We start from the raw sequence: 268,878 nt of genomic DNA, 5'->3' as shown, positions 1-268,878 counted from the left end.
TAGGAGAGAGCCAATGTGGAGCCTGAGCCTCTGCCAGCCCTGGGAGGAAGGGAAGCAGCCCCATGGCAGGTTTTCCTGTCTGTCCTAACAGCTTTCTGCATTTACTGGGTGAGAGAGAGGGCAGTTGTGCAGCGTCCGGCCTCCAATTCCATTTTAATTTTTTTTCTTTTTTTGTCTTTCCTTAAATATACAGTTCGTCACCTTGGCTCAGTGCGTGTCACCACAAATTCTCCAGGGATTTCATAGTCTGGGGAGGAGAGTGGTAACAGTTAGCTTGGCAGTTAGGTGCCCCAGAGCCTCCAGCTCAGCCCACACTAATAAGCCAACTCCTCGGCCCTGTCCGGCGCTGTCCACCTCAGCCCCTGCCCCGTCGCCCTCCTGCAGTCTGTTTCTCTCTCCCAGAGGCACCGGCAAATGGCCTCAAAGCAGAGTCTGTAGCTGGATCCCTGCTGAGGGGACACAGGCAGAGGAGGGGGTGGGCAGCGGACCAACACAAAAAAGAACCATTAGTGGCTCTGCCCGCACTCCTCTGGGCTTGGTCCAAGCTGTCCCCTCTGGCAAATGCTGGGAACAGAGCCTGCTATCCACACACAGGGGTAAAGGGGGCGGGGAGCCTGCTACCAGCACCTTTTTTCCCTCACTCCTTCTGTGCTAAGGGCTCTCTGTTCTTTCGACCCTGAACTCATGACCTTCTGTTCCCTTCTTCAGACCACAGGTGAGACGCCTGGGGGGCCGGATGCCTGCAGCTTCCAGGTGCAGTGGTGTTGAGAGTGCCTCTGACCCCACCAGACAAGGACCAGTCTGGGGGCACACGCCCCTCCTGCTCCCAGCCTGTCGGCTCCCTCCCCTGGGCGCTGTCTGGCTTCCTAACCATCTTGTTCCATTTCCTCCTGCTTGGAAGGACAGGGGAAGAGGAAGGGCTCTCGGCCCACCCATTCCCACGTGGTTCATCCTGGAGTCAGCTGGGGAGTGTGGGGGCTTTCGGGGGCCCAGTAATACTCGGCAGCCTAAATCCCAGGGCACAGATAATAGCCTGCTGCACTTGGGAAAGGGCCATGGGGGGACTGGAGGGCTGAAGTACATCAAGGAGGCATGAGTGGCCCTCAGCAGCAGCCTTGGGCACCCCACAGCTCCAGAGCCAGCGAGCGGGGTAGGGTGCTGTGGAGGAGCACTAAAGGGCACTAAAGACTTCAGTTTCCCAGCACACCCCAGAGCTGTCCCAACTCTGCAGGATGGAGGCCAGGCTGGGGACAGGGAAACTGTGCCACGATCACAGGCTCCCTCCCTCCCTACCCCCACCCTCCTCTGCCTCATGACCAAGACCAGAGCTGCCAGGAGTTGCAGGGCAGAGGAGGCCCTGGCTCATACTTGGACCTCGGTGGCAGGCTGGCCCAGGACTATCCATGCAGGGAGGCCTGCACCTCTGACAGTCGGTTACAGCTCGGGGTGCTCATCTTCTGTGCTTTGTGGTACATATCTGCATCGCCAAAGTAGCGGGCCCGGTACAGCAAGCCTTCTTCTGCAAAGCAATGGGGCAGGGTTAGGGCAACCTCTAAGGCTGCTACGATGCCTGCTTGGCCTGTGCGGGAGGGGAAAGGTAGTTACAGGTGCTGGGGCAGAGCTGGCTTCCCTTAGGGTAGACCCTGGAGAAGGAAATATGGTCCCACCTTGGGAGCAGAATAGAGGCCCCTTTCTATAGAGTACAGGTGAGGCCAGCCAAAGAGATAACCTGTTATTCTGGTGAGACGGCCCCAGGGTCCCACGGATAGATCCAGATGCCCAATCAGTGGGTGGGGAGGAGAAATGTTCCAATTTCTCTCTACATACTTACCTGTGGCAGCCAAACAGGCTGATTGCAGTGATTTATGGGAAGCTGGAGGACATCTCGAGGTGGCTCCTGGCTCCCAGCCCCAGGGAAACACAGGGGTGGAGGCCGGTTCATGGCTAGGACATGGCTGGCACAGGGCAGTGCCAGGTGCTGGGCCCACAGATCACTGGGGGAACAGGGCTTTTTCCTTCCCTGCTCTCAAGCTTTGTGCCCCCCCCCCCCCCCCCCACACACACACACTCATACACACTCACTTTGCTGCTTCTCCTTCCAACAGTTGTTTCGGAGATTGGCAATATAATCGTCTTCCACATTCCGTTCAACCATTTTGAGGCTGGAGCCTGTGTACTCCTCAGAGAACGTGTCTGCCACGTAGTAAACGACGTTCAGGTGGTCAGTGACTCGCCTGTGGACGTGGCCCACCGACCTGGCCAGAAACAGACCAGGCACAAAGTGGGCTTGGGTCCCCAGGCCCAGGGCAGCTCTAGGGCTGACTGGGGCTCCCAACAGGAGGTGCCACACAGGCCACAGGAGCAGCTGCTTCCTTCCCAAACTAGAGCAGGAACGCCACGCTACCCAAATGAGGGTGTGGAGAAAAGGCAGGGGGTCCCTTCCGTATGAGTGGCACAGACTACGGCAAGGCCTTCCTCAGGCTCTCTGCTTACCACATTGCTGCTGGGGCTTCTGCGGAGAAGCCCCTCTCTGGGGGGGCCTGGTCAGGGAAAGAGGGAACCCGGAGCGAGCACAGGCTCCACCTCTAACGAGCTGTGTGACCTGAGCCCCCTGTGCCTCCATTCCCTCATTCATCCCCTAAGCCAATCGTTGCTAAGGGCCTGCCTGTGTATCCAGGAGCTCCCAATATAGAGTGAAGAGTCTTAGGAACAAAATGACAGGAAGGATTCCAAGGAGTTGTATCCCTCCAGCTCTTGGATTCTATCTTCCAGCTCCACTGCAGGCTCTGCAGGAGCCTCAACATGCAGACAGGAGTTAGTGCTCTGGTGAGGACAGCCCCTGCCTGCCCATTCTTGCCTCTCAGCTCTCGGGCTGCAGAGAAAAAGGCTGGCATCAGGCCACAGAGCGCCTGTGCTGGCTGGTGTGGGTCCAGTGGACCGACTCTGCTCCCTGCTGGCTGAGAGGGATCCTGCCAGGCTCCCAGGCAGGCTCCCAACTGTCCACAGGCAGAGCCGGGCCACTAGATGGGAGCAGAGGGCTTCCAGCAATAGAAGCTGAGCACCAGCTCTGTATCAGATTCTGGGCCAGGTGCTGGAAATAAATGAGGGGAGCTGACGCTTTAAAAGGGCAAATAACTTGCCCAAGTTCACTATCGGTGGTTGAGACCATATAGTCATTCAACAAATGTTGTCAAGCATTTCTAATGAGTCTGGCGTTTTATGTGTATTACTCATTTATTTTTCATAAGCAGGTAGATGTTATCATTATTCCCATCTTATAAATGAGGAAACCAGGGCTCAGAGAAGTTATGTAACTACTCCAGGGTCACACAGCTGCTTAGTTAGTAGAGGAGCTGGATTCAAAGCCACCCTTGCTCTGACTCTAGAGCTCCTGTTCTTCCCATGGCCCCAGGGCCCCCAACCAGAATGGAAGAGAAGCGGTTCTTGTTTCAAGGCCAGCAGATAAGATGGGGAGAGTGTCATGAAGCCTGTGAAATCATATGAAAACCAGGTGTATGTGCAGTGTTCTAGGGAAAAGATCTGCAGGTTTCAATGCATTTTCTTAGGGTACTATGATCCTTAAAAGATCAAGAACCTCAGCTTAACAGGGAAAGTCTGGATTCTAAGCAGCTTTCTGCATTTTGATCAAGAACCTGCAGGACGAGGATGGGAAGGAAGGTCCTTGATGGGTGCTGAGACTCAAAGGCCCCTGTCTACCCACCATCCCGGCCTCACCCCAGCTGCAGGTACTCACGGTCTCAGGCTGAGACTGTAGGGTGGACTGGAAACCATGAGCTGGCTGAGAGCCGACACGAGGATCAGGATGAGGATGGGCATCAGCTGGACGAACACCCCCAGCCCACCCTAGAGGGAAGAGCCAACGGTCACCCAAGCCGGACCTGGGTGGGGGGCAACGCTGGTGGCAAACGCCACCAGCTCCCCCAGCACAATGGAGTCTGGGTGGTGGCAGCCAGCTGCCATGCAGATAGGCCATGACGCCGCTCCCTCCCTTTCCCTCCCACAGGTCCCCCAAATACAGAAACTCCTCTACCTGCCAGTTTCCCCAGATAAAAACAAAGCAGCAACTGGGGTTAAATGTTGGGGTGGGAGGTGGGTATATGTATTTACTTGTGAGAAAATACCAAAAAAAATGTGAGCAAAAGTGTCTGCCTCCAGACACTTGGGAGGCAGGGCTGGAGGGAGACCTTCCCTATATACACCCTTCTGAATTCTGAACCATATGACTATATTACCAATTTAAAAACTGCCAGTTAAGAAATTATAAATAAAAAAATTTGTTCACTGTGTGATAATCTGTGATTTAAAAAACTCTTCTGTATGTTAAATACACACAAAATAAAAGTTTAAAACATGGATAAAAACAGAAGGCCACATTATCAGAGCAAAAGAGAACCCCTCTGCCTGGCATAATTTTAAATATTCTGCAACTGTCCGCAGTATTTTAATCTTAGCTAACTGCTTTAATTTTAGTCAGCCAGCTGGTCTTATAATCTGTGGCATTCAAAATATGTTTGATGCACTGTCTTGTTATAGCTTTTGTATACATTTTTTCTAATAAATTTTATTTATTTATTTATTGGCTGCGTTGGGTCTTCGTTGCTGGGCACGGGCTTTTCCTAGTTGTGGCAAGCAGGGGCTACTCTTTGCTGTTACTTACTTATTTATTTATTTATTTATTTATTTATTGGCTGCGTTGGGTCTTTGTTGCTGCACACGGGCTTTTTCTAGTTGTGGCGAGCAGGGGTTAATCTTTGTTGCGGTGCTTAGGCTTCTCATTGCGGTGGCTTCTCCTGTTGCGGAGCACGGGCTCTACGCACGTGGGCTTCAGTAGTTGTGGCACACGGGCCCAGTGGTTGTGGCTTGTGGGCTCTAGAGCACAGGCTCAGTAATTGTGGCAAACGGGCTTAGTTGCTCCGTGGCATGTGGGATCTTCCTGGACCAGAGATCGAACCCTTGTCCCCTGCACTGGCAGGCGGATTCTCAACCACTGTGCCACCAGGGAAGTCCCTGTATACATTTTTAAAGAGTGTTGAAAAGAAGCAAGAAGAGCCAGCCCTATGTTGTCATGCTTTACAATTCTATCATTAAGTTTAACTTTCCGTTGCTTGGAAAATGTCACTTAGGACTTACCAAATTGACCGGGACTTCCCTGGTGGTGCAGTGGTTAAGAATCCGCTGCCAATGCAGGGAACATGGGTTCACGCCCTGGTCCTGGAAGATCCCACATGCCGCAGAGCATCTAAGCCCGTGCGCCACAGCTACTGAGCCTGTGCTCTAGAGCCTGCGAGCCACAACTACTGAAGCCCGCGCACCTAGGGCCTATGCTCCACAACAAGAGAAGCCACCTCAATAAGCCCGCGCACCGCAAGGAAGAGTAGCCCCCACCCCACTTGCAGCAACTAGAGAAAGCCCGCGCACAGGAACAAAGACCCAATGCAGCCAAAAATGAATAAAATTAAATCTTAAAAAAAGGAAAAAAACCCAAAAGAACAAATGGACCTCACAAAGGCCATTCACACTGGAACCTGCCTGCAGGTAGAGAAATTTCTGCATTACGTCCCCCAGCAGAGGCCATGAAACCCCTACTCTGGTTGTGGGTGCTGGGCAGTAGGGCTCCCTCTGGTGTCCCTCAGCTGGATGGCACGGGGGGGGGCCAAGATGGCTTCCCGGCTGAAGTTCTGGGGGCACTGCTGCCGCAGAATGTCAGCGAGGGGTATCACTCCCCAGCCCAGGCCTCATCCCCTCGGGTGGCACCGGGCACCCTCCCAGTCCCCTCGCCAGCGCTCTCCTCACTCACATCACCCTGGTTCTCCCTGCGGTCCTGCCTTTGATGGTACGTGTAGCGCATGCGGCCGTTGCTATAGACATGGACGTTACCTGGGGGGTCAGAGGCACTGAGTCAGGAGTGGGGTTGCTGGGAACGGGAGAGGCTGGCATCCAGTCTCCCACCATCACCACCAGGGAAGCCTGGCTGTGGGGACAGCGGGGGGACTTACTCGACGGGAAGCCACCTCCAAAGAACATGTTGAAGAGGTCTTCAGGGGAGATGTCAGCTTCAAAGCCACGGTGGAAGTCCGCGTGCCCATGGCCGTGCCGGGCTGCCTGGCTCTTGTCATCGCCGAACTGGTCATACTGCTTCCTTTTCTCTGGGTTGCTAAGTACCGCGTATGCTGTGCCAATGGCTAGAAAGGAGGTAGAAAGGTCAGGCCCGAGGATGCTGGGGGTGCGGCCGGAGGCGCCCGTGGCGGCCAAGAGCTCACTTCCTTCAGGTACTCAAGTGCTGCTCTAGGAAGCAGGAGTCCTAGGGGCCAGCGGGAAGTCTGGCTGTTGAGCAAGAGGGGGCGGAGCGGGGGGACCTTCAGGAACACCTCTAAGTGAATGTGGGCAGCCTGGGCTGTGTGGAGGATTAATGCTCAGGCTCCTTACTCTCCACCTCGCGACGATGGTCTGATTTTTTTCTATGCGCCAGGTCCTTTATGGGCATTATCTTTCTTACTCCTAACAGCCCATCTCCATTTTACCAGTGAGAAAACTGAGGCTCAGAGAGGTGAAGTGTCAGCTCACACAGGTCTGATGCTGCAGAGCCAGGAATCAAACCCAGGTATGTCTTGCTTCAAGTCGGCTCTCTGACTTTATGAAAACCATCAAAACGGCCCCACCTCATCACTCTCTCTTGAGGTATCCAGTGGGATGGGGCACCCCTTTCTGGAGGGTATGTAATCTTGAAGTCATAGCACGACATGAGGGCTGAACAAACATGTGGTGTGCTGTTGTAAACTGGAGAGCAGCAGGAACTCCCAGTAGGGGCCACGTCCTGGCTCACCACTGGTGGCGGTGTGGCACGGCGAGCCCTGTCTGCCCTGGGTCCAGGTCCCAGCTGCTCTTCCTTGGCCCAGCCCTGCGGCCTCCCCATTAGAGCCACCCAGGTGGGAGGCCTGCGCCCCAAAGGCCTCAGCTCCGAGCCCTCCTTTGTCTCTTGCTCCTTCTCCAGCGGCCCACTCTCTCAAAGGAGTAGTCAAAGCTGCACCTCTTCACAATCTGCAGCTGCCCCCTGAGAATAAGGAGAATGCTCCTCCTCCTCCCATTGTGCCAGGGCCCCGAGGCCAGGTGTGGTCTCTCAGTGCCTGGTCGAGGCAGGGCTGCAGGCAGAGGTCAGGGCTGGAGAAACATTACCCACAGCTACCCTGCCTCCCCAGTTCCATTCTCCTTCTTCCCCTGGGGCTGGCGGACCAGCAGCGGGGGAAGATGCCCACAGACTGCCTCACTGGGGACCAACCCCAAGCAGCCTGGAATGGAGCACCCGGGCAGCACTGTGAGATGGCACACTGGGTCTTGGGGTCTGCTCTGCCGCAGACGCCCCACCTGGCTGCGGTCCCAGCCCCCGTACCGCACAGCACCCTGCTTGGGCCAGACACGGCTAGTCACCACGCCATCCCCCAGAGGGAGTGAGCCTAAGATCCTGAAGGTCCCACTGAGGACAAGGTGGGTGTGACAGAAGAGATGTCTGTGGAACTGCGGCGCCCAGCAACTCAGTGCTGGCACAGAGCCGGCACGTGTGCCTGATTTGTTCAGTGAAAATATAAATGATTAAAGGGCAGCTTATCATTTCAGCCAGAACTGAAGCACCCACCCCAGAACCAACAGGACCTGAGGCCAGAGAGACTTTCACATCCCCCCAGGGCAGGCCCTAGGCTGTGCGTGGTGTGAGAGGGAGGGTGTGTGTGTGTAAAAGAGGTCAGGGTGGGTTGGCCACAGCTGCTGGTGCTGAGGAGACCACCAAGCTCTGACTCAGGGCCACCCAGTTTCTCAGCACAGGGAAACTACTACCAAGATCCCAGGATGAGGAAGTGAACATGGGTGAGTCAGGAGGCCTGCTTCTGCCCCTCAATCACCATGTGACCTTGGAGAAGCCACCGGTCCTCTCTTGCCTCAGCTCCCCACCTGTAACACCCGGGGAGTGAGAGGCAAGGAGAGGGGGGAGTGGCGCCATCTGTGCTCTGACAGACCATGTGGCTGGAAGTGGCTACTAGGACCTTCTTCCCAGGAAGCAGCTCCTGAGCTGGGAGGACTTGAGCCACTTCCCAAGGCCATTTCCTGGAAAAGCCCCTTCTCCCTCCTTCCCTCCCTCCCTCCCTCCCTCCCTCCCAAGGACAGGGGATCAGAACACCCAAACACTAGGGAATCAGGGCCAGCTCACCTTTGAAAGCTTCAGTGGCGCCAGGCGTGCGGTTCTTGTCAGGGTGGAACTTCAGGGCCAGTCTGCGGTAGGCCTTCTTCAGGTCCTCATCTGAGGCCCCTCTGCTCACCCCCAGGATCTCGTAGTAATCTTTACATTGCTTGACCCTAGAGAAGGGAGTGGAGCTTGGTGGGGGAACTCTACGTGGGCCCAGGCAGGGAGGTGTGGCAGGGGAGGAAAGAGCAGTGTGGGTGCACAGCTCTGAGCAGGCTTGGGGACCAGCAGGACAGGCTCAGTAGAGACAGTAAGAATACACTCAGGATTTAAGAGGGGACAGTCGCTGTTTCTGCCAGGCCAGGAACCATTTCCCTGAGCTAACAGCACCCTCACTGCAGGCAACCACAGGACTGTCAGTGTCTGTCCATCAGGGGCCTCTGCCCAAGGGTAGGTGTGTTCCAGGCACTGCCAGCTCTTCTCTCCTGGCTATCCGAGTCTGAGGGGGTAACAGAGGCCAGACACGGCAGGTGTCTGTTCACCCCATCACAGGGCCCTGAAGAGACGCTGTTTCTCTTCCACTAATTCTTATTCCTGGGGTCCCTGGAGAACCCCTGACTCTTGGCCCAGAATCAATTTCTATTGCTTATAACCCATGGGCTTGTCTGGTCAAAATCCTGTCTGGTCAGAAAGATGTAAATTTGGCAAATGCTTTTATGGCAAACTATAGTCACGCTGGGTCACACAGAGGCTGAACCCCAGGCCTGAAGCTTGCCAATGTCTTCACTAGCAGCCAGGACCATGTGGGAATGACTGCAGAGGGATTTCCGAGGCTGGCTGGTAGGGAGGCCTCAGGAGAAATGTGAGGAGCAGCTACTCCTGAGAAGCCTTGGCTGGACCATCTCAGCCTGGTAGTGAGCTGCTCTGTGCAGGGTCGGCCCAAGCCTTGGAGGGATAACTGTCTCCTGTCTCCACTCTACCCCACACAGGCTCTGATCTGAAAAGGGCCTTTGTTGGGGGCAGGAGTGTGGGTTGTGGGAGTATCTGGAGCGGAGACCAGGCCTCATCTCTGACAAACAGGGCTGTGCAAAGAGGCCCAGGACCTGCTGGCCAGTGGCAGAGGAAGCCGGCAGCGTCAGCATTTCTAGCCTCTGCTGTGGGCTGTCTTGGTGGGAGGAACAGTGGAGCCCTGAGGCCGGCACTCCAGAGCCTCATGGGAAACAAGGAGAGGGCCTGGTGAGCTCGACTTCTTGAACCTCCTCCAGCCTTAAGACCCTCCCAGGCGAGGTGGATGACAGGCTGCAGGAAGCCTTCCCTAGAGTTGAAAACGTCCCAACACAACAGGCTCTGGCCCCTGCCTGCCGCCCAGCCCTCTACCTTTTCACGGCCGCTACTTGTTCAGCAGTGTAGCCTTTGGTGCTCTCTCCTCCTCCAGCTTCACCGTTGGCCGAGGGGGCGCTGGCCCCACCTGCTTTCCTATGGGTCGCCTGGGTTGCCTCTGTGGGTTGCGGTTGGTTGCCGGCCGACTGTGGTTTCTGGTTGAGGGACTCGATCAGGGCTGTGCAAAAGCAAGGAAGCTATTCAGGGCTCCTCCTCCAGCAAGGCCATGTGCAATGGCTGAGGGACTGACTGTCCCTGGGATATCCTGGGACCCCCGCATCCCACCCAGTCTTTTTCCCAACGAAGCTCGCTCCTTCCCTGACCTGGGCCTGTGGAGGGCTAACGGGATAGTTGCCTGCTCTCTTAGGATCCACAGTTCTTAGGGTATAGATCATTTTTAAACTCAGCATAAAAATAAACCATTAACGCTTTAGGTTTTTAAAATCCCAAAGTAGGGCTTCCCTGGTGGCGCAGTGGTTGAGAATCCGCCTGCCGATGCAGGGGATACGGGTTCGTGCCCTGGTCCGGGAAGATCCCACATGCCGCGGAGCAGCTGGGCCCGTGAGCCATGGCCGCTGAGCCTGTGCATCCGGAGCCTGCGCTCCGCAACGGGAGAGGCCACAACAGTGAGAGGCCCGCGTACCACAAAAAAAAAAAAAAAAAAAAAAAAAATCCCAAAGTAATGTGTTTAGTAGCCACCCTCCATTGAGTGAGAAGATGGGCAAAGTACTCTGTAATGGGGATTCCACTTAGCAGGACCATCTGAGTCAGCTGGGATTGGCTAGAAGGCTTCCCGGAGAAGGCTTCCTCTCCCTTAGCCATGGAGAGGAATGGGGGGGAAGTGATTCTGCCCCAGAGGGCCAGGGGTGGTGTGAGACTCAGGACTAACATCTGCTGTGCTCACTGCTTGCTACTGTTTACCTTTTTCAAATGGCTGGCCACATCAAATGTCCTACTTCAATGTTCATAGTCTATACAGGGCCTTAGCTGTCACCCTCAGAGAGGGTCACAGTTATTCAAACCCAAGCCTGGATGGTCATCAGCTTCCTTCAAATGTGCCAGGTGCTTGCGGGGCTCCAGACACCATGCTGGGTGTCAGACACTCTCTGCTGCGACGCATGTGGGTCTCACCCAAAGCCTGGAGCAGGGCTCGCTGAGAGCAGAGCACTGGGGCTCAAGTGGATCACTGTGTCCTGAGCCACCGCTGCCCGTGAAATGCAGTAAATTCACGTGTTCTCACTGAGTCAGCAGCTGGGAAATCCAAATACAGAGGCTGACAGGTGAGCCTGCCCTGCATGATGGGGTGGAGAGGCTCCTGTAGCAAAGCCCGAGAAGGCGCTCAGAGAGGAGAGAGTGATGAGTGCTCACTATGAGTCAGCAGGCCTGGACACGGTGCTCTGCATGTATTCGCCCATTTAATCTTGATAGTGACTTTAGAGCTGGGTCTTATTACTGCCATCCCTGTTGTAAGGAAGGAGCTGCGTTTGATCACCTTGTCTGTGGCTATACAAGATGAGTAGCAGCGCTTAAATTCCAGGATGTCCAGCTCCTGAAACCACGCTCTTGACTACGTTGCTATCCCAGACCACACGAGCCTGGCAGGGGGAGCCCCTTCCAGCACAGCTGTCCCAAGAGAGAAGTTCATTCACAAAGACCCAGGTTTCAAATCTCAGCTCAGCCACTTCCTAACACTCTGACCCTGGCTGATCTGTGAAATTGCTCTGAATCTCGCTTTCCTCACAGTAGATAAGGATGAAATGAGATGTGTATAAGCACCTGGCACAAAGACTGACATAGAGTAAACGTTCGAAATGAGGGGCTGCTAATACTGTAACCTGGGCTGATGAACTGGCTGGCCAGGGAGGCGAGGGGACCCAAGGTGTGGGTGCTGGGGAGCTGCAAGTCTTAGGAAGGCAAAGTCTCAGCACCCAGCAGGCTTTGGACCCAGTTGTAACTGTGAGACGTCAGGCTGTCCCAGGCTCCAGGTCTATGCCAGGCACCAAGGAAATGGCAAAGGAAGAAACCAACAGGTAAAGCGATGCTGATCAAGATGGCACTGAGGGAGGAGCTGGTTTGCTGGTTTCCTAGGGCTTTTAAAGAAGCTGTTTATTTCGATTTCTCTGGAAGCCCCAGTGGTCCAGGCTGATGCCCTAAGGACAACATGCCCGGCCATTCAGTTGCTGTAGATGCACAGGAGCATCAGCCAGGAGATGGGATGGACTCTCTCCAGTACCTTTCAGGGAAGATTCTGGAAGCTTTTTAGGCAGTCACACGGAATCAGCCCCTCTAATTTCCCTACACTGCAGAAAGAGAGCCCAAAGGGGAATGGATGTGCTCTGGGTCACATAGAACATTCCTATTTGAGGTGGCAATTCAAGATTTCTGGTTGTCGACAATTAAGTCTCTCTTGTGGCCTGGACATCCCCTCTGCTAGGCGCCGAATGTGACCGCCTCATCCTGTCTCACTGTTACATCCCTCATGGCACAGTGGCTGACAGGCAAAGTAACAAAAGAGTAGGAGATAGAATAGCTTGATGTGGCGATGGAGTCAGACCGACATGATTGGGTTCAAATCCTGACTCTGCCCCTTCCCAGTAAAGCTGGCAGACATTTAAAAAGAAGGGAAATCGGTGGAAGAGACCAGAGCTGGGGTGGGAACAGTAGCAGCTCAGGTAGATGTGAAAGCATTTCTACGGCCAAAGCTACTAGGGGAGGCCCCTCCTCAAACCCAGACTGGAGAGTCAGACTGCCTGGCTTCAAACCTGGCCTGCCACTTGCATCAGAGTCACCTTGGACAAGTTAACTTAGCTTCTTCATGTAAAACTATCTCCCTCAAGAAACTTGAAAGAGTAAATCAGTAAATGAGCAAATGCTTACAAAGGACTGAGCACAATGCACAGCAAACACTGTGTCATCTGTTACTGTAACTTCATCTCCAGGTGTCTCCATGTACCTGCAGTGCCCAAGCTAAGTGAGGAGAGGGAGGCTGGATTAGGGAAAGAGCCTGGGAGTGGGGCTGGACAGTCTGCGGCCTTTGCTAATTAGCCATGTGGCCTTTCAAGTTATCTAATTCCTCAGTGAAGACACAGTCCCTGCCCTCACAGAGTTGTTCAGGGGGGTAAGTAAGATTCCATGAAATAAGGTAAATGGAAGGACTGATCGCACAATGGGGGGGGGATGCGCTCAGTCCTTCAATAGACAGCCCCACCCTGGACCTTGCCAGCCCTGGAACATCCCTCATTCCTGGACGCTGAATGCCAATCTCTCAGCTACCGATTCCTCCCTTCTCCTGTGCGCTGGCCTTCCTGACTTAGCCTGGACCCCAGAGCCAGCCATTGCATAGAACCTGCATTCTATGCAGGGTATAGAACGTAATTCTATGTAATGTAATTCTGTGTAATTCTATGCAGGGCAGCCTTTGGCATGGACCTGGAGTCTGGGACGGCCTGACATCTCACGGTTACAACTAGGTCCAAAGCCTGCTGAGTGCTGAGACTTTACCTTCTGAAGCCCTGAGTTCCCCAGCGCCCCACCTTGGGTTCCCTCACCTCCCTGGCCAGCCTGCTCCCGTGGCTGGCCAGTTCATCAGCCCAGATCACAATATTACCAGCTACTCATTCTGAACTGTGTCAGTCTCTGTGCCAGGTGCTTCCACTGAATCTGAGGCAGCCGAGCTGTCCTCCATGGCTAACCCTCACTTTGTACGCTGGGGAAACTGAGGCCTGCAGATGTTCTCATTAGCTCCCTGGAAAACACAGTGCCTTCCATCATTGTCGCTAAGCCTGCAGTGAAGCCAAGGGCTACCAGGCTGCAGGAGATGGATAGAAATTCTCAGAAAGGGACAGACTGACCCCCTGCCCTGTGACTTCCCAGCTCAGAGCCCCGTTACATCTGTCCAGCCCTCGGTGCCTCCCCATCCCACCTCCTGCGGCAGAGTGTCAAGTCCCCTCACGTCCTTTCAATGTGAGGTCCCTTGACCCTTCGAGGTTTCTCTGAGCCTCCTCTCACTCCAGCCCTCCGTCTGTCCTTCCACTTCTCCAAGACCAACCTTCCACCCATGCTCTTGCCCCTCTCCCTTTCATTTCTCAACCTGCCCTTTTCCCACGTGGCCTCTGCAGCAACTGACAGTGCCGCTCACAGCCTCCCTGACACACTGCTCCATGGCTACCTGGCCACTGCCCTCTCCTGGGACTGCCTCTTCCTGCTGTTGCTCTAGCTCTCTCTCCTGCTTCCTCTGTCTCTGCCTATTGCCTAAGAGCAGATGTGGCTATGGTTGTGCCTGCAGCAGCCTCTGCTACACGCTTCACCTCAGCCAGGCACAACTCCAGTGAGCTCCATCCAGCTGATGACAGCAGACTTTCAGCTGGAATCGGGAGCTCTCTCCTGAGCTCCAAGCTGACAGCTTCTCTGGAACATCCCACAGGCACCTTGCACTCTGCCCAGCTCTTCCCACCCATGTTCTTCAGCCTTGGTTTCTTCCTGGTCACACAGGCTTGAATTCTGAGTCCCCATTTCTCCTCAGCATCCTTCTCTCACAGAAGGCTCGGTACCTTTCCTCCAGTGACTTTATCCTGATCCATGCTGCCTTATCTCAGGCCCTCGTAACTCCTAACCCACTCAAGGCAAGTGTCTCCCAACAGGTTTCTGCCTTGAGTCTCTCTTCCCACTCATTAACCCTTTATGCTGTTCTCTATTTTTTTTAAAAAAAAAAAATTTATTTTTTTGTTTGGTTTTTATTTTTGGCTGTGTTGGGTCTTTGTTGTGTGTGGGCTTTTCTAGTTGCGGCGAGCAGGGGCTACTCTTTGTTGCAGTACATGGGTGTCTCACTGGTGTGGCTTCTCTTGTGGTGGAGCACAGGCTCTAGGCACACGGGCTTCAGTAGTTGTGGCACGCAGGCTCAGGAGTTGTGGCTCGCAGGCTCTAGAGCACAGGCTCAGTAGTTGTGGTGCACGGCTCAGTTGCTCTGCGGCATGTGGGATCTTCCTGGAGCAGGGCTCGAACCCGTGTCCCCTGCATTGGCAGGCAGATTCCTAACCACTGTGCCACCAGGGAAGCCCCTATGCTGTTCTTTTTAAGAACAGTATCCTTATCTTCCTCCTGCTATCAAAAACTTCAGTAGTTTTTCCATTAACTACAGAATAAAGTGAAAATATCCTGGCATGGCAGGAAAGAATTCCCACCATCTGGCTCCATCCTATTTTCCAACCACAGTCCTCTCTACACTCAAATTACTACCTACACAGCCTCCACATCTTGTTAAACTCAATCCCTTCCCCCACACCTCTTACAACTTCCAGCCTCCATGTCTTTTTCCCCGTATGCCCTTCTCAAGTCTCCTACCTTCCTCCAAAGTGCAGTTCAAATGCGGCCTCCCATTCTACTCCCTGAAGCCTTCCCTTGCTGTGATCTACAATTATTTTTACGTCCCCGTCATGATACTGCTTATAGTTTATCCTCCACGCCGCCCCCGCCCCCCATACTCCCCTCCACCTCAGCAGACTGAACTCATGGAGGGAAGGGACTGGATTTTTCACATCCATCCTTAAGTTCTCAGAATCTAACACTGTGCTTAATTTTTGTTTAATCACAGCTCTTGTTTTATGGTTTGCAATATTACGTTTTCTGTAACTCTGTCTCCTTCACTAGATCGGAAGCTCCTTAAGGTGAACAATCATGTCTTACCAATCTTGTTATTACCACTTAACAACAAGCAGAGACTTTGCAGATGAAACAAAAGAAAGAAGTCTTTGCATTAAATGCATATCCGGAATGAATTCAAACGTTAAACATCCAGTGTAGACAACTACCTAATATTTTTTAACCAAGGTTTCCCCATCTCAAGCCCAAATTACCCCCACATCCTTGTCAGCTCAGTGCAAGGCTGCAGATGGCACAAGGTGAAGTTCACAGGGAATCACGAGCCATATACTCTTTTCAGAATAACATGAATATGACAAATATGCAGCAGGTCACTCTTCTGCCTGAGCAAATTCCAGTACTTGTGCCCCAGGAAGGACACCCATCCAACCACCTGAACTGGACCAGGGGGCTTGCTCACAGAAGAGCTCCACAGGCCATGTTCTTACCATCCTTTCTTGGCTGCCTGTTTCTGAACCCTTGAAGTATCAGAGTCAGAACGCTGAGAGCTGGAAGCCCCCCCACCCCCATATAGAGGGCTCCCCTTTTACAGAGTGTGATTTTACAGAAAAGTTCCTTGAGCAGGTTACCTCAGGAGTCCTGGAAAATACAGACTGAAACTCTCTCTAAGGCAAACAGGCCAAAGATCAACCCGCATAATCAGAAGGGAGAAAAATTCAGGCATTCCAGGCTGCCTCTTCCACCATTACCCTTTCTCAATTGCATAATGCAGGTAAGAAGGGTTAGAAGGCTGACTGCTGCTGTTCAGTTTCATTTCATTCCTTTACTAAACATGTAGAGAGTCACAGAACTTTCCAATTTCTAGCTATGTAATCCGGGTAAGTCCCTGGCCTCTGACGTATTTCCTCATCTATAGAACAAAGATAATGATCTTTGCTCTGCCTCCCTGATAGGGCAGGCTCAAGAGAGAAAATGCACTGAAAGAGCTCTCTAAACTGAAAAGCCCTATGGGTATGATTGTTATTCACATTATCTGTGCCAACCCTCTAATTTTCCAGTTGAGGAAACCCAAGCTCAGAAAGATCACATGGTAGCAGTTAGGATGAGAACCCAGGTCTTCTTAGTACCTGCTATAGGCCACTTTACTAAGTGGTAATTGCAGGCACAAACTCTGTTATCTTTAATGGACAACCTCTTTCTCCCCTCCAGCGTGTATGAAGAAAAACTCCAAAGAAGACTCAGGTTAAAGAAAAAAAGGGTTCCTGGGTAGAGAAAGGTGATCAGTAGTAGAGACAACCTCACTATTCCCTCTCTGGTTTGGAAAAAGTCCAGGGCCGCTTAGCAGCCTGTGGCTGTCCAGCCGTCCATATGGCCGGCCACTGATGGACTCTTGGGGGCGAGGGTGGGTGGGGGAGGATAAGGCAATCGCTCTTAATCTCGCAAGCGGGAGAAGAGTCTCCAGGAAGGAGTGAAGAGCCCGGTGTCAGGTCAGACGCTCCAAGGTGGTGTGTGAAATGTGAAAAAGGCAGGCTCTAGTTTGAGGAGAGTGGTCACTGACCCTCGCCCGGAGACGTGCGAGGGAGTGAAGACATGGAGATGCCTTTTCAGGCCGTCCGAAGGTCGGAAGTCCTCTTTCCCTCTATAAAACTCATTCTCTCCTTCAGAGGAGTTATCTTTATTTTCCTGAACTATATTATTTCTCAGGCCGGCAACTGGCCTTGGGCCACCGAAAGGCCCCTTGGGAAAAGTAGTTTCGATTTCTCTTCCACGTAAGTTCCTTTCGCCCCGTCTGCCAGCGCCTCTCATTCTTGGGAACTCCAAATCTCAGAGCGTTCTGCAAGCACCTGGAAACCTGAAGTCGCTGTCGCCCCTGTCATCAGGTGTCCAGCATCCCGGAGAGGCGTGGGAGCCAAAGACTACACCTTCCGGCGGCCACCGCGCGTCGCAGTGCGCAGGCGTAGCCGCGCCTCGCCACCCCTCCCCCTCCTCCAACTGCTCCCGTCGGTCCGTTCCCGTATTCCCCCCATCAGTTCTAATGTCCCCTCCGTGTCTCCGGCACCTCACACTCACCGCGAACTCGCGGCGTCGGGTACAGCCGCTGCGCCTTCTCCAGGAAGCGGAGCGCCCGGTCAGGCTGGTTGCTCTGGATGGCCTTGAGGGCGATGCTAATACAGCGCTCGGCTTCATCCTTGTTGGATTCCATGGCGGAACCAGAGCGCGGAACCTGGGAGGGGGAGGCCGGGAGAGCGAAGGGCTGCGCCAGCACCCGGCGCGTCGCGGGGCAGGCGGTCGCAGGGTGATGACATAAACCCTCCGCCCCTCCTTTTCCGAGATTTGAGCGGGGGCGGAGGCGCTACCGTATGTCTTCTAAGAGGGGGACGTCAAAGAGAGGCGCTAAGGGTGCAAGCCCACATTCCTGGAGTCCAAGGGGGCATATTCGGAGGTCTTAAAGTTTTGTATGCTTGCACGTTCTTGGTAGTAACTCTACGCGTTTGAGACGAACGTCTCTTTATTCATTCAACAGATATTTATTGAGTACCCACTATTTGCCCGGCTAGGTATGCAGTAGATGAACAAAACAAAGCCCCTGCCCTCACGGAGCTTACATTCTAGTGTGTGTAGTTGGGTGGGGAGACGTCCAATAAAGAGATATATGCAAATAGTGATAAATGCTATGAAGAGAAAAAGAAAAGATAAAGAAATAAAGGGACTGAGAGTGGATGGTGCTATTTTAAACAGCCTGATAGAGAAATCTTCTCTCAGAAGCTGTCATTTTAATAGAAATCTGAATTCAGGAGAGAGAGAGAGAGAAAGCAGGTATTCCAGATGTGACTACCTGGAAGAAAGGTGGTCCAGGCAGAAAGAAGAGCAAATACAAGGGCTCTGAAAGGGAAATTTTCTTGGTGAGTTATTACACATCAACAACGAGCATGTAGGATTCCACTGTAGAGTGGAATCCAGTTTTGTCAAGCTTTTATGCCTACTGATCAATCCAGTGAAATCAGTCTTATCAACGTTACCAGTGACCCACATTGGCAAATCCATCCGTCATTTCTCTTTAAAAAAAAAAAGAAAACTTATTTTTGGCTGCGCTGGGTCTTAGTTGCAGCATGCTGGATCTTTAGTTGCAGCATGTGGGATCTAGTACCCTGACCAGGGATCAAACCCTCTGCATTGGGAGTGAGGAGTCTTAACCACTGGACCACCAGGGAAGTCCCCATCAGTCATTTTTCAGTCCTTATGTGGCCTTCCCAGCGAGATTTGGTAAGAGTCTTACTACAGGTGAGAGTTTGGGGGCTACTACTATAATCCGGGTGAGAATTAATAGTAATTTGGATAAAGGTGATGGTGGAGGTGGTGAGAAGTAGTCAAATTCTGGATATATTTTGAAGACAATCAAAATGATTTTGCTGATGGATTGGATGTGGGATGTGAGAGAAAGAAAGGAGTCAAGGATGATTCCAAGATTTTGCCCTGAGTAAGTGGAAGAACAGTTTCCATTTACCGAAACTGGGGGAAGACTGTGAGAGGAGCAGTTTGGTAGGAGGAATATTAAATGTCTGATTTAGGGTATGTTAAGTTCGTGATGCCTTTTGGAGTCAAGTGGAGACGTAGAGTAGGAATTTGTATGTAAGTAGGGTGTAAGGAAGAGGATGGGCCTGGAAATATAATTTTGGAAATTATCACTATATATAAATGACATTTAAAGCTTCGAGGCTAGGTGGACAAAGAAATAGAAATAGTATTTAAAGCCGTGGGACTAAATGCCCCAAGGAAGCGAGTGTAGGTAGGGAAGAGGAGAGGTCTGGTTACCGAGCCCTTTGCCAGTTTCATATTTAGAGGTCTGGAACAGGAGCATCCAGGAAGGGGGAATGAAGCAGCAGCTCAGCAAGGTAAGAAGATTACTTTCACTTAACAAATGTTTCAAGTGGGAGGGAGGGGCCAGACTCTGGTAAACCCTGTGGGAGGACAAGCACTTGTGAGGACTGAGAAATGACCAATGGATTTTACAAGGTGGAGGTCGGTGGTGACCTTGACAGGACTGCTCTCAGCAGATGATAAGCAGTGAAAGCCTGACAGGAAGGAATTTCAGAGAGTGAGGGTAAGGAAGAAATGGATGAAGAATGTGGGGAACGTGAGGAAGACTGGGGAAGTTTGGTTTTTGTTTTTTAAGATGGGATATATTATAGCATTCTGTGATAGGAATTATTTAATTGGGTAAGAAATTTTGGTAAAAGGAAAGAGAGGAGACAATTATAGGAATAAACAGAGGAGGTGGCATACCGGGCATGGTGATGGCATGGCTTTAGATAGTGGCATGGACAACTCATTGATTTTCAGGAGTGTGGCTAGGTATACTGTGGGCCAGCTGGCAGATCTGGAAGTGGGAACACAAGGAAGTTCTTTTCAGATAGCCTTTATTTTCTCAGTGTAATAAGAAGCAAGGTCATGGCCTCCTTGGCTACAGGTTCACCCTTGGAAATTTCTTCCCATCCAACCTTTCTTTCCATTCCCACTGTTCTCTTCCCAATGAAAACTCCAAGCTGGGCTGTAAAGAGTATCCTGGTGTGAAGAAATCAGCGTCTTCTTAATAAGACAGCCCTACGGGCTTCCCTGGTGGCGCAGTGGTTGAGAATCCGCCTGCCGATGCAGGAGACACGGGTTCGTGCCCTGGTCCGGGAAGATCCCACATGCCGCGGAGCAACTAAGCCCGTGAGCCATGGCCGCTAGGCCTGCGCGTCCGGAGCCTGTGCTCCGCAACGGGAGAGGCCACAACAGTGAGAGGCCCGCATACCGCAAAAAAAAAAAAAGACAGCCCTACGCTTGGAGAAAGTTAAGGTCTCCACAAATTGATCGGTCCTTCATATGTGTTAAAGGATAAACACTGGGGCACCTTTCACATAGCCTCTCTGAGGTTTGTTGACCGGGACTGCTAGGTAGTCCCCTCTCTTGCTAAGTATCTCTTCCATCTCCTGAGTGTCACGAGGCGCCCCCTTGTCAGGCTGACGACAGGCACGTCACGTTGTGAGAAGGGTGCTCCTGTGTAAAAGGCCTGTAATTTGTTGTGTCAAAGAACTGGACTGTGGTTGCTCAGCTACTGGCTAGTAAGCCCTCCTCTCCTTTCCCACAAGGCATATCAATTTTGAGTCCATAGTCAATAATTTGGCTTGGTCGGCATGGTCTGGAGAGGAGGCAGAGTGTGTGCATGTGTGGTAGGACCTCTTCCTGCCTCGTTTCAAGGAAGTGTTTCAATTCAGAAAGGCTGTGTTGTTTCAGAGGGATTATAAATTCAGCCTGAATGCTGGTCTAACCAGCTTCCATGTTATCACTCCCTACCTTTCTTAAAGATCTCAAACCGGTTGTCTTGTTTTTTTGTCCGGAGGCAATTTGACTTTCTGTGGTTCCTTCTCAGTCCAAAGGCCAGGAAGAGAGTCACATTCCTGCTCAGTTCATGTTAAACATCATGGCCCTTGGTCTATAGATGTAGTTTAAAAAATGGAACTGGTATGCCAGGGATGACCTGAAATTACAGTTTCTCCTTGATAGTTCTTGAAATCAAGATGTCATGATGTTGATCTAAGAAAAAAATTAGAAACTTCTATCCTGACTAGCTGGAATCATGGCATGGGTGGGAGGATGAGGCCTAAAAAGAGACATAACATCCTTAATTGCCGTCATAGAAATCCAGGTGAAGTCACTGGGAAAATGATTCTCCCAATGAATCTCAGCTTCTCCTCATTTTGCTCCTAGAGCTGAAAAAACCCTTGTGCTGTATTAGGGGACCACCAGCCTCCGGATTCCTCTCCTTGGGGACACCAAGAATTCAGCCTGACCTTAACATGCTTTAATCTCCTATGGTCCCCTCCCCATCACTCTTAAGATACATTTCACCCCCTCCCCCCACCCATCTGCCTGTGTCCTCCTTAATTATCTTTTACACCTGTCCAAAACCTAACGAGTTCTTCAGGGCTCAGCTTAAACTCTATCTCCTCTGTGGAGAGATGGAATAAATTTAATAGATGTCTACACTGAAAGCCAGGCACTGTGCAGAGTTTTAGGGATTCAGAGATGCACCGAGAATAAAGGACAGGACCCGACATCAGGGAGCTTTCAGTCTAGTAAGGGAGATATTAAAAGAATTAGAGGACAGTGTGGTTAAGTACAACAGTGGGATTGAGTGTAAGCTTGAAGAGGCTCAGAAGAGGGAGCTGTTACTTGTGTGTGTAGAATTGGAAAGGTTTCCAGGGGGAGATGACATCTGAGCCTGGGTCTGAGGCTGAGAAAGGGCCAACTCCTCCAAGAGCTCTCCCTGCATGAACTCCCATTGCACTTAGCTTGGCTCCTCCATGGACACCCACCTTCGCTGCTCTGCACAGTTGGTGCCCTTTGCTTGTGAGTCTGTTTACTTCCTGTCTCCAGCTAAACCAGGATGGAGATCTTGCCCTTATGCTCCCCACAGTCTGAGCACAAGGCCCTATTTGTTAAATGAATAGAATAAATGAATCCCAGAGACAGGTTTTTCTCTCCCCAAACACTTTACCCAGAGTTTTCCTGAGCTAGCCAGGGGGATAAATTCCTTCCTAAGGCTCCAGGAAGAATTACCAAGTCAGTGGAATGTCCCCCACTTCCTGTCCTTTGCTCTTTTGCTCGCTGACTACCCAGTGTCCCCTGCTGTCTCCAAATGCCTACCCACCAAGTCCGCCCTTTCAGAGAGCTCCAGGGTCCAAAATCTCTCTTCAAAAAAACTACCCTTACTGATTAAACGATGGAACAGAATGGAATACAGCTGTGGGAATGGTTGGGAATGAGGCTTTCCAATGTATACTTTTTTTTTTTTTTTTTTTTTTTTTTTTTTTTGCGGTACGCGGGCCTCTCACTGTTCGTTGCGGAGCACAGGCTCCGGACGCGCAGGCCCAGCGGCCATGGCTCACGGGCTTAGTTGCTCCGCGGCATGCGGGATCTTCCCGGACTGGGGCACGAACCCGTGTCTCCTGCATCGGCAGGCGGACTCTCAACCACTGTGCCACCAGGGAAGCCCCCAATGTATACTTTTTAAGTGAAAGTTTGATTTTGGAAACATGTGAGTGTTCACCTATTTAAAAAAAAAAAAAAAAAAAGAAACCTAAACCTCACATTGAAGATGATGAAAATTCACCCAAGAGTGTGAATGACTGATAGGTAATCGAATTTTCAATTTTAGCTTCAATAAATTATTCGTTGAACACATGAAGATGTCTCCATAGCATCTCTGGATCTCCACTTCAGTCCCTTGCTCCCTATTTCTCCCTGAAGAAGGAGGAGACCTCACATCTAGGGAGGGCCAGAGGCTGGAGGATAAGGGCATAGGGCACTTGAAGTCCTTTCTCCCAAACATGTCTGTTTCAGGGACGTTGCAAGTATGGGTTCTTTGATTCAAATTCCTTTCACTTTGATGGTCTCTATTCCCGGCTTCTCTTGGGGAAGAGATGGAGCTGGTATTAGGACACTGATTCAGACCTCATGGGTTCATGATTAGTTGGCCTTGAAATTGGGAGAACCCAGGTTTTTAGAAGATCCCCTAGACCTCTTTCCTGGGTCCAGACTCATATCTACCTACCTACTAGGTATTTCTACTGGGATATCTCTCAGGCACCATATCAAAAAATTGCCTCATCATTCTCCACCCAAACCTGGTTCTCTCAGCCTCCCTAACCCCCGAAGAGCACTATCACACACCCAGTTACCCAAACAAATTTGGGTTTCATGCTGAATTATTTCCTCTCCCTTACCATCCTCCAATTTATATGCCCCACGCTTACCCCTCAGGCGTGATCTGAACATCTTCCAAATCTCCAAATCTGTTAGCAACTCTCCAACTCTGCAGCCATTCCCCTAATCCAGGCTTCCAGCATCTGTTAACTGGATTATTATAGCAGTCTCCAACCTGGATCCCACTCCAATCCATCTGTAGCCTTGCAGGCGAAGTCATCATTCCAAAATGCAAAGCTCATTATGTCATTTTCCTGCTTAAAACCCTTCAGTGGCTCCTAAGTGGCATTAAGATAGAAGTCCAAACTCCTTATTGGAGCTTACAGGGTCCTATAGAACCTGGTCCTGTTTTCTTTTTTTCTCCCTTATATAAAGCCATCTGGGTTTGGTACTTTTTGTTGTAAGCAGATTTTTAACTATTGATCCAATTTACTATAGCTATTGAATATTTTGTTTATAAATTTAAAAAAATATTTATTTATTTTTATTTTTTGGCTGCGTTGGGTCTTCGTTGCTGCGTGCGGGCTTTCTCTAGTTGCAGCGAGCCTGGGCTACTGTTCATTGCGTTGTGCGGGCTTCTCATTGTGGTGGCTTCTCTTTGTTGTGCAGCACAGGCTGTAGGCGCACGGGTTTCAGTACTTGTGGGACGCAGGCTCTGTAGTTGTGGCTTATGGGCTCTAGAGCACAGGCTCAGTAGTTGTGGCTCATGGGCTTAGCTGCTCCGTAGCATGTGGGATCCTCCTGGACCAGGGCTCGAACCCGTGTCCCCTGCATTGGCAGGCGGATTCTTAACAACTGCACCACCAGGGAAGTCCCTTTTTCCAACTTTTTGAGGCAGATGCTTAGCTTATTAACTGTCAGCCCATCTTCTGTAAATAAGTATGGAAGTTAAGATGTTTCTAAGTTTCCCTTTAGCTGTGTCCCACAAGTGTTCATATCTAGTATTTTCATTATCATATTCAGTTCCAAGCATTTACAAATTTCCATCATGATTTTTTCTATAACCTATTAGTTATCTATAAGTGTGTTTCAAAATACCCAACGGTATTTTTTGTCATCTTTTTTTGTGAATGACCGCCATATTAATTCATCCTTGGGTAACAAAATCATTCCCCAATCTGTACTTACTGAGTACACCCTAGAACTTCCATTCCCAGAAACATGCTTTTTGGCTTTTGGACCTTTGCACATTCCGTACCTGCTGCCCGGACGCTCCTCCTTCCCCCTTTGTTAACTCCTACTCAACCCTCAGGTCTCAGTATTTTTTTAATAAAAAAAAAAATTCTCTGCAAGCCTGCCTTGAACTTCCAAATCTGGATTAGATAGCCTTCTGCTTTTCTAAGTGCTCTCACACAGCTTGTACTTAACCTTTTTGCTTCTTTTCTGTTTTTCTCACTTTTAGATTCCTCCTGAAAACTCCTTGAAGACCTTGCTCAGTGCCTGGCCCACAGTAGGTGATCAGTGAAGAGCTGTAGAATGGTGACTCTTACCCTCTCACTTGCTGGTAAAAATTCCCATTCTGGAGCCACAGAGAACAATACACGGCTGCTTCCCTCCCCTCAGGTATCATCATATCCATCGTGCCTCTCTTCGTGGTTATGGTTCATCTCTGGTTGTTCATCCCCGTCCGCCCCATGCCACCCAGGTCCCTGGGAACTCTGGAGCAGGACTGGGGCTAGGCTGGACTCCAGCAGCTGCCCCTCCCCTGCCAGTGACTCCTGGCACTGAGCCTTCTTGCCAGCAGGTGGCACCTAAAGCCTGAAAGCTGAACTACTCTGGTCCACGTTCCTTTTCTGAGCTGCTTGTTGGGACACATAACCTGGCTGGGGCTGTGCTTGGGCTTGGAGAGGATGCTCTGGCCTGGGAACCTGACTCCTGGCTCCCCTGCTGCTGTCCTTTCCTCCTTGTCTAGCAGCAGTCACTGTCTGGCCTTTTCCTTTGTGTTAAGGGTCCTACTCGGTGCCTATGCTCCAACCAGACATAAAACTAGGTGGGGCACTAAAAACTATTAAAATGATGATTTTTGTATTTCATGTATGTTCTTATGCTCTTTCCTTAGTAACTCTCCACATTCTCCCTGCTTGTCCTCTTAGATCATCTAGGAAGCCCAGCTGAGCCCATCAAGGAAGCCTAGCAGCCTGGCTTCCCTCTTAGTTTCCTTTCCTCTCCAAAGCTTAGAGGCTAGAACTGGAGAGTTATTTATTTTTTTAAGAAGTAGAGAACAATAACAAAAGTAGACAACAGCTGTGGGTGTGTAGGAGTGTTACCGACTTGGGTCCTTGGACACTTTAACCAACAGAAATTGATAAGAGGCCAGATGATGAATTCAGGCAAGGCTTTACTGGGACTTGTGCCGCAGCACGAGGGAGTGAGAACAAGTAACAGGTGCCCTTGCTCACTCTCCGTGGAGGGCAGGCTGGTTCCTTCAGTGGGGTGAGGATGGAGGCAGATCTGCAGATGGGGCTGGAGGAGTGGCTTAGGTGTTCTGCCCACCCTCTTGGTGGTGCTGTGCGCAGGGATCATGCACAGTACCCTGCTTTTGCTCCCAGCACCTAAGTGGCCGTCGGTTTGTGGCCTTTTATCTTATTGCTCATAATTGCCTGGATTGCGGCATGCGTGCAATTATTTTTAATTCCATTAGTTTCTTTGTATTCTGTTGCTTGAGGAGATGTGTGTCCAGGTGCAAGCACTGCAGTAAAGGGCCCAGGTCCCAGCCTGTCTCAGGAGGAATTTATTGAGGCACTGCTAGTATCACTTTTACCTCGTTCGAGAAATATTTTAAAATTTGCTTTTGGTGGTGGACTCTTTCTTTGATTATGTCTCTGCTTTGGGTCTGAACTTTGTGGGTGACAGTCTCACAAAAATTACGTCAAATTACAGCAGTATTGTTATGGGTGAGCAAGAGATCCTTGGGAGGCAAAGGAGGGGCCACGAATCTTGTCTGGAAGAGGATTAAGGAAGGGACAGTTTGATCTGAATCTGAAGGCAGAGGGGAAGGTTATTCTGTCTAGGTAGAAGAAACAATGGGAATAAAAAGAGAAGCACATTATCAGCCTTCTGTATTCCCAAATGCTCCCAGCCTTACCCCCAAACTCTGCCTACTCAAGTCCCCTCAGCCTACTCACATGCTTCCTTGGTGAAAGCACCGAATCCTAGCCACTAGACCACCAGGGAGCTCACATGCTTCCTTGGTCAAGGACTTCCTTGGGGCATCCTGGCCTCTTCTGGGTGACTCAGCTTGTACCTTTTGCCTGCACATTTGCCCTGTTGTGCCAAAGTGTGGTCGTCCTGTCTTCTTGAGCACCTGGACCGCCTCTGCTTCCTCAGGCTCTCCTAGGAGCTAATGGAGTTCAGCTGGAATTCCACGTTCTTGTCATAGGTGCTCTTGACCCTGGGTTTCAAGATGTTGCAGGTGAGATCCTTATCCTTTCCTGCTATGCTTTGGCTTTCAGCTTCAGTGAACCCAGGCCAGTTGGCAGGTCTCTTCTGGTGAGGGAGTGAATGCCCCACAGAGGCTGTGAAAGGGACTTCTCTTTCAGGCTGGAGAAATGAGGATCGGGGAAAAGAGTGATTTGGGGATTATGGGACAAATTTAAGAAAAAGCTCACATTTTGCTGATGCCTCAGCCCTGGGGCAATGAGCAAGGCAAAAGCTACACTTGGGTGCCAGGAATACGTACCACAAGAAAGGAAACAGTGGAAGATAGATGAGGTGCATGAGTGGGAAACTCCTTTAGAGATAATCTAATCTGCTCCCAGAAAGGATATTAGAAGTGAGGTTATTAAATTGCTCTAGAGAAAATGCTGGGGTTGGTACTGTCCGTGTGGAGCCACAGGTGCAGACCTATGTCTCTGCTCTTCTCTGCCTGATAAACACTCCCTACCAACTTCTAGGCCTCGCAGGAAGCACTGTTTTTGGTGTGGTGGTGCTATTACATTGGATGCGAGACCCTATTGTGCCAAGGAGCACTACCTGGAGGTTCTGGAAGGAGAGCTTTCTGGACCTGGAAGAAACCTCTAAGCCCATTAAGCTCAATCCTATGTCATTTTATAGTTGAGAAAACAGATGGGAAATTGCTTGCTTGCTCAAGGTCACACAGTTAGTGGCAGAGTTAAATCCACATAAAACACTGGTTGCTATGGTTCTTTTCTTTTTTCTTTTTCTTGGCCATGCTGCGCAGCTTGTGGGATTTTAGTTCCCCGACCAGGGACTGCACCCGGGCCCTCAGCAGTGAGAAGGCAGAGTCTTAACCACTGGACCGCCAGGGAATTCCCGGTTGCTATGGTTCTTAACACTTAGGTCCACCGTACCAGATGATGTCGCGTATCCCCCACCACCCTGTCTTGGTTCCTTCTCGTGGGGCATGAGTAATCACGGACTACATTGGACCTGGTAGCCTTGGTCCAGGATGAAGTGCTATCCAAACCTTGCTGGAAAATGCCACCACTAACCTCCAAATGCCCTCACTTTTGGTTTATGCATGAAGTGCCTTCTCACTGCTAGGATCTCAAAGCCAGTGGAGAAGTGAAATGAAAAGGGCCCCAGAGGACCCTAAAGTAAAGGAGACAAGAGCCTTTGGTGGTGGTGGGGGGGGGGCTTTACTGCAAACTGTTATAATTAAAGTGCTATTTTACAAGTGTTTAAGACAGGGCAGACAGGCTCTGAGCCAGGACTCAGCTTCAGAGGCACATGCCTGGAGGGGAAATGGCACTCGCAGGGGCCATGAGCTTAATCACTGCTGCTCATTTAATAAGCATAGTTGTGCTGGAGTCTTCTTAGGGAGCCTGAGAGGAAAAGAAGGGAGTGGAGAGAGCCATGCAGCAGCTACTTTAAATTCCTAATCTTGCTCCATTCCCACTGTGCACATCGCCTCAGAGCCACCCTGGGGACTGACACAGATCCTTCCTCTAGCCCAGGCTTCCCACCAGCTCAGGGTGCCTGGGTCATCCTCATTATCATTCATCACTGATTTCCTTTTTCTGCCAGAGGTTTTCCCAATTTGTAGCTTAAAAAACACCAGCAGGAGGAGAAGCAAGGAATGTTCTTGTTAATATAAATCCACACCAAGATGACTTAAGAAATGGGTGTTTCCCAGGGTTGGCAGGTACATGGATGGTTCCCGCATTCTTTGTCTGTGGGGTGCTTAAATGGGTAGTACTGTCAAACGTGCCAAAGGTCTGCGCTTTTAGGACCTGCTCATGTTTTTGAGGACCTCTAGGGAGAATCACTGGTTTAGAACCAGGGCCTAGCAGAACACTGGGAGAGGGGAAACTTGATGAGTCCTGAGATCATTCCCAGGAGGAGGGGAGCACTACTTCCGGAAGCAGCAGCAGGGAGGACTGTGCCAAGGCTCTGCCCAAGGGGCCAGGGTGCTTGGCCTGGAGGCGCGGCTCCACATGCAGTTCTGGGTTACTGTTTGGGCAAAGTGAAGTCCCAGGCAGTTTCCTGTGCACATTTCCACATGGCCTGCATGAGGCGGGTGAAGCCCATGTCTTTGGGCTTCTCCAGGCCTCTCATCAGCCGTTGCTTCATGATAGAAACAAATTCCTTATTGCTCAGCTCTCCGTTGCCTAGAAGAAGAGGCAAACACAACAGGGATAAGTGATGGCCTTGGAACAAAGACAATGAGACAATTCCATTGCTCACATCATGTAGGTCCCAAAGCCTAGCGCTCTCTCACAGCCAAACTGAATTCTCTTGGTTAAAAATGAACTGGTTTGTACTGTCCTTGATGTTTCCAATTGCAACTCAGTGATAGTTCAGTGTAGTGTGACAGAACTTGAATGAGAATATATATGTCAGGTCCTGTGCTAGATGTTGAGAATAAAGAGATAAAAATGACTTTGTCCCTTGAAATACCATCAGGTTATGGGAGAGACAAGTACATTATTTCAATAGTATGGTAAATGCCATAGTGGGGTAAACAGAGGATGCTATGGGGGCACAGAGGAAGACTACCTAACCCAGACTGGGGAGGGTGCAAGTACTGATCAGTAAACACTTCCTGGAGGTGACTCCTAAGTTGAATCCCAAAGGATGAGCAGGAAGTGGCCAAGCAGAGGGGAGTGAGATGGGGGAGGCATTCCAGTAGTGGTAGTAGCATAAGCAAAGACACCTGTAGGAAGCAGCACAGCTGTTAGAGAACTACAAGGACTTAGGTATTGCTGGACACACAAAGATAGGGGTATGGCCAGTAAACCAAAGAGGAAGGCAGGAGACAGGTCCTCAAGACAGGTCCTCAAGGATCTTGTATCCTTATGAAAGGGTTTGCACTTTATCTTCAGGGCAGGAAAGCACTGGGAGAGGGGATGTAGTTAGAGTTCCATTTTGGGTAGATTTCTCTAGCTGGATGATGGTGACAGACTGGAGAGTGGCACAGATGGAGTGAGTATGGGAGCCAGTTAGGAGGCTGCTGCAATAGTCCAGGTGAGACATGATGAGGCTTTTCATGGTGCAAACTAAAATCAAAACCTGGCTTTGGGTTAAGCCCATTTCCTCATGGCTTCTCATTTGACCCTCTGCAGTGGCAGACTCTCAGGTCTGGAGGAGAACCTGGAGAGCATCTGGTCTGATCCAAGGTCACTTCTCAAGCCACATGGAATAGTAACCACTCCAAAAGTAGAGGACAGTTACCATTTGACTAGATGCCCAGGAGTAAATGTCTGCTGATTAAAAGAATGGCAGCCATTACTGGTGGTGACAGGAAACTAGCAAACAGACCTCTACTACTAATGATCAGTCTGGGAAGAAAGTAGTAAGAGGGAATAATTGGTTTACTTCTGTGTAGAGTACCTGAAAACCTAAACGGGCCCATGTCTGCTGTCTGAAAAGAGCATGGGCAGCCTCAGGGAAACCTCAGAGCAAGATTAAAACAAACAAAAAACAGGTAAAGCTAACCTATGGCACTAGAAGTTAGGGAAGTGGCCGCCCTCGGGGGTGTAAGTGACAGGAAGGCAGCAGCACCAGGCAGCTCTGCAGTCCTGGTGATGTGCTGCTTTGGGATGATGCATGGGTGTGTTCAGTTTTTAAAAATTTATCAAGCTCCACACTTAAGGTATTTGCATTTTTTTGTATGTATATTATACTTTAACTTAAAAAGTTAAAAAGTAGCCTGGCTGGGCTGAGAGTTAATCAGTAATATGGCTTATTAAGAATGCAATTAAAAGAACAAAAAGGTCTAAATAGGATTCTTAATATTTTGTATAAAAAGAAGCTTAAGATGAAAAAACCTGAAGTTATTTCTGTTTATTTATTTTTTGGCATTGTGGCTTGCAGGATCTTAGCTCCCCGACGGAGGATCAAACCTGTACCCTCGGGCAGTAAAAGCATGGAGTCCTAACCACTGGACCACCAGGGAATTCCCAAAACCTGAGGTTATTTCATTCAAACTACTCTGGGATTTGCTTCTTGCTTCCCTAAGGCCAGGGCTGACCAGTCTGAACGGCCTTTGTTACCTGTGAATTGGATATATGACTGAATGTCATTTGTGTGCATGGGTGATCTGTGACTGCAACTCTAAATTCTGTGACAAACAAGTCTGTTTGAAAATTGGAATTCTCTGTCCCCTGGCATTTTGACCTAAGATCTTGCACTGGTAGAAATGACAATGGCTTTCACATTTAATATCTACTTCCCTTTTCTGTAGATTAAGAAAATGAACCCCGGGCTTCCCTGGTGGGTTCGAGCCCTGGGCCGGGAAGATCCCACATGCCACGGAGCAACTAAGCCAGTGAGCAACAACTACTGAATCCCGTGTGCCACAACTACTGAAGCCCACGTACCTAGAGCCCATGCTCTGCGACAAGAGAAGCCACCACAACGAGAAGCCCACGCATGGCAACGAAGAGTAGCCCCCACTCACCGCAACTAGAGAAAGCCTGTGAGCAGCAATGAAAACCCAATGCAGCAAAAAAATAAAAATAAAAAAATTAAAAAAAACCAAACCAAACAAACAAACAAAAAGAAAATAAACCCCATTTACCACCAAAAGCAAAGGTAACAAAAGCAAAAATAAACAAGTGGGATTATGTCAAGCTAAAAAGCTTCTGCATAGCAAAGGAAACCATCAACAAAATGAAAAGGCAATCTACTAGACAGGAGAAGATATCCGCAAATCATATACTGATTAAGGGGTTAAAATGCAAAATATATAGAGAACTCATGCAACTCAACAGCAAAAAACCCAACAACCTGATTAAAAAATGTGCAGAGGACCTGGACAGATGCTTTCCAAAGAAGCATACAGATGGCCAATAGACACGTGAAAAGATGCTCAACATCACTAATCATCAGGGAAATGCAAATCAAAGCCACAATGAGATACCACCTCACACCTGTCAGAATGGCTGTTAACAACAACAACAACAACAACAACAACAAACAACAAGTGTTGGCCAGGATGTGCAGGAAAGGGAACCCTGTGCACTGTTGCAGAGAATGTAAATTGGTGCAGCCACTATGGGAAACAGTATGGAAGTTCCTCAAAAAATTAAAAATAAAACTACCATACGATCCAAATACCACTTCTGGGTATTTATCTGAAAGAAACAAAAACACTAACTTGAAAAGATATATGCACCTCTATGTTCACTGCAGCATTATTTATAAGAGCTAAGACACAGAAACAACCTAAGTGTCCATGGACAGATGAATGGATGAAGAAAATGTGATATGTGTGTGTGTGTATATATATTGTTTGTACAATGGAATTTTTTTTTTTTTTTTTTTTTTTTTTTTTTGCAGTATGCGGGCCTCTCATTGTTGTGGCCTCTCCCATTGCGGAGCACAGGCTCCGGACGCGCAGGCCTAGTGGCCATGGCTCACGGGCTTAGTTGCTCCACGGCATGTGGGATCTTCCCGGACCAGGGCACGAACCCGTGTCTCCTGCATCGGCAGGCGGATTCTCAACCACTGCGCCACCAGGGAAGCCCTGTACAATGGAATATTATTCAGCTATAAAAAAGGAAACTTTGCCATTTGTGACAATATGGATGGACCTTGAGGCCATTATGCTGACATAAATCAGAGAAAGACAAATACTGTATGATCTCACTTATATGTGGAATCTAAAACGAACAAACAAAAATAATTGAGTTCATAGATATATAGAACAGATTGGAGGTTGCTAGAGGTTGGGGGGGTGGAGGTGGATGAAATCTGGTGCAGGGATTCAAAAGGTACAAACTTCCAGTTATAAGTAAGTCATGGGGATATAATGTACAGCATGAAGACTATATTTAAAAACACTGTATTGCATATTTGCAAGTTGCTAAGAGAGTAGATCTTAAAAATTCTCATCATAAGAAAAAAATTTGTAACATGTATGGTGACTAGACTTATTATGGTGATCATTTCGCAATATACACAAATATTGAATCATTATGTTGTACACCTGAAACTAATACAATGTTATATGTCAATTATATCTCAATTAAAAAATTAGGTCCCAGAGATAAAATGATGTTTTAAAGGTAATAGAGCCTCCTTCTAAAAGGCTGGAAAATCAAACATTTCCCAGGACTTCCCAGGAGAAGAGGGGAACTGTGATGCTGGTTGCCATTACTCCCATATTCATTTCACAAACCAGCTCTTGGATACTGGCTTCAAAAATTATAAAAATGATCTTTGGAAAAAACTCAAACTACCTAAAAGTGAGTAGAGTAAAAACAAAACCTGGGGAGAGTTACTCTCTCTGCAGCAGTGCTGTCCATTAGAACTCTGCGATGAGGGAAACGTTTTTATCTGTGCCATTTTCAATACAGGAGCCACCAGCCATGTGTGATACTGGAAGAAGTGAGTTTTAAATTGTATTCAATTTTAATTAATTTAAATGTAAATAACCACATGTAACTGTGGTATCATATTGGACAGGGCAGCTCTAGAGAATGACCACCCTTCCCTGTGGATGAGGACTCTCCTTGTCCTCACTCTGGGGCTTCCTTTCACTCAGACCTCAGTTGTGGGTTCAGGGGGGAGATTTAAATAACTCAAGTTCAACTTAAAAAGTTAATGAGGACTTCCCTGGTGGTGCAGTGGTTGGGAATCCACCTCCCAATGCAGGGGACGTGGGTTCAATCTCTGGTCAGGGGACTAGATCCCACATGCATGCTGCAGCTAAGAGTTTGCATGCCACAATTAAGTAACCCACCTGCCGCAACGAAGACCTGGCACAACTAAAAATAAATTAAAAAACAAACAAACAAAAAGTTAATGAATACCTGTTATGTGCAAAGTACTGTCTGAGGTCCTATTTGCAGGGGAGAGGGGATCCAAAGGTGAATAGGACTTGTAACTACCCATAAAAAGCTCACAGTTTGGTAGAGACATTAAGTCTCATACACAGAGATGGAGTGTAACATGCAGCAATGTGGACAAATTGAACCAAGTTAAGGAATAAAAAAACCAGAGTGATTCATTATGCTGGGATCAAAAGGGAAGGTTTCACACATGCAGGAGCTTTTGATCTGTTCTTGAATTCTGTGAGCCTAGCTTCCTGGAGGAAGATGAACAGTGAATCCTGGCTGTGAGACAGGGAATGGAAGTCATATAGTACAGAGGGAGGCAGTGCACTTTTGGTTCAAATCCTGGATTTGCTATCTAATACTACCTTTGTGATCCTGGGAAAACTACTTAACCTCTCTGAGTTGCAGCTTCCTTATCTGTAAAATGTGGTTAAAACTACTCCTGTGGGCTTCCCTGGTGGCGCAGTGGTTGAGAGTCCGCCTGCTGATGCAGGGGACACGGGTTCGTGCCCTGGTCCGGGAAGATCCCACGTGCCGCGGAGCGGCTGGGCCCGTGAGCCATGGCCGCTGGGCCTGCGCGTCCGGAGCCTGTGCTCCGCAACGGGAGAGGCCACAACAGTGAGAGGCCCGCATACCGAAAAAAAAAAAAAAACTACTCCTGTGTCATAGGATTAAACGAGCAGTTTGCACAGTGTATGTGTCTCATAGTAAGCAATGAAAAAACTGTGAGATAACTAATAAGGACCTACTGTATAGCACAGGGGACTCTACTCAGTACTCTGTAATGATCTATATGAGAGAAGAATCTAAAAAAGGGTGGATAGATGTGTATGTATAACTGATTCACTTTGCTGCATGCCTGAAACTAATACAACATTGTAAATTAACTATACTCCAATAAAAATTTTTAAAAATAAAGTAAAAATAAAAAATAAAAAAATTTAAGGCAAAAAACAAAGAGATAAAACTGTGAGCCTCCATTGTTAATATTATCATCATTGAATCAGCCAGCATAGCTGAGAAATAAGGCCAGAGCAGAACCAGGATCCCTTAAATGGGCTAAATAAACTGCAGAGTGCTCACAGACACAACACACCTTGGTGTGCAGCTGGAATGCTATGTTGTAAATGACTGAAACGTGCCCTGGGTGGTGGAGTGATCAGTACCATCTTCTTCCTAGAGACATTCAAATACTCAAGTGCTCCTATCTACTAAGCAGTAAGCTGGGTCTAATTTTTTTTTTTTGGCCGTGCCGTATGGCATGCGGGATCTTAGTTCCCCAACCAGAAATCGAACCCGTGCCCCCTGCAGTGGCAGCGGGAAGTCCTAAACACCGGACCACCAGGGAATTCCCTTGTTTTATTTTTAAGATCCTCAGGGTCATAAATGAATTTAGGCCTACAGGCAAATTCGAATTATAAGAAGAAATGGAGAACACAAACCAGGACCAGGGGTGATATTTCTCAATGTCGTGAGTCTGAGGGCTGAGCTACTGATGTGGGAAATGGGGAAGTTGAAGCAGTCTAGGCTGGTGCCCTGGAGCTGGCTGCAAGGCTCCATCATAAAAGTGTCTACTTCAAGGGCAGTAAGGCTTGGTTTTTCCGCCGGACTCCAGAGGGCCCCACTCACCATCACAGTCAAAGAGCGCAAACACCACATCACACACGTGATCTGAGAGTTCCACTTTAGCCACTGTCCTGGCCACCTGCTGCATGGTTGCTGAAAGAAGAAAGATGTTGAGTTAGCCCAGCAAAGGGACTTTCATTTTGCTTTCTCTGAATGGAAGGATAAAACTATTCAGTCACAATAAAAAATTTTCAAGTGCATTTACGTCGCATTTAAGAAAATGATACTTCAGTTTTTAATCCATAACCCCCTTTCCTTTTTTAAATTTCTTTTTGCGGTACGCGGGCCTCTCACTGTTGTGGCCTCTCCCGTTGCAGAGCACAGGCTCCGGACGCGCAGGCTCAGCGGCCATGGCTCATGGGCCCAGCCGCTCCGCGGCATGCAGGATCTTCCCAAACCGAGGCACGAGCCCGTGTCCCCTGCATCGGCAGGACACGGGGACTCCCAACCACTGAGCCACCAGGGAAGCACAGCCCCCCCTTTCCTTTCCACTTCAGATTCCATTTTGTTTCTACTGCTGCCATAGTTTAGGAGGTATATATAATTAAGTAAGAATGCCTGATACTAAATTTATAGAGCAAGTAGATTAGAGGTTACCAGGGGCTGGGGAGTTAGTGGTTAATCCGTACAGATTTTCTGTTTGGGGTGATGGAAAAGTTTTGGAAATAGTGGTGATGGTTGTACAACACTGTGAATGTAATTAATGCCACTGACTTAGATACTTAAAAATGGTTTAAATGGCAACTTACATATATTTTACCACAATAAAAATTTTAAAAGAGAAAATCCACATAATATTTAAGGATGGAATTCTAAGTCTTCAGCATGCAGTGGTGGCTTTTCTAATAAATTATTACCAGAAGAGTGCCTTGAAAAAAAATAAAGAATGCCTGATAGTCTCCATCGTGGCATTTCCCTCCCACTGGCAAGAACACAATAACAAAAAGTCAAGGAAATAATAAGGCAGAGAAAGGATGGGGAAGTGGGGAACAAGGAGACTTGTCTGAGTACACTGAGGCTTCACCCACCAGTTACTGACTGACAGTGGAGAATCTGCATGGCTGAGCTCCTGCCCTTCCTCCCAACAGGTTTTCCATCAGCCACTTTGTCTTTTCCAACCGTGCCCCTTGCTCCCAAGCAGTGGCCCCATCTCACTAGATCAGTACAGTCTCTCTCTTTTTTTCTTTTTCCAGATCTCATCAGAAAATCTCTCCTCTCTTGCCATTTTCTCTTTCTCTGACATTTTCTGTTAAACACTAGCAATCACGTGAGAACTGGGTTCTCACAAAAAACAAGCCAGGAAGGACTAGGCAATTTCCCCTGCCTTCTCTGCCATTTATCCTCAAGCCTGATCTAGCTACATCTATAAATTATGTTATTGCTTATAGACACAATCTTAACTGAGGTAGAACTCAGAGGGAAGAAAAAGATGAATTTCTATTTGTGAACCAACTAGCAACAAAGTGTTCATATCTATAAACCTCAGATTAGATTCTTCTAGAAGCAATGTGAACTTACTAAAGGCAGTGTGCCTTCTCTGCTTATTTCATTCCTATAATTTCAGTTCTTTCTTGTCATTTTTTTTCTGCATTTGCTCTTTCACTTCACCTCTATAGCCTCCATTATATTCACCACAGGGCCCCTGAGGTCAGCTGATACAAATGCCAGAACAATGCAGAGAAGCAAGGCGACACAGTAGAAAAACTGTGCTTGCAAGTCACAAGACCTGAGCTCTAGTCCTGGCTCCGTCAACTTGCTGTGGTGGAGTCACCTGATCTCTTTAGGTATAATATTCTCATATTCAAATGAGGGGATGCCACAGGATAGCTGCTGAGGTGGCTTAGTAGTGCAAAGAATGGTTTATTGGCATTTTCTAGAATCTGAGGGTGAGGGATAGGGGTGGAGGTACACAGAAATAGCTGAAGATCTTGTGTGGCGAAGGGTAGAAGAAAGGTATAAAGGCCACAGGCTGGGCTGTACCTTAGTGTCCACAGCCTCTGGCTGGAGGGGGACTAGGCTGCTCACGAGGGCGGGAAGAGTCAGATTCCTCCTCCTGCAGCTTTAGGTTACTGCTCATATCGCCCCTCTTCTAATAAATAAACATCCCTTGGAACTAAAAGACTTAAGCAGAATATATTATTGTGTGGATGTTCACGAGATGTGGTTAAGTGCTGAAGGGGGAGATGGGGCCTCTACAAGACTATAGAAATTCTAGGGTTTAGAAACTTAGCCTCCTAGGTCTAGACACTTGATTCTCTCAGTCGGCTCAGGAAGAACTGATTCCTGCTAACTAAATGGCCCGGGGAAGGAAGAGAAACCAGAAGTTCAATTTACAATGAAAATAGTTAACTGTTAAAGAGAACTAAACTGATGACAGCTGGTCATTACACTTCTCAGTAGGAAAATCTACTAAGGAAACTCAGTTCACCTCAGAAGACTGCTCAGTGAAAACAGAATCAGATCACACTGGATGCTCTCAAACTGTGATCATTTACTGAATTACCCTTTGTAGCCACAGAATTGTGTCCTGAGAAGTGGCTCAAAACCTGTTCTATGTAGATAAACATGAACGCTTTATGCTAACCATTCCTTTCTCTGCCAATGTTTGTTAACCATGCCTTTTTCACACCAATACCACACGTGTTATAACTGAAAACTACTCTCTTTTTCTCTTTCCCAGTTCCATTTTCTCAGGGCAGAGTGCCTATTGCCAATTCTTTTTTAAAAATTGGAGTATAGTTGCTTTACAATGTTGTATTCGTTTCTCCTGTACAGCAAAGTGAATCATCTACACATATACACATATCCCCTCTTTTTTGGATTTCCTTCCCATTTAGGTCACCACAGAGCACTGAGTAGAGTTCCCTGTGCTATATTATAGTAGTGCTAATTCTTCTTGATACTCCAAGTGCCTATCCTTTTCCCCATGAAGATAGACTCTTTCCTCTAAATAAACCATTAACTAAATAATATCCAAGAATGTCAGTGAGAGCTCTTGGCTTTTTTTTTTTTTTTTTTTTTTTTTAGTGGAAAGCTCATTAAAGTGGTATCAAGTGGTTGTAGAATAGGGACTTCTGGAAGCCACTGTCAGGAATCCCTCATTACAAATACCATCTCTTGACAGAACAGTTACAGAATATGTTCCATCTCACATGGAGAGGGCTCTGACACCATCTGTACTACAGGAGCTAAGTTATTCAAACCACTGGGATGTTACCAGCCAGCAAAGAGCCTGGCTGGGGTGCACTTTCACAGTCCAAGATCCTCAGATAAGCCCCCAGGGTGTGAATCAGAGCAATGGAGGAAACAAACATTAAACTAGCTGGTGAGCTGTACAGCCAAGAGCACTTGGAACAAGTAGGATGACAGCAGATTACAAGCTAAGTGCTTGACAGCTGGTCCTGAGAGTTGGCTCATTCAGATTTGCTTCCACATCTCTGAACCACAAAGCCATAATAAAATCACAGCAAGGAGAACAATCCCTCACCCCCTCCACCCCAGATCTCAACTTCCCCATGCAGACCAGTTGTTGGTACTGGAATTTGGGCCTCCTTTATTTGATGATGCTAACTGATTGATGGTTGGGATTCTAATCTGAAAGATGTCTCTATGGAGCATGAAGTCACCCTGGAGAAGGCCTATGTTTCCAAGGCCTATCTATTTCTTTGGTACAAATCTGGTTCAGCTGCCTGAACAATAGATGGACATGAGATTGGGTGATTTCTACTAGATTGGGGAGGAATTTGCAGAAGCGTGCTGAATTGGCACTCAAAAACGTGTTAACCATCTGGCTTTTTGAAAAGTGCAGGAAGAATCTGAATTGTGCCAGGACCCCCAATTTACTCTCTGGCACAGTCCATGACTGGACAATTCAACATCAGACAGAAACACATACTGAGTTTGGGTGACTATAATGTCAGAAGCTATATTACATAAAACTATTCGCAACAGTAGTTGAACAGAGGAAAGGAGAGCTCTGGAGGGATAAGAGCCCAAACATCCACTTGGAATCAGAATCTTAGAACTGGAAGAGACCTCAGACGAACAGTAAAATGCAGAGAATTTGAATAACTTGCTCAAGGTCACAAAGCTAGCTAGTAGCACAGCTGGGTCTAGAATCTGGGTCTTCTGACTTCCAGCCAATGCTCTTTTCTCTATACACACTGGATCCACTCGATCCCTTATATGGACAACGGATCCCCCCATGAATCTGTCACTCTGTTTTGTTTTTGTTTTTTTGGCCGAACCTCATGGCTTGCATGATCTTAGTTCCCCGACACCCTCGGCAGTGAAAGTGCAGAGTCTTAATCACTGGACTGCCAGGGAATTCCCATGAATCTGTCACTCTAAACAAGAGAAAGAGCTCAGATGAAAGAAAAGCCAAGTTGGGGATTACTCCTGGCTAGTGGGCAGGGACGAATAACTGAGTAACAACTAAGTGTTGTGAAGAGCCAGCATTATAGTTTGACCACAGATCTGATTGCCCTATACATTAGCATTCCCTTGGAATGCATACTGACAATTTTAAGAACTTAAAGAAGTTTATTAAAATGCAACCCAATGAAAAGCATATGAAACAAAGATGGCCCTGGGAGCTTCTATACCTCTGATGCATAGATAGACCTACGGACAGTGTGACCCAGTTAGGAAATGCCTGTCTCTTCCTAATGCAAAGATGTTTGGAAAGGTGATACGCCACGTTGGGTTGACAGTCTCTAGCTGTGCAGCCATGTGATTATTCCTGTCTTCCTGGACTGCAGTGGAGAAAATCAAAAGCTGGCTGGTGACTGCCAAGGTTAAGTGAGGGAAGACATTTCTGCTTCAGCTTTGGAAGGGCTTATGATGCAGAGGTCCTAGTTTCTTAAATCTATACCTAGATGGCTTGGGGAAGGCAGGGACGGGGGAAGGATTTTCCTTTAAAAAGCACCTGTCCTTTCTTTTGCATCTTCTTCCAAAATACTTTGGCTAACACAACATACACAGTTCAGCCTGATTGAGGGGGTGTGGGTGGGGAGGAAAGGACAATATTTAGGATGACAAGCAATTTAAGGAGCCAAGAGCAATGCAGTATACTAATAATGAAAAATATAACAATTCTGTGTTCCACACGGTGCTTCTGAGCTGCAGGCAGGTTGACCCCCTCTGTGTGCTCCGGCAGTCCACCGTCAGAGGTGATGCTGGTGATCCTGGCTCTTAAATACTGGTATATGCCACAGAGAAAACCTATGGTCAGGTTTTCTGAATCTCAGAGCATCATCCCAGATGACTGCTTCAATGGGCTTACATGATTAATCTAGTAAAACTGATTTACAGTAAAGTTTATTGCCATTGTCCAGTATTGTATCTGGCATCATTAAAAACGCTCAACACATTTTGTCCACAAAGGACAAGCATTTCTATCAGCACCATTAGGCAGTGATTTCAGGTGCCACGCCCAGAGGGCAATCACAGTTCAGTGGGGGAAACCATACAAACCATTAAGATGGAGAAATACATAGGAGAACTATCAGACATTAACAGACACATATGGGTCACAGTGGAATAGTCTGTACTTCGTTGGAGGTACATTTTGGATCCAATTCTAAAGGATTAAAGAGACATACTGCTCCAGATTTGGCAGGTACAATAGTAGGTGATGGGGTGTGGGGGTCTGAGTAAAGTACTGAAAGCAGGAAAGGATGCTAATGCCTGACTAGAGAGCTAGAACAGAGGTGCAGGTGGGGACGAGATTTTGCAGGGGGCCAGTCAAGTCTCCTTGCAGGGAAACCTTTATAACACAGCCAGGTCTTATCTGGAGACCAATTTACCATATTAACTTGCTTTTCCCTCCTTGACTCTTTAAATTTTCATTATTTTTTATTTTAAAAAGTTTTTCATTAGATAATACATTCAGCTGTTTCAAATTCAAATGGTACAAAACGGCTGAAATCTCCCTCCCAAACTTATACCCCCACCCCCTAGTTGTCCAGAGGCAACCAATATCTCCAGTTTCCCCAGAAATATTTTCTAGATATAAAATCAAATATTTATTCTTCACTTCTTCCCACAAAATGGTGGTATAGTAAATGGTTTTGCTTGACTCATTTAACAATATATCTAAGAAATAATTCCATTCCAATACATAAATAGTTCTTTCTTAACAGCTGCATAGTATTCCATGAAGAGGATGTATCATTATTTAAATAACCACTTCCTCATATTATTCTAACCTCAATCTTGAGGAGGAAGTGCCTTTTATCCCCCCTTTACAAAATTACTTCTTTGGTGGGCTATGGTTGTTAGCTTCAACAGAGGCTGAATTTCTGATGGCTAAAGTTGAAAGCAACTGAGACATTTAAGTTCAGTTTACTGAAATTATGCCCAAAGGCTAAATACTCTTCACCTTAACAAGTGTCTTATAAAAACTTCAGAGGCTTCTAAGGGTAGTAACCCCTTAAGTCCCCCCAAAGCAGCACATGTGTTACATAGTAATCTCTATACTTCCCCAGTTGGTATAATTCCTTTCTGATCCTTTTCATAGCAGGATGTAATGTTGGCTGATGTTGTTCTCACTTATCTTTATTTAAGTGGATGTTTTGGCAGTTTATCCTACCCTCACTCTCCTCTCTCCCACAATGGTAATCATGAATCCCTAAAGCAGCTCTCTTCCTCCTTGGGGCACTTAAATATAATTTTACTAAATCACAACATATTCAAAGCAACATAGTTAAGACAGAATCAATCTTTAGAATTGCTAAGTAACTTTAAATTAGGGGAAAAAATCAGGTCTCTGCAGAGAAAGTGCCTCATGAAGCAAACGTTTCTTTCAGAATTTGAGCTTCCCTGCCTACATCATGAATAACTGTGTTTAAAAAATTGATGACTTTGTCTTAAATGAATGAAATCCTGGCCAACACTCCTCTTCACACATAAATGTTTTTACAAAATGCAATAACGAACTGAAGCATAGGGGCTTGTCTCTACAAACTTTAAAATAATTTATAAAATAGGAGCTTTTTTCCCATAACCTCTTCCCCACACGTCTTTATGACATTCCCATTTCCTGCCTTCATTCTATGGCTGTCTGGGGATACTCTCCCATACATTTTTGCTGTGAACTTTTCCCTATTTCTGCCTTCCCATAAAAGCACTGAGTCCCCAATAGAATTCTCTAGGTCCTTCTCGTGGCAGTGGATGCCGCGTACTAAAGAGAACAGTGGTATGGAAGTGTGTGAACATGAATCTCTGGTCTCAGTTTTGCATCACACTAGCTGTGATTTGAGCAAGTCATTTTCCTTCAAGTGTAAACAAAGAGGTTAAAACAATAAAGCAAGGGTTTAAGTAAAACGATTTCTAAGCTTTTTTCTAGCCCTAAAATTTTATGGCTGCCATTCTTTTTTTTTTTAAAGTTCAAGTTTTTATGAGCAGTTTCTTAGTCTGTAAATACTAGCTTATTTTTTAAAAATACATGGATTAAATAAAACACGTGCTAGACTCAGGGCAACAACCGTCCACACAGAAAGATGATTTCGAGTGGTTTTTTCTTGCTCTTAGAACTCTGGGATTTTGATGCTTCTGTGCAATTCCGTGAGGCCTGGTCTACACAAAATGCAGCATGGAGCACATCACCCTACCGCGCTGTGCCCCCCGTACCACCCCAGGCCCCGCTTCTGACGTGCGCTGAGCAGCTGCTATGTACTGGTCAGAGTCCAGTCATTTCACAAGTGTGAGCTCACTGAATTTTCACAAGAACCATCCAAAATGTCTCCATTTTACAAAAGAGGAAACTGAGGTACAGAGCTGTTAGATTGCCTGCCCAGAGTTATACATCACCAGTGTTGGGTCCCTCAAGCGACTTGGCACCCTTTAGGCAGGCAGAGTAGGTTGCCACAAAGATGGAGTGCAGGAAATTTGTCAGGAGGTGCTGATTGCCATTCTTAACATCTTTTTAGATAACATGGCTAGTTAAAATGTCCATATCTTCAGAAGTCCTCAACGAATAGAATGGTGGTAATTTCTGGTATGGTGGGTAGAATTCTGAGATGGTTCTCAACATCCCCACACCCTGTAAAATCTCCTCTCTTTGAATGTGGGCAGGACCTGTGAATAGGATGTGATACCACTCTTGTGATTAGGTTACTTTACATGGAAAAGGTAATGGGATAGTCACTCCCATGACTACAGTTATATAAGAACCCAACTCAGCACACTGGGGAAAGAGATTCTCCTTCTGGCTTTGAAGAAGTGAGCTGCCATATTGTAAGAGGGCCTGTGAGAGGGCCACATGGCAAGGAACTGCAGCAGCCTGCTGCGAGTGACAGCCAGCAAGAAAAAGGGACATCAGTCCTACAGCCAAAAGGAAATGAATTCTGCCAAGAACCCAGGTGAGCTTGGAAGAGGACTATGAACTCCAGATGAGAAAGCAGTCCTACTAATGTCTTGATTTCCACCTTGTTAAGACCCTGAGCAGAGAACCCAGTTATGCTATGCTCAGACCCTGACTTATAGAAACTAGGGGATAAATAGGTGGTATTTTAAGCTGCAAATTTTTGTAGTAATTTGTTATAAGCAAGAAAGTTAAGTAGGGAAGGTATTTATGGTTGGGAATGTCCTTTTGAGGTTCCTCAAATCATACTTTATATACAGCTACACTCATTCTAGGTACATTTTATGGAACTGTCACTTTTCTGCAACTACTATACCAAGCTCCATAAACTAGCTCTTATAGAGGCACTAGCCAAGATCTAATTAAGTTTTAAATTTCTTAACAGGAAAATAAATTAAAACTGCCATGCTTCTTTTGGGAATTCAACAACCTTGCTCTGATTTCAAATGTATCTGATAATTATAAATTAGTTCATTTTCACACAGATTTGGATATTTAGGCTATAACATGTCCCTTAAAACATTACAACATTCAGTAAAAAGCTGATTACTTATAGAATTTCAAATCTGGAAGAACGCTTGGAGATAATTAGTATAACTCTAACTTGAGGTCAGAGAAATTGTGACTTGCCCATGTGTCAAGGAAATTAATGACATGGGAAGGTGTCATACTCCTATCATTTTCCCCCTCACCCTAGGTTTTTTTTTTTTTTTTTTTTTGCGGTATGCGGGCCTCTCACTGTTGTGGCCTCTCCCGTTGCAGAGCACAGGCTCCGGACGCGCATGCTCAGCTGCCATGGCTCACGGGCCCAGCCGCTCCGCGGCATGTGGGATCTTCCCGGACCGGGGCACGAACCCATATCCCCTGCATCGGCAGGCGGACTCTCAACCACTGCGCCACCAGGGAAGCCCTCACCCTAGGTTTTTATTAGAGCTTTAGCATCCTTTTCAGGATCTGACCATGTTTAGAATTAATTCACTCATTTATTCAACATTAATTAAATATCTACTGTATAAATATACATAATTCTTCTAGGCTCAAAGTAGGACACAACGATGTGGAAAACATGGTTCTTGTCCTCAAGAGTTTACAGTCCAGGAGAAAATTCCCCCTTGAATGCTGTGGATACTAGAGATATTAATACTGCTTAGATATTCCTAGGAACAGAGAAGTAAAATAATGATAATGCCTTCTGAAAGCAATGATCCCAAGGATTTTTGGATGAATGATGAAACTTAGGAGAAACTAAAAGCTCCAATCTTCCTATTTAAAAAATTCAAAAAAACCCTACTTATAACTTCTAAACTAATATGAATCTCAAAAAGTATCTACTGAAAAAAGCAGTAGATACTACTTTCTAAGAGAACAAAATTAAGCCTCATCAGTTCTAGGATTTTTTTTTTTTTTAAGTAACTTTTTGGGACTTCTCTGGTGGCGCAGTAGTTAAGACTCTGCCTGCCAATGCAGGGGACATGGGTTCGATCCCTGGTCTCGGAGGATCCCACATGCCACGGAACAACTAAGCCCGTGTGCCACAACTACTGAGCCTGTGCACTAGAGCCCGCAAGCCACAACTACTGAGCCCGTGTGCCACAACTACAAGCCCGTGTGCCTAGAGCCTGTGCTCTGCCACTGCAAGAGAAGCCACTGCAATGAGAAGCCCATGCACCACAAAGAAGAGTAGCCCCCGCTTGCCGCAACTAAAGCCCGCGTGCAGCAATGAAGAACCAACACAGCCAAAATGATAATAATAATAATAAATAAATAAATTAATTAATTAACTAAAAAAATAAGATAAACAGGCAGAGGAAAGTCAGTACCTTGGGGCTGAAAACAGAGCAGGCAGCTGTGTATAGTCATAATTTCAATCTAGTATAGTAATTTAGGGTTATCTCATTTAATTTTCACAATAGCCCTGAGGCAAGTAGCCCTTGTCACCGTTCTACAGATCAGGAAACTGAGGTTTTGAGAGTTTCAGTGATTTGTTCAAAGTCACAAAGCTAGTGAGTAATAGGGACTCAAAATCAGGTTTGAGTTTAAACCCAAAATTTATGCTTACAAATGTCTTGCATATATTTAGCTCTCAGTAAATGCTAGATGTTGGAACCGTCTCTAAAAGTATAACAAAGTATTGCTACACCAACGAGTAGAGGTGATGAGGAACAGCTGGATCGTTAAAAGCTGAGAAGTCCATCCACATCTGTATATCCTATAATTTGATGTTCAGAAACTGACAGCTTAGTATATACATATGTCTTTTCTGTTCTGTGGTATCCTTTAAAGGGATACTAACTTTCCTTGCTACATGACCTTGTTTAAGTAACTTTAGGCTTTTGTGTATTGGTTTCTTCACCAAAAAGTAATATGGTCAGAAAAGTGAAGAACACAGATGTGTCTACTAAGATGTTCCTGTGTGGGATAAGAAGCTAGATTAGACAACTCCAAGAGTCTGTGTCACTGTAGGGTATGCATTACAGATGTCAGAGTGTGTCTGAGTGGGAGAACCTGATCCTGAATGGAAGAGACAATTGTAGGGGGAAAATGTCATATTTCATCTTCAAGAGAAGGATACTAACTCCAAAACATCATAGTTTACCAAAAGGACTTTATTCTCACCCAAGAATGGTCAACTCTTAGCCAAAGGGAACTGGGAGGAAATAGCCTAGAGCCTATCTTACCTAAGCTATTGAGAACCATAGTTCAAAATGGTGAACCTGCATTGTCTCCTCCTGGATTGCGTTTCAGCAAAGATTTTCAAATTCCAGCAGCATTTTGGGATATACTGAGGGACAACATGACGGTGTGGAAAGAACACAGACTGGGATCAGAGAGACCTGAGCTTGAATTCTAGCTCTACTTAGCAGGGTAACCAAGAGTAAGCTGCTTCATTTTATATTTCCTTATTCATAACATGGGGGATAATACTACCTAACTTTCAGTAAAAATACTTGGGATTGCAGAGAGTATCCTGTAGGGGATATGCCACAGGTTTTACTATTTATTTTCTTGGCTTGTCAGGTAATAAGGTAAACTGTACGTATAGTATGACTATAAAGAATTAAGGACAACCATGTCATAAACTGTGACTTTCAGTTTAAGTGGGCTTGTGCTGGGGCATGAGTACTAAAGGCTATGGCCTATATTTGTGCGATTATTTCCTGTTCAAAGTACACGGGGGACACAACTGGACCTACAAGTTTCCCAAATCTCTAATATCCTAAGGTGCTTATAATGGGGCTTTACCATACCTAGAAACCTTTTATTCTCTTAGCAGAAATAAGAATACTCTAAGTCATACAGGCCATAGCTCATTCTAGAGCTCCAACTCAAATAATTTCTAACTTTTCAATCATAGGATGCCATGGGGAAGGAGTCATGTTCAATTTTCCATTACCTTCTTCAGCAGACTAGGTAAATCATTCAGACAGACCTTGAGAGGTTATATATCTAATTTTATGCCCAGTATGTATACGAATAAGCAATAGAACCAATTCCTCTTAAGTGCTCAACAAAAGAGATGACCTATAGTAGAAAGGTACTATAGTTCCTGCAGAAAGGTTCTTTCTCCAAATGGTCAAAATTCAACAAAGACATGTCATTCTTGCCTGAGAGTTGTCATTCTCACATGAACCATGTAGAACTAAAGAAATACCACAATGAAATTTGGCATTTTCACTCTGAGGGATTACATCACGCTGGAATGTAAATCTGCAGTTGCCACCTGCCTGGGTTCTCCAACTGTTCTGAGAAACATTAGCTCTATAAGTTGTTAAAAGACATTCTGAGGCAAGTCAAGTTTGGGAACTATATCACTCTCTTGGAGATTAATAATGCACATTAGCATATTAAAAAGCTGGCAGGAGTAGTGCTGCAGGAAGAAATTCTGTATAACATAGCATTTTCCAAACTTATTTGAACCATGGAACACTTTTTTTGGGTTTTGTTTTAAACCCACAAAACCATTAACATACTGCAGTATATAATGTTATTCACGATGCTGTTTCAGAAATTCTGTACTAAATTATGTCTAAAGACAGGTTTGCAAGCTCTAAAATAGCCAACGAAGAGAAAGTGCCAGGGCCTCTAAAAGGTGCCAATTTCTGAAGGTCCTAACCTTTTGGGAAAAAATGAAGACAGCTGAGATCGAGAGCAGCAGGCAGACAAAAGTACTCCTGTGTCCACCCCTGCCTCACTCTTTCCCCACCCCCATAGGGGTCAGAGGCCCTAATTAGCACCTACCACAACAACTTGAACAGCTTGTATCCTTTTCTTTCTCCCCTAATAGACTGTGAGCTTCTTGAGAGGAGAACCTTGTGCCCAGCACAGTGCCTATGCTGCTAGCTGAATGAATGCACGAACCACACTAAATCTGGTTACATCATCAACCTCATAATGGAAGCAGCAGGCATTTATTAAACATTCACTGCATGATAGGCACAAGGTTAAGTGCTTTATGTAGATTTATCCTCAGAACAATCCTATGAGGTGGATATTATTATCCTGATTCTAAAAACATAGAAACTAAATTCAGAAATTGCCCAGAACTACTCAGCTAGTCAATGATGGAGCCAAGATTCAAATCCAGACTTGTATTCTTAACTACTACACTTTTCTTCCTCTCTTCTAAGATTCATCTCAGCAGTGAAATTCCATGATTCAGTGGAAGGAGAACTGGTATAGAACTCAAACGAATGGAAAAATCACTAGTATGACTATTAGGATCAGGAATGTTTAAAAGCAAAGGGGAGGGCTTCCCTGGTGGCGCAGTGGTTGAGAGTCCGCCTGTCAGTGCAGGGGACACGGGTTCGAGCCCTGGTCTGGGAAGATCCCACCTGCCGCGGAGCAACTAAGCCCATGAGCCACAACTACTGAGCCTGCGCGTCTGGAGCCTGTGCTCTGCAACGGGAGAGGCCGCGACAGTGAGAGGCCCGCGCACCGCGATGAATAGTGGCCTCCGCTAGACGAAACTGGAGAAAGCCCTCGCACAGAAACGAAGACCCAACACAGCCAAAAATAAATTAAAAAAAAAGCAAAGGGGAGAGTGCAAGGAGAGCCTGCAAAAGATAGGCACATCTGGCAGAGCAAAGGAAGTGAAGACAGGCACATCTGGCAGAGGGAAGGAACTTGGAACGGTAGCCAAGCACAGGCTAGTCTTTCCATGCACACTGCAGTACATCACTTAACACTGCTGATATCATGACCCCCTTAAGCTTGGATGAAGTTGAAATGTATGTTAAGTCTAAAAGATAGGGGTTATAGTACACAATGAATTCATGACATGAACTTGTTCTCTGGGTCTACTGTCAAAGGTGAGGGGTTATTGGCTTGAGCTCCTCTGTCTTTTTCACATCTATCAAGATGTTCATTCACTCATTCATTTATTGAGCAAATATTTACAGGGTGTCTACTATATCCCAGATATTGTCCTCGGCACAGGGAATATATCCAGGAACAAGACAGATAAGCATTCTAGTAAACAGAGACAGATAATAAATACACACATAAATACACAAGAAAATATCAGGTAGTGATAAAGGCTATGATACAGGCTGATGGAGTTACCAGGAAAGTGATTTATATGAGACCTGAGTTACAAGGAGCCAAATACACAGAGATCGTGGGAAAGAGCATTTGAGGTGAAGGAACAGCCAGAACAAAGGCTTTTGGGTGGGAATGAACTTGATATATCTAGAATATAAAAGAACATGTGGAATGGAGTGAACTGGTAAGAAAGTGATATTTGATGTACTCAAAGAGTATACAAGAGCCATGCCATATGGAGCCCTATAAGCCTAGGTAAAGAGATCAGGACTAGAGTAGGCTAGGTGGAGAAACAGAGTCACATTCAGGATGTTTTGGAAGCAGGGACATGGATTTATTGAAGAAATAAATACGGGGATGAACAAGTACAGAATCAAGGATAATGCTTACTTCTGTTTGTTCGAGCTCCTGGACAGATGAGGCATAATTCAGTTAATAAGTATTTATTGAGGGCCTACTATCTATGTACAAAATATCACAGTAGTGTCTGCTCTACCTGATAAGCCATATTTGTGAAAATTCAAGCCTATGTCTATAATTTATGGAAAGGAATTGATGACAATAGTGAAGGCAGAAGATTTTAGGTTAATGCCTCTTTTTAAAAAAACTATAAAAGCTATAGACAATATAGTTAGTTTTTTATAATTTATATTGAGTAGTCACAGAAGGCCTCTTTGAAGAAATAGAAGTTAGCCATGTAAAGAGTATAATTAGGTTTAAAAAAATGAGTTTTTAAACAGACAATACAAATATTCTCATGGTAAATTAAACTCATATTTTTTTTGTTTCTATTTTTGCCTTACTTTGTGGACTATGTATGAGTGATATTTAGGTCTTGGTTGCTACAGTGCATTGAATGGTGGCCGCCCCAAGAGATCTGTCTACATCTTAGCCTCTAGAACTTGTGAATGTGACTTTGTTTGCAAGAAGGAGATTTGCAGATGTAATTAAGGATCTTGAGATGATACCAGGTGGGCCCTAAATCCAATGACAAGTGTCCTTACAAGAGATATACAGAGGATAGACACACAGATATACAGAAGAGAGAAGGAGGGGGAAGATCACATGAAGACAGAAGCAGTGATTGGTATTATGCAGCCACAAGCCAAGGAGTGACGAAGCCACCAGAGGCTGGAAGAGGCAAGGGAAGATTCTTTCCTAGAGCCTTCAGAGGGAGTGTGGCCCTGCAAACATCTTGATTTCAGATTTGTGGCCTTCAGAACTGTGAAATAACTTTCTGTTGTTTTAGATCACCATGTTTGTGGTAATGTTACGGCAGCCCTGGGAAATGAATACACTTGGCTTCTCTCTCTTACTTAGTATGAATCTAGGCCAGTTTCCCCTAGTTATCTATATTTTACACTCAGGGACTCCAAAGTTACACAGATAAAACAATCTAAGAAGTCAAAATAAATGCCAAATATCATCTATCTCAAAACCAAACATATTTTTGGATATCAGATATGATTGTATATAATTTGTACCATTGCTTCTATTAACAAGGATAATGAGGCATGAACTCTATGGAGAGACTAAACATCCCAGGAAATGGTTTGAAGTCATTTGAAAGAAACACTTTTTCTTTTTTTTTTTTTAACCACTAGGTTGCACTTTCCTTTGCTACCATTACCCTGAATCATTCTATTTTGTACATCCTGTAATTTTAACACAGACAGTGATTCATTTTATATAATTGTTCTTTAAAGTGAATCTATTGTCTTTAGTTGGACTTTTCAAAAAAAGGTATGCAAATATAAATAGGAGCTTATTAATTTTATTTTAATAATAAGTGATGACTTCAAATCTTACATCTTTGGATTTGCAGATGCTGTCAAATCTGTTTTGTGAAACAAAGCAATACAACCAAAGCTATTCTGGAGAAATGACCCTGTGGTATTACACATACACATACATAACCTCCATGATTTCATTAATTTTTTTCCAAAGACTTCTACAAAGGTCAGAAGAGGTATTATTTTAAACAAAAATAAATATGTAAACAAGCAAGGAGACAAATGCTGTTTTAAAAAGATATGTGCATCAAGAAAATGAAATAAAAGGCATCCAAGTTGGAAAGGAAGAAGTAAAATGATCTCTGTTTGCAGATAGCATGATCTTATACTAGAAAATCTTAAGAAATCCACCAAAAAGTGTTGAATAAGCAAGACTGTGCTTATAAAACCTGATTCAGTGCTTTGGAGAGATTTAAAAATCTCTCCAAACAACTAAATTAAGTGGAGATAGGCAATCTTCCAGAAAAAGAATTCAGAAAAATGATAGTGAAGATGTTCCAGGACCTCAGAAAAAGAATGGAGGCATAGATCAAGATTTAAAAATCACAAATCACAGTACCCAATGGTGAAATAAAAACATTGTCAGATAAACCAAAAACTAAGAGAATTCACTGCCAGCAGATTTGTACCATAAATGATAAAGGAACTTCTTCAAACTGATGGGAAGTGATACCAGATAAAATTTTAGATATTCAGAAATAAATGAAAAACACTCAAAATGGTAAGTATGAATAAATGGTAAATGTGGCTAAGTATAAAAATTATTTTTTCTGTTAATTTACTGAAAAATATAATTGTTGAAAACAAACATCCTAACATTATATGATAGGAATTATAACATATACAGAGGAAATACAAAATGACAACTATACCATAAAGGATGGGATGATGGTAAATAGAACTGTATGAATGCAAGGTTCTTACATTTCACCTGAAGTGGTACAATATTAACTTTAAGTAAACCATGAAAAGTTATAATTTCTAGAGAAACCACTAAAATATAAAATGCAAAAAAGTATAGCTAAAAGGCCACTAGACCCAACTCTATGTCTAGAAGAGATATACCTTAAAGACAGAGATAGGTTTAACATAAAAGAATAGAGGAAGACATACCATGCAAACAATAACTACCCAAAGAGCTGGAGTAATTAAATCAGTACCAGACAAAATAGACTTCAAGAAAAGGTATATTACTAAACATAAAGGGGGAATATTTCATAATGATAAAATGGCCAGTTCATCAGGAAAAGACAATAATCATAATCATTAAGTATGTATGCACTTAATACCAGAGCTCAAAATTAATGAAGCAAAGACTGACATCATTTAAAGGGAAAAACAGATGAGACTGGTTCAAGATGGCAGAGTAGGAGGACATGTTCTCAGTCCCGCTTGTGAGAGCACCGGAATCACAATTAACTGCTGAACAATCATCAACAGGAAGACACTGGAACTCATCAAAAATGATACCCCACATCCAAAGACAAAGGAGAAGCCTCAATGAGACAGTAGGAGGGGTGCAATTACAAGATAATAAAATCCCATAACTGCTGGGTGGGTGACTCACAAACTGGAGAACACTTATACCACAGAAGTCCACCCACTGGAGTGAAGGTTCTAAGCCCCACGTCAGGCTTCCCAACCAGGGGGTTCAGCAACTGGAGGAGGAATTCCTAGAGAATCAGACTTTGAAGGCTTGTGGGATTTGATTTGCAGGACTTTTGTATGCTGAATGCATACAAAAACAAGACTCAGGGCTTCCCTGGTGTCGCAGTGGTTGAGAACCTGCCTGCCAATGCAGGGGACACGGGTTCGAGCCCTGGTCTGGGAAGATCCCACGTGCCGTGGAGCAACTAGGCCCGTGAGCCACAACTACTAAGCCTGTGCATATGGAGCCTGTGCTCCGCAACAAGAGAGGTCACGATAGTGAGAGGCCCACGCACCGCGATGAAGAGTGGCCCCCGCTTGCCACAACTAGAGAAAGCCCTCGCACAGAAACAAAGACCCAACACACCAAAAATAAATAATAAATTAATAAATTTTTAAAAAATAACAGCAAGACCCATATATATGCTGTCTACAAGAGACCCACTTCAGACCTAGGGACACATACCAACTGAAAGTGAGGGGATGGAAAAAGATATTCCATGCAAATGGAAATCAAAAGAAACCTGGAGTAGCAATACTCATATCAGATAAAATAGACTTTAAAATAAAGAATGTTACAAGAGGGCTTCCCTGGTGGCGCAGTGGTTGAGAGTCCGCCTGCTGATGCAGGGGACACGGGTTCATGCCCCGGTCCAGGAGGATCCCACATGCCACGGAGCAGCTGGGCCTGTGAGTCGTGGCCACTGAGCCTGCGCGTCCAGAGCCTGTGCTCCGCAACGGGAGAGGCCACAACAGTGAGAGGCCCGCGTACAGTCAAAAAAAGAAAAAAAAAAAAAAAAGAATGTTACAAGAGACAAGGAAGGACACTCCATAATGATCAAGGGATCAATCCAAGAAGAAGATATAACAATTATAAATATATATGCAACCAACATAGGAACACCTCAATACAAAGGCAAATGCTAACAGCTATAAAAGAGGAAATCGACAGTAACACAATAATAGTGGGGAACTTTAACACCTCACTTACACCAATGGATGGATCATCCAGAAAGAAAATTAATAAGGAAACACAAGCTTTAAATGACACAATAGATCAGATAGATTTAATTGATATTTATAGGACATTCCATCCAAAAACAGCAGATTACACTTTCTCCTCAAGTGCACATGGAACATTCTCCAGGATAGATCACATCTTGGGTCACAAATCAAGCCTTGGTAAATGTAAGAAAACTGAAATCATATCAAGCACCTTTTACAACCACAACGCTATGAGATTAGAAATCAGTTTTGGGGAAAAAATGTAAAAAACACAAACACATGGAGGCTAAACAATACGTTACTAAATAACCAAGAGATCACTGAAGAAATCAAAGAGGAAATCAAAAAATACCTAGAGACAAATGACAATGAAAACATGGCAATCAAAAACCTATGGGATGCAGCAAAAGCAGTTCTAAGAGGGAAGTTCATATCAGTACAATCCTACCTCAAGAAATAAGAAAAATCTCAAACAATCTAACCTTACACCTAAAGGAACTAGAGAAAGAAGAATAAACAAAACTCAAAGTCAGGAGAAGAAAAGAAATCATAAACATTAGAGCAGAAATAAGTGAAACAGAAACAAAGAAAACAATAGCAAAGATCAATAAAACTAAATGCTAGTTCTTTGAGAAGATAAACAAAATTGATAAACCTTTAGCAAGACTCATAAAGAAAAAGGAGAGGACTCAATAAAATTAGAAATGAAAAAGGAGACGTTACAATGAACACCGCAGAAATATAAAGCATCCTAAGAGACTACTACAAGCAACTCTATCCCAGTAAAATGGACAAAATGAAAGAAATGGACAAATTCTTAGAAAGATATAACCTTCCAAGACTGAATCAGGAAGAAATAGAAAATATGAACAGACCAATCTCAAGCAATGAAATTGAAACTGTGATTAAAAATCTTCCAACAAACAGAAGTCCAGGACCAGATGGCTTCACAGGTGAATTCTATCAAACATTTAGAGAAGAGCTAACACCCATCCTTCTCAAACTGTTCCAAAATATAGCAGAGGGAGGAACACTCCCAAACGCATTCTTCAAGGCCACCATCACTCTGATACCCAAACCAGACAGAAATAGTACAAAAAAGAAAATTACAGACCAATATCACTGATGAATATAGATGAAAAAATCCTCAACAAAATACAAGCAAATGGAATCCAACAACACATTAAAAGGATCATACACCATGATCAAGTGGGATTTATCCCAGGGATGCAAGGACTCTTCAATATACACAAATCAATCAATGTGATATACCATATTAGCAAATTGAAGAATAAAAACCATATGATCATCTCAATAGATGCAGAAATAGCTTTTGACAAAATTCAATACCCATTTATAATAAAAAACTCTCCAGAAAGCGGGCACAGAGGGAATCTACCTCAACATAATAAAGGCCATATATGACAAAATCACAGCAAACATCATTCTCAATGGTAAAAAACTGAAAACATTTCCCCTAAGATCAGGAACAAGACAAGGATGTCCACTCTCGCCACTATTATTCAACATAGTTTTGGAAGTCCTAGCCACAGCAATCAGAGAAGAAAAAGAAATAAAAGGAATACAAGTTGGAAAAGAAGAAGTAAAGCTGTCACTGTTTGCAGATGACATGATACTATACATAGAGAATTCTAAAGATGCCACCAGAAAACTACTAGAGCTAATCAATGAATTTGTAAAGTTGCAGGATACAAAATTAGTGCACAGAAATCTATTGCATTCCTATACACTAACAATGAAAGATCAGAAAGAGAAATTAAGGACACAGTCCCATTTACCATTGCAACAAAAAGAATAAAATACCTACGAATAAACCTACCTAAGGAGGTAAAAGACCTGTACTCAGAAAACTATAAGACACCGATGAAAGAAATCAAAGATGACACAAACAGATGGAGAGATATACCATGTTCTTGGATTGGAAGAATCAATATTGTGAAAATTACTATACTATCCAAAGCAATCTACAGAGTCAATGCAATCCCTATCAAATTACCAATGGCATTTTTTACAGAACTAGAACAAAAAATCTTAAAAGTTGTATGGAGATACAAAAGACCCCGAATAGCCAAAGCAATCTTGAGGGGAAAGAAACAGAGCTGAAGGAATCAGACTCCCTCACTTCAGACTACAAGGCTATAGTAATCAAGACAATATGGTACTGGCAGAAAATAAGAAATATAGATCAACGGAGCAGGATAAAAAGCCCAGAGATAAACCCAGCACCTATGGTCAACTAATCTATGACAAAGGAGGCAAGGATATACAATGGAGAAAAGACAGTCTCTTCAATAAGTGGTGCTGGGAAAACTGGACAGCTACATGTAAAAGAATGAAATTAGAACACTCTCTAACACCATACACAAAAATAAACTCAAAATGGATTAGAGACCTAAATGTAAGCCCAGACACTATAAAACTCTTAGAGGAAAACATAGGAAGAACACTCTTTGACATAAATCACAGCAAGATCTTTTTTGATCCACCTCCTAAAGTAATGGAAATAAAAACAAAAATAAACAAATGGGACCTAAAGAAACTTAAAAGCTTTTGCACAGCAAAGGCAACTATAAATAAGATAAAAAGACAACCTTCAGAATGGGGAAAATATTTGCAAACGAATCAATGGACAAAGAATTAATCTCCAGCATATATAAATAGCACATGCAGCTGAATATTAAAAAAACAAACAACCCAATCAAAAAATGGGCAGAAGACCTAAGTAGACATCTCTCCAAAGAAGACATACAGATGGCCAAGAAGCACATGAAAAGCTGCTCAACATCACTAATTATTAGAGAAATGCAAATCAAAACTACAATGAAGTATCACCTCACACCAGTTAGAATGGGCATCATCAGAAAATCTACAAACAACAAATGCTGGAGAGGGTGTGGAGAAAAGGGAACCCTCTTGCACTGTTGGTGGGAATGTAAATTGATACAGCCGCTATGGAGAACAGTATGGAGGTTCCTTAAAATACTAAAAATAGAATTACCATATGACCCAGCAATCCCACTACTGGGCATATACCCAGAGAAAACCATAATTCAAAAAGACACATGCACCTCAATGTTCATTGCAGCACTATTTACTATAGCCAGGTCATGAAAGCAACATCGACAGACGAATAGATAAAGAAGATTTGGTATATATATACAATGGAATATTACTCAGCCATGAAAAGGAACCAAAGTGGGTCATTTGTAGAGATGTGGATGGACCTATGGACTGTCATACAGAGTGAAGGAAGTCAGAAAGAGAAAAACAAATATCATATATTAACATATATATGTGGACTCTAGAAAAGTGGTACAGATGAACTGGTTTGCAAGGCAGAAATAGAGACACAGATGTAGAGAACAAACGTATGGACACCAAGGGGGGAAAGTGGCTGGGGTGGTGGTGGTGGTGGAATGAATTGGGAGATTGGGATTGACATATATACACTAATATGTATAAAATAGATAACTAACAAGAAACTGCTGTATAAAAAATAAATAAAATAAAATAAAGTATGAGATCCTTGATTAAATCCTGGAGATATGAAAAAAAATAAAGGGAAAAACAGACAAATTCACACATCATACTTGGAGATTTTAACATTCCATTCTCATTAACTGATAGAACAACTAGCCAAAAATTCAGTAAGGACATATAAGATCTGAACACTATCAACCACCCTGACCTAATTGACATTTTTATAACACGATATTCAAAAGCGTAGAATGCACATTCTTTTCAAATGTATATGAAATATTTATCAAAAAACTGACCATATGCTGGGCTGTAAAACAAGTCTCAATCCATTTTAATGAATTGAAATTTTATGGAGTGTGTTGTCTGACCACAATGGAATTAAATTAGAAATTAAAAACAAGAATGTCTCTAGAAAAAACAAAATACTTGGAAATTAAAAAACATCTTTAAATAACATGAGTCACCAAAGATCATGGGGAAAATCAGAAAATATTTCAAACAGAATGATGATGAAAATACAACATATCAAAATATAGATAAAGTGATGTTTAGAACAAAATATATAGCCTCAAAAGCTTATCTTAGGGCTTCCCTGGTGGTGCAGTGGTTAAGGATCCGCCTGCCAATGCAGGCGACACAGGTTCGAGCCCTGGTCGGGGAGGATCCCATATGCTGTGGAGCAACTGAGCCCGTGTGCCACAACTATTGAGCCTGTGCTCTAGAGCCCGAGAGCCACAACTACTGAAGCCTGTGCACCTAGAGCCCATGCTCTGCAAGAAGAGAAGCCAATGCAATGGGAAGCCCACGCACTGCAACGAAGAGTGGCCCCTGCTCACCGCAACTAGAGAAAGCTCACTTGCAGAAACAAAGATCCAACACAGACCAAAAAAAAAAAAAAAAAAAAAAGCTTATCTTAGAAAAGGTAGGTAAAGTTCCATGTTAACAAGCTAAAAAAAGAAAAGGAAAGTAATGCATACTGCAAATACGTAGAAGGAAGGAAATAATAAAGATATGAGCAGAAATCAATGCAATAGAAAAAAACAGAGAGAAAATTAACAAAGTCAAGAATTGTTCCTTTGAAAAACTTAACAAAATTGCTAACCCCCTAGGTAGATTAAATAAGAAAAGAAAAAAAGAGGGAGAGAGAGAAGACATAATTCATCAATGTTAGGAGTAAAAGGTAAGATTTCAGATTTTATAGAATCCATAGATATTAAAAGGATAATGATGGAATATTATGAACAGCTTTATGTCAATAAATTAAATAACAGACAAAATGGTCAAATTCCTAAAAAAAACCAATGTATTAAAATTCACTCAAGATAAAACACAAACTCTGAATACCTATGTATTTGAATACTGTATGCTAACACATATATATGGAATCTAAAAAAAAAAAAAGATTCTGAAGAACCTAGGGGCAGGACAGGAATAAAGACACAGACATAGAGAATGGACTTGAGGACACAGGGAGGGGGAAGGGTAAGCTGGGACAAAGTGAGAGAGTGGCATGGACATATATACACTACCAAATGTAAAATAGATTGCTAGTGGAAAGCAGTCGCATAGCACTGGGAGATCAGCTTGGTGCTTTGTGACCACCTAGAGGGGTGGGATAGGGAGGGTGGGAGGGAGACGCAAGAGGGAGGAGATATGGGGATATATGTATATGTATAGCTAATTCACTTTGTTATAAAGCAGAAACTAACACACCATTGTAAAGCAATTATACTCCAATAAAGATGTTAAAAAAAAAAGACCCCATTAAGAAAATGAATAGGCAAGCCACAGACTAGGAAGCTTTCACAAAATATAAATCTGATACAGGACTTATATTAGAATATATCAAGAACGTCCACAATTCAATAAGACAAGCAAACTTATAAAAATGGGTAAAAAATTTGAACAGACACTTCACCAAAGAAGATATCTCAATGATGAGAACACAAAAAGTTGCTCAATAGCAGAGGTCATCAGAGAAGTACAAATTAATAACACAATGAGGGGACTTCCCTGGTGGTCCAGTTGTTAAGAATCTGCCTTCCAATGCAGGGGACGTGGGTTCGATCCCTGGTTGGGGAACTAAGATCCCATATACCACAGTGCAGCTAAGCCAACACGCTACAACTACTGAGCATGCAAGCCACAGCTAGAGAGCCTGAGTGCCGCAACTCCAGAGCTCATGTGCTTTGGAGCCCATGTGCCACAACTACAGAGCCCACGCACTCTGGAGCCTGTGTGCCACAACCAGAGAGTCTTCGCACTGCAAATACTGAGCCTGTGTGCTGCAACTACTGAGCCTGGGTGCCACAACTAGTGAGAGAAGCCCGCACACCTCAATGAAGAGCCTGTGTGCCTCAATGAAAGATCCTGCATGCCACAACGAAGATCCCACGTGCTGCAACAAAGACCTGATGCAGCCAAAAATAAAAAAATATATTAAAGAAACCAAACACGAGATACCTTTATATACATTCCAGAATCACAAAAGTTAAAAAAGACTGATACCACCAACTGCTGACAAGAATGTGGAACCACTTGAACTGCTGTACATTGTTAGTGGGAGTATAAAAAAAATTCACTGTGAAAAAGGGTCTGAAAATTTTTTTTATAAATGAAATACCTTTCTCTGGACACAGTAATTTATCCAAGAAAAATGAACATACATGTCCTCAAAAAGACTAACACATGAATGTTCATAGTGGCTTGATTCAAGATAGCCAATAACTAGAAACAGCTAAGGTGTCCAACAGAAGAGTGGATAAACAAATTGTGCTGTATTCATACAACGGATTACTATTCATAAAAAAGGAACAAACTACTGTACGTGCAACAACATGGGTGGATCTCAAGCACACGCTGAGAGAAACTTTAGAAAGAGTGTACATTGTAAATTCCATTTGTGTGAAGTTCTAAAACAAACAAAATTAATCTATGGTGGAAAAATACACAGAATTAAGATTGCCTTGTGATAACCGGGGCAGAAATTGACTGTGAAAGGGCACAAGGGAATTGTAAAAAACTACTGAACTTCAGTTAATATTCATCCTGAAGTATTCGAGAGTGAAGTACTTATGTCTCTAACTTAACTTTGAATGCGTCAAAAAGTAAGAGAGGGCTTCCCTGGTGGCACAGTGGTTGAGAGTCCCCCGCCGATGCAGGGGACACGGGTTCATGCCCCGGTCCAGGAAGATCCCACATGCCGTGGAGCGGCTAGGCCCGTGAGCCATGTCCGCTGAGCCTGTGCGTCCGGAGCCTGTGCTCCGCAACGGGAGAGGCCACAACAGTGAGAGGCCTACGTACCACAAAAAAAAAAAAAAAAGAGAGAGATTGATAATCATAAGGATGAATATATGCATAGATATTCTATCCGGGAAATATAGCAAACTATTCATTGAGGTGGATATATGGATGTTATCTGAATAATTATTTCAACTGTTATGTATGTTTGAAATTTTTCATAATAAAATATTGGGGAAAAAACTGTTTTCAATTCCTCTGCTCTCTCACATTGACTGTACAAACTGGAACTGAATTTGTATGAAGTAAGCCAATAGGGGGTGCTATTTTCAGAATCATGATTTTATCTTTTAAAGAAAAACACAAAAACTTTAACATGAAAAGCAAACCAAACCATTCCTTCTCAACAAAGAATGAATTAAAATGAACAGCAACTTTAGCTTCACATTATATATGTCATAACTCTGGCTCTAAAGAGAGAATTTCTGAATTTCATTCACTGTGCCTCAGCTTAGATGCCTGTTTCCAAGACTAATCATTTAAAGATGGGAATCTGCCTTGACTATATAGCCTTTAGCACAAGACAATATATGTGCTGAATTTGGCCTCTCAGGGTGAAATGCAAGGCTCGTACAAGTGTCAACAAAACAAATCAAAAAACAATGTCAAGAAAAATTCACATATTACTGTTAAGGATGAGTAGTCACCTAATAGATTACAGATTCAGTGTTTATAGTGTCAAGAAAAAAATTGGGGGTTTCATTACCTTTATCAAGAGATGCTCCAGCCATATGGTAAAAGCTCAATGCAGTGTCTACATCATTAATGTTCTTTAAGAAAGTAAAGAAGTTCTCCACTTCCTGAAATGTCAGACCCTGAAAGAAGAAAGACAGTTAAGGCAGGAACCTGCACAAAAAGCAGCATAAAAATGCAGAAAACTAGGCAGTTAGTCATGCCTATAAATCAGAAATTTATGCTATGTCTAGAACAGAGACTCAACAAATTAGTCAAGGAATGTCAAATTTGCACACAACAGGGGAACAAAACTCTGGTATTTTACCCTGAGAAATGCACGTTGGCTAATTGCTTTCTCCTCATATGTAAAATTTGACATGAAGCTGTTTAAAGTTATGGCTGGATATCTTTATCTTTAAAGAAAATATTTCTAACTATACCCTCCAATTAGTCACAATATCTGTTGTGACACTTCCTAGATGAGCTGTAGCCACTTGATCTGTTATACATCTTAACAAGTAAGACCCATCAGGACTTTCATTTTAATAATCTACTCATAGGCCAGTCAAGCTTTTTGAGGCTTAAGCTAATTGAAGAACCACCAAAGTCAGTAACATACAAAGTCGGGAACGGTTTCAGCATTTAGCAGAACCCAAGCAACTGGGAACGTTGTTCACTATCTCAATTTAAAAGCTACTAATGAAGCAATTTGCCATGTAACTTTAATCTGATGAAAGTCTGTGAATGAGGAAATTCTTTTCAAAAGCTGGTCAAAGATTTGCTGATCTTTGATGCTACTTGCTATGATGGCTCAAGAGAGTAGCTGGATAAATGGGGATTAGAGGGAGGAAGATTTGTCCTATATGCCTGTTTCCCATTTCTCACACATCATGCTGTGATGGAAATGAATACAATCTCTAAGAAGTGAGTACCACTGGGGAGACACTGAGGTTAACGCCTTCTAATGAAGCATCAGGTCCTTTAATGGACTGCAGATGTTGACGGGCTTCTACTCAGTACTGATCCTCTTCTGATCTCCATTTCCTCAAACTACAGAGCCCAGGAATCCACATCAGTAACTCAGTAAAAAGGAAACCTTAATATAGACAATCTATAGCACTTTCCTGGTACTCTCCAAACTGGCCAATGGTATCTTTCTCATTTTATCAAATCAAACTAAAAGCTAAAATACTGTGTGTATGATTGTGTCACATGATCTTTTTAGTTTTTCTCCTTAGAATCATAGAACTTAAAATTTTTTAAACTGTGGAATATGATGACCATATAGAAAGGCACATAAAACAAACTGTTGTAAAATGAACACCCATAAAATCTCAACTCAGGTCAAGAAACAGACAATTATCAGCATCCCAGAAATCTCCCTCTCTTCCCCAACATGACCCTTCCCAGTTATGAGCCTCTTCTCCCAGTGATAACTACTGCGACTTTTAGGATATTCATTTCCTTGCTTTTCATAAAAAATAGCTTTACTATGTATTTATGCATCCTTAGACATATGTTTAAGGAGTTTAAGTATGTCTGTTTAATTTTATAAATGGAACCATGCAATATGTATTCTATTATATATGGATTCTCTCTTTAAGATTTTTCGATGTTTTTGTGTATATCTGTAGTTCATTCATTTTTATTGCTGTAAGTATTCCATCGTGTGACTATCTGTTCTATTTGGGCTATTTCCAGTTTTTGGCAATTATGAACGGTTGTCCATCTGTATTTAAGCATTCATTCAAACATTTATGGAGCAACTACTATATACCAAGCTCCATAACTTCTGGCAGTGAAAAAGGCCTATATTAAATAATTCTGCCCCAACTTGAGGTCATTCTCTTAAGGTCATTCTCAGAGGTAGGGTTCATTCCTTGTACAAATGCCATAGTATGGCAGTGAAAAAGGCCTATATTAAATAATTCTGCCCCAACTTGAGGTCATTCTCTTAAGGTCATTCTCAGAGGTAGGGTTCATTCCTTGTACAAATGCCATAGTATGCTATCTAATGTAAGCACTAGGCTAGAAACAACATTGTAAGAGGGAAGAATTACACTGGATCAGAAGCACAGGTTTTACAATATCACCTGCTTGCGGGTGGATACACTAATACCATCTTCTCTTCCTCTCCATTAAAGGTGTGCAGAGGTGGGAACAACCCAAGTGTCCATTGATATATGAATGGATAAACAGAATGTGGTGTATACATATAATGGAATAGTATTCAGCCTTTAAAAGGAAAGACATTCTGATACATGCTACAAGGATGAACCTTGAAGACATTATGCCAAGGGAAATAATCCAGTCACAGAAGGACAAATGCTGTATGATTCCACTTATACGAGGTACCTAGAGCAGTTAAATTCATAGAGACAGAGAGTAGAATGGTGGTTTCTAGGGGTGGGCGGCAGGGGATAATGGGGAATTATTGTTTAATGGGTATGGAGTTTCAGTTTGGGAAGATGAAAAAAGTTCTGGGGATGAATGGTGGTGGTGTTCTTTGCACAGCACTGTGAATGTACTTACTGCTACTAAACCATTTAAAAATGGTTTAAATGGTAAATTTTGTTATGTATATTTTACCACAATTTTTAAAAACTACAGCTAAATCTTTTCTACTTTTTAAAATTAGGGTGTGAATTTCCACAGGCGAGGTAAGGATAGGGGTTTGAGTTATGAAAGGGTTTTTAAGGCTAAAAGGTTGACATAAAATTCCTAAAACAGAAAGGGCTTGGTAAAGGAATTTCATCCCACTCTGATAAACAACCTCTGATGTATGTTAGTTAATGTATTGTGAAACATCAAATGCTCAAGACCACAGTGCTTATGTTGAGAATTATTTGAGAACAGATAGAAGAATCTGAACTGAATGGTTATTCATTTGATGATTTAGAAAAACAGTGGAATACAACTCACACTATGCCATTATTAAATAAAAATGTGTAACATTTTGCCTTTTATTACATAGATATAATAAAAAATATTTATTGAGCACTATGCCAGGAACAGTGAGGAAAATAAAATTGCATTGGACACGGGCCTCCTTAAAGAAAAGATGATGCCATTCACGAAATTCTGATTTCTTGGTAATTACCTTAGTAAAAAATCCAGAGGTCTATTAGAATAAAGCTAGAATAAGACTATAGCATGAGGTTCGCGGATAGAAAGTGCAAAGATCGGCTTTTTGCAAGTTGAGTTGCTCAGACTTAGAAGGCTACAGTTTAAGCACAATCTATTGTCAGGTGACTTGAACTGCAGACATAGTAGTGAAAAGGAAATATCCTTCTCTGAGGCTTGGCATTAAAGGGATTTTTTTTTTTTTTTGACATACTATGGGGAAGTGGAAGAAGCAGGAGTTATTTTATTGTGACTAACTGTTCAACAAACCAGTTATCTATCTATCTTTGGAAAGAAGAAAATATATAAGACTGGGTTCTAAATGACTAAAAAAAGAAGATAAAATTAACAGTACTTTGACAATAGAAGTACTTCTTTATGTTGTTTAAAAATGAATTTAACATTAGAGAAGTTGTTAAACGAGCAAATAGAATTGCCTTTCAAAACTAAAATCAGGGCTTCCCTGGTGGCGCAGTGGTCGAGAATCCACCTGCCGATGCAGGGAACACGGGTTCGTGCCCCGGTTCGGGAAGATCCCACATGCCGCAGAGCGGCTGGGCCCGTGAGCCATGGCCGCTGGGCCTGTGCGTCCAGAGCCTGTACTCCGCAACGGGAGAGGCCACAACAGTGAGAGGCCCGCGTACCACACACACACAAAAAACTAAAATCAACTGATAAAATGTTTAAGAGAAAACAGAAAATCTTCATGACCTTGGGTAAGGAAAAGAGTTTTTAGATATGACACCAAATGCACAATCCATAAAAGAAAAAGAACTGATAAAGTAGATTTCATCAAGATTAAAAACTTTTGTGCTTCAAAATACTGAGAAAATAGACAAATCACAAACTGTGAGAAAATATTTAAAAATCATATATCTGGTAAAGGATTTGTATCCAGAATTATATAAAGAACTCTTACAACTCAAGAGATCATAATAATAACCCAATTTTAAAAAAAGATTTGAATAGACATCTTCCAAACAAGATATATGAATGGTTAGTAAGTACATGAAACAATGCTCCGGATCATCATTCATTAGGGAAATGCAAATTAAAATCACAATGAGATACCACTACATACTTATTTTTGGGTTGGCCAAAAGTGCCTTCGGTTTTCAAGTAAAAATAAAAGACACATTTTTCATTTTCACCACAAATTTTATTGACCAATATATTCACCATTTTGTTCCATTACCTTCTGCCATTTTTCAGGCAACTTCATAATTCCATCTGCCCAAAACTTTTTTTTTGTCTGCATTCAGTTTTCATTGCTGTGCATGGGCTTTCTGTAGTTGCGGTGAGTGGGGGCTACTCTTCGTTGCAGTGCGGTGGCTTCTCTTGTTGTGCAGCACGGGCTCTAGGTGCGTGGGCTTCAGTAATTGCAGCACACTGGCTCAAGAGTGCATGGGCTTCAGTAGTTGTAGAGCATGGGCTTAGTTGCTCTGTGTCATGTGGGATCTTCCCAGACCAGGGATCGAACCCGTGTCCCCTGCATTGGCAGGCGGATTCTTAACCACTGCACCACCAGGGAAGTCCCTTCCCAAAACTTTTTATCTTTTTGAGCAAAGAACTGTTCCAGGTGCCTTTTATAGTCTTCCAGGGAACTGAAATTTTTTCCATTTAGATCTGAATAAATGGAAATCCGAAGGTGTAATGTCTGGTGAATATGCCAGATGAATTGGAACTTCCCAGCCAAACCGTAACAGTTTTTGCCTGGTCATCAAAGGAACATGCGGTCTTGCGTTATCCTGATGGAAGATTATGTGTTTTCTGTTGACTAATTCTGGATGCTTTTCGTCGAGTGCTGCTTTCAGTTGTTCTAGTTGGGAGCAGCACTTGTTGTAATTAATCGTTTGCTTTTCCGGAAGGAGCTCATAATAGAGGACCCCCTTCCAATCCCACCATATATACACATCACCTTCTTTGGATGAAGATGGGCCTTTGGTGCGGTTGGTGGTGGTTCATTTAGCTTACCCCATGATCTCTTCCGTTCCACATTATTGTACAGTATCCATTTTTCATCACCCATCACAATTTGTTTTAAAACAGAATATGCTTTTGTTATGTTTAAGTAGAGAATCACATGTGGAAATACAGTCAAGAAGGTTTTTTTGCTGAACTTTATGGAACCCAAACATCAAAGTGATTAACATAACAAGCTAGTGCAAATGACTACATTATTATATGAATGCATTTATATGAAATTTCCAGAAAAGGCAAATCTTTAGAGACAGAGGAAGATTTATGGCCGTGTAAGGCTACGGCAGAAATGGGGATTGACTGCAAACTAGCATGAGGGATCTTTCTGGGGTGATGGAAATCTTCTAAAACTAGATTGCAGTGATGATTGCCTAACTCTGTAAATTTACTAAAAATCATTGATGGGTAAATTGGTGAATTGTACACTTAAAATAATTTATATATACTTTATGATATACAGATTATACCTCAATAAAACCTTTAAAAAATAAAAAGCAGTTATAGTAGAATGAGAAGAGAGGGAAGGAAAATTTGGCTTCCTCTGGAGTCAGCTCTAAAGCCAGATATCTAATGCTGACAGGCCATAGGTAGTACAAACATATTGTAACGATGATTCCTTGCCTTGTCTTTTAATTGGTCATAGCAAATCCATCTGCCAAGAATCAATCTAATTGCCTGAGCTCCCTCTGTAGCCCATTAAAAAAATAAGTCTCCTTCCTTCTTCCTTATATGCTATGTTTCTCACCAATCTAATCTCTCATCTGCTCCATTTTCTGCTTAGTTTTTAAAAACATTTAAATTATTTTTACACCAGGTAATATATGGATATGGTACAAAATGTTACATAGTACCAAGTAATTCTTCCCTTCCCCCTGTCATCCAGTCTCCCTCCCTACATGTGGTCACTGTCACCAATTTCTTGGGTACCTTTTCAGAGATGTTTCTGTACTTGTCTTGCTCCAGTAAAGCATTTCCCCATTGCAAAGCCCAGACTTTTCTTCAACTGGTTGGTGTCTGGCAGCAGGGGGAAATTACACCATTTCCATTACTTACATTTCTATAAGAATCTAATAGTCCTGAAACATCACTTTCTTCATACGTTCATTCCTCCTGCTGACAAAACATCAATGACACCCACTGTCAACTGGAAAGACCGCAAACTTCTTAGCCTAGTGTACAAGGTCCTCTACAACCTGATTCCATAATTTACCTTTCTAGCTATCTCACTAAGAACCTATAGGCTAGAGTATAGCAACATTGTTTTTCTTGTTTCCTCTAAACCTTTCTGCTTATTCAAATAATGGAGAATAAACAGTGATAATAAACAGGTTCATTAGTAGGAAGATTATGGACTCTGGAATGAGACAGTCCTGGCTGTGAATCCTAGTGCCATCTCTTAAGACACTGTGTGATCTGAGACAAATAACTAAGGCTCAGAAAAAGTATTTTTCCTCTCAAAAATGGGGATTCTATCCACCAAGCAGGATGTGATAATTAGGGGGAAGATAAGTAAAATGCCTCGTACATAAAAAGTACTCAGTAAATAGTAGGGCAAAGTCCTTAGTAAGCTGGCAGGCTCATTACTACAGAGCCAGCGGCAGTGAATTTACTCAGTTATGCTCTGAAGTACATTCTCTTCTCTGGTATGTGTAGGGCCTTGAGGGATAGGAAATAGGGAAAAGGTTGAGGTATATGAAACTAATTGTGTGTGTGGAAAACCAAAAATAAAATAGGGGAAAAAATCCATAAAATTAAATCTCTTAATAGTAATTCACAGTTTAGTATTCCTTTGGGGGAAGTAAAGGTTTCAAAGCTAATCAGTAAAACAAAGCAAATTGGTAGAGTTCTAATCTTTTTTTAGTTTAAAGGTCACACCTCGGGTGCTATACATAGTGGCTTTGGTCGGCACCCAATAATTGCAGTTAGAGTTTTTCAAGGGCTCTACTAGCAATGTTTCTAGAATCTGATATCCTCTGAAGACCACAATGTGGTTCACCTCTCAAATATCTGTGAGAATATGTGAACAGGGGAGCCCACATGAATATTATCTACAGAAAACATGAAAAGTTAATAACCTAATAGTTTTATTAAAATTGTTTGATAAGTACTAACCCTACTTAATGGCTAGTAGCAAGATTAATAAGCAATGCTATATACAAAGACTGTTGAGGATAGGGCTGTAAGAGGAAACACATAGCAAAAGCAAATACCTTTATAACCTCTGTTTGTCAAAATCCTACTCTGCCTTTCAGGCAAAGTTCAAATTGTACCTCCTCCAAGGTACAAGAATTCTTACTCAGTCTCTTCAGCTGGTTCTAATCTTTCTCATTGGTGCTCCCAAAAGATCTCATTATCTTTATTAGGGTACTTAATATACATTCATCAATGCATTTGACAAACATTTGCCTATGAAACATCGTATAGAGGATGGCAAAGATGAGTAAGACAGTGCTCTCAAGAGGCTCAGAGTTGAGTGAGTTGTCTTGTACCATAATTATTTATTATCTGTCTCCCTCCACTTGAGGGCAGAGACTTGATTTTGCTCATTCCTGTATTCCCAATATGTAGAAGAGTGCCTGGCACATGGTGGGTGCTCAATAAATACTGAATATGAAATTATATAGTTCTTTGCATACATCTATTTTATTTTTTACTAAACTATTACAGATAGGTTATGGTTTTATCTTTTATCTTTCTCACAGCACCTGGCTCTGTGTCTTGAACATAGCAATGTCTGCCACTGAACTATAATTTTCAATTCATCCTTGAGTGGATTTGCTAAATTATTAAAGTTTGCAGTTTCTGCACTCTTAACCATAGAGAACCAGCACTGTGAATTACACTTACGAAGTCTCAGAAAACTGTCTTTCTTTTAATGAGGAGAAGAAGGTAATGTGGAGGATGGAAAGTTAAAAAAAAAGTTAAAGTTGAGTCAGATTTGACCTAGAAGAAAAAGTCACAGAAAAAAAAAGATATCGAGGGGAATGGGGACAACCTGATAGAGGATAGGGACTAAACTTTAAAACAAAGCAAAAACAAAACATGTTTCCCATAAAGCAAAAAAAGAAAGAGAGAAAAAAATCTGTCTTTGTTAAATAAGAAACATGGCAGTTACTCAGAGCATGAATAGAGTAATTTTTCCAGGCATGGCAGGTTCCCCAATTCTTCTAGCTATTACTCAGGAACAAAACTAGAGACGCTGATGGAGCAGGCCTTTCCAGAGCAGTGGCTCGCAAGCCTAACTGCACATTAGAATCACCTGGGGAGACTTTTAAGAATTATTGATGCCTGGACTCACCCACTGAGCTTCTGATGTAGTTACTTTGAAGAGGGTCCCAACACCACATTTGTGAAAAATTCCCCGAGCCAGCCTACTGGGAGACCAGGTCTAAAGCACTGCTTTAGAGGAAGAGTATGGTTAGGAGAAATAGAATTTTGCTAGAGAAGGGACAAGATATGTAATAGGAAGCCTTGGATTTTATTAGTCCAGACTCTGGGTGGATCAGATCATGAATTTCTCTTTCTCTCTGTCTCTATATTTTCAAAGGCGAAATGAGATCTAACAAAGCTGTTAGAAACCACAAAAAAGAAAAATGGCTGTGAAGCACTGCATGGCCATAAAGTAATACACAAATATTTATTTAATACCACCACTAGGACCTTCAATCTTTTAGGTCTGGTTTCATATTTTGTACAGAACCCCACACAGAAAATGATTAACATGTGCCAAATGAAAACACATTTTCATGTTAACAAATCCAAAGTGGAACAAAAGAAGCAATTAGGAAGCAGACAGTGATCCCCCGATAATGGGAAGTGGTCCCAGAGAGATGGACTGGTAACCTTAGGAGCAAAGGCCCTTCATTAACTCTCATTTTAGTTAATTGCTATGTTCACAAACTATTTAATCAACATGAGAGTACAATCAATCTCAATCACCCTGCTAAGTCAGGCTAGAAATTCTGGGCCAGAAATAATTTAGCACCCCAGATTTTCATCATCTGACAAAATCTGTCCTTTCATTTCAGGGCTCTTTTGCAAGGTCTTCAGGTCCTAAATTAACTCCTGCCAAAGCTAAAATACTTTATTCATTTAAGGGAGATATCTCCAACACCCAATTTATTGCTTTTAAATATAAATTCACAACAAAACATGAATTAGCCTATCATTGATAGATAATTATTTTAAGGTCAAATCAATGCGTGGACTAAACTTTAAAAATAAGTCTGGTCAAAAGAAAGGAGTGTTCCCTATAAAATCCACCCGTATTTGCAATTAATTTACTGAATTACAATTTCCAACAGATATGAGCTGAGTACTAGGTAGTGTAGGAGTTCTGTCTGGGAGAAAAGCATTGTCCTCTGTCACTTTCTGTTAATGTCTCTTCCTCCATAGCCAAGGGAACACCTTGGGCTGGACTGAACTCAGAGAAGCTGACACTTTTCTCAGAATCCAGCCTGGTCTCAGTTGCAGTCCACAGCCTGTTCAGAGGTCCGTTCAGCTTTTCAACATCCAAAACAAGGAGGAAAAAGTGTAGCTGATAAGAATTGTTTTCCACCAACTTGGGGCGATGCTATTCATGCAAGATTTCATGCACGAAGACTAATAACTAAGAAAACGGAGACAAGCACTAGCAATCCTATTTCTTATTTTCAGTTACTGAGTCCTTAAAGCTTAGAGTCTGCATCTAGGATAAGGCTCTTCAATTCATGAGGCCAGGAATGTTAAGTGATTTGTCTAACGTCCACAGAAATCTCTGAGGCAGGACTTGAACTCATCTTCTAGCTCCATGTCTACCACACCACACTACCTTGGCAATCCCTCATGGAACATGTTTAGTGCCAGGTCAGTTTCCCAGTCACAGCCAAATGGTAACTGTTGTCAGGTGGAAAGGGTATTGAATTGAAAATGAGATCTGGGTTCTAGCTCTTGCATTGCTCTCTCCGTGTGTGTGTGTGTGTGTGTGTGTGTGTGTGTGTGTGTGAGAGAGAGAGAGAGAGAGAGAGAGAGAGAGAGATCTTTAAGAGATCTGGCCTCTTTACTAGTTTCTGGTTCAGTTTGTTTATCCCACCCTCTGGAAAACCCCAAATGCTGGCTCAATTCTACCACCTGCCTCTTCCTGTACAAGGTACAGCTCTGAAGGGTGTCACAGAGCAGTGTTGACAAGTGTCATCACAAATCCATGGTCTCTAATCTCAATGCTGCTCAAAAAAGGCCCAATCATCTCCTGAAATCTCTAATAATCTTATTCTCAATCTTTTTGCTTCTACGCTTGCTCCTTTACAAACTACTCTTCATAAAGTAACCAGAGTCATCTCTTTAAACATACACACAACCATGCCATTTCACTGATCACAACCCTTTAATAGCTTCTCTTTGCACTATGAATAGAATCCCACCTTGTTCCACACCTAGAAGGTCCTGAATGTTCTTGCCCCCCATCTCCCTCTCAGACCTCACCCCAGACCATTATTCTCTTTGTTAGTATGCTCCAACCACAATAGTCCCCTTTTAGTTCCTCACACATGCCAGATTCATCTTTCCTCCTAGTTATGGACTGAATGTTTGTGTTCCCCCCACCCCACAAACTCACACACTGAAGTCTTAACCCCCATTGTGGCTATATTAGGAGATGGGGTCTCTAAGAAAATAATTAAGGTTAAATGAGGTCACAAGGCTGGGGCCCTGATCCTATAGGATTAGTGTCCTTATAAGAAGACACATTAGAGAGCATGCTCTCTCTCTCTGCACAAACACTAAGATCATGTGAGGACATAGCAAGAAGGTGGCTGTCTATAGGACAGGAAGAGAGCCCTCATTAGAAACCCAGTTTGCTGGCACATTGATCATGGTCTTCTAGCCTCCAGAACTGTGAGAAAAGAAATTCCTTTTGTTTAAGCCACCCAGTCTGTAGTATTTTGTTATAGCAGCCTAAGCAGAGTAATACACTGCCTCAGAGTTTTAAACATATGCTATTTCTTCTTTCTGGAGCTTCCTTTCCATTCTTCCTTCCTCTTTCTTTCTTTTCTACTTCCTTACTTGTTGTTCTAATATGCCTTCCAATTGGACCAGTGTAATAAAACAGCTCTCCCGGGCTTCCCTGGTGGCGCAGTGGTTGAGAATCCGCCTGCCGATGCAGGGGACACGGGTTCGTGCCCCGGTCTGGGAAGATCCCACATGCCGCGGAGCGGCTGGGCCCGTGAGCCATGGCCGCTGAGCCTGAGCGTCCGGAGCCTGTGCTCCACAACGGGAGAGGCCACAACAGTGAGGCCCGCATACCACAAAAAAAAAAAAAAAAAAAAAAAAAAAAACAAACAAACAAAAAAATAAAACAGCTCTCCCAAAGGTCACCATTTTGCCAAAACCAATGGGTATTTATCATTCCATTTTACTGGACCCTTTCGGTCCCATATGACACTGTAGACCCCTAGTTCATGAACACTCTTCTTCCTTGGCTTTGATTTCACTACTACCTCTAGGTATTTCTCTAACCATTTCCTCAAGATTTCATTCTGGAGCTCCTTAAATGTTTGTGTTCTACTTGATCTTGCCCTTGGCTCATAGTTCTTTTCTGTTTAATATCCTCCTTGGGCAACTTCATCTATTCTTGTGGTCTTAATTCCAATAGTGTGTTGATGATTCCCAAATCTCAGTCCTCTAAAGTAGATATGAATATCCAATTGGCTGCTAACCATCTCTGCTTGGATAGTCCACAGGCATCTTAAACTCAAGATATCTACAAGTGAACACTTTATCTCCCCCTGTAAACCAGCCTGTCTCTTTAAATTTGCAATCTCAGTTCATGGTGCCACCCGTGGTCTGAACAAAAAACATGGGGTCATTTGGGGCTCTCCCCTCTTCCTCACTCACTGCTCTTTTTTTTTTCAGGTACCAGAGATAAATCAGTCATAATTAGTCATTATTTCACTCTCGTTATGTTAGTGCCTTTGCAATAACAATATGCTCCCATGGTTCCTTTTCTTCCTCTAGGCAAAGATACCTACCTTTCCCTCTTTGAAGTGCTTCTTGAGCTGCTTCTGCATGGCAGTCAACTTCTTGGACTGCACCCCACTGTAGGCCAGCAGCATGCCACCAAACTGCCTCTCGGTGATTCTCCCATCCACAGGGTCATGGCGTTCAAACTGGGAAGGGAAAAGAAAGTGTTCATGGGGTCAAATGGAAAGTACTTTGACATGGAATGCGGAATAATCAACTGTGTTGGATGGCAGAGAATAGCTGATGGCTGGGACTATATTTTGAACTATAATTCTCACCAAGATTTTAAAAAATCAGTCAGAAACAAAAGATTTGTGTTCTTTTTTAAAAAAAATATATCTATTTTATTTATTTATTTTTGGCTGTGTTGGGTCTTCACTGATGTGCATGGGCTTTCCCTAGTTGCAGCGAGCGGGGACTACTCTTCCGTTGAAGGACACAGGCTTCTCACTGCGGTGGCTTCTCTTGTTGCGGAGCACGGGCTCTAGGTGCACGGGCTTCAGTAGTTGTGGCACGTGGGCTCAGTAGTTGTGGTTTGCAGGCTCTAGAGCACAGGCTCAGTAGCTGTGGCTCATGGGCTTAGTTGCTCTGCAGCATGAGGGATCTTCCCAGACCAAGGCTTGAACCCTTGTCCCCTGCTTGGCAGGCAGATTCGTAACCACTGCACCACCAGGGAAGCCCAAAAGATTTATGTTCTTATTCCAGTTCTGCCACTAAGTTACCCAACTACTCTAAGCCTCAATTTCCTCACGGATAAAAAGAGCTGCTATAACATCTTATATACCTTCTAGATCAGGAGCTTCCTTGTGGAAATAAAAACAATGTTAAAACTCCATTCAAATTCATGAGTAATATTAGTAATAAGTGCTCTCTGGATCATCCATGTCCCTGCTGCTCAGAGAAAACTTAAAAGCTAATTATTACAAATTTGATCAATTATACATATGTAAAAGTCATATCAGTTCCTTGATCTGTACTTAATATTGTTATACATTCAGACCTCTAAGCATTTCAAAGAAGAGTAGTGTTTTCAGGTTTCCCCCAAAATGGTAATCAAATGCTAGAACAACAACAGAGCTTGAAAAAAATGTATAGAGCGTAGGATGCCTCAATTAGACATGCATACTTATCATAAAGCTACTAAAAAAATCATGAAGTGTATTTAAACATGCAGATGGAAAGGTTAAGTATAAAGGACCTCTAGCTAATCTAAGTAATATCAGAAAACTAAGATTTTCATTTAAAAATGGAGAGAAGGGGCTTCCCTGGTGGCACAGTGGTTAAGAATCCGCCTGCCAATGCAGGGGACACAGGTTCAAGCCCTAGTCGGGGAAGATTCCCACATGCCGCGGAACAACTAAGTCTGTGCGCCACAACTCCTGAGCCTGCACTCTAGAGCCCGCGAGCCACAACTCCTGAAGCCTGGATGCCTAGAGCCTATGCTCTGCAACAAGAGAAGCCATCACAATGAGAAGCCCACGCACCGCAACAAACATAGCCCCAGCTCACCGCAACTAGAGAAAGCCCGTGCGCAGCAACAAAGACCCAACAGAGCCAAAAACAAATAAATAAAATAAATTTAAAAAATAAAATAAATAAAATAAAAATGGAGAGAAGAAAGTTATCTCAATGCCAGCTGCAGTGTTAATGATACTTATAAATGCATAAACAATAAAATGGCTAAAGACAGGCCCAGAAACCAATTGGAAAGCAAAATGATTTCAAGATGGTAAAATTTCCCCATGGTTTTATTGGAAAATATCAGTTACCAGGAAACTTTCAGATTCCTATGTGGCAGGGCATAACCTTCTTCTCCTAAGAGGGTTATATATAGACATAAGACATGGCCAAGTAAGGTCATTCATTTCCTGAATGTCTACTAGTTGTTCAGCAGTGTGTTAGTCACTGTGGAGTACCGGAAAGGAGAAGATTCAGTTTCTGTCCTTAGGAACTTCACCATCTAGTAACAAGATAAGATTTACACATAAGACACAAAATAAGGAAATATGTAGTTAAGAATGAAATTCTCTCTCAATTTTTTTTTTTTTTTTTTTTGGCTGCACCACACGGTATGCAGAATCTTAATTCCGCAACCAGGGATCAAACCCATGCCCCCTTTAGTGGAAGCGCAGAGTCCTAACCACTGGACAGACAGGGAATTCCCCCCCTCTCTGTTTTTATCTCCTCGGTTAGCATGGTAAATTGATATACACCTTAATTTGTCTCCTCACCGGTCAGACTATGTCAGTGAGCAAGACACAGAATTACATTTTTTTTTTTTTCCGGTACGCGGGCCTCTCACCGCTGTGGCCTCTCCCGTTGCGGAACACAGGCTCTGGACGCACAGGCTCAGCGGCCATGGCTCACGGGCCCAGCTGCTCCGCGGCATGTGGGATCTTCCCGGACCGGGGCACGAACCCGTGTCCCCTGCATCGGCAGGCGGACTCCAGAATTACATTTTAACAACAGCAATCACTTACTGAAAATGTACTACGAGCCAGGTACTTCACCCATATATTCTTTCATTTAATCACTGTAACAACCCCGTGGAGTAGATATTATGAGCTCCATTTTGCATATGAGAAAACTGAGCGAACATGAAGTTACAGCTCAGAGTCAAACGCGGCTCTATCTGGATCCAAAGACTGTATCTCAATATCATACTGTTTCCTCCTTTTAAGCAGTAGTACATATTCATCCTATAGGATAGCATTATGTTGTTTTGGATAAACTTATAAAGCAATGGGATTTAATCATATTTGAGTGAGAAGCAAAACTATTTCCAAAGAAATCAACATCATCAATGTTAAGTGAAAGCCTCATTTGTAACTCAACCACTCAGTATTTCATGTTTGTCATACCATCACTTCTACAGAGCTGATTAATTTTTGACAGTAGCAAAAGTTTTCAGGATTTAAGTTTGATTTATGATTCAATTTACCATCCTGAAACAAAACGGAGGACTGATAAAATTTTTGCAAATGGGAGTACTATCTGCAGTGTTTAAATCAGATTTTCAGTGAAATGTGATACCCTGGCCAAAGTTGGGCTTCTTCAAAGCAAGCGAAGCAAAGCTATGGTCCTAGGCTTCAACAATTTAGGGTGCTCATTTTACCTTTATCTGGAAGATTTCACAACTGTGGAGAAACCCCATACATTTGAACTAGATGAGTTAAGCTGTATCCTACAAGATAGATTCAAGGTTGCAATGTCTCTTTTCATAGCGTTGGCAGCAGCAGCAGTGTGCTCAAGGCTTATGAAAGACTGCATTCATCTGCTCTCCACAGGTGCATAAAACCTCACCTCTGCTATGTTTCAAAGGCAGTAAAGACAATTTCCAGTGGACATCCCCAAGTAACAATTCCAGTGCTCAAATCAGCATTTTTACTAATGTTCTTTGAAAACACAGACTTGTCTTTTTCTATCATTATTATTATTGTTAATATTTTGATGTGGTTGGAACCTGAAACGGCTTAAAAACTATAAAACTCAGCTCCATGCAGTATAGCCCACTTCAAAGTTTACTACCTCCTCTGTAATTTGATTTGGGGCAACACTAAAGACCTACTAGGTTAGGGAGCTTTAATAGTCATTTCTCAAGGACCTGCATTAGGGCTAAATTTTCTTTCTTTTTCTTTTTTTTTTTTTTTTTTGTGTTACGCGGGCCTCTCACCGCCGTGGCCTCTCCTGTTGCGGAGCACAGGCTCCAGATGCACAGGCCCAGTGTCCATGGCTCATGGGCCCAGCTGCTCCGTGGCATGTGGGATCCTCCTGGACCAGGGCACAAACCCGTGTCCCCTGCATCGGCCGGTGGACTCTCAACCACTGCGCCACCAGGGAAGACCTAGAGCTAAATTTTCAAGGGCAATAGCTCGACATCATGTGGCACCATATGAATGTAATTCCCAATGTCATGAGAGGGCCTTTGGGGAAAGATGTAGGCTACTGCAAAATTATCACAGTGTAGAAAGATCCTAATTGTATATCTGGAGGCAATTCATATGATTGGCTTGTATTTATTTACCAAATATTGATTGAGCCTCTTAAGTTCCACTTCAATAACAATTAAGAAATTCCACTCTATTTGATCCTGTGGCACAGAATGTGTGTGTTCCAGGACACCACCCACATTTTTCATTTCTCCTTCAGACTATACTACAAAGCTACAGTAATCCAAACAGCATACTGGCATGAAAACAGACTTAAAGATGAATGGAACAAAATAGAGAGCCCAGAAATAAACCCACACACCTGTGGTTAACTAATCTATGACAAAGGGGGCGAGAATATGCAATAGAGAAAAGACCATCACTTCAATAAGTGGTGCTGGGAAAACTAGACACATGGAGAACAAAGAGATTAGAACATTCCCTCATACCATACATGAAAATAAACTCAAGATGGTTTAAAGACCTAAACGTAAGACCTGAAACCATAAACTCCCAGAAAAAAACACAGTTTGACATAAATTGTAACAATATTTTCTTGGATCAGTCTCCTAAGGCCAAAGGGGGGAAAAAAAACAAAAAACAACGGACCTAATTAAACTTAAAATATTTGTAAATGATGAGACCAACAAGGGGTTAATATCCAAAATATACAAACAGTCCATACAAGTCAATATCAAAAAAACCCAAACAACCCAATCAGAAAAATGGGTGGAAGACCTGAATAGACATTTTTCCAAAGAAGATATACAGATAGCTAACAGGCACATGAAAAGATGCTCAACACCGCTAATTATTAGAGAAATGCACGAAACCACAATGAGGTATCACTTCCCACTTGTCGGATTGGCTATCATTAAAACATTTACAAATAAATGGTGGAGAAGGTGTGGAGAAAAGGGAACCCTCCTCCTATACTGTTGGTGCAAATGTAAACTGGTGCAGCCACTATGGAAACAGTATGGATGTTCCTTAAAAAACTAAAAATAGAAGTACCATATGACCATCAACTCCACTCCTGGATATATATCTGGAATAAATGAAAATACTAATTCAAAAGATACATGCAACCGAATGTTCATATCAGCACTATTTACAATAACCAAGACATGGAAGCAACTCATGTGCCCATCAATAGATGACTGGATTAAGAAGATGTAGTACATATATGCAATGGAATACTACTCAGCCATAAAAATAAGAATGAAATATAGTCATTTGCAGCAATGTGGGTAGACCTAGAGAACATTATATTTAGTGAAATAAGTCAGAGAAAGACAAATACTGTATGATATCACTTATATGTGGAATTTAAAAATGATACAAATGAATATATATACAGAACAGATGCAGACTCAAAGATATAGAAAACAAACTTATGGTTACCAAAGGGGAGAGGAAAGGAGGGAGGGACAAATTAGGGGTATGGGCTTAACAGATACTAACTACTATGTATAAAATAGATAAACAATAAGGATATACTGTATAGGACAGGGAATTATACCCATTATCTTGTAGTAACCTATAATGGAGTATAACCTGAAAAAATACTGAATCACTGTGCTGTACACCTGAAAAGAACACAATATTGTAAACTGACTATACTTCAATAAAATTAAAAAAAAAAAAGAATTTCCATTCTGTTGGATTCTGTGGCACAGAACTTGTGCATTCCAGCACACCACTCACTATTTGCATTGTTTCTCTGAATCTAGGAAGAGAAATGAACAACTTAGCATTTTCTCTTCTGTGCCACTGCCACTTTCTCAAATGGATATAAGCTATTGGCTCCCTGTTGTTTCCCCAGGGGACTGCAGAGCAGGCAAAGAGAGCCCAGAGAAGATGAGCCAGAAGACTGTCTGCAAGATTTTTCCTGGCTTCTTGTTCCCACCCTTGCCCCTTGTTGAGAGAAAGAACAGCTTTTCGGAAGGACAGATGTTCTATATATCCATTAGCATCTAGAGATGAAATGATTTAAGGAAGGGAAGTCAGGAAGAGAAGAAAACATGTATTATAAACAAAGGCCAAAATAAGATTAGAAAAATAGTAAAAGGAAAAAGAAATCAGTATCTGCAACTGGGTCTTGATTTATTAAAGTCTTTTGAAGTTAATATATTTCAACAAATGTAAATGTCAACCTTCTTCTCTTTCACAAAATTATGTTTCAGGAGACTCTGTCTATCCCTCAGAGTAAACCCTGCCCTTTTACAAGTATTTCAGAATGATAATTTTCTTCATAGGCTTTTTCTAGCTTCTGAACTGTACGATTCAAGTAATGCATAGTAATCTCAAGCCACTGAGCTGAATATATCTATGTTTTTCAATCTGATAGTATTTGGCTTTTGAGATCTGAACCATATCACTGCTGCTACTACCAGGAGTCTCAGAAAAACTGTCTGTTATGCCATCAGGAGGAAAAATGATTACAGGCAAAGTTCTCTACTGCAAACCACCCAGTGAGCATAACATACATTCCACAGTTTGAATATGAAATCTATGTTTCTACAATTGGCAACGGACATCAGAGAGCCCCAGGTCAAACTGCCTGGAGCCTGAATTTTCTTTTTTTTTTTTTTAAACATCTTTATTGGAGTATAACTGTTTTACAATAGTGTGTTAGTTTTGCCTTTACAACAAAGTGAATCAGTTATACATATACATATGTTCCCATATCTCTTCCCTCTTGCGTCACCCTCCCTCCCACCCTCCCTATCCCACCCCTCTAGGTGGTCACAAAGCACACAGGTGATCTCCCTGTGCTATGCGGCAGCTTCCCACTAGCTATCTAATTTACATTTGGTAGTGTATATATGTCCCTGCCACTCTCTCACTTCGTCACAGCTTACCCTTCCCCCTCCCCATATCCTCAAGTCCATGCTCTAGTAGGTCTGTGTTTTGTTCCCATCCTACCACTAATCTCTTCATGACATTTTTTTTCCCTTGATTTTTAAACATAAGATGCATCTTCACTGTCAACCCTAATGTGATTGTCTTTAGGCTAAGGAAGAAGGCCTACAATTTGGAATGAAGGCAACATGGTTCAGTGCCCTGAGCAAGGACCAAAACACTCCATTAGCATTTGGGACCATGAGGTTATAGATTACCAAACTAAGCTGCTTGGCTCTTCTGCTTTAAATCCAAGGATTCTTTCCATTTAAAATGGTTTTTAAGGGACTTACCTGGTGGTGCAGTGGTTAAGAATCTGCCTGCCAATGCAGGGGTCACGGGTTCAATCCCTGGTCTGGGAAGATCCCACATGCTGTGGAGCAACTAAGCCCATGTGCCAGAACTACTGAGCCTGCACTCTACAGCCGTGAGCTACAACTACTGAGCCCTCATGCCCCAACTACTAAGACCACACGCCACAACTACTGAAGACCGCGTGGCTAGAGCCCATGCTCCACAAACGAGAAGCCACTGCAATGAGAAGCCCGTGCACCACAACAAAGAGTAGCCCTTGCTTGCTGCAACTAGAGAAAGCCTGCGTGCAGCAATGAATACCCAGTGTAGCCAAAATAATATAATAAATTAATTAATTAATTAAAAAATTAAGATAAACAGGCAGAGGAGAGTCAGTGCCTTGGGGTTGAAAACAGAGCAGGCAGCTGTGTATAGTCATAATTTCAATCTAGTACAGTAATATAGGATTATCTCATTTAATTAAGCAAATTCATGCTGGAGAGCAAATCAAGTGACTAAAAGACATGAGTACCAATCACACAGACCAGAAAAGGATTAACTTTCCAGTCTGATAATAAACATTAGGAAGATAACAAGACTGATGTATGAACTTAATACAGGCTAATAAAAATCAGGGTATATTTGACTAAGGGTGTTGGAGAAAAATATTTTAAATCTGGAACAAAGGGATTCAAGGTTTGATAAGTTTGGGTTTCATTCTATACAAGGTAATATATTTAAATGACTAAGAATATAGGCTTTAGAATCAGCAAGGCCTGGGTCTGAATTTCAGCTTGAACCCATACTTGCTGCTGTGACTTACTCCCTCTAAGGCTTCAAAATCTTCCCACTAAAAATGGAGATAATATTCACAACCTCAAAGTGCTGTAAGGATTAAATGGGATAATGTATGTAAAGAAATTAGTACAGAGTTTGGCGCATAGTTAGAATTCCAATAAATGTAGCAATTAATATTCTTATCACCATGATATAACTTCTCAGGAAAGTGCCTCAATTGATTATTCTGTTCTTAGTAGGTATTAATTAAATTCAATGTACTAGGTCTCACTTTTCTTTTCATAATTGCTTTTGGCCAGTCTCTGTTTACAGACTACTACTTTCATATCTGAAGAGCAGAAAAAGTGAGTGCAACAAATTTTATTTATTATTCACAACAGAATAATTTCAGGATTAAACTACTTAGAAGTGGCTGAAGCAGAACAACTTAATAAGTCCTGTAATCTGGCCATATATTACTAGACAGAAAACTTCCATAAAGGAGGTGCTCAATAAATATATAGCAAGTGAACAGAGATAGAATACCAGAAAATTAATTCACAGCACTTTTTCATACTGTTGAGAGGATTTCCTATCTGAGGCAAGGATTACCTCTCCATTTCTCCCTTAACACCTACTTCCATGATATTGATTTCTGTAAAAATACACTCGAGAATGTCATTTTTTTCTTTTTTTTTGGCCTCACCTGAGGCTTGTGGGATCTCAGTTCCCCAACCAGGGATTGAACCCGGGCCACAGCAGTGAAAACCCATAATCCTAACCACTAGGCCACCAGGGAACTCCCGAGAATGTCATTAAATATGGCTAATCAGTAACATATTTGAGTGCTTACTAACTTGCCAGGTGCTGTCCTAGGAATTTACCTTATGTAATCCTCCAGTGTTATATAACAGGTATTATTATTATTATTGTTGTTGTTTTATTTTATAGACATGGACACAAAAGCAGAGAGAAGTTAAATAATTTGCGCACACAGTTAATCTGGGGAGAAACTTCTCTCTGGTCTCAATCAAAACAGTTGATTTGTTTTCTTATCTTAAAGGCACCAACAATCATGTTTCCTTTTTTATCCTGCTTACTAAAAGCTTAGAGTCAAGTTTGTGGCCCCCCTCTAATAAAAACAGGAATTTATGACATATTTTTCATAATAACCTTACTTCTGGCTTTCTCTCAACCTTCTTCCATCTTTTTTTTTTTAAGATTTATTTATTATTTATTTTATTTATCTTTGGCTGCATTGGGTCTTAGTTCTGGCACTTGGGATCTTCGTTGAGGCATGTGGGAGCTTTTGTTGTGGTGCCCGGGCTCTTTGTTCCTGTGCACCAGATTCTCTCTAGTTGTGACACACAGGCTCCAGGGTGCGTGGGCTCTGTAGTTTGTGGCACACAGGCTCTCTAGTTGAGTCGCGCTAGCTCAGTAGTTGTGGCACATGGGCTTAGTTGCCCTGTGGCATGTGGGATCTTAGTTACCTGAACAGGGATTGAACCCACGTCCCCTGCATTGTAAGGTGGATTCTTTATCACTGGACCACCAGGGAAGTCCCAACCTTCTTCCATCTTTTAACTTTCATTTCTCAGCAAGTTTTATTTTACTTTTGTCTCACTGAATATATTCTTTAAGCCTTTCTTAAATCATTTTTGAACAAAGCAGGATATAAAAAATAGTGTTGGACATCTAGGTTTTTTCAATTTTTGGTTATAATAAATATCACCACTGGGATAAACTTTTTCTGTATTGATTTTTTCATCATTATTTTGGGGTTGATCTCTAGAAATGAATTATGAAATAAAAATCTATAGGCTCTTACAATATTTTATTATGAAGTATTTGATATATACAAAATAATATATATAATAGACAAGTCATGGAGTATAATAAAAAAAAACACCCATGGGGCTTCCCTGGTGGCGCAGTGGTTGAGAGTCCGCCTGCCGATGCAGGGGACACGGGTTCGTGCCCCGGTCCGGGAAGATCCCACATGCCGCGGAGCGGCTGGGCCCGTGAGCCATGGCCGCTGAGCCTGCGCGTCCGGAGCCTGTGCTCCGCAACGGGAAAGGCCACAACAGTGAGAGGCCCACGTAACGCAGAAAAAAACAAATAAACCACCCATGAACCTACCACTAATCTGAGAGAGGAAGCATTAGAATGAACAGTTGAAGCTCATCCCTCTGCCTCTCCTAAGAGGTAACCACCACTGGACTTCTTTCTCTATTGTCGTTATTTTTGTTTAGTTTAAAACATGTTTGTAACCCTAAACAATATTATTTATTTCTTCTTGCTTTTGAACTTTATAAAATGGTATCATGCTGGATGTACTCTTCTGCGATTTGCTTTTTTCAATCAACATTGTATTTCTAGAATTCATCCATGTTGCTACATTTAAGCATGCTTCTTCCATTTTTACGCTACTATAGATTTCTATTATTTGAAAATACCACTATTTATCAGTTTTATCAGCACTGCAATGAACAGTAGCCCCGCTTGCCACAACTAGAGAAAGCCCACGCAGCAACAAAGACCCAACTCAGCCAAAAATAAATAAATAAATAAATGTATTTCTTTAAAGAATAACTTGGAGATATCTTCAAGCTATGTTTCAAAAATAAAATGGTAGGTATAAACTCTTTAATGCTTTTGATATATATTGCCTAATTAATCTCCAGAAAGATGTTATCAATTTATAAACTTAATAGTTTATTAGAACACCCCTGACAACATCAAGTATAATTTTTAAAAATCTTTGCTAGAGTAAAAATGGTAACCCATTTTAATTAGTATTTCTTCGATTACTAGTGAGGCTGACCGTTTTTCAAACGTGTACTGCTCATTTCTTCCACTGAATTTTTTATGTTCCTTGCCTATTTACTTACAGAAGTGCTGATATTTGTCTCATTAATTTATAAGATTAAAAATATTTGCCCTTAATTAATACAGTATAAGTTATTTTACCCAGTTTGCCCATCTTTTAATTTTGTTTAAGTCCATTTTATGTACACAAGTTTTAAATCTTTATTGTGGTGAAACGCATGGATCTTTCTCTCTGCAACTTGTTTCACTGGTTTATATCTAGCAGCTCTTTCCTTGTTAGATTAGAGGCTAATTAAGTATTGACTTATCATTTCTTCATTTAAAAAAAGGAAACATAACCTAAAATATTAAAACATATTCCTCAATGTCAATCAATGAAAGTGATTAAATCCTCAGAACAAAAGCTAAGTTTGTTTTAAAAAGTCCTCCAGAGACTGAGTGAAGTAAGTCAGACAGAGAAAGACAAATATCATATGATATTGCTTATATGTGGAATCTAAAGAAATGGTACAAATGAACTTATTTACAAAACAGAAATAGAGTCACAGATGTAGAAAACAAACCAATGGTTAAAGAGGGGGAAGGGGGGGAAAAGATAAATTGGGAGGTTTGGATTGACATATACATACTACTATATATAAAATAGATAACTAATAAGAACCTACTGTACAGCACAGGGAACTCTACTCAATACTCTCTGATGACCTATATGGGAAAAGAATCTAAAAAGGATTGGACATAGGATTGGATATATGTATATGTATAACTGATTCACTTTGCTGTACAGCAGAAACTAACACAACATTGTAAATCAACTATACTCCAATAAAAATTAATTAAAAAAATAAAATCAACTGGGAATCTTTAAATCCTCCAGTCAGCTGACTTTTTTTTAAACTAGTCTTAATGTTTGGGAATTTAGACTGAAATGGGGTCATTTAAGCCTAACTTAACCAGATTCTCCTTATTGAGGGAATAAGCTCAAGGAAATTCACTCCAGTTAACTTCCTTTTTTTGTTTAAAGGTATATAATCAGCTACGGAGTGATGGAGAAAGCAAGAAAAAAATACTTCAGTTCCAAAGAAAAGAAGGCCTAAAAGGACTTAGTTAGAAAAATTCCTCAGGTTGTTAAAGAATAATCCATTCTCTATCATTCATAATAGCAAATACTTATATAGCACTTATTATGTGCCAGATCCTGTTCTAAGTGCTTTCCATACATTAATTCACACAGCATTTTGAATTATACAAAATTTGTGTGGTTATTTTTTCCTAAGATATGACCTTGATCAATATGAACAAGCCCCAAATTCTGGCAAAGTTAACAGCTATTTAATATTCCAATCAATCTATGAAGTTAGTGTTTCCACATGGAATCGCCATATCACGTTAGTCTCAAACTATTTTTTTCTCTAAGATAACTCTTTCAGCAAGCAGTAGATCTTACCATATCCAATTTCTGCTTTCAACACCATTTTATTCTAAATCACAGCAACATGAAAAAAACCTTAGTCTCGGCACTATACATTCCTTTGAGATTTCAGGCCCAACATTATTCAGAGTTCAAGGCCGTTCTTCTTTTCATGAGATCACAAGAGTTTTGGAAAACAGAAAGACTATCTATTGGAAAAAAATATAAAAGCTCCAATTTTAGGAGCTAAGAACCAAGGACTAATCATGGTAGCAAAGCAAAGTGCTATTTTTTCTCATTTGAGTGTCACTTTGTTTTCCTCTGACTTCCATTATTTCTGCAGATAGCTCTCTGGGATCTACTGTCTAGCTGAAAATACAATGTGTTTCCATACTGCTTTTGTCCGAGCATTGCTGACAGTATGTCAGCACTCAGAAAAAAGTTGGAGGCTTAGCGTGTTTATTACTTGACACCTAATGACCACTATAGAAGGCCTGATGTGCTGGTTTTACCAATAGGTGTAGTGAACCGGAAGGCAGGAGCCAGTGTGAAAAGCTGTTAAAAAATAATGATGACAATTAAGACATACAGTTTACTCTGGGCTTGTTGTATTCATAGTTGATCACTTCCTCATCACAGTGAATGACTGAATAAAGAAAAATAAAAGCCTCAACAAAATATTAGCAAACCCAATCCAGCAATATATGAGGGATTAAATACTGTGACCAAGTGAAATATATCCCATAAATGAAAGGATAGTTTAACTGAAAGTCAATTAAGGTAAGACATATCAATAAAATAAAGGTCAAAAACTACATGATCAAAAAAAAAAATGAGGAGAGAAGCAAACATTTCTTCTTGCTACCATTTTCATATGAGAATACGGGTAATTTCTCCCACTTCCATAATGGGAGAAAAACTCTCTAAGTCAGCAGACAGCAATTACTGGCAAATGATCAGAATATCAAAACTTGCCTAATAGAGGCAAGGAGGATATACATTTTTAGTGGGCCCCAGTGAATCAGCAGGGAAGGGGGCAGAGCACAACTTTTAAAAGAATGACAGAGCCATTAAGGATATGACAAAGACTGGTTAGAACCGGTTAGGTCTAAGATGGCAGAAGATTTGATTTCCAGCGGACCTTAAGCCTCATTATACGCTCATTGTAATATGTTAGCATGTTAAGTGACACACCCACCAGCACCATGACAGTTCCAAGGCTGACCATAAAAAGCCAAAAAGTGGGCAGTGGCCCAATTCCTGGAAATCTCTGCCCCTTCCCCAAAATCGTTGGAATAATCCTCCTACTTGTTAGCCTATGAAACTACCCAGCCCATAAATACCAACCACTCCATGTTTCGGGGCCTCTCATCTTCTGAGATGGACCACACTCTATCTGTGAAGTGTATTTCTCCCAAGGCCGTTCTAGCCTTTTGAGATGGACTGCATTCTGTCTATGGAATGTGTATCTCTCTAAATAAATCCCACTTCTTACCTATCACTTTGTCTCTCACTGAATTCTTTCTGTGATAAGACATAAAGAACCTGAGCTTCATTAAGTCCTGAGACCAGGTATGTGATCTCAATTAAAAGACAGTGGGTTCAAATCCCAATCTGAGGGCTTCCCTGGTGGCACAGTGGTTAAGAATCCACCTGCCAATGCAGGGGACATGGGTTTGAGCTCTGATCCGGGAAGATCCCACATGCTGCAGAGCAACTACGCCCGTGCACCACAACTACTGAGCCTGTGCTCTAGAGTCTGAGAGCCACAACTACTGAGCCTGCGTGCCTAGAGCCCCCACTTGACGCAACTAAAGAAAGCCCATGTGCAGCAATGAAGACCCAACGCAGACAAAAAAAAAGTTCCAATCTGAGTTGTGTGGTTTTCACCATCATGATGCAAATTAGCCATCAACTCACTAAAATATGCAATATAAACTCCCCCAAGCTGTGTTGATTATGTACTTGTTTTTTGATAATAAAATATAAACATAAAGCCTTTCTATGGCAAGAAGAATTCAATCAATTTTAGACATTCTGTATTCTAAAGGAGTCTTTCATCAGCTGTGAAAGGATTTGGCTCTAGGGAAAGGACTTTGTATTACGCTAAGCATTTGGGTTTTTCCTTATCTTCCCGGTCTGGGATATTGTTCCCCCTTCTTATCTATATGTACAAACCCTGTTCTTTCTTGAACTTAACCTCTCTTTATGGCCCTGATTATTCCAAAACACACTTGATTTTCCTGAGTTTTCTGAAATCTTACAATAGGTAAGGTTTAGGCTTCATAGAAGAAAATAATCTGCATTATATTTTCCTTTCTTTTTTGAAAGTACATATATCTCTCATAACATTATACGCTTCTTTTTATTTTACTTATTTATTTATTTAGGCTACGTTGGGTTTTCATTGCTGCGCGTGGGCTTTCTCTCTAGTTGCAGCAAGCGGGGGCTACTCTTTGTTGCTGTGCATGGGCTTCTCATTGCGGTGGCTTCTCTTGTTGCAGAACACAGGCTCTAGATGAGTGGGCTTCAGTAGTTGCAGCACGCGGGCTCAGTAGTTGTGGCTTGCGGGCTCTAGAGTGCAGGCTCAGTAGTTGTTGCTAACGGGCTTAGGTGCTCCGAAGCATGTAGGATCTTCCCGGACCAGGGATCGAACCTGTGTTCCCTGCATTGGCAGGTGGATTCTTAACCACTGCGCCAACAGGGAAGTCCCTAACATTATATACTTCTTGAAGGAAGAATCCATGCCTTGTATTTTTTACTGTGTCATACCCAGAGCTGGGCCACACAGCATGTGCTCAATAAATAATTTTGGTTGGCTGATTAAATCTCTGCCTCATTAATAATAAGACTCACCTACAATTCTTTACTTATCACCTAGTAGGAGCGTAAGACACCCTTTTCAGCCTACACTCTTGAGTACCAAAGGAAAGACTGTGCCACTTCTCTAGAATTGTAATTATTCCCAGGGGGAGAAAAAAAATCCTAACATTGCCCCTGGAGTTTCAAGGATATGATTAGCTGTGGACTCTGCTACGAAGTTCCATTTGCTCCTTTACCTGAGTCCAGTTATACATAAAATTTCTCAATAATATTCAGTTTGCATCTAACAAACTAAAAGAAACAATAAAAATAGGTAGGTAAATCAATAAGCACACAGGAGGATGCAGACAAGATAGGCAATGCCAGACTCTGTAGGCCAGAATAATTTGTACTCAGAGTCTGAGAACTATGCTGGAATGATAAATTAGTTGAGAACAGCAGGTACATTTATTCATTCAAGTAAAAACTATAAAAACCCATCAGGAAAGTTTCCCTTCTTCTATCACTTGGTATTAGAAAACTACTATATCATGAATATTCATAAAATTCCAGCCAGGGTAGATGTCATAAAACCATTATAGTCACACTTTAGTCCACTAGGAAAATGAGAATATTTTGATCAAAACATGGAGACCCACTCATCTAAATTAAAAGTCTGAAATGTAGGATCTATACTCAGCTCAAGGTATCTGCAGGAGTCTTTTCATTTAGTCTTTACTCACTGAAATTCTAGCTTGGTAGCCTCTGGGAAATAACTTTATGCAGTTCTATTTATTCTCCATTCTGGCTCTCTGGAAGAATTAGGGTATTCTTCTTGTGTCCATATCAGAGATCTTGATTATATGGGGTGTATAAATGAATCTAATATATTACAGTGGCAAGAATATAGTATCTGCAGTCAGACTGACTTGAGTTTGTTTTTTTTACAGTTGGTCACTTACCAACTGTAAACTCCTGAGCAATCTGTTTCACCTTTCTAACCCTTGGTTCCCTCATTTGTAAAATGGGTATAATAACAGTACGTTCCTCGTGGGATTATTCTGAGGGTTAAGTTAGATAATACATGTGAAATAATAACCTTATTTAATATTTTATGATATATTTACTTATTTATATTTTTTACATTTTAATACCTCTGAAAGCAATGTGCTTCTTACAATTGCTGTTGGCCAGGCAGCAGTTGTGACATTGTTGTCACTGCCTATACAAGATGTCAAAGCTCGCAGAATGAGTGTCAGTGGCTTGAAAGAAAATCCCAGGTAACAGTGGAGTATTCCTTTAAGAAATGCTCCAATACCAATGCTCTTGATGGTTCAAAGGACAGTCTGGTGTGGAAAAACACAGACATTCATGATTCTGAGTCAAAAAGAAATTCAGAAGAATTGGGCCCTGAATGTGAGGAAGTTTTAGACCAATTTATTTTGCTTATAATGTCCTTTGATGAATGCACAAGGATGACATATAATAAAAATCTAAGCCTAAAGGAGTACTTTAATAGGCATTAACTAAATATTTTTAGTGCAAACCATTTTTGTTATGATTTACTTGACAGCATTTTTTTCTTTTTTAGTGGTACATAAAATAATGGTACATCTCACCAATGTTTGTGTTTTAGATTCAATGAAATATGGTAGTACATTGCCTAGCACACACTAAGAGCTCAGGAAATGTTAGCTGCTATTAATAATAAATGTTATTTAGCTACACATAATAATAATACAACACAACAATAATAATTTTGCTTCTGTTAACTTCAGCTCTGTTTAAAGAGAAACAAATTTTCTGTCCTCTACAAAGACAACACAGAAAAAAAATTGAGAAAGGAAAGGAAAACTACAACTAAGTAATTCTCTTAACTCTCTCCTTTCTACTCTTTACATTAATGTTTTTCATGTTTATGAGAAGAAAAGGAAAAGAAGTGGGCAAGAGTGGAACTATGCTCAGGGCATGGAAAGTTGAATTATAAACTCTCTTTCCCTATAAAAACTGGACTTCTGCAAAAAATTTATGGAAATAGGAGATGTAAGAATAAACTATAAACCCTGCAGTTACATGTATACATATGGGACACAAATAAACAAGTGGGCTGAGAAATAATAATGTAAAAAATGCTTCCTATTCTCTTGACTCTCATAATTACCTTTAAAATAGGTATAATAGGGCTTCCCTGGTGGCACAGTGGTTAAGAATCCACCTGCCAATGCAGGGGACACGGGTTCGAGCACTGGCCCGGGAAGATCCCACATGCCTCAGAGCAACTAAGCCCATATGCCACAACTACTGAGCCTGCATTCTAGAGCCTGCGAGCCACAGCTACTGAGCCCTCATGCCACAACTACTGAAGCCCACGCACCTAGAGCCCGTGCTCTGCAACAAGAGAAGCCACGACAATGAGAAGTCTGCGCACTGCCACGAAGAGTAGCCCCCTCTCGCCAACTAGAGAAAGCCCATGCACAGCAACAAAGACCCAACACAGCCCAAAATAAAAACAAACAAATAAATAAATTTATTTTAAAAAATTTAAAAAATAGGTATAATAGTGACTATCTCCATTTACATAGAGGAACCTGAGATATGAAGAGTAAATGGGATAAAGCCAAGACCAAAACACAGTCTGGTGGGTTTTAAAATTACCCTACATAAATGTGTATTACTGACATGATTATAGGCATGATAAAATTATGTAACATTACCTTTTATAAGTGAATGATTTAAAAAGCCCATAACTAGAGGCTGATTTAAGATCATGTAACTACACATATGCCTAAAAAATATGAAAAAAAGAAAACCTACTCAGGCAATTATAAGTTAAACTGCTAGTTTATACCCAGGAGGAGACAGCATCATTAAAAATAGTTATTGCTTGATGTTTTATATAGGAACAATGTCACAGGTGCAAGATATAAAAACATCAATGTGGCTCAATTTGAAAAACAGCTGTGTTCAAAGAATTCATCATGACAACTATGCTTCACAAAAGCTAGACAGTTTAACTGAAAGAACATAGGTTTATTACACTAAAACAATGAAACGGTTCTATCTGTTTTGTTTTTTTTTTTTTTGCGGTACGCGGGCCTCTCACTGCTGTGGCCTCTCCCGTTGCAGAACACAGGCTCTGGACGCGCAGGCTCAGCGGCCATGGCTCACGGGCCCAGCCGCTCCGCGGCACGTGGGATCTTCCCGGACCGGGGCACGAACCCGTGTCCCCTGCATCGGCAGGCAGGCTCTCAACCACTGCGCCACCAGGGAAGCCCGGTTCTATCTGTTTTTACCCACATGAACTAAGCTGAATATTAAGTTGCATACTCCCAAATTTCTACCTTCTTGGAAAATACTAAAAAACTACAGTTTGACGACACTATCTGTAAAATTAGGAATACATTCATTCCATTCTTTGGTCTCCAGAGCTTAAATCTCAATTTATCTCACTTCTTGAAATGACTGATTCCGGTATTTTTCTTTTATTTTTTGTTTTTGCGGTACGTGGGCCTCTCACTGTTGTGGCCTCTCCCGTTGCGGAGCACAGGCTCCGGACGCACAGGCTCAGCGGCCATGGCTCACGGGCCCAGCCGCTCCGCGGCATGTGGGATCTTCCCGGACCGGGGCACGAACCCGTGTCCCCTGCATCGGCAGGTGGACTCTCAACCACTGCACCACCAGGGAAGCCCCTGATTCCGTTTTGATTGGCTTAATCTTATCACTCATATCTGACTATTCAGAAAGCCACTACATAGGCAATGAGCTCATGCTTATTAGGTACTATGGAACTGGTTATTATTTTTTAATATACTAACAATTACCTTGGAAGCTGCCAAGTTTTTCTGAACATAAAATGGAGAGCTAGAGAGTGAAATAATATACAGAAATTAGAATTCAGGCTACATTGACTGACAAGCATAAAGACAAATGCAAGAAAGACTAAGAGACTGAAGCTCAGAAATACGCAGCTCACTGAAGCTTTAATGTAGAAGGTGGGAAGAAATGATGAGTCTGAACACATGCAGGTGAAAGGCAAAGTATCTAATGGACAAGATCACTTCAGTGATCATTTTCTTTCATTAAAAAAAAAGACAATATATGTTTTTCCCCTGACATAGGAGAATGGAGGAAAGTCATTAAATTCCTTTAGATGACAATGGTTAAAAATAGAAAGAGAAGTTGCTTTCTATTTCTATTGTATTCTAGGTTAACAATAAGTTTAGCTGTCTCTGCCAGGCCAATTACATGTTTTAGAGACCAATGAGTAACCACTGAGTGAGGTTATATGTTAAATCTCTCAGCACTAAAGGTTTTCTGTTTGTTTGTTTCTTTTTTAAAGTCACCGAGCTAATTAAGAAGGTTTTTCTTAAATGTTAGTTTTTCTTTTTCTTTTTTTTTTTTTTTTTTTTTGCGGTACGTGGGCCTCTCACCGTTGTGGCCTCTCCCGTTGCGGAGCACAGGCTCTGGACGCGCAGGCTCAGCGGCCATGGCCCACGGGCCCAGCCGCTCTGCAGCACGTGGGATCTTCCCGGACCGGGGCACGAACCCGCGTCCCCTGCATCGGCAGGCGGACTCCCAACCACTGCGCCACCAGGGAAGCCCTTTCATTTTTTAAAAAAGCAAATTAAGAGACATAGGAGATACTTTTCAATTATGTGGTAGCCTCTCAGTTTTTAAAAAGAGCTAATTAGGAATTCTTCATGCTTAAGCATACGGGTCTTCAAACACAGCAGTTAGTTAAAATAATCTAAACTCAGTATGATATCCTATAAGGCACCTGAAAGTCATTTGAAGTTTGTTCATTTACTTTATGGGTTCAGAGACTACTGAGTCTTATTCTGGGCATGTTTTGAGGTCATTATTTTTAGTTTTTCTAGTTGTAGTAAGGCTTCTTTTTGGTTGCACATAATGGAAACCAACTCAAGTTAGCTTCAGCAAAAAAGAAATTTAGGAGCCCCAAGAAACAAAGGCAAGCTCATGAAAGGGAAAATACTGAAAGCCAGGACTAGAACATTGTCAGGGCTCTCATTTCTATGTAGCTGCCTCACTCCTTGTTTTCTGTTAGCCTTTCTTCCTCTGCCCTTCATGGGTCTACACAGTGGGCAGCAGATGGTTACCCTGGAGTTCTGGAGTTTGTATGTTATAGTGCAACTATCAGAAAAGACCAACTATCCCCAGTACCAATTTCAAATTTCCTATGGAGAAACTGATTGGTACAACCTGGGTTGGGTATCCACTGCCGATCCAATTAGCTGAGGTGGGGGAAGGGGAGGGTGATGGGAGGAGAAGTAGTGGGAGGTGCAAGGTACAAATATGGCTTCCAGGAGCCCACACCTGTGTTTGGGAGGTAGGGTGGGACAAATCCTGGAGAAGAGGGAATTGTTGGAAGTTGAGTAGATAACCCAAAAGGTGCCTAATCTACTAAAACATAGTGATGCCATTATGAGAGAGATTGAGAGGGTGTGTGCATGTGTGTGCACCTTCATCAAGCTTTTGTCTGTATCTGAGGGACTATCACTATCACATCACTATTTCCTCAGCATCTAATTTGTGTCAGATACTGTGCCAGTCACTAAGGAAATAATAATGAGCCCAATACTCTATCAAAAGTTCTCGAGGAGTGTACTGCAATGAGGTATCACCTCATACTAGTTAGAATGGGCAACAACAGAAAATCTACAAACAACAAATGCTGGAGAGGGTGTGGAGAAAAGGGAACCCTCTTGCACTGTTGGTGGGAATGTAAATTGATACAGCCACTATGAACAGTATGGAGGTTCCTTAAAAAACTAAAAATAGAATTACTATATGACACAGCAATCCCACTACTGGGGATATACCCAGAGAAAACCATAATTCAAAAAGACACATGCACCCCAATGTTCATTGCAGCACTATTTACAATAGCCAGGACATGCAAGCAACTTAAATGCCTGTTGACAGATGAATGGATAAAGATGTGGTACGTATCTACAATGGAAATTACTCAGCCATAAAAAGGAATGAAATTGAGTCATTTGTAGAGACGTGGATGGATCTAGAGATTGTCTTACAGAGTGAAGTAAGTCAGAAAGAGAAAAACAAATATTATATATTAATGCATATATGTGGAAACTAGAAAAATGGTACAGGTGAACTGTTTTGCAGGGCAGAAATTGAGACACAGATGTACAGAACAAACGTATGGACACCAAGGGGGCAAAGTGGCAGGGGGTGGTGGTGGTGGGATGAATTGGGAGGTTGGGATTGACATATATACACTAATATGTATAAAATGGATAACTAATAAGAACATGCTGTTTAAAAATATAAATAAAATGAAACAAACAAAAAAAAGAAAGTAGGACAGATACTTACTGAATGTATGCAAATTACTATGTTGGCAAGAAAAATAAAGAGACTCAGCAGGAAAAAGGTCTTGAGGAGTGTTCGGAGACAGGTATTTAAGAAATAATCAGATGACTATATAATTAAGTTATCTGAAGAAAAAGTACAGGGTGCTTTGGAAATATGTAACATAAAATGAAGTCTAGGGGCTTCCCTGGTGGCACAGTGGTTAAGAATCCACCTGCCAATGTAGGGGACATGGGTTTGAGTCCCAGTCCGGGAAGATCCCACATGCCGCGGAGCAACTAAGCCCGTGCGCCACACTACTGAGCCTGTGCTCTAGAGCCCACGAGCCACAACAACTGAGCCTGCATGCCGCAACTACTGAAGCCCACATGCCTAAAGCCTGTGCTCCGCAACAAGAGAAGCTACCGCAATGAGAAGCCCACGCACCGCAACAAAGAGTAGGCCCTGCTCACCACAGCTAGAGAAAGCCCGTGTGCAGCAATGAAGACCCAACACAGCCAAAAATAAAAATAAATAAACTAAATAAATTTAAAAAAGAAATGAGGTCTAACTGAGCTCCGAGGGATAAGAAGGAGGTAACTAGGGGAAGGGAAAGGAGGAAGTGAGTATTCCAGGCAAATCAACATTAGTGCAATGGCCCTTGGGTGGAAGAGTGATTGGTATGAGATGAACTTGGAGGAAGAGGTGGCAGGTCAAATTATACAGAGCCCAGGGGTGCTGGTTTAAGTCTTTATTCTAAGAAGAATGAGGAAAGCAAGAATGGCTATAGTAAGACTAGTTGGGAAGCAACTAAAGTAGCTCAGCCAAAAGACAACTGTAGTTTAGACTTGAATGGTGTTGGATACGGACAGAAGTGGTAACATGAGATGGTGTTATTGACAGTGATTGTGGGAATGGGTGTGATGAAGCTATCTATGCCTAATAGGTTCTTTTCTGCTTCACACATATGTCTTTGAATGTGTCTCTAGTTACTTGCAAAGCCTATGGTTGCTTGGCTTTCTCACTGCTAACCCGAAGCCTTTACTAAAAGGTCAGATAACTCCTCATTTCTGCCTGGCAGGTCTTTCCTTGCTGGTGCCAGCAGAATGTTCTCATATGTAAAATTATCTTCCTCAAATCTTTAAACTGCTTTTAATGTCTTCGCTTCTTGGGGTCCTACTACACTTGCAACACCTGATACATTCATGTGAATGGACAATACAAGGTAATAGGGGCAGTGGCAACTATTAAGGAAGCTGCTCTCCTAATCTCCTGCAGCTCTCCAAAGTAGAAGAGGTCCCCTACTTTCAAGGTATTTGACCTTAAGAGCTAGATGTAACATCGATGACTAAGATACTAATATTGGTTGGTCATTCGCAGTTCTATCTCTTTAGTATAATAGTATAATTCAAATATAATTTAAATACCCACTTCTTCCCTTCTGGCTGTCATGCAGCTGGGAGGCAAAAATAAGCCTCAAATTATCTATGGAGGAACAAGCTGTCCATGGCTTTGTAATACAGAGAAGACTGCCACATAAACATGAGGTCAAAATTACTGCACCGTTTTCAGTATAGAGGCAAAGAGGAAGTTAATCAGTATTTCAGATCAGAACCAACCAATTAAATACACTAAATTATATGTATTATGCCACCATGATAATATAATGAGGAAAATTGTACATTCTTCTGTCACATATTTACCAGCACATGTTGGCAGAGAGAGGCAGGTATTTCAAATATTTGAAGCTAATAACTATGGTTTGACATATACTAATGATAGCCTAGCAGTATTCATTTACTAAAACTGTGTAACTTTTACTCTGCTCTGAGGATCTGCCCCGTTGAGCCCTCTGGCAAATGGACATTATGATTACTGAAAAGCCCGAGTGGGAAGGTGAATCTTTTTGGATGACCTCTATAAAGCTGGTTTAGAAGGGCATCTAAGGCTACATCCCATTACGCCAGTTTGAAATTATGTTTCACTAGGCAGAGCAGGCTCCTGGGCACAGTTGACAAAGTATGTACAAAACCTCATTAGCTTTGGTGAGCTAATGACTGCATGTTCAAATAAATGGACTTCTTTTTTTTTTTTTTTTTTTTTAAATGGACTTCTTAGTACACTCACCAGATCAACCAACTCTACAATTTATTATTCTTCCTTGGCATAAATTGAATGCAAAGCCACATTAACATCACATTTGAGGTCATACATACTCACAAGTGAGGAAAACCAAAGAGATTGTTCCCCTAGCCATCATAACCCTGTAGGAGCATAAAGATATATATATATATATATATTAAAAGTGAACTAAAAAACTTAATTCAAATCTACAGTCAGGAAAAGAATACACCACAATATTCTTTAAGACAAGCTGTGGAAATATACTAAGAGAGTTTTGATTAACCTTTCCTGATGGAGAAAAGACAAAGCCTTTATGGGCTCTTTAAAGTCAAAATAAGATGGGACTTCCCTGGTGGTCCAGTGGTAAAGAATTCGCCTTCCAATGCAGAGGACATGGGTTCAATCCCTGGTCAGGGAACTAAGATCCTACATGCTGCAGGGCAACTAAGCCCATGCTCCACAACTTCTGGGCCCGAGCGCCTCAACTAGAGAGAAGCCCATGTGCCACAACGAAGAGGCTGTGTGCTGCAACAAAAGATTCTGCATGCCACAGTGAAGATCCTGTGTGCCTCAACTAAGACCTGATGAGCCATAAATAAATAAACAAATACAATATTTTCTTTAAAAAGTCAAAATAAGACAAAATCAGTAAACCAACCAGCACGATTTCCCAAGCATTAGAAAAATCCCAGCATTACTTTAGATCCAAACTTAAAAACTAGTCTCAATCAAATTCAACCTGATACTCACTTACTTAAGAAATGCTAAAAATTAGGTCAATTTAGCTGATAGGGGAATTCCTGACAGAGAGCAGAGTCTGTTCCCATTTCTTTAGTTAACGTCACTGAATAAGATGAGTTTATACCTAAGTGAATAATTGGAAATTGTGTAAGGGGATAACCAAACAGTAGCTACTTTCTGCCTAAAAGTTCAAAGTCCATTAGACCAAAGAAATAAAAATTTTCAGACATCCAGAAGGTTATCACTAAGTGGTGTATTATCCAGGTATTTTAATATGTATCATATTCTATGTATCATGAGTACAAAACTCCTTAAATCCTGAGTAAAAAAAGCAATCTGTTAGTTTTTAACACATTATTATTTTGTGTTACAGTGGGAATTTTCCAAGTTGATTACAAAATATTTCATAAAAACCTACTAAGTATCTCATAATGGACAGTGATTTCAAAGTGATCTTAACAGACATTTTCCTTAAATTACAAGCATGGAAACTAAAACACATCACATCATTTTGGCTGTACATTTGTTTAAAATGTCCAATACTTCTGCCACTAAGGGGAGCAAAATACCATGGTGCATAGCATAAAAGAGATTGAACTCCATCCCTTGGGGGGAAAAATTGAATCCTAGAGATTTAGAGGAGCCTTCTTCATCAATTCAAAAACTGCATAGTAGGGCATGTTTCTCTGGAGACAGAAGGGACTGGGACAAGAATATAGCAAGCATGTGCAGAGTCTGGATCACATGAACATGCAGCTGGGTGTCTGGTGAAGTGGAGAGAAACTATGGACATATGGTGCTTGAATACTACTAGGAAGCAAGTGTCTTCTGGGAAGGAAGAAAATGAGGCTGCAATCCTCTGTTCACTAGATTCACAGCTAATGAAACATGTAGGGGAGGACTGCGGTGACCCTGAATAGTGCCAGGTGGTCCAGAAAGGCAATGAGGCATCTGCAATAAATCAGCCCAGGGCAGAAAGATAAACTGGTGGTTTAGCCTCTACAATCAGTCAATTGCTGGGAAAGGGAGAGATGGTGGTAGGTCCATGAGACAGCACTACTGAAGATGGCATGTCACTGGAACTATTCTTCACACAGCCCTCTGAAGGCTGCTCTTATACCCTGGAGAAGGTGGTGAGTGTACACAGGTGATACTCTATATAGATGGTCCCCAGTGTTCCTCATCTCCTAATATTCACTCTTGTGCAGTCTCCTCCCACAATGGACCATGTCATGAGAGCCCTGTGAAGAGGTCCACAGAGGAAGGAACTGAAAGCCTCCTGCCCGTGGGCATGTGAGTTAACTTGGAATAGGATCCTCCAGCTTAGTCAGGCTTTTAGAGGACTGCAGTTCTGGCTGACACTGTGACTATCACCTAATGAGAGATAACCAGAAAACCAGCTAAGCTGCTCTTGGATTCCTCTTCCTTAGAAACTGTGTGATATAATCTATCTTTGTTGTTTTAAACGGCTGAGTTTTAGGATAATTTCTTATGCGATAACAGCTGGCTAATACAGAGTTGTACTGCTCCAATTTTGGAGGGAATGGTTTAGAAATCATCTTCCTACTTTGAAGAACCACTAGAGCTTGAGCAGGAATCTATACCAGCAGTGGTAGTGACACCAATATCAGAGCTGGAGCTGCAGCATCAGACACATTACCTTGGACAAGACCAACTGTGAATCAACCCTATTAACATTAATTCGCCCTACATGTCAGAGAGAGAGAGAGAGAGAGAAATAATCACCACCACAACAAAAATAACCCACCAGATAGGTAAGGTACTTGTACTAAAGCAAATGAGATGTTTCCAGAGTTTCTGAGTTTGCACTTTGCCAGACTTAATAGCACAGAAAATCCATGAAAACTACTATATAGGAAGGCGAATACTAGTATATTAATATCCTTGGCAATGATGACAGCAATAACTTTGTATTAATGGTTCTGTATATGATGTCCATTAGGGAGACATCACATGTGTTCAAGGAAACTACTTCAGTTCCTTAATTTCTGGCATCACGCTCCATAATGTAACCACTTGGAAATTTGAAAAATATTACCAAACATCTCACTGAATGATATCTTCCAGCACAATGAATTCAGTATACTTCACTTATTTTTCTAGTTGGAGACACTGGAAATCACTGATTTGGGGTAAAAAATTGAATCAACATAACGACTGTGAAACTGGCAATTTTCTGAAAACTTTTCAGACATTAAAGGTGACAAAACTACAAAGGATATCAAGATGGGCCACTGGACAGAGATGTCAGGAAGTCACTGATTCTTCCCTCACTTCCTTTTCTGATAAAGCAAGAAGCGCAGTCTCTGGGAAGGGCCTCTGTGGAGCAGTCCAACACTAGGCACCAAAACCACAAACAGGCAGCCACAGGTGAATGAATGAGCGAAGAAACCCTCCTAGAGTGCATGATGGATGCCAGGCATGGCGCTGGGGGTTTCTTATCTCAGGCAGTCCTCCTTGCAACTCTGAGGTGGGTATTATCCCAATCATACAATTGACAAAATAGAGGCTCCCAAGGCCAAAGAGGTAAAACTCAAATTCAAATCGACTTTCTAAAAATCCAAATGACATAGCTGTATACTATTATTCTTTCCACAAATATTTATTTTGTACCTCTTCTGTGCATACCTCCATCATTGTACTTTTCTTCCTGTACTGTAATAACTAATTTCCCAGACTGACTATATTGATAATTCCTTAAATTCAGGAAGCAGGGTCTACTTGCTTTCGTATATCCAGTATCTAACACAATGCCTGGTGTATACCTAAACACTCAATAATTTAAATTTGTTATTAGTTTAAAAAAAAGACTAAATTTTACATTTTTGGTTTTTATTTTTTCTGCTAGGTAGATAGGCTATCACATCTCAAGGAAAGACTGGTAAAGAAAAGGGGCATCCCCCAAAAGATTTTTTTGGCATTATTTTATTTGAGGTACTTTTTTTTAATGCTAAAAATGATTGAAGTAGTTTATATTTCATTCATGCTAATGTTGTGGTAGATTGATACAAAATAAATAAGGAGAATGTGGGTGGGGAAGGAGAAAAGGCATTCTATTGTAATAAGAAATGAAAGAGACTTGACGAAAAAATTTTTTGTGTGCTGTTAACTGAATTCAGAGGATAATAACCTGATGTAATACCTATGACCCTCTAAAGTGGCATTTTTGCTCAGAGTCTGAATTCAACAGGCTGTAATACATTATTTATTCAAATTACTGCGAAGCTGGCTCCGGTTCCTAAGACATTGTCCAGACTCCCCAGTCTCCTCTAAGGTTATGGGCAGGTTAGAGGATAAAGCTATTTTAAAAAACATCTCTTCTCCCTCTAAGAAAGAAAAAAGGCCAAATTAGTTAAAAGAAGGGGAAAAAATTAAAGGACAAACAAGCTTCTTTCCACTCATTAGTACAGTTGTTATTCTTTAAAGCCCAAATTCTTTCTTTTAAAATATCCATAAATTCTGAAGACCGTAATTCTGAAAGTCACCTGCAGGAACATGGCTAGAAGAGGAATAAAAATGGAAAGACCTGCTCAGATCCCTTAGACATCACTTAATCCCAACTTCTTCATTCTAAGTCTGAGTTAGAGGCCAAATTTGATCTTTCTACAGGTCCAGCTAGCTAGCTCCAGAAATGGAGAAAGTTCTCTCTTCTCTTATCCAGCCCCCTGCTTTTCATGTTTCTTAATGATCTCTGCAGACCCAGACTTGAAGGCACAGGGACCCTTTACCAACCTGAAAACACCTAAGAGACACATTAATTTAAGTCTGGTTTGGGACAAACTTAATAAGAAAGGTCATTTTCTCTGTCACCCTCTCCTGGCTGTAGTCCCAGTGTTACTCAGCCCTCCCTTGCCTCTTTTCATCTGTTCTACAACCAGAACTAAGAGTGAACAAAAATTCTTTCTTTAGCATTTAGATAGAATAAATTTCAGACTTAAAGCTGACTCAAATATTGCCATCTCTGGGAAAACTTCCTGAGCAGTCCCTTGCCCTCTTACTTCACAGACTGATTTACGTGTCCCCTTTTATACCCTAATTCAACCATATAAATCTTTCTAGTACTGTACTTATAACACTGTGCAAGAATTTCTGGTTTATTTAGCTCACTTTTATAAGCTTCTTGGGAGTAGGGACAATATTTTGTTCATCCCTGAATCTTGAGCATTCAGCACAGCTCCTGGAAAGCTAGTATAAGTTAGTGGTTAAGTGCAGACTCTAAAAATGGGCAGAAGGCCTAAAGAGACATTTCTCCAAAGAAACATACAGATGACCAACAGGCACATGAAAAGATGCTTAGTCTCACTAATTATCAGAGAAATGCAAATCAAAACCACAATGAGGAATCACCTTACACCAGTCAGAATGGTCATCGTTAAAAAGTCTACAAATAATAAATGCTGGAGAGGGTGTAGAGAAAAAGGTAACCTCCTATACTGCTGGTGGGAATGTAAAATTGGTGCAGCCTCTATGGAAAATAGTATGGAGGTTCCTTAAAACACTAAACATAGAGCTACCATATGATCCTGTAATCCCACTCCTGGGCATACAGCTGGAGAAAACTCTAATTCAAAAAGATATATGCACCCCTATGTTCATAGTACCACTATTTACAATAGCCAAGACATAAAAGCAACCTAAATGTCCACTGACAGAGGAATGGATAAAGAAGATGTGGTGTATATATATACAATGGAATATTACTCAGCCATAAAAAAGAATGAAATAATAATGCCATTTGCAGCAACATGGATGGACCTAGAGATTATCATATTAAGTGAAGTAAGCCAGACAGAAAAAGACAAATATTATATGATATCACTTATATGTAGAATCTTTAAAAAAAGATACAAATGAACTTATTTATAAAACAGAAACAGACTCACAGACATAGAAAACAAACTTATGGTTACCAAAGGGGCAGACGGGGAGAGATAAATTAGGAGTTTGGGATTAACATATACACACTACTATATATAAAATAGGTAACAACAAGGACCTACTGTATAGCACAGAGAACTCTACTCAATATCCTATAATAACATATATTGGAAAAGAGTCTAAAAAATAATATATATTTGTATGTATAACTGAATCACTTTTCTGTATACTTGAAACTAACAGCATTGTAAATTAACTATACTTCAATTAAAAAAAAAAAAGAGCAGACTCTAGAGGCAGAATGCCTAGAATCAAATCTCAGCTCCTCCTTTATTATGTGAGAGACCCTGGGCAAGTTACTTAACTTCTTTGTGCCTTAGTTTCTCATTTGTTAAATGTGGATAATTATAATACCAACCTCATAGTGTTGTGAAGATTACAGGAAATAATGTACATAAAGCACTTAGAATAGTGCTTGGCTTATGGTGAACTCTCAAGAAATGTTGGCTAGTATTTTTATTAGGTAATATGTACTCAAATTATTGTTAAAATGCTTGGTACTGCTAGAGGTCTACACCCACAGACTGCTGTGGCTAGAAAAGTAGGCACAGATTAAACACAGATTTTACATTCACAATCATCTTCTTTCATACTACTTTTCATTTTACTGTATCACATTCAACTATATTGTAAATTAAATATTCTGCTGTAAGACTAAAAAAATTATCACTGTATTCTGAATTCCAAAGAGTTGACCTATGAACTTTTGATATGCTGGTACACAGATCATTCATAAATTAAGAAGCATTTGGGTTCTACTAAAAAATGGCTGATAAGACTATTTGAATGATAGACTGAGGAAAAATTTCCCTCAGAGAAAGATCAGATTTTCATGATTTATTTATGAGCCCCTTTTTTCTTGTGGCCAGTTTAAAATTAACTTAGAATGTAAATTAGAGATATCTGATGACAGGAAAATCCTGGTGATTGCCAAGTATGATAAAAGGTATGACTAACATATTGACTTTGGAATTGCAACACTATCTGCAAATCAAAAAGAAGTATTAATCTCTAACAGTTTTCTGCACTTTAATGATCAATCTGAAAGGTCAGATTCAGAAGTACTAATTAATGCTTTTTAAAAATCACGCCTAGATCATGTATTTTATTTTTTTTTTTTTTTTTTTTTTTTTTTTTTTTTTTTTTTTTTGCGGTATGCGGGCCTCTCACTGCTGTGGCCTCTCCCATTGCGGAGCACAGGCTCCGGACGCGCAGGCCCAGCGGCCATGGCTCACGGGCTTAGTTGCTCCGCGGCATGTGGGATCTTCCCGGACCAGGGCACGAACCCGTGTCTCCTGCATCGGCAGGCGGACTCTCAACCACTGCGCCACCAGGGAAGCCCTAGATCATGTATTTTAAGCAACAAAGTATCACTCAACTTTTCCCTTCATTCTCCAAAAAATATGAAACAAAAAAGCACTGTTTTGTATAGTTTTTACAGAATAATTGTCAAGGTTACATTTATAATATCTAAGGAGAATTTATATCACCATGGACATTCTACCATGTATAGTATTTCCAGTCTGATTCTACCTATAAGCCACAAATGATAGCAAACTTGAGCTACAGGGTGTAAAGGGAATTGCAAGTTAAATGAGTTTGGTTTTGAGTATTACATATCTTCTTTTAATGAGAAGATATATGTAACTCACCCTGAGAGCTAACTTGGTTTCATCAGGGTAAGACTTTGAACCTACCTGACAATGTGGTACAGAGAGAAGACAGAATTAGCTTTAAAAAGTGTTGACATCAAGTCATGGGTGACTGATTTATAAGGAATTATTGAGGGCAATTAAATTTTTATTCTATTATTTTTATATATTTCTATTTATTTAAAAAATATTTAATTAATTTATTTAGGCTGTGCCAGGTCTTAGTTGAGGTATGTGGGATCTTCATTGGGGCATGTGGGATCTTTAGTTGTGGTATGTGGAATTCTTAGTTGTGGCATGCAGATTCCTTAGTTGTGGCATGCAAACTCTTAGTTGTGGCATGCATGCGGGATCTAGTTCCCCGACCAGGGATTGAACCTGGGCCCCCTGCATTGGGAGCACGGACACTTACCCATTGGACCACCAGAGAAGTCCCTATATTTCTATTTTTTAAAGTGATGATTATTTCCTAAAAAGTCCCTTGGTGTCCCAGGCAAAGAAAGACTAGGTTTAAAACAAGGTTATTAAGATAATAATAAAGGTTCTTTTTTTAAAACCTTTAAACATGTACTTGGCTCCTTAAAGTTATAAATCCCTAAAAGAGACAAGTACTCTTTAATAACCCTTTTAATGACTTTTGGAAAATTCAAGCTGAAAACATCTAAGGATGGAATAAGAAACTATAGATTTACTACAATCCACATTCTGCTTTGTAGAGGCAAAAGTGGAAGAATAAAACTAAAAGAAACCCAATGAACATATCACATTTTGTTTCTTAGATTTAATTAAATCAAAGTCAACTCTCATCTTTAAGTTTACTTATTTAATAAGAGTCAGTTTCCCAGGGAAAAAACCCCTCCAAAACAGGATATTAAGATAAAAAGAAATCTGCTCTGCCAAGAGTGTTCTAGTTCCAGAAAGTGTTTGGTTGAAAGCATTCTGGTCTCCTTTCCCACAATCTTTCAGCCAAGAAAAGAGCTGAAGTTTGTCTTTTAATATGGCCCTCTGTATTGGGACAAGAAAGATTTAATTCTACTTTAGTACTTTAAAGAGATGAGTACAAAGATGTCAGCCTGATGATCTAAAGGGTAGGTGATTCTGGAATTCCTTAATATTGAGTTCCTTAATATTTAAATTAAATTAACCCTCATTTTTTTGCTCTACTCTTATTGGCAGATGGGAATAATTAGCATAGTTCTTTGTGTTTCCCTGTTATCTTTCTTTCTGACTGAACAAGTCTAGTTAACTTCAATATTTTTTTCTTGAAGACTGGGAATGTAAGACAGTTACTGTTACGCTTTGAACTATATCTAATTTACCTTCAGATTATTGATACTTATTCCATCTTAAAATGTGATAATCTTGTTGGTTATGCAATAAGCATGAGAACCCCCAAAACTAATAAAAAAGATTGTGCTACAGATTGGAATTCCATTAGATGATACTCTTTCAGTTTCCTTGTTGCGTATTCTGGAGTTGGTTTCTTCCTTCTGTGTAAATTAGTTTTTGCTTTTGTTTGACATAACGACAGCTCCTTTTTCTCCTCTCCCCAAATTAAAATTAATCATAATCTTTCAAAGAGTTCTGTATTACCTTTCATTTTTGACTGACATCCTACTTGCTGTAGTCCTCAAGAAATCAATGAATATATTAACTGAAATTAGACTTGGCACCTGTCTCCAAGGAACTCAACTAAATAGTTCTTGGGAGACTTAGATGGAATTTTTAATAACTTCAAAAGGGATTTTTAAAAAAACTGTGCATTCTTTTTTTGACATTAAGCCATTATGATTTATTAAAATGCATGTATATGTGGCTCTCATATGCATATGAAAATTTAAGTATTTAATTAAATAGTTCATAATTTTATTCTAAGTCATTATAACTCCTTTTCCCAACAGCCTTAAACACAAAGGTATTTCACCATTATTGACTTATCTTTTCTTATAAAACTGTGCATTCTTCTTTTTTTTTTTTTTTTTTTTTCTTCTTTTGTGGTATGCGGGCCTCTCACTGCTGTGCCCTCTTCCGTTGCGGAGCACAGGCTCCGGACGCACAGGCCCAGCGGCCATGGCTCACGGGCCCAGCTGCTCTGCAGCATGTGGGATCTTCCCAGACTGGGGCACAAACCCGTGTCCCCTGCATCGGCAGGCGGGCTCTCAACCACTGCGCCACCAGGGAAGCCCAAAACTGTGCATTCTTAAGTCATTCTTTCAAACCCATGCTTTTTGAGTTCCCAAATAAAGACATAAAGGTAGAATAAAACAAATATGACCAGAGATAAGAGCATTAGAACACTCTAAAAAAATCTAACAAGCTAATGATTGTTATGAAAAGAAACTAAATGGCTAGTTTACACAAAAGAACAGTGTATTTCTCCTCAGTCATAACATTCAACTTGAAGGGCAAAGGAACTGGAAAAACATGGTGCTGAAGAAGGGAGACTATAAATATTCAAGACATTTTTTTGTTTGTTTCTAAATTTCAGAACATTTTGTTTTTCTTTAGAACTCTAAATAAGTCAGGGACAGAAACCTCATCTCAGACTAAAAGTAATAACAATCAGATGATGAATAGAAAAGAGTTTAGTCTGAAAGAGTGAGTTGGAATCCTGGTTGTACCATTTAATAGCTCTGCAACTTTTATCTTTTCGAATTTCAGTTTCTACCTCTGTAACACCGGTATAATACCGCCAAACCCAATAGTGTTGGCGAGAACTAAAATAAAGAAGGCATGTAATATCTGTACAATGCCTGGCTCATAGTAGGCATTTGATAAATGTTCATGGACTTTTTCCCCTTCCCTAACCACTGTGGAAATTAAAATTGACAGATAAAGTGTTCTCTTCACTCTCAAAGCCATTGTGGTGAGAAAAAGATAGAAATAACCAAATGGAGCTATAAGTCTCCTCGATCTAAAATTTTAAAGTAGATAAGTAAGCAGTGAAATAAAACTGGTAAGAGATAAATAGAAAGAATGATGGAACTATAAAACCCATATGAAAGCTAAGATACTGTTAATCATTCCTATTTTCCTCTTGGCTGTAATGATATTATATTTCATATTCAGTGAGGGGATAAATTACCCAAACTTCGAAAAGTAAAATTAAAAGTGTTTCACAAAAACAAAAACTGCTTCCATTTGCTAGATGTTTTATCAGAAAAATATTTCAAAATGAAAGTAAGGCCTTTCAGTCATTCATCTGAGATGACCTGTTTACTTGTCTACTACATGCCAACTGTCATACTAAAGGGCAGAGGGTATACAAAAGAAGGTGAAAGTATCTGTTAAAGGCATAGTACATGCCAAGTGTTTTAGGCATGCACCACTGTGTTAGTTCACTAGGGCTGCCATAATAAAACACTACCAACTGGGTGACAAACAGCAGAAATTTATTTTTTCACAGTCCTGGAGGCTAGAAGTCCAAGAACAAGGTGTAGGCAGTGTCGGTTTCCTCTGAGGCCTCTCTCCTTGGCTTGCAGTTGGCTGCTCTCTTGCTGTCTCTTCTCATGGTTGTCCCTCTGTGTACGTACACCCCTGGTGTCTGTGTTTCTTTGTGTGTCCAAATTTCCTCTCCTTATAAGGCTACCAGTAAGACTGGATTAGGGCTCACCCTAATAGCTTCATTTTAACTTAATCACATCTTTAAAGGCCCTATCTCCAGACTGGGGGTTGGGATTCAACATAGCAATTCTGGGGCAAGACACAATTCAGCCTATGAGAAACTTCATCTCACTTAATCATCACCATGTGTATAAATAAGGATATAGGCTTTGAGAGAATAAATAACTCATCGAATGTCAGATAGCCAGTAAGTGGTAGAAAGAAAATTTTAACCAAGGCCTCATTATGAGGACACCAAAGCCTTTGCTCTTTCTGCTATTCACACCTCCTCAAACAATTATACATCTAGTTGGGAAGACACAGTACTGATTGATGAAACTTTAAATATGGGGCTTATTGATAAGGAGGCACTTATTCACTGAACTTGTGTATTATATGGAAAGAAGTGACTCAGGATTAATAAACATTTATGTAATAAATAGAATATTTATTACATTTTAGGCTGGGTTCTTTCACAAAAGAGTCTATTGGTTCCCTTACAGGAGGAATTGCTGATTGTCAAACAGAACAGTCTTGGTATGTCTTGGCCCAAAGCCTACAGATGATCCAAGTCAATGTCAAATACAAGAGGGCTTTCTAGAATAAATATCTTAGATATACTCTTTTAGATCTCTTTTCTTCTGCATTTGGGTGTAGGTTATGTGCAGGTATACATGTATGAAATCCCTAATCTGCTTTATAACAGTCTACATTTATCTGCTTTATAACATTCATTGCCAATCTACACAATATGTTAGTGGGCTTTAAGCTCTATAGCATCTCAGGATAAAAGACAAAAGTCCCATGCTCTGTCTCTGGAGACTCCATCCAGGAATGAGTGCCAGGCTAGATTGTGGTGAAACAGGCATCTGTTCCATGCTCTGATGACCCTGCACTGTTGTTTAAAGTTTGTTAAAAGTACCATTCTAGCTTGTGCTTTATTCTCTAACTACATTTGATGGATGTATACTATAAGTTAAATTGTAATTACATAATTAATAAGTTAAATAATTTACACTCCTAGATTATGTTATAACGCTTCCAAAGAAGACCATTACAGGTATGCATACTAAGGCATATGTCTAGAATCCTGGTACATACCAACTCTTACACAAAAACTGTTGGACTCCTCAAAGCTGGAAGTGAAACTCTCATGTGAAAGATGTCCTCCTTATACTACCAGGAAAGAAACAAAGAGAGGCAACTGTGGACAAGTAACTAAAATATATGGGGGACTAAAGGAAGATAAGAATTATTTTAACAAGATGTGTTTGTACAAATTACTCTTGACTTTGACTCCCTTTTTCTGGTGATAAGCATGCAAACCTCACAAAGCTAAGCTGCCTCTCTTTGTTCAACTTAGTATATAAACAATTAGGCCTAGCCACTCCTTTGGGTCTTCATTTTCCTATGGGGATTCTCATATATGTGTAAAAATCTGTATACTTTTCTCTTGTTAATCTGTCTTACTTCAATTTAAGACTCAGGCCCGGGTAGAGACTCTAGGAGGGTAGAGGTAAAGTTTTGTGTCCCCTGCACTATATATATAATAAATATATAGTACTTATCATGTATTATAAGGGCTACAAGAGCCTCCTGAAGGAGGCTGAATTGTGGAAAACCATTATTTTGAGGTAAGTTCCTTGAATATTAATTATACCATTTCCAAAAAAAAAAAACCAGTACAAAAGCACATTCCAAAGTTAGATCTAATTTTTAGTATGATTTATTCTTCTGCTTCTCTCCTAGAGAATGAATATTAAACAGTGTTCTTATCAGTAATGGGAATTCAGTTGTGATTTTTCAAACTGTCTCAACTGAGGGAAGTGGGTGGAACAGGTAGGAGTAGTATATTAGAATCTCCAGGGAAAAATGGGAGAGCAAATAGAGAAGTAATATTCAGAGTTTAAAAACAAAGCAGTGCTTTTCTCCAATACTTTTATGTGTTTTTAGTCATAGTATTTAATGTTTTGAAATTTCAAGTAAAATTAAGGCAGGGCATATGTTAACCAAAAACAGAGGTTGAGGAACACCAGCATAAGGGAATTTTTAATAATCAGAAGAAATCAGAGACTTCATTTTTTTGTCTCCAGACTAAAGTGCATATAGAAGGCACTTAATGAACGTTTTGAACTGAACAGACTCAGTAGCCAATTAAACCCAAACATACTTAATTCAACAAGTACACGCATAGAAAAAGGTAATGCTCTTACAGAGTTGTGTCCAGGAACTGAACACCATGATGGTCTAAACTTTAAGTGGAAAAGTAAATCCCCAAACCTAGTATGACACCTTTGTGACTCTGAGCACATATATTTTTATTTCTGACATTTTGTGTTTCCAGCTGTTACTAACTTTGTAAACTTTCACAGAAAGAGCTCCTTATTACCCCCTCTCCTTACCCCTTTGGTACCTTCTACACAATAAACATACATGCTCAGGTTGAGAAATACTCTGACCCCTGAACTTCTTTTTCCTCAAGCTGAGTATCCAAAGACAACTAAGATTTTCAATTTAGACTTTTTTGGCTTTCAGTCCCAGAACAAACTTATTGTAAGACATATTATTTCCCACCTGCTGTCAGGCTGTAGATCACTGATAAGGCTCAAACCAATCAGTTCTCATGTTTGGAGGTAGATTGAAAGAATACTTATAGTGCAGGCCCCTCCCAACCCAGCAGCTCTACGTGCATACAGTGCCCTGAAGTCCAAGGAATACCTACTTCCAGCTTCAGAACATCATGCTGAAGTTTACGCTGAAATTCAAGGAAGTTTTTGATTGTCAGCTTCCCCTTGAGATCAGCTCCAAAAAAGTAGGTTGTGAGGGCTGAACACAAGCCAGACTTGAGGGTGTTACCAGTTGTAGAACGATCTCTGTGACGCATTCCCATGCTGGTTTGGGAGCGAATGATGCTCTGAACCTAATGGAGAAGCAAACCCCCGTCCAGAAAAACATTACAAGGTGGAAAATATGGAAAAGTAAGAAGAGTAACTGATTATTGACAGCTTACTGTTTGCCTACACTGTGCTACAATGCTCTCTTTTAATGCCCACAACAGTCCTATGAGATAAGCCTCATGATTATTCTCATTTTACAGATGAGGAATTTGAGGTACGCTGTTAAATAACTTGCTTGAGGTCAAGTAGCTAGCAAATAATTGAACTGGTATTCTAACACACATGCTTGACACCTTTATATTTTGGGATGCCTTTTAAAATCTCTCTTTAGAAAAAAGTATGCATTTGTTTTAGGCTCAAAACCTCACACACAACATTAAAATAATCATCAACCTCACAGTAATACCTTCCATATCTCAGGAGACTTTTAAAAATTCCACAGTTCTCACTACTGACTCTCTAGTTGTGATGAGAGGCAGTATAGCTAGAGGCAAATACTTGATATCACACAGATACTGAGATAACACATTTATTAGAATGATAATGTAAAGTTGGTATGAAGTAATTCTCCAAGAGAAGATGGGGAATTAGTTTAATCTTTGAGAAGTTTTAAATGAGCTTTTGAAAACAAACAACCCAATCCAAAAATGGGCAGAAGATCTAAATAGACATTTCTCCAAAGAAGATATACAGATTGCAAACGAACACATGATAGGATGCTCAACATCACTAGTCATTAGAGAAATGCAAATCAAAACTACAGTGAGGTATCACCTCACACCAGTCAGAATGGCCATCATCAAAAAATCTACAAACAATAAATGCTGGAGAGGGTGTGGAGAAAAGGGAATACTCTTGCACTGTTGGTGGGAATGTAAATTGATACAGCCACTATGGAGAACAGTACGAAGGTTCCTTAAAAAACTACAAATAGAACTTCCATATGACCCAGTAATCCCACTACTGGGCATATACCCTGAGAAAACCATAATTCAAAAAGAGTCATGTACTAAAATGTTCATTGCAGCTCTATTTACAATAGCCAGGACATGGAAGCAACCTAAGTGTCCATCGACAGATGAATGGATAAAGAAGATGTGGCACATATATACAGTGGAATATTACTCGGCCATAAAAAGAAACGAAATTGAGTTATTTGTAGTGAGGTGGATGGACCTAGAGACTGTCATAGAGAGTGAAGTGTAAGTCAGAAAGAGAAAAATACTGTATGCTAACACATATATATGGAATCTTAAAAAAAAAAAAGTTCTGAAGAACCTAGGGGCAGGACAGGAATAAAGATGCAGACATAGAGAATGGATTTGAGGACACGGGGAGGGGGAAGGGTAAGCTGGGACAAAGTGAGATAGTGGCATGGACATATATACACTACCAAATGTAAATTAGATAGCTAGTGGGAAGCAGCTGCATAGCACTGACATCAGCTCAGTGCTTTGTGACCACCTAGAGGGGTGGGATAGGGAGGATGGGAGGGAGACTCAAGAGGGAGGAGATATGGTGATATATGTATATGTACAGCTGATTCACTTTGTTATAAAGCAGAAACTAACACACCATTGTAAAGCAATTATACTCCAATAAAGATGTTTAAAAAAATAAAAAATACAAAAAAATATAAATGAGCTTTTGAGAAAGAATAATTTGGGGGACTAGCAACCATGGCCTAACTATATAAAATGAGCTTTTTGAGGCAAGTCTATGATTGATATAGCATTTTTTTCACAAGTTCCTGTAACCTTTTCTACCTCTTCACAAGCTAAAATAACTATTCAGAATAATTAAAATTGTGATGTGTAAGGATAATAAAGGTATATTATATAAATAAATAATATATATAGCCTTGTGGATAATGATTTTTATTTTTATTTTTTATTATTATTTTTTTTTTGCGGTATGCAGGCCTCTCACTGTTGTGGCCTCTCCCCTGCGGAGCACAGGCTCCGGACGCGCAGGCTCAGCGGCCATGGCTCACGGGCCCAGCCGCTCCGCGGCATGTGGGATCTTCCCAGACCGGGGCACAAACCCGTGTCCCCTACCATTGGCAGGTAGACTCTCAACCACTGCACCACCAGGGAAGCTCGATAATGATTTTTAAATTGCCAAATTTGAAAAGCATAATACTTAAAAACTTAAGATTTGTAACAATGGATTTCCATGGTTAAATGTCTTTTATTTGTTTTATTTATTACCTATGACCATAAAAAGACTTATTTAACACAATTTAAAAGTCTCTAGCTCTAAAAGGTAAAAGTAGTATAATGGAAAGACACAAGATGGGGAATCAGGACACACGGGGTCTAATTCTGTTGCTCTGCAGTGAAAGCACAATTTATGCAGTTCATTTAACTTCTTTGGGCCTTAGTTTTCTCATTGGAAAAGTTCACGGTTAGAGATCATTATCTCTAAGCCTCCTTATAACTCTAGGTTAATATCATAAATGCTTATGATTATGATTTTTTTCTGGGTTCATGTTTTATCATGTAAATAAGATTTCTTGACAGTTGTTTTTCATGCAAACGGAGACTTGAAAGATAGGTATACAATGGATTTTAAAATTATTTAAGTTGAAGTTTTTTAGACATTAAATTGAAATACAGGATAATCAGTACAGTGATGCTTCTATTTAAAGGCAACACACAATTCATTTTCTCTGCCTGGGTGTGAGAACTGAAGAATTTTCCAGTAGCAGTGAACCAGTATTGAGCATCAACGTCAAGACCTGTCATGATCTAAATTTTGTCTGTGCTATAATACTGCAGCTTATACCCTTCCTATGGTGGAAATGTGTATGTTAGCTTCAAAAGTGTGGTGCTGAAGAGAGTATGTGGAAATTTCATTCCCTTTCTTCTGTCTCACAACTCATACTTTCATATTAAAAAAACATTTCTGTCACAGCCTTGGGTGAATGTAGCCCAAAGAGTTATGAGATTTTTAAAAGAAATATCTTTTGCTAGGTTAGTTCTGTTTTATGATCTGCTATGAAATGGGTTAAAAAAAAGGATCTGGGGGCTTCCCTGGTGGCACAGTGGTTAAGAATCTGCCTGCCAATGCTGGGGACATGGGTTCAAGCCCTGGTCTGGGAAGATCCCACCTGCCGTGGAGCAACTAAGCCCGTGTGCCACAACTACTGAACCTGTGCTCTAGAGCCTGTGAGCCACAACTACTGAGCCCACATGCCACAACTACTGAAGCCCGTGCGCCTAGAGCCTGTGCTCTGCAACAAGAGAAGCCATCACAATGAGAAGCCCGTGCACCGCAAATGAAGAGTAGCCCCTGCTCACCGCAACTAGAGAAAGCCCACATGCAGCAATGAAGACACATTGCAGCCAAAAATAAATAAATAAATTTATAAAAAAAGAAAAGAAAGGTCAGAAAAAACTTACACTATTTACAGTCGAGTAATGCTTTTTAGTAATTTATGTTTATGCATGATCAAAATGATTTTTGAAAAAGATGAATAAAAGAGTAATATTAGGTATTAGTTTGCTTCACACCACTTTGACATTGAAGATACACAATGATGAAATGTGTGTGTCCTCATACTGGTTCTGTTTAACTTTTTTGTAAGCTTGACAAATTTACCGTCAAGAAAATACCTATTTAGCTGGAAATCAAAGTTTGAATGTTTTAAAGCTTAGTGCACTTTCAACTTAAAGAATTATTATATTGCCCCAAAATGTAAAACGTAGAACGATGAAGCAGAGAAACTTCTAATGAGAGCTATTCACTCCTGAACCACCTTATAATTATTTTTGTTTCTCTAAAGAGTTTTTACATCAAAATTCCTTGTGATCAATATTACAAGTTCCATCAGTTTAACAAGGCCAGTTATCAAGGGATCATATTAGATGAAATTAATACTCCCTTCTCTGTCAAGTGAGCAGAATGGTGGAGTGACTGCTCCAAGTCATTCAGCATTTCAACAGCAATGCCAACAATGTTAGTGAGGATGTGGAGAAAAGGGAATCCTCAGGCACTAGTGGGAATGTAAATTGGCGTAGCCAGTATGGAAAACAGCATGAAGATTCCTCAAAACATTAAGACTAGAACTACCATATGATCCAGCAATTCCACTTCTGAGTATTTATCCAAAGGAAACCAATCACTATGTTGAAGAGATATCTTCAGCCCCCCCACCATATTCATTGCAGCATTATTTACAATAGCCAGGACATGGAAACAACCTAAGTGTCCACTGGCAGATGAATGGATAAAGAAAATATGATACACACACACACACACACACACACACACACACAGAGGAATGTTATTCAGACATAAAAAAAGAAGTAAACCCTGCTATTTGTGATAACATGGATGAACGTTGAGGGCATTATGCTAGATGAAATAAGTCAGAGAGAGAAAGGCAAATACTATATGATCTCACGTATATGTGGAATCCAAAAAAAAGCTGAACTCACAGGCACAGGGAACAGATTGTTGGTCGCCAGAAGCAGAGGATGGAGGGTGGGCAAAATGAGTGAAGGTGGTCTAAACTTCCACTTATAAGATAAATAAGCCTTGGGGATATAAGCATGGAGACTATAGTTAATAAAACTAAATTGTATATTTGAAAGTTGCTAAGAGAGGAGATCTTAAAAGTTCTCATCACAAGAAAAAAAACTAACTGTGTGGTGATGAATATTAACTAAATTTATTGTGGTAATCATTTCAAAGTATATAGATAGGTCAAATCATTATGTCATACACCTAAAACAATGTTATATGTTAACTATATCTCAATAAAAATAAAATAGTTCTGTGTAAAATAAAATTAAAAATACCAAAATAAGTTCTATTTATAATCATTTGCAGCCACCTGGTAACATCAGTGAAGTGCAGAATTATGAAAAGTGAAGGTATTAGATGGACATAGCTTGGAAATTTGAATAAATATCTGTAGGTATTTTGAAATATTTGTCTCTATACATTTCTTATTTAAAGATACACTATTCCTGATACCTTCTCCCACTTCCTTTTTGCCCCTTTACTCACTGTGAATACAAAAATGTTATTATCTCCCACATATATATTTTTGTTTGTTTTTTGAAACCACTTCTACCAATCATAATAATTATACCTGGAGGGATAGCATGGCCCTCCAAGAATAGAAGTTTGATGGAAATGTAATCTCTTCCTAGGATTCAGAAGAAACTATATACTTCTATGGCTGGAACCTGCTACAGTAAAAGGCATTTTTCCTTCTCTTACACAAATCTTTTCAGAACATATGTCATTCATCCTTGTATTCTGGAACTGCCTGGCACAAAGGAGTTATTTAATAAATGTTGATTGAATAACCATAACTTAGCCTCTCAGCATTAGAGTCTAATTCATGTTGGGAAATCAGAGCAACATTGACCTTAATAATATGCTCAAATAATTCCTTACATTTAGAGTAAAAACAAACAAAAAAACCTCACCTATTAAAAGTGGAGATAATTCTGAAAAATGATACATTAGGTACTTCAAAAACTGGATAGCATCAGAATATACTGACCAAGGCCACAGTAACTCCAAGGCACATGAAAATGTGTTAAATATTAATGTATTCAAAGGAAATTTCCAGGAAAACTTGCCTGTTCAAATTCCTCCATGTCTACTTCTCCATCTCCATTCAAGTCAAACATCTTGAAGGCAATTTCAAAATTTCTCTGAGGAGCTGCAAGTTAGGAAGGAAGGAAGGACAGAAGGGAAGAAGGAAGAAAAAAGAAAAATATTTAGAATGTATCGACCCAAAATAATCATTCCTTTAAGAAAAAAAGATAATTAAACATTGAAATGTAATATCAAGTCACAGAATGACACCATATGTATCTTTTTTAAAAACATCTCTTTGGAGTATAATTGCTTTACAATGGTGTTAGTTTCTGCTTTACAACAAAGTGAATCAGTTATACATATACACATGTTCCCATATCTCTTCCCTCTTGCGTCTCCCTCCCTCCCTCCCTATCCCACCCCTCTAGGTGGTCACAAACCACCTAGCTGATCTCCCTGTGCCATGCGGCTGCTTCCCACTAGCTATCCACCCTACGTTTGGTAGTGTATATATGTCCATGCCACTCTCTCACTTCGTCACAGCTTACCCTTCCCCCTCCCCATGTCCTCAAGGCCATGCTCTAGTAGGTCTGTGTTTTATTCCCGTCCTACCCCTAGATTCTTCATGACATTTTTTTTCTTAGATTCCATATATATGTGTTAGCACACGGTATTTGTTTTTTTCCTTCTGACTTACTTCACTCTGTATGACACACTCCAGGTCCATCCACCTCACTACAAATAACTCAGTTTTGTTTCTTTTTATGGCTGAGTAATATTCCATTGTATATATGTGCCACATCTTCTTTATCCATTCATCTGTTGATGGACACTTAGGTTGCTTCCATGTCCTGGCTATTGTAAATAGAGCTGCAATGAACATTTTGGTACACGACTCTTTTTGAATTATGGTTTTCTCAGGGTAAATGCCCAGTAGTGGGATTGCTGAGTTGTACGGTAGTTCTATTTGTAGTTTTTTAAGGAACCTCCATACTGTTCTCCATAGTGGCTGCATCAATTTACATTCCCACTAACAGCGCAAGAGGTTTCCCTTTTCTCCACACCCTCTCCAGCATTTATTGTTTGTAGATTTTTTGATGATGGCCATTCTGACCGGTGTGAGATGATATCTCATTATAGTTTTGATTTGCATTTCTCTAATGATTAATGATGTTGAGCATTCTCTCATGTGTTTGTTGGCAATCTGTATATCTTCTTTGGAGAAATGTCTATGTGGGTCTTCTGCCCATTTTTGGATTGGGTTGTTTGTTTTTTTGTTATTGAGCTGCATGAGTTGCTTATAAATTTTGGAGATTAATCCTTTGTCAGTTGCTTCATTTGCAACTGTCTTCTCCCCACCATATGTATCTTAATCAACCTTTTAGCAATAGTCCTTAAAACCAAAAGAGAATATTACCATGGCCAGCAAAAATAGCACTTCTCTATCTTTGTGTTTCAACACTCTCTTCAATACTTCAGCTTTGCTTTCTTAGAAACCATCCTCTCTTAACTGAATAATATTAACGTTGTTCTGTTACTTAAATATAGTGTTATTTATCTGGGCATGAAAGTCTATTTGGGGTGAGATATGCTGCTGCAAAGTAAGAAGCTGAAACTCTTAAGTCTTTTTCTTGCCTTTTTAAAACAAGCTAGCTTTCTACTTTGTTTTTTCTAGTCTCTCCACTGTAAGTACAATCAGGAGTTCAGTGGATATCATTCTGCCAACAGGTTATTATCTACATCGTTCTACTCAATGTCACTATAGCTCTGTGGTAAGGCAGAAAAGCACACTGTCAGCTACCCAGCCCCCTATTTTATCCATGTCAGCTGGGTACACAAATTACTAGGCAAAGTACACTTAAATGTTTAAAAAACAAAATGAAAAGTGCAAAGCTTGAGAAGACAGTATACTTTTTTTCCCTTAAGTGAATGATGAAAGTGTTTCAAGACTTCTTTAATGTTCCTAGGTTAATCAAAATAAAATTAATATATTTGTGCATTAGGATAAAATATACATAGAACAGCCCTCCTTCCTTACCAATGCTAAACGTTCTAGTAAAGAAAACTAGGGACTACCCTGGCAGTCCAGTGGTTAGGACTCGGCACTGTCACTGCAGGGGACTGGGTTCGATCCCCGGTCGGGGAACTAAGATGCCACAGGCCACGTCACGTGGCTAAAAAAACCCAAGAAAACTAAGTCATTTACCTCCTTCCTTTGGTGCTTCAAATTTATATAGCTATAGAGAATAAACCAAAATAAAATTTCCTATATATCCTAATACTACTGAATTAAATTTTCAGTTAATATCACTTTTAGTAAAAAAAAAAATAATAATTAAAGATTACATGTAGACAAAAGAGTAAAAAAGGGCTTAGTGTATTATGCATTGTTGTAGAGAGTCCATATTCCCATCATGCTCATGAATTTGTCAGTATCAACACCTTCTAGGCTTAAATTCCATTTTCAGCTAGCTAGCCAACTAGGTGGGTAGTTCCTGGTTTTTAGTTGCCTGGGTGAATCATGTGCTTGTCAGTTTCCAGTTGCCTGTTTCACTTGATAATGGCTTCCAACAGGTTTGCTCTTCTTAGGCCACCAGTATGATTGCTGAGAAGGATGCAGTGGGGGGGGGGGAATAAATTTTCGTATATTTATTGTCACTTCTTAAATTATTCCTACCTGTCTGGATGCTATATTTTACTGAAGAGTTACTATGTACCAAGCATTGGGCTGGATAATTTTAAGCTGTTATCTGATTTTGTATTCTCAATCCTGAAAATTTTATTTCTTTCTTAATTTTTTCAACAGAGTAGGAAACTGGCGCTCAAAGTCACTAAATGACTAGCTCAAAATCACACAGCTAATAGGGAGCGGAACTGGTAAGTGAACCTAGGTCAACACTGACTCCAAAGCCCATAAATTTTTCATTACGTTCCACAGCCTCCAATATGAAGACAGTGGTACTTAAAATAATAAACCAATACTCTTTATTCTGTTTTTTTTTTTTTTTTATGGTACGCGGGCCTCTCACTGTTGTGGCCTCTCCCATTGCAGAGCACAGGCTCCGGACACGCAGGCTCAGCGGCCATGGCTCACGGGCCCAGCCACTCTGCGGCATGTGGGATCTTCCCAGACCAGGGCACGAACCCATATCCCCTGCATCGGCAGGCGGACTCTCAACCACTGCGCCACCAGGGAAGCCCCTTCTGGTATGTTTTGACTTAGAAACAAAACAACCAAACTGGTTACACCAGTCTCTGCAATAGCTCAGAGTTTCAAGTGGTCCATCTAAAGGATTTACCTGATATCAAAGAAACATTGCATGTGCAGAGCTCAGTAGTTTAAGCTTGGTTGCACTCATGGGCATAGACAACATCAGATTCTCTGATAGACTTGTCACATATTTTTAAAAATTCTAAATATGAATTTCTTTAAACAAGAGTGCCTCCCTGTTCTCCCCTATTGTCTCAAACTTAGCCCACTGCACTCACATACATTATTTGCCTAATCCTTATAGATACTTGAAATTGTAACAACTGCAGACAATATGAGGTCACTGAAAGTTTTAAGTGGAGGAGTGCCACAATCTCACAGGCATTCAGAAAGAACTTCTCTGGCTATAGTGTGAAGGATGAGTTGGAAAACAAGAACCAGCCTCAGAGAAGATCATAAAACCTCTTGTAAATGTTGCAAATGTGAACTGAGGTGATGGCAGTGGTCATGGAGAGAAGGAAATGTATCTGAAGTAACTTGAGGCAGAAAGTATATAACTTAATGATTAATTAGCTGTGATGAGTTAAGAGTAAAACAGGTGGACAGCATGACTGGCTTAGGCTACGAGGTAGCCTGCATATCACTAACCAAGAGATAAAAAGAATGGAAAAGGTTTGAGAAAAAAAATGAATTCAGATAGGACCTGCTGAATTCTAGGAGTCCATAGCATATTCAGATGAAAATGTTCAGGAGATAGGTGGAAATATGGGTCTAAAGCTTAGAAGAGAGAAGTTAAAGCTGGGAATCATTAGCATAAATATGTTAGCTGCAAAGACCTGAAATGAAGTTGTCCATGGAGAACTGAAGGTTGAGGAGAAGGGTAAAGAAAGGGTAGAATGAGCTGGAAACCAATATTTAAGGTGAAAGGAAAGAGACAGGAAGCAGTGACAGAGGAGGCAGTATCACAACATCAAGAGAAATGTGGTCCAAATGAATAGAAATAGGGACAGATCGGGCCAGAAGCAGTCAAAGTGTTGCTACTCCTGAATTAAAGCAGCGTTCTCATACCCTATCTCCACTGATTACAGAGGGGACACAGAGTTCTTAAAATTTTAGCTTTATCATAATCTGTTATTCCTACTGTCCTGTGAGTTCTGTGATGGCATATGCCCAGTCATTAAATGACTGAATGAGTTATTATGGAAAATCATACTTATATGTTCTCCTACAACTAAGGTTAAATTCACTTTACCAAACAAAGCACATCCTGTACTGCTTGAGGTTTCTGTATCTTTTTATCCTGGCTTACTCCCAGAGTATTTGCTTTATGTGGAGCGACTCAGAGTGTTTATTAAAGAATATGTGCTGACACTCTCAGGCTGAGCTCCTGTGCCCTGGTCACTGATATGGCAAGTCAGGGCAGCAGCCGTGCACACTCTCATTTAGGCCTTAGCAGTCTATCAGGCAAGGTCCTTCAAGGAGTAGTTCTCTCAGTCTATTCCATCTCCATCTGCTGATCACGTCAAAGCACTTAAGTAAAAAACTAGCTTGCTTTAAGTGAAACATGCTACACAGGAATATGCTGCTAGGCAATTTTCTCATACTCTGTCTCCCTTTAAATGTAGGCTTTGGAGTAATTTTTAAATCTAGCTGCTCTGGAAAGCTAAAGGTGTCTTGAGTTTACATTAATTCACAACCTATATCCATAGAAAGGTAGAGAGAGAGGAATTCTTTTGAATTCCAGGCTGCTTGTAGAGTGACAGTGAAGCTCTGCTCTGTCCGCTCCTTGTGTTAATAGCTTAACCTACTTTCTGCACATCAACTTATAAAACAATTATACATTGGAACTGATCAAAACAATGGGATTCTATACAAAGTTCATCACTATACATCTTTTACTCATAATTCCATGATAGTCTTTGCTATAAGTAAATGGATATACATTAGATCTGTTCTAGTTAAGAATAAAACATTTTTACATTATTCTATCATTGACAATAATGACAACAGCAATAACAACTCTAGACTTGTTCAAAGCACAGTAGATTTTTCTACATTGTTTTAGTAATAAGAAAAAAACATTTTTCTATGTGTGATACGTCAAATAATCAGATAGCAACAACACTACCTATCTCAAGATTTTCATGACTTTCACTTATTTTTCTTTAATAGAAATGCAAAAGACTTGGGCTCTAATTCTGGCTTTTCCACAGCATAATGAGTCATTACATTATGCCTTAAATTCTCTTTTGGTAGTACTGACGGAATGAACAACAACAAAATGGACAGGTTATAACATAAACAAGTTTCTTATTTTCTTTTTTTAAAAAAATAAATAAATATATTTATTTATTTTTGGCTGTGTTGGGTCTTCGTTTCTGTGCGAGGGCTTTCTCTAGTTGCGGCGAGCGGGGGCCACCCTTCATCGCGGTGCACGGGCCTCTCACAATCGAGGCCTTTCTTGTTGTGGAGCACAGGCTCCAGACGCGCAGGCACAGTAGTTGTGGCTCACAGGCCCAGTTGCTCCACGGCCTGTGTGATCTTCCCAGACCAGGGCTTGAACCCGTGTCCCCTGCATTGGCAGGCAGATTCTCAACCATTGTGCCACCAGGGAAGCCCAGTTTATTATTTTCTATTGGTTTGGTTCTCCTACCACAAAATTCCCACCTCTACCATTCCTGTTTTAAAATGATGCATAGGACAAATGAGGTAATTAATATGCAATATCAGAGAACTCTGAGTTAGAAAAAAACTTCATATAATATGACGCACCTCTCTTCAATGATGAACCTGCCTACTGAATTTATAAGGATGATCACACAGCCTCTGATTATTTCTGAGAGGGAGGCCATCACTTCTGTGGTGTAACCATTGTTGGCCATACTAATTGAACTTTTTTCCTCATGCAGAGCCCAAATCTAATTCTTTGTAGCTCTTACAAATTGTCCTAATTTAATTTTCTAGAGAAATAAAACAATATAACTGCTTCCTCATATATGCTGGCCCTCTGAATACATAAAAGCATAGTGTCATGTCTCTACTAAAGGTTTCTCAGAACTTGTTTCCAGAACTTCAGCATCCTAATAGCCTTCTTTGGGGTACTTTAGATGACCAACGCCTCCCATAAATGCAGTATTCTAAATATAGTTAATTCTGGAATGACTTATCCTTTCTAATAACAATAGGACTTCTTCTTTGCAGACTAATATATTAACATTTTTCTTACATGAGGGCTTAGTGTCTTGTTTTCTCACATTAGGCTTGGGGAAAGGAGAAGAAAAACCTGCAAGATTAGGTTTCAAAAAAGTGCCCCTCTCTCAATTCTTCTGAATTCTTCAAGGCATGATGCCTAGGTACAGCCTGGAAGAATCTTTCTGCCCTCTTTACACAGAGTGGAGAAAAAAAGTTCCTATGGTATGATGCATTGTAGTTGTACTATAGCATTTCCTTGGGATGATTTAGCTTCCAAAGAAGGGTGCTACATTAAATGAAAACGTCCTAAGAATTTTTTTAAAACATACTTAGGCAACAGCAGATCAATTTTCTTTTCAATGACCTAATTGCCTTCTAAGTCTGATTTGACTTCCGTTAGTAACTATTTTACAGGTACTCTTTGATAATCTATTAGTCTCTTCAGCATTTTCTAATATTAGGTTTCACGATAAGAGCCAGTCTAACATTATACCTAGTAAAAGGACTGCAGATATTTGAAAAACAGAAGACTTACAGAATGATAAAAGATAAGGACAAAGTCAAGGAATATTACCTTTTATAAAGCTATATATCTTATTTAATTTTTATACACAGTTAACTTTGTATAAAGGTGTATTTATGTGAAGCAAGGCATAGCACGAACAATATCAGTGGCTCAAAAATTTAACAATTACACTTTTTGCATCAACTCAGAAGTCCCATAGTCAGGCTTGCCCTCATCATTGTCTTATAGAATTATCTATTGACCAAAATATCCACTATTAATCATGCCATCTGAAGTCAATGGTGATGATGAGAATAACTATGGCATTCTGCTCTGAAATCAGGCAAATGATTATTCTTGAAATGCAAGATCTGAAATGGCAAATAAAAAAAATCCACATCCACTATAATTGATTATAAAAGACACTGTGTTATGATATAAAGTTAAAATCAAGGTTTTCGCTGTTGGTTGTGCTAGAATTACAATTTAAAACACTGTAGTGGGCTTCCCTGGTGGCGCAGTGGTTGGGAGTCCGCCTGCCGATGCAGGGGACACGGGTTCGTGCCCCGGTCCGGGAAGATCCCACATGCCGCAGAGTGGCTGGGCCCGTGGGCCGTGGCCCCGCTGGGCCTGCGTGTCCGGAGCCTGTGCTCTGCAACGGGAGAGGCCACAGCAGTGAGAGCCCTGCGTACCGCGAAAAAAAAAAACCAGAAAACACTGTAGGGACTTCCCTGGTGGTCCAGTGGCTAAGACTCCGTGCTCCCAATGCAGGGGGCTGAGGTTCGATCCCTGGTCGGGGAACTAGATCCCACGTGCCGCAACCAAGAGTTTGCATGCCACAACTAAAGATTCTGCATGCTGCAACTAAAAGATCCCTCATGCCACAATGAAGATGCTGTGTACTGCAAATAAGACCCAGCACAGCCAAATAAATAAATAAATATTTTTTTAAAAACACTGTAATAACTTTTTGACTATACTAACAAATTTTAGTTAATAACCTTTTAGTGATTGACTATGCTCAAACATGGGGTAAGACTGTTTCCTGAATATGTTTTCTGTGGTTGTGCAGCTGCATGCTCCCATTAAATTGAAATACATGGGATCCAAACCATACAAAATAGCAAACATTCTACCACTTAAAATATCTAGTTTCTCCCATGATGTGCAATTTGAAATGATAAATTGATATGACATTTTTATTGCTAACTTTTGGAATACAATATCCAGAAAATTTCCTTAGTGGGGAAAAAAGAAAGACAATAAAGTGATCTGAAATAGCTGAAGTTCATGGTGTGTAAATGTAACAATCTAGTTTTTCTTCTTGGGCTTGCTCTTTTAACACAGGGAAAAAAAACCCCTCCCCTGGTGAAATGACAAATGCCATGGATAAAGAAAAAGAGACCCCAACTATCCAGGAAGAAAAAAAAAGTTATCATAAAGAAGAAAGTATTGGGTTGTATCATAATTCTCAACATTTGAACACTGCAGAGCAAGTTCTATAGAATCTTGAGGGAAAACAAATTTTATTTATTTATTTATTTATAAAATTTATTTATTTGGCTGCACCAGATCTTAGTTGCAGCACATGGGGTCTTTGGTTGTGGCACCAGGGAAGTCCTGGGAAAACAATTTTAATTTAAGAATTACATACAAGTCAACTCATCATTTACCTATATTAGCAACAGAAGACAGTCTCAGACAGGCAAGGACTTTGAAACTATATAATCCACAGATTCTTCCTAACAAAATTCCACAAAAAACAGTAACAAAAGTCTTAAGCAAGGATTGGTAAACTATGATCTGCTGGCTAGCCATTTGTTTATGTATTGTCCATGGCTGCTTCTGAGGTACTAGGGCAGAAATGAGTAGCTGTGACAGAGACCTTACGGCCAGCAAGCCTAAAATAATTATCTTGTCCTTTAAGAAAAAGTTTGCCAACCCCTGGTTGAGGAAATTCTTCAGCCAACAATGACAAAAAAATCAATCAAAATAAAGAAATAAAGACAGGGAAGATGAGATCAATTAAGAAATAAATAAGCAGTAAATTAAGTGAGCAATAAAATCAGTAGAACGGAGTTAAGCTTAAATAATGGTTATTGATAAAATAATCATGGCATGTGGCACTTATTAAATGTTCATTATGTATCAGGCACTTTATATGAATTATTTAATCCTTGCAACCACTCTGTGACATTGTACTATTATATCCATCCCCTGCTAAAAAAGAGGAAACTGGGACTCCCCTGGAGGTCCAGTGCGTAAGACTCCACGCTCTCAATGCGGGGGGCGTGGGTTCAAACCCTGGTCAGGGAACTAGATCCTGCATGCAAGCTGCAACTAAGAAGTCTGCATGCCACAACTAAAGATCCCACCTGCTGCAACTAAGACCTGGAACAGCCAAAATAAATAAATATTTTTTTTAAAAAACAGAGACTATTCTTAAAAAAAAATAAAAGAGGAAACTAAGGTATTGGGTGTCCAGAGTCAAAGAGCCAGGATTCAAATGCAGACAGTCTACTAGAGTATGCACCACCCTTAGCCATTATATGAGAATGGCTATAAAATAATGAAGTATAAGATTATTAAAAATGTAAAAACTGTATGGAGAGAAGAAAGTGAAAGGAAGATAAATTTCTTGACTTCCAACAGAAGACATCAAAAGAAATAGATGATTCTGTCCTAGATAAAAAAGCTACATACTGGGACTTCCCTGGTGGTCCAGTGGGTAAGACTCAATGCTCCCAATGCAGGGGGCCCGGAACTATCAGAGAACTGGTGGGGGAACTAGATCCCACATGTCACAACTAAAAGATCCTGCATGCTACAACTAAAAGATCCTGCATGCAGCAACGAAGATCTTGCATGCGGCAAATAAGACCCAGCGCAGCTAAAAAGAAAAAAAAAAAAAAGCCACATCTCCCTACAACCCCCACATATACATATACACATACACATTTGAATTAACTCAAAGATTACCACGAATAGGAGAGCATTAAAATTACTTGGGAGAAAAACCCAATGAATAAACAAAAGCTTAAAAGAAAAAAAATGGAAAGAAAGCATAGAAAATAAGACATAAGGTGACATATGTAAGAACAAATAAATCACAACAAAGTTAAATGAACTAAACTCCTCTATCACAACACATGCCCTCAGACTGGGTCTGTTATTTATAAGAAATATATTGAAAATAAAATAATATAGAAAGATAAAAAATAAGAGGAAATACAAGAAAACGAAACAGTAAGAAAGCAGAGGTGGGAATATTAATGAGACAGAAATGAACTAAGAGCAGAAGGATTAAGAACAAACACCATTTTTATGTTACTCATAAGCACCATCCATAATGAAAATCTATTATATATTTTTATGTACAGGACAACATCACATCAAAATACATAAAAAAATTAGTTAGATGTAAAGAATAAATTACAAAAATTACTGTAATATCTAAGCCTTTGACATATTTTGTAGAAAACTTAATGAGGTTATGGACACTTTATATAACACAAACCACAAGTTCAATTTAACAGTATATATTGAACACTGCTTTCTGGTAAACTGAGACTGCATATAGTTTTTAAATCTTCAAGGGAAATTTAGAAAGACATTAGATATTAGTCGACATACACACACACACACACACACACCACACACACACAACAAACACAAGTAAAAGAAGAAATTGCAAATGCAGAATTTTTACAACTATAATGCAATAAAACTAGGTGACAGGAATAAAGCCACTTTAATCATCAGGCTACATGCTGAAAAAGCATTTGACATAATTTTAAGTCTTCCTAATCTTTTTTTTCTGTGAGAAATAGAGGTAGGAGGAACTTATTCAATATGGTAAAGAATATTTATCTGACACCAAGAGATTCACAATATACTTAACTGAAAACTGCCATGGACATTTATTTTAATATAATAAACAAAGTGGAAATGCTCACTATTACGGATATTATTTTGAAAGTTCTAACCAAAGCAAATATATAATGAGATAAAATAAAGCACACGTTAGAAAAAACAATTATCATTATTTGAAGATTATATAAATATAAATGTCTTCCTAAAAATTCCAAGAAAATGAACAAAAAACTTTCAGAACTACTAATAACAGTAATGTGCAGTTATAAGATAAATATATAATAGATATATTTATATCTGGGATAGGTGGAGTATATAAATATGACTGGAAAGTCCTATTTCTAAGCCTCTTGGGAGTTGTGTGTGGAGAACTCATGAAACCAATGATTGGTTGGAACAATTCTGGAAGTTGAAGAATGTTGACTTCTTTTGATTTTACCTGCGTTTAGTTATTGACTAAATGGTGTGTGTATAGGGAGGGGCAAATAATGGGAAGAGAAGAGAATGACTTTTAGGGGGATAAATACTCATTTACTCATAGAACTTAACATGTATTTTTTTCCTTGCGGTTTTACTGAGATATAATTGGCATTTAGCACTGTACAAGTTGAACGCATTATAGCATAATGATCTGACTTACATACATTATGAAATGATTACTACAAAAGTTTAGTGAATATCCATCATCTCATATAGATAGAAAATAAAGAAAAAGAAAAAATATTTTTTCCTTGTGATGAGAACTCTTAGGATTTACTCTTAGCAATTTTCATAAAAGACATACAGCCATGTTAATTACATTAATCATGTTGAATATCACATCCCTAGTACTTATCTTATAACTGGAAGTTTGTACCTTTTGACTACCTTCATCCAATTCCCCCTCCAGCCACACCCAACCTCTTGTAATCACAAATCTGACCTATTTCATCTCTCTGAGTTCATTTGTTTGTTTGGGATTTTTGTTTATTTGGGGTTTTTTGAAGTATAATTGACTTACAACACTATGTTAGCTCCTGTTACACAACACAGTAATTCAGTATTTCTGTACATTTCAAAATGATCATCATAATAAGTCTAGTTACTATCCATCACCATACAAAGATATTACAATATTATTGACTATATTCCCCATGGTGTACATTTTATTCCCATGACTCATTTATTTTATAACTGGAAGTGTATACCTTTTAATCTCCCTCACCTATTTCACTCAACCCACAACACCTCCCCTCTGGCAACCACATGATGTTCTCTGTATCTATGACTCTTTCTCTGTTTTGCTATGTTTATTTATTTTGTTTTTTAGATTACACTGTAAGTGAACACATATTGTATTTGTGTTTTTCTGTCTGACTTATTTCACTTAGCATAATACTTCTAGGTCCATCCACACTGTCACAAATGGCAAGATTTCATTCCTTTTTATGGTTAATATTCCTGTGTATATATATATATACATATATATATATATATATATATATATATACACACCACCACATCCTCTCTATCCATTCATCTACCAGTGGGCACTTAGGATGCTTCCATATCTTGGCTATTGTGAATAATGCTGCAATGAACATACGGTTGCATATATCTTTTCAAATTAGTGTTTTTGTTTTCTTTGGAAAAATACCTAGAAGTGGAATTTCTGGATCATATAGCAGTTCTATTTTTAATTTTTGGGGGGGATCTCCATACTGTTTCCCATAGTGGCTGCACCCATTTACATTCCCACCAACAGTGAGTGTACAAGGGTTCCCTTTTCTCCACATCCTTGCCAACACTTGTTATTTCTTGTCTTTTTTTTTTTTTTTTTAATTTATTTATTTTTGGCTGCGTTAGATCTTTGTTGCTGCGCGCGGGCCTTTTTCTAGTTGTGGCGAGTGGGGGCTACTCTACGTTGCGGTGTGTGGGCTTCTCATTGGGTGGCTTCTCTTGTTGCAGAGCACGGGCTCTAGGCGCGCGGGCTTCAGTAGTCGTGGCACACGGGCTTCAGTAGTTGTGGCTCGCGGGCTCTAGAGCGCAGGCTCAGTAGTTGTGGCGCACGGGCTTAGTTGCTCCGCGGCATGTAGGATCTTCCCGGAGCAGGGCTCGAACCTGTGTCCTCTGCATTGGCAAGCGGATTCTTAACCACTGCACCACCAGGGAAGCCCCTCTTGTCTTTTTGATAATAGCCATTTTGACAGGTGTGAGGTGGTATCTCACTGTGGTTTTTTTGGTTTTGTTCTGTTTTGTGGTACACGGGCCTCTCACCGTTGTGGCCTCTCCCGTTGCGGAGCACAGGCTCAGCGGCCATGGCTCACAGGCCCAGCCGCTCCGCGGCATGTGGGATCCTCCCAGACCGGGGCGCGAACCCGTGTCCCCTGCATCGGCAGGCGGACTCTCAACCACTGCGCCACCAGGGAAGCCCTCACTGTTGTTTTGATTTGCATTTCCCTGATGATTAGTGATGTCAAGGATTTCTTTCATGTACCTGTTGGCCATCTGTATGTCTTTTTTAGAAGAATGTCTATTCAGGTGCTCTGCCCATTTTAAAATTCGATTGTTTTCATTATGCTGAGTTGTATGAGTTCTTTGTATATTTTGGATATTAAAACCCTTATCAGATTTATCATTTGCAAATAACTTCTCCCACTTAGTAGGTGACCTTTGCATTTTGTTGATAGTTTCCTTTGCTGTGCAAAAGCCTTTTAGTTTGATGTAGTCCCATTTGTTCATTTTTGCTTTTGTTTCCCTTGCCTGAGGTGATATATCCAAAAAATATTACTACGACTGATGTCAAAAAGCATACTGCCTATGTTCTCTTCTAGGAGTTTTATGGTTTCAGGTCTTACATCTGAATCTTTAACTCATGTTGAGTTTATTTTTATATATGGTGTGAAGAAGTAATACAGTTTGATTTTTTTACATGTAGCTGTGCAGTTTTCTCAATACCATTTATTGAAGAGACTGTCTTTTCCCCATTGTATAACCTTGCATCCTTTGTCATAGATTAAATGACTATACAAGTGTGGGTTCATTTCTGGGCTCTCTATTCTGTTCCATTGATCTGTGTGTCTGTTTTTGTTTCAGTAAGTTTCAGACAAGTTCAGTAAATAATTTATAAAGGTATGAGATATCAAGTCCTGTCTCCATTTTTTCCAGCTCTATTGTGATACAGCTATAATGTTTACCACAATAAGGTTAGCTAACACATCTTTTACCTCACATAATTACCATTTTGTTGTTATGGTGAGAATGTTAAAGCTCTACTCTCATAGCAACATTTATGTACACAGTACTGTATTGATAACTACAGTCACCATGCTGAACATTAGATCCTGGCACTTATTCATCTTCTAACTGAAAGTTTGTAGCACTTAGCCAACATCTTCCTGTATCCCCTGCTCCTCAGCCCCTGACAATCACCATACCTCTCTGTCTGAGTTTGACGTTTTTAGATTCCACATATAAGTGAGATTATACAGCATTTGACTTTGACTTATTTCACTTAGCATAATGCCCTCAAGGTCCATTCATGTTGTTGCAAACGTCAGAATTTCCTTTTTTATGGCTGAATAGTATTCCATTTTATATATTATTTTTATTTATCATATATTTTATGATATATACTTCCTTTAAATACATATATCATATACATGTTTATATGAATATATATGCCATATTTTCATTACCCATGTGCCTCTTTTTTATGCTAGTACCATACTGCTTTGATTACTGTAGCTTTATATTATTGTTTTTAATCAGGAAGCATGATGCCTCCAGCTTAGTTCTCTCTCAAGACTGCTTTTGCTATTCTGGGTCTTTTGTAGTTCCATACAAGTATTAATTTTAATGTTTCTATTTCTGTGAAAATTAAAATGGAAATTTTGATAGGAATTGCGTTAAATCTATACATGGCTTTGGTGGGCGGGGTGGACATTTTAAGAATATTGATGCTTCTTTTTTTAAAGCATCTTTATTGGAGTATAATTGCTTTACAATGGTGTGTTAGTTTCTGCTTTATAACAAAGTGAATCAGTTATACATATACATATGTCCCCATATCTTTTCCCTCTTGCATCTCCCTCCCACCCTCCCTATCCCACCCCAATATTAATGCTTCTGATCCATGAACATGGAATATCTTTCCATCTACCTGTACCTTCTTCAATTTCTTTCCTCAGTGTCTTACAGTTTGTAGTGTATGGCTCTTTCATTTCCTTGGTTAAGTTTATTCCTAAGTGTTTTATTGTTTTTGATGCTATTGTAAATGGGATTGTTTTCTTTATTTCTTTTTCAGCCATTTAACTGTTAGTGTACAGCAATGCAATTGATTTTTGTACATTGGTTTTGTGTCCTAAAAGTTTACAGAATTTGTTGATTTGTTCAAACAGTTTTATTGGTGGAGTCTTAAGGATTTTCTATATACAAGATCATGTTGTTAGCAAACAGAAACAATTTTACTTCTTCCTTTCCAATTTAGATACCTCTTATTTATTTCTCTTGCCTATCTGCTCTGGTTAGGACTTTAGTAATATGTTGCATAGGAGTGGTGAGAGTGAGCAACCTTATCTTATTTCTGATCTTAGAGGGAAAGCTTTCAGTCTTTTACCCTTAAAATATTAGCTGTGGGCTTGTCATATATGGCTTTTATTATGTTGAGGTATATTCCTTCAATCCCCAATTCGTTGAGCTTTTATCATGCAAGGATGTTGAATTTTGTCAAATACTTCTGCCTTTATGGATACGATCATGATTTTTTTTGTCTTTCATTTTATTAACTGGTCTAACACATTGATTGATTTGCATTATGTTGAATGATTCTCACATTCCAGGGATAAGTCCTACTTGATCACGGTGTATGACTTTTAATATGCTGTTGAATTTGATTTGCTAATATTTTTGTTGAGGATTTTTGCAAATACATTCAGCAGGGATATTGGTCTGTGGTTTTCTTTTCTTGTATTATCCTTGTTAGCATTGGTTTTAGGGTAACACTGGCTTCATATAATTAGTTTGGGAGTGTTCCCTTCTCTTCAATTTTTTGAAGATTATGAGAAAAATTGGTATTAATTTTTCTTTAAATATTTGGTAGAATTCACCCATGAAGACATCTGGTCCTGGGCTTTTCTTTGTTGGGACGTTTTGGATTATTGATTCTATCTCCTTATTTGTTATTGGCCTGTTCAAATTTTCTACCTCTTTGTGATTCAAACTTGATAGGTTGTATATTTGTAGGAATTCATCCATTTCTTCTAGGTTGTCCAATTTGTTGGTGTATAATTGTTCACTGTAGTCTCTTGAGATCTTTTATATTTCTTTGGTTCATTTGTGATGCCTCCTCTTTCATTTATAATTTTATTTGAGTTATCTCTCTCTTTTTTTTCTGGTCTAGTAAAGTTTTGTCTATTTTGTTATCTTTTCAAAACATCAACTCTTGGTTTCATTGAAATTTTCTATTCTCTATTTCAATTATATCTTCTCTGATCTTTGTTATTTCCTTCCTTCTGTTAGATTGGGCTTAGTTTGTTCTTGTTCTTCTAAGTTCCTTGAGGTGTAAAGTTAGGCGATTTATTTGAGATCTTTCTTTTTTCTTAATGTGTGCATTTATCACTATAAGCTTCTCTTTTGGCACTGCTTTTGTAGCATCCCATAAGTTTCAGTACATTGTTTCCATTTTTGTTTGTTTCAAGATATTTTTCATTTCCCTTTTGATTTCATCTTTGACTCATTCGTTGTTCAGGAGTGTGTTGTTTAATTTCCATATATTTGTAAATTCCCCAAATTTCCTCTTGCTATTGATTTCTGATTTCTTACCACCGTGGCCAGAAAAGTTACTTGATATGATTTCAATCTTTTAAAATTTGCTACACTTGTTTTGTGACCTAACATATCATCTATTCTGGAGAATGTCCATGAGCACTTGAGAAGAATGTATATTGTACTTTTGGATGGAATGTTTTGTAAATGTCTGTTAGGTCCATTTGATCTCAAGTATAGTTCAATGTTTCCGTATTGATATTCTGTGTGGATGATTTATTCACTGTTGAAAGTGAGATATGGGAGTTCCCTACTATTACTGTATTGTTGTCAATTACTCCCTTCAGATCTGTTTGTACTTGCTTAATATACTTAGGTACTCTGATGTTGAGTCTGTGCATATTTAAATTGTTATATTATCTGAATGAATTAACCACTTTATCATTATATAAAGACCTTCTTTATCTCTTGCTATAGTTTTTGACTTAAAGTCTATTTTGTCTGATCTAAGTATAGCTACCCCTGCTCTCTTTTGGTTTTCATTTGTATGGAATATCTTTTTACATCCCTGCACTTTGAGCCTATGTATTCCCTTTAGCTGAAATGAGTACCTTGTAGGCAGCACAGAGTTGGGTCTTTTTTTTTTTTTAACCCATTCAGCAACTCTGCACCTTCTGATTAGAGAATTTAATCCATTTATTGGTAAGGATTTAGTATTGCTAGATTGTTAAAATTTTTTTCTTTGTGGTTCCTTTGTTCTTTCTTCCCTTCTTGTTGTCTTCTTTTATGAATTTATGACTTTCTGTAGTGGTATACTTTGATTCACTTCTCTTTATCTTGTGTGTATTTACTATAGGTTTTTATTTTGTGGTTACCATGAGGTCTACTCAAAACATCTTGTAGCTATAACAGTCTATTTGAAGCTGATAACTTAATTTTGATTGCACACAAAAATTCTACCCTCTCCCCTCAACATTTTATGTTCTTGATTTCACAACACACATATTTTATATTGTGTATTAACAAATTATTGTAGCTATAGCTAATTTTAACACTTTTGTCCTTTAACCTCCACATTAGAATTAAATGGTTAACATGCCACCATATTGCAATATTAGAGTATTCTGAATCTGGCTATATACTTAACTTTATCAGTGTTTTGTATATTTTCATGTTAATAGTTAATTTCCTTCCATTTCAGCTTGAAGAACTCCTTCAGCATTTCTTTTAAGGCAGATCTAGTGGTAATGAAGAGCCTCAGCTTTTATTAGGGAAAGTATTTATCTTGTCTTCATTTTTGAAGGACAAATTTGTTGGGTAAAGTATTCTTGGTTGGCAGATTTCCTGTTTTAGCACTTTGAATATATAATTCTGTTCTCTCCTGGCCTGCAAGGTTTCTGTTGAGAATTCAGCTGATAGGCTTACTGGGGTTCACTTGTATGAGACTTTTTTTTTTTTTTTTCTCTTGCTGCTTTAAAAATTCTGTCTTTGTCTTTGATTTTGGTCAGTTTCATTATAATCTTCGAGAAGATTGTTTTGGATTGAAATTTTGGGGTGGCCTATTAGCTTTGTGAACTTGGATGTCCTACTTTCTCCCAAGGTTTGGGAAGGTCTCAGCCATTATTTCTTTAAATAAGCTTTTTACACTTTTCTCTCTTCCCCTTCTAGGACTCCAATGATGTGTAAGTTTTTAAAATTAATTAATTAATTAAATTTATTTTGGCTGTATTGGGTCTTCACTGCTGCATGCAGGCTTTCTCTAGTTGCACCAAGCAGGGGCTACTCTTCGTTGCAGTGTGCGGGCTTCTCATTGCGGTCGCTTCTCTTGTTGTGGAGCACAGGCTCTAGACACGCAGGCTTCAGTAGTTGTGGCACGCAAGCTCAGTAGTTGTGGTGCACGGGTTTAGTTGCTCCACGGCATGTGGGATCTTCCCAGAACAGGGCTTGAACCCGTGTCCCCTGCACTGGCAAGTGGATTCTTAACCACTGTGCCAGCAGGGAAGTCCTAGATTGTTTCTTTTAATTGTGTCTCATAAGTCTAGTAGGTTTTCTTCCTTCCTTTTCATTTTTTTTTCTTTTTGTTCCTCTCCTGGATGTTTTCAAATGATCTGTGTTTGACTCACTATTTTTCTGCTTGGTTCAGTCTGTTGTTGAAACTCTCTATTGAATTCTTCATTTCAATTATTATGTTCTTCACCTCCAATATTTGTTTACTTCTTTTTTGTTTTCTATCTTTTGTTTTTTCCCTGATTTTGTTAAATTATTTATCTGTGCTCTCATAGCTCTCTAAGCAAGTTTAGAACAATTATTTTTAATTCTTTGCCAGGCAATTCCTGCATCTCCATTTCTTTGTGGTCAGTTACTGGAAGTTTACTGTGTTCCTTTGGTGGAGTCATGTTTCTTTCCCTGATTCTTCATGATCCCCATTTCCTGGTGTAGGTAGGTGTCTGCACATTTGAAGAAGCAGTCATCTTTTCTAGACTTTATGAGCTGACTTTGGTAAAGGAAAACCTTCACCTGAGGCTGGGGGCACACTGGAGTGTGCTGTGATCTTGGGCCTAGTGGTGCAGGGTGCCAAGTGCAGGGGTGTGTGGCATCTCTGGGTCCAGGGGGGACATGGTGACTCACTGGCTCAGAGTGATGGAGTCCATAGCATCAACAACTGTGTAGTCCCTGGCGAGCACTGCAGGGGGTCCACAGAGGCTGCAAGAGCTGTTGGGGCCCTTGAGTCCAGCCGGTAGGGACCAGGGTAGACAGTGGTGGTGGTTGGAGCCAGTGGTGTACACAAACTTGGCTGTAGGGGCCAGCTACAGGTGCCTGTGTAGTGACAGAGGTCAGTTGCAAACACTCGCGCAGTGGTGGAGGCCAAAGCAAGCAGTTAGGGCCAGGGCCAACTGCAGACACACTTCAGGCTGTGGAGGCTCTGGCAGTCAGCATGCACTTACCGTGGCTTTAGGATCTTTCCCTGGTGCATACATGGCAATGGAGGTTGGCGGCATGCAAGGGCATAGCTGCAGGGATTAGCCCTGAGCATGTGCACAGTGGTAGGGGTCTATGCTGGAGTCTTGCATTTGTGTAGCCTCAGAAGCCTGGACTTGCTGCTGGTGTGGGTCCCAGGTGGAGCAGGGGCTGGGGAGAGACTCTGGAGCTGGTGCCAGCAAGTGCAAATACCTGTGGGATAAAAACCAGTGAAATCTGCAGAAGTCTGTGGCAGCTGTGCTGGACATTGGTTTGTTTAGTGGGGAAAGGTGCTGGAGTCTTCTACAGAGCATATCTCTGCCAATCCTGACACTCCCACTGCATGGCTTACATTGGTATTCTTGCTATTCTTCCTTATTCTTAGCCATCTCTATATGTCTCAGTTTTGCTGGTCTCTGGGTGAAACTGAAGTGAGTCCTTTGTGTGGTTGGGAAGATGCACGTAAATGGAGCTGGTTTTCCTTCCTTTTTGAGTGGATATTCTCAAATTATTCATTCTGCTGTGTTCATGAAGTTTCTTAAGTTGACTCCAGAGCTTTCCCAGAGCTGTTTTTGTTTGTAGACAGCTAACTGTTGATCTTTGTGGGAGGATGGAGGCTGAGGTCTCCGATTCCATCATCTTCGCGATATCACCAAGTGGAACCCTCACTCCAGTGAATCCACTTCTGGGTCTCCATTTATGTTTAAAGAAGTTTCTGAGATTTCAACATCAGGTCATATCCCTATTTTCAAAAATTTTATTACACTACTAACATGTCTACTGCATGGACCTCACCATTTAGGGAATCTTATGGCTTTGCAAGCATCTTCTTGAAAATATTTCTAGAACTATACAGGAATTTATAGGTTATTTATAATTTAGTGTGAATTCATTTAATATGAGGATTCAAAATTTTTTGACCTAAATTTGTTGTCTTTTTGAAAGGAAGGGTGAAAAGAGACAGAGATATTCCTTTAGTAGCTTAGCAAAAAGCTGTCTTTGTAGATCTGAATTAGCTCAATGAAAGAAAGGCTAATGCCACCTGTACAGCAGTAAGCTCCCTCTTTCTAACAAGACCACTTTGTCAACCAGGATGCTCCTGTTGTTACACAACTCCTGGATGTTCCTGGATGTTCCCTGCCCTCATCCCAATAATTACAGAGAGAGTCAGGGGGCACCGTCTTTTTCTTAGATCCCTCTCCCTGATGTGCTTTGGCTGTGTCTAAGCACTTTCTTCTGCTAAATAGCATGTGGATGGGGACTGGGTAATTTTGCTGCTTTTCTGCCTGTGAGTTTCCCCACCAGAACTTATTTTAGATTACATTTAGACTACATAGTACCAGTAGTATGTGTGTTGGTGTTCCCTTTGCACAATGAAAGGGAAAATAATTTTTTGGGGGGATGAAGAAATTCCTAGAAGGCAGAGAACTTAGTCTACCTTGACATTTCACCAAAGACCAGTATTTTTCTCTCAATTTGTCTTGGTAGAGATCTAAGGGCTTCCATCTGTGGAGAAGAAGAAAGAAGAAAGAAAGGAAGAAAGAAGGAAGAAAGAAGCCCCATGTGTCCAACTAATGTTTCCCTGCTGGAAAGCCTGTGCAGCCAAGCACCAAACAGAATTATGATCTGGGTTAGTCCTATAAAAGGCAGGGAAGGATTTCCTGATGAATTCAGCATAAAGAAAAAGACAGGTGAGGCTGACATCGGACCCAGTCCAACTCTGGTGGGTTTCCAGACCCAGTCCAGAAAAAGAAATATGCAAAGTCTGGACATTCATAAAGCAAAACTGCTCAGTCAGGATGCAAGAGGGCTTCACCCACCATCTCCAGAGGCAGTGAGCCCAAGGGGCTCAACAGCTGAGAGAGTCATTACTGTGATCTGTGGAAATTTGCTACACATTTTTCTTCTCCTCAGTCTCTAAGCAAGAATGTTGTTTTCCTGAGATCAAGAATTAGAATGGGAACTTCAGGGACCTGGATTCTCAGCCTCAGGAATGCAGCTGCTCAGGCACTGTCTTGGAAAGAGACTGTATATGATACAGCATAATATCTGGAGACAGATGCTTCTTTATGATACACAGTACCACTCTTAGTCTCCTGTCCTCCCCTCTCTTTTTTTTTTGAATCTCTCTTCCTCATAAATGCCTATAAGTATTAGAGCACTAGTACCCCATTTTTGCCCCTAATGCTAGATATGAACTTGGTCAAGTCATGACTGTCTTTTTATCTCTGCTTCCTGTCCTAACATGAAACAGTTTTATGAAAATGGATAGTGTTGCTATAGTAATATAAACAGGAATCACTGTATTATTTTATATACTGAAATGAGTCCATTTTTAAAGGGTGTTACTATTGGTGCATAGGTCAATCGGATGAGCCCAAAGAGAAAGCACTATTTACAGTCTGCCCAAACTACCAGACTAATTTGCTCTGATTTCAGATAAAATCTTCACTACTTCTGTTGTTTTCCTAAGAATTCAAAATAAATTTCTTAAAGTCTTAGGAATAAATGGATGACAATGTATGGTTTATGCTACTAATTTGCAGTAGGTGAACCCAAACAGATTTCTTTTTAAAATTGTAGGCAACTTGTTTTGTTTTGAGCGTTCCATTAGAACCCTCCATTTTGGCTAGAAATAAAGGAAAATAGATTTTCTTTTATTCAAACAGCCATATTTCTATATATAGAATATGACATCTTATAATTTTTATTCTTATTTAGGTACATCCTATATCATACACACAGAGGATATATATCAAAATCTATAGATGTATATCCTAAAATGCATGTGACATACAATATCGCATATCATATGTGTATCTGTATATACACATATTTCCTGATTGATTCTAATATAGTTGCTTTATAAAATATGTTTCATCCTGGTTACAATGAAACAAACACATAAAAGATATACCTTCTGGTTACAATTTTTTTTTTCCTTTTCAAATCAGCAGAGGTAGTAATTGCTTTAAAATTGTAAACTGTAGGTTTCATTTGATTCTCAGCAAATTTATGCATCCACTTCTGTTGAAACTCTTATTTTTTCATATCAAATCTCTTGCCACATTGTGAAGTCAAGACGTCTTCTAGCATTAACTTTTTTTTCCTTAAACTCCTTTTTTTTGACGCAGAACTTTCATCAAAGAAAATTTTATGTAAAAGTTTATAACCTTTCTGACTGAACAGGGAAAGGCCTGAGGAAACCCTGAGCCTTGCCTACCTTCCCTCTTCCTCCCACCAAGGAATTCCATAAATGGACTCTGCAGACCTAATGTTTTGTGGACTGTGGTTTGTAAATAGAACATAGAATATATTTAAACTTAAAAAATTATCCAATGTTTATCTGAAATTAAAATTCAATTTGTGCTCTGAATTTTTACTTGCTAAATTTGGCAACGCTATTTACAAACAATTATTTTAACGAAAAGAGCTCTCAGTTCCATAACAGAGTATTTTCCCTTAGTATTCGTAAATATTTTGAACACATGACAACTTCTCTAATTTCAGTTCTCCAACTCACCAAGTGGGTGTAATAATTAAGGCTCTAACTACCTCACTAGTTATTCTAAGAAAGAATTAGGCTTTAGGGAATTCCCTGGTGGGGCAGGGGTTAGGACTCAGCACTCTCACTGCCAAGGGCCTAGGTTTGATGCCTGGTTGGGAAACTAAGATTTTATAAGCCGCATGGCACAGCCAAAAAAAAAGAAAAAAAAAAAAAAAGAGTTTTGCTTTAGCCTAAAGGTTCAAGATGCATGAAGTTATCACTGATATTGGTTTTTAAAAAATTCCATTGAAAAGCACTAACTAACAGCATATCAAACGTCATTTATAAAACGCTTAATAATTAAACATTCCAAACTCACTCTGTTTTCTTCAAGCTGTATTATAGTCTGAATGTGAATAATTTAATAAATATTTTAAATAGAAAAAAAAAAAAAGAAGACAGGTAACTCCATCTGTGAGAATAATGGTGTTAGGATAAAACTATGCTCTGCTTTGAATATTTTCACCTCTGGGTGCTGAGACAAGTTGAATTATGCACTATTTTGCAACAATCCCCAACATGTGATTTGTTATTCTCTTAGGTCTATGAGACAATTTCTTCTCATTAGAATCAAACAGTTAAATATTACTTTATATTTACAATACACTTGAAAAGAAACTATTGAAGGAAACATTGCAGTGACTCCTTCTGTGGAGAAAATAATTATGGTTTAATTTATCTGCTTTGTAAGTCTAGATTTTGCATCGTTGCTTTTCTTAACGTGAGACATCCAATACCCTCTCTCTCAAAGATTCATATTCACTCAGCTTAAAAGCAACTCTGTGACAGATGAATGACACAGAAAGACTGCAGTTAATTATATAATTTTCTAGGGGCTTCATAGTGTTAATGTATCTAATTTGCTCCTAAATAACAGATTAGATGTGCAACGTATTTGGCCCATGGAGGAATTCTAGGTACATAAATACATTTAACTGTACTCTAAGCCTCTATATTTTTTCACTATAAGAATCTAACATCTTTTCTTTTTTAATTTCTGTACACCAAGGTACCAGTAAAATAAACTTTTGGAATTCTATAGTACCAGTCAACCTAGACATGACTGAAAGACAGGCTTTCAAACACAAAAAATAATTAATTTTAAGAGGTGTTTAAAAAAGGAAAAAGTTTTAGAACCATTAGAGAAGCTTAATAAACTATGGCTATCATCCCAAACATCCTTAACTATTGTTGTTAATTAGCAATAGAGTGGCTATGCTTTTTCCACTGTGTCTAAAATAAAAAGGAAAAAGGCTAAAAGAACAAGAAAAGGGAAAAAGGAAAAAGAGTGTAGAGAATTCTAGTGCCCACTGATATCTGTGTTTTCCTTGAGAGGGATGGTGGTGGCGAGAGCACATAGGACGTTGAAGGCCACTGTAATGACTTTGGCTTTTACTTCGAGATTAAAATCCAAGAGAGAATGGAAGCCCTGGGGGATTTTGAGCAGAGTGATGATGTGATTTTATGGCGGGATTCTGGATTATTTCAAAGTAGAGCTGACAGAATTTGCTGACAGATGAAATGCAAATATTCAGGCTATTTTTAAAAATACACACACGTACTCGACACACACACACACACACACACACACACACACTTTTTCTTTTCCCCAAATCGTGCAATATGTATGTTCTGACTCATCAGTATATTGTGAACAGTTTTCTATGCTAATAAATCTCTGCAATACATATATGAAGTGCTGTATTAAATTCCATTGCATAGATTTATTGTAATTTGTTCAGCCATCTGTTTGATATTTGAGTTCTTCCCAATTTATTTTTTGACCATCAACATCATTATACATGTGATCATTTTATTAGTCTAAACTTGTAGAATTGCAGTTGCTGGGCCAAAGTGTAAGCACTTAATGAAAGTATTTGGGAAACACTGCCAAGATTCTAAAAAAGCATGTTAATATTTTATACTTTCACCAACATTATACAGTCAATTAAATTTAAGTGTCATTCCAATAGTTAATTCTGATGCACAAAGAGCTTTGAGTACACTATGGACTTGGTAGTCAAATGAGAGGAGGAACACCTAATCGACCCTTCAAAAGAGGTAAACAGTACTAATCTTTATCCTAGTTTCTTGGAGTCCTTTAGAACTTTGAGAGTGATCTCAGTTTAGGAAAGACTTCATTCACCGCATGTAGTTTTGAGGACTAAGCCCAAGTCTAAGCTAGTTTAACTGTAGGGTAGACCAGGTGGTAAAGCTGCCTGAGATGCAAGGTACAGCCACGATGCCTACACTTTGTATAGTTCCTAGACAAACCTATAACCTTTGATTTACAGGTCTATATACAGCCACAGGGTAGCCAGGACCCTATAAATATGGGGTAGGAGGAAGGGAATCAAGTTGCTATTCCTAGCAGCACTAATTGGAAGGATCTGGTTGGAAGACCCATGTTTCTACTTTAACAGATTTTGACCATAAGGAAAAAACACTGAGAAATTTAACGTATATTCTTAGAACAGACTTAAAATTCATATTGACTTAGTCTTGCTTTTATTTGAAAATCCTAAGACAATGAAAGAAACCACAAAAGACGTTACTATGAGCTTACCACCAGCAATAGCTACAGAGAGAGCTCTTTATTCTTTATTGTGTCTCAGTGTGATTTATTTATTTAATATCAACTGGCAAGGTTTTCTAAATAATATGAAACATTACCTGTCAAAAAGCTGAGTTTAAAAACTTCCTAAGATGTGAAATGTTTCTGAATTCCTTTAGCAAGGTTTTAGCTGTATAGACACTTTTTCCTTCAAACTACTGCTCTTCTTCCATTTACATCTTTTCTAGAAAATACATTTCAGCCCTGGTTCTAAAATATTTTATATCTATATTTAAAATTTATATGCTTATATATCTATCTATATGTCTCTAAATAAAATTTTATACCTGAAGAAAATAAATAGCTAATGTTCATAGTTCACAGTACATAACCTGTCTTTGAGGTATATCTCAGCCTTACTTACAGGATGACCTTCAGAGAGCTGCCAGAAACAGTCCTTCATTTAAACTGCTCTTCCTTAACACTGTTATTTGACAGTTGTGCTACAGGAAGAATATGCAATGCCAGAGATGTCAAAAAGCTTTGATTCCCCAAGAGTTCCTGGGAGATAAATTCTAAAAGGCATGCCAGTGTTTTAGCCTTGAATTAAGGTCACGTTCTTTTGAAATATATTTTCTTCAAATGCATGTTACTATTTTTATGCCCAAGTTACATATGCCTGTGTGATAGATTCCCCACCCCTATCTTCAGAGACCTAAAAAAAAAATAATCATCTGCTTGACATTCATTTCATTTTATGTGGTTTCATTCCATTCCATGTGCTTAATAACAGCCACACTTATGCCAAGATACAACTTAACGAATACATGCTTACAATTAGCTGCTTTAAAAAAGAGATTGGATATTTGGTACTTAATTTATGCTCATTTTGAAGGACCCTCTTTACATGTGACTTAGTTTGTTGTTCACCCAAAAAACTATTTTACTTTGCAGTTTAGTGTCCAAATCGAAAAAAATTTTCTATTCTAATTAATTTTCTAGCTTTCATCATGTATATATAGATAGAGAACAGCTATTATTTTTAAAGTTTTAAATACTAGGCAGGATGCTAAGGGTACTTGGAGCAATACAAAATTTTAGTATGTATACTAAAGCAACTACTCAAAAATTCTTAGATACTTAGCCAACAAATATACATGGAGTACTTATTATGTGCCAGATACTGGGCTGGATATCTTCTCCAGAAGGGACAGTGATTAGGTAAACCATTCCATGACAACCACTATTTCTTTCCCTGGTTTCCTTTTTGCACCTTCAAATTCTTCAGCATAACAAATAAGCATTTTCTAAAGCTATTCCAGGAATAGGTAAGCAACACATCATGAAGCCTAAGCATAACCAAATACTATTACATTGTGGTTTTGGGGATACAGAATGGACAGATACATTTGATTGCAGTCCAGCTTCTAAGAGGCAAACAATGCAAAGAAGTGGGACTCATAGACCACAGCAAAGATTTTTACATATTATCAATTACTGAGGGCTGAATTCCTACAGAGCCACCCCAATCATAAACAAAACAAGACATGTTAGAGGTTGAGGAGGATAGGACAGATGTTAGGTGAGTTATAAGAGGGGAAGTTTCTATAATCTGTTCTTGCGAAATGAAGGGAAGACTCTGGCAGGAAGATAAATTGAGGTCCATTTGACACTGTAATGTATGGAGATGGATGAGTGGCTGGGTCTACTTTCTACCTAGAAGAGACCCAAAGAAGCCACATCCCAAATATCCTTTCATTCAAATACTTTTGGAATGACTAGTATTAGTAAGATACAGTGTTAGGTACTTTGGGGATACAAAGCCATATGGCATAGTTCCTACTTCAAGATATTATTTAGTGATAACACAGACACTGTCTAAACTTGCATCAATTAGAGATTCTTTCGAATAAACAAATACCTCTGAAGCTGTTATGAGGTACCATAATTCATTAACCGTTCAATGTAAAAAAGTTTTTAAAATTCTGATGTTTAAAACAAGTAAAATCTTAGCTGAGATATGCTATAATAATAATAATATTATAATAAATAATAAATAAATAATGTTATAGGTTAGGGTACTTTCTAGAAGGCAGAGAATTTAGCCTATTTTGGAGTTTTACTTTTCTTGCTTCAGGAATTTTCTCCCATTGATAAATGAGACCTAAGAAAGAGGGAAGCCTTCGCCTGTTAGGCCTTCCTTTCCGAGAACCTAAGGAGCAGAGAAGGAAAACCAAGGGCAGACCTCCTCCTCTTCTCTCTTCTAGAGCTCCTATATGAATCTCATATATCACAGAGAAGGAGCTCCCTGGAACAGTGGCAGAAAGCTTTAGGCCAATATAAGCCATTCAAGTGAAGACAAAATGTATGCAGACATAATAATAATTTTAGTGGCAGCATCAGCTCATAGAGCATACAGAAAACACTCCTAATTACCTCACTCAATACTCTTTTGTTGGGACTTCCCTGGTGACACAGTGGTTAAGAATCCGCCTGCCAACGTAGGGGACACGGGTTTGAGCCCTGGTCCGGGAAGATCCCACATGCCACAGAGGAACTAAGCCCGTGCGCCACAACTACTGAGCCTGTGCTCTAGAGCCCGTGAGCCACAACTACTGAGCCCATGTGCCACATCTAATGAAGCCCACGCACCTAGAGCCCATGCTCTACAGAGAAGCCACCCCAATGAGAAGACCACGCACCGTAACAAAGAGTAGCCCCTGCTCGCCACAACGAGAGAAAGCCCGCGTGCAGCAACAAAGACCCAACGCAGCCAAAAATAAATTAAGATAAATAAATTTTTAAAAAATACTCTTTTGTTTTTAGAAAATAGGCCCATCTTGACTACTTGTATTGAAAGGGTAGAGCTATAGAAATCATGTGATCTCAACCAGATTTCCATAAGATTTTAGGTCAATATTAGAATTTTATTAGAATTATTATAATATTACAATTTTTAAAAAATGAAAATGGATTCAAATAAAACTGTTCATAAAAAGCATGAAAAGGCTAATAAGAACTGATTTTCTAATGGGTGTAAAATTATAAAATCTTCCTCAAGATACAGTCAAAATACATTTAGACCTTATTTTTGTATAAGCCACAATTTGCTTCTTTAGTCTCTGTTCTCCCCTTGGCCTTGTGAACCCTCAGAACAAATCTCAAGCAATTGTTCCCAAAGGATAAACTTTCTTTTGCAGATGAAATAGTTTGATCTTCTAGTATAGTCACAAGGAGATTTGAGAGAGTTAAACACAAACACCACTTATTTCTTGTTAATGTGAACAAAATTCTTGTGTGGTTGTTGATACAAAGATGTAAATGCTTCAACTTTCTGTAACAACGAGCTCTACTGAAATGACACATTCAAATAAATCTCTGGCTCAAAACGAATTTAACTTCATAAACATTTAATATATTTAAATGCATTATTTTATTGTTTTGATAGAAGCTACATTATTATAAAATCAATGAGTTAACCATAAGAACAGGCTATGCTAGCGAAAGAAGTTAATGGTAAACAACACAGTGAAATATAATACTTTTGGCCTTATGGCATGCAAATGAGTCTTTCTGAAGTTCTAAGCACTTTTTATAGGGTAAAATATCACTGAATAAGATTAACCCTTTTCTGCTTTGTCTTACCCTTCATAATATCAATTAGGCAATGGCAGATAATCCTAGACACAAAAATTACACAGAAAATAGCTAAACCAAATTTTCTCTATAACTTCCCCAACTCTGATGTGTCAATAAAACAGATTTGTAACTGCCTTAGATCTGTTAATAGATCTCAGTATGTTGCCTTGCCCATATTTTTTTTTAATTTTTTTAATTTTTAAACTTCTTTATTAGAGTATAATTGCTTTACAATGGTGTGTCAGCTTCTGCTTTATAACAAAGTGAATCAGTTATACATATATATATGTCCCCATATCTCTTCCCTCTTGCATCTCCCTCCCTTCCACCCTCCCTATCCCACCCCTCTAGGTGGTCACAAAGCACCGAGCTGATCTCCCTGTGCTATTCGGCTGCTTCCCACTAGCTATTTATTTTACGTTTGGTAGTGTATATATGTCCATGCCACTCTCTCACTTTGTCCCAGCTTACCCTTCCCCCTCCCCGTATCCTCAAGTCCATTCTCTAGTAGGTCTGCATCTTTATTCCTGTCTTGTCCCTAGGTTCTTCTGACCATTTTCTTTCTTGTTTTTTTTTAGATTCCATATATATGCTAGCATACAGTATATGTTTTTCTCTTTCTGACTTATTTCACTCTGTATGACAGTCTCTAGGTCCATCCACCTCACTACAAATAATTCAGTTTCATTCCTTTTTATGGCTGAGTAATATTCCATTGTATATATGTGCCACATCTTCTTTATCCATTCATCTGCTGATGGACACTTAGGCTGCTTCCATGTCCTGGCTATTGTAAATAGAGCTGCAATGAACATTTTGGTACATGCCTCTTTTTGAATTATGGTTTTCTCAGGGTATATGCCCAGTAGTGGGATTGCTGGGTCATATGGTAGTTCTAATTTTAGTTTTTTAAGGAACCTCCATACTGTTCTCCATAGTGGCTGTATCAATTTACATTCCCACCAACAGTCCTTGCCCATATTTTTCAACAGACTCACTCAACCTGAAAAACTTATTTTCATCTATAACTTCTATAACATTTTCATTAGCCAGAATGGCACAGAATGGTACTGCTATCTCCAAGCCACATACACTTTGTGATCAGCTCTTGACTTCAAAATGGCAAGAGGAATAAAATATTATAAACTTGCACTTGAATGCTGTTGTAATTTCCCAAAAGGTTTGTATATTTGTGAGAAAGATGCATCACAATGAGGATGTAGCTTGTCAGTAAATCAAATTCTCCTACAGTGAAAACCCATTTAATTAAATTTCTCTACCAATTTCTTCAAATATAAAGAGGGAATCAAAATCAGAACACACTGACCTATGCCTGATTTTCATTAGGTCTGTTCCTAGGTACTGAACATGCTGTAGCATTTTTTGATTTTTCTGGTGGCTTTTCAAAGATTAATAGTAAATAATAAGAATACTTAATAATCAATTTTTTGATCATTTTATTATTGTCTCTTCAAGCTATCTAGAACTGTTTTTATGTTATTAGCCCACAGGGTCAATAACTTTAGTTAGAAAATGTGTGAAGACAAAGAACAAAAGATAAATATTTCATAACTGTCAGTGGCAAAGATCCTGATTCTAAGTTATATTATCATAACCTAGTGAACCTTAGCATTAGCTATTGAATGATCCAAATCAATAAATAATATATAGCATTCAAGATAAACCTTGATGACCTCTGTACCTAGTTATGGAGAAAAATCTCTGACTTCAGCTATAAGATGTAAGACCATTGCTAATGTAGTTGGTTAGTGCAGAGAACTAAGCCATGCTTCTGTGTTCTCATTCAATTCCTATTAACCTACTTTAAGGATCAAAGGCTCTTTGGAAATTATTTAATAATAATTATTATTAACAGTCTCTTTATCTTGCCTAGAATGAATCTGAATTTATTTTATTAATGAGTATTTAGTAAATACTTAATATTCTACTTAATACAGATGCTACGGCTCATGTTGACAACTCTTCAAGTTAATCCTTCAAAACTGATCAGAGAGATAAGGTATGAAGCAATAGAATTTATGGATTAGGGTTAAGAGGGGCGTACAAATATGTGAATTCTGAATTATAAGAAACCTTGTAGTTATTAGAAAGTATATATACTTCTTATAAGAAAGCTTATTTAGAAGTAGATTAATTTAAAAACATGTTTCCCTCACTCCATTGGTACTGGATGCAGACTGAGGACATCAATGGCTAAAAGAACAGCTCTCAATTCAGGATGTAAACAGCAAAGTCATCTCATGTTTGATAAACTTCCTTTTGGAGAAAATTGAAAAAAAAATTCTTGCTTTGTTACTTTGCCACAATGCTTTTTATACATAGATATGTTTGTGATTAATATCATTACAAATTTGTAGTGAATATCATTACAAACCTATGATCACTGTCAGGCAGTTACATTCTAGGTAGGAAGATGGACAATAAAGAAGATAAATCAATTATCCACTTCTGGGTAGTTATCCGAAGAACACAAAAATACTAATTTGCAAAGATATAGGCATCCCTATGTTCAATGTAGCATTATTTACAAAGCCATGCCATGGAAACAACCTAAGTGTCCATCAATGGATGACTGGATAAAGAAGATGTGGTATACATATAAATATAATGGAACATTATTCAGCCATAAAAAAGGATGAAGTCTTGCCACTTGTGGCAACCTGGATGGACCTTGAGGGTATTATGCAAAGTGAAGTTAAGTCAGATGGAGAAAGACAAATACCATATGATTTCCTTCACACATGGAATCTTAAAAAAACAAATGAAGAAACAAAATAAAGCAGAAACAAACTCATAGAGAACAGATTAGTGGTTACCAGAGGGGAAGGGGGTTGAAGGGTAGGCAAAATGGGTGAAGGGGGTTAACTGTATGGTGATGGATGGTAACTAGACTTGTGATGGTGATCACTTTGTAGTGTATGCAAGATGTTGAATTATAATGTTGTACACCTGAAACTTACATATTTTTTTAAAAAAAGAAATCAATTATATAGATTGTTAAATAGTGACAAGTGCCAAGGAGGAAAAAAGAAAGCAAAAAAGGGATTTAGGAGATGTGTATGCGTAAGTGTGTGTGTATGACACAATAAAAGGTATTTAAAATTTTAGGCTGGCCAAAGAAGGCCCCCATTATCCAAAGCACATACAAAGAAGAGTGAGAAATTTATGCCACTGCTTATTATGAGCACAAGATATTGCTGCCAAATTGGTTGTTATTCTGGGTGTGTCTAAAAAATTCTTGTTTAGCTAAAAAAATGAAACTTCTAAAAAGTTTAAATAAGAAGAATTAATTCTATTTAATGCAGGAAATTACACTGCATAACATGCATTTTTAGTAAAGCAGCTTTCCTTTTTTTTTCCTTTTTAAGAACATTTATATGTTTGGCTGCACTGGGTCTTAGTTGCGGCACATGGGATCTTCGTTGCCGTGTGCAGGGTATTTAGTTGTGGCGTGTGAACTCTTAGTTGCAGCATGTGGGACCTAGTTCCCTGACCAGGGATCAAACCGGGGCCCCCTGCAATGGGAGCATGAAGTCTTAGCCACTGGACCACCAGGGAAGTCCCAGGAAAAGCAGCTTTCTTAATTTTATTTTTAGGAGACGAATCATGTATCGAAAGAGAGAAAACAAATAATTTACTATATAAGGTTGTCGAATTTTATTTTAGACAACATGGTAGAGTTTCTAAAGTACTGAGAGGTTCCAAGTGTCAATCCATTTGGGCAGAGTGTTTATATTCTTCAAAATGATGGCAATTTCTTGAACATAATTGAGTCTATTAATTTTGGAAAAAACCCCAGCTAATTAGAAATACAACAGTCTTGCATTATCTGGATTATGCTGTTCACGTTGCTGTGGCTTGGTTTTCCACTGGAAATCTCAAGAACGGTCCATGTTGTCCACCAGAGTAACAGATGAATAAATATGCTAATGCACTTCTCCTAGTCCCAAGCCACTCCCTAGCAAAGCTTCTCCTGTTTAAAGGATTGCATTCCTTCTTGCAGGACAACCTGGGAACAATTTAGTGTATTTAGATGTAATGATTCCTTGTTATCCACAAAGAAGTTGATCCACTGAGTGCCTCATTTCTTATCGTCTTAGCAGCAATTAGAATTTGGGAAATAACATCTCAATGTAATTTCTGTGGCATATTTTCCTCCATGTCTTGTTAAATAAAGTAAACAATGCAGTGTACAACATTCAGATTGCAACGATGCTTGAACTGCCCATTATCTACAGGAGAGTTTTATGACCAGCCTTTCCACAGCCCAGCCTTAGAGAAAGAAGAGGCACTATGGTAAGCTATGGCTTATCACTGCTGAAAATGTGACCACAGCAGTAAAGTCAAGTGACAGGAGCCCATATGATGGGATGGCCTGGGTTCAAACCCTGAATCATCTACTTACTGTGGGACTTGAGGCAAGTTCTTTAATCTTTTGTATGCCTCAATTTCAAAATGAAGATAATAAACTACAAACATTATAGGGTTGATATGAGGAAAATATATGTGTAATTGAAGTCCTCAAAGGAGAGGATGAGGAAGCAAAGTATTTGATGAAATAACAGTTGAAATTTTTCCAAATTTGATGAAAATTACAAACCCACAGACCCCAAACTCAAAGAATCCTAAGACAAGAAACATAAAGAATGCTATTTCGAGGTACATAATAATACCAAAACCAAACAACCCCGCTAAAAACTACATCTGTGGTTCTCAACCAGGGATTATTCCTCCCCATTCCAACTCCCCCGGGGACAACTGACAATTTCTAATGACATTTTTGTTTGTCACAACTGGGAGGGGAAAAGCGTGTGTGACTGGCATCTAACGGGTAGAGGCCAGGAATGCTGCTAAACATCCTATAATGCACAGGACAGCCCTCACAACAATGAATTATCCTGCCTAAAACATCAATAGTGCTAAGGTTGAGAAATACTAAAAGCATATAATAATCAAAAGGCTTAAAACTAGTGATAAAGAGAAAATCTTAAAATCATACATCATAATTTTCTCATTCCTGACAAATATAGAAAGTATATGACATTGTAATATTAAGCTTTTTTTGGTAAATTACTCACCATGGTGAGCCAGGAGCTGAGCACCAGTAAGTAAAGGTGCCCAGACCTGTAGAGCTACTTGGAGGGGTTTCCAGAACTCACAGGTCAATATGACCTTTTTTTTTTTTAACCTAAATTTAGGGAGCTACACAATGTGCAAAGTATTCTGAAGATTCTGCTGTGGTTCTCCTGACACTTAATCACAGGGAAGAAGTGGTGGGACTAGAATTTGAACTGAAGTCGAAGTCTGTTTTAAAAACACACCAAAATAATAACTAATAATACACAATTTAAGATCAAAAAAGTGCTCTTAGTTTACTATCTTGGATCTTCATAACAAGTCAATGCACATCTACGTTGCTAGAGCAGTGGTCTACTACAAATTTATTCAGATACTTTGGTAGCCCAAGACAGCTGTGGTAAGGCATATTAGTCTATATTTCTTCATTTTTCTGTCAATTGGAGGGAAGAAGAGTGAAGAGTAGTCACAGCTATGGCAGGAACTGTGTATGTCATTTATTGAAAACTGTTTATAGTTTTTAAAAAAATTTTTACTGGAGAATAGTTGATTTACAATGTTGTGTTAATTTTGCCGCACAGCAAAGTGAATCAGTTACACATATGTATATATCCACTCTTTTTAAAATTCTTTTCTCATATAGGTCATTACAGAGTATTGAGAAGAGTTCCCTATGCTATACAGTAGGTCCTTATTAGTTATCTATTTTATGTATAGTAGTGTGTATATGTCAATCCCAATCTCCCAATTTATCCCTCCCCACCCCTTCCCCCATGGTAACCATAAGTTTGGAAAACTGTTTATAGTTTTATCTTTATAGATGCCTAGCCTGGAGAAGGGAAGGAAGATATGGTTATTTCTGTTTGATATGTTCCCCCATGGAAAAAAAATTGAGAATCACTTCTTTGAAATATATAAATCAATCTCTTTGGATCAATTTAAGTAGATTTTAATAGAATGTACATGGAGAGCTAGAGACTTTTTTTTTTCTGAATGGTTAAAAAAAGTCACACTAAAGGAAGATAATACTAAGAACACTCATAGTAGCATACTAATCAACAAAATTGTTTAGCTTAGAAAAATTAGAAATTCATCAGTGCTCTAAATGAGTCAAATTTGAGTTCTGTGTCTTAAGAAGTTATCTTCCAAGGTTGAAAAATCAATATTCAACACAATTAGAACAACCAAGCCAATCTTCTTCTTTAGTAGAGGAAATACTAGATCAATATGTTTTACTGAGGAAGTATAAACATTAATGAGGGCTAGAGGAGCAGGCAATATACAATTTATCTTGAGCTCCAAACAGTTAAAAGTAGATGTGACTTCACAGTTTTTTGTTTGTTTGTTTGTTTGTTTGCGGTACGCAGGCCTCTCACCACCACAGCCTCTCCCGTTGCAGAGCACAGGCTCCAGACGTGCAGGCCCAGCGGCCACGGCCCACGGGCCCAGCCACTCTGCAGCATGTGGGATCTTCCCGGACTGGGGCACGAACCCACATCCCCTGCATCAGCAGGCGGACTCTCAACCACTGCGCCACCAGGGAAGCCCGACTTCACAGTTTTGTTATTTTATTTTTTCTTTTAACTTTACCTTTTAACTTTATTTTCCTTCTTCTCTCTCAGGTGGTTCTATATACAAGTTACAGAGAACTCAAAAGAAATGAAATTTGATGTAACTTATCATTCATTAACTTTGCAAACATGCCTTGTTTCCCCCTCCAATCGACTTAACTCTTTTTATAGTCCTATATTTTCCCTATAAATGAATAAAAAGAAAAGTTTATACTTACTGGAAAGGACAGTCGTAAGGAAAATGTAGTCTGAAAAGGATATGAGTCCACATTCTCCAAGGGTGTAAAATATACTGCCTTCATCAGCAAATTTTTCTCGTTCCTGGGCAATTTTCTATTGAATGTATGGGTTCCACCAAAAGATAAAAAGAAGATATAACAGAATGAGAATATAAATAGTTAGAGATGAATCACCATTTATCTGACAGTTTTATGCTATTTATCATAAGCATTTCTCTGATGGCCATTCCAAATTAATGGATCCTTTACAGTTTTTAAGATGATTAAAATTAAAAGAAAAAAGATGATTTTGTTTGTTTGTTTCAACACTGGCTTAATGTGAACAATGGAATAAAATTTTCAATTTTATGAACTCCTGACATTTAACATATAACAGGCCCACTTCAGGGCTGGTTTTATCTCTTAGTTTGAAAAACAATCTACCTTTTTCTATAGAGGTATATAAGGTAGAGAAAAAGAAATGAAAAACTAAAATAAAATCAGTTCTAAATGCCCAAGAGAAACTATACAACTAGTAATGAGAAATGAAGAGGTAAGCAACTATTGTCAACACCCACACAAATACTCAGAAAACTAATTTCTGAAATAATAATTTTAACTTTTACCTTATGAACCCCAAGAACCTTAGTTTTAGAATGTAGAACAGTTTACAAAGTCAACAGCATCTCTGAAATATAATGTCAAATCGGACACACACCAAACTTTAGGCATGAGTTAATTTAATTATATTTACTGTGACCTTGGTGGAGGCTCCTAAATTTCAGCTATTTGAAGAAACTCTCCCAAAATTTAGCTTTTACTCTAAGTATGTATTATTTTCTTTAATCTATAAAGCTCACAAAGAGAGTTAATTCTCAGGTTCAGTAATGGTCTATCTGGGAAGCAGTCTCTTCCTGGGTGTTTAAGGAAACTTACCCTGTTTCCTGATTTGCTACCAAACCATAAACTTAGTGGTGACATTGAAGATACTTTCAAAAACTGAAAAGGATCCACCAAAGAGTTAGACTTGAAACACATTTCCATAAGTTCTGGACCAACCAAAGAAATTTCAGGAATTATTCTGGGTACCAAGAAAAGAAATAGGAGGTTTTAAAAACCCAAACCAACAAAGCACAATCAAAGTAATAATAACATGCAAGCACAAAATAAGAAGCAGCACTGCAAGCATAACCTTGGGAGGAGTATCATGAAAATTAAACCAGCAAGCACCACCACACCACCATCCAGGTACACAACTATCCAATAGGTTACCTCTGTCTAGTGAAGGTCCCATCATACACCACAAAGGAAAGAAAACTGGTTAACCAATTGAAGACACAAGTACCAAATGAATCATCATGGTCTTCTTAGTAAACCCACTCAAAATAGCCTCTACTGGATATTTGCTTGTAATAGGAAATAGTAACCATGGACAGGCAAAAATACATAGTTGAATGCTTGCAAAGTGGTAAGAGGTTTTGATGGCAGTTTCTACTTAGGAAAGGGCTTCTGACTCATTTGTGATGGGCAGAAAGCCTGGTCTGGCCTGACAGCATTTAGAGATTATGTCTTTGAGCCAAAACCAAAAATGAGCCCACAGTCCAATATGTTCAATTAAGGTTAGATCTCCTATCACACTTGATCGTCTTCCAATAGATTAAACACAAATCTCAGACAAAAGAAGGCTATTGGATGAAAAGAGCAGCAAAGCTATTCACTGGGAAGTTAATATTTTAATTTCTCAAAAGAAAAGAAATGTACATTTTTAACATTATCCAAGACACTGCAAAAGTAAAGTATGTGAATAAGAAAAGATACACAAAATGAGAACAGGCTGTCAAAGGCATACTATTATTAGCCAGAATAAATTTGTATAGAAGCTGAGTAACCCATATTAATTACATAATAATCTTACGGAGAGATTGCTATAAGCAAATAAAATAAATAATATATTGGGATCCAGAAGTCGAGAAACAGACAAAAGTCTAAGGACAAACTGAAATGAGGCAGATAAGCCAAAAAAGCATATCTAACATTATTTTTCTAAGAACTATCTGGACTATGTTGCTGCTCAGAAGATAAAAAGAAAAATCCAAGTTTGTCCACAACTTTTTATTTTGATATACTATCAAACTCATAAAAGTGGAAAGATCCATATAAGGAACTCTCATATGCTTTTTACTCAGAATCACCAACAGTTTATGTTATCACCCTATTTGCTTTTCACTTTATGTAGATACATATTTTCTTTTACACCATATTGAAAGTTGGAGACATATGCCCCTTTCACTTAAATACTTCAGTATATATTTCCTATGAACCAAGACATTCTCTTACATATTACAGTATACATTTCATAAAACCAGGATATTTAATACTGATACATACTATTATCTAATCCACAGTCTATTATCAAATTTAGTGAACTGTCACAATGATTTCCTTTACAGCTATCTTGCCCCCAGTCCAGGATGTAGTCCACAATCATAAATGGCATTTAGTCGTCATGTCTTTTTAATCTCCATTAATCTAAATCAGCTTTCTTTGCCCATCTTTATTTTTTCCTTTGGAGGTTTATGCCCATCTTTACTTTTTCCTTTGGAGGTTTATTATTATTTTTGATTGTGGTAAAATTCACGACAAAAAATTCACCATTTTAACCATTTAAACATAAAATGTGTGGGCCTTTGGGTTTGGCTTCTTTCACATATCATATTTTGTAGGTTCATCCATGTTGTAGCATCAATCAGTACTTCATTCCTTTTTATCACCAAATAATATTCCACTGTATATATACCACAAATTGTTTATCCATTCATCCACTGAAGGATATTTGGGTTGCTTCCACCTTTTGGCTATTGTGAATAGTGCTACCATGTACATTCATGTACAAGTATTTGTTTGCCTATCCGCTTTCAGTTTTTGGGGGGATATACCTGGGAGTGGAATTGCTGAGTCTTATCATACCTCTATGTTTAAGTTTTTGAGGAATGGCCAAACTGTTTTCCACAGCAGCTACACTATTTGGCATTAATACCAGCAATGTAAAAGGGTTCCAATTTCTCCACATCCTCAATTTTCTTCTTCTTTCTTTTTTTCAAAAATTATATCCATCCTACTGAGTGTGAAATGGTATGTTATTGAGGTTTGATTTACATTTCCCTAGTGCCTAATGATGCTGAACATCTTTTCATGTGTCAGTTGGCCATCTGTATTATCTTCTTTGGAGAAATCTCTATTCAAATCATTTGCCCATTTTTGAGTTGGGTTATTTGTCTTTCTGTTGCTGAGTTGCAAGTTTCTTTATATTAATATATTCTATACACTAAACATATCAGATATAGGGTTTGCAAATATGTTCTCTCATTCTGTTCATTGCCTTTTCACTCTCCTGATAATGTCCTTTGATATACAGAAATTTTAAATATTGATGAAGTTCTATTTGTCTATTTTTTTCTCTTATTGCCTGTGCTTTTGATGTCGTATCTAAGACTCCATCACCAAATCCAAGATCATGAAGATTCACCCCTTTTTCTCTAAAAGTTTTGTAGTTTCAGCTTTTATATTTAGGTCATTGATCTATTTTGAGTTAATTTTTATATTAATGTGAGGTAGGGGTCCAACTTCACTATTTTGCATGTGATATCCAGTAGACCCCATACCATTTGTTGAAAAGATTATTCTTTCACCACTGAATGGTATTGGCACCCTTGATGAAAATAAATTGACCTTATATATGTGGGTTTATTTCTGGACTCTCAATTTCATTCCATTGATCCTTGTGTCTATTCTTATGCCAGTACCACACTGCTTACGTTTTTATAATTTTTAAAAACTGTGGTAAAATGTACATAACATAAAATTTACCACGGAACCATTTTAAAGCATAAAATTTGGTGGTATTGAGTACAATCACAATGTTATGTAACCATCACCACTACCTAGTTCCAGAACGTTTTCATAACCCCATTTGGAAGGAAACCCCTTATCCATTAAGCAGTCACATCCCACTGCCCCCTCCCTCTAGCCCCTGGAAATCACTAATTTGCTTTCTGTCTTTATGGATTCATATTTTTTTGATATTTCATATAAATGGAACCATACCTAGTTATTTTCTTAGTGGCCACTCTGAAGATTACAATTAACATCTTAAATTCACAGCAACCCAGTTTGAATAAATACCAACTTAGCTTCAATAGTATTAAAAAACTCTGTTCTTGTAGAGTTCCATTTCCCTGTTATTTTTGCAAATTACATTTTTATACAGTGTGCCCATTAACATAGATTGATAATTACTGTTTCCATGCATTTGTCTTTCAAATTAAAGAGGGATAGATAAGAGTTATAAACCACAAATAAAATAATACTGGCTTTTATATTTACCTATGTTGGTACTGGTGCTATTTTTTAATATAGCTTCAAGTTACTATCTAGTGTCCTTTCTTTTCAGCCTTAAGTACTCCTTTTAGCATTTTTTGTAGGGTAGATCTACTAGTAGTAACAAACTCCTCCGCTTTTTTTGTTTATCTGGGAATGGCTTAATATCTATCTCCTTCACTTCTGAAGGATAATTTTGCAGGTATAGAATTCTTGGTTGACAATTTTATTCTTCTTTCAGTACTTTAAATATGTCATCCCACTGCCTTCTGGCCTTCATGGTATCTGATGAGAAACTGGTTGTTAATCCTATTGTGTATAGTTTGTGTGTGGAAAGTTGCTTCTCTCTTCCTGTTTTCAAGACTCATCACCTTTAGCTTTTGACAGTTTGATTATAATGTATCTCAGCGTGGGTCTCTTTGAGTTTAACCTATTGGAGTTATTTAGCTTCCTGGATGGGTAGATTCATATAGTTCATTAAATTTGGAAAGTTTTGAGCCATTATCTCTTCAAATATTCTTTCTGTTCCCTTTTTTCTCTCCTTGCCTTCTGAGATTCCTATTGTACATATGTGGTACACTTGGTAGTGTCACATAGGTCTCATAAGCTTTGTTCATTTCCTTTTTTTGTTTCTCAGACTGGAAAATATTAATTGACCTATCTTCAAATTCACTAATCATTTTTCCTGTGTATTCAAATCTGCTGTTGAACCCCTTCACTAAAATTTTCCTTTCAGCTATAGGAAATTTTCAGTTCCAGAATTTCTATTTGATACCTTCTTATAATTTCTATCTGCTTTTTCCTATTAGTTCATACATCATTCTCCTTGGTTCCTTTAAGTTCATTGCCTGTAGTTTCTTTTAGCTCTCTGAGTATATTTAGGACAGTTGATTTAAAGTCTGTCTGTAATAAGTTGCAATATCTGAGCTTTCTCAATGATAGTTCCTATTCCTTTTTTTCCCTGGGCCATACTTTGTTTCTTTACAAGCATAATGTTTTTGAAAACTGGACATTTTGTATATTACAATGTGGTAATTCTGGAAATAGGATTCTCCCATCTCCTCAGGGTTTGTTGTTGCTGCTTGCATGGGTTGTAGTCATTTCTTTAATAATTTTTGTAAATTCTTTTGTAAATACTTTGTCCAGCATGGTCACTCAAGTCTCTGTTTCATACCTTAGTAGTCAGCTAGTGATCTGACAGAGATTTCCTTAAGTTCCTGGATCCAAAGGATGGGGAAAAAAAAAACCTCTCAAGATCCTTGCAGACTGGCTCCGTGTCGGGCATTCTTTCAATGCTTAGTCACTATTTATAATTCTGCCCTTGCCTTCATTTCTTGCTTGCTTGGAAGCTAAACATCAGCCAGAAGTGAAAGGTTAGGGTCTGTTGGGGTTTCCTCTAAGTATTCACTTGGCCCTGGGTGTGCACATGACCTTCCAGATTCACCAGTATATGGTAGAGCATTTCAAAATCCTTGTTTTCTCACTTATCTCCTGCTGCAGGCTCTTCTTTCCCAGCTTTTTGGTTTGTCTGCTGCTTGTCTTCAGCTGCTGTGGCTATATATTTACCTTTATGCTTTTAATAAATGCCACCTGGGAGGTCACCCCAGCCCTAAGAAAGCTCCAAGGTAGGCGAAACAAACACAAACCCCCAAGCTGATTCCTCATTGGCCAGACAGGTCAAGGCCCACATTCATATTCTCTGAAAACAAGTCTGCCCTGCCCCCTCTGGCACCAGGGAGCTATACCATGAACGCACAATCTTAATGGCTGCCACTGTGCTGGGGGATTGGGGGTGGTCATCAGGTAAGTTAAAACACCACAACATTCTCTTACCAAATTTCAGCAGCTTCTTTCTTCTTTAAGCATTTCCCTAGTTGCTTAAAGTCTGATTAGTTAGATTCCACAGACCTGAAAAAGCTGATCGACAGTTTTCACTAGCTTAATTATTGTCTTAGTGGAGGTGTGTAGTTTTGGCGTTACCTACTCTGCCAATTTTGGTCTCTTTATACTTTTTGACCTTGAACAATTTGAAAAGTACAGGTGAATTATGCTGTAAAATATCCCTCAATTTGAATTAGGCTGCTGTTTTCTCATGGTTACATTCATATCTATTTGTCTATTATAAACTATGAATTCATAATGATATCTCTAATTCCATTCTAATACCAAAGAGCACAATTCAGTCTTGCCCTTTACACACGTGTTACTCCCTTCTCCAACAGAGAGAAATCTGGTTCCCATTATCCACAATATATTTACTCATTTGCTCATGCTTAGAATACAAGGAAGATAGTTTCACAATTGCTAATTATCTCTGCAAAAAACGAATGTATCATCTAGAGTTCAATATTTGTTACAGTTTTAAGTAAAATCCACTTATGGTGAAATGCACAAATCCAATATACGATTCAATGAATTTTATAAATACATATCTGAGTAACCCAGATATATACTTGGGTTACAGAACATTTCTGCCATCCCTGATGTTTCCTTTATGCCCCTCCACAGTTAATTCCCACCATATTTTTGCACCACAGATTAGTTTTGCTTTTTCTAGAACTTCCTATAAATGGTATCACCAGTATATACTCTTTGGTGTCCAGCTTCTATGGTTCAGCATGTTGGGGAGATTCATCCACACTCTATTTATCAGTAACTCATTCATTTTTATTGCAGAGTAGTATAATACTCACCAATAAAATTAAAAATATTAAAAATAAATAATTTATGCAATTTATTTTGCATATACTAATGCACACAAGTAATATCACAATTTATTCATTCCTTTAATGATTAAACAGGCACTTTTCAGTTTTTGGCTATTCTGACTTTCCTCAAAGTTGTACTTCTTTTACTTGCACCATCAATGTATGAGAGTTCTAGTTGCTCCACATCATTGTCAACATTTATGTGGCCAGTTTCTTTAATTTAGCCATTTTAGTGGTATCTCATTGTGGTTTTTTTGAGCATTTCCCTGATGACCAAGTGTTTTAAGCACTTAGTTTACTGACAATTAATATATCTTTCTCTGGGAAGTATCTATTCAAGTCTTTTGCCCATTTTTTTTTTTTTTTTTTTTTTTTTGCGGTATGCGGGCCTCTCACTGTTGTGGCCTCTCCCGTTGCGGAGCACAGGCTGCGGACGCGCAGGCTCAGCGGCCATGGCAAACGGGCCCAGCCGCTCCGCGGCATGTGGGATCTTCCCGGACCAGGGCACGAACCCGTGTCTCCTGCATCGGCAGGCGGATTCTCAACCACTGCGCCACCAGGGAAGCCCTGCCCATTTTTAATTGGGTTGTTTGTCTTTTTATTACTGATCATTATATGTTCTGGATATGAGACTCTTTTCAATGTGTTAGCCAGACTCCAAAATAACCCCAATGTTTCTTGCCTCCTGGTATTCATGTCCTTGTGTAGACCTAGTCTCTTCCCACATTGAATCAGGGTTGGTCTGTATAACTAATAGAATACAGCAAAAGTGATAATGTGTGACTTCTGAGGCTAAGGCATAAAAGGCCCCTTGCTCTGCTGGAGGGAAGCCAGGTCTCATTTGAACAGAACACTCAAGCAAGCTTGTGGAGCACCTACAGAGGGAGGATTTGAGGCCTCCCAACCACAGTCAGTACTATCTTATCAGCCATTTGAGTGAGCCACATTAGAAATAAATCTTCCATCCTTGGTCAAGCTAGATGGCAAAGGCCCTAGCCAACAGCTGACTAAAGCCATTTCTAAGCCATTTGTTGAAAACACCTTCCCTTCCCCATTTAATTATTTTGGCACCTTTGTTAAAAATCAATTTATCATGTAAGTGTGCATCCACTCTTCTATAATAGCTTCTGACTTGAGTAGCCTATTTTCTTTTGAAGGTCTTTTTTTTTTTTTTTTTTTGTACGCTGGCCTCTCACTGCTGTGGCCTCTCCCATTGTGGAGCGCAGTCTCCGGATGCACTGGCTCAGCGGCCATGGCTCACGGGCCAAGCAGCTCCGCGGCATGTGGGATCCTCCCGGACCGGGGCACGAACCCGTGTCCCCCGCATCGGCAGGCGGACTCTCAACCACTGCGCCACCAGGGAAGCCCTTGAAGGTCTTTTGATTACTAGCAAAGTATATGATTGTTTTCCAAAATATAAATAATGCAGCTTGAGGGACTCTGCATGAGATGCATTTGGGGTCAAGGTTTAGGCCTAGCCACCTCTACCATTAGAGCAATTATAAAGTCTGCAGAGATAACAAAGACGTCACTGAACAGACCTTAAATTGTATATTGACTGAGAATTACTACCAGAACATACCTCCATAGGGGCTATTTTATACTGACACTTTCCAATGCTAATTCAGTTAGTGTGATTGTCTCCAGGAGGACAACCCCTACTCTACAGCATTAAATAGGATATGTCCATGTTTGCAATCCTAGTCCTCTAAAGGAGAAAATACTTCTATTTGCAGGGCTATCTATGAGATCTCTGCTGTACTGAATACAGTTACAGGGACCAGGAGAGGCCAAAAGAAGGTCAAATTGCTCTACATAAGAAAAAGTTGAAGAAGACATCTGGGAGAAAAAAAATATAGAAGGAAAGGGGACCCTCGAAAGGTGAGTCAAAAAGAGGAAGGAGATGTGACCAGAGAGTAACAGAAAGTATCAAAGTTGGGAAAACAGAGAAAAGAAAGCATGTGAGCACATATGTGCACACATGTGTTTGAGAGAAAGGACAGAGAATATATGTTTTGCAGTAGCTCTTTAAAAACAAGAAAGGGACTTCCCTGGTGGTGCAGTGGTTGAGAGTCCACCTGCCAATGCAGGGGACACAGGTTTGATCCCTGGTCCAGGAGGATCCCACATGCCGTGGAGCAGCCAGGCCTATGCGCCACAGATACTGAAGCCCCCATGCCTGGGGCCCATTGCTCCACAACAAGAGAAGCCACTGCAATAAGAAGGCCCCACTCGCCACAACTAAAGAGGGCCCGTGCGCAGTGGCGAAGTTCAGTTGGGTCTTCACACTTGGCGAAGACCCAACACAGCCAAAAATAAATAAATTAATTATTTTTAAAAATTAATTAATTAATTTTAAAATAAATAAATAAAATAAAAACCAGAAAGAAAGATGTTTAAAGAGGACTTTTAAATTAGCCATGCTTTGTGATGTGCCCTGTGCAATACAGTCTTCTAATTCTTTAGTAAAGGTCTACATTGTTCTTCCATGCTTCAGGAGTTGGGGTGGGGGTAGAAGGAGACAGGGAGAGAAGTTACATTATGTTTTCTGAGGCATCCACTTGTCAAAGAGTAGTTCAGGTACATTTAGGATTACACAACTATCTATCAATATTAATTCTAAGAATTTATAAGTGTGTTTTCAAGTATCCAAAACTCCAAAGATAACTGTTATAAAATTCATGACATATATTAATCACAAACACCTAAACAGTCATAAAACCATCATATTTGATCCCTCAAATTATTTAAAGTTCGGAGGAGAATCAAATAAATATGTCAAGATTTGGAAAGAAGTGGGAGTTACCAAAAACCAATTTTTAGACTATTTTGTGTTGCATGATAGTTTGTTAGCTGATATTCTTAAATCAAAGGCCTGATTCTACCATAAATGATATCCTCAAGTCAAACAGCCAAGGCACAAGGAGAATCTGTGAAAATAGATATATTGGAGTTTAATAATGAATAAATTTTTAAAAGCACCGAAGTATGGTGAAAATGGAAAATCAAGATTCAAAGAAGTAGAGTGGAAGGAAGGTTTTTGGTTATTTTTTCTTATTCCTAAAGTCTTATCAGTGTTTAATTTTGCAAATTGAGAATGTCAAGTAAACTGTTCCTTCACTTAATCTTTTGGATAAAGTTTAATCTTTGACTAAATTTTAAGTCATTTTTGTCCTAAGCAAATACCATTTATATACTTCAGGGGTGATATGGAGGCACTGTGCAAGGAAAACATAATCTTCCTTAGCAGATTGGTAGTAATGTTCATTTTCTCTCACTGTCTCAGATGTGGTTATTTATATTTTTTGTTCCTAATGAACATTTATATTAATATGTATTTTTACTAGTGAAATCTATCACAAGGATTTGTATTTAACTCAATATAAGTAATAAATTCAATATAAATAATAAACATAAGACTAAAAGGAAGAAATCAATATAAAAGTCAAAAGAAATAGAATATACTTCAATTCTATTGTAAGACCATATAATGTGAGATTAAGTAATATATTAACATATCATTCAGTAAAAAAATTTATAGAAACTTATATTAAAGCCCCTGAGGTAAAATTCTAGCAACTACTTCAGTGCATATGCTGAAAATTAAACAGAACTGGGTATTTTAAAAAGAAGCTATAATTGCAGATACCTTACAGAGCATTATACTATTTTATGCATCTTAGAAGCTACATATCAGACACTATTATAATCACTTGAATCTCTGAAGTTAAGGCTGTGAAAGTGGAATGCAGGTAAACTGCTCACAATAGAATTTCTATTCAATTTACTGACAAATGTTACTCCTGTTTTGGAGAACAAGACTATGCAAAATATTTCAAAACAGTGTGCTCACTGACTTAAAATGAAATTTAACTGTTTTACTATTCATTTACATGAATAGTAAAATTTAAAACATGGCTACAGACTCAACATCACTAAAACATTCAAATTACTGACCTTAAGTACAGGCAAATAAATTAATAACCTCATAAGAATCCTGGTATTGATCTCAACTGTACCATATCCTGAATCTTTTAATTTTTTAGATAAGCAGAAAGATTTAAGAGTAAACTTACAGCAAATCAGCAATTACATGTGTAACTACTACACGTCTCAGTTAGTCTAAAACCTGAATTGTTTTACCAGGATGGCTTTGTGCTGAAGCATTCACACTCTGGTTTCTGACCAATCACAAAAACTTATGAAACATCTGGCTAAAGTTGCAGGTACCATCAGGAGCCCTGGGACTGGGAATTCCAGACATGATTCCAACTTGTTAATACTCACAGTGCTCAAACACTGAATCCTGTTATAATAGGATTGAACAAAATAGGGCCAATAATTTTGCCTTCTAGGACTCGACTGGATAAAGCCAAAGAGAAAAATCATATCTAGGAGTTTAACCTCATTATTTATTCTAGTTAAGATCCACTTTTCAAGTTCTATAGTTTGAAGTAAACTTTTTTCTATCGAGTAGAAGTTGATGGACTATGCCAGCAAAATAGATGCTAACACATCATCTAGAACCTCAAAACATCTCTGGTATATAGAAAATCTGATAAAGAATGCAGCTTTAGTATTTAAATTAAGATGTCATCCTTTATGAAACTGAAATAATTGGACTGTTTTAATATTGACATTTCTCTATATTGCTGAAATACATTTTGAAGCCTATCTAAATCCCTCAAGAAGTACTTGTGTTGTATTTCAAAAACAAATTAATGATAATAATATGCTTCTCCCAAAAGATGCAAATTCAGCATATAATTTCCAAATGATAAATAGTATTTCTACCTAAGGTTGGGGTGAGGGCAGGGAGAAAAGGTGTTAGAAAGAAAGAGAAAATTCAGCAATTTCCCCATGCAATTAATGCTCCCTCTTCATTATTTAGTTGGTGCACAGATGGATGCCAAAGCCTTGTGTAAGATATCAATCTTAAACAATCACACTATTCTCAATCAAACAGAAAATGTTGCACAGTTAAAATATGTGTTATTCTTCTTCCCCCATCCCATACCTGAACTTGCAGAAGATAGAATTTGGGGATATGTCAGATAAAAATTAAACCAAGATGTTTCTAATTTACAGTACTTTATGATTTCTACTTCTAACTCAGAGTTTCCAAATTTTTTAAAGGTATTATTGCATTTGAGGCAACAAACACAAATTACTGTGCAACAAACTGTGGAAGGTGAATGCTTAAGATCCTGGAAACTTCACTCTGCCAGAAAGCCATTCTCTTTTCAGTCCCAATTCTAACCACTTTAGCTCTGAGAACAATTCCAAACACCTAGAATGTAAATGTTTTCCTATTTCATTAACTAGATGGCTAAAGAGAATATGGATACAAATGAAGATACTTTAAAAAAACAGTGGCAGAAGATTTGATTAAAGCAATGATAAAAATTCAAAAGTCTACTGGAATAGCATTAACTTCAAAGAAATGATATAATTTTATTGAAATGATTTATTTCAGTCCTCAGTATCTGATGAGGTGTTCTCAAAACCCTAGATGGGGAAAATCATCAACTCTATTAGTTTCTACCACATTATGCCTGAAAACTTGCTTCAAGGCAGCTCTGGGTGGGAGAATCTATATTTTGTCATTATTGATTATATGCTACCCAAATCTAAGAATTTAATTTTGAATGTTGGCCACTCAAGTCAATCAGTGCTGAGAAAAACTGTCCTGAGCTCAGCAGCAGTCTTGGTTTCAGTCACATGGGTTAGAAAAGGCTTCCCTATCACTTCATGGAAAAACAACCTCACATACAAATTTTGAAAAATAAGTCAATATAGTATTTCACCTTCTCCCAAATTATTACAAGAAAAAATGCACCATAAGAACAAAAATAAAAGAGTTTCACTCTGAGGATCACTGTTCACACCCTTGATTTACACTGTTCTAGTAACTATCATCTCCCAGGAAATCCTTTAGATGAAGAATTTTTCAATCATTTTGAAATCAAACATTTTTAGGTATTCCTTGAATATCACCAACCATTAAAGACATATCAAGAATTTAAAAATTATAGTTTGCATGTTCTATGCCAGGCACTGTGCTAAACATTTGCATTATTTCTTTAAGTTCTCACTACAATTCTATGAGATAGGTGATACTACTGTCTGCACTTAACAGATGAGAAAACTGAGGGTTAGAGAAGTTAAATAAGAAACCCAAGGTGACAGTGCTATAAAGTGGCAGGACAGGTCATAGTCTGACTCCAGAACCCATGCATGAACTATTATATGTTGTACTGTATCAAATGCACAGAAATACATCAGGTGTCTATACTGTTTGCAATTTCTAAAATTTAATGCAGATTGAATATTTTTGGAGCAAAACATAGTTTACTATTGTAAAAGATTAATCTTGAGGCTTAGCTTGTATTAGCTCATTTATCTTGAAGTTGAAGATGAAAATCTAGTTAATGATGTAGGTGCACATCATATTTTTATGCCCTGATTTGTTCAAATGTATATTTTAATCATTTTCAAAATGAGTATCATTAAAAGAATGTAATGATTCTCTATAATCTTCTTAATTAATAGATGTTACATTGATCTATAATTGGAGAAGCTTTTTATTTATATATAGAACTTCTAAAAAATGCACCATGGCAAAGCCAAATATGCCAACCAAGAACTATCCTCACACTTTCTCCGCAACCAAAGGTCATCAATAGATATCAGTTGAGAACACATTTTTACCAGAATAGAAGAAATAAAATGTTTTGAGTGGTTTTCACAGAAATCTATTTGTGTAACTTTGAAACATGCTACTGTGTTTGTGCTAAAATAATTTAAAAATGGAAGTTAGTTTGGAATGAAGTCCTCTCATATCAAAGTGAATTTCAAATCTTGTTTCATGATGGAAAAGCTAAACATAAAGGTGTTGGAAATGTAATGGTTAGTCATGTTTATGCTTTCAAATCAACGATGATAAATCAAATGGGTTCACAGATGATCCCAAATTCAAACACAACAGAATCTAAAATAAAAATGTATTTAAAGACATCTTAATAGAAGTCTTAATATTTGGGACAACCAAATATACCAACAACCAACTATACCCTCCTTGGGAGCACTTAATGATTATATTATTGTTTCTTTGTTCAAGATGAAAAATCAAGCACATGGGTTAAATCAACAAACTTTAGTAGTGGTGGAACTCAGAGACTGGAAAGAGACATTATGGATACTCCTCACAGCAATATAATAAGTACTGACACCATTCATAAGCTGCATCTGAAGAACAGCACTCATATTATGCTACCAGAAAAACAAAATGATTCCAGCCTTTCCACAGGCAATAGGAACTCAGCATGCAAAGAACAAATCCCTGTAAGGAAGCAAGCAAGAAAGTCCTCCTGTATAAAGTAATTGCTCATTGACCTTTGGAAGCTTAAACAATTTATACTAGTGTCACCAAAATGAGTGATATTTATAGAACCCAATATAAACAATTCCTCCACTACCTATTCTAAGAAAAAGAGTTTATTATTTTTAATATAAAATACAAATATATTTTATATATAATATAAAAAGCTTATTAATAAGATATCCTTAAGAATACAATAAAACTTGATTCTGAATCCTTGATCAACAAAGGATACTACCTTCCATAGTCAAAGTTTAAAGAAGACTGATGCTCTTTGTCAACTACAGAGGCTGACTACTCAATGCTGCAGGTTCTGGAGACTTCCAAGTCCTTACCAATTCCTACCTCTTTTCTCTTCTCATTGTCTAGTAAGGACACCTAAGTGAGGCAAGTCATTTTAAATCTCTAAGCCTTAAACCACACAATTATCAAAGGAGAGGAAGAATTTTTAGCTGCCTCCTACAAACTGTCCTGCCATAAACAGAGAACTGGAAGTGGCTATCCTCAATCACAGGTGTTAACACCTCATTTGATTTACACTCCTTAGCACTCTGCATGATGGTTGTGCCACAGCTATTCTAAAACAAAATCTCCAGAATTAGAAACACTGATAATGGGATTATCAATAAATTATTCTGATACAGTAATTTAAATATTTGTTGGTTTGTTTCAGAATGCAATTAAAGGCAAAGGTAGTAAAATAATCTACTGCAACAATAACAGGATGATTGGTTTGGGGGTTTGGTAAGGAGACTACTAAAAATATGTACCATTTTAAGAACAAGGAAGCACAGGGAAAATGTTGTATAAAAATAAACAGCACCTTGTGATCTTCATTAATTAAATAATTATTTTAAACCAAAGGATGTTCTAATTAAGCTTAGTTTATATTTTTATTAAGAAATGCAAGAGTAATGTTTTTTAAGAGAAATGTTTTTTAATGAATATATTTTGAATACATTTTAATAGTTTATAAACTATAATTAAGAAGTCTAAGCCTTCAAAGATCAATTTGAAAAGTACTTCTTAGGCATGTCCTTGAAATTCTCCTTTGTCAGCCTGTAATCTATATATTCTTTTTTATGATTTTCTCCATGTATTTGCTGCTTTTCCAATTAAAGTTGTTGATTAGCTCAAAAATGCAAAATAATGAAGTCTTTCTAAATGTTCCATCTGTTTCCCCTTAAGTCATTTTATTGAGCAAAGTACAACTAAGCAACTGCTTATCTGTATTTATTATTTAAGAAATTTCAAAAGAAAAAAAAACTACTAATTTTTCACTTGAAGTTACTGTTGTCTCACCATCCCTGCTACAGTTCAACTAGGAACATGGCATCCCTACTAAGACTATTTAAATGACCCAAGTAACTGAGGATCCATTATACAATGATTAAAACAGTTTCTTGACCTTTGGTGTGACACATAATGTTAAAACTTCCTTTTAAATTATGCTAGGTACTATATTCTCAAGGACTTGTGCAGTGTTTGAATTGTCATATTAAAGATTCGTTAATTTAAAGTGACAGAAACTGAATCATTCTGAAGGGAGCAGGGAAAGAACATGAACATGCACTGAACCTTTGTCCCTGAAGCGTTACTATGGGTCTTGAAACATTAATTAATTTAAGGCACATGCTGCTGAGTCAGTACCTGCCAGAAATCCTGATCAGAAGATGAGAAAAAGAAAAAAAAATAACATTGTCTGATTATATGAACAAAAACTCCCAAATCAAATATATTTATATCACAAACTATTATAACATATAAAGGACCAAATGTGATTTGGAATAAAATCACTGAACACTCGAAACAGGAAATGAGCAATACATAAAAATATTTTATATATTATCTGCTAGGTACAGTAAGACAAAACAAAACAAAAACCCAAATAACTCAATTCCTAACCTCACCGAAAAAAAACATACAATTACAGAAAAACTTCACATTACTATAAAAAGAAAACACATGAATAATTACCTATTTCTTAAAGAAAAGGGAAAGCAAACACTTAACTTCTTTCCATGGGTAGTGAAACCATTTCCTTAATTAAGGTTTCCTTTAAGGGTATCTCACTATCATTTCATGATATACTATTTTTTAACTTCATGGCAAATTCATTGCTTTACCACCTATATTTAACATATAGGTAACCAAACTCAGATGAGTTCAGAGGATTAATAACTACTCTAAGGAAGAGCTCAGAATGACTACTTAGAAACAGGTCTCTTGAAAAATTATGTTGCACTAAATAAAGTACTATTCATGTTAGTAACAAAAAGCCAGCCATCATGAAGGCTGGCACTGATGAAGCAGTTTAAGTTAGCTAATTCAGCTGGGTACCACTCCAAAGTACCTTCATATATCAAATGGTTGTAAAGATTTTTTTTCAACAAATAAACTTCACTGTCTGTGAAATAAAATTTGACCTGAACTTATCATACTTCTCAAACCAACCTTAGTAGCATGATAAAAGTTCTTGACTGAAAAATATATGCTATCAACAATTTACAAGCCTAAGGCTAGGACTGATGTGACAGAGACCCAAAGGATTTTACAGTACTGTGGTGAGATGAATCACTGTGAACACAGAACAGCTCAGATAGGAGAAATCAAACCAGAGGTCTCTCTCCAGTTCATAGACTAGCTTAATCCCGGCCAATTGCTCATTACAGAGATGGCACAAGGAGATTTTTATGGCTGATTTAACTGGGAAGGAAAGAACAACGGAGACCGCAATTATGAAGAGCACATGCTTTTCTATAGCATTTCATACAAACCGAGAAAGAAGATAACATACATGATAGCAGCTAACTCCTTTCATAAATTGAGTAAAGGGCTGAAAGTCATGACAAATAGCTATAATTTGTAGAGCCAGATACTTTGCCTATTGTCCTGATTTTATAGTTACAGAAGATAATTGACACTCAGACGTTAAGTGGTCACTTGCCCAAGGTTATCCATCAAGTATGTGGCAGAGTCCATATCTGAATACAGGATTGTCTATATCCAAAAGCACATTCTCTCATCCTGCACTATTACACACTAACAAGTACAGCAATCCATAATTTTGTATTTTTCATATTCGATTCAGAATACTTACATCTACTAATCATTTACATGTAGCTTGTCAAATACTCAGATGCTCAAATTGGAAATCCCTTGTAAAATATTTCAGACACCAAAACCAGATTTTCTGAGGACTGCAGTGTGTAAAAGAGAACTAAAATTGCTAATTTGTAAGAAGAGAGAAAAATGAGAAAATGGTTTTAAAATAATTTAAAGAACTTTGGATGGGAAAGAAGGAAGACAAAAAAATCTGAGACTAAAAATAAAACAGAAAATTACAACAGGTGTCAAAGGATTTTCTGAAATGCTGAATCTGTACTTGATTTCATTTGGGTAATGTAATTACATTTTAAACGTCTGCTTGTCTAAAGACTATAATGAGTAGCCCTATTCAAATTATTCTACATTTAACACACAACCAATCAATATTTGAAAGAGTAAATAGTTTAGTTTGTAACAGAAATACTATTTTCTCTGCTATCTTGACTACAATGAGCAGGATCCAGTTTTTGAAATACAGATGACAGTTTTCACCTTAAAAGTGATGCCTTCGATTAAAAAAAAAAAAAAAAAAGACAGCATTTTCAAAATGCAAGTGGTGCTCACGGCATATGAGAAAACACTGGTGCAAATAACAGTGAAGTTGAAAATCTAATTTCTAAATTCAGGCATTAAAATTTGTATATCTCGTGTTTTCTTCCTTTAAAATGAAACACTATGTGGTTTCTCAGGTTAATATTGGCTTCTAGCTGTACTTCATCAAAGCAGAAAAAATTAACTTCAGTACTCTTACCAAAACCAACGTGAAATAGCAAGTTCTTTCTCGCACAAATAGCATTAAGTTAGTAAAATAAAAGAAATATTTGATGAGAAATTTCTATTTACAAATAGATCATACAGACAAGTAGCTTAGATATATGAAAGGTGGTATAGCATAGTCCTTAAGATGGTGAACTCTAGAGCCAGACTACCAATTTGGAATCTTGGCTCTACCACTTACTAACTGTATGATCTTAGGCCAAAAAAAAAAAAAAAAAAAAGTTACTTAACTTTTATGTACTTTAGTATCTTATTTGTAAAATAATGAAAATAGTAAGCTATCTAAAAGAGTGGCTGTGTGGATTAGAGTAATTATGTATAAACACTTAGAACAGTGTTTGGCATATAATAAACACTCAAAAAACTTCAACTATTCTTCTTTTTCATATTATTATGATTAGTAGTAGTAATAGTTCCCTCAAGAGACAAATAGTCAAGCATTTTTCATTTAGATTTTACTTTCAACTGGAAAAATAAACCACTGACAACGAATGAGTGGATATGTTAATGGGGTTTTTTAAAAGGGCTCAATTATCACCCCTAAAATAATATATAATTATGAAAATATTTGTGGAGAACTTCAGCATTCAAATAATTGAAATACTTTATCCTCTTAGAATCTGTTACACTTTTTAGGGCAAATGGAAACATGGATCAAAAAGACATGGAGCAAAAATAATAAAATTCTGCCTATATATTCACATTTATCAATAGAAAGACCTGAATAAATACATCAATTCACCAAGAATTTAGAATTGACTGGTTTCAAGTCTCTGGAAACCAAAAGAAAGAGAGAGCGAGAGAGATGTGCCCAATTAACAATGCAAAATTCATAAGAATATCAATCCTGCTATAAAAATTTGAGCAAAATTAAAGCAATTCAAATAAATGTGAAGATTCACCAAACTCTATCCTATAAGAATTTCAGCAACACCCCCCAATTTACATTTCTTTGATCTGCAATACAATTTACTCTTAGAAGACAGGAAATCCCTCACATAACTTACAATACATGTCAAGGAGTAATAGTAATACTAGACCTTATTCCAGACTCATATTTTATCTGTGATATGAAGTAAATAATCACAACTCAAATAAAGCATTAAGAGTATTACATTACAGGAAAAAAAAAATCTGTCCACACTCCCCTTGGGGAACCACAACTTTTCCTTAAAGCGAATGGAATTTTAAACTTCATTTACCAATATTTTTAAAAGAACTTTTACCTAGTAAGCAATTAAAAGCATTTTGTTATATTAAAGCTTTGCTTTTTAACTACAGCTCCATCTTTTTTTCTGCATATCTTTTCTATTATAAACACTGTAATTGGTATTTCCTTTTCTAGACTTTGACCATACTTTTATCTCTTTCACCTCAATGTGAACAACATTTCATCTTAATTTGATTTAAATTGTTTTCCTGTTCCATGTAAACAAACATTCTTGTAAGTATCATAAAGGAGATGGGAATAAAACACATGTTAATTCTTTCTTCCAAATTAGGAGAGACTCTAAGAGGACTGTAATTACAAATAATGAAAAAATTCATTCCAGAGGCAGGACTTATGAAATGTTCAGGGAGAGGTTAGGGAAAAAGGCAACTTGATAGAAAGGAAAGAATAAAAAATCTATTTTCCAAAAAAAGAAATACATGGTGGAATGATAATGATGGACAATTAGTTTCAATGGGCGATTTTCACTGTTACTTAAAGTATGAACTTTAAAGTTTTTAGAAGAGAGAATAGGACTACATCAAAGCTCTGGAATACTGGTATTCTTTGCTTAGAAACAATTTTACCTAGACCATGCAGTTTTCTACTGTAACTTTAAAAAAAAGGTAGGGTTTGAGATGGGGAAAGTTGTCTATTATAGGCGACAGGAACAGAAAATACAAAACATGGGCTTCCCTGGTGGCGCAGTGGTTGAGAATCCGCCTGCCGATGCGGGGGACATGGGTTCGTGCCCCGGTCTGGGAAGATCCCACATGCCGCAGAGCGGCTGGGCCCGTGAGCCATGGCCGCTGGGCCTGTGCGTCCGGAGCCTGTGCTCCGCAACGGGAGAGGCCACAGCAGTGAGAGGCCCGCGTACCACCAAAAAAAAAAAAAAAAAAAGAAAATACAAAACATAATTTCTATATTTGGTATGCGGAGGAAAAAAAGGAGAAGTAGAGAAACAGGATAATGAAGGGTATAAACCACACCAATACAGGACAGCAATTAACTGATTAAATGAACAAATATCTGATGATTATGTAAAATACAGGCTCCACTTAGAAATGGTGCTTTGTTTTATAGACCAATTATTGGATGATAAAAAATTAAACTCAGGAAAAAATATAGTTTTCATTAAAGAAATAATCCAAAATTCATGAAATAACTGCATTAACAAATCATAAGGAGAATGCATGGACAATGTAGGGAGAGAGTGCATTTTTTAAAAATCTGTGATATATTACCCTAAAACAAAAGCCAGACCATATTTTGTATTACCATCTATATACTAGTGCTAACACTCTATTTATAATAATTTTCAAATATCCTCTAATAGAAAATCTGAACTCTTTCAAGCTTTGAGGTTTTTAAACTTTTAAACCTAGTCTGAATATTTTTACAAATATCACTGAACTACAAAATATATTCTTAAAACCAAAGGTCACTGACTATAGCTTCTTTATATTGAAATACAAGGCCTGTGTTAGTAGATGGTAGATAGTGAAATGCATAAATGATGCAAGTGCCAATAACAAGGTACTGCAAGACTTTTCTAAAAGGAAATTGCTAAGCATCCTTAGAGTAAGGGATTAGCATACATTAACATAAGGGAGTGATAAGCTCTGGAAAAAGATCTTCCCCCAAAATTCAAAAGCTGCTTAATCAAATTCAGTTTCACAGACTATCAGTTGAAACAGGAATGTTTCATTTACTTCTTGAGAATTTTCTAGTCAAAAAGAATAGAAGAAAAGATGACAAGTATCAAAGTAAGAAATAACTGTTCAATTATTTGTCAATATCAGTTGGGCCATTCTTTTCTACCTTGTATCTGGAGTTTGTATTAAATTCAAGTACAAATGAGAAAACACCCCAGGAAGATGATACTACTTCTACATTTGTTCTTGCTTTCAATGACAAAAGCACTAAAATGCAATTCAACTAGAAGGCAATAAAATAAGCTAGTATTTCTTACTGGTCAAATGATGGACTTAATTAAATGGTGTGCTGAATGTTAAAACAATGGGGGAATAAGAGGATGAGAATAAATATTTCTCGAAGCAATTTATAACTAGTTCATCTTCCAAGTTAAAAAAAAAAAAGAAAGAGCGAGAGAGAAAGAAAATTATCCATTAAAAAAATCAAAGTAAGTTTGAAAGGAAATTCCTCAAGGGTGTTAACTTTCTACTAATTTCTAATCATCATGCATGAAATTTACTATAATTACCACGCACATCTGTTTTTTCAACAGGATATTATCTTAGGAGTTATATACCCTGGAAACTGCTACTCAAGAATTGAGATTTTCTGATTGGGAAAACAAGAGTCATGAAGATCCAAAGGAAAATAATTAAGATCGACAGTTGAATAAGCATTGATATAATTATCGAGTGAAGAACTTGATGCATGGCAAAAATCCCTGGAAAAACTACTAAACTGATTAAACACTGAATGAAATTTGCACTCTTCATTATATAAGATTTAAAAACAGTATAGAAACTACTTTCTGAGACTTCATATGAAATAAAAGACAATTCATAAAGATATAAACTAGAGGTGAACTAAGTTTAAGAATCCTATTTAGGAAACATAACCTTCACTCCAAAACAAAACCTTAATAATATATTTGATAGAAATTAATACAGGACTTAAATGAAGAACCTGGCAAAGGAATTAAACATGCATATTACAACACGGATGAAAGGGAAATCTGTGCACTCTGCTAGGGGAACAAGCTATCTGGCTCAGGGTCACTGGCTCAGTTTTATACCTCCTTATATAAGTATCCCATTCCTCTATTTGCTTTCAGAACCCGTTCCGCTGGATGAAGTCAACTTTCATATGCCTGACTTTCATGTAGGTCATACTTTCAAAGATTATACATTAATATACTTAAATCTTGCCTTTCCTACTCTGATTTCAGAATTTTATGCTTCAGTGCATAAACACTTGCAACTATAATCTGCTAAGATTGCCTTCCAAACATAGAAGCACTGCTATTTTTGTTTCCATAGCAAGATGGGTACACAAATACTTTAATGTTTTACTGCATTTTACTCTTGCTATTTTATGAAAATGAGTGGAAATCAAAAAAAATGCAAATGGCACAAATGATAAGAAAGGTAGAGCTCATAAATTTAATACAACTGAAACAAACGTGGAGCTCATCAGTCATGCCAAAAGTTGCAAATTTTTAGCATCAAGTGGACAGGTACTGGCCAAAACAGGAAAAAATTAAACAGCACATATGAAACATGAGTTGCCATTAGGACTTCTATATTCGGGAGCTCTCTAGGAATGGAAATTCCCCTTTTAACATGTAAAGTTGCTGTTCAACTTGCACATATTCAACTTCTTTACATGTTTTCGGGTTTATGAGAGAACTGAATTCTCATGCTACTCTGGATTCCTTCAGTAGCCAAAAAAAAAAAAAAAGTGATCTGTAAAATTGATTTTGCAATAAGATATTAGTGGCATAATGAGTCATACCTCCAATAAATATGTGATTAACTGATTTTTTTCCAAGTCATCAAACATTTATTGATTACCTCTTATGTGCCAGGCATGCTCTGGACTCTGAGTGACATAAAGACAGATAAGACAGGGACCTAACCTGCCAAAGGCTCTGAAATCAGACCCTGACATCAATGTCTGCAGTAACCCCTCACATGGATAAGGTTATTTTATCATACATAAAGCAGAGACACCAAGGATCAGAGAGATTGGTCTGCCCCAAAGCAGAGCCAGGACTCTGAACCTGTGTCTCCTAACATCTAAATGCCCTTTCTTTTTGTTCATGCTTTCTTTTAGAATATGTGACTTTAAAAAGAGGATACCCACAGATGGAGGCACGGTGCCACTTGAATAGAAAAGGTAATTTTTAGGCTGGAAGCCTTGGCTGAGATCTCTCAGCTCTTAAGGCAGCCACTCATTCCTTCTACTTGTGCAGAAGACCTTAGCACTTATATCTTCACCTTACCAGTACATGTAGTTTTACATAAGGATGCAGGGTTGACACATTCCTGCAAGATCAGTTTCTACTAACCCTGACTTCTACCCACCTAGACCCTTGTTTGTAATCCTGCCCTTTCCAGCCACTTCATGATTTTCCTTCTGATTTCCTTCTCTTTAAGCTTTGTAGAGCCATCCCTGACTTGCTCTTCTTCCTTCTGCGCTTTCTTCCTCCTCTTTAAAATTAACCTTTTACTTTTCTTTCTCACCCTGTGTAATATTTTCTTTTTATTTTTGGAGAATTTAGCCTGAAAGGGGAAAACATGTTTAACTGAATGTTTTGAGATAATAAAATTGAAAGTTTTATATTCTCTACTAAATGATTTATTATATGATTTATTCAGGCATAAAATAAAGAATTGAAAGTAAGTATAATGCAAATTTATATGCAATTTGGGGTGCTCTTCATAATTGTTATACAGTTGTAAGACTTCTGTAATTTTCTAGTTAGGATTATTGCTATATACTATCAAAGCCTAAAGAAGGTCAAATCAGATAGGTGTTTTTATAAGAAATGTAAATGTAATATTGGGGGGCTTGTTAACCTTTATAATGGCTATTGAATTAAAATTCAAATGTCAACATACACTGAATTAGCCCTTAATATATACAGCGGGTAACCCAACAGTATTACCCTATACGGAAAAACACAGAAGAGCCTTCTGCTTGATTTTTTTCTGTAGAAGCATTTAAAGGCACTTACAGGCCTCCCAACCTAAGCAACAAGCTTTATTGATAAGACAAACAGGTATTCAGAAATTTCTCACAAATAATTCTAGAGGAACTTTAAAATCTTCTTAGTAAACAACAGGATATATACGTTGTATCATAGTTCACTCACCTTTCCATCAAAGCGTTTTATTGTATATTGATCCAGACCCAAGTCTGTAAAAGAGAAAAAACAATACTTAGCACTGATTATAACTCAGGTGAAACATATGAAATGACAGCTCTCAGTTTTGTTTCCAATCATTCAATTAAATGTACTAGATGGTTTAGCCACAACATTATTCAAAGTTCATAGAAATGAAAATTTTGTCCCACAAAGTGTCAGTGCTAAAAGACACCAACCTTTTATTTTATATATGAGAATATGAAGCTCTGAGATAAAGAGGGTAAAAGTTCATGTGCAAACCTATTCAACAGTAGAGCCAAACTAGAACCCTGGACACTTCCCAAGGTGATGCTCTTTTCCATTACATCAAAATGATATACATTACCTCTAAATAAGGTGAGGGATATTAGTTTAATCTGAATGCATAATAATTTTTTGTATAAAGTTAAAGAGAGAAGACTTTAATATCAGAAGACATTTTGCAACACACCTAAACAGATAAATAGACCATCTTAATACTACTTTTTAAAGGTGGGTTAAGGGACTTCCCTGGTGGTCCAGTGGCTAAGACTCCGTGCCCCCAATGCAGGGTGCAAAGGTTTGATCCCTGGTTCCGGAACTAGATCCCACATTCCACATCTAAAGATCCTGCATGCTGCAAGTAAAGACCCCATATGCTGCAATGAAGATTCTGCGTGCTACAACTAAGACCTGGCATAGCCAGATAAATAATAAAATAAATAAATTTAAAAAAAATAAAGGTGGGTTAAATAATAAATTTAACCTTGGGAATCCCTAGCACTGTGAAATCCTAAGCACTATGAAAGATAAAAGCAAGTATATTAAGTGCTCCTGAGGGCTGGGATTTTCCGTCTTTGCTGACTGCTTTATCCCAGTACTTGGAACAGTGGTTGATCAATAAATACCTAAAAAAAAAAATTGAATGAGTAATATACAATCCCTGCCTTGAAGAGTCACAATTTAGTAAGAAAGACATATACATATAATAATATTACAAGGAAGGATACAATGAGTTCAATAAGAGGGTGGTGTGGGAGTTTTTAGAGTGGAGAAATCAGTTCCCAATTACACTTATTTTTCTTGCATAATTACTCAGTTCTTTTCTTTCAGTTCTCACTTTATTCATGCCAGTTCAGACCCTTACCTTATTAGGCCCACAGTATTACAATGATAGGATTATCACTGCTCCCAAAGGAAGCTTTTTGCATTTCTGCTTCTACACATTTGGTTATACACATTCCTTATCTAAAATATGCTTCACCTTCTAGAAGCCTGCCCTGAACAAAATGAACCACTGACTGAAAAAGAAAGAGATAAGTCAGGAAAAATGAAAATTTAAAAACAAATCTAATTTAAAACCTCACAGATACTCAAGAAGATACCAGTCATAAAGGTAGAATATGCTTGTATGATAAGAGAACAGAAAACAAGAAAGAGTTGTAGACAATTAAAACTATGATTGCCTATCTCCCCCCTATTTCTTAATATACTGTCAAAAGATTAGGAAAAGGTCATCTCTCAGGACCACTGCCAAAAAGACAACAGGATGGAAAACAGAAAATAGAAGAGAGAATTATAGAGAAACAGAGACCCAATACAAGAGCTTATGTCATACAAGACCTTTTCTCATTCAGAAATAGATAAGAAATAATCCAAAAAGTATTACCAGAAAATTTCTCAGAGCTGAAGAGTGATACAAATTAAAAGAACTTATTTAAGCAAAATGAACAAAACCTACTTGTAATCCAGTTTTATGCTTGTAAAATTTTAGAATACCAAGAACAAGAAAATCCTCAGAGTTCCCAGAGTTCCTAGTCCTTTAAAAAGGAATGAGAATTAGTCTAGGATCATATATCTCATGAGTAAAACTTGGTACATCAACTAAGGGAAATATATGCTTACTAATTAGAGCAACACTGTCCAACAGAAATATAATGTGAGGAATAAATGTAAGCCACATGTATAATTAAAAATTTTCTAGGGGCTTCCCTGGTGGTGCAGTGGTTGAGAATCTGCCTGCCAATGCAGGGGACACAGGTTTGATCTCTGGTCCGGGAAGATCCCACATGCTGCAGAGCAACTAAGTCTGTGCACCACAACTACTGAGTCTGCGCTCTAGAGCCCGTGAGCCACAACTACTGAGCCCACGTGATGCAACTACTGAAGCCCATGTGCCTAGAGCCTGTGCTCCACAACGAGAGAAGCCACCACAATGAGAAGCCCGCTCACTTCAATGAAGAGTAGTAGCACCCGCTCGCTGCAACTAGAGAAAGCCCATGCTCAGCAACGAAGACCTAACACAGCCAAAAATAAATAAATAAAATAAATAAATTTATTTAAAAAAAAAATTTCTAACAGCCACCTTTAAGAAAGCAAATAATGTATAACTGATTCACTTTGTTATATAGCACAAACTGACACACCACTGTAAAGCAACTATACTCTAATAAAGATGTTTAAAAAAAAGAAAGCAAATAGAAATAGGTAAAATTAATTTTAATAATATACTTTATTTAAATGAATATATCCAAAATAGCATAATTTCAACATGTAATCAATATAAAACTTATTGAGATATTTCACATTATTTTTTATACTAAGTTTTCAAAATCTGGTGTGTATTTTACAATTATAGTACATCTCAGTTCAGACTAGCTACATTATAAGTTATTATCATAATATCCAAAAGAATTCAAAAATTAAAACATATTAAAGTGATTAGTTCTGTGACATAACTGGGAGGGTAGAGATATTGGAACAGAACTGTGTTTTTCATTAAGTGCTCTTCACTATAGTTTGGAAAATATTTTACCATGTGCATCTGCCAAATAAAGGAGGGGCATATAAGGACAGCCTGGCATGTAGGGAGAATTCCTTCATTTAAAAGCAAATACAGGGACTTCCCTGGTGGTCCAGTGGTTAAGACTCCATGCTCCTAATGCAGGAGGCCAAGGTTCGATTCCTGGTTGGGGAACTAAGTTACCACATACCACAACTAAGCCTGTGCGCTGCAACTACTGAGCTCGTGTACTCTAGAGCCCGCATGCCACAAGGAAGACCCGGAGCAGCCTAAATAAAAAGTAGAAGCAAATACAGATATAAAGTAGGCCAAGAGATTCATAATTTCAAGTTGGAAGAAATGATTATTTCATCTTGTTATATTTAGATTTCTTTACCTGTCAAATGAAGCAGATGGTTGGATTAGATCAATTCTTTTTTTTTTTTTTTTTTTTTTTTTTTTTTGCGGTACGCGGGCCTCTCACTGTTGTGGCCTCTCCCATTGCGGAGCACAGGCTCCGGACGCACAGGCTCAGTGGCCATGGATCATGGGCCCAGCCGCTCTGCGGCATGTGGGATCTTCCTGGACCGGGGCATGAACCCATGTCCCCTGCATCAGCAGGCGGATTCTCAACCACTGCGCCACCAGGGAAGCTATAGATCAATTCTTAACATGGTTGGGAATGGAGTATGGAAAGTGTGGATGGATGAAAGAATTCATGCTATCCTTACTCACTACTCCTCTTGAGATTCTAATAGGCCAAATTATTAGGGGGGGGGGGGGGGAGGGAGAAAGAAAGGAAAAAACACAGCATGTGTAGTTTGAAAATATAATCAAATGACTATCCTTCCATTTCTCCACCCTCATTCTTTGGGTCCCGGCTTAGAAACACTGGATGTTATGTTGTGTTCCCTAGGGTGCTTTCTATGAATCTCAGACTTCTCTTCAAAGAACTCTCACAGTCATTTAATGCTAACACTATCTCCCTCTTTTCATTAATGAGAAAGCTGATGCTCAAAAGGATTAAACGATTGTTTCTGATTTTAAGTCTAACAATCTTTTTAAATAGTGGCAGTTGCCTGTCTTTTTGAATCCATGGCAAAAATAATGTAAACATGCAGAAATACTGTAAGAATAGTCTCAGTTTAAGCTTCAGAGTGAATATCTAAAAGGAGGCTTATTTGAAAGATGATAGCTACTCATTTTGCCAAAAGACAAAAGTGAAACAATCAAATATGTCATTTTGATATATATAAATTAGAGCTTAGGTAAATGGAAACTCTATACAATTTTACTTAAGAAGTCCCAGCTATCTCTCAAAAATTTAGAGATTCATTTTTTCACTTTAATACTAGAATTTGTCCTAAAAAATGTACCCAAAGAATATCCTAAAACTTTATTAAAATAATTATATTTTCAGCTTATGTAAGTCTGCAAAAGTACAGCTCAAGTTCATCAGGTATGAGAGATAAATTTTTTTTTTAATCAAACTGCTGGAAACCAAAGACAAAGAAAAAAATCTTTGAAGCAGCCAGTTTAAAGTGCTGAAAGAAAAGAACTTCAACCCAGAATTCTTTATTTAGTGAAAATATTCTTTAAGAATGAAGACAAAATGAAAATGTTCTCAGATGAAGGAAAACGTAGAGAATTCATTACCATCCGAACTACTCTAACAGATGTTCTATCCTTCAAGGGGGAAGAAAATGATACCAGAGGAAAGTATGGAACTTAAGGAATAAATAAAGAGCAACAGAAGTAGCTAATATCTAGATATATATATATATAACAGACTATTTTGATGGTTGAAATAAAAACTTAAAACAATGTCTGGCAGAGTTTTCAACATATGTGGATGTAATACATATGACACTACACCATAAACTGGGGAGAAATCTTTATAGTGGTTAGATATCTATATTCCACTTGAAGTAGTAAAATTATAAATTCTCAGCAAACTATGAAAAGTTAACTATGTATATTATAATCCCAACAGCAACCATTAAATTAAAGATACACAAAGAAATATCGTCAACCCCCCCCTGCCAAAATCAATTAAAATGAAATATTTAAAAATCTTCAAATAATCTGAGAAGAAGGCAGGGAAGGGGTAAAAGAGGAACATAAAAAAGGGAAAACAAATAATAAAATGGTAGACCTAAATGTAAACATATCAACAGTTATATTAAATATAAATCATCTAAACACATTAATTAAAAGGTAGAAATTGTCATATTGGATAAAAATCATGATCCAAATATATGTTGTCCATAAGAAACCCATTTTAAATACAATGATATAGGTAGGTTAAAAGTAACACGATGGAAAAAGATATATCATGAAAAATGAATCAAAAGAAAGATTGAGTGGCTACATAAATATCAGACTATGTGGACTTTAGAGCAAAAAAAATATTAGCAAGGATAAAGAGGGTCAATTATATAATGATAAGAGGGTCAATTCACCATGAAGCTAGAATAATCCTAAGCATGTATTCACCTAATAAGAGTTTCAAAATATTTGAAGCAAAAACTGATAGAATGGAAAAGATAAATAGACAAATCCACACATAAAGTCAGAGATCGACACCCTTCTCTCAATAATTGACAGAGAAAGGAAACAGATAATCAGTAAGGATATGGAAGACAGAAAGATGGGCTTCCTGGGACTGGCCTGGGAAAAAGTGGGAAGGCAGGATTACAAATGGGTATGAAAACATTCTAGAGGGTGATGAATACGTTCATTATATTGATTCTGCTTACAGTTTCACCAGCATATACATGCAGTTAATATATCAAAACTCATGAAACACTTTAAATATATGCTGATATTCTATGTTAATTATACCTTAATAAATCAGTAAAAAGAAACAGACAGTACAAACAACCAAGGAGAAAAATGGTATGTTTGAGAATATTGACAGCTTTTGTATATTAAAAATTATCAGAAAAAAAATAAAAAGATGGGCCACTGGGCTTCCCTGGTGGCACAGTGGTTGAGAGTCCGCCTGCCGATGCAAGGGACACGGGATTGTGCCCTGGTCCGGGAAGATCCCACATGCCGCCGAGTGGCTGGGCCTGTGAGCCATGGCTGCTGAGCCTGTGCTCCATAATGGGAGAAGGCCACAACAGTTAGAGGCCCGTGTACCACAACAACAACAAAAAAAAAAAAAAAAAAAAGATGGGCCACAGACTTGGAATAAGTATCTGCAATATATATGGGCAGACTCCAATAGAGAATACACATAATACTTTTACTAATCAAATAGAAAAGTGAGTAGAGAAAATAAATAGGCAATTCATACACATGGCAATGTGAACAGCCAATAAACATTTGGAGATAAGCCTTACTAGTTACTAATGAAATGCAAAACAAAACCAGATACAATAATTTCCATCAGATTGCTAAAAATTTAAGTCTGATAATACCATGTCTTGGCAGGAATGCAAAGGAGGAAACGCATACATTCTTGGAGAAAATATAAATTATTTTATCAACTCTGGGAATCAACTTGACAATGTTTAGCAAATTTGAAGAGGGTATCCTACGGGCCAGCAAGTCCAAATTCCAGGTATACATGTTGAAAATAACTTTTTGTAAACATGCACCAGGAGACATACAGAAGAATGTTCACTTCAGTATGGTTTACAACAGAAAAAACACTGGCATATTAGATTTTTGTTCTCATATCTTTACTTCCTCCTCCTTGACCTCTGTGGAAAATCCCTTAACTTTGGGCTTAGCCATGTGATTGGCTTTGGCTAATGGCATACTGGCAATTATGACATGACTAGATCCTTAAAATGGACTTCTGATGTTGGCTTGCTTTCTTGCACCTCTGCCAACAGTATGAGAGGATAATATCCCAGATAGCCCTTTGGTTTAAAAAGGATGAGAAACATACAGAACAAACTAACAAATGTGACAAAACCATCAAGCAGAGATGACCTAGCCTAGATTAGCCAGCCCCTAGCCTATCTAAGCAAGGCCAGCTGAGATCAACAGAGCACACCCTTTGTGACCTGCAGATGCATGAGGTAAATAAATGCTTGTGTTTTAAGCCACTGATATTTTATATGGCTGTTTGTTATACAGCAATAGCTGACTGACAAAATTGGAAATGTTCATCTACATGAGCATGGGTAAATTAAATACTGGCATATTTATACAAGTTTAAACAACTGATATACACAACTATATAGCAGTGAAAATAAAAGAACAACAGCTACCTATGTCAACAAACACACACATATAAACATAATATTTAACATATAAAAAAAGCATGGGAAATGTAGCAGCTCAAAAAGGCTGAGTTATGCTACTGTAACAACTTTAAAATCTCAGTGGCTTACAACAAGGAAGGTTTTATATAGTGCTCATGCTACCTATCTATCATACTGGCTACAGCTCTGCTTCACATAGTATTGAATCTGGGATCCAGGCTGACAGGGCAGCAACCACTATGTGGAACATGGCAGAGGTAAAAGAGAACACAGCAAACCACAAACTGACTATTAAAGCTTTTGCTTGAACATAATGTATATAGTTTCTGCTCACATTTCATTGGTCAGAGGAAATCACATGGTTAGGTCAAAACTCAATGCTAGGAGATGAATACAATCATTCCCTAGGAAAGGACAATGGATATACGTGAATGTTATAGTCTTCATCAAGAATGATAAACACCAGGGACTTCCCTGGTGGCACAGTGGTTAAGAATCCACCTGCCAATGCAGGGGACATGGGTTCGAGCCCTGGTCCAGGAAGATCCCACATGCCAGGGGAGCAACTAAGCCCATACACCACAACTACTGAGCCTGTGCTCTAGAACCCATGAGCCACAACTACTGAAGCCCCCGTGCCACAACTACTGAAGCCTGTGTGCCTAGAGCCCATGCTCTGCAACAAGAGAAGCCTGAGCACCACAATGAAAAGTAGCCCCCACTTGCTGCAACTAGAGAAAGCCCACACGGAGCAACAAAGACCCAATGCAGCCCAAAATATAAATAAATAAATAAATAAATAAAAAAGAATGATAAACACCAAATTAAGGACAGTGATGTCAGGAACCAGGGGCAGAGACCCTTATTTCTTACTATAAGAAACCCTTGTTTCTTATTATTCCACATGAAGTCAGCAAATATTTTTCTATAAAAGGCCAGATAGTAAATATTTTAGGCTTTGTGGGCCACTTATAGTCTCTACTGGAACTCCTCAATTCTGCTATCATAGTACAAAAGCTGCCATGGACAATATGGACAATACATAATGAATGAGTGTGCTTGTGTTCCAATAAAACTTTTTATGGACACTGAAATTTGAGTTTCATGTAATTTTCAGGCAGCACAAAATATTCCTCATGTGATTTATTTTTTTTAATATAAAAAATATCCTCTGCTCATGGGCCACACAGAAACAGGGAAATTCATTGTAGCTGACCAACACCTCTATACTCAGCATCACTGCAGGAAATTAAAATAAAGGATACATGCACCCCAATGTTCACTGCAGCACTATTTACAATAGCCAAGACACAGAAATAACCTAAATGTCCAACGATAGATGAGTGGATAAAGAAGATGTGGTACATATATACAATGGAATACTACTCAGCCATAAAAAGGAAAAAATTGGGTCATCCATAGAGATGTGGATGGGTCTAGAGTCTGTCATATAGAGACTGAAGTAAGCCAGAAAAAGAAAAACAAATATCGTGTATTAACATATATATGTGGAATAAAATGGTATAGATGAACCTATTTGTAGGGCAGGAATAGAGACGCAGACGTAGAGAACAGACATGTAGACACGGGGCGAGAAGGGGAGGGTGGAACGAATTGGGAAATTAGGTTTGACATAAATACACTACCATGTGTAAAACAGACAGCTAGTGGGAACCTGCTGTATAGCACAGGGAGCGCAGCTCGGTGCTCTGTAACAACCTAGATGGGTGGGATGGAGGGGGTGGTTGGAGGGAGGTCCAAGTGGGAGGGGATATAGGTATACATATAGGTGATTCACTTCATTGTACAGCAGAAAGTAACACAACATTGTAAAGTAATTTTACTCCAATAAAAAAAAATTTTTTAATAAAATAAAAGTAGAAGACAAGGTTCTTGTATGGAAGGAACTTACCTTGTTGGGGCGAAAACATTAGAACAAAAATGTTTCAAAAATACACTCATTGTATATACTTTCATATGTTTCTTGTTACTTAATAGTGCCCTTTCATTTCAGCTTAAAGAAGTTCCTTTCACATTTCTTGTAAGGCCAGTCTAGTGATGAAAAATTCCTTTAGCTTTTGCTTGTCTGGAAAACTCTCTCTCCTTCAATTCTGAAGGGCAACTTTGCTGGGTAAAGTATTCTTGGCTGGCATTTTTTTCTTTCAGTACTTTGAACATACCATGCCATTCCCTCTGGCTTACAAAGTTTCTGCTGAAAAATCTGCCCATAGTCTTATAGGGGTTCCTTTGTATGTAACAAGTTGTTTGTCTCTTCTTGCTTGCAAGGAGTCTCTCCTTGTCTTTAACTTTTAACACTTTAATTATGTGTCTTGGTGTGGGTCTCTTTGGATTCATCTTTTTTGGAATTTCCTGGGCTCCTGGATCTGGACATCTGTTTCCTTCCCCAGGTTAGGGAAGTTTTCAGACATTAATTCTTCAAGTAATTTTTCTGCCCCTTTCTCTTTTCTCCTTCTGGAACCCCCATAAGGTGACTGTTGGTCTGTTGATATTTTCCCATAAGTCCGTTAAGCTATCTTCATTCTTTTTCATTCTTTTTTTCTTTTTGCTGCTCTGACTGGATAGTTCCACTGTCCTCAAGTTCACTGATCCTTTCTTTCACTTCATCTAGTCTGCTATTGAACCTCTCTACTGTATTTTTCAGTTCAGTTATTGTTTTTCCATTCTGTGGCTTCTATTTGGTACTTTCATGTATTTTCTATCTCTCTGTTGAAATTCTCACTTTATTCATGCATTGTTCCTGTGAGCTTGCTAAGCATTTTTATAACCATTATTTTGAACTCTTTATCAAGTAAGTCACTTATCTCAATTTCATTAAGGTCCATTTTTGAGGTTTTATCTTGTTCTTTTGTTTGGAACATATTCCTCTATTTCTTCACTTTTTGTAACTGAGTTGGTTTTTATGCATTAGATAAAACAGCCACCTCTCCCAGTCTTGAAGGAGTGGCCTCGTGGGGAAGCTGAACCTTATCATTCAACCCTGCCCTAGCTCTTGGTTGTCCCTCAAGCCTCTGTGATTGTCCAAGCAGTCTACTTTATTCTTGGAGGCTCCCAGTAGTTGAGGCTCCTACTTTACTCTTAGAGGCTCCCAGTAGTGCCAAGAGCCATCAGTGTCCCAAAGGGGAGGATCTCAGTCAGCACCTAGATTCAGGCTCACTGGAAGCCAGACCCTCAGGCAACAGTTTTTAAAGTATGCAAATAAACTTCTTTCAGGAGAAGGCTGGGAGATGAGTGTTTGTTTGATTCCTCTACACTGAGCCCTGGGGTGATAGCCAGTTAAAAACTGTTACTTTGTTATCACCTATCGAATCCATGAACACAAGCCCCACTGGTCACCAGAGCCAAGCTATCAAGGGATGTGTCCTCTGGGTGGCAGCCACAAAAGCTGGGGAGCCAGACATGTACACAAGCTCCTTTTTCACAGATACCAGCAACCTGGGTCAGGGCAAAGGGAGGGCACAAAAATGATGCTCACTGGCCTCCCCAGTCTCTGGAGAGGATTGTAGTCAGCCCATAGATATGTGTTTAATTAGAAGCCTGCCCCTCAGGCCACAGCTATAAAGATAAGTTAATAAGCCTCTTTTATAGAACAAATGGGGTATATTTCATGCTGGTTATCTGTGCTGTGCCCTGGGAATGGGATAGCCAGTTAAGAATTGTTTCTCCATTTGTTACAGTCCTATGGGACCTGAGAACATAAGCCCCAATGGCCACCAGAGCCAAGTGATCAAGGGATGTGTCCTGGGCGCCAGCTGCAAAAGTCAGTACACCAGACATGTACACAAATTCCCTTCTGGGAGATACCAGTGACCTCAAGCAGGCAGAAAGAAATGCAAAGATGGCTCCCACTGGCCTCTGCAGTCTTTGGAGAGTATTTCAGCAGGCATTCAGATGTATTTTAAACCAGAAGCCTGCCCCTTAGGCCAAAGGCTCAAGGCAAGCAAATGGGCCTCTTTCACAGAAACACTGGAGGTGTGTTTCAGTCTGCTGTCTCTGTGCTGTGCCCTGGTGGTGGTAGCCAGTTAAGAATGGTTTCTCTGTTACAGAGCCCACCAGCCTGTCTTTGGAGAATATTTCAGTAGGCCCCTAGATATGTGTTAAATTAGATGTCTGCCCCTCAGGCCAATGCTTTAAGATAAGCAAATAGGTCTCTTTCACAGAAAGACTGGGAACTTTTCACTCAGCTGCCTTTGCACTGGGCCCTGTGGGGCAGCCGGGCATGAGTACTCTAAGAAATGCTCCCCAGTTCACTATAGCCTTGTGGGTCTTGTAGATGCAAGCCTCTTTGGCTTTCAAACCTAGATGCTCTGGGGGCTCATCTCTCAGGTGTAGGTCTCAAAAGCTGGCATGCCAGATTGAGTTTCAAACCTCCTGCTCCTCAGGTAGAAGCTCAGGTCTGTGAGTTCCCTCCTGACCACTGGTTACTGTAACAGGGGTAGAGTTTATGGTGAAATTGTGTCTCAGCCTCTTCTATCTGTTTCGGTGTGGGTTTTTTCTCATTTGCCTGATGTGTAGGAGTTGTCCATTTGATGTGTCTGTGGGAGGAGGTGAGTTCAGGATCCTCCTACAACACCACCTTGAACCAAAACCATTGAAAATAATCAAGTGTAAAATTATGTGTCTCAAACTAAAAGTGCTCTAGTAAGAGTATCACTAAGGGCATGACTCTTATCCTAGAGAGAATATGGAGTCCAGGACAAGTAAATCACAGTATGATCTGTGTTTCCCCTTTTCACATCCTTTTTGTCTTCCATGAGACAAAATCAGACCAAGATGAATAAGTCAGCCAGTGGGATATGGTGGAAAGAAAACAGAGATCCTCTTTGCTCTGACGAAAGCTCAAGTATGCTTTGCTCTGACAAAAGCTCAAGTTTTTCTATATAGTACTTTAAAAATTCTCCCCATGCTGCTGCTTCTCCAAGTCATTGGCTAGCTATGAAAACTGGTTAGTACACGCAGCACGACCCAGAGCTTGAAGCAACTGCCTTATCCACTATATCCAGAGACTCTGATGATACTAAGATTGCACAGAAAGGGAGATGAGTTGTATTCCAGTCATACACAATATAAATTCTTTTGGTATTCAGTACAAAATTATTCTTAATCAGCTTGTTACTGAAATTCATCAGCACTCCACTCATTTAAAAACTGCTTAATTTTAGGGCTCTGTGATTATTTTTGAACTGTTCTAAAACTAAAACTTACAAGTTTAGATCTGTTAGGTATCCTGGGATACGGTATGTGTGAAAGACATGACAAAACAAAGTTGAAATATGAGCTACTGGCTAGAGTCCAGCCATCTGATGATAGGAATTCAAATTACAATTTGAATTACAGCCTCACTCCTTTCTTTATTTCAACCCACATTGGAATAATACATATTTTTACTTCTGCTACATCAACATTTGTGGAAATTTGTGTTCATGAGCAAACAAAAATGAAGCCAAATTTTCCATTAAATCTCATTTTAATATACTACAATTTTCCCTCATGATTATTATCTTAAAAGAAAAGCAGGGCTTCCGTGGTGGTGCAGTGGTTGAGAGTCCGCCTGCTGTTGCAGGGGACATGGGTTCGTGCCCCAGTCCGGGAAGATCCCACATGCCGTGGAGTGGCTAGGCCCGTGAGCCATGGCAGCTGAGCCTGTGCGTCTGGAGCCCATGCTCTGCAATGGGAGAGGCCACAACAGTAAGAGGCCCGTGTACTGCAAAAAATTTTAAAAATTTAAAAAAAGAAAAGAAAAGCAATCATTCATTATTCTAGCTTTTTATGAAAACCAGAAATGTGCTTGGCATATTAGACATTTAGTAACTATTCTGTCCACGTGACAGGTCTTTCAATAATGAAAAAAATAAAATTACGAAGTTAAATGCCAAAGTGTGTGTAAGTAATTAGAGTATATAATGATTTCCAAAGGGAAAATTAAAAAAAAACTTCCTTAAATGACCAGATAATCTTCAGTAAATTACCTAAAGTGTTGCTTCATTTTCACTGTCGCACTGGAAGCAAAGTACAGTTTTATTTAAAGTTACTGTTACATATTAGATTTCATCTGGTTTTAGAAATAATTTGACAAGTACAAAATATTTTACCATCATAAAACCCAGGAATATATTTTGCAATCCTTTTTTCTGTCTTACACACAAGTCGTCTTTAATCTTTCCTTCCACATGTCACAAAACAAGGTGCTAAAACTAATTCAAAAGGCTCAAAATCTAAAATTCAATGCAATTAATGGAAACTTTATATACCTTCTTTCTGATTATAAAAGATTTTATACTCTATAAAGGAAGACATTTTTGTCTGTTTTATTCATTCCTGCATGCCCTGCACATAAAATAGTGTCTAACCCATAGCAGAGCTAATTGATCAATACTTGTTGAATGAATGCATGTGAAGTTTATTAGAAAATAAAGGAACAAGAAACATTCAAAGAAGAATAAAATAATTCCTCAAAATTTCAACATTCAGAGAGTTAACATTTTGGTATATTCTCTTTCAGCTGTTTTCTACATATTTTCTACATGGCGGAAATACAAAGTATAGAGGAACATATTAAATAACACCATGGAGATACAATCAGTAAAATCCAAAATGTGGGAAATTCTAGAATATAAATGACTTACATTCTTTCACAAATAAATGATGTACAGTTTGAGCTTCTTAAAAAGTAGAGAGCCAGTGCAGGAGGACCAGGAAAAGTGAAACAGGAAAGGAAGGAAAGCCAGTTCAAGGGTGTGTCACTGAGCTGATTACTGCTGTAGAAAACTAGGGCTCAATACCCCTAGCCCACCCAAGAAACCATGTAGTTTGTATCCTTGACCATCCAAGACAGTGGAGAGGAGAGTATTTATGCACCAAGTCTCAACAAAGAGTAAAGTCCTTTATACCTCTATATGTGTGCATGTACCAACACGGTTGAGCAGGCTCCCGAAGGGGACCCATGCTATAGCAACAGAGATGCTCTACAGCAGAAACAAGAGATACATAGTGTAGCTGAGGGTCTTTCCTGTCAGGCTATATCTCTATCCTGATAAATGCTGCAGCAACAATCTGAGCAAAAGGTAAAAGGTGGGCTGAGAGATGTGAAACAAGGCATAAAACTGGTCTTGCTTAATGGCAAGGAAAAAATGGCAAGAAGAAAAAGAGAGAGAGAAAAACCCATAAAGAAAGACTGAAGAGATATCAAACATAGTGTGTGACCATTTCTGGAGGTTGATTTGAACAAATCAACTGTAAACAATATATTTTAGATAGGGAAATATAAATGATGCCTAGATATTTGCTATTAAGAAATTACTGTAATATTTTAAAATTATTGTTATTACTGGTACTACTGTTTTTTTTTAAAGTACTTATCTTTTGGAGACACATACAGAGGTGTCTCTAAAATTGCTTTAAATTGGCTTTAAAACAATCTGGGGTGAGGAGAGGAAGTAAGAAGGTTATAGATGAAATAAGATTGGCCACGTGTTGATAGCTGTTGAATCTAAGTGACAGGTACATATGGGTTCATTATACTACTCTCTGTACTTTCTATGTTTGAAAATTTCCCTAAGAAAAAAATTTAAATATACGGCAAATTTCCTGAGCCTTTGAAGATTTCATTTTTCCTAGAGATACATGAATGTTAATAAACATGGGCAAAATATTATAAATTCCTTAGTTAGCAAACACCATAACTGTTTCTGGTTCCCCAAGCTCACATTGTTATTTCACATGTCTATTTCTTGTTTTGTTTTTTTTGTTTTTGTTTTTGTGGTATGCGGGCCTCTCACTGTTGTGGCCTCTCCCGTTGCGGAGCTCAGGCTCCGGACGCACAGGCTCAGCGGCCATGGCTCACGGGTCTAGTTGCTCCGTGGCATGTGGGATCTTCCCGGACCGGGGCACGAACCCGCGTCCCCTGCATCGGCAGGCGGGCTCTCAACAACTGTGCCACCAGGGAAGCCCACATGTCTGTATTTCTGACCACACAATTTACTCACTCTGAGTGATGCCTCTGCCCGCTCATGTATACGATGGTAATAATATAGTAATATATCATAATATAATAATAACTATTATTATTCACTGCTCAAAACCCATCTCAAATGCCACCCCCTTTAGGATGCCTTCCTTATAGCACAGTTTCTTTTTCATAGACTACTACTGTAACATATATGATAGATTCTCACTAATTGTGAGAGTTATGTTCTATAAAGTTGCCATGAACAAAGAATCAGTGAATACTGACCTATTACTCCTAGCGGAAATACAGGGTTAGGTTCCTATGATCCTCTGGTTACAAGTTTTTTTAAAAACCAATCAATCCATAACCTGATTTTATGTGTATTTTTTAGAGACACCTTTTTCCCTCTCCTCTCCTTCCATACATATTTGATATATCTATATATATATTTGATTTATTCTTTCTCTCTATATATCCTTGATTAATGAACAATGAACTCATGGCCAACTCAAGCCTGAAGAAAGCTTATCTCACACACATATTTTCTCCTTAAGGCATATTACAGCCTTCTTACGTTTAAGAACACTAGACAGCACGTCAATACTACATGGGGCAGAGGGAAGAGGGACAGCAATCACCCAAATAAAGCACAAAAATTCTAAAAACATGGGACTAAATAAACAAAGCAAAGGACACATATGAAAGCTGAAACAAAAACGCAGAGCATTACTTTGTGTGACCTCAGCTGGGAACATGTACACACGGTGACTCAAGTTTTTTGCTGCACTGCGCATAACCACAGATGACTGCAAAAGCACCACTAAGTACTGATTATGGGGTTACAAGCAAGTTTTAGTGAGCACGCAAATTTGCAAATACAAAATTTGCAAATAATGAGAACTGACTATATATTCTTTATTCCCTTTTTAAATTGAGGTGAAATTCAAATAACATAAAATAACCATTTTAAAGGTGTCCAGGTCAGTGGCATTTAGTACACTCATAGTGTTGCATAACTACCACCTCTACCTAGTTCCAAAATATTTTCATCACTCTAAAACAAAAACAAAAAAAACCCATCTTGTACCCATTAAGCAGTCAGTCCTTATTCCCACAACCCAGCTGCTGGCAACCAACAACGTGCTTTCTGTCTCTATGGATTTATCTAGATATTTCATACAAATGAAATCATATACCAATATAAAATAAAAATAAAGAAATCATATGATATGTGGCCTTTTGTGTCTGGTTCAGGGTTCATCCACATTTGAATAATATTCCACTGTATGTATGTATCACAATTTGTTTATCCATTCATCTGTTAAAGGACATTTAGGATGTTTCTACTTTTTGTGTATTGTGAACAGTGCTACTATGAACATTCATATACAAGGACTTATTTGAATACCTGTTTTAAATTCTTTTGGGTTTACACTAGTAGTGCAATTGTTGAGTCATATGGTAATTTTTTACTTATATTTCTGAGAAATTGTTTTTCATAGTGGCTGCACCATTTTACATTCTCACCAGCAACATATGAGGGCTTCAATTTCTCCACATCTTCACCAACACTTGTTTGCGTTTAAATTAGAGCCAACCTGTGAGATGGTATATCGTGGTTTTGATTTGGTTTCTCTCGTGACTAATGACATTAAGTATCTTTTCATCTGCTTGTTGGTTATTTGTATATCTTATTTGGAGAAATGTTTATTCAAGTCCTTTGCCCATTTGTTAATGGGGCTGAGTTGTTAGAGTTCTTTTTCACTTCTGGCAGTTTGTGTATTACTAGGAATTTGTTTCATCTAGGTAATCCAATTTGTTGGAATATAATTATTCACAGTATTCTTTTATAATCCTTTTTATTTCTGTAAAGTAGGTAGTAATGTCCCCACCTTCATTTCTTACTTTAGTTATTGGCTTCTTTTCTCTTTTTTTCTTAGTCAGTCTACCTAAATGCTTCTCAATTTTGTTGATCTTTTCAGAGGACCAACTTTTTGTTTCATTGATTCTATTGTTTTCCATTCTCCATTTCATTTAACTCTGCAATAACTTTCATTATTTCCTTATTTCAGCTATCTTCAGGTTTTGTTTGCTCTTTTTTTTTTAAGTTCCATAAGGTGTAAAGTTAGGAAAGTGATTTGAGAACTTTCTTCTTTTTATTTTATTTATTTTTTAATTAATTTATTACTTTATTTATTTACTTTTGGCTGTGTTGGGTCTTCGTTGCGGTGCACGGGCTTCTCATTGTGGTGCCTTCTCTCATTGCAGAGTACAGGCTCTAGGCGTGTGGGCTTCAGTAGTTGTGGCGTGGGGGCTCAGTAGTTGTGGCTCATGGGCTCTAGAGTGCAGGCTCAGTAGTTGTGGCACATGGGCTTAGTTGCTCCATGGCATGTGGGATCTTCCCAGACCAGGGTTCGAACCCATGTCCCCTGCATTGGCAGGCAGATTCTTAACCACTGCACCACCAGGGAAGCCCTATTCTTTTTAAATGTAGGTGTTTACAGATATAAGTTTCCCTCTGACCACTGCTTTTGCAGCATCACATCAGTTTTGTTAAGTTCTGTTTTCTTTTTCATTCATCTCAAAGTAATTTTTAATTTCTCTTGTGATTTCTTCTTTGAGCCATTGGTTGTTTAAGAATGTATTGTTTAATTTTCACATAGTCATAAATTTCTATTTTTCCTTCTGTTATTGATGGATAGTTTCATTCTGTTGTGATCAGAAAAGATATTTTCTATGATTTTAATCTTTTAAAATTTATTAAGATTTGTTTTATAGCCTAACATATGGTCTATCTGTCTATTCCGGAAAATATTTGATGTGTGCTTGAGAAGAAATGTATTCTAATGCTCGAGTAGAGTGTTCTATGCATGTCTATTAGGTTTAGTTGGTTTACAGTGTTGAGTCTTCTATTTCTTTAAAGACCTTCTGTCTAAATGTTCTATTCATTACTGAAAAAGGGTTATGAAGTCTCCAACCATTATTGTAGAACTATATCTCCCTTCAATTCTGTCAGTCTTTAACATATTTTGGGGTCTTTCATTTGGTGGGTATATATATTTAGAATTGTTATAACTACTTAATGAACTGACCCTTTTATCAATACACAATGTCCTTCTTTGTCTCTTGCAACAATTTCTTACTTAAAGTCTATTTTGTCTGATATAAGTATAGTCACCTCAACTCTCTTTTGGTTACTGTTTGTACCCTTCATTTCCAACCTATTTGTACTCTTTCATTTTCAAACTATTTGTACTCTTTCATTTTCAACCTATTTGTGTCTTGGATCTAAAGTGAGTTTCCTGTAGACAATATACAGTTAGATCATATTTTTTTCTCCTGTCAATCTCTTTTGACTGGTGAGTATACTTTTATATTTAAAGTGATTAAGGATAAGAAAGCACTTGCTACTTCCATCTTGTTATCTGTTTTCTTTATGTCATATCTCTTTTTGTCCCTCGATTCCTCCAATCTTGCCTCTTTTGTGTTTGATTTTTTTTCTAGTATACTATTTCTATTCCCTCCTCAATTCCTTTTCTGTATATTATTTAGTTATTTTCTTAGTGGTTAACCTGAGGAATACAATTAACATCTTAAATTGAAAATAATCTAGTTTGAATCAACATTAACATATTTAAATTGTTGTTTTACAAATTTGTCTTTAAACCATACAGGAAAAAAAAGGTTGTTAAAAACCAAAAATAAAACAATACTGTTATCTCCCTATGTAGTTACCTTTACTGGTCTGTATCATTTAAAATTTTTCTTTGTATGACTCTGGTTACCATCCAGTATACTTTCATTTCAGCCTAAAGGATTTCATTTAGCATTTCTTATAGGGAATGTCTACTAGCAACAAACTTCCTCCACTTCCGATTATATAGAAATGTCTTCATTTCTTCTTCTGGGACTCCTAATATGCATATGTTGGGACACTTGATATTGTCCCACAAGTATCTTAGGCTCTATTCATTTTTATTCATTCTTCTTGCTCTGCTCCTCAGACTGGACATCAATTGACCTATCTCCAAGTTTCTGGTCCTTTTATCTTTCTGCTCAAATCTGTGTTGAACTCTTTCAGTAAATTTTTCATTTTATCTACTTTACTTTTCAGCTCAATAATTTCTACTTGATTCTTTTTGACAGTTTCTATTTCTTTATGGGTATTCTCTATTTATTAATACATAATATTCCCTATTTCCTACAGTTCTTTGTCTATGGTTTCCTTTAGCTCTTTGAACATATTTAAGATAGTTGATGTAAAGTCTCTGTCTAGTGAGTGCAACGCCTGGGTTTCCTCAGGAATGGTTTGTCAATTTCTTTCTTTTTTTTTTCCTATTAATGGATCATACATTCCTGATTATTGTTGATATGCCACGCAATTTTTTAAACTGAAAATTAGATATTTTGAATATTGCAATGTGGTAATTCTGGAAATCATATTCTCCCTTCTTCCCAGGGTTTGACATGGTAACCTGCTGAGGACCACAGTCATCAATTTGTTTAGTGATTTTTCCAAACTATTTTTGCAAAGATTATATTCCTCATTACGTGTCATCATTGAAGTTTCTGCTCTATTATGTAAGCAGCCATCAAGTGACCTCAGAGATTTCCTTAAATGTTAGAGGCAAAAAGAATGAAAAAACAAAACAAAACAGAACCCAGCTCTCCTAGTGTTTGTAGATTGGCTCTGAGCTAGGGCCTTCTTTTGATGTTTAGCTAGATTCTCCTACAACTCCACCTTAACTTTCACTTCCTTCTTTTTTTTTTTTTTTTTTTTGTTGCGGTACACGGGCCTCTCACCGCCATGGTCTCTCCCGTTGCGGAGCACAGGCTCTGGATGCGCAGGCTCAGCAGCCATGGCTCATGGGCCCAGCCGCTCCGCAGCATGTGGGACACTCCCGGACCAGGACGTGAACCCACATGCCCTGCATCAGCAGGCGGACTCTCAACCACTGCACCACCAGGGAAGCCCTCATCTCCTTCTTGCATGGAGCACAACTATACAAGCCCACTCAAGTCTTTTCCAAGTATGTGTCTGGCCTGAGCATCACCTTGGATTCCCCAGGCAGTAGCCCTTCAAAGCTCTTATTCCCTGAAATGTCTTTATCCTCAGCCTCCTCCTTCAGAGGCTTTTCAGTCTGTCTGCTGCTGGTCCCATCTGTCCTCTCTTGGCCCAATGGCTACAGGTGGTATATGCCTTTAAATTTTTTCAGTAGATGACACCTGGAAAGGTACTTTAGCTTGAGGTGGGTGAAACAAAAGGCAAGTCTTTGTGCTGGTAGCTCAGGAAACTACCAGATGAGTCAAAATGCACAACCACTTTTTTTGGATAAATAGTCTATACTGCCTCCCAGCGATCTCCCCATCACTAGTAAGCCAAACTAGGAATGGAGGCTGTCATTCTTATGGCTGCTGCTAAGCTGGGAAACAGGGCATGGTAGGCAGGTAAGCAAAAGGCCACGACACTTTTTTTCCAAAATTTAACAGCTTCTTTCTTCATTAAGCAGTACCCTGGTTGCTATAACTTTTTTATTAGATTCCAGTGATCCAAAAAAAGTTGATTCCATCCATTTTGGGCAGCATAACGATTGCTTCAATGAAAGAATTGATTCTTGAAGCTCCCTACTCTGTCATTTTTTCCACCATGTCTCCCATATACATTTGTAAGTAATTACCTTTAACTTATAATATTAAGCCCTTTATTTTCTTTCCTCACAACTTGTTTGTTTGGCCATTTCCTCTAAATGAGACATCCTTTCCTCTATTCTTTGTTTGTCTAACTTTTATTCAAACTTAGATGTATTCTCTAGAACCATTCTCTAAACTTCCAGACTGAGTTAAGTGTCCCTTCTTTATACTGCCATAGCACCTGTTCTGTAACAAATCACCACATTCCTGAAATTACCTGTTACTGTCTCTGTCTATCCCACCAAAGAGTAACTTGACAGCAGTCATATCTGTAATCCATTGCCTTCAGGAACAGTCTAATTACAAGTAATGACTCTCAGCCAGAGGTATATAATCTCCTTAGCACTTTAGATTATAGGTTCCTCTTCTCTACTCCTAAAGCCTAGCATAATGCCTAGCATTCAGTAGCTACACAGTGAATATAATTATTACATGGACTTACACAGTTTAGGCAGTACATAGAGAAATGAAGAAGCATATCAAGAAATAAATATCACAATCTTATTTTTCACTTCAGCAACTTACGTTCTGGTTGTTTTTCATTGGGTGTTATGGATCTCACAAAATCTTGTGGTGTCATAAACACTTCAGATTCACCATGCTCACTGATTACTTTCAAGGTGGCAAAATATCGGAAGATTTTGTCTGGTGTGGAATATGCGCGAATCCTATTCTCATATTCCATCACCTAAAATTGGAAATTCAGAGAGTGTTACTGTATTAAGCATCTCATTTTCATATATATTCTCTTATTTGGGGGGCAATTTTATATCATTTTTTTCTCTAACTGGATATTTTATATTAGAAATTACTTGCATCTCAAAAACTTGTGATATACGATTCATACTCCAGTTGAGGCAATGCTTGTATAAGTTTTCTTCAGAATTTTGAATATTTTCTAATTTCTTAAATCACTAAAAGCTAGCAAAATTGAAAAATGTCATAAAATAATTCAAAATGTCTCAGTAAAAGAGAATAATACCATATATATGGGAGCCTATCATTTTTTAAATACCTACCAAGTTTTTAAAAAGGGACTGATTTTACAGTTTTTACTTCCATGCAATTTCTTGAATTCAAAAACAAAACAGACGTGGGACTTCACAGGTCTGAATAGCTAAGAGTCCTTCAAACAGAAAGTACATTACACAATAGCACAAAAAAATAAAATTACATATCATGGAAACTCAATTATTAACAGGTCTGAAGCAATAAGACTTTTACTTTTGATTAAAAAATTAGACTTCCAGGGACTTCCCTGGTGGCACAATGGATAAGACTGCAATCCCAATGCAGGGGGTGCAGTTTCGATCCCTGGTCAGGGAATTAGATCCCACATGCATGCTGCAACTAAGAGTTCACATGCCACAACTAAAGAGTCCGTGTGCCACGATTAAAGAGTGGGCAAGCTGCAACTAAGGAGCCCACCTGCTGCAACTAGGGAGCCAGTGAGCTGCAACTAAGGAGACTGCCTGCCATAACTAAGACGCAGAGTGACCTAATTAATTAGTTAATTAATTTAAAAATGTAAACTTCCAGAGAACATTTAAATATGGCATATTTAGAAAAGAGTAGACTTGGGAAGAACACAAGCAAATATTTGAATAGGAACAAAATTATATATGGTATTTATTTATTTAAAAGATTATAATGTTAATATAAAAGCCTGTTTCCTTATCCAGCAACCAAGCCCCCATTCTGTACACGAAACATACAAAATACTGTATCTTCTGCATAATATTCTTCTACAGCCTACAGTACTTTGGTGAAAAGATGTCTCTCATACCTGAATTTTATATGTTGAGTTAACCAACATTAAATAGTACCTTATAAATAACTGGCTAGAAAATGTGTCAAGGCAATACGATCTAAAAACCCAGTGAATTCAATGTCTATAAAGCAATGCACTATATTTAAAAAAACATTATTAATGTTTTAATTTACCTTATTAACACAGCTATTAGTGTAACTGTCATTTCTGGCTAGATGGTCACTATGAGGTCATTGATGGCAGCTGCTTAAAAATGGTCTCAATTCCACTAGGAGATGTGCTTTCAACCACTAAGAAAGGAATGCTAATTTGTAACTATACATGACAGGAACCTTTCTAATGCTAATTTGCATTAAAGTCTGAATACTGATTTCAGAAAACTTTTCAATAGATTTAGTATGTGGCAAACACACTAAGCAGTCCCTTGGCACAGCAGTCCCCAATCTTTTTGGCACCAGGGACCGCTTTTGTGGAAGACACAAAAAGCTAGGGGGGGGGAGATGGTTCAGGTGGTAATGAGAGCTGTGGGGGGGATGGTTAAGGCGATAATGCAAACGACAAGGAGTGGCAGATGAAGCTTCACTCACTTCGCCTGCTGCTCACCTCTTGCTGTGAGGCCTGGTTCCTAACAGGCCATGGACTAGTACCAGTCCATGGCCCCTGGGTTGGGGATCCCTCCCTTAGCAGTCTTTCAACCCCTTAGCAGCCTTAATACTTAGCTACGAGTCTTAAATCAAAGGCATTTTATATTTAACTACAACTATCTGTTGGGTCATACCAGCTATAGAACAAAAAATAATCAGTTTACAATATTTAGGGTATGGGCTACAGCTACTGCCAAAGATGGCTTTGTAAACTAAAAAGTCAATCATATATAAGATAAAGATAGAAAAATAATAAGAGTCAATGATTTACATACTGAAAATCAGATCCTTGATTGTTACCAAAAAAAAATATGCTGCTGAATATCATTAATAGTTTTAGTTTGAAATAATAGGTCAAGGAGATAGACCTTCTCCATTCCTGCACTGGTAGAGTTTAGTATAGATATACTGTATAGTATATTTTTGCTTTTTTTCACTTAGGAATGTATCTTAAAGACCATATCACACAATGTGATATGGAGCTGCCTCCTTTTAAGTAGTCATGTTAAAAGAACATTAACAACTACTATATAAAGGGTTTAAAGTATAGCATCCAAGATAACAAAGACTTGGAAGCTAAGATATATAGAAAGCTGTTGAAGAATTTTGGAACATTGAGCCTGGTGAAAAGATTTACTAAGGAAATTATAATAGTTACATTCAATCATCTACTTAAAACATTCTGAGTTTCATGATGTTAAGACAGCTGTCTTCACTAAAACAGCCAGACTTACTTGTATCAAAATTCAGCATTATATTTCCGATATGAAATGCACAAGAGTAGCCAAATAGTAGCTGCAACCAACTACTCTGAGAAATGGCAGGGTGGACAGGCTGGGTGGATAGGCCAGGTGGCTGGCACTTCCCAGATCCATGCCTTCAGCCAGCCAGCCAAAACCCCCTCCCCACACCCCCACCCTGTGCCTAGTGACCCTACCCTAATGCCACGCAATCCAGCTGGGCGCACACTAACTGCCCTGGGCATTTTACTGCATCCAAGACCCTTGCTTCTACCCACAGCTGGAGCTCCAGAGACAAGGGTCCTGATCTACCCCCACTCTGAGTCTGCTTGGATGGAGCCTCTCCCAACCCCCATTTTTCATCAGTTTCCCCTGATGGCTTAGGGGGCTCATGTGAAGGGAAGTCAGCACTGAGATGCAGCCTCTGTTTCTGGAGCCTCTTGGAAAGCTCAGAAGATCCTGGAAAGGGCCCAGACCAACTTGGATGAAAGAACCCCCAATGCATCCCCACCCCCAATCCATCCCCCAATCCATTTGTGCCTGGGAGAAATAGGTCCCTCTCAGCTCTACACTTCACAGCCCTGACAACTACAACCCCTGGAAAAAAAGTAAAGAACCAACGTCAAGATGAAAGCAGCCAACATGTGGCTTCCAAGGTCAATTCTACTCAGGGCCATTCCAGCCTGCAAAAAAGGGAGAAAGGGCATTGAAAACACCTTGTGGGAGACTTTGTGTGCCAGGTCTTGAAGTGGCTAACATCACTTCCATTCAGTGGAAAGGTAGCAAACTAGTAATATCCATTAAAAAAGATAAAGTAAAAAATCAGGGCTCAGGATCACCTTTAGAAATCTGAAATGGCATGATGTTAACTGACCTAGGGTATACCATGAGCAAAATTTTGTAACCAAAACATGTTATGTTAGAAGAATGCAATGGAAAGAGCAAGGAGGTTTAGAGTTACACAGACATATTTGATTCCTTCTATTATAAGTAACCAGCTATACTACTTTAGACAAGTTAGTTGCTTCAAGCATTAAGTATATATGTAAGTATGTGTGCATACATGTATATGTGTGTATATACACACAAATATGCACAAACATACACACATTTACATGTGTACATATGTATGTACATATACGATGCCTGGAAAACAGAAAATGCTCAATAAATGTTACTTTCCTTCTGTTTTTCATTTGTTCTGTTATGTGTGTAATAAGTAAACTTACTTGGGTTTTCTAGTCACCTAAGTTCCTAAGGATTTTGTTTGGTATATAGAGCATATTTTATGTCTTGTATTATTCATGTTTACCTATCAATCAATTTATAAGTATTTACAATTGTACTGAACCAAATAATTTGGCTTCTTAATATGAAGATGCCGTTCCAAATCCAAAATAGCGACATCAGAAGCTTTTGAACTCCCCATCTCCCAGGGATGCACCAAATGTACAGCTATACATGGAGTATTTCCCTCTGAAAGAAATCCAGAAACTAGCTGAACAATGCCTATACATTGGGTTAACAAGAAAGTATCGACATCAAAACTGGTAGGAAAGACTGAGACACAGTTTTGCCATAAATACCACCTCTAGCACGGTGCCATACAAATGGGAGAGAACTCTCAACCTCCAGCTTCTCCCCGAGCAGTAAAGGGGTTAGATGTCACATCTAGCACCCCAACTTGTAAGTCTCCCACTTGAAGCATGGGCCCGCAAAACAACTACTACAAAAGCCAATGGGACTTGCATCCATGAGACCCACAAGACTACAGAAAACAAAGAAACAGTTTTTAACAGGCTCTGGAGAACTCAGAGTATCTGTTACCTCAGGGATCAGTGCAGAGGAAGAAGGCAAAAAACACCCACCTCCCAGTGTTCCCTTGAAAAAGGTCTATTTGCATTTATTAAAAGCTGCTGCCAGAAGGTCAGGCTTCTAATTTAGTACACATCTAAGGGCTGGCTGACATCCTCCATGGGGACTGGGGAAGAGAGTGGATGCCTCATCCAACTTCTCCATCTAGCCTACTCCAAATCGCTAGGATCTCCCTGGAAGGAGCTTGTACACACGTCTGCACTTCAGCATTATTAGCTGACATCTGAGGTATAAGTCCCTGAATCACCTGGCTCTGCAAGTCAACAGGGCTTGCATTCCTGAGTCCCACAGGTCTGTAGCAAAAAAAAAGAAGCAGATTGTAATGGGTGCAGGAGCACAACCCTATGGCTATACACCTGGGCCAAGCTCAGGGAAAGCACACAAAATCCCCATCTCCCAGTTTCTCCCTGGAAGGGGCTTAACTAGTTAGTTTCCAAGATGTTGCCTGAAAAGCTAGCTTCCAATCAACATGCATCTAAGTGCTGACTGTGATCCTCTGTTTTGGGACACTGACAAGTCTTGGCACACCCTCAAGTACAGGGAGGCACCAGAAACAAAGAAGGCAACTTGGACAATCAACAAGGTTTTAGAAACAATCAAGAGCTTGGGCCAGGCTGATTGGCAAGGTTCATCTCCTACATGAGACCATTCTGCCTAGACAGGGAGAGATGGCTGTTTCAGCTAAGGACTAGAAACCAACACAGAAAGTCTAGGAAAATAAGGAAACAGACAAATGTTCCCCCAAAAGAACAAGTTAAAACTCCAGAAACAGACCTTAATGAAACAAAGGTGATTTCCATGATCTAGAGTTCAAAATAACACTTTTAAAAAGATGCTCACCAAGGTCAGAAGAACAATGCATGAACAAAAAAAGAATTAAAACACAGAGACAGGGACTTCCCTGGTGGTGCAGTGGTTAAGAATCTGCCTGCCAATGCAGGGGGACACAGGTTCGATTCCCGGTCCATGCAGATCCCATATGCCGCGGAGCAACTAAGCCCATCCGCCACAACTAATAAGCCTCCGCTCTAGAGACTGCAAGACACAACTACTGAGCCCATGTGCCACAACTACTGAAGCCTGCATGCCTAGAGCCCATGCTCCACAACAAGAGAAGCCATCGCAGTGAGAAGCCCACGCACCACAACAAAGAGTAGCTCCCGCTCACCACAACTAGAGAAAGCCCACATGCAGCAACAAAGACCCAATGCAGCCAAAAATAATAAATGAATTTATTAAAAAACAAACAAAAAACCCCACAGAGATAGAAATGTACCAAACAGAAATCACAGAACTAAAGAATACAATAATTGAACTGAATAATTCAATAGAAGGGTTCAACAGCAGACTACATCACATAGAAGAAAGAATAAGTGAACTCAAATAGTGGAACTCATACAGAGGAGCCAAAAGAATAGAGAATGAAAGAGAATAAAAATATCTTAAGGGACATATGGAATACCATCAAGTGAACCAAAATGCACATTAAAGGGGTCCTAGAAATAGAAAGAACAAGAAAAAGGGGGCAGAGTGGGAGAGGGTTGGATTGGGAATTGGGGATTAGCAGATGCAAACTGGTAATATATAGAATGAATAAAACACAAGGTTCTACTATATAGCACAGGGAACTATATTCAATATCCTGTGATAAACCATAATAGAAAAGAATTTGAAAAAGAATATATATATGTGTGTGTGTGTATAAATGAGTCACTTTGCTATACAGCAGTAATTAACATAACATTGTAATTCAACTATACTTCATTTTATTTATTTATTTATTTATTTTGCGGTACGCAGGCCTCTCACTGTTGTGGCCTCTCCCGTTGCAGAGCACAGGCTCCGGACACGCAGGCTCAGCGGCCATGGCTCACGGGCCCAGCCGCTCTGCGGCATGTGGGATATTCTCAGACCAGGGCACGAACCCATGTCCCCTGCATCGGCAGGCAGACTCTCAACGACTGCACCACCAGGGAAGTCCATCGACTATACTTCAATTTAAAAAATGAATTAAAAAGAAAAAGGGGGCAGAAAACTTATTCAATGAAATAATGATGAAAACATCCCTAATATGGGGAAAGAAACAGACATCCAGATCCAGGAAGCCTATAGAGTTCTAAACAAGATGAATAAAAAAAAAAAAAACACACTGTCAAAGTTGAAGGCAAGGAGAGAATCATAAAAGCAAGAGAAAAGCAACTTGTTATATTCAAAGGAAACTCCCATAATACTATCACCAAATTTTTTCAGCAGAAACTTTGCAGCCAGAAGGGAAGGGGATGATATATTCAAAGTGCTGAAAGAAGAAAACTAACAACCATGAAAACTCTACCTGGCAAAGTTATGATTCGGCATTGAAAAAGAAATAAAGACTTTTCCAGGTAAGCAAAAGCTGAGGGAGCTGCATCAGCACTAGACCAATCTTACAAGAAACGTTAAAGAGCTAATTAATTCCTCAAACTGAAACAAAAATGTAATCATTATTAACAGGAAAACATATCAAGATATAAAACTCACTGGTAAACGTAAATATATTCAGAATGCTCTAATTTTTAATAGTAGTGGGTAAATCATTTCTAATTCTAATATGAAAGGTAAAAGGAAAAGGTATTAAAATAATTACAATAATTTTTAAATGGATATACAATAAAAAATATATAAATTGTGATATGAAAAACATAAAATATGGGGGGAGTATATAAATATAGAGTTTTTGTATATGTTGTAAGTTATCAGCTTGAAATACACTGTTACAAATATAAGGTGTCTTATGTAAACCCCATGGTACACACAAAGCAAAAGCCTATACTAGAAACACAAAAGACGAAAAGAAACCTAAGCATATCATTGCAAAAAATCATCAAATCACCAAAGAAGAGAATAACAGAGGAATAAAAGGACAGAAGAATTAGAAAACACCAAGAAAACACATAACAAAATAGCAATCATAAGTCCATATTCATCAACAATTACCTTAAATGTAAATGGACTAAACTCTAAAATCAAAGACACAGAGTGGCTAAATGAATTTTTAAAAATCCAACTATATGCTGCCTACAAGAGACTCACTTCAGGGCTTCCCTAATGGCGCAGTGGTTGAGAGTCTGCCTGCCGATGCAGAGGACATGGGTTTGTGCCCCGGTCCAGGAAGATCCCACATGCCACGGAGCGGCTGGGCCTGTGAGCCATAGCCACTGAGCCTGCACATCCGGAGCCTGTACTCCACAATGGGAGAGGCCACAAGAGTGAGACGCCCGTGTACCGCAAAAAAAAAAAAAAAAGAGAGAGACTCACTTCAGCTTTAAGGACACACCCAGACTGGACGGAAATAATGGAAAAAGATATTCCATGAAAACAGAAGCCAAAAGAAATCAGGGATAGATAAATTTATATCAGAAAAAATAACTTTAAGCCAAAGACTGTAACAAGAGACAAAAAAGAGAATAATATAACTATACAAGATCAATTCATAAGGAGGATAAAATATTTGTAAACAGTTTTATACCCAACATGAGAGAACCTAAATTTATAAAGCAAATATTAATAGAACTAAAGGGAGAAAAAGAGAGCAATATAATAATAGTAGGGAATTTTGATACCCCGTTTTGAACAACTGATCATCTGAATAGAAAATAAATGAGGAAACATTGGACTTGAACTACATATTAGACCAGATGAAAGTGAAGACATTTACAGAAAATTCCATTCAAAAGCAGCAGAATACACATTATTCTCAAGTGCACATGGGACCCTCTCCAGCAGAGATCACATGTTAGGTCATAAGACAAGGCTTTATAAATTTAAGAAGACTGAAATCATATCAAGTATCTTTTTTGACCATAATGGTATGCAACTAAAGTTCAACTGAAAAAGGAGAAAACTAGAAAATTCAAAAATATGTGCAGATTAAACAAGACATTCGGGCTTCCCTGGTGGCGCAGTGGTTGAGAGTCCGCCTGCCGATGCAGGGGATACGGGTTCATGCCCCAGTCCAGGAAGATCCCACGTGCCACGGAGTGGCTGGGCCCGTAAGCCATGGCCACTGAGCCTGCGCATCCGGAGCCTGTGCTCCGCAACAGGAGAGGCCACAACAGTGAGAGGCCCGTGTACCGCAAAACAAACAAACAAACAAACAAACAAAACAAAAAACAAGACATTCCTTAAAAACCAGTGGGTTGAGGAAGAAATGAAAACAAATCAAAAAGTATCTTGAGGGCTTCCCTGGTGGCATGGTGGTTGAGAGTCTGCCTGCCAATGCAGGGGACATGGGTTCATGCCCCGGTCTGTGAAGATCCCACATGCCGCGGAGCAGCTGGGCCCATGAGCCATGGCTGCTAAGCCTGAGCATCCGGAGCCTGTGCTCTGTGACAGGAGAGGCCACAACAGTGAGAGGCCCACGTACTGCAAAAAAAAAAAAAAAAAAAAAGAGTATCTTGAGAGGAATGAAAGTGGAAACACAAAATATCAAAGGATGGGATGCAGCAAAAGCAGTTCTAAAAGGAAATTCGTAGCAATAAATGCCTGCATTAAGAAAGAAGATTATTGGATTGGAAGAATCAATATTGTCAAAATGCCTATACTACCCAAGGCAACGTACAGATTCAATGCAATCCCTATCAAATTACCAATGGCATTTTTCACAGAACTACTACAAAAAATTTTTACATTTATATGGAGACACAAAAGACCTGTGTGGAGACACAAAAGACGGAGCTGGAGGAATCAGGCTCCCTAACTTCAGGCTATACTACAAAGCTACAGTACTCAAAACAGTGTGGTACTGGCACAAAAACAGAAATATAGATCAATGGAACAGGATAGAAAACCCAGAAATAAACCCACACACCTATGGTCAATTAATCTATGACAAAGGAGGCAAGAATATACAATTGAGAAAAAACAGTCTCTTCAATAAATAGTGCTGGGAAAACTGTACAGCTACATGTAAAAGAATGAAATTAGAACATTCTCTAACACCATACACGAAAACAAACTTAAAATGGATTCAAGAGCTAAATGTAACACTGGACACTATAAAACTCTTAGAGGAAACATGGGCAGAACACTCTTTGACATAAATTGCAGCAATATCTTTTTGATCCACCTCCTACAATAATCAAAATAAAAACAAAAATAAACAAATGGGACCTAGTTAAACTTAAAAGCTTCTGCACAACAAAGGAAACCATAAACAAAACAAAAAGAAAACCCACAGAATGGAAGAAAATATTTGCAAACAAAGCGACCAACAGGAGATTAATCTCCAAAATATACAAAGAGATCATTCAGCTGTCAAAAAAACAAACAGGGAATTCCCTGGTGGTCCAGTGGTCAGAACTCCACACTTTCACTGCCAAGGGCACAGTTTCAATCCCTGATCAGGTAACTAAGATCCCACAAGCTGCATGGCATGGAGAAAAAAAAAAATCGAAAAATCGGTGGAAGATCTAAATAGACATTTCTCCAAAGAAGACATACAGATGGCCAAAAAGCACATGAAAAGATGCTCAACATCACAATTATCAGAGAACCGCAAATCAAAACTACAATGAGGACCTCATACCAGTCAGAATGGCCATCATCAAAAAGTCCACAAACAATAAATGCTGGAGAGGGTGTGGAGAAAAGGGAACCCTACTACGCTATTGGTGGGAATATAAATTAGTACAGCCACTATGGAGAACAGTATGGAAGTTCCTTAAAAAACTAAAAACAGAGCTACCATATGATCCAGTAATCCCACTCCTGGGCATATATCTGGAGAAAAACATGGTTTGAAAGAATACAAGCACCCCAATGTTCACTGCAGAGCTGTTTACAATAGCCAAGATATGGAAGCAACCTAAATGTCTGTCAACAGATGAATGGATAAAGAAGATGTGGCACATATACACAAGGGAATATTACTCAGCCATGAAAAAGAATGAAATAATGACACTGGCAGCAACATGGATGGATGTGGAGATTATCATACTAAGTGAAGTAAGTCAGACAGAGAAAGACAAATATCATTGATATTGCTTATATGTGAAATCTAAAAAAAAAAAAAATGACACAAATGAACTTATTTACAAAACAGATTCATAGACTTAGAGAACAAACTTACGGTTACCAGCAGGGAAGGGTTGGGGGGAGGGAGAGACTGGGAGTTTGGAATTGACATGTACACACTGCTATATTTAAAAGAGATAACCAACAGGGACCTACTGTATAGCATAGGGAACTCTTCTCAATATTCTGTACTAACCTAAATGGGAAAAGAATTTGAAAAAGAGTAGATACTTGTATATGTATAACTGAATCACTTTGCTGTACACCTGAAAGTAACACAACATTGTTAATCAACTATACTCCAATACAAAATAAAATTGTTTTTAAAAAGATAAGAGATAACAAGTGTTGGTGAGGGTATGGAGAAAAGGGAACACTTTTGCACTGCTGGTGGGAACATAAATTGATTCAGTCACTATGGAAAACAGTAAGAAGGTTCCTCAAGAAATTTAAAAATAGAACTTACAGGCTTCCCTGGTGGCGCAGTGGTTGAGAATGCGCCTGCCAATGCAGGAGACACAGGTTTGAGCCCTGGTCCAGGAAGATTCCACATTCTGCGGAGCAACTAAGCCTGTGTGCCACAACTACTGAGCCTGTGCTCTAGAACCCATGCTCTAGAGCCCGCGAGCCACAAATACTGAAGCCCACATGCCTAGAGACCGTGCTCTGCAACAAGAGAAGCCACCACAATGAGAAGCCCACGCACCACAATGAGAAGCCCACGCACCGCAATGAAGACCCAACACAGCCAAAAATAAATAAAATAAATAAATTTATAAATTAAAAAAAATAGAACCATATGACCCAATAATCCAGCTTCTGGGTATATATCCAAAGGAAATGAAATCAGCATCTCAAAGAGAAATCTGTACTCCATGTTCATTGCAGCACTGTTCACAATTGCCAAGGTACGGTAACAACCTATGTGTCCATCACGCAATCTCAAGGGACTCCAAAGACCCAAAATAATTTTGAAAAAGATGAACAAAGTTGGAGGACTCCAACTGCCTGATTTCAAAACTTATTACAGTCATAAGAAGAATGTGGTACTGGCACAAAGACAATCATATAGAGCAGACAAACAGAAAAGAAAGCCCAGAAATAAACCCTCAGACACATCATCAAATGATTTTGACAAGGGTGCCACAACCATTCCATGGAGAAAGGATAGCCTTTTCAACAAATTATGTTGGGAAAATGGGATATCCACATGCAAAAAAATGAAGTTGGGGGCTTCCCTAGTAGTCCAGTGGTTAAGACTTAGCGCTCCCACTGCAAGGTGCGTGGGTTCAGTCCCTGGTCAGGGAAATTCCACATGCCACAAGGTGCAGCCAAAAAAAAATTTATTTTCTTAATTAAACAAAATTCTTAAAAACGGGATATGGCTTCCCTGGTGGCGCAATGGTTAACAATCTGCCTGCCAATGCAGGGGACATAGGTTCAAGCCCTGGTTCACTAAGATCCCACATACCATGGAGAAACTAAGCCAATGTGCCACAACCAGTGAGCCTGTGCTATAGAGCCCGCAAGCCGCAACTACTCAGCCCACGTGCCACGACTACTGAAGCCCACACGCCTAGAGCCCATGCTCCGCAACAAAAGAAGCCACCCCAGTGAGAAGCCCGCATACCGCAACAAAGAGTAGCCCCCACTTGCCACAACTAGAGAAAGCTTGCGCACAGCAATGAAGACCCAATGCAGCCAAAAATAAATAAATAAAATTTAAAAAAAAAACGGGATAGAAAAAGAGTACATTTTTAAACAGGTTCTTGGGGAGAAAAAAATGACACACGGAATGGTTACCCATTCACTGAGACTTTAGTGAAAGAAATAAGAACTATTTCAGATATAGATTAGAAAGGTTTTATAACTCTGGGAGCTACTAATTAAGTAAATTACACTGATAGCTTTCATTTTTTTCTGTGAAGCATAAGATACAGTCATCTGCTAAGCAGAAAGCGGGAGAAGAAAATGGAAGATTCAAAAATAAACATTTACTTGGGTCATTTTTGCCCAACACTGTAAAATGTAAAGTTTGACCATAAGTGAAGCTAATTGTGCAAGATAAATTTAAACTTTCCTCAAATTCACTCAGGGCAAAAGATTAAATAAATGTATCATTTTGGAATAAATGGCATGATAGATAATTAACTTGTGATACATAACTTTTGTTCAAATTCAGTTTAATCAGAAGTGGATCTGGGAAATGAGAAGACATATTTAATAGCTTCATCCAAATAAACAGAAGATCCAAATTTCTCAAATTTCTCTTGCTTGCAATTATACACCCCCCAACACAAAAAGTAACTCAAATTACCTTGTTGCATTGATTAGCTATATCTTAGCAAGTAAAGGTAATTCCCTGAATTTCAATGTTAACTTGCAAAATGTCTAAGAAATTCAACTTTTTGACTTTTCATCACTGGTTTGCTGAATTCAAATGCCCAATATCATAGGCATTATTACAGAGGAGCTAAACTTTTTTCAGGTAAAACTGTGTAACAGCATATTGTGTTAAAGATATAAAATGCTGGAATTATGTTGAGTTTATGCTGTCCTCAAAATTAGTTGATTTTTTGGAAATATTTGTATATTTCCAAAGAGATTTTATTCTGCCTTTATAATTTGGCATCATGACAAATCAGTATATCACAGACTCAACTTCACATATATGAAAACATTCAGCACCAGAAAGATCTAAAAGCAATAATCACCTTAGATGGTTGAATTGAAAGAACAAAGAAAGTACATGCATGATAATCCTGATTACCAATCCTAGGTCCTTTTCACTATCCCAATTAACTTCACATTCAAAGAGTACATTTGCCTTAGAACATGATGGAAAATAGCAAAGAGGTGAATAACTTCAAAGTGAATATAAACCATCTGAAATATATGATAACAGTCAACAGCATTATTCTAAAATAGAATTAACTATAGTACTAATTAATTTATAAGACTGTGTTCCATACTTTTCTGTCTCTGAATCCAGAACGTTTCTTCTTTTTCTCTTCTGGATAAGGCTCAAGACAAATACCTGAAGCCTTTTTTTCGTGGTTAGAATCTTCCCCTTCATCTTTACTCTTCCCTTTATCACCAAGTTCACTCTTTAGGTTGTTTACAGATGGTGGAGATTGTGCAAGGGCCCTGGATATGCAAAAAAAAAAAAAAATCTATCAATCTAGAAGGTCCATCACATTAAACAAATAAATATTTTCAGATAAAGCTTAGCAGGAGCAACAGCAATGAAATTCGTGAAAAGTGCTACATGAAAAAGTTCCTCAAAATATTAAAAATAGAATTAACATATGATCCAGCAATCCCACTTCTGGTTATATATCCAAAAGAATTGAAAGCAGGGTCATTCAGAGATTTTTACACACTCATATTAATAGCATTATTCACAATAGCTAAAGCATGGAAGCAACCCAAATGTATATTGATAGATAAATGGATAAAGGGAATATGGTATATCTGTATAACAGAATAATATTCAGCCCTAAGTATAAAGGATATGACACCAAAAGCACAGGCAACAAAAACAAAAACAGGCAGGATTACGTGACACTAAAAACCTTCAGCAGAGCAAAGGAAATAATCAACAAAATGAAAAGACCATCTACACAATGGAAGAAAATATTTGCAAACCATATATTTAATAAAGGGTTAATATTTAAAATATATAAAAGGAACTCTTACAACACAATAGCAACAAAATAAATAACCTGATTAAAGGTGCTCAACGTCAATAATCATCAGGGAAATGCAAATCAAAACCACTATGATATGGGGAGGGGGAAGGGTAAGCTGTGACGAAGTGAGAGAGTGGCAGGGACATATATATACTATCAAATGTAAATGAGATAGCTAGTGGGAAGCTGCCGCATAGCACAGGGAGATCACCTCTGTGCTTTGTGACCACCTAGAGGGGTGGGATAGGGAGGGTGGGAGAGAGGGTGATGCAAGAGGGAAGAGATATGGGAACATATGTATATGTATAACTGATACACTTTGTTGTAAAGGAAAAACTAACACACTATTGTAAAACAGTTATACTCCAATAAAGATGTTTTAAAAAAAAAAAAAAAAAAAAACCACCATGAGATATCACCTCACACCTGGTAGGATGGTTTTGCTCAAAAACAAACAAACAAACAACAAAACAAAAACCCAAAAGATAACAAGTGTAGGTAAGCATGTGGAGAAAAGGGATGCCTGGTACACTGTAGGTGGGAAAGTAAATTGATAAAGCCACTATGGAAAACAGTGTGGAGGATACTCAAAAAACTAACAATAGAATATGTTAGTTTTCTAACTACAATATGATTAAGCAATCCCACTTCTGGTTACACATCACAAGGAACTGAAATCAGGATCTCAAAGAGATATATACACTCTCATGTTCAATGCAGTATTATTCACAGTAGCCAAGATTTGGGAGAAACCTAAATTTCTATCAATCAACACAGAATTTGCAAACGAAGCGACTGACATGGGATTAATCTCCAAAACATACAAACAGCTAATGCAGCTCACTATCAAAAAAACAAACAACCCAGGACTTCCTGGAGGTCCAGTGGTTAAGACTCTGTGCTTCCATCACAGGGGGCAGGCACGGGGTTTGATCCCTGGTCAGGGAACTGAGATCCCACATGCCACATGGTGGGGAGAAAAAAAAAAAAAGTATCTCTTAAAAAAAACAAAACAAAACAACTGCTCAAGCAAAAAATGGGCAGAAGATCTAAAGAGACATTTCTCCAAAGAAAACATCCAGATGGTCAACAGGCACATGAAAACATATTCAACATAACTAATTATTAGAGAAATGCATATCAAATAGAGAAATGCATATCAAAACTACAAAGAGGAATCACCTCACACTGGTCAGAATGGCCATTATCAAAAAACCTACAAACAATAAATACTAGAGAAGGTGTGGAGGAAAGGGAACCCTCCTACACTGTTGATGGGAATGTAAATTGGTACAGCCACTATGGAGAACAGTATGGAGATTCCTTAAAAAACTAAAAATAGAGCTACCATATGATCCAGAAATCCCACTCCTGGGCATATAGCTGGAGAAAACCATAATTTGAAAGGATACATGCACCCCAATGTTCACAGCAGCACTATTTACAATAGCCAAGACATGGAAGCAACCTAAATGTCCATTGACAGAGGAGTGGAAAAAGAAGATGTGGTACATATATAATGAAATATTATTCAGCCATGAAAAAGAATGAAATAATGCCATTTGCAGTGACAAGGATGGACCTACAGATTGTCATACTGAGTGAAGTAAGTCAGACAGAGAAAGACAAATATCATATGATATCGCTTATATGTGGAATCTAAAAAAAGGGGTACAAATGAACCTATTTACAAAACAGAAACTGACTCACAGATGTAGAAAACAAACTTATGGTTACCAAGGGGGAAAGTAGGGAAAGGCATAAACTGGGAGACTGGGACTGACATATACACACTACTATATATAAAATAGATAACTAATAAGAACCTACTGTATAAAACTGAAGTACAGTTGATGTACAGTAAGTTACAGGTATACAATACAGTGATTCACAATTTTTAAAGATTATACTGCAGGATGGTGAATTTTATGTTATACATATTTTTTACCAAAACAAAAAAAATGCACTGAAAGAAAAAATGTGAGACCAAAAGAATCACAAACAGGTATTTAGATAAAAACTTGCACTTGAGAGAAAATTCTACATGAAGACAAATCATCTGATGGGCTTCCCATGTTCATTCTATTATGAACAGCAAGACAAAAACTGAATGTTCAGGAAAGGCCCCTTGGGCTAACTAGAGATTGAAACTGATAATCTATTCTATAAAGATTTTCCCTACTTACTCAGTCAAGGTAATGACTCTATTCCTTCAAACTCCTACACTATTTAGTGACTGAACCTTAACATGTAATTTAGGCTGGTTTTACAAGACCTTCACTGTGCTTACCACCCTCTGGTTTAGTGAAAAGGACTAAAGGCATTACTAAGACTCTATTGGCAAAATTTGTAGAGGCCCTCCAAATACCTTGGCCAAAGCATTGTCACTGGTCCTTCTAAATCTCAGATCCATCCCTTTTGGAACTCATAAACTCTCACCCTTTGAAACAGTCATAGGATGCCCAATGTACTTGGCTCCTGCTTCTTCTGACCCACAACTGATAAAAGAAGAGATAACCCAATATTCCAAAGACCTAATTGCTTCTATTAAAAATAATCATGCTTTGGTAAAGCAATCTTTTCACAGTGTACTGTTTGGAGATGAAGACCTTAAGCATCACGCCTTGCACCTGGAGATTCTGTCTATTGGAAAAGACACCTCCAGGAGAACTCTCTTCAAGCTTGCTGGAGAGGTCTCTATCGGGTTCTGCTAACCAACCCTTGTGCTGCCAAACTCCAAGGAAGAGACTATTAGATTCACATCACAAACCTAAAGAAAGCGCCAAACCCTGACTGTACCTGCACATCATCTGGTGACCTGAAACCAAAGATTTCCTGAAATTGAAGGACACAACATCTGATGAGACAGCTATCCCAAGATATCTGAACAAGGCCTGTTGGAAATGTGTTGCCAAAACCTTTAATGATGACAATGTTTCAGATGATTTCCAATGTCTATGATCTTGGTAACAGTGAACTTCAGATAAAACATGCATGAGAGTTCTCCCTCTTACACCTCCTTGTTACTCAAATGTGACCTCAACAGGTTTCCAATCTATGTACTTCCTCTCCAACATGAGACATTAGACCCAGGAAAGTTCCTCCCTGGCACTGAAATATGAAAACTCACTGACAGTAGAAAACCTGATTCTTGATCAGCAATGCTTTCAGAGAAAGATCTTGGTCAAAAGGGGGAAATGTAAAAAATTAATAAACAGAAGCCTCAATTAGAGTCAGGGGGAGTTCTCACACTCTGTGATGATAGCAGAGCCCAACAGGAAGAAGAAAGACACTTCTTCTTTCCTGACAAGGACTCAGCCAATAAAAAGCCATGGACTCTTTGTTTATTATACCCCTCCCAACTTCTTTTTCACCCTATAAAAGACAGGCAGACCTTGAAGCAGAATATTTCCTATTTGTTGCTTTGACATGATAGCCTAATTCCCTGAAACATCTTATTTCATAGACAAATATTATCAATGCCAAATGATTTAGCAAAGAAATTTCAATACAAAGTCAAGCCAGAAATCAATCCCTTTTAGATAACAGAGACAACTGGAAGAATAAAAGTACATGCAGGAACAGGATGCTCAGATAACACTCACCTCTTCCACAAGAGACCAGTACTTGCAGTTACTGCAGATGCTCCAAGAAAAGCCACCATCATCAACCGTCGCCTGATCTGGGTGGGCTGTGATGCTCCATGGTACCATCGAGAGCCCACTGCCAGCTCTGCCAATGCAGAAAGAGAGTTAAGACGAAACATCCTGTGGACAAAAAGTAGAAATGTTATTCCTAGCTGGTGGCAGTGACAGTGATGATGATGATAATTACAGTATTAACATCACCAACAAATACTAAGTACTTAATGGCAGACAGTATTCCTAAACACTTGGCAATACTATGTATTATCCCATTTAATCCTCAGAACAATCTGATGAGAAAAGTACTACTACTATAAACCTTATATATCAGTCAAGGTACAATTAGAAGAAACCACATGGTAATTTGAACAGGGAAAATTTAATATAAAGCATTATTAATTACAACAGGCAATTAAGTACTAAGGGGTAAAGGGACATTAGATACAGGGAGCAGTCACTACTTAAAGGGCTGTTGCAAAGCAACAAGAAAGGAATAAATCTGTAAACAGGACACTCCCAACAGGGTTGAGATCCGGACACTCTGGTGAGGACGCAGCCATGGATGTCAGAGAAATTTACTAAAGTGCTACACCAAAAGAACTCACTGTAAAGCCATCTACAGGTGACTGAAGGAGAAACAGACATTTCTTCCTGATTACACGACTTTTTGTAGTGGCAGTTCATTCAAATCACACAAAGTATCCATACTTCTCCCCTTTGATTTTCTCAAAGCATAGTTTATTTCTTCCTGATTTAAATTACCTTGCACTTTGTATGTATATTCACATATTCACGTATTTGTTCATACATAACTTTGCCTCCCCCCGACCCCCAACATACACAATTGGTTCTGAGCTTCTTTTAAGGCCAAAATTATTCTTTTCCTCTTTGAAAACACACAGTCTAACACAGAGCCTGTTACATTACAGCTGCTTAAAATATTTAACTATTTTACTTTAACATGAAAAATGTCAAGTTGCAAATTATACAGGTACTGGCTCTGAACATTTAAGTACATTTCTCAACCCCAATACACTAAGAAAACTATGTGTTTTATTGTTTGGGTTCAGGTCAAGTTAGACAATTTAGCTGTCTCCTAACATCACCGAGGTGGTTACTGATTCTTCTCTGGGACCTATACCTATAATCTCTTAAGTAAACCTTTCTCCTAGCCTCCTTCATTCAACCTAGGTCCAATGCCAAAGTTGGAGCTAAATCTTGCCCTTAAAGATAAAGTGGCAAATAGTTTTTCCTCCTACATGCTATGACCTAAGCTTCAGCACCACAACTCTTACATCCCTTCCAATCCTAGAAATCACCTCATTTTATTGCACATACTCTAGCAAATTCCAGCACCAAGGAGATTGTCTTTTATGTTTTCTTCCGTCCGTCAACTTCTGATTCATTTTTAAATTAACATTTTCCAAACCCACAAGTGCATTCATACATAGCACTGCTTTCGTCTGTAACAAAGACAAGCACAACTAAAACATTCATATCTGGAGAAAACATTATTCATCATTGACAACAGAAAGAAAAGAACTTTTTGTGTGTGTGTGTGTGGTACGCGGGCCTCTCACTGTTGTGGCCTCTCCCATTGCGGAGCACACACTCCGGACGCGCGGGCTCAGCAGCCATGGCTCATGGGCCCAGCCGCTCCGCGGCACGTGGGATCCTCCTGGACCGGGGCACGAACCCACGTCCCCTGCATCGGCAGGCGGACCCTCAACCACTGCGCCACCAGGGAAGCCCGATTTATTAGCTTTGAGAATCCATATCTGTATGCTATGGCTCCAGAGAATTTTAAACTTTCGAGGTTTTGAGTTATACTAACATTCCACTTACATCTGATGTTGTAATTCAAATGTTACTGTCTACATCTCATTTCACCACTGGTTTTAATCTCTTTCCCCAAAGTACACATCAATATATATCTAGGCACCTTCTCTAGTGTAATTTCCAATAGATGCCAAGTAAACAGAGGAAAAAAATTATCGCACTGAGAATAGGCTCTATTATAATTTAATTCTCAGCTTTGTACTGAAGAAATAGTGTAACTAGTTGAATGTGTTAATTTTTGATGAGAGACCGTTTAAACAGATTTAAGGAGATCAGCTTTCCAACTGAGTCTGGAAAACTGAATAGGCCAACTGGCAGCAGTTATGCAGTAATGAAGATTAACATGGACATTTATGACATGGATTAAATTAAATCAAAACCAGTGCATTCTTCTCTTTCCTAACAGTCCCCATCCTTCTCCCAAAAAAAGGCATGCCTCTAAAAAATAGCTTTGATTGCATTGAAAAAAATGAAGAGATTTCTAATCAAGAGAAGCAAGTAAAAGATAATCTTGTTACAAAAGAAAAGCATTATCTATCCAACAAGAAACAGAACAAGTTGTTTTTTTAAAAAAAAAAAAAAAAAAAAAAAAACCTGTAACAGTATATCACTGCTGTGTTTCTATATCTATTAATTTTAAACTATCATGCTTAATGTATTGCTTTTGGTAACTTTCAAAGGATCACAGAACCAGAAAATCACTTAATTCAACATCCTTATTTTACAAGTGAAGCAACTAAAATCTAGATAAGTTATGTAGTTTACTCATAGCTAATTAGTACAAAAGCCTACAATAGATCCCAAAATTCTTGATTCCCAAATAAATAACATAATGGGGGGAAACCTTTTCAAAACTGTTCCCAGAAAAATAAACATAATAGCCACACTTCAAAAGGAGATCAAGTGTCCAATTACAGAAAGATAAACAATGTTATAATGACAGAATACAATGTAATATTAAAAATGATAACGATTAAAAAGTATTAAAATGTTATTTCACAAAATAACAGAAAGTTGGGCTAAAGATATAAAAAGACAGTTGCAAAACAGAAGTAAACATGGCTCTATAATCTATGAAAATATACTTAACATCAAACATAATAAGACAATGCAAATTAAAACTATATTGACAAACTTTTTCACTCATTAAGCTGGCAAAATCCAAAAGTTTTAAAACATACTAGTTGGCAATGCGTAGAAATGGCACTGCTGAGGAATGTGTAAATTGGTACAATCTACAGAGGGCAATTTGGTAATATCCATCAAAATCACCTATATAAACTGCATATACTGACCCAGCAATTCCACTTCTGATATAATACGCTACTGATATACTTGCACACCTTTGAAACTACACACGCAAACATTCATTGCAACATGGTTTGTAACAAACAGCAAAAGACTAAAAACCACCCCAGTGATCACCAAGAGAGAACTGGTTACACTACGATAAATATCAATATATACAAGGCAATACCACATAGCAATAAAAAGAAAATGAAAAAACTATGTATAGATTTGGAAAGATTTTCAAGACATACTGTTATCTTAATAAAGCAAGGTGTGGGACAACATATATAGTATGCTACCTTTCATGTAAAAAGAGAGGAAACAAGAATGCATATTTGTATGTTCTTATTAATTAATTTTGGAAGGACACACAAAATAGTAATAGCAATAGTGCCGGTGAGGGTGGGAGATGGGTGAGATATGAGACAGGGAGATTTTTTTTTTTAACATCTTTATTGGACTTTAATTGCTTTACAATGGTGTGTTAGTTTCTGCTTTAGAACAAAGTGAATCAGCTATATATATATATACACATATATCCCCATATCTCCTCCCTATTGAGTCTCCCTCCCACCCTCCCTATCCCACCTCTCTAGGTGGTCACAAAGCACTGAGCTGATCTCCCTGTGCTATGCGGCCGCTTCCCACTAGCTATCTGTTTTACATTTGGTAGTATATACAACTCCATGCCACTCTCCCACTTCATCCCAGCTTACCCTTCCCTCTCCCCTTGTCAAGTCCATTCTCTACATCTGCGTCTTTATTCCTGTCCTGCCCCTAGGTTCTTCATAACCATTTTTTTTAAGATTCCATATATATGTGTTAGCATACAGTATTTGGTTTTATCTGACTTACTTCACTCTGTATGAGTCTCTAGATTCGTCCACGTCTCTACAAATGACCCAATTTCGTTCCTTCTTATGGCTGAGTAATATTCCATTGTATATATGTACCAAATCTTCTTTATCCATTTGTCTGTCGATGGGCATTTAGGTTGCTTCCATGACCTGGCTATTGTAAATAGTGCTGCAAAGAACATTGGGGTGCATGTGTCTTTTTGAGTTATGGTTTTCTCTGGGTATATGCCCAGTAGTGGGATTGCTGGGTCATATGGCAGTTCTACTTTTAGTTTTTTAAGGAACCTCCATACTGTTCTCCATAGTGGCTGTATCAATTTACATTCCCACCAACATGCAAGAGGGTTCTCTTTTCTCCACACCCTGTCCAGCATTTGTTGTTTGTAGATTTTCTGATGATGCCCATTCTAACTGGTGTGAGGTGATACCTCATAGTAGTTTTGATTTGCATTTCTCTAATAATTAGTGATGTTGAGCAGCTTTTCATGTGCTTCTTGGCCATCTGTATGTCTTCTTTGGAGAAATGTCTATTTAGGTCTTCTCCCCATTTTTGGATTGTGTTGTCTGTTTTTTTAATATTGAGCTGCATGAGCTGTTTATATATTTTGAAGATTAGTCCTTTGTCCATTGATTCATTTGCAAATATTTTCTACCATTCTGAGGGTTGCCTTTTCGTCTTGTTTGTAGTTTCCCTTGCTTTGCAAAGGCTTTTAAGTTTCATTAGGTCCCATTTGTTTATTTTTGTTTTTATTTCCATGACTCTAGGAGGTGGATCAAAAAAGATCTTTCTGTGATTAAGTCAAAGAGTGTTCTTCCTATGTTTTCCTCTAAGAGTTTTAGAGTGTCCAGTCCTACATTTAGGTCTCTAATCCATTTTAAGTTTATTTTTGTGTATGGTGTTAGGGAGTGTTCTAACATCATTCTTTTACATGTAGCTGTCCAGTTTTCCCAGCATCACTCATTGAAAAGGCTGTCTTTTCTCCATTGTATATTCCTGCCTCCTTTATCAAAGATAAGGTGACCATATGTGTGTGGGCTTATCTCTGGGCTCTCTATCCTGTTCCATTGATCTATATTTCTATTTCTGTGCCAGTACCATACTGTCTTGATTACTGTAGCTTTGTAGTATAGTCTGAAGTCAGGGAGCCTGATTCCTCCAGCTCCGTTGTTCTTTCTCAAGATTGCCATGGCTATTCGGGGACTTTTGTGTTTCCAAACAAATTGTGAAATTTTTTGTTCTAGTTCTGTGAAAAATGCCATTGGTAGTTTGATAGGGATTGCACTGAATCTGTAGATTGCTTTGGGTAGTACAGTCATTTTCACAATGTTGATTCTTGCAATCCAAGAATATGGTATCTCTCTCCATCTGTTTGTATCATCTTTAATTTCTTTCATCAGTGTCTTATAGCTTTCTGCATATAGGTGCTTTGTCTCCTTAGGTAGGTTTATTCCTAGGTATTTTATTCTTTTTGTTGCAATGGTAATGGGAGTGTTTCCTTAATTTCTCTTTCAGATTTTTCATCATTAGTGTATAGGAATGCAAGAGACTTCTGTGCATTGATTTTGTATCCTGCTACTTTACCAAATTCATTGATTAGCTCTAGTAGTTTTCTGGTAGCATCTTTAGGATTCTCTATGTATAGTATCATGTCACATGTAAACAGTGACAGTTTTACTTCTTTTCTGATTTGTATTCCTTTTATTTCTTTTTCTTCTCTGACTACTGTGGCTAAAACTTCCAAAACTATGTTGAATAATAGTGGTGAGAGTGGGCAACCTTGTCTTGTTCCTGATCTTAGTGGAAATGGTTTCAGTTTTTCACCACTGAGGACGATGTTGGCTGTGGGTTTGTCATATATGGCGTTCATTATATTGAGGTAAGTTCCCTCTATGACTACTTTCTGGAGGGTTTTTATCATAAATGGGTGTTGAATATTGTCAAAAGATTTTTCAAGATAGGGAGATTTTTATGACACACTATTTCAGTTTTAAAACTATGCTTATATATTTTTCCAGACAAACAGACAGTATTTCATGCAAGCATCTTCAGTGAAGTTTAAAGATAGAATACAAGGTAATATGTGCATGCATGCCAATTAAAATAATGTAAAATCAGGTACCCTATTAATTTATAAAAAAATTTAGATGATGCAAATAAAATTTAAAGATTACTCCAGGGGGAGAGTTTTACTCAAATTTTTTCATTTAGAGAAAAATAAAGGCAGGCCCAGGTTGATGTTTCATCCTCCTCAGCCAAGAACTGTAATTTGCCAGCCCTATTAGTGGGCTCAGGCCCAATAATGTCTCAGAAATCAACCCATATCATGGTAAATTTCCCTAGTAAGATAAGCCTTACTTAAATCAAATTCATATCCTGACACTCTGATTACTGGCACATCCTGATTCAACTTACCAAACTATTAGAATTCCAGACCTTATCCTGAGCCTGACTTAATATATCTGCTTGCACTTTCTATGTTATTATGCCTCTGGTATTTATGACCTCTGGCAACTGCACATTTATAGAACAACTGCTTGGCTCTTCCACTCCTGACACTGGCCTACATAAACCTCTTTTGTACTATTTCTGACTGTTACCCAGCACTATTGTTAAAAGCAACATCTGTTAATACTGAGGCCAAAATAAATTTCTGAGATCTACCTAAATTTGGCTATCAACAAAACTCAGACCTCAGTTAACTAAAACTTCAAGGTTTCAAAGTGTTTAGTCTACATGAACTAAGATTCTGAGAAAACAAGGACTGAGTGTCCTTTATATCTGTATTTCTAGACTCTGATACAGCACCTGTCACAGCTAGTATACAGAGCTGATGGGTCAGTGCACTCCATGAACCTGGAAATATGTTTGCTCTCTGAGAACCACATTATAAAATCAGCACTATCTGGAGTGCCCACAAGAATTCACTCTAATCATTCCAGTGGCAGCTGGATACTAACCATAGAATTGGATTCAGTAGGCCATCAGAGCCTCAGCCATTAAGTATCTTAATTATACACTTAACTCTCTTTTATTCTATTTCCATGCTCACTAAGTAATGTGTACTTCCTATTTACATTGCCTTCAAAGAGAGAACAAGTTGATCAGAAGATGGGAGTTTCTAGTTCTTACGGTAAATTAATAAATTGGCAATCTGCAATCTGATTTTAATCTCCCATGATATTACTCAGTCTAAAGAAGCTTCTCTGAATCCAACCAATTCCAAGGCACTGATAAGATCCAGTTTAAGGACTTCCAAGGTTCAAAGCCAAGGTCTTGGACTATGGTGACATCTTGTCCCTCTGCCTTGCCATTTCATTCAAACTTACACCCCAGTGAGAATTTCTCAAAAGCTTTGTATGGCCAGAATCATCGAACCTAGGGATCCACACTCACTTTTCCTTCTGCCCAGGGTGTAATCAAGTTAGGGGAAGAGAATAAATGAAGAGTCTAAATAAAGGAAAATCATGGGAATATTGTTTTGCTGGACATGATACAGATTTTTGTGTGGAATAAGCAAGACTACTTGCATTTTTGTTACAATAATAATACAGGAATACATTTTTAGAGTTGAAAATGTTGTTGTAGAGAAATACATAAGAAACTATGTATTCTTTTTCATACATCTGAAATTCCACCACTCTCCCTAAAAGAAAGAAGAGGGAAAATAAGAATGCATATTTGTATATCCCATCAAAGGATATACAGACATACCTCTTTAACTACTACAGAGTATTTCATACTATAACTGTTCCACTATGACTGTTTAACTATTTGCCAATTAATACAATAAGGTTGTTTCCATACTTTGCCATTACAAATATAGCTCAGAGACTTTTTTCCCTATGCATTTATTTTTATTCATTTTTTTTTTTTTTTTTTTTTTTTTTTTGATACGCGGGCCTCTCAGTGCCGTGGCCTCTCCCATTGCAGGGCACAGGCTCCGGACGCACAGGCTCAGCGGCCATGGCTCACGGGCCCAGCCGCTTCGCGGCACGTGGGATCCTCCCAGACCGGGGCACGAACCCGTGTCCCCTGCATCGGCAGGCGGACTCTCAACCACTGCGCCACCAGGGAAGCCCTATTTTTATTCATTTTTATTCAAGTATATCTGTGGGACAGATATCTAAAAATGAAACTGTTAGGTTAAAAGAGTGTGATCGTTTTAAGTTTTTTAAAAATTTTATTGAAGTATAGTTGATTTACAATGTGTTAATTACTTCTGTACAGCAAAGTGACTCAGAGATATATATATATATTCTTTTTCATATTCCTTCCCACTATGATTTGTCACAGGATATTGAATATAGTTCCCTGTGCTATATAGTAGGACCTTGTTGTTTATCCATCCTATATATAATAGTTTGCCTCTGCTAATACCAAACTCCCATTCCTTCCCTCCCCTACCCCCATTTTTGACTTTGATAGATACTGCCAAATTACCCTTCAATACTGACATTCCAATTTACACACAACCAGCAGTGTATGAGGGTATTCCTTTCCCTGTACTTGCTATTCTCAATTTTTTCCATTTATATGAGAGAAAAAAACTAAGTAAATGAGTTTGATAATATTTGCGTAGTAAATGAGTTTGATAATATTTGTTTACTTTTCAAGAGTTCATCTTTGGTGTTCTGAGGACCATTCGAATATTAAGCTGTATTTAATTTTCTTTTGTTCCAGTAATATTCCCAGTCCTCAGGCTTCATCTTTCCTTACTTGCAAAAAAAAAAAAAAAGGCGGGGGGGCGGGGCGGCATTTGTTTCACCTAGATTTTTTTAGATATAAAATAGTATGTTTACATTAGATGTAATATTAACACTATTTCATTCAATGTTATTTTTGAGTAGAATGTTATTTTTATTAAACAACAAAAAGGCTATAACTTCCTTAATCTGAACCATTTCAATACTCTTCTTAATCAATCTGACTGAGCTCCACCAGATCTGACTGGGAAGATTTTTTCCATCTAATGTTTTGCTTTCTAATGGCTAGTTATACTTTCAAAATACTTGAATTGATTATCTATTCATCACATTACTGAAAAGAATGATTTAACTGAAACAGTAACAAAGTTCTCAAAAATACCCTTCAAGTGTTTCATCTTCACACAAGCTAAAATTTACACTTCACACATACTAAAAATTACAGTGTGCCCAATTCAACTGCAGTACAGGGACATAGCTACCTCAGTGTTTCACAACAAAGACAGATGCACTTTTTTCGCATGTACTTTTTCGTATTTTATTTTACAAAAGCTACAACCTAAAACAACTTATTAAATACACAATAGGCAGTAGTGCAAACATCAACAAGTGTATTTATTTCACTGATATTTGTAATACTTCTTCTCTGCAAAGGGTGTGTGTTATCCCCAAAGTACATGCAATCTATGAAAGCAATAGTTGCAATGAACATAGGAGAGAATAAATCACAGGGAAAAAATGAGCATCTCCCATTGCTATATTTAAGATTTATGGACTTCTGAGAGCAGAATTAAGTAGCTTCAGATTAGCCAGTCAAGTTGTTCCTTGGGCAAACTATAAGGATTATTATAATTAATATTTTCATAATTGATTTCATATTCATAGTTTTTATACCCACAGAGCTCAACAAACTGGGCTTATATGTCTTCATGAAAGCACAAACATGAAGACTGTAACTAATACAATACACAAAGCCTAATACAATACTTTGGGCATTAGACAGATTTACATAGAAATACAATATTTTGAATAATACCTAATAATTTAAAAAATATTGACTATGTAACAGGCTATTGGACTGGAAGTGAGGATAGTCAAGTTTCTGGCTTGGTTTTATTATTGTTTCTAAATGTCTTAACATGACAAACTATTTCTGTATTACTCCTCTGACCAGTCCCTCTTTATTTTTATTTATTTATTTATGCCGCATTGGGTCTTCATTGCTGCGCACGGGCTTTCTCTAGTTGCAGTGAGCGGGAGCCACTCTTTCGTCGCAGTGCGCAAGCTTCCCACTACGGTGGCTTCTTTGTTGTGGAGCACAGGCTCTAGGTGAGCGAGGTCCAGTAGTTGTGGCACACAGGCTCAGTAGTTGCAGCGCATGGGCTTAGTTGCTCCACAGCATGTGGGATCTTCCCGGACCAGGGCTCGAACCCGTGTCCCCTGCATTGGCAGGCAGATTCCCAACCACAGCGCCACCAGGGAAGCCCGAGGCCCTCTTTAGATGCAAATGAAATCCCACGTCGTCCATAAAAGCTATGTAAAATAATTACCACTCTTGATTTCTTCCTCTGAATTCCTGTAGAATTAACATTCTGTACCATTGTTATGGTACCTTGTTTATTAAGTCATTTTCGTGTATACTTGCCAACTTGCCAAAGAGACTGCAAATCTAAAGATATGAAGTATATTTTAGGCTTCTTAGTATCCTAAGTGCCAGTTAATAAATCTGAAGTTGGGCTTCCCTGGTGGCACAGTGGTTGAGAGTCCGTCTGCCGATGCAGGGAACACAGGTTTGTGCCCCAGTCCGGGAAGATCCCGCATGCCATGGAGCGGCTGGGCCCGTGAGCCATGGCCGCTGAGCCTGCGCGTCCAGTGCCTGTGTTCCGCAACAGGAGAGGCCACAACAGTGAGAGGCCCGCGTACCACACAAAAAAAACAAAACTGAAGTTATTACTGACAGTAATAACAGATATTAATGTTCAATTACACTAGAGTTCATACAGAAAACTTATGGCCTCCTTCTACCTCTACTACCATCCTGCTATGTGACCAGTAAAAGCCTTATCTTCTCTAATAATGCAGGGAGATGCACAGCACAGGTGGTGTTCCTAAATCCTTTCTGGCTTTAAGAGTTAATTTCAGAAAAACAAAATGTAAAGGTGTTTTGTACCATTGGGAAGAAAGTCATCCTGAATGGTTATTAATGACATAACATCTTACATTAGCCTCACTGGCTTAAGAAAATTTCATATAATCCAAAATATCCAATTGTCATTATTTCATTTAAATCATTAGCTATTTATTGAGCAAGGTACTGTGAGGGTACTGCAAGAGGCACAAAGATGAGCAAGACATAATGTGCCCAAGAACACCTTATAATTTGGTAGTGGACATAAAACAACTATTCAAATAACCATAATGCAACGCAAGAAAAAAGGTAAGAGCTATAAGAACACAGTAACATAGAATCAAAGAAAGGAAAAAGTACATTAGGTGGGTAATTGGAAAGGGCATAAGAAAGGATCCAAGGAAGATTTACTTAGGGTAGGAAAAAGCTAAGCATTCTATACCAAAGACTTTGAATGCATTATCTTAGAAGCCTTTGTTATTTTACCTGAGGAATGGGATAAGGTACCAGAAATATAATCTTTCCTGCACAACTATGACACTTCTAAAAATGCAATAATATATTAGATTTCAATTATGCCAAATAATTTTTAAAACATCTCTAGACATTTTTTTAGATGAAATGAATCAGACTGAAAGTTCTGCAGTGAAGACACCAGGATGACTGCCAAAATACAGTAAAGATTAATGTTCACGTCTAGAAAAGATGCATTTTCATACCTCAAAATGACATTACTGACAATAAAAATAAGGAAAACTCACACTTCAGCTCACTCTGTTCTGAGAATTGAGCATTTTTCAACAGCAGAGAAAGAGCTATTTTAATGATCTCAGGAATGTAAAGTTAATTTAAGTCACAGAAGTATGTAACAGTAAAAAAAACCAAAAAAACAAAAACAAAAAACCAAAAAACCAGTAACTGTAGGCACAAGAATCATCTCACAGAAATGTAAGGTTTGACACAGAACTTTTGTACATATACTTGCTAAATGAAGATGCTATGGAAAAGCAGGTCAATATCCCATAGTACTCAACTTCCTGTAACTCTGTGAAACATTCCTTCATCCAGCTAAGAACCTCCGAAGTTCACTTTTTCAAAACACATACACACCCAGATGCACACACATATCATAGAGCCTTTTTTTTTAAACATCTTCATTGGAGTATAACTACTTTACAATGTTGTGTTTCTGCTGTATAACAAAGTGAATCAGTTATATGTATACATATATACCCATATCCCCTCCCTCCCACCCTCCTTATCCCACCTCTCTATGTGGTCACAAAGCACCGAGCTGATCTCCCTGTGCTCTGCAGCTGCTTCCCACTAACTATTTTACCTTTGGTAGTGTATATATGTCAATGCTACTCTTTTACTTCATCCAAGCATACCCTTCCACTTCCCCGTGTCCTCAAGGCCATTTTCTACATCTCTGTCTTTATTCCTCTCCTGCCCCTAGGTTCATCAGAACTACTCTTTTTTTTTAGGTTCCATTTATATGTGTTAGCATACAGTATTTGTTTTTCTATTTCTGCCTTACTTCACTCTGTATGTTAGATTCTAGGTCCATCCATTTCAGTATAAATAACTCAATTTCACTTCTTTTTATGGCTGAGTAATATTCCATTGTATATATGTGCCACATCTTCTTTATCCATTCATCTGTTGATAGACATTTAGGTTGCTTCCATGTCCTGGCTATTGTAAATAGAGCTGCAATGAACATTGTGGTACATGTCTCTTTTTGAATTGTTGTTTTCTCAGGGTATATGCCCAGTAGTGAGATTGCTGGGTCATATGGTAGTTCTATTTTTAGTTTTTTAAGGAACCTCCATACTGTTCTCCATAGTGGCTGTATCAGTTTACATTCCCACCAACAGTGCAAACAATTTATTGTTTGCAGATTTTTTTATGATGGCCATTCTGATTGGTGTGAAGTGATACCTCATTGTGGTTTTGATTTGCATTTCTCTAATGATTAGTGAGGTTAGCATCCTTTCATGTATTGTTGGCAATCTGCATTATCTTCTTTGGAGAAATGTCTGTTTAGGTCTTCCTCCCATTTTTGGATTGGGTTTGTTTTTTTGATATTGAGCAACATGAGCTGCTTGTATATTTTGGAGATTAATCCTTTGTCAGTTGCTTCATTTGCAAATATTTTCTCCCATCTTGAGGGTGTCTTTTTGTGTTGTTTATGGTTTCCTTTGCTGTACAAAAGCTTTTAAGGTTCATTAGGTCCCATTTGTTTATTTTTGTTTTTATTTCCATTTCTCTAGGAGGTGGGTCACAAAGGATCTTGTTGTGATTTATGTCAAAGAGTGTTCTGCCTGTTTTCCTCTAAGAGGTTTATAGTGTCTGGCCTTACATTTAGGTCTTTAATCGATTTTGAGTTTATTTTTGTATATGGTGTTAGGAAGTGTCCTAATTTCATTCTTTTACATGTAGTGTCCAGTTTTCCCAGAACCACTTATTGAAGAGGCTGTCTTTTCTCCATTGTATATTCTTGCCTCCTTTGTCAAAGATAAGGTGACCATATGTGCATGGTTTTATCTCTGGGCTTTCTATCCTGTTCCATTGATCTATATTTCTGTTTCTGTGCCAGTACCATACTGTCTTGATTAGTGTAGCTTTGTAGTATAGTCTGAAGTCAGGGAGCCTGAATCCTCCAGCTCCGTTTTTCTTTCTCAAGATTGCTTTGGCTATTTGGGGGTTTTTTGTGTTTCCATACAATTGTAAAATTTTTTGTTCTAGTTCTATGAAGCATGTCATTGGTAGCTCGATAGAGATTGCACTGAATCTGTAGATTGCTTTGGGTAGTACAGTCATTTTCATTTCATTTCTTCCAATCCAAGAACATGGTATATCTCTCCAAATGTTTGTATCATCTTTAATTTCTTTTATCAGTGTCTTATAGTTTTCTGCATACAGGTCTTTGTCTCCTTAGATAGGTTTATTCTTATGTATTTTATTATTTTTGTTGCAACAGTAAATGGGAGTGTTTCCTTAATTTCTGTTTCCGATTTTTCATCGTTAGTGTACAGGAATGCAAGAGATTTCCATGCATTAATTTTGTATCCTGCTATTTTACCAAATTCATTGATTAGCTCTAGTAGTTTTCTGGTAGCATCTGTAGGATTCTCTTTGTATAGTTATCATGTCATCTGCAAACAGTAACAGATTTACTTCTTCTTCTCCAATTTGGATTCCTTTTATTTCTTTCTCTTCTCTGATTGCTGTGGCTAAAACTTCCAAAACTATGTTGAATAATAGTGGTGGGAGTGGGCAACATTGTCTTTTTCCTGATCTTAGTAGAAATGGTTTCAGTTTTTCACCATGGAGAACGATACTGGCTATGGGTTTGTCATATACGGCCTTTATTATGTTGAGGTAAGTTTCCTCTACGCCTACTCTCTGGAGGGTTTTTAATCATAAATGGGTGTCTGAAAGCTTTTTCTGCATCTATTGAGATAATCATATGGTTTTTCCCCTTCAGTTTGTTGATATGGTGTATCACATTGATTGATTTGCATATATTGAAGAATCCTAGCATTCCTGGGATAAACCTCACTTGATCATGGTGTATGATACCTTTAATGTGCTGTTGGATTCTGTTTGCTAATATTTTGTTGAGGATTTTTGCATCTACCTTCATTAGTAATATTGGCCTGTAGTTTTCTTTTTTTGTGACATCTTTGGTTTTGGTATCAGGGTGATGGTGGCCTCGTAGAATGAGTTTGGGAGTGTTCTGCCCTCTGCTATATTTTGGAGGAGTTTGAGAAGGATAGGTGTTAGCTCTTCTGTAAATGTTTGATAGAATTCACCTGTGAAGCCATCTCCATAGAGCCTTTTTATTGCAATAATAAAACCTGAAACTCATGTCTGATGAGGGAAGAATGGAAGAGTAGCAGTTTCCCTTCCTTGAACAACTGCACAGAAGAACAAATCAACCTAAGAAAGTCTATTTAAAACAAAAGCAGGGCTTCCCTGGTGGCGCAGTGGTTGAGAATCCGCCTGCCGATGCAGGAGACACGGGTTCGTGCCCCGGTCCGGGAAGATCCCACATGCCGCGGAGCAACTAAGCCCGTGAGCCATGGCCGCTGAGCCTGTGCGTCCGGAGCCTGTGCTCCGCAACGGGAGAGGCCACAACAGTGAGAGGCCTGCATACCGCAAAAAAAAAAAAAACAAAAGCAAACAAACCATCCAGGAAACTACACAAATAATTATAACCAATATAAATTTTCTAAGACTACTAGGATGTGCTAATGTGTTCAGATGAGTAAGCATCTTTCAATATTTAACATTTCCATAAAACTACATCTCCAACTTTCGATTCAACTTTTGGAAATTAGGTAGCCATGGAGTTTTAATGGTTAATAAATTTATTTATTATTATTTTTTTTTTTTTTTTTTTGCGGTACGTGGGCCTCTCACTGTTGTGGTCTCTCCCATTGCAGAGCACAGGCTCTGGACGTGCAGGCTCAGTGGCCATGGCTCACAGGCCCCGCCGCTCCGCAGCATGTGGGATCTTCCTGGACTGGGGCACAAACCCATGTCCCCTGCATCAGCAGGCGGACTCTCAACCACTGTGCCACCAGGGAAGCCCAATAAATACTTTTAATGTACTTAAGAACCATTAGAAAACTACAGGGTGAAGAAAAAAATCAGCTATCAATAAGGACAGTTTAAGCACTGCTCCAAAAGAAAATAGTGCCAAGAAAGTACTAACTGCACAAGGAAAAGGTCAGGGTGTGTAGAAGTGAAGAGGAAGAAGAGTACTCTAGTAGAAGCACTGTGAAAAACCATTTTTTACTCTCCACCTCGCCTAAACATGTTTGGTTTATCCAAAATTAAGATACATTTCAATTTCAAGCCCTATCTAAGCCTCACAAATTTTATGGTCACTTTGCCATATTTTTGGCAATACCAGCAGTCACAAAATCTTAGTATATAACATAAAATTCCATTTAAAATGTTTCTGTTTAAACAATTCTTATTATAGGATTATCCAGTAATACGCTGTTAACCAATATTTCATTATTTATTTGGAATTTTCTAAATGTCAACTCTCACAGAATACAAAACTTAATCTTTATCATCAAATCAAAGTATAAAGTGCTATACTTAAGGTTTGCTATGATGTATATGATTTCAAGACAACAAACAGGCGTAGCTGAACATTACCAGACGCCTCATTCCTATCTCCCAATATTTTCTCCAAAAGAAATGCAGAACAAGGGGAAAATAACTACATGAAAACCATGCATAAGGGCAGAAGGTATATGGGAAATCTCTACCTTCTCCTCAATTTTGCTGTAAACATAAAATAACTCTTAAAACAAGTAAACTCTTTCAAAAAATTCATGTGGAATCTCAAGGGACCACAAATAGCCTAAACAATCTCAAAAAAAAGATGAACAAAGGTGGAGGACTCTCACTTCCTGATTTCAAAACTTACTACAAAGCTACAGCAATCAAAGCAGTGTGGCATGACATAAAGACAGACATATACCAATGACATAAAATATAGAGAGCTCAGAAGTAATCTTTACATATATGGTCAACTGATTTTCAGCAAGGGTGTGAAGACCGTTCAACAAAGAGAAGACCTCTTTTCAACAAATGGTGTGGAGAAAACTGCATGTCCACATGCAAAAGAATGAAGCTGGACCCTTAGCTTACACCCTATGCAAAAATTAAAATTGACCATAGACATAAGCGTAAGATCTAAAACTATAAAACTCTTAGAAGAAAACACAGGGGAAAATCTTTATAACACTGAATTTGGCAATGGTTTCTTGGACTGAACACCAAAAGCACAGGTAACAAAAGAAAGAATAAACTGACTTCATCAAAATAAAAACTTCTGTGCATGAAACTATAGTATCAAGAGAATGAAAACACAACCCACAGAAGAGGAGAAAATATTTGCAAAGCATGTCTATTAAGGATTAATATCCAGACTATATAAAGAACTCCTACATCTGAACAACAAAAAACAAATAATCCAATTTAAAAATGGGCAAAGGACTTGAATAGACATTTCTCCAAAGAAGACACACAAATGGCCAATAAGTACATGAAAAGATACTCAACATCATTAGTCATTAGGGAAATGCAAATCAAAACCACAGTGATATACCACTTCACACCCATTAGAACGGCTATTGTCTAAACTAAAAATGCACTTCTCAACTAGAACTCAAATATGTAATGTACTGGGCATGATAACAATACATCATGGGAATAATATCTTCATCATATGTAGTCCTAAAGTTCTTAATTGTTAATTTCCAGAAGAGCTTAAAATAATTAAACAAAAAATTCAAGGCCACACACCCAAAAATTTTTCAACGCCCTGGAACACAATATATTAGACTTGAATAACACAACTACACATTATTACCTTATAGAACTTCAAAAAGGATTGTGCAGGATAAGAAAAAATGCATCAGAAGGAATATTTTAAAAACCAGAAAGGATATATTTTTATCACCATGATCAACAACTTAATGTAATGGACACATATATAAAAGAACACTGAACAGCTGTATATTACACATTCCTTTCAAATATACACAAAAATTATAGAAATTAACCACATGAGATGAAATGACATCAGAGTTTTGCATTTAAAAGTCAAGTGACAATGGGAGTGGGAAGTTACAGATGAAGGACTGGCCAAATGTTGATAAATAATGAAGCTGGGTAATGGGTACATGGGGATTTTGTATTGTATATTAAGACATTTTTCATAATTTCATATATGTTTCAAATTTTTCACAACAAAAAGTATTTAAAAAGTGATTACAGAGGTTCTGGCTCCAGTTAAGATGAAATGAGCACACTCCTTTCTGTCTGTCCCACTGAATGCAACTGAAAGCCCTGGATGGAATATCCATCTGAGGACTCTGAAAAGTAAATGTCAGCAGGCAGAATGGAAAAGGAAATAGATCTCAAGGTAGCGCAGAAATGGAAGTGAGCTTCCAAATTTTTTCCTCTGGTCTCTCCATGCCAGAATTCAAACTTAGCCTGACACCAAACATGTGCACTGGATGCAGACAGAAACATCTCCAAGAAGAGCCATTTATTTCTGGTTTGATGAGTGGGAAAAGGGACTTACATGAGTAAGAGAGAGTGGGAGAAATTCCCTGGATTTGTGTGTGTGTGTGTGTGTGTGTGTGTGTTGTGTGTCTTTTTTTGTTTTCTCCCATCCCAGCAACAAAGCACTTCTACAGAGGAACCAGCAGCTGGGAAGTTATCTAAAATCAGAAGAAGGGAAAAATTCTTTTCTAACCAGAGGAACTGTGCTCCAAGAGCACTGGGGCAGCTCTTCTATTTTTCTATCCTCTGTTCACTAGACCCAGGAGGCTGATGTAGTTGAATTATATGACAGGGTAGGGAAAGGAAAATTTCAGGTTTGAATCACGAGAAGCGGGGTCCTTGGGAGCAAGTAAGTGTTGGGGATATCACAAAGAAGGGGAGCTCAATAAAGTGAAACCATAAGATTCAGTATGATCTCCTGAGCTCACCTCCAAGGTACACACGTAGATCTTCCCCTAAGCAGCATAGCAAAGGATCTATGAACTAAAATATGGGGTAGACACCACCAAGGTTCAAGACTGGCCACTGTATGGGGCACAAAAGGGACAAATATGGATAGTACTGCAAAGGCTATGAAAACTGAACTGACATTGGAACTACAACCCATAAAAGGTGGGTTGGAATTTGCAGCATCAACCTAACTAGGCCAGCTGCCTGCTAAAGAAAGAAAACCAACATTCTTTACAGGATTTAAGTAAGATCTGTAGTGTCAAAACATGATATTCTTAGGAGAATTATTTGCTCACAGACCCACTCCAAAAAACGATATAAAGTTCTTCAGATGGAAAAAAAAATACTGGAGGGAAACTTGGAAATTCGGGAATGAAGGAAGAGCAACAGAAATTGGCTTTCATCGTTTCTGAAAAGTTTGCTGTAACTCTTACCTTTGTTCCTTTGTGTGTAATATGTCATTTTTCCTCTGAGTACTTGTTATTTGGTGCATGCTAGACTGGTAGCAATGGGTTCTCTGTTGTCCTGGGAGAGCCACAATTTTCAACAGTGACCTTGTGTCACTGGGTCTTGTGCATGGAGCTTTCTCAGTGGCCCTGTCTCTCCTCAGATGTAGACTTCTGAAGATCTCAGCTTCTGGCAGTTTCCTGCCCCTCCCCCAGGGGTAGAGGATTTCTTTTTCTTTTCCTCTTCTCCAGAGTTAATGGATTTTCACCTGTGCTCTGAGGTGACAGGGTTGCCTTACACACTGGTAAAATTATAAGTCCAACAACACCACATATTGGCAAAGATGTGGAGCAATGGGAACTCTCACACTTGATGTTGGAAGTGTAAATTGATTCGATTCCTTTAGAAAAGTTTGACATTATCTTGATAAATTGTAGACATGAATACGTTTAACCCTGCAATTTTACTGTAGAGAAATTCAAGCATATTCTGAGATATGAACAGGAATGTTCATAGCAACACTGCTTGTAATAACCAAAACTAGCAACAACCCAAATGTCTACCAACAGTTAAATGGATAAACATGTCCTAATTCCTAATGTGGATAATGAATAAACAGGGATCCACGTTATAGTCATTAATGAGTACCTTTATTTTTTTACACATTTCACTTCAAAATAAAATATATTTTTTAAAAACAGAATTACTAAATTAATTTTGGAAAATTTACATACCCCCCACAAATGCTTTACAAATAACACACCGTTAAGTCTCATAAGTATAATGTTCAGTGGAGAAGCATATCATAAAAGAATATACATGGTTAGATTTCATCTATATAAAGTTCAAAAACAGACAAAACTAAGTGTTTAGTGATACACATAACCATGATTATAACCAAAATTCTGGAAGATAATTTATCTCCCGAGGAGATAAATTGTTTTATCAAATTATGCTCAGAGAGTGAGATTGTCTTTGCCAATAACTTATTTAACACAGGTTCATTGCGGGAATTATATAATAATATGTCACAAGCCCAAAGCATACAGGATAATGTCTCTTAATAAGCCAATAAAGAAATATACTCTAAAGCAATGGTAGATTGCTTTGGGTGGTTGATTCAAATGATTACACTATTGTTCCAGGCAAAGGGGAGATGAAAGAAATAAAGCCCAAATTGAGTTGAGGTGTACCTTTCTATAAGTTGGTTTTCTGAACAGTCAGCTTAGCCAACCAAGAGTTGCTAGAGCTGGATGCTAGTGGAATGAAGGCACCAGTGCTGGCTGACAAGATGATCTTCACAAGACCGCTGCACTGTTTTTATCACTGCTGGCAAAGAGTAACCTTGCCACAGCAGGTCTTTGGAGAGTTATTTTAGATCAGCAAAAAGTAGCCTTGCCCAGATTGAACACTCTCAGTAAGTTCTCACAAGTTCTTGGTATTTAAAGTTTAAATGTTCATTACAACATAGTCACTCCTCCATATGTTCACATCAACAAGCACTTAGTAGCACAACAACTTTGATGATATCATCTTGACACAGCCTTCCCAATGTAAACAAATTCACCCTTAGATCAAAACAACTTCACGTAAGCCATAAACAAGTAGGTATGAAATCACAACAAACCAACACACAACAAGCTGTGTGATCAAAGAAGGGCACATCGGGGACTTCTGGGGTGATGTAAATGTTCTTTTGGGCCTAATATGGCTCACTTTTTTAAATTATTCTTTAAAGTGTACATATCTGTTTCATGCAGTCTTCTTTATGTGCTATATGCCATATCTATATGTGATATATAAAATATAAAATTCTTTTTTAACGATACCTAACCATTCAAAAGCTGATATTAGGTTGAGTTAATCTAACCATACAAGAGAACAAACCTAAATGACCTATGTAAATCTACAACCATATCCTCATTTGTAATTTGCTAACCGTCTAATTCATTCATTGCTAAGTCTCTTTGCTTTGCTCATAAAGCTGTAACATGGAAATGTATAGCAAAAGCAGTGGTTGACTAAACCTAACTTTACAAAAAGCTGAGACTAACCCCAGGAAGAGCACATTTTTTAAAAATAAGGGAAACACAAAATTTTGATCAACAATAATGTATTATATGTACCATAGAACAAAAAATACTTTATGCACGTCCCTATTAAATTAAAAGCTCTAAATCCTACTGTGATATAGAAATATATGAACATAAAATGAAGGAAACAATATTTAATAAGAATGTCACCTTACATTTGCAGAGAACTTTATATTTTAAAATGCTCCAACGAATACTCTCATTTGCACTATACTCAATTTCCAGACATGGAAAACGAGGCACCTGTATTAAAATGTAATAACAGTGCTCGCTTTGGCAGCACATATACTAAAATTGGAACGATACAGAGAAGATTAGCATGGCCCTGCACAAGGATGACATGCAAATTCATGAAGCGTTCCATATTTTTTCTCTGGTGGCGCAGTGGTTGAGAGTCCGCCTGCCGATGCAGGGGACACGGGTTCGTGCCCTGGTCCGGGAAGATCCCACATGCCGCGGAGCGGCTGGGCCCGTGAGCTATGGCCGCTGAGCCTGTGCATCCGGAGTCTGTGCTCCGCAACAGGAGAGGTCACAACAGTGAGACGCCCGCATACCGCAAAAAAAAAAAAAAAAAAAAAAAAAAAGTAGCAACAATTCCATGTCAGAACTCAACTGTGAAGCCATGACATGTTTCTCAGAGTCTCGTTCAACAACAAAGAATCTGTAAGAATAATATACATTTCTGCCAAAGGAAGTCTCTTTCTACATAAATAACAATTTCAGCAGAATTTTCTAGTGTTCACAACAGGCATCTTTATTGATACTCATAACAATCTGTCTATATTTACGTTCTCTCTAGAAACAAACATCCTAGGCTGACAGCTATATTAGATGTTTCACAGGATGTTTTCCTGCCTTTTTTACCTTTACTCCAATTTCTATTTACCCAGGTACTTCTTTTTTGTTAAGACTTTCGCTTACTTACTTGAAGATGTTTTAAACCTTAGGATTTAATTAAAGCAAAAGTAGAACATCACAAATTAAAGTTCTACTAAACATGTAGATAAGTTCGTATTGTTGTATATTCTGTTTTGTTCTGCTTTGTTTAATAAACTGAGGCCCAGAAAGTTAAGTGTCTTACTCAAGGTAATCTAGTTAACTTGACCTCTTACTGGCCATTAATTTTGAAGTCAGCCAGACCTGTGTTTCTGACTTTGGCAACTTTGTACTTCCATAGAACAGGGATACTTACTGCAAAGAGCTATGAGGAGGATTAAATGAGAAAATGCTTGTAAAAAGCTGAGCACAGTAGCAAATTATGAATAAATGTTTGTTTGGAAGGTAATATAAGAGAATGCTGCTAACGGAGATAAATCAAATAAAAACTGTATAGTGTAACATAAATTTCACTAAAATGTTACATAAACATATAACGCCTAAATATTTTCCTTTTAATGCAAACATTTAATTAAAACGCAGAGTAAGACTCTAATCATAAACTTATCTATAATCTATCCTTGCTATCTAATCAAGGAAATGGACATTTTTGTTTCTTTTTTCTAATCTAAATACCATTTCAAATCCATGGAATCACTTTGCCATTTCTAAGAAACCTTGTATTTGACTCAAAACTATCTACTCCAACAAGAAAAAAACAAACAATCCAATTCAAAAATGGGCAAAGGATTTGAATAGACATGTCTCCAAGGAAGATATACAAATGGTCAATAAGTACGTGAAAAGATGCTCAACATTATTAGTCATTAGGTAAATGCAAATCAAAACCACAATTAGATACCACTTTACACCCATGAGGATGGCTATTATCAAAAAAACAAAAGCAGGGCTTCCCTGGTGGCGCAGTGGTTGAGAGTCCGCCTGCCGATGCAGGGGACAGGGGTTCGTGCCCTGGTCCGGGAGGATCCCGCATACTGCGGAGCAGCTGGGCCTGTGAGCCATGGCCGCTGAGCCTGCGTGTCCGGAGCCTGCGCTCTGCAGCAGGAGAGGCCACAGCAGTGACAGGCCCGCGTACCGCAAAAAAAAAAAAAAAAAAAAAAAAGCAAACAAACAAGAAACAGAAAAGAACAAGTGCTGGAGAAAATGTGAAGAAATTGGACCCTTGTACATGGCTGGTAGGAGTGTAAAAGAGTGCAGCCACTATGGAAAACAGTTAACCATAGAATTACCATGTGATCCAGCAACTCCAACCTTAAGTATATATCCACAAGAATTAAAAGCAGAGATTCAGGGACTTCCTGGTGGTCCAGTGCTTAAGAATCTGCCTTCCAATGCAGATGACCAGGTTCGGTCCCTGGTCAGGGAACTAAAATCCCACATGCTGCAGGGCAACTAAGCCCATGCACTGCAGCTACTGAGCCAGTGCACTCCAGAGCCCGCACACCACAACTAGAGAGCCTGCATGCAGCAAGTACTGAGCCTGTGAGCTCTGAGGCCCGTACACCAAAACTAGAGAGAAGCCTGCGCGCACCACGATGAAGAGCTCGCATGCCGCAACGAAAAGATCCTGCATGCTGCAACGAAGACCCGACACAGCCAAATAAATAAATAAATGCAGAGATTCAAATAGATACTTGTATACCAGTGTTCATAGCAACATTATTCACAATAGCCAAAAGGTGGAAATAGCCCAGAAGTCCAACAACAGAAAAACAGATTAAAAAAAAAAATTCTGTGTACATACAATCGATTATTTGGCCTTAAAAAGAAATGAAATTCTGATACATACTACAACATAGCAGTCAGATTCTATTTTTAGCTTTGGGCCCTTTAAATTCCCCTGTACCCCTTATGGCAGCATGTAGTGCAGCTGCAAACGCCTCCAGATCATCATCCACCCTACCCTGCCTGTATGTAAGTTACCCACAACAAACTTCATAAATGTACTTTATGGAGTTACCTGCTTTGTTTTTTGGTCTCAAAGTTCCTTCTCAGTTCAGAAAATATTATTCAATATCTCTGCTTTCCAACATGGGTCAACAGTAGGCTATTAGTAGTTAAGTTTGGGGGGGAGTCAAGAGCTATATGTGGATTTTTGACTGCTCGGCGGGGGTGGGGGTGGGGGGCTGTGTCAGTGCCCCTAACCTCCACCTTGCTCAAGGGTCAAACATAATTACCAACCTACAAAGAGGGAACCAAGAAACTATATACCCAGACCTCACTCTCCTCCCATCCTCTGCCACTGGCCAAACTCTACTGGATACCAGAGCAAATGGAGCTTGCAGCATGTAGTCCATAAAGGTCAGCTTCTTGGAGCACAAGCAGGATGGAGAAGGGTAAAGAGTGAATATAGGGACTTCCCTGGCGGTCCAGTGATTAAGACTACATGCTTCCACTGCAGGGGGAATGGGTTCAATCCCGGGTCAGGGAACTAAGATCCCCACGTGCTGCAGCACAGCTGAAAACAAAAAAAGAGTGAATATAGAGGGGGCAAATGAAGACTATCAAGCACTATATGACATACTACTTTACTTCACATTTCTATTTTATTATACAAAAGGAAGAATTATAATAAACATATTTTTCAGTACAAAGAAGTTGTTCCTGTTGCCACAAAAAGTAAGGAAGTGAATAGGTTAAAGCGAGAAAGGTTTTTTGTTGTTATTTAAAAAGAAAAGAAACGTTCACATTTTTGACAAGAGGATTCAGTACACAGTCTGCCACAATACCCTTGCAAACACAGAGATAAAATATGAAGAAAGAAAAAGGAACAATATACCAGAATATTAGAGCTAAAAGAGACCTTAGAAATTTTCAAATTTTCAGTACAAAAGGAAACAGGCCAGAGAGGATGATTCTTCAAGAAACGTCATCAAAATCATAAAGCTACTTAACAGCAAAGTTGGAAACAGAAATTAGGTCTAGTAACTTCCATAACTCCTTCTCTAATTCTCTTCCCATCATACTTATGCTATTGAAATAAAGCTGGAAATGCTTCACAGTGGGAAAATTAACCAGCAAACAAGTTAAAAAACAATAACCACCACCGAGACTCATAGGTTAGAATACTTCTTATAGTAGTAGAACCCTAGGTTTCCCACAATAACAATATTCTGCCCTCTACCCTCTTAACCAAAAAATGACACTTTGTGAATCTTAATACAGTACACATAGTACCTAGAAGTTGAACAGAGACTTAACCTGAGCTTAAAGAAAATATGCAGTCAGGAAAGAAATTATAAATGAGTTGAGAGCCATTTTCCTATAGAGCATGAAATTAAAACCTCTGGGTTAAATAAGTAATGGGAGTAATCTAAAGCTTTGACAATGGAATTGCTCCTTCAAAAGCTAGGCTATATATGAAGAATGCATACTCCACTGGTCAGGATGAACACAAAAATCACTTCCTAAAAAGGACACTAATTACATACTTATTTTTTTTTAAAAAAAGTAAAAATGGAGTACCTGGAAGACAAAACCCATAAAATCAATTATAAAGAGAAACTAATGAAAACAAAAAAGGAGAGAGAAACTAAGTGTTAAGGATTAAATTATTCATAAAACTAAAAGCAAATTAAAAATGGCTTCTTTTGGGACATCCCTGGTGGTGCAGTGGTTAAAATCTGCCTGCCAATGCAGGTGACACAAGATCGATCCCAGGCCCAGGAAGATCCCACATGCTGCAGAGCAACTAAGCCCATGTGCCACAACTACTGAGCCTGCATTCTAGAGCCCGCATGCCACAACTACTGAAGCCTGTGCACCCTAGTGCCCTCCTGTCACAACTACTGAGCCCGCATGCTGCAACTACTGAAGCCTGTGCGCCTAGAGCCTGTGCTCCGCAACAAGAGAAGCCACCGAAATGAGAAGCCTGCACACTGCAACAAACAGTAGCCCCAAGTCGTTGCAACTAGAGAAAGCCCGTGCACATCAACAAAGACCCAAAGCCAAAGAAAAAAAGTTTCTTTTCCAGAAAAGAAAGATATTAACGGGGCTTCTCTGGTGGTGCAGTGGTTAAGAATCTGCCTGCCAATGCACGGGACATAGGTTTGAGCCCTGGTCCAGGAGGATCCCACATGCCGCGGAGCAACTAAGCCCGTGTGCCACAACTACTGAGCCTATGCTCTAGAGCCTGTGAGCCACAACTACTGAAGCCCACATGCCTAGAGCCTATGTTCCGCGACAAGAGAAGCCACTGCAATGAGAAGCCCACGTGCCACAACGAAGAGTAGCCCCCATCACCACAACTAGAGAAAGCCTGTGCACAGCAACAAAGACCCAACTCAGCCCTAAATAAATAAATAAATAAATAAATAAATAAATATTTTTAAAAAGAAAGATATTAACATCAAACCTTTATAGTTCATTTAAAAACTTTCAAACACTCATAAAATTTCAAAGAATACTATTATGAACACCACAGGTACATTACCTAAATTGAACAATTAACATTTCACCTATTTGCTTCATCTACCTATGTCTATCAGGCTATTTTTAAGGTGGACAACTTCAAAGTTACAGACATTAAAACACTTTAAATATTTCAATAATATTTTCCTAAATAACTACAATACCATTATCACACTTATTCAAATTAATTGCAATTTCCTAATATCTTCTAATAGTAGTATATATTCAAACTTCCACAAAATATATAGCTGATTTTTCAAACTAAGATCCACACAAAAATCATGTATTATCTTTGGTTTTGTTTCTCCAATCTCTCTAATCTAGGATACTTCCTTCATATACAACCTTTTTCTCCCCTGACCACCCTAATCTTATTTTATTAGCTATACATAACATAAAATTTATCCACACCCAATAGAATGGCTATTATATTTTGTTTATTCATTATATGAAAGTGGAATCCTTAGGAAAAAAACAAAAAAAGAAAGTGGAATCCTTGTGCACTGCTAATGGGAATGTAAGATGGTGCAGCCACTACAAAAAACAGTATGGCAATTCCTCAAAAAATTAAACATAGAATTACCATATGATCCAGCAATTCCACTCTGGGGTATATACCCAAAAGAACTGAAAGCAGAGACTTGAACAGGTATTTGTACACCCATGCTTATAGCAGCACTATTAACAGTAGCCAAATGGTGAAAGCAACACAAGTGTCCATCAACATGAATGGATAAACAAAATGTGGTTTATAAACACAATGGAATATTAGCCATAAAAAGGAAGGAAATCCTGACACATGCTCCAACATGTATGAATCTTGATGACATTACACTAAGTGAAATAAGTCAGTCACAAAAAGATAAACACTGTATGATTCTGCTTAGATGAGGCACCTAGAGTAGTAAAAATCACAGAGACAGAAAGTAGAATTGTGGTTGCCAGGGACTGGAAGGAGGGGTATTGGAGAGTTATTTAATGGATGCAGCATTTCACTTCTACATGATGAAAATAGTTCTTGAGATGGATGATAGTGATGGTTTCACAAGAATCTGAATGTACTTAATACTACTGAAGTGTATACTTAAAAAATGGTTAAGATGGTAAATTTTATATTATGTGTATTGTACCACAATTTTTTAAATTGAAGAAAAAGGAAGGAAATTCTGATACATCCTACAACATGCAGACTTAAAGACTTACATTAAGTGAAACAAGCCAATAACAAAAAGATAAATACTATACGATTCCACATATATGACAAACCTACAGTAGTGAAATTCAAAGAAACAGAAAGTAGTATGGTGATGCCAGAGACTGAGGGGAGAAGGAAGTAAAGAGTTATTGTTTAATGGGTATCATTTTCTGTTTGGGAAGAAGAAAAAATTCCAGAAATGAATGGTGGTGATAATTGTACAACAACGCAAATACACTTTATGCCTGCCAATTGAATACTTCTAAATGTTTTTTTAATGGTAATTTTTTAAAAAACAGTGGTAAAATATACATGAAATTTACCATTTTAACCATTTTAAAGCTTATATTAAGTATATTCACCACACTGTGCAATCACAGCACAACCCTAATTTTCTAACAGAACAGGACATCTATATTGCATTTCTCAAATTCTGTATTTATCTAATTGCTTCCTTGTAGAATGGTTTAAATATTTCTCTAGCCCCTTTATTTCCTGTAAACTGGAAGTTACATCTTGACTAAAGTTTTCTTCTCCCATGTCTAATCTGCCATTAATAACATCAAGAGTATCTTTCATCTCAGACATTGTAGTTTCCATCTCTGGAGGTTCAGTTGGGCCTTTTTCATATCTTCCATGTTTCTATTTAAACATTCAATTTTTCTTCTAGTTTCCTGACCATACAGAATACAGTTTTAAAAAACTGTTTTACCATCCCTCTCCAGTAATTCTATCACCTGTGTCCTTCTGTTTCAGTTTTCATTGTTTTTCTTGTCATTAAGAGTCATATATTCCGAGCTGCTCCTTTGCATGCCTAGTAATTTCTGATTGGATGCCAGACACTGTGAATTTTACCTTTTTGGATGCTGGATATTTTTGTATTCCTGAATCTATTCTTGAGCTTAGTTCTACGACATGAATACATTACTTGGAAACAGTTTGACTATTTCAGGTCTTGCTTTTAAGTTTTCTGGCTGGGTCAGAGCAGTGTTTAAGGCTAATTTACCCCACTGTGGTTTGGCTTTCTGTAGCTTGTTACCAATAGTTAACCTTGATCCAAGAATATTAAATGCAAAATTCCAGAAATAAACAATTCATAAGTTTTAAACTGTGCTATTCTGAGTAGCCTGATGAAATCTCACACTGTCCCGCTCCGTGCCCTATCCCCTGTCCCGCCTGCCCCCCGTATGAATCGTCCCTTTGTCCATCATATTCATGCTTTATATACTACTCACCAGTTAGTATATACAGGCTTTGGTACTCCCCAGTTTCAGGCATCCACTGGGGATCTTCGAATGTATCACCCACAGATAAGGGGAGACTACTGTACTCCACCTGGTGACCTGTTAAAATATATTCCACTCTGGCTGGTAGGAAAAAACACTATCCCTGCCTTTGTTCGCTCTTTTCAGGTAGTTCTTTTCCTAGCCTCAGGTAGTTTCCTCACATGTAGTCACTGATCAATTCTCAGCTGAATACATGAGGGTTCTCCCTCCTTCTGGCTCTCTCATCTCTAGCATTCTGCCCAGCAAACTCCAGCTGTCTTGGCCTCCCCAGACTCTCTCAATTCAGGAAGACCACTGTGCTCTGCCTGGGTTCGCCCTCCCTACTCTGCAGCTGGGAAATGCTCTCCAGGCAGCAAGCCAGAACAATCATAGAGCTCACGTCATTTGTTTCCCATCTCTCGGGGATCACTCTCCTTTGCTGCACAACGTCCAAAATCCAGGAAACAACTGTTTTGTATATTTTGTCTCCCCTTTTAGTGGCTCCAGGTGGGAGGGTAAATATGGTCCCTGTTATTCCTTCTTCACAGGAAATGGGAGTTAAGTTCACTTTTTCTGTCCCTTTTATTCCTCATTGTCTTTGTAAATTATTTTAAAGCAACTCTCAGACATAGTATCATTTCACTGCTATATAGTTTAGTATGCCTCTCCAAAAATATGGACTTTATTTCTACATAAACATGTCACTGTTATACCTAACAAATTTAACAATAATTCCCTGGTATCATCTAATGTCTAGTCCATATTCCAATTTCCCCAACTTTTCAAAAAAATTCTTTTCTTTGTAAACAACTGGTTGTTCAAATTCTCTTTAATGCTAGCATCTAATGAACACTATTCTGTGAGGGATCCTATGCTAAATGTTTGATATCCATTACCTTATTTAATCCTCAATAACCATGAGCTAAGTATTATTATCACTTCTATTTTACTGAGAAGGACACCAAAGCTCAACACTTTTAAGAAATTTGCCAGTGGATGGCAGGGGAGGGTTTCTCTGATCCCAAGGCCATTGCTCTTAACCATTATGCTTCATTACCATCTCAGGAATTATGAGGATAGAAAGTCAGATGATATCAATGCTTAAGTTGATAATCAAATTCTGAAACAACTTAATTTAAATGTTATCATAGATCAAAGACCCAAGAAAATTAGCAATGCTTCTTTATTTGAAATACATTACAATAGAATCTACTTGATCATTTTTAAAAATACAATTTCCAAATCTAAAAGTAAGTTTTATTTGAACAAGGAACATGATTGAAATACAAATTAACTATCATCTGAAACTAGCAAATGTAGATGTAAGTGTATTTATAATAATCCACAATTCTGTCAAATAGAATGTGTTGGGATGATAGAAATGTTTCATATCTGTACCGTTCAACACAGTAAACCACTAAAACAACCCAATCAAAAAATGGGAGGAAGACCTAAATAGACATTTCTCCAAAGAAGACATACAGATGGCCAAGAGGCACATGAAAAGATGCTCAACATCACTAATTATTAAAGAAATGCAAATCGGGCTTCCCTGGTAGCGCAGTGGTTGAGAATCCGCCTACCGATGCAGGGGTCACGGACGGGTTCGTGCCCCGGTCCGGGAAGATCCCACATGCCGCGGAGCGGCTGGGCCTGTGAGCCATGGCCGCTGAGCCTGCGTGTCCGGAATCTATGCTCCGCGACGGGAGAGGCCACAACAGTGAGAGGCCCGCGTACCACAAAAAAAAAAAAAAAGAAAGAAAGAAAAAGAAATGCAAATCAAAACTACAATGAGGTATCACCTCACACCTGTCAGAATGGCCATCATCAAAAAATCTACAAATAAGAAATGCTGGAGAGGGTGTGGAGAAACGGGAACCCTCCTGCACTGTTGGTGGGAATGTAAATGATACAGCCACTATGGAGAACAGTATGGAGGTTCCTTGAAAAACTAAAAATAGAATTATCATATGACCCAGCAATCCCACTACTGGGCATATACCCAGAGAAAACCATAACTCAAAAAGACACATGTACCCCAATGTTCACTGCAGCACTATTTACAATAGCCAGGTCATTGAAGCAACCTAAATGCCCATCGACAGACGAATGGATAAAGAAGATGTGGTACATATAAACAATGGAATATTACTCAGCCATAAAACGGAACGAAATTGGGTCATTTGTAGAGATGTGGATGGACCTAGAGACCGTCATACAGAGTAAGTCAGAAAGAGAAAAACAAATATCATATATTAACGCATATATGTGGAATCTACAAGAATGGTACAGATGAACCTGTCTGCAAGGCAGAAATAGAGACACAGACGTAGAGAACAAACGTATGGACACCAAAGGGGGAATGGGGCGGTGGGATGAATTGGGAGATTGGGATTGACATATATACACTAACTAATATGTATAAAACAGATAACGAATGAGAACCTGTTGTATAGCACAGGAAACTCTACTTCACTATACAGTAGAAACTAACACAACATTGTAAAACAACTATACCCCAATTACCTAAAGTCACCACAAATTCTGATCTGAACTTCCAAGGTGCTCAGTGCTTAGCTCCCCTTGTATAGTGAAGGAACATGCTATCTTCCACTTACTGAGCTTTACTGAGCTCCAAGTTTGTGTAAAATTCACTCAATACATTCCCCCAGCCTGACAGTTATACTTGGAGGAGGCAATCTTTACTTTTTATGTTTTTTTCATTGAAGTATAGTTAATTTACAGAGTTGTGTTAGTTTCAAGTATACAGCAAAGTGATTCAGTTATACACATATATATGTCTCTCTCTCTCTCTCTCTCTCTCTCTCTATATATATATATATATATATATATGTATATATTCTTTTTCAGATTCTTTTCCACTTTAGGTTTTTACAAGATATTGAGTATAGTTTCCTGTGCTATATAGTATGTCCTTGTTGTTTACCTATTTTATATATTGTAGTGTATATATGTTAATTCCAAACGCCTAATTTATCTCTCCCCTGCCCCAGCCCCACTATCCCCTTTGATAACCATAAGTTTGTTTTCTATGTCTGTGAGTCTGTTTCTGTTTTGTAAATAAGTTCAATTTGTATCATTTTTTCAGATTCTACATATAAGTGATATCATATGTTTGTCTTTCTCTGTCTGACTTACTTCACTTAATATGATAGTCTCTAGGTCCACCAATGGTGCTACAAATGGCATTATTTCATTCTTTTTTATGGCTGAGTAATATTCTATTGTATATATGTACCACATCTTCTTTACCCATTCATCTGTCAATGAACATTTAGGTTGTTTCCATGTCTTGGCTATTGTAAATGGTGCTGCTGTGAACACTGGGGTGCATGTATCTTTTCCAATTAGAGTTTTCATCTTTTCCAGATACATGGCCAGGAGTGGGTTGCAAGATCGTATGGTAACTCTATTTTTAGTTTTTTAAGGAACCTCCACACTGTTCTCCACAGTGGCTGCACCAGTTTACACTCCCACCAACAGTGTAGGAGGGTTCATTTTTCTACGCACCTTCTCCAGCATTTCTTATTTGTAGATTTTTTGATGATGGGCATTCTGACTGGTGTGAGGTGATACCTCATTGTAGTTTTGATTTGCATTTCTTTAATACTTAGTGATATTGAGCATCTTTTCATGTGCCTGTTGGCCATCTGGATGTTTTCTTTGGAGAAATGTCTATTTAGGTCTTCCGCCCATTTTTTTGACTGGGTTGTATTTTTTATATATATCAAGCTGTGTGAGCTTAAGCAATCTTTAAAAACTTAGTCTGCTAATAATTATGTAGTTTAAACAAAGTTTTCTCGTTTATTGCTATATATGCAATATAGAATTTTAAAACCTGCTAAAATCAAGACAAACTGAATAAAGAACAATCTTGCTAATTCTGAAGACACCTATATATTTTAAACTCTCTGGGGCTAAGCATTCTGAAATTGGGAAAATAAACTCTTCTAGACATTATTTTTTGTCATTGTTATTATTAACAATTACATTTAATGAGAATCTACTACATCCTAGGCACTTGGCATATATTAATTAATCTTTACAAGACCCTTATGAGATAGGTATTATCATCTCCACTTGTAAATGAAATAATCTCAAGTTCAGAGAGATTAAGTAACCTGCTCAACATCAAGAAGTGATGGAGTTGGGTTTTAGAATATAGACTTGCCTGTCTAAACTAAAGCCTGTTAGCTAACTGTTAGCCACCAATGTTAGCAATTAAAGTTCAAATGTCCATTGAATCGAGCTACTAACATCTTTTAAATGAAAACAAGAGTAAACAATATGTTGCTTCTATTATATTTTCTCTTAAAACATAATAAACTGTCAGAATAATCCATAAAGATATAAAACCAGACATTAATGTTAACTGTAGTTTTAAAGTTAACACCCAGTGACAACTATTAGTGACAATTATCCTTTATATTTTATACAATGCTCAAAATGAAGTCGTTTCTATGCAGATTTTTGAACACGGAATAATTAAAAGAATCAGCATGTAATCATATTTACTATATACACTTAAATATTTAAAACACTTTTATTTACTGTTTATAAACTACAGTTTATATAATCAAGTTCACCCACAGTACAAAAAATACTTACCAATAATCAATTTTAATAAGCTGGCCAAATATACAATATATTTAAAGTTAGAAAATCTGAATACTCCAGAGCATGAGTACTTATACATGTAATAACAATACAAATAGGTGCAAAGATTTTAAATTTCAAGTTTTATGAATTAATAAAATAATACACATTTAAAAAGGAAAAATCAACATGTAAATTTTAAAATACAATTAATTTATACTGGGAAAGGAAAGTAATTAATTTTTTTAAAACATATGTAAAATTATTTTAATGAACATCTGCTGTTTTTGTCTGTCCAGCAATCTTTCCGCCTTCTCCAGGAAATGATACCTCAATTTTCCTTTAGGAACTGTATGTCACCTACCCTTAATTCATGTGGTTTGAAAATGTATCCCCCTCCACCCCACTCCAGGGTGGGAATAAGATCCAATCCTGGCCACACAAAGCATTCCATCTGTCTGGCCACAGAGATTGCCTCTAAGATGGGCAATGACCCAAGTCAGGCCAAGGAGACTCCCACACAGTAGTTTGGTGTTATCACAGAGAAAGGGAAATCTTCTCTCTTCTGGAGTTTCTGAGGTTGTAGGATGTTAAGCCTAATACTATTAGTACCATTTTTCCCAGGGAGTCTGACTCCAGACTCTACTTTTCCACACTGATTCCCAAAAATGCAAGGGAAACTAATGGCTACCTGGTGGCAGGGAAAAGATAAATCAGGATTTCAACTTTGTGTCATACTTTCTACAATGTTTTTAATTTTCAAAAATAAGCACATATTACTTTTATAATAAGAAATATAAAACATTTAAAAATACTACCCCGGGGCTTCCCTGGTGGCACAGTGGTTGAGAGTCTGCCTGCCGATGCAGGGGACACGGGTTCGTGACCCGGTCCGGGAAGATCCCACATGCCACAGAGAGGCTGGGCCCATGAGCCATGGCCGCTGGGCCTGCGCGTCCGGAGCCTGTGCACCTCAACGGGAGAGGCCATAGCAGTGAGAGGCCCGCATACCACAAAAAAAAAAAAAAAAAAACTACCCCTGTGTTTTCCTCTCAAATATGCTGAGACATCAATATTTCATGTCTTAAAGCATTAATAATTTTCTCGTAATTTACCAAAGTGAGTAAACATCTACTTAAAAAGAATCAGCTTTTTCCCTTGGCACGAAATCAAGCTATTTTCATTTTGAGTGGGGGGAAAAACTGTGATAAACTTTTTTAAAAAATTGTCTCTCTTTTAAAGGAAATAGTAAAAAAAAAACTCTACTCCTTAAGGAAAAAAAATGGTAAACATTCAGCAATTGCTGCAGCCATTGTAAAAATTGCTCAAGAGGGAAAACTAAAGATTGAACGTGGCCAAATTAGGTATAATAACTTTATCAATTACTTTAGTCCTATAATTCTGAATAATATAAAATCTGAAGTGTCAGTTAAATCTTTGTTATAATTATTTTTACATAATATTGCATTATGGGAGAAATTACATACCATCGTTAAATACAGGAAAGTCACTCTCAAAATGCACCCCTTGGAAATGTTAAAAAGTCTACTGAATATAGTAAATGTTCTATAGATTATAAATGAAGATAGCAATACACTCTTTTGTTCTCTTGCTCTTATTAGTTTCTATCACTCTTTCCTTTTCTCCCCAGGCACACAACCAACTCCTGAATCTTTCCTTTTTGTTAGCATTACTTTGTGTCTTATAATCCTCAGTAAGAACACTTAGAGCAGCTGGAGGCCAGAGCCATCTTCTCACAAACAAGTGGCAGTGGGTTCTAAAAATTTTTTAGAATAAGGCAATATTTAACAAGCTCAATACCTTACCCAACGCTAGTAAGATAACGGGTGGTCGAACTGGCCAACACCTGTCTCAAGATGCTGACATTTTATTAATCTGTCATACAGTTTAATGAAACCTAAACTCTCCTACAACTATCAACCCCAAACTGTTTCACTCCTTTCTACTGCTAGATCACTTGCACGTGTAACTCAAAGGAATACTTTAACATATACAAAGGTATACCCAAGAAACTGCCCCCAAACCGATAGACACATCTATTGATACTTATAAAACAGAAATAAAATAGGACTTTCCAGGTATCACAAGGAAAATAAAGTATTTTACTCTAGTCCCTTAACTATAATATGGTTATTCTACTTATATTTACAAATATCTACAATACTTTTTAGGCATCTGAAAGAGAAGATAAAGAAACCATAAACCATAACATAACAGAGATCGCAACCTAAAAAACATTTCGTTTTAAACTCTTTTCCCAACAGTCACACTGAGTCAATAATGCCCGGCTCATTCTCAAAGCATCGTATTGTGGGCCAGGATAGTATGGTGAGAAGAAACTTAACAGAAAATGAAAACTGGTTACGGCACTGGGAAAGATAAAAACTGAACAGTCCAAGAAGCCTGCACTTTGTTATGTTCCTTCAGGTCCCAGTGATTTTTCCACTTCTTTCTTCGTTTCAAAGATTAATACTTCCCCCATCAGAGATCTAACTGTAAACTCTGCACCCACTTCCAATCACATCCACAAATCCCAAGGATGTGTCCCTGGTCACCCGTGAGAAGAGGGACGTCGGCGCTCAAGTGAACCCTGCGGTTGGGAACTCGGTAGTAGAAGTTCTCCTGGGACAGGGAGAAGGGACTGGGTGAGGTGAAGGAAAGCTGAGGAAGGGAAGCAGGCAGGACTAAGGACTGCTCTCAAACCCCTAAACTGAGCACATCAGGGAGAGACAGCTATCCCTCTCGACCAGAGAAGTCGCCTGACCCCAGAGCAGACAGCCGGAAACAGCCGGCCCCGGAGGTCAAGTCCCTAAAGCTGTTTCGCATCCTCTTCCCTTTCGTCTTTCCTAAAAGGCTGTCTCCTCATACCCTTCAGAGTCCAAGACTTACCCGTCCACGCTGGAGCTCCAGCTGCTTCTCCGTCAAAGCCGCCCACCTCTGAAAACCATAGAGACGAATAAACAGGCGAGACCAGCCTCCAGCTCCACCGCCCACCCTCACGTGACTCTCCTAGCCGCTGAGCCTGTCGGGATCGTGGTGAAATGAGTGTGGGAGGGGCACGGAGAAAAAGGAGTGGGGAGAGCCCAGGGAAGCAACCGGCCCCGCCCCGGCCTCGGGCCCCGCCCCATCAGTGTTTAGGCGGGAAGGTGAGAGAGTACCCAGAAGGTCTCTGGCTTTTTCTCTGACGTTTCTCCTCCCCGCCCCCCACACACAAGGGGTACAGGAGTCTTTTAAAGAGATTTATTGTGCCTGCTGCCACCTTGTTGGTACCCTTTTACGTGTTGGCTAAGCAAAAAGGAGTCAGTGAAAAGGAAATTGGACCACAGTGAGTTGGGAATTGTTCTCTCCGAACTGCATCTATGAGATTTAGGCGTCTGACAAAATTTGCCTATTTTTTGACCTTGAAGCTTTTTCCAATTTAGAAACCGCCTCACCGCTTCCTCTACTGTGAGGTTTCTTAAATGTTCTCTTTGCAAACTAATGTTATTTGAGAGTTTAGTCAGCAAGCTGTTAGGGGCGTGTTTTTCTCTGATGTTGCTATCCGAACTGAGGCTCCAGAGGGGTCCTCTCTTCTGCTGTGGAAATAGAATGACAATATTTTGATTATGATATGACAGAACTTTTCAATAAAAATTTCTTCAAGAATTTACTTAGAGCTGTAGAAAAGCTATAACCATGGAAGCAAAAGGAGGCAGACAGAACTATCACTGGGTTAAGTTGTGAAGTAAGCAGAACAACTATTCTCCATTTCTTCTCAGAGGACCGTCCCTCCCCACTACCCTAAGAACGACAAATTATTGTGTTCATGGCACTGCTGCTAGCACTTTACAGGCAACCCAATGTTTCTTTACAACCACCCTGTCGATGGAAACTTTTATTCCATTACAGGTAGGGATGCAGGTGAAGACCCTAAGTGACTCAAAAAAATGCTGGAGCTGGCAAAGACCTAATCGAAAGGTCACCAAGGACATCTTAAGCAGTTTTCTTCAACCTGCTGTCCTCTGGATCTACTTGCCACAGGAGTTAGGAATCTGCTGATTTGCTTCTCAGGTATCAAAATGTGCCTTTTCTGTGTTACTTTCCATTTAGAGCCTGTTCTCTGTTAAATGATAAATCTGATAAAGACATCCTTCCAGGTTTACTAGCAGGCACTTAGCGCGGTATCCTTCTCAGGCAGCATGTCCATTCATGCTGATGATGGGAATTTCAAGTTGTGTCATAGGTTACTCTCCAGAACTCTGGGGGCTCCTGGAATCATAACTCATAGCTGAGTCAAGTGTGTCTCAGAATAAGAAAAAGAAAGTTATCAATACATAAATGTTGAACAAAGATCAATTTTTAATACTTGGTGAAATTCAATACTGATTTCAGTCAAAATTCGTCTGTATAAAACTAAATAACCAGTTCAGCTAATTATTAAATAACCTGTAAAAACATAAATCACTGGTCTCAAACTCTTTGGTCTCAGGACCCCTTTACACTCTTAAAAATTGTGAAGGACCCCAAACAACTTTTGTCTATGTATGTATAACTATCAATACTTATCATGTTTTAGAAATTAAAACTGGAAATTTTTAATTTTTTTAGTCATTAAAAATAAGCCCATTATATGTTAACATAAACAACATATTTTTAAATAATAACTATATTTTCAAAAATATAAGTGCAGCATGGTTTTACATTCTTGTTAATTTCTTAATGTCTAGCTTATAGAAGACAGTTGATTCTCATATTTTTCTTCATTAATCTGCTTCAATATCACTCATCAAGTAGCCTCTGGAAAACTCCACTGTACACTCAGAGAATGAAAGTGATAAAGGCAAATAACAGCTTCTTATTATTAGGAAAAGAGTCTTGACCTTATAGATCACCAGAAAGGATTTCAGGGAACCCCTGGAGTCCATGGACCATACTTTGAGAACCTCTGTTTTAAACCATACAAATGTTAGCTACTTTTTTTTTAAACCATTTGTCATCAAGCGGAACATTTAGTGGAAAGACGAACAAGACAGAGATAATTTACAGAATAAACCAATCTTGTAAACGGGAGTAATCTTTCTTCATTTATCAGGAGCATAGAGTAAGTTAGCAGAATTCAGGATCATAACTGAACACAACTACATTCTGCATTAGAAATCAGCCCACCAATCCAATACTGTCTTTCAGCTTGCTATGCAAGGAGGTTCCTGTCACATGAATATATAATATCACTAAAGTGGGTTTATATCCCCTGCACAAACTAATATTAAGACTCAAATAAAATCTGAAGTTAAAATTATTTTCTTAAGCATATATTGAATGTCTACTATATGCAAGGCTCATAATAGGTGCTGGGCTTATAAAAATTTATAAGCACAGTTCCTGCCCTCGGGCAACTTATGTATATATAATGAGACTTACACCCTGGTGTTAATGTATTTTCTGCCACGTTCAATAAAAGTTCCCAAATCAGCTTTATGATCAACTGTCTCAGAATTATCTGGGGAGATTTTAAAGATACATACTCCTAGAGTAAGAGATATGATGTTTAAGTGCATCAGGGTGATGCTCAGGAACTTGGATTTTTAAAACGTGACCTGAGTATTCCCATATAATGATGGGTTTGGGAATGAATACAAAGTACATGCAACAGAGAAATGGACTTGGTCTTTGTCCCTAGTACTGTCACACATAAAATGTGATCTCTTTATTTCATCTTCAATATTTCAAAAGTATATCATTGTTCAAAGACCTGTGTTATCAAGAGACAGAGTACATATTTAATTTCATTCAGTTAAAATAGAAATTGATGTACTTATTTCAAACATTTTATAGTTCATCTGCCTTTATCACATAAAAATAATGTGAGATGTTACCACAGCAGTTTGCAGCGCAAGAAGCAAAATATCTTTTGCAACAAGAATCTGATGACAAAAAGTGTTATTTTATAGAGATCTGATTCAATTTCTTTAAAATGAATTCAGTGAGATGTCCCATGTTTCATTACACTTATCTTCAGGATTCCACAGATTAGCTTATAGTATTTCAAAACCTATGCAATCTTCCATCACAAATTTCTTTTGAGTATATATTATATTCAAGCAACTATTGAGAGACTTATGATCCATAGTTGCTATTGCAATCTGTGTTCTTTGCTAATATTGTAGCCAGAATTATATTCAAGTAAATATGAAAAAATTTTAAAATAAGGTTAATGTTTCCTTCCTTCTTACCACAAAGAAAAAAAAAGGAAATAGCTAAATCAGCCATAAATATGATGATTTATAAAAATTGATATATATTCCTCTTGATCTTATGATTGAAAATAACTTCAAAATTAAAGACTCCCTACACAGATCTTGATTTCTAAATACCTTTCCCCATGAAAAGGAATCAAAGCTTCTTGAAGAAATGGCTGATTTCAGGGCTAGGGCAGGAAGGTACAAGATGATCTGGAACATCTTGTTGGGGCAGAAATAAGAAAGTGCTCAGAAAATAAAATGGGGGCATGCCAACAGCAACCAGCTTGAAGGACCTCTCACTGGGCAAATCTGGGATAACTAGAGTATCAAAATAAGAACAGTAATGAATTATGATCTGTTGAATAAAATAAGAATTCATTCATGTATTCTAATGAGAGAGAGAAAAAGAGGGAGATGGGGGAAAAGGAAAGCTGTTCTCTAAAGAAAATGCCTACTGATAAATACAGAGAGAGTGGTGTAGTTGGAAAATCACCATTTTGCAACTATCATAGAAAAGATTGGTTTGGAAAACATCATCCATGGATTATAAATCTAGGAGGAAATTTTGATAAGCAGTATACTTTCAGATCTTCAAAGTATCTCTCCACAGATTGTGTATTTGTTAGAAGGGGGAAAAAGTAACTATACAGTGGAGAAACTAGACAACACTTTGATCAGTGACCGTATGCCTCCTGATGTGATACCCTGAGAAAGACCTAATAATATCACTTGAATCTAATCGTGAGGAAACATCAATCAAACGCATATTGAAGAACATTCTATTAAATAACTGTCATGAGGGGGACTTCCATGGTGGTCCAGTGGTAAAGAATCCACCTTCCAATGCAGAGCACGCAGGTTCTATCCCTGGTCGTGGAGCTAAGATCCCACATGCCACGGAGCAACTAAGCCCACGCACCACAACTACTGAGCTCGTGTGCCTCAATGAGAGAGCCAGTGTGCTGCAAACTACAGAGCCCATGTGCCCTGCAGCCCACGTGCCACAACTAGAGAGAGAAAACCCCCTGCAGGCCACAACTAGAGAGAAGCCTGTGCACCACAACAAAAGACCCCACATGCTGCAACTAAGACCACACACAGCCAAGAAAATAATTAAATAAAATAAATAAATATTTTAAAATAAATAAATAACTGTCATGAAAGATCCCCCCCACAAAAATGCTGAGGAAATGTTACATATAAAAGGGACTAAAGAGACTTGGCAAAGTTGATACGTCATCTAAACTGGAACTTGTCCCAGAGCAGGCGAAATACTATAAAAGATTTATTGAAACAGTTGACAAAATTGGAATATGGACCATAGATTAGAAAAAAGTAGCTCCCACATTTGATAACTATGTGCTGATTATATAAAGTAATATATATATTCGTAGTAAATACACACCGAGGTATGAAGAGGTAAGGAGGCATAATACATGCAATCTATTCTCAGATTGTTCAGAAAAAATAAATGAAAATAGAGAGAGAGAATGCAAATGCAGCAAAATGTTAAAAGTTGGTGAACTTGAATAAATAATATTCAGGAGTTCTCTCTCCTATTCTTGCAATCTTTCTGTAAGTTTAAATTGTTTTCAAAAAGAAGAAAGTTAAGGGCTCTCCAATTTCTCTCTCTTAGACTTCATTCCCAAATGGGCTAGAACATTCATCATGAACCTTTTAATTTATTTAGTTTTTTTATTTCCACTATTAGTACTGTCAGGTGGTAATTATCTTTTATAATTTTAGTTGATTATATACTACCAGTAAGAAGGAAAGTGACGTTACAAAAGGCAAAAACAATTCCTTTTTAAAATTAAATAGTATATTTTTATTGAACCCAACATATCCAAAATATCACTTCAAAATGTAAACAACATAAAATATTATTAATGAGATATCTTACAGTCTTTTCTTTTTTGATAACATGTCTTTGAAATCAGTGTGTATTTTATACTTATAAATTATACTCACATTTCGATTTGGATTTTTTTTTTTTTTTTTGGCCACACTGCATGGCTTAGTTCCCCAACCAGAGATTGAACCCCGGGCCATGGCAGTGAAAGAGCTGAGTCCTAACTGTTAGCACTGTTAACACTGACTGAAACCGCCCACCCTGTCCAGGCAAGATAGTAGCCACTTGCATGCATTATCTTAGAACAGGGGATCCTGGTAAAGAATGTGGAACTAACAAGTTATCACCAACTGGAAGAATTCAGGAAAGGTCAAAAGGAGAGAGGGGACACCTGTCCATGCATCCTACCAAACTCCCAGAATCCTTCTTGCTGGAATCCATCTTGGCTGAGCAATGTGCATACCACCAGGAAGTACCCTGAGTCAGAAGGATTGGCCAAGGACTTCCCTGGTAGTTCAGTGGCTAAGACTCTGCACTCCCAATGCAGGAGGCCTGGTTCAATCCTTGGTCAGGGAACTAGATCCCACACACCACAACTAAAGATCTCACGTGCCACAGCTAAGACTTGGTGCAGCCAAATAAATAAATAAATATTAGAAGAAAAAAAAAGAGTGATTGGCTAGAGACAACCCTGAAACTAACCCCATCACCATGAAACCTGAGACTGTGAGCCATAGGGCAGAGCAGTTCTGGGTTCCCTTACCCTCCTGCTCTCCACCCGGGTGCCCCTTCCCAATAAAGTCTCTTGCTTTGTCAGCATGTGTATCTCCTCAGACAATTCATTTCCAAGTGTTAGAAAAGAGCCCATTCTCGGGCCCTGGAAGGGGTCCCCCTTCCTGCAACATAACCTGGACTGCCAGGGAATTCCCCATGGATTTTTTTTTTAATTGAAGTGTAGTTGATTTACAATGTTGTGTTAGTTTCAGGTGTACAGCAAAGTGATTCAGTTATACATATATATCTATATATATGTATTCTTTTTTCAGATTTTTTCCATTATAGGTTATTATAAGATATTGAGTATAGTTTCCTGTGCTATACAGTAAGTCCTTCTTGTTTATCTATTTTAGATATAGTAGTATGTATATATTAATCCCAAACTCCTAATTTATCCCTTCCCCCCAAGCACATCTCAGTTTGGACTGGCCACATTTCAAGAGCTCAATAGCCACACATGGCTAAATGACAGCATTTGACAGCACAGGGCTAGGGAAAAAGATGCAGTCAAGGGGACTTTCTAAACACAATAGTAAATACAGTCACAGATTATGTTCAGGATCACTCAACTGGTGGAGTTTGGACTTGAGCCTCCAGTTACCATCCAACCCCAGACCTGTTCATTCTGCCACACGTAAGAGACTTTGCCCACTTCAGTGGCCTCATGGCTGGCTGGCCTCAACCAACCAAACTTAATATATCCAAAACAAAATTCATCCTCTTACCTCAAATACCTCCTCCTGCTTTCTCATTGTCTATTTCAGTTGATGGCACCATTATCTACCTGTTCACTCAAGTCATCTTCATTACATCTTTGGGCAAAAGAGCACCTTATCTAGAAGATAATTTAAAATCTAAATGCTTATCAAAAAATGCACCCTCCACTCCACCCCAACTAACTGAGCTAGTTCAGGCCACTTTCATCTCTCACATGGGTCTCAAGAACTTTTTTTCCCCCCAGTTTTATTGAGATATAATTGACATACATCACTGTATAAATTTAAGGTGTACAGCATAAGGTTTGACATAGATACAATAAAAAGCTGAAAAAGAAAATTTTCCTTAAAAATATGAACCCCTTCACAAATTGTCATGGCATCCTTGTGCGGGGGCCATGCTAATCTCTGTATCACTCCATTTTAATGTTCTGCCCAAACCCTCACTGGTTGGCTGGTTCCCTTACTACTTCATAAGGCCCTTCATGGCTCTCCAACCCCTACTTAACAAAGGCCATGATCTTTTTTATGTAGCACAGAATTTCCTCCAGGGTCTGATCTTTCCTTATCTCTTTAACAATGCTCAGTTGTTTACCTTTCCGAGACCTTGAACAAGTTCAAGTTCTCTCACCTCCTCTGAGCCTGCTATTCTTTTGTAAAAATAGCCATCCTAATCTCTCAAAAAGTTGAATGAAACAAAAAAGTTGCCCTGAGGTTTAAAAGAAATATACTTTAAATAATACACAATCAAGGGCTTACTGTACCCATCACTCCTTTTTATCCATATCTATCTACCTAGATATTTATTGAATACTTACTAAGTGCTAGGCACTTTGCGGGACACAAGACAGAGGGAATACAGAAAAATAGATTGAATAACGTGACCTTTGCCTTCCCCAAGCTCATTACAATATAGTTTCTCAACCACTACCTTTAAGGACTAGATAATCTCTAATGTTAAGAGCAAATCAGGGGGTCCCCAGAAGTTCACACCGGGCTGACCCCCCCAGGCACCACCACATCCCAGCACCTCTCAAAAAATTCCTAAACCCAGTTGCAGGAAATTTTTATATTTGCAACTAAAATTTGATTCTAGATGTTTTAAGAAATTAACTAATAGAGATAATTGTTTAGATGAATCAAGGTTAAACAAAGAAAAAACAAAGTTGGTACATTTATTCCAGTTTCCTTAAATTATTTTAGAAAATTAATTTTTCAACTTCCTATAGGCATCATCAAAAGTTTCCTCTAAAATAATTGGTAAACTGGGGGTGGGGTGGGGTGGGGTGTCCTATTTTTTAGTTTTAGTCTGTCCCATAATTCTTAAACATTACTTTCTAATTACAAACATATGCATGCCCTTAAATTCAAACAATTGAGAAGTGTGTGAGACAAAAAAAATATAAGTCCTTCTCTCTACTCTGATGTTACCCACAAAGATAAAACCCGCTGTTAAGTTTTTCCACGCTTTTATCAATGTGTCTATCTGTATGTGTATACAGTTTTTTAAAAAATGGGAATCATTTTGCACAATTTGTTAATTTTTTATTTAACAAGCAAGTCTTTTTAAATTTAATTTTTAGTTTATCAAAGCTATGCATATATAGTTTTTTATAAGTAGTATAAAAGTCAAATAATTTGACTGGTAAAAATCATTTCTAATCATTTATAACACATTCACATGGTTTAAAATTTAAAAAGTACAGTGGTATATGTTATGAAAAACCTCTCTTCCACCTCTGTCCCTGAGACACCCAAATCTACTCATGGCAACAAATGACATTAATTTTTATACATCCTTCATGTGTGTATGAATATATACACACCCACATACCCTTTGAAGACCTTTTTATATATAAAGGGCTTCCTCAGTTTTTTATATAGCTATGTGGTATTACATTGTATAGACATGCCTTTATTTAATCAGTCACCTGATTTGTTTAGTCAGACCTTTAGAGTGTTTCTAATTCTTCCTCTAAAAATAATCTGCTAAGAGTAACCTCAAATATATCATTTTGCTGATATGTGGGTAATCTATGGAATAAATTCCTAAAAGTGGAGTTGTGGGTCAAATTTTTCACAGGTTAGGTTTTCTGGGAAGCAGATTCTGGGACAGAAATTTAGAGTCAGGGTGTTTGTTTATTAGGGAGTGCCCTTGGGTTCAACATCTGTGGAAGGGAGAAGGAGGAAGTGGGATTGAGCAGAAGGTAAGTTGAGCTTTGAAGGTGCCCCATGCAGCCTCAGCCAACCCCACAGGGAAACTGTGGAGCTGAAATGACCTACCAGAATTGGCCCACATTGGGTGGAAAAGGCTTTTATACCCCTTCCTCCATCAGTGGGCTGCCCCAAGAAGGCACTGACTTTAGATGGGGCAAGTCTTTGCAGCTGAGGCAAAACTTGCAGGGGCTGACAGTTGAAGATTGTCAGCTGACAGATCTTCCAGCAGCTGGGACAAGACCTTCCTTGAAAGGGGATATCTGGGAGGCCCATCTCCATGTCCAACGGAAAAGGGTATGTGACTTTGGTAGATTTTGCCAAATTGCCATACCAATTTATACTCCCACCAGCAACATATGAGAATGCCTGTTTACCCATATCCTCCCCAACACAGGATTTTATCAAACTTCTGGATCTTTGCCAATCTGATTAAGTGAAACATGATGTCTTGGTATAGGTTTAATTTTCTTTTCTTTTATTCTGAGGGAAGTTCAACTTCTTTTTGTCCTTTTTTTTTCCCCCTTTTGACTGTCTGTTTATATCCTTTGCATATTTTCCTACTGGGCTAATTTTTTTAAAGTAATTTGTAGGAACTCTTAGCGTTAAAGAAATTAGCCATACTCTCGCCATATACCTTCCCAATATAACCATATATCAATAATATTTGATTAAATTAACATTTTGTGTTTCTACCATTATGACCTTTCCTTTCTTATATCATTTCTGTTTTTCCTATAGTTAATACTTTACTCATTTCTTAACTTTGCTTAATTTTGTATGTGTCTATCACTAATTCCTCTTTCATCCTTTCCACAATGTACCACTGTAGTGAGAGCTACCAACACCTCTTGCCTGAATTATTGGGATAATTGCTTCTTTATTAGGCAATTACTAGGCAATCCAATTGCCTCCTTATTATAGTAAGTCCCCTACATACAAGCCTTCAAGTTGTGAACTTTCAAAGATGTGAACATGCAAACGTTTATTCAAGAGGTTGGATAGAATTGAATCCAGCAAGGAACTAGAACCTGTGCCGTCAATGTCAGTCATGACTGAAATTGCAGCTCGCCCTCTGTCTCCTGTTGCTGATGATCCCTCAGCTCTATCATCTCCCACCTCCTCTCCGTCCTCCAGTCAGTAACTCTTCTTGCCTGTTCACTTGATGCCAGCCCCTGTATGCCAGCTGTTGTACTGTACTGCTGTACTTTTCAATGCACTGTACTGTAAGATTAAAAATGTTTTCTTTATTTTTTGTGCTTGTTTTTTTATGTATTATTTGTGTGAAAAGTATTATAAACCTATTACTGTACAATACTACATAGCTGATTGTGTTTGTTGGGTACCTAGGCTAACTTCGTTGGACTTATGAGCAAATTGGACATGTGAACTTGCTCTTGGAACTGAACTCATTCGTATGTAGGGGACTTACTGTATCTCCCTGTTTCCACCCTTATCTGCCTATAGTCTGTTTTCCCAAAGCAGCCAGAGTGATCCTTTTAAAAAGTAAGCCAACCATTTCACTTCTACAATGGCTCTCCATTTCCCTCAGAGAAAAGCCAGTTTCTTCAGTGATCTGCAAGGCCGTGCATGACACATCCCCCACCACATACCTCTCTGACCTCATTTTCTACTACTGCTCTGGCATCTCTCCCGCTCATGTTTCTTCACCTCCACTGGCAGTTCCCTCTGCCTAGAAGGTTCTTCTGCCAGATAGCCACATGACTAATTCCCTAATTCCAATCCTTTCCAGTACAATTCTTGGGTCTTACCTGAAGCGTCACTTTACAGTGAGGTCTATCCTCACCATTGTATTTTAAATTGTCATATACACCCTACCCCACTCCCCACCTAGAGCAATTTTAATCTTCCTTACCCTGCTTTACTTTTTCTTTTTTAATAACATTTACTGCCTTCTAATACAGAATTTATTTCTTTATTATGTTTATTATCTTATTCCCTGTGCTAGAATGAAAGCTCCATGAGGATAGTGTTTTTGGGTCAAGGTGAATATTCAATAAATATTTATTGTGAATTAATATATTTTTTCTTTATATGTTCCAACTCATCAGAAAAGCTATTTTTGTGCCTCTTGGAACCCCCTGTCTTTACCTTTTGTTCTGTTGGCCTCCTGTACATCTGTTATTCATGAACTTGCCTTCATTATCAGTTTAAGAATCCCCTTCACCAACCTCCTATGGTAGAGCTCCTAGTACCTAGACCCTTGTCTTCTTTATTGCTTTTCTCCCTCTTTTTCATGAGCATTTCCTTTTTCTTAGTTTATTCTTTCTTTTTGGTGGTAGCTTTCTAAGAAAGAACGAAAAGCTTCTGAGATTTTATATGTCAGGAATTGTCTTTCATCTGGCTGTAAGCTTAATTGATAGCATGACTAGGTATAGAATTCTAAATTAGAAACAATTTTCCTTGAAGATTTTTGAGACATTATACCACTCTCTTCTAGCTTCCAGTGTTGGTCTCAAGAAGTGAGATGAAATTTTAGTTCTTGATCTTTCATATTTTTTCTCTCTGAAAGTTCTTAGGTCTTCTCCTTTTTTCCCCAGTGCATGATATGCCATGTTGTGGGCCTTTTTCTTATTTAATCTGCTGGCCACTCAGTAGGTCCTTTATCAGGAGACTTGAGTCCTTTAGTTCTAATAAACTTTGATTTGTTTCTTTGATAATTCCTCCTGTCTGTTTTCTCTGCTCTCTCTCTCTAGAATTTCTTCAGATGTGGCATCTCTTTTCAAAAAACACTCAGCAGATTGGTGTCTAGATTCTATTTATTAGACATAATTTTCACAATAGTACAGAAAGAGAACTGAAAGAAACAACATAATCCAGGATTTAATAACATATGAAATCCTCATCAAGAGACAAAATCAGTAGGCTATCACTTTCTAAGAATAGCTGAGCTAAAGGTGTCTCTTGGACCAAACAGGAAGTCATCTCCCCTTTCAAGTCTCTCCAGATATTCTAAAACCTAGAATAGTACCTAGCACATTATGGGAAATTGGTAAATACTAATTGAATGAATAGATGCCCTTCACAAGTATTTGCACTTAAGTACATTCATTAGATAATAGAAAATAAACACTGCACACACACTCCAAGCAACATTATCTCTGGAGAGACCCTAATTTTTATCCCTTAAAACATTTAAAATAATGAAGATCTAGGGGCTTCCCTGGTGGTGCAGTGGTTGAGAGTCCGCCTGCCGATGCAGGGGACACGGGTTCGTGCCCCGGTCCGGGAAGGTCCCACATGCCGCGGAGCAGCTGGGCCTGTGAGCCATGGCTGCTGAGCCTGCGCGTCCGGAGCCTGTGCTCCGCGACGGGAGAGGCCACAACAGTGAGAGGCCCACATACCGCAAAAAAATAAAATAAAATAAAATAATGAAGATCTAATATTTACATTTTTTATCACATTTACTTCTCTATCAACCTGGATTCACAATTCACATTCACTCTGGAGTAAAGGGAGCTATTTTGCTACAATACAAAAGTATCATTTTTGATATTTCAATATTTCAATATCATTTTGATGTTTGACATTGATTGTCAAAAATTTAGTATACAGGTTTTTTGTTGTTGTTGTTGTTGGCTGCACTGGGTCTTTGTGGCTGTGCATGGGCTTTCTCTAGTTGCAGTGAGCCAGGCCTACACTTCGTCACGGTGCGTGGGCTTCTCATTGCAGTGGCTTCTCTTCTTTGTGGAACACGGGCTCTAGGCATGCGGGCTCCGTAGTTGCGGCACCCGGGCCCCAGAGTGCGCAGCTTCACTAATTGTGGTGCGCAGGCTCAGTAGCTGTGGCTTGTGGGCTCCAGAGCATGGGCTGAGTAGTTGTGGCGATGAGCTTAGTTGCTCCGTGGCATGTGGGATCCTCCCAGACCAGGGATCGAACCCGTGTCCCCTGCATTGGCAGACACATTCTTAACCACTGGACCACCAGGGAAGTCCTAAAGATTTTTTATTAAGTGCTGGATATTTTCCAAGGTGAGGGGCTTAGAAATAAGCCAAGAAAGTATGATACTGTTCCTTTTTCCCCAAATCAAACTTCCTTTCATTTTTCGTCATGGATATCATATGATTTTGTCACATGATGGGGAGAAAAAAGCCAAGTGACTATGACTTTATTTTTTTTTTTAGGAAATCAAGACAAATACTCTCAAGGAATCCACAGCTTTCCCAGCATGGTATTTGAGACACAAGGTAGGTGAATTAGGTCCAGTTTCATTTGGCTTTGAGGATGCCCAGGGTTTGCTGTTTCCATTTTTGTTTGCTTTGCACTATAAAATATGAATAAACCATGAACTATGATTGACCTCTCCTTCTTTTACTTTCTGTTTTTACTTATGCTGATATGCCTTACTCAACGGCATGTAGAAATACAGGTCCTTAATATCTCATAGCCACCCTTAAGAGCTAAGAACAAGTGAGAGAGTAGAATTTGATTCTGAATGGAGAAGAATTCTGCTATACATAATCACACCACCCCAAAACTAGAAAATAGTGCTTAAATGATGGATAGATACACCTTCTAAGATCAAACCCAGGAGATATTCTGATTGCTAATTAAGACCTTAACACCATTCAATAATTTACATGTATATTTGCATTAACATTATTTTTAAGTTAAAGTATGTATTCTAATATTAAGCCATCTATTTGTCTATATAGTTTTCCAAGAAATTGTTTATACTTGCTATAAACAATTGTGAGTTTGACCCAGGGGGCTAAACTCTTATGTAATGTGTGTCAATTTGAATCCTTGGAGAAGCAGGCAGCAAGATGAAATGTGATGTATAAGGGATTCATTGGAGAGAATGCTTATGAAAGACAAAGGGGAAAGGAGAAGGGGCATATAGGGAGAGTGAGGCAGGTCTAACACCCGTGACAGGAGAGAGGGAAGGAAGGATTGTGTGGGAAGAGCCTCAAACTATAGAGCAATTCTGAGAAAATCTCACCCAGGCCAATGGGAAGTCCCTGAGCTGAAGTTGCCAGTTAAAGAAATCCTGTTTTGTGTAGGAATGGACTAGTTCTTACACCCTGCTGTGCTTATTGGCTGGGAGTAGCCTAGAGGAAGTATGGCATGACCCAAAAGCATGAGAGCCAAAAGTGTATCAATTGTCAATCAGCTAGGCTCCCTGCAGCAGAATCTCTTAAAGGGAGATCTGGGTGTGGTACCTCAGTGGCTACCACAGTAAACCTCTTGTTCTGCACAAATCCATTTCTTCATGTATGTTTGGGAAGTAGATTTCCCATGGTTCCTGTGGGCTTCTTTTCCTAAGGGGAAACCTAGAAAAGAAGATTAGTAGGACAAGCTACAGTCTCCCACAACAGCAGTTAATCTCAGGTCATAACTAGTGTTCATCATTTCTCTCCTTCACTATCCATTCTAAGTTTCTCTTGCTCCCAGCTATTACCTCCACAGGTCATTAGCATGAATCAGGTAAGTGTAGTATATTCAATAGAGTATACACCCCAATTTTAGGAACATATTTTCCAGTTCATGAGGTAGACAATGTGAAAAGTTCCTTCAAGAACTAGCCAAGGACTCCATCTTACATGTGTGTTTAAAAATTTGGATCATACCCTCTTAATTTCTTTTTTTAAAATTAATTAATTTATTTATTTATTTTTGGCTGCGTTGCTGCAGGCGGGCTTTCTCTAGTTGTGGCGAGTAGGGCTACTCTTCACTGTGGTGCATGGGCTTCTCATTGCAGTGACTTCTCTTGTTGTGGAGCACAGGCTCTAGGCATGTGGGCTTCCAGTAGTTGTGGCATGTGGGCTCAGTAGTTGTGGTTCACAGGCTTAGTTGCTCTGCAGCATGTGGGATCTTCTGGAACAGGGATCGAACCTGTGTCCCTTTCATTGGCTGGCGGATTTTTAACCACTGCACCACCAGGGAAGTTCTGGATCATGCCCTCTTAATTTCTAAACAATTGTGGTGACTATATTTGTGAGGAAAATAAAGTAGATAGTGAAACATGGGGAATATGAAGAGGCCACTGTTTTATTGGAAACCCTTTTTGATTGATTACTAGATATTTATTCTTTTTCAATGGTTCTAATATTATGTAATATATTTTACTATTAGAAAATTAACTTTGCTCTACACAGGTAGATTGTACAGTATTTGGTTGAAGGGAAACAAGTGACATGCCATACCTTTGTAGAAGGGTTATATTATTTTATATTTTTATTACTAATTCTCTGTAATAATTCTGTGTATTTATAGTACTGAAGTCCCTTAGGCCACTTTCTTTAATTCTCTGGGTCTCAATTCCTCAGCCATAATCTATTATGGTATTTGTCACTACATCATGCAAATTAAATAAGAATAGTATTTATTATAATTAAGTTTTAAAACATCTGTGAGGACTAATTGTTAATACCAGTTAAGTGCCTGGAACTTTTTGGCTCAAAACAAATATACTATAGTCATTTTCTTTATTAGGCAACTTAACAATTATCCTTTCAACATGTTTTAGGTCAGTCTTCATAAATGGCAGAAATTACTTAGAGGAAGATGAAAGCCACAGATTTTGACTAGAAGCATAAGACATTTTCTTTGTACTTTTGTGCAAATAATTTAAAAGTTTAAAGTAATTGGGGGGCTTCCCTGGTGGCGCAGTGGTTGAGAATCTGCCTGCCAATGCAGGGGACACAGGTTCGAGCCCTGGTCTGGGAAGATCCCACATGCCGCGGAGCAACTGGGCCCGTGAGCCACAATTACTGAGCCTGCGCATCTGGAGCCTGTGCTCCACAACAGAGAGGCCACGATAGTGAGAGGCCCATGCACCACAATGAAGAGTGGCCCCGCTTGCCACAACTAGAGAAAACCCTCCCACAGAAATGAAAACCCAACATGGCCATAAATAAATCAATTAATTAATTTAAAAAAAATAGTAATTGGAATTTCTCACACATATCACATGGGTATATTAGAATCATTAACATTTAGAACCATTAAAATCTATGCAAGATAAATTGTTCAGTATTTCAAAAGTAACCAAGTACCTGAGAACAGAAAGTTCTTTTTTATAGGAGAATTCTAGCTAATACTTACAGGAGAAATCATAGAATTTTAAATTATGCAGCTCCTAATGAAATAATGGACCTAGGCCGTGATAACCAATAGATGCTAAAACCATTAAGAGGAAGGTTGAGTGGAGAACTTTATGATGGATCCATTTACCTGAAAACACTTGAATCTACTGGTCAAAATGAACATCATTAAAAGTAAGACAGCCTTGGTATCCTAGTTGGGATCCTGGAACAGGAAAAGGGCATTTAGTAAAAAACTGAAGGAATCTCAATATTACTGAACCGCACTTGTATCTGTTGGCCCACCACACAGCAAAACCAACCTACTGGCATCAGGTTGTGGTGAAGGAAATTATGGCATAGTTTGCAGGGTGCCAAGCAAGGAGAAGGGGCAGCTAATGCTCAAAGGACCGGAACCCCCAAATGGCTTTCAAGGAAGTGTTTTTAAAGGCAACATACGAGGTGAAGATTGCAGCTCATGGACTTTCATCTGATTGGTTGATGGTGAAGTAACAGAGTGATGTTTTGGGAATCTTAATAATCATCCTTAGGACTTCCCTGGTGGTGCAGTGGTTAAGAGTCCGCCTGCCAATGCAGGGGATACAGGCTTGAGCCCTGGCCCAGGAAGATCCCACATGCCGTGGAGCAACTAAGCCCGTGCACCACAACTACTGAGCCTGCACTCTAGAGCCTGCAAGCCACAACTACTGAGCCCACGTGCTGCAACTACTGAAGCCCATGCACCTAGAGCCTGTGCCCCACAACAAGAGAAGCCACAACAATGAGGAGCCTGCGCACTGCAACAAAGAGTAGCCCCCACTTGCCACAACTAGAAAAAGCCCGCGCACATCAATGAAGACCCAACGCAGCCAAAAAAAAAAAATCAATCAATCAATAAATTTTTTTTAAAAAGAGAAAAGAATCCACCTGACAATGCAGGGGACATGGGTTTGAGCCCTGGTCCGGGAAGACCCCTCATGCCGCAGAGCAGCTAAGCCCGTGCGCCGCAACTACTGAGCCTGCACTCTAGAGCCCATGAGCCACAACTACTGAGCCTGCATGTCACAACTACTGAAGCCCCCACGCCTAGAGCCCGTGCTCCTCAACAAGAGAAGCCACCGCAATGAGAAGCCTGCACACCGCAATGAAGAGTAGCCCCCACTCACCACAACTAGAGAAAGCCCGCATGCAGCAATGAAGACCCAACACAGCCAAAAATAAATAAAATTTTAAAAATATAAATTTTTTTAAAAACTTAATTTCTTTCTAAGCTAAAGCATTTAGTCAGCAATACTAACCATATATTGTTATGAATCCAACCCTTGCTTGTCCTATTTCTCCACAAGCACATTAAATATTTCTCTTCCAAGGGACTACTTCTTGACCAGGGGCTAGAAAAGCACCCCTTTTTTCCCCCTTGCTTACCATCATTATGCCCTAGGTAGGAAGAGTTTCTCAGTGAGGAGTAATGAACACAACTCCACAGCCTAGATAAGGCTTTATTCTGAGTAGCAGTTAAAGTACATCCACATCCCTCAGGAAGCTGCCTCCCTGTCTCCTGAATTAGTTTAGGGATGGGAAATCAGAGCTCAAAATACTTGC

The 268,878-nt window shown here is 39.1% G+C and overlaps 2 protein-coding genes and 2 non-coding genes across 8 annotated transcripts in view; 1 reads left to right on the top strand and 3 right to left on the bottom strand.

Annotated features, from left to right (window-relative positions):
- DNAJB12 (DnaJ heat shock protein family (Hsp40) member B12) overlaps nt 1–17,473 on the bottom strand; it is a 19,082-nt gene extending 1,609 nt beyond the window's left edge. Inside the window, exons 1-9 of one of the 3 annotated variants that reach the window (XM_059054250.2) lie at nt 17,240–17,473; nt 9,569–9,749; nt 8,219–8,364; nt 6,018–6,203; nt 5,819–5,898; nt 3,755–3,864; nt 2,083–2,255; nt 1,369–1,519; nt 1–247 (exon numbers count right to left, since the gene is read on the bottom strand). The exon at nt 1–247 is cut by the window's left edge and continues 1,609 nt beyond it. In XM_059054250.2, coding sequence (XP_058910233.1) covers nt 1,398–1,519; nt 2,083–2,255; nt 3,755–3,864; nt 5,819–5,898; nt 6,018–6,203; nt 8,219–8,364; nt 9,569–9,749; nt 17,240–17,372 — 1,131 coding nt within the window. In that variant the 5' untranslated portion in view covers nt 17,373–17,473 and the 3' untranslated portion in view covers nt 1–247; nt 1,369–1,397. The remainder of the gene's footprint in view (nt 248–1,368; nt 1,520–2,082; nt 2,256–3,754; nt 3,865–5,818; nt 5,899–6,017; nt 6,204–8,218; nt 8,365–9,568; nt 9,750–17,239) is intronic. The other 2 variants (XM_059054246.2, XM_059054249.2) reach the window with 2 other exon arrangements.
- A 10,019-nt stretch (nt 17,474–27,492) lies between these two features.
- On the bottom strand, nt 27,493–251,488 carry MICU1 (mitochondrial calcium uptake 1). Of its 3 annotated transcripts, XM_059054212.2 has the most exons (14): nt 251,340–251,464; nt 215,098–215,259; nt 210,773–210,947; nt 197,245–197,407; nt 176,049–176,092; nt 152,831–152,916; nt 152,575–152,719; nt 151,639–151,753; nt 115,567–115,649; nt 109,792–109,989; nt 72,720–72,857; nt 60,644–60,752; nt 34,789–34,878; nt 27,493–28,488 (listed from the first exon to the last, which is right to left on the bottom strand). In XM_059054212.2, the coding sequence occupies exons 2-14, from the start codon at nt 215,256–215,258 to the stop codon at nt 28,328–28,330; spliced, it is 1,668 nt and encodes a 555-aa protein (XP_058910195.1). In that variant the 5' UTR covers nt 215,259; nt 251,340–251,464; the 3' UTR covers nt 27,493–28,327. The 3 variants fall into 3 exon arrangements, with proteins under 3 accessions (XP_058910195.1, XP_066881522.1, XP_058910196.1); XM_067025421.1 differs by lacking the exon at nt 152,831–152,916 and having other exon boundaries at nt 152,575–152,637; XM_059054213.2 differs by lacking the exons at nt 152,575–152,719; nt 152,831–152,916 and having other exon boundaries at nt 251,340–251,488.
- On the top strand, nt 236,310–236,415 carry LOC131751759 (U6 spliceosomal RNA). Its single transcript, XR_009334316.1, has one exon. It is a non-coding gene; the product is annotated as a U6 spliceosomal RNA (small nuclear RNA).
- Nucleotides 251,489–258,364: 6,876 nt separating the features above from the next.
- Nucleotides 258,365–258,471, bottom strand: LOC131751671 (U6 spliceosomal RNA). Its single transcript, XR_009334243.1, has one exon. It is a non-coding gene; the product is annotated as a U6 spliceosomal RNA (small nuclear RNA).
- Nucleotides 258,472–268,878: the final 10,407 nt, after the last annotated feature.

This window comes from Kogia breviceps, chromosome 2 (assembly GCF_026419965.1).
Source record: "Kogia breviceps isolate mKogBre1 chromosome 2, mKogBre1 haplotype 1, whole genome shotgun sequence".
Classification (NCBI taxonomy): domain Eukaryota; kingdom Metazoa; phylum Chordata; class Mammalia; order Artiodactyla; family Physeteridae; genus Kogia; species Kogia breviceps.
This window is presented reverse-complemented; position numbering and strand designations above follow the sequence as displayed.

Excerpts from the sequence above, each read along its gene's own strand:
- MICU1 (XM_059054212.2), bottom strand. The coding sequence starts at position 215,258 with ATGTTTCGTCTTAACTCTCTTTCTGCATTGGCAGAGCTGGCAGTGGGC. Across the intron at positions 151,754-152,574 it reads GTAGCAAATCAGGAAACAGG|AAAATTGCCCAGGAACGAGA; the intron begins GTAAGTTTCCTT and ends TACATTCAATAG. Across the intron at positions 109,990-115,566 it reads ACATGGAGGAATTTGAACAG|GTTCAGAGCATCATTCGCTC; the intron begins GCAAGTTTTCCT and ends CTTCTCCATTAG.